The following is a 245,099-nucleotide window of genomic DNA, read 5'->3' on the forward strand; positions in this document are numbered from 1 at the left end:
CAACTTAATTGTTTAGTAATTTTCATCCCTCTCCCCCCCAAAAAGAATAAATTACCAGCCACATGTTAAATACTTTCCCCTGGTATTTTGTGGATATCCTTCAAATTCCACAGTGTCTCTTCTGGGTCTTACCACATAAGTACTTTATATGATAATTGTAAATAGTCATTGAAGGTGAGGGAGTAAGCATTTATTAAGGCTACTTTGTTCTAGAAAAAACTGTGCAAAGAACTTTATAAAGTTCTATCTCATTTGATCCTCACAGCAACCCTATTGAGAGACATCTCTTTTGCCCATAATATTTGAAAAAGAGTAAAAAAAATCTCACTGCATAAATCTTATAAAATCACAACAAATCAATACATTAAGACATAATAGTATAAAAATTCATGTTTAAATACTCAAAATACACTTTTAAAAAAAATAATAAACATTTTTATTTAAAGTTTTGAGCTCCAAATTCTATCCTTCCTTCCCTCCCTTCCTTCCCCCTTCCCTGAGGCAGTAAGCATGCAGATAGAGGTTATGCATGTGCAATTATGTAAAATATTACCAACAAATATATACTTCTAATTAAGACTGTTGATACTCTTATTGAAAAAGACTTACAGAAGAAAAATAATTTGACAGTAATTTCCCAAAATAATTATGTTACCCATTCTGAGTACTGGAAAGTAGACCAAACTTGGAGGCAGGATGGCCTGGCTGAGTACCAATACTTTGTCAGACACATATCACCTGTATGACCATAAGAAAGTCACTTAAATTTTCAGTACTATTAGGCAGCTTTCCAAGATTGTAAATTGCAGAGGTTTCTGATCTTCATGGCTAGTGGGAGAGTAGCCATAGCAGGGATTACCCCACACTAATGAAATTACAGGTTTGGATTAAGGAAATAAAATTTATCATAGGTGAGCTTAAAAAAGAGAAAGCAGGGGCAGCTAGGTGGCTCAGTGGATAAAGCATGGGACCTGGATTCAGGAGGACCTGAGTTCAAATATAACCTTGGACACTTGACACTTACCAGCTGTATGACCTTAGGCAAGCAACTTAACCCCAATTGCCCACCAAAACAAAAAGAAAGTATTAAAAAAGTCTTTTGTGTTTTATGTTAATTTCTTATTTTAAACTTAACAATAATAAATATTTCAATATACAATGAAAAAATAAGAGAAATTTTCAAATGGGAAACAGTGAAATTCTTTAGTTTGCTTTTAAAAAATATGTATGTATACACACTTACACTATATATGTAGAAATATATGAATATAAAGTGTGTATGTATTAGATAAACTTTAATAACACTTTGCTCAAATAAAACCAATGTAGCTAAGATTACAAGGAAAACAGTAAATAACTGAAGGAAGTTTTTTTTTCCAGCAACTTTCTTTGACAAAGGTCTCATTTCAAAGATGTATTTGTAACTGATTCAAATTTTTAAGACTAAGAACTATTCCTTAATTGACAGGATAAGGAGAGGTAGCTCTCAAAGGAAGAAATCAAAGCAATCTATAGCCATATAAGGAAAAAAAAGTCCAAATAACTAATACTCAGAGAAATGCCAATAAAGGCAAGTCTAAGGTTCCAATTTACATTGATCAGAGTGGCAAAGTTGACAAAAAGAACATGACAAATATTCAAAGGGCTATGGAGAAACAGGTACATTGATAGCTTGCTATTAGTAACTGTTTTTACATATGAGAGTTTTGTTCACAGTATATTTTGATATTGTATATTTTCATGAAACCACTGTAGAGATTCTCATTTAAGGACTCTCCTTGGAAGCCAGCCTTAGTATTACATAACTCTACTAGAGGGAGTATGGGAATGACATTTTTGGGTTGGATTTCCTTTTTTATTATTTTTACTTTTATTTGAGAATCTAATGAGACATTTAGTGTTATGGTGTAATTATAAGTCAGACCAGTTTCTTTAAGATAACTTTTGTGTGGCTGAATGGCTAAATATTGTAATCTTTTGTGTTACTGTATTTATTATGATATAGAAGCTGATAGTAGTATGGATGTTGTATACCTCGAACACTGGTGTACAGTGATTTGCCTAGAGCACACTGTGGAAATATTAATATTAATGTTTGAAATATTAATTTTAAACATATTTGGACTGCTTGCATTATTGTATCATGATTCTGGACAGCTTGTCTGAGATGCTAGTGAACTGCAGGTCAAAAGAAAAAGGTTTAACATGATTGTCTAGAAACCCTAAATAATCAACACTTAGTTCAATGTTTTTGGAACCCTCAACCCAGTCTTTGGGATATTTTTGGAGTTTTTAAATTAAGTTTTAAGCTAGCCTGCCATACTAGTGAAGGGAATTTCTTAGTTGAGGGTGATAGAGTGACTTCCAGTCAAGTCTAAAAGCCCTGTCACTATTAGAAGCTCAATTTGAGCACACTTTCTCCAAGGGGAGAAATTAAATTTTAATTTTCTCTTTTCTTTGAATTCTTTAGTTTTGGATAGTCCTTTATAGTCACCAAGACAAAGAGTCACCTATGAGACATTTGCAAAATGCTATCTATTTTTTGAATTGTGTAACCACATGAGGTTACACATGTAATTCCTGAACCTAGAAGAATGTTTATATGCACATGGCTAAGACTCTTTAGTATAGAGCTTCTCTTTGCAGCTTGCCTCTCAACTGCCTGTTTTATTTCTCCCTTCACTCCACAGTGGGATCTTTTGCCTACCTCTAGGGGTCATGCTTCCTGACCTCTCAGTGTTTGTATCTGTTTTCTGTCTACCTTCTGATCTGAGTCTGACTAGGCAAGTAGTTTAACTATATAAGATGCCTTGGCTGATGCTGAGGCAAGTAGAGAAAATTCCCTGTCCCTTCCTATTGCCATATGGTAGATAGGAAGGAGACACTCTCCACAAAACTGCTCCCTGCCTTGCATGGCCTCTTGGGAAGGGATCTTTAGATTTTTTTTTTAATTTTTAATTTTTTTTTTAGTGAGGCAATTGGGGTTAAGTGACCTGCTCAGGGTCACACAGCTAGTAAGTATTAAGTGTCTGAGGCCGGATTTGAACTCAGGTACTCCTGACTCCAGGGTTGGTGCTCTATCCACTGTGCCACCTAGCTGCCCCATCTTTAGATTTTTTAAGGTCAGAAGTGGTGTGACCAATCCTACCTTACTATCAGAAAAATTTTTTTCATACTTCATACAAGGATAGCAAAATGTAATCACATAAGTGCTTCACCCCACACACTTTATTTTAATACTATTGCCCCCAATTACATGCCAAGACAATATTTAGCATTCATTTTTTCAAGATTTCAAGTTCCATTTTTTTCTCCCTCCTCTCCCCTCTTCCTAAAATGGTAGGCAACTTGATATAGCTTATATATGTGCTATCATATAAAACATTTCCATATTATTCACAATTGGGAAAGAAGAAACAGATGAAAAGGAAAAGAAAACATGAAAAACAATAAAGTGGAAAAAAGTATGCTTCGATCTGCATTCAGACCCTATCAGTTCTTTATCCACATGTGGATAGCATTTTCCTTCATGAGTCATTTGTACTTGTCCTGGATCATTGTCTTGCTGAGAAGAGCTGAGTCATTCATAGTTGATCATCACCCAATGTTGCTGATACTGTGTATGATGTTTTCCTGGTTCTACTCATTTCACTTTATGCCAATTTGTACAAATCTTTATGGGTTTTTTTTTTTGAGATCTGACTGTCAATCATTGCTAATTGTACAGTATTTCATTACATTCATATAGCACAGCTTGTTCAGCCACTCCCCAGTTGATGAGCATTCCCTTCAATTTCCAATATTTTGCCACCGCAAAAAGAGCTGCTATAAATCTTTTTTTGCAGTGTAGGACCTTTTCCCTTTTTAATGATCATTTTGGGATACAGACCTAGTATTGCCATTCAGATGTAGTTGCAAATTGCTCTGCAGAATGGTTGAACGAGTTCACAACTCTACCAAGAGTGCATTAATGTGCCAATTTTCTCACATAAACTCCAACATTTATCATTTTCCTTAGCCAACTTGATAGATGTGAGGTGGTACCTCAGAGTTGTTTTCATTTGCATTTATCTAATCAAAGGTGATTTACTTATGTATATAAATAGCTTTTATTTCTTCATCCGAAAACTGCTTGTTCATATTCTTTAACCATTTATCAATTGAGGAATGGCTTGTATTTTGTAAATTTGGCTCAGTTGTCTATATATTTGTGAAATGAGGTCTTTATCAGAGACACTTGCTGTAATTCTGCTTTCCTTCTAATCTTGGTTGCATTGATTTTGTTTGTGCAAAATATTTTTAATTTAATATAATCAAAATTATCTATTTTAAATTTTGTGATACTCTCTATCTCTTATTTGGTCATGAATTTTTCCTTTTTCCATAAATCTGACAGGTAGACTCTTCCTTGCTCTTCTAATTTGCTTGCGATGTCTAAACAATGTACCCATTTTGACTTCATTTTGGAATACTGTGTGAGATGTTGGTCTATACAGTTTTCCTAGAAGTTTTTGTTAAATAGGGAGCTCTTATCACAAAATTTGGGGTTTTGGGATTTATCAAATACTACATTGCTATGGTCATTGATTACTGTGTCTTGTGTACCTAATCTATTCGACTGATTCACCACTCTATTTCTTGGCCACTACTGATAATTTTGATGATTACTGTTTTATAATATAGTTTAATATCTGGCATTGCTAGGCTACCTTCCTTTGTTTTTGTTTTCTTAAGAAAATAATTTCCTTGATATTTTTGACCTTTTTTTTCTATGTGAATTTTGTTGTTATTTTTTCTAGCACTATAAAAATGACCTTTTGGTAGTTTGATTTGTATGGCACTGAATAAGTAAATTAACTTACATAGAATTGGCATTTTTATTAAATTGTCTCAGCCTACCCACAAGCAATTGATATTTTTCCAGTCGTTTAGATCTGACTTTATTTGTGTGAATTGTTCTCATATAGTTCCTGGGTTTGTATTGGCAGGTAGATTCCCAAATATTTTATATTGTTTAATTGTATCTTTTTTTTATTTTTTTATTTTTTTTTAGTGAGGCAATTGGGGTTAAGCGATTTGCCCAGGGTCACACAGCTAGTAAGTGTTAAGTGTGTGAGGCCGGATTTGAACTCAGGTACTCCTGACTCCAGGGCCAGTGCTCTATCCACTGTGCTACCTAGCTGCCCCGTTTAATTGTATCTTAAATAGAATTTCTCTTTCTATCTCTTGCAGCTGGGCTTCATTGGTCATATAAAGAAATGCTGGTAATTTATGTGGGTTTATCTTATATTTTTCAACTTTGCTAAAAGTTGTTAATTATTTGAGGTTGTTTTTTAGTTGATTATCTAGGGTTCTCAGAATATACAATCATATCATCTGCAAAGAGTGATAGTTGTGTTTCTTCATTGACTATTCTAATTCCTTCAATTTCTTTTTCTTCTCTTATTGCTATAGCTAACATTTCTAGTACTGTAGTGAATAATGGTGGTGGTAATGGACATCGTTGTTTCACTCTTGATCTTATTGGGAGGGCTTCTAGCTTATCCCCCATTAAAGACAATGCTTGTTGATGGTTTTAGATAGATACTGCATCTAAATTATGGAATACTCCTTTTATTCCTATGTTTTCTAGTGTTTTTAATAAGAATGGGTGCTATATTTTATCATAAGCTTTTTCAGCCTCTATTGACATAATCGTGTGATTTCTGTTGATTTTGTTATTGATATGGTGAATTATGTTGGTAGTTTTCCTAATACTGAACCAACTTTGCATTCCTGGTATAGCGTATAATCCTTGTGATATATTCCTGTAATCACTTTGCTATTTTTCCAAATAATTTATATTGTTTTAGAATTAGTCATTCTTTAAATGTTTAGTAGAGTTCAATTGTGAACCCATCTGGCCGTGTGGATTATTTTTAGGGAGTTCATCAATGGCTTGTTCAATACCTTTGTTGAAGATGACATTATTTAGGCATTTTATTTCCTGATCTGTTGATCTATTTATTTATATTTTCTACAGATATTCATTGATTTTGTTCACATTATAAGATTTATTGAAATATAATTGGACTATTGTGCTGTAAGAAATGATGAGCAGGAAGAGTTCAGAGAAAGCTGGAGGGTCTTACGTGAGCTGATGATGAGTGAGATGAGCAGAACCAGAAGAACATTGTACACAGTATCATCAACATTGAGTGTTGACCTACTGTGATGGACTATATTCTTCTCACCAATGCAATGGTACAGAAGAGTTCCAGGGAACTCATGATAGAAGAGGATCTCTAAATCCAAGAAAAAAAAAGAAAGAAAGAACTGTGGAGTATAGATGCTGATTGAACCATATTATTTCTTTTGTTTTGGGTGCTGTTGGTTTTTTTTTTTCTTTCTATTTTGAGGTTTTGCATCACTGCTCTGATTCTTTCTCTTGTAACAGGATTAATGCAGAAATAGGATTAATGTTATTATGTGTATATATATGTGTGTGTGTGTATATATATATATATATATATCTATATGTATATGTATAGAGTTATATAGATATAACCTATATCAGATTACCTGCTGTCTAGGGGAGGGGGGAGGGAGGGGAGGGAGGGAGAAAAATTTGAAATTGTAAAGCATGTATAAACAAAAGTTGAGAACTATCTTTACATGTAATGGAAAAAATAAAATACTTCATACATAAAAAAAAGAAAAAAAGAAAGAAGAAAACCAAAAAAAAAAAAAGAAATATAATTGGGCAAAATATTTCCTAATGATTGCTTTTATTTTTTCTTCATTGGTGATGATTTTAACCCCTTTTTTTGATGCTATATATTTGGTAGTTGTTCTTTTTTTGAAATCAAATTATGTATCTTACTGATTTTTTTTTCATAAAACCAGCTCTTAGTTTTGTCAATTTTTATTTTTTAAAAATATTTCTCCTTATAATTTTATCAATCTCACCTTTGATTTTCAGTGTTTACAATTTGGTGCTTAATTTGGGATTTTTAATTTGTGCTTTTTCTAGGTTTTTGTTTTTTAGTTGCATGTCCAATTCATTGACATGTTCTTTATGAGTTTTGTTGATGTAAGCATTTAGAGAAATAAATTTTTTCCTAGGGATTTTATCTTTTTGTTGTTATTTTCTTTAATGAAATTATTGATTGTTTCTACGATTTGTTCTTTGACCTACTTATTTTTTAGGATTAGATTATTTAGTTTCCAATTAATTTTTTCATCTATCCAATGCATTTCATTGATTGTAATTTACATGCATTATGATCCAAAAAATACATTGATTATTTTTGCATTTTAATATTTGGTCTTGAGTTTTTTATGCGCTAATAAATGTTTAATTTTCGTGTCGGTACCATGTACTGCCAATAAAAATATATATTCTTTTCTATTCCCATTTAGTTTTCTCCAAATGTCTGTCATATCCAACTTTTCTAATATTCTATTAATTTCCTTAGTTTCTTTCTTGTTTATTTTTTTCTTGGACTTTACAAGTCCTGAGAGGGAACTAGTATCATGTTGTTATATTGTTTTTTCCTATAACTCACTTCACTTCTCCTTTAAGAATGCGGATGTTAAATCATAACAGGAGTGGGCAGGGCAGAGCCAAGATGGCAGAGAAAAGGCAGTGACTTCTTAGAGCACTCCCCAAAATCTCTCAAAATACCTTTAGATAATGCCATAGGATAATTCCTGGAGCAGCAGAACCCACAAAAGGATGGGATTAGATAATTTTCCACCCCAAAACGGCTTGCAATGTTGGCAGAAAATATCTGTTGTACTAGCAGGAGAGTGAAACACAGCTGAGCTGCACAGATCTAGCCCTGGGCAGGCTGTGCGACAGAGGACTTTGGTTTGTGTTGTGGTGGCTGCTTCTGGAAGGTGAGGGGGTTGAGCAGTTGGTCAAGGGGAGATTACAGGGTTCTCTGCTGGCACTGAGGCAGGACTCTATTGTTTTCCCCAGGCTCAGATGGCAAAAGAACTGGAATTATAATCCAAGAATCATTTATCCAGTATAATCTTTTAGGGGGGAAATGGGAATTAAATGAAAGAGACGACTTTCAGGCATGCATGATGAAAATACCTGGGCTGAATAGAAAATTTGATGTTCAAATACAAAACCCTAGAGAAACTTAAGAAGGTAAACAGGAAAAAGAAATCATGAGGGATATTAAAAGGTTAAATTGTTTATATTCCTATATGAGAAGATGACACTTATAACTTATAAGAACTTTCTCATTATTAGGGTAGCTGAATAGAGTATATTTAGACAGAGGGCACAGTTGTGAGTTGAATATGGATGGATGATATATTTGTAAAAAAATAAGGGATGAGAGAAATTCACTTCGACAAAAGGAAAGGGAGAGGTGGAATGGGATAAAGTATCTCACATAAAAGAAGTTAGAAAAAGCTTATGGAGAGGAGGGGAAGATGGGGGAAGTGCGGGGGAGTCAGTGAGTCTTAGTCTCATCAAAATTGGCTCAAAGATGGAATAACGTACACAATCAACTGGGTATAATAATCTATCTTACTTACCCTGTAGGAAAGTAGGGGGGAAGAGGGGAGGGGTGAAAAGGGACAGCAGATTGGGGGATGGAGTAGTCAAAAGCAAAACACTTTTGAAGAGGGGTAGGATGGCAGAGGATATAAAATAGACTAAATATCAAGGGGAGGAAATAGGATATAGGGAAATACAGTTAATAAAACTGAAAAACATTGAAGCTAGTTTGTCTGATAGGACTCATTTCTTAAACACATAGAGAAATGAGTCAAATTTGATAAAAAGAGAGCTATTCCCCAATTGATAGATGATCAAAAGATACAAAGTTTTCAGATGAAATAATCAATGCTACCTACCTATAGCCATATGGAAAAAAAATGTTCTAACTGACTATTGATTGGAGGGATTCAGGTCAAAACAATTCTGGGTACTGCTTCATACCTACTGGATTGGATAGTGGGACAGCAGAAGAAAATGACAAATGTTGTATGGGTAAACCATCCTTGGCTGGAAAATTATCTCAACACATCCTTTTGTGGGTTCTGTTGCTCCAGGAACTGTCTTATGGCATTATTTGAAGATCTTTGGAAGGATTTTTGGGGAGAGGGCTGGAAAGTTATTGCCTTTCCTCTGCCGTCTTGGCTTTGCCTCACAAGTCTTTATGTGCTTCATCCAATTAAAAAATAACTCCTCATTACTTATATTATCTGCTCCTTATTGTATATGATTATATCAATTGACCTGGAAAGAGGGGGAGACCACATACATCTTACCATTGTCATTGGTATCACCATAAATCTCCAATACTCAGAGATCATGGTACTTCAAGATTAATATACATATGACATGGCCAGGAGAACATTTATATTAAAAACAAAAACAAAAATAAAGACTTTGCATTGAGGAGCAATTTGATTTCATTAAAATGATGGCACAAAAGGGTCTACAGCAAGGATTTCACCATGGATATATGCAAATTATCAATCATCAATCAAATCAACATTTATTGAGTGCCTATTTTGTTGCAGGCAATGTGCTAAGTGATGGGGAAACAAAAAAAGACACCTTATGTTTCTTGACCTTGACCTCTATGCAATATCTGAAGCTATTAACCATCATCTCCTACTCTTTCCACTTGTCTAAGTTTTCCTGAACTTCTACTTGTCAAACCATTCCTTCTACATATCCTCTGTTGGGTGATCATAGATAGAATATTTGCTATCTGTTGATAGCTCTCTTCTGTCCCAGATCATGTTCTCTTCTCTCCATATGCTTTTTCTCTTTATGACCATATTAGTTTCCATGGGTTTAAATACCATCTCTAGTTCAATTACTTCTAGATTTATAAGCCCAAACCTAGTCCTTTTTTGAGCAATGGTCCCATGTCATCAATACCTTATTAGATATTCCCAAAAGGATGTTCAAAACAGAATACATCATCTTTACCCTAAAATTGACCCATTTTCTCAACTTCCTTAATCTGTCAATGTCATAATGACTCTTCAAGACACCCAGGTTCCTTCATCTTCAGCTCTTTACTCTACCTTATCCCACACATTTCTATTTTACTCTACCATTTCCCACAATCAAATGCTAAGCCTTTTCTATTCTATTTCTATTAACACCTATCACTTTAGTTTCAATATTTTTCTCTCTACTCACATGGTCACCACCCTTGTTCTCCCATTCTCCCCTCTTGCTGTGATTACTGAAATACCACAAGTCTCTCCTCGGTTTAATCCATATGGCACACAAATGCAAATATGATTTAATGAAATTACATGTCTGAGCTGGTTCCATTTGGCAAGTCATTTTGAAAATTCAGAACTACAAGAGATAGACTAAACGTATATTGAAAAAGACACTACTTGGTGACCTAAATATTACTTTGGTTCTTTTGTCTCCTCCTTTTCCTGCTTCTCCTCCTTTTCTTTCATTTTTACATCTTCAAGTCAGTCACTTCTTGAAATAATAAGCATGTCATCTAAAGGGCTAAATAGAAGCAATTTGTAACATTTTAGAAAAATTAATGTTTCTCATTGCCTATCTGACCTTGGATAGACCTTGAATAAGAATTTTTTAAAGAAGAAAATTAATTTTTTTCTGCTGTAGTCCTGAAATCTATTATGTTTTAGAGAGTTTCTTATCTTCAATGGAGGGAGTCCCCACATCAAATGAAAATGTGTAACTTTTTTTTTTTTTAAGTACGGCTATGTCCAGATTAGTGTGAATAATGAATCCTATGAAGTGGTTGCATGTATTCCTGTTCACACTATTTGAGTTTTAATTATGTAAAGGATGATAATTGATTCCAGCCTAGTGGAAATATTCAGAGTTAATTCGAATAATGGTACTACTTCACAGTATTCATTTTTCTCATTACTCAGGATCTAGCTATTTAAATGATTTCAGCATCATCATTTTTACACAAATAAAAGTATCAACAAAAGCAGCAAATATTCCTAAATCAAAATGCTCAACTTCTTGATTCTACTCCTCTCTGAACCCTTAATTCAATTGGCAAGTATAATCAAACTACCACCTACACCCCTAAGATCTTTAGTTTCTCGTTGTCACTTTGTATATACTACATTGGGCCTTCAATAAGGAGTCTCCAGGCACCACTGACTACCATGAAATGTGTACTTCTAGATGGACATAATTTTTGAGTAAAAGCAGCTGCTATCCTGAGAGGATACAGTACCAGCCTCCCCACCCCCACCCCTCATGCTTCTATAAGAAGATACTTTTTTTTTTTTTGGTGAGGCAATTGGTGGTTAAGTGACTTGCCCAAAGTCACACAGCTAGTAAGTGTCAAGTGTCTGAGGCCAGATTTGAGCTCAGGTCCTCTTGACTCCAGGGCCAGTGCTCTTCCATCCACTGCTCCACCTAACTGCTACCCCCAAAATACTCTTAAGAATTCTTTCATTTCAAAGGTGCCAGCATTTGTTTGTCTTTCTTCTATGTACTCTGTTCTTTTACCCTCATAACTTAGATTGGAATTCCCCTAAGCCCCTTCAGATCCTTCTCTGTTTTGTCTTGTTTTGTTATTTGCTGAGCCTTGAAGTGTTGGGACATGCAGAAAGCAGATATTAATAGCCATGAAGTGGCACAGTGCATAGAACAAAGGAGTCAGAAAGACCTGACATTGTGTCAGGGTCACACAACTACTAAGCAGACAGGATTTGGACTGCAATCTTCAGAACTCACTCTATTCACTGTGCTACCCAGCTGCTATTACTTACTGGTATGACAAAGAAACATCAGTCAGTCAGTAAGTCAACAAACATTATTAAGTTTTTATTGTGTGCCAGGCTAAGGACACACATATAAAAAATAAAACAGTCCCTGTTCTCCAGGAGCTTACAGTTAAGCATCTTGATTGGGGGAAGACACCTCATGAAAGGAAGTTGTAGAAGGGTGGAGGAAGTACCCCATATAAGGACATGATAGAGGAGTCTGAAGGAGTGCAACTGGGTGGGAAATTTTTCCTAATAAAATCCTTGATTAAAGAGATACCTTGGCTATAGAGTTAAAAAAATCAGAAATATGCTTTGGTCTCCTTGGCAGTGGTTGGTATATGAATACAACATATGAGCTACAATATGTGAGCAGTTGCTATATGAATATAATATACAAGGTAAGCAGGGTTGTACTAGCCACATAGGGTCATCCTAAAATCATCATGTTAGCTACCTAGTGCTAATTTTTCTTGAGGACATGTTTCAAAAGGAATAGACAAGATGCATCTGGTGCCACTTGTTGTTATGGGTAGCGGTATTAAAGTAGGTCATCTTGCTCTGCAGTTGTCTTGGAGAGTTGCCATGGGGACTGAAAAGTTAAATGACTCTCCCACAGTCACACAGTCAGCATATATCAAGGGGATACTTCAACCTAAGTCTTTAAGGTTTGGCTAATTCTCTAATCACTATGCAATAACTGTCCTTCATTTATTAGTCTATTATTGATATTATTTATAAATTATGGAGATTGGACTAAATGGTGAAGAAAGCACACTGATTAGGATTCAGAAAGAACTGGAAGCAGGAAATACTGTTGAAAATGTAAAAGGAAGATGAGTCAGTTAGGTAATAACATTTGCCAAATCCTTGTGGTGTGGAGAAAACAGTCTTCAACAACAAACTGGATGAAAAATAGTAGGGATAAATGTGTCAGTGTGGAATTGGGGTGGAAAATTTGGGAAAAAATATTTTTAGGTATGATGAGTCACATTCAAGAACAGTGACCCAAATATTTATTTTTTTTCATGGTAGAGGTGGCTATTAGTTATTTATTTAGACCTTGATGTCCTATGTTCTCAAAGTTCATATAATCACACTGCTTTTACAATTCTTCGTGAAGTTCTCTTCTGCAAGTGACTCTATGATCCATTAATTCAGGAAGTAAATAATCCCTGAGGAAGCAGACATTATAAAGGACTAGACTGAAGGATAATCAGTAGTACTATTTTTCTATAAAGACCCATTTATTAATCCCTTGAATTCCTAATTATTCCAATGAGGTCCAAGTTCATAAACAAACAATAGAAAAGATATTTCATTAACATAAAGTCAGGAGGCCACAGTAAGACATTTTATTATCAGAGTTTATTATTGTACATAGCAGATATCATGCCACTATCAGAATAATATCCAGGTTTTTTATTAAAAAAAACTTAAGAGAAAAAAATGTTTCCAGTGATTTTCATTCAATGTGAATGACAAGAATATTACAGCTATAAACATTGAAATAACTATTTCATTTCTTCCTGAGGAAGTTTCATATTTTAAGCAATGAAAAAGGGGATTCTGTACAAAGCTAGTTTACAAATCACTTCATCTCATCCTTTTCTAATGTGTATTTAAGTCATTTCAGAATGATATATCCAGCTGCTATATGTAAGGTTTAAAGTATGCATGTCTTTCAGGGACTCTATTTTGTCCAAGTCATACTGAACAGTCTAAGCCTTTCTTATTTTTTTCTGTTTTTAATAGCATATTTCATGTGCATTTAAATGGATTCATCCTGATTTTTTTGCTGTTGTTGATTATAAGCTTCCCTATTATTTCCATAAGACAGTCATAAAGTATTGTCAAAGGGTGGTCATTTGAGTAAATTCATCCTACCTAGGCAAGATTAGAATACTGTAAACTATTTGGTTTGTTTGGGTCTCTTCATATTGCCCAGTATAGAAGGGACTATTCACAAGACCAGTCCTGCTTTAATTTGCATGTGAGTTTCCATTTCAGACCTGGACAAGTTCACCCTTCCATAGGCTACATGGTCATCCCCTCCTCCCAGGGCCTCGCCATATTGAAGTAGGACTTACTATCGACTCCCAATTTGTACTAGCTGTACTGTGGCTCCAAAATTCAGGCTCAAGAGGTCAACTATCCTTTGCCTCCTCGGTAGTGAGGATTACCAGTGTGTACTACCCTGCTTGGTGGCCGCTTTGTTCATAACACTTTTTAAAAATGCACACATGTAACACTTTTTAAAGTTGTGAGCCTAGAGAGGAGAGTTTGAATGTTATATAAATGAATTATGTTTGATTATTTTATTGGAAAGCTAGATCTTAAACAGAGATCCGAATTCACTAAATAGCCTGAGAGCATATTCTATGTATGTACATATCTATGCATGTGTGTATGTATGTATATGTATATTATGTATTCCATTTTAGGCAACCTCATCAGTAAGTCACTGATAGTTTCTTACATTCAAGGAAAAACATTTAATAACTAACTGCCTGGAACATATGAGACCACAGCTACTTCAAAGAAAGTAACATTCAGTATTACAGCCAGAATCATAGTCTGTGAAATTTTGGGTTTTTTTGGTTTTTTGTTTTTTGTTTTGATTTGTTTTTTGTTTGTTTTGGCAGGGCAATGAAGGTTAAGTGACTTGTCCAGGATCACACAGCTAGTAAGTGTCAAGTGTCTGAGGCTGGATTTTGAACTCAGGTCCTCCTGAATCCAGGGCTGGTGCTCTGTCCACTGCGCCACCTAGCTGCCCCCAGTCTCTGAAATTTTGAACAAAATGAATAACAAGTATTTTTCTATTAAGGGTTTGGATAATGGTCAATGCACATTATTTTTTATTTTCTGCCCAATTCCTTGTGTTGATGCTTTCAGCATAACAGATTGAGACAACTGTTATAGCATGTGAATGTTTCATGCTATCCAAAGCATATTATTAACATCTTATTATAATCTCTGAGGCAGAAGACATTTTTATTAGGACAACATAAATACAAGGATCCCACAATCTACCTACTAATTAGAAAATAACTAACTAGATCTATAATCACATATTATATAGGTGATGAAATCATTAGGTGCTTTCTCTGAGCTGCCTCATTTATCAAAGCTTTTGATTCATTTATGTTACAAGTCAATAAGAAGGACAAATAATGAATGAATTCTTAATCAATATTCTTCTTACTTAATAAACAACATTTTCACTTTTTTTTGGATATTTATATTGGGGCTGAAAACTCCCAAAAGCAATCCAGATCAGAAATTCCTTTACAATTTATAGTCTGACAGAGTTCCCTGGGAGCACTAAGAGATTATGTGTTTGTGTGTGTGTGTGTGTGTGTGTGTGTGTGTGTTCATACAGCTAGTATGAGTCAGACAGAGGGAGGAATAAAGAGCCCAGCTCTTATTGACTCCAAGACTCATCCAATAAACAACGCTATCTCTCCTTTTGATCTCTGAAATTTATAAATAGCTGGTATGATGTGATTAAATCAGTTTGTATTGCTTGATATGTTTGTTATCATAGGCCTAAAATTGTTTTTTTAAAATATTATTAATCTAATTTGCATGTTACCCACTCTTCTCACTTTGTCTTTACCATATATGTTTATATGCCATATATATATGATGCAATAAAATGATTAAAACTAGGTAATAAAAATGACATCTTGTTGATTTCTTGTCTGATATTTAATTGGTCATCTGTACAATTAAAAATATAGTTTAACTCCATTGGGTTAGATTGTCTTTTATGTAACTTTCAAAAGAATAAGCCAAAATCTTGGCAAAAGTTTCTTTTTTCCCTTGCCTTGTATTAAAAATATTATCACACATTTCACACTATTCATGTGCATTTACTATCTGGATTTTTTCACCTTGAAATCTCCAAAAGTGTTTTCAGTTTATAATTTTCATTTAAACAGCTAAAAGTTATTTCTTTGTAGGGAAATATCCCTATCTTTGGCTCTAATAGGTTTGGTAATGGAGGATATAAACAAGTATGAAAGTATTTATCAGTATGGTGGTAGAGATGACATATATTTTAGATGTGATCTATGAGATGAGAAGTGTTAAGCAAATGAAGACCATCTGAGTAGGATTTGCAGTTCACAGCACTCTGGGGATATGAATATTGCTGTGATACAGTATATAGTTACAGAAGTTCAGCCCTGTTTCGAAGAATCATTCAACTTTGAATAACCACTTAGTGGGCTTGTTACAATCAACTATTCATTGATACTATTCTACTGTCTTTTTAGTGCAAAAATTACAAATGTATAAAATAGGTGAGTTAAAACTGACCAGATTAAACCAAGATTGAATCAAGTATATAGCACTTGCTTTCTTTTCTTCTTTCCTTCCTTCCTTCTTTTCCTTCATTTTCCTTCCTTCATTTTCCTTCCTTCCTTCCTTCCTTCCTTCCTTCCTTTTCTTTATATCTTTCTCTCTTTTGCTGTAGCATTTAGCTTTGTGATGCAGATAAGACAATATGGTTAATCTCTCCATTCCTATATACAGCACAAATCAACATTCTCAACTCTTTCAAGACATATCACTGGGTTCAAAATTTGGCCAGTATTTATGAAAGGTGGTAGTTATTTGCCATTCTTGCTCTATGGTGTGAAGTTTCTTTCTCTCCTTTTTTTTGTAAGACACTTTATCATCAAATAGTAAGAAAAGAGTGAGCAAGCAAACAATGGGTTAAAAAATCTACAAGACACAATACTTTTAGTTGATATATAAAAGTGTAAATAGTTAATAGGAAATTGGACCATTTTGCAGCTTTGCTTTGAATGTTTATATCAGTTGTTACTGACTTCCACATGAATATACAGTAGTCTACAACAATTCCACAGGCCCAGACATGGTGTAGAAGAAAGGCTATAGGCCTCAAGAGTTGGGACAGACACATACATTTCATAGTCCACATGCCAGCACATGGAAAGAAGAACTTTATTCTTTCTTCTCTTGTGAAGAGGTATATTTTACAACAGCCTTTTGGTAGCTTCTGGAGACTTTAGCAAAGCTGAATGATGCATGGGAGCAATATTCTCAGTGGGGTGTTCTCTTGATGCTATCTCACTTTCTGTAACTCCTGTCTTAGCCAAGCTGGCAATGGCTGTCCCAGTTTGTGTAATAACTTGGATAGTTCCACATTGTGATCACGATAGTAGCTTGAAAGAAATGTTCTACACTGGGGTTGAAGGAAGAGAGAACTACATCAAAAATACATACAAAAGATAATTCATTTAATTCCCTCTAAGACTTACTCAGATCCCTCATCAAGCTAAGGCAGAGTCTGTTTAATGTTATCCCCTTATTTCCCTAGAACCAAGAACCTATGTACTAGGTTACAGGGAAATAAGTACCTAGTAGATACATATTAAATAGACATTGATTAATTCAAGTATGGTGGTTACCTTAGGTCTTGAAAGTAATAACAATGTAAATAACTAGCATTTTCATTAATGTTAATACTGTAGGGGCCAAATTTAATATGGGGAGAGTTAATTGGGTGGCTAGCCATAATATTGGGATTCAGAAAATAATGAGGGACCTCTAGGTCCAAAGCTTCCCGCCCCCTGACCACAACTGCCTTTTTAGTTATTTCTTCCAGGCCAATAAGAAAGGAGCTTAACAGCCTCTTCTCCACAAACAAATCAGGTTTTATTAAAAGACAAGGACAAGGGAATAGGGAAAGAGGAAAATGGATAATCTTCCTGCATCTAGCAAAGGCTGTCTCAAACTCACCACCAGGGGTCTATAATTTCTATGGCAGCCAGTCTCCAGTCCATGATGAAAGCTCCTTCAAGACCAGAGAGGAAACTAATTCCTGTCGGGATCCCTTTTTCTACCTTTTTCTTCCTCCTCCAAAAGGGGAGGTCCTTCAAGTTGGGTGGCTGAGACTGGTCCTCTGTTGATGATGCAGTCCACAGCCTCTGAGGACACACCTTCTCAGGGATAGTCAAGTTAGACTAGGTTTAACAGGGCAGGCCAGGTGTGGCTCAAAATCTAATCACCTTGGGGGCAGCTAGGTGGCGCAGTGGATAAAGCATGGCCCTGGAGTCAGAAGGACCTGGGTTCAAATCCGACCTCAGATACTTAACACTTACCAGCTGTGTGACCCTGGGCAAGTCACTTAACCCCAATTGCCTCACTTAAAAAAAAAAATCTAATCACCTTAAGTGGGTACTTAGTAGTTTCTCACCCAATTCAAACACAACTAAATCAATCAAGTCAGATCCCTGGGCATCTGCCAAATTCCCTTATTTTACCACAATACTCACCATGTGCTAGGCACTGTTCTAAGTACTGCTTACAAATATAATCTCATTTGGTCCTCACAACTCTGAGATGTAGGTGCTATTATCCCTGTTTTACAAATGAGGAAACTGAGGGAACCAAAGTAAGTGACCTATTTTGATAAACAATTTAGCAAATATTTCTCTTCAATCCCCAGGCCTAAGTATTTCCTTTGTATGGGAACTTTTTCTTTTGGTAAGGTCGTATTTATGGCCTTCGTCAATGCCTAGCATGTGAACAATTGATATACTTAATATAAAATATATTTAATTGAAATGTAAGCTATTATTAGTAAGTGGAATAGAAATTAATGTTTTATATCTCGTATGGCTGTAATCACTTACTTTGGTTCTCATCTGTGCTTTTTGTTGTTGTTGTTGTTTGTTTGTTTTTTGCAGGCAATGAAGGTTAAGTGACTTGCCCAAGGTCACACAGCTAGTAAGTATCAAGTGTCTGAGACCACATTTGAACTCAGGTCCTCCTGAATCCAAGGTTGGTGCTTTATCCACTGTGAGACCTAGCTGCCCCTCATCTATGTTCTTTAAAGCTGATTCAATTAAATAAAAATGTAATAAGGATCTACTATGTTTTAAACACCATGGCTATAGAAGTTCTGTGACTCCAAATATTAGATCCTGTCTGGGAAGAATTTCCATGTGGTCAGCGAGTAGGTAAGTCCACTTTATGTTCTCCAGTATCCCTTTTCTATATGCTATGAGAGAACTGAGTTCTATAAAGCTTATGCCAGAGGTAAGGCTAAGAAGAGGGTATTTGGAGTTTTGCTGAAGTGATAGCACATTCACATTGTGTGCTAATGTTCTTCTGCCAGACATGAATAGAAAGAAGCATATCCTACAGTATATTACAAGTATTTTAAATTTCCATAAAATAAAGAAAATTATTTTTAAAATTAATGATATTTACATTTTCCTATAAGCACCAAAGAAATATATTTTTCATATATAAAAACACATGCATATATGTTGCTATATAAACTCACATGTGGAACTCATATATACATATATATGTTTATATGTATTTCATTGGTATAAGGATGGAATGAATTCTTACTGAGAAAGCCCCTCTAGCAATGGAGATGTATAACTACTCTGTAACTTAATCATATTGGACAGTTGGCTGGGGTACCAAGAAGCTAAGTGATTTAAGTGAGGTTAAGGATATGCCATAGATGGAATTAAACCCAGGTCATCCTTTTTTTTTTTTTTTTTGAAAGGCAATGAGGGTTAAATGACTTGACCAGGGTCACACAGCTAGTAAGTGTCAAGTGTCTGAGGCAGGATTTGAACTCAGGTCCTCGTGAATCCAGGGCCAGTGCTTTATCCACTGTACCACCTAGCTGCCCCGTGTCATCCTTTTAAAAAATCACAACGTGGTCAAATTTGTGTATATGGACTATGCTGATTATTTCTACTGCTTTTCATGAAAGAGAACTGGCAAAAAGAAGTGCTAAAACGCTCGGCAATAAAATGAATGTAAATCTTATTGTTTGTTGTTGTTGAACCAGCCAACCTGCAGATATAAGATGACTCTGTCTCATTATTGAGGGGTTTTCATGTTGGCAGGTACACAGCTACAGGCTCAACAACTTCACCAAAACATAATGATTTCCCTCAATTTTCCTTAGTCCCTAAATGACTTGATGGTAAGATTGTTATATGGGATATTAATAGATTTTTCAGCTCTTTTTGACCTGATATGAGCATTCTTTTGAGTATCCTAGCAGTAATGTTTGCGATTTTCGACCAGGCAGCAAAGAGAACTGAAAAAACTCATTTGGTTCTCATGGTGATGGCATTTCTCTTCAAACAATGCCCTTCCTCTTTGGTTTCAGCTAATTACTTTAAGTGTTAAATTTTAGTTGAAAAACATGTGTTTTTGTTTGTTCGTTTTTGTTTTGTTTTGTTTTGTTTTAGGAAAGGATTTCGGGGTTAACGGAGAATCAAATCTCCTGCTGATCCAACAGGGCAAATTCTCTGGTTTCCTTATCTTTTCTCAATGATGTGGAACAGAAGAATGCCCAAATTAAACAACCAGTGGGGGCTGGCATCCAAACACCAGTCATTACAAATCATTTTCACTTTGACAAAGGCAGAATACTATTTTAAGTCTTTTTTCTGTTATATGGCTGGGGTGGGGGAAGTAGGGAAGAGGGGGAAGGCCATGATGATGAGTCACCTTACCTCAGAATCCATTGGCGGGTATTTCCTTCCTTTGCTCTTCCCAAGACATTTAGTTTTACCTTCTTCCAATAACTGACACCAAAAACCTTTGTGAGAATCAAATCTGAAACAGAAGAACATCATCATCCTCAGCTTGCAGCACGTGGTTTAGGGGGGAAAAAAGGATGTATCTGTATTCTGGATTTCACTGGTTACTGAGGTTGGAAAGAAGTGGAAAGTGTGCTCTGATCACAAAGCACTGCTCTGGTTCCAGTAACTTACTTACTAGTTGTTCAAGTCTGCAATCAAATTATTTAACTTACTTACTTACTTACTTACTTACTTATTTACTTATTTACTTATTTACTTATTTACTTATTTACTTATTTACTTATTTACTTATTTATTTATTTATTTATTTATTTATTTATTTACTTACTTACTTACTTACTTACTTACTTACTTACTTACTTACTTACTTATTTAGTTATTTAGTTACTTATTTAGTTAGTTAATTAATTAATTAATTATCTAAGCTTCCTCAACTGCAAAAGAGGTTTAAAAATGCTTGAACTTGTTTATCTCATGGGAGTACAATGAAGAAAATATTTTGTAAGTCCTAGATAGAGTCCTGGAGTTGGAATTCATGAAGACTTGGGTCTGCTTCAGACATTCACAGTGTGGCCCTGGGAAAGTCATGATGCCTCTTTCAGTCTCCATTTGCTCATCTATGAAAATGGAATTATAATAACCCCTACCCCAGAATATTGCTGTGAAGAACAAATGGAGTGATAAAGCAAAGTGCTTAATAAACTTTAAATCACTATGTAAAATTTAGTTATTATTGTTATTGGCTGACTGGATGCAAACCCATCAAGTTCAAGAGCTAGGAACAAAGGGTAGAAAAAATCGCTTCTAGTATATGGAAAGTGAGGTGAGCTTCTAATGGGTGACAAAATGCTTTTAGCAGTTACTTTCACTGTCTTAAGTTTAATGTAATTTGTTTTTTCCTTCTGTCCTAAAGGTCTCTCTCTCCCCAAAGGTAAATAGTTTCTGTCACTTTGAAAAGACCATTAGTAACAAAGTAATAATGTCCAGAGATAAGGCTGTTATATTTTAAATAATTCCATTAAAAACAAATATTAATGGAATATCTGATATATGTAAGACATTCTATTAAGTTCTGGAATAACAGAAAAAAAATTAAGAAGTAAATTTCACTTTCTGAATGGAGTCCTAAGAGGAAAAAAAATAACATAACCACATTTTTGTCTCCATGCTGCATTAGGTATCAGGTAGCATAAAAAAATTAATTGTACCTTATTCAACCCCCCTGCCATAATTAGCATCAAAAAGTTGGCATGCTTTCTTCTTATTTATCCCTTTATTCAATTAAATGAGTCTTGTAGATGTATGATGGAAGAACTGTTAATTCAGAAAAAGGTTCTAAAATAGAATGAAATAATATCCAAGGCACAAGGCTGAAGCTAACAGGAACTAATAAAATGCTGTTTTGGGAAGAGGGCTGTTGATTCAATAATTTTCCTTATAATTTTGTTAGCTAACTTCCAAATTGAATGCTGACATATGTCAGATATACACATGATGAAAAACTCAGAACTGAGTTCAGTGAGTTGATTCTATAATAAACCTCACTGAAGAATTCCCCATAGAAACACAACACATGGCATTAAGAAGCATGAAGGAATAGAATATGACACTTTCCCTGTACTCTGATGCCATAGACATATCTGAAATATTGTGAAAAGTTCCAGGGAACATAGTTTAAAAGACATTGAGCAGCTGGAGAGTGTCCAGAGAAGGCTAAAAGGATGGTGAAAAGCCTCACTAAGGCCATGTCATGTGAGCATTAGTTGAACAATTGTGGGTGGAGGGGCAGCTAGGAGGCTCAGGGGATGATGCACCAGCCCTGGATTCAGAAGGACCTGAATTCAAACCTGGCTTCAGACACTTGACACTTACTAGCTGTGTGACCTTAGGCAAGTCACTTAACCCTCATTGCCCCACCAAAAAAAAAAAAAAAAAAGGAAAAAAGGAAAGGAAAAAAAAGAAAAATTGTGGGTATGTAGGTCAAAGAAAAGATGTGATTTCTGTATTCAAGAATTTGATGAGATGTCATTTGTAGGAGACAGTTCTTTTTGCCTCCATAGAGTAAAAGTAAGATCAATGGGCAATACTTTTAAAGGGGTGAATTGAGGCCTGGTGTCAGGAAAACTTCCTAGCAATAAGGGCTATCTACAAGAGGAATGGGCTACCATAAGAAGTCTTGGGGTCTCATTCCTTGGAGGTACCAAGCTGAGGTCGAAAAGCCACTAGTTAGCTATCTTGTAGTATGGATTCCTTTTGTGGATGGGTTAACCAAGATGGCCACCGAAGGACTTTTCATTCCAAATTCTTCTGCATAGCCCATAGTTTCAGTGAACTCCAAAAGCCCCTCCACGATGAAAAGGTAGTGTTCCAGAAGGGCAATAAAGTCAGCTAGCCTGAACTAAATGACCTTTGACTTCCCTGCCAGCTCTAGATCTATGATTACATCACCCCTTACAAGCAGCAAGCACTTGGTAAGTGTCCTGGAAAGTACCATATATTCAGAGCTAATATGGAACTTAGAAGTTATCTAATCCAACTGAATTGTTTCCTCAGGGCTGGCCATTACATATATTATATATGTGTGTGTGTGTGTGTGTGTATAAATATAAATCTATATCTATATATATATGTAATCCCTGCTCCTTCTAATATATGAATAAAACAATTGAGTGGATTTGATTTTAGTTTAATTCTTTTTGAGAATTTTAGCAACAGACTTTTATCTATCTTTCTATCTATCTATCTATCTATCTATCTATCTATCTATCTATCTATCTATCTATCTAATGTCATAAGTAACCGTGATAAAAACTAATAGTTATATAGTACTTTAAGGTTTGAAAAACACTTTACACATAGCTCATTTTTCATCACAACCATCCTGGTAGTGTATTATCTGCATTTTACAGATAAGGAAACTGAAGCAGGACTAAGAAGAAGTGATATATTATAGACCAAGACATTAATGGAACTTGCATGACTTCATTCTCCCACATTTACATACCACCAGTTTACCTTAGTTAAGTGACTTGTTCAGGGTCACATAGCTATAGAGTGTCTGAATCTAGATTTGAACTCAGGTCTTCCTGACTCCTGGTCCAGTATGCTATCATTACCTAGATGCCTTATTTGATAAATCAAAGTTGAAAGTCTAAGAACTAAAACACACTTTAACCCTTACAGATACTAACAATCACTTAATCAATCAACCAATTAATTTTAAGACTATCTCTCCCTATCTTGCCACAGTATCATTCTGATTGGCATGGGATCTTTGACTTTCTCTATTTCTGACGTGGGACAGTTCACTCCTAGTGGCCTCTACATCTTGGGAGCTCACCATACTAGGGGTGACCTTCCCTAATCAGCACAGCCCACTGCAGCCTGGAACTCTAAGCTCAAGAACTTTGCCATTCTCAGCCTACCTGTTTGGCCAATATTTCAAGGAGGGAGGGGTAGAAGTTAAATGAAATAAAAGACTGGAAGAGGTGAAAGAGAAGAGCATAATAAATTTCAGGCATGGATGAAGACCAGAGCAATGCATGGAGATAGGTGATGGAGCACTGCAGTATGTGTGAGGAAGAGCAAGAAGGTCAGTTTGACTGGACCATAGAATGTAGGAAGAGGAGTAACATATACTGAGGCAGAAAAATAGGTTAACACAGGGATCCAGTATTAAAGCTTCTAGAACCATATGATTTCAGACCAGAATGGCCCTTGTGGAGACAATTTTTCTGCTTTAGATGTGCTAAAGATATCCTAGTACTGGATAGCAAATTCTGGTGCAAAATCTGGCTGGGGCTAAAGCTGAATATAGAATGTTGTTGTTGTTTGGTTGTGCCAGACCCTTTGTAACACCATTTGGGCTTTTCTTGGCAAAGACACTGAAGTGATTTTCCATTTCCTTCCCCAGCTCATTTTGCACATGAGGAAACTGAGGCAAACAGGATTAAGTGATTTACCCAGGGTCACACAGCTAGTGTCTGAGGACAAATTTAAAATAAGGTCTTCCTGACTCCAGGCCTGGCACTATATGCACTGTGCTACTCATCTGCCTGAATATTGAATATACTGTAGTAACGATTGTTTCTGCCAGTACTACTCACAAAAGGAGACCTTCTGAGTCCTGTCTCCTGGAAGCGCAGACAATGCTGCACTACTGAATTGATCTCCTTGGAAAGGATATATTGGGGGCAAAGACATTAATGAAGCCAGGATGCATTAAGTTAACTTTCCCACAGCACCAGTCACTGTTGTAAACCAAGACTGAGGAGCAAACCTGGGGTAGTTTGAGTTAATTTTTGCCCCTAGGTGACTGATCTAGGGTCCCTCTGTGAGTTCTTTGGACAAGGAGGAAATATAAATAGTTTTAGGAAGGAACTTCCTGAAACTCCAGGGAACTCCCTTACCAAATGCTTTTATTGGCTTTTACCTTCCTATAGAATGCTTTACAGCCCCTGGTAGATTGCTTTTGGTCAAAGCTCTTTCAGTGCTTTTATTGAAGGAATTATTATCTGAACCCTCAAGTTCTGAGGGATACCATTACCAGACTTGGAACCAAGACCTAGGTACAACAGAAGGGTACATACTTAAACAAATTTCTACTTGTATGACAAAGATTTTTGCATCATAAGTCGCAGTTTCTAGCTTAAAGTTGTGGCAATAACATTTTTTATATGTACATGATTTCTTTCTCCTTCTCAACATTGCCTCACTTCTTTTTTTCATGTTCCCATTTTTGGTACAGATCAAAGTTTCATCAATTGTTCTGACCTCTTTAGAAGCAGCCTGGAATTTGAGAGGCAGTCACTGACTCTGGGTCAATATCAAGTCAATAATGTTAGCAGAAATCCTTGAATTCACGGTAGCAGAGACCTGTAATACCTCAAGGCCTAGCAATTCTACCTCAAATGTCAGAAGGAGACTAGCTTTTCATCAAAGAAATAATAATTCAAAGGCACTTTGAGTTCAATTCTCAAGGTGAGGAAAAATTCCAAACAATGGAGAAAAGACTCCACAAATTAAATTATCTTGCTTTCCCCACCTCCAAAAAAGGGGCACATGAGAAAGCATCAGAAGTTACTAATCAATATACTAAATTTCTCTTATAAATCCTTAATCCTTTACTTTTGACAATAGGACAAATAAGTGATACTGAATCTATATATTAGGTCCTGAATCTATATATTAGGTGTGTATGGCATTATCTTAAATAAGTGATACTGAATCTATATATTAGGTCCTGAATCTATATATTAGGTGTGTATGGCATTATCTTAAGTATGGATTTCTGTACTGACAGCCACTCTATACATTTCCAAAGACATTAGAGAATAAGATAATCAAGGGAAGCTACCTACCAAAGGGAAGGGCAAGAATCAGACAAAGTGGAAGGCGGCACACTGAGATGAAGGGAGAGCAATTCTGACCAAAGGCAATAACACTAACCACCTCAGCAATCTACAAGATGGGACCCGCTCTCCATGTCTAAGGTACATTGGCCTGATCCATGATTGACAAAGCAATATAAAAGAGAGAACCAAATGGAGTTGTATTTATCTTTACCAGCAGGGTGGACATTTCAGACACACCTACTGAAGAGGAAGCTGTGCTTTCTCTCTGTGTAGGCATTCCAGCACTATTCAACCCACTGAGTACCAGGCAGTTTGAAAAATCACATAATGGGCATTTCCAGCGGGGCATATCCCAACTGCAGAGTGACATACTGTTTCTTGTATAGAGCAAGTAGCTTTGATCTTTATTCTCTTAAGTTTATGTTGCCTTTTCTTGGCAAAAAAGATGAATGAAAAATAGACTCTTGAGGCAGTTACAGAGAAGACAAATGCATGGTGTGTAGGTCAAGAATTTTGTTCTAAAAAAGTAGATTATCTTTATAGAATCCACAGCTCCAACTTACTGTTTTGTTATATGGTGTCTAAAAAAAAAAAACTAAGACCAAACAATAGCCAACTTGAAAGCACTAAATGGAGACTTTTCCTTTCCATTAAAAAAGAAAAGTAAAAGCTTCTTTTCTTAAGATTCTTGGAAAGTCAAAATGAAGACTCGAATTTCCAATTTCAAACAAAAACCACTTATTTTTTGTTTTGTTTTGTTTTGTTTTGTTTTGTTTTGTTCTTAGGCCAAGTGAATGTTAAATACTTAAAGGTGTGTGCCTGAGTCAGTGCCAAGGCTAAAAACACTGGCAGTGGTCTACAAGCTTACAGAAACCAGAGGTCAAAGGATCATTAAATCAAAAGGAGGGTCAAGAATAGAATTTAACTTTCCAGGGTCTCAGGTCTCTTAATCCACTGAACTTCAATGCATCTCTTACATGTGCCTTCATGTGTGAATCATACAAAGAAGAAGTTGTATGTTTCACGTGCTATTCTGACCCACTGCTTACCACAGAAGACTTTGAAAGTCAAAATAAAAAAACAACTTTTTTCCCCCATCTACTTTCCAAGTTGATCTAAGAAAAATGCTACTGTGAAGGTGATATGATCAATTCATACACAGTATTGAATACCGGAAAACTTTCATATCAAGAAATAAGATAGAAATATCTAATAGTCTGCCTTTTCCAATTTATTTTAAAGCCTGGTTCATAACTTTGTCAGAAAATGACAAATTATCTTATGAGTCAGATCCCTGGGTTATAGAGCTGGAAACCCGCCTTTTGGTTCAGGGTCAGGAAACGGAGAAATGAGAAGAAAATAACTTCACACATCTATTTATATTACTTTTCCTTTTGACCTCCACAGAAGCCACTAAGGAGCTTCAACATTGGAGACATGTGCATATGTCCTTTAAAGGGGTTTTTGTTTGTTTGTTTTGTTTTGTTGGTGGAGTAAGATCAACTGAACAGCTTAAACATTTATACTCAAAATTTGATATCTTTCTAAAATGATCAACATGTTGACACAATAATGGAGGAACTGCGCTCTACCAGTATTGACACCGTCAATGCAGAAAATTCCCTATTACCTCTAGGATCAAATAGAAAATCATCTTCTGGCATTTAAAGCTCTCCATAATCTGGCCTCTTCCTTTCTTTCTTGTGCTTTACTCCTCTCCATACACCCTGTCATCCAGCTATATCAGCCTACTTGGTTGGTATTCCTCACATCATGGAGTGTCATCCTTCTACTCTGTGAATTTGCATTGTCTGTTCTCCATGCCTGGAATGTTCTGCCTTCTCACACATGACTCCTCACTTCATAAATCTGCTCAAATCCTACCTTCTCTAAGAGGCTTCTCCCCCATCCCTTTACCCCTACACAGTCTCTTCCCTCTGAGATTACCTTCCAGTTATACTTTATCTTAGCTCCTTGAGGGAAGGTATTGTGGATTTTGGTTTCAACCTTTCTCTGTATCCACAGAACTGGGCACAGAGCCTGGCACAGAGTAAACACTTAATAAATACTTGTTGCCTGACAAAGGAAACCAGAAGACTCAAAGAACGCGGTGTTAAGAAGGAAGAATGGCTCTCACACATTCTCCTTCAGGAAGCGAATAAATGTTATGACAGAACTATTTTCATTTAGTACACAAGGAAAATAAGCAACCTGATGCTATGGCATGGTTGTTCATCTTGCCCTGTAATACCTTGTGTGAGTAAAAACAAAGAACACCAGCAAGATAATTGCCTGGCATCTGTTGCAAACATAGCAAAGTGAGGCTACAGAGAAGAGGTCACAATTCTTATTAGCTTTGTGATGCTGGGCAAGTTATTTAACATCTGTATGCCTTAGGGAAAGATTGCTTTAGCATTTTTTATAAGAATTCCAAATTTCCAAGAATTTCCAAATTCTACCTGCTTTTTTTGTTGCCAATTCATTGGAAATTGTTTTGTGTTCTTTTCAGACATTAGTACTGAGGTGGGAGGAGAAAGATCCTGTATTTTTTACATTTCTATAGTGACCTTCATAAGAAATGATGCAGCATCTTCAGTTTTGGAAAAATTTCTTTTACTCTTGTTTTCCCAAAATGAATTCAATTTTTAGTTGTAATAAATTTCATTATATACACTTGTATATAATGCACCTCAAAATGAAATGATTGTTGAGTAGGTTTGGAAATATTTCTCACTCTTTAAAGACTTTCACTTTAATAGAATTCATTGTAACAAGCTTTGATATGAGTTAAAAATTATATAACTTAATAACATTGTATTATAATTATAATAATACTTATAATATTATGTTTTATTATTATTCCCATTTTCTAGATATGGAAACTGAGGCATATATAGGTTAAGCAACTTGCTTAGGGTCACAGAGCTAGTAATATCTGAGAATAGATTTGAAAATTGGTTGTCCTGTTGTTCTGAATGAAGACAGCAGTTGCTTTTATATAAAAAATATTCAACATGTATTTATTTTCTATTCATTGAAAGGTTTTTTTGGGGGTGAACAACCATGTCTCATTTGAAGTTTGACAATGTCACTTCTGTTTTCAAAAACCTTTAGTGACTCTTGATTGCCTCTGGGATAAATGCAAACCTAATGTTTTTCTGGACTTATTTGTTATTACTCTCCTTCACATACTATGCCTTCCTGCCAAACTGCCCTACTAAATTTTACATAAGTCTAACATTTCATATCCTATGTCTCTATTTTTATACTGCTTGCCCTTCTCCCCTGTAATTCACTGCTCCCTTAGCTCTATCTTAGAATTGTTTGATCGATGCAAGGGAAATTTACACAAAACAATTTTCTGATTCTGAAAGTTTTTAGGAATTTCTCCTTCCTAAAATTATTGTGTGTGTGTCTAGACATACTTGGTTTTTTTCTTTCTTTGTTTTTGTTTTTGGTTTTTTGGGTTTTTTTTGGGGGGGTGAGGCAATTGGGGTTAAGTGACTTGCCCAGGGTTATACAACTAGTTAAGTGTCAAGTGTCTGAGGCCGCATTTGAACTCAGGTCCTCCTGAATCCAGGCCCAGTGCTCTATCCACTGTGCCACTTAGCTGCCCCAACATACTTGTTTTTTTAATCCTCACAGTAGAATAATAGATCCCTGAGGGTAAGGACTATACCATTTTTGTCTTTCTATCCCCAGTAGTCCTTTGCACAAAGAATGTGCATAACAAGCATTTTCTTAATTGAGAGAAATCAGGTAGGACCCCCATTTTGGAGACAAAGAAAGTATAATAATATTGTCGTAAAGTTTCTTACTAATCACTTATGATAGAACATTATAGAAAAATGAAACATATTTTTGGCCTTTCCAAGAAGCATACTTTAGTATCGAATCTAGACATATCACAACTGTTACAGATTATTTTTTAATTTAAATTGTTGGGTTTTTATAGTGCCTACTATGTGTACATCATATATAGAAATAAACATATGGTGTATTACTCAGAATTCATGGTTTGTTTTAGGTTTCATTTTTATTTTCTCTTCCTGTTTTTGCCCTCCTTGGACAATGATAGTTTCCCCAGTCTATATCTGTAATGGAGTGGGATAGAAAATCATTCACTTACCACTTACTACATGTAAATCACTATGTTGCTTGGGGGGATACAAACAGAAAATCGAGCTTCAAGGAATTCCCATTCTAATTGGGGTAGACAACACATTAAAAAGGGCTTATGTCCCTGTTCAGGTCACAGCAAATGGAAAGTGCAGGTAGTAGGTATATAGGCCGGGAAAGACAGAGGCAGTTTAAAATAATTATAGGGAGAGTTAGGAATAATAACCCAGGACTTCTGAAGTCCAATTCACTATTAAATTCACTATTAAAACCTACTGCCCACTCTTCCCTAAATGGTTATTGACATGCAAAAATAATATAATAACTAGCCCTTATAGAGCACCTACTATGTGCTAATTGTGTTCCAGGCACTGTGACATAAGCACTTTACAAATATCTCACTTGATCCTCACAACAACAGTTAGGAGGAAGGTGCTACTGTTATCCCCATTCTACAGTTGATGAACCTGAGGTTGAGTGATTTGTTCAAGGTCTCACAGATGATAAACATTTAAGGACAGTTTTTAATTTAGATTGTCTTGATTCCAGACCTAGTGCTCTATCCATTGTACCAACTAATCATTACTATGGAAGGAAATGATTAGCTCTTTACCAGTAGCACCAAATTATAATTCCTTCCAAATCAGTTCACTGCTAAAAATGAAGCAAGCTAATTAACAAATGATACTTACGTTAAAGCTTCAGAATAATTATAATGAGAAGAGACTCCCAGGAACTTTTGTACATCATCCATCACAGTGGCTGGGTCAGTTCTTAATTGCTGCCCATCAATAATTAGCAACTGAATGGGGGAGGGGGAGGGAAGAGAACAAAACAAAAGAAAATATACAATCCATTTTAAAACCATCTGCTACTTGAGTTTAAAAATGAGAAAATGTCTTACATGGCAAATTAATTTCTATTAAGCAAAGAGACATAGTCCAATGAGGATCTATATGTTTGTCTGCAAGATCAGCCTTACTTGCTATCTTTATTTATGACTGATTTTAACATCAGAATCACAAAAAGTCAGTGTTGGAAGGAGCCTAAGAGATAATTGAATCCAATGGTTGGATATCTTCTTACATTAGGACATCTCTGACAAATAGCAATCCTGACTTTGCTAGATGCTTTCCAATGACTGAGAAAGCCACAAGTCCATTGCATTTTGGTAAAGTCTCACTGCAAGAAAGTAATTCCTTATGTGGATCCTGAATCTGCTTTTCTTCACCTTCCACTATCTTACTATTTCTATCCTCTGGGGACATCTGGAATTTAGACCCTGTTTCACTTGTCAGGACATCAAGTACTTTAAGACAAAGATAATGTCTCCTGTAACTCCAAGAATTATCTTTTTCAGGCTAAACTCCCCCAATCGCTTCAAGCACTTTTCAAATGTCCCTGTCCCTTTTGTTGAATCATTTTTCAGTCCTTTTTTCAGTGTCTGACTCTTTGTTTGGGGATTTCTTGACAAAGATCTTAGAGTAGTTTGCCATTTCCTTCTCCAGGTTATTTTATAGATGAGGAAACCAGGACAGACAGGATTAAATGACTTCCCCAGGGTCACCCAGTTAGCAAGTATCTAAGGCCAGATTTGAACTCAGGAAAATGAATCTTTCTCACTCTAGGCCCAACACTGTGCTACCTAGAAGCCCTAGTTTCCTAAAAATCTTGTTCATTTTTCACTGGACTAACTACAATTTGTCAATTTATTTCTAAATTGTAGCACTCAGAATTGAACTCTGGATGTGTTCTGCTTAGGGGAAAATAAAGCAGACTAATGACCTCTCTCAACTCTGGATATTATGCAGCCTAAGTTCGTTTTAGGTCTGGGGGATGATATGTCTTGCCTCCCCCCACTTTAAAAATTCATATAGTTTTTTAGTACACTGAACTCTTAAACCTTTAAAAAGTATATATATATACTTTTATATATATATATATATAAACATATACACACATACATCCACACATGTGTGTGTCCATATGTGTATCATCAACATCATCACCTTTGTTTCTAAATATATCCCTTTTTTTTTCCTACCCAATGAGTCATTTCTTGTAACAAAGAAGGAAAAATCAAAACCAAAACCAAAAACTAACCATGTAATATACCATACGTTTATGTGGGATTTCTATACATGATATATACATAGTATTAAGTTAAGAGAGAGAAAATATTAAACAAACCTACCAATGTATCATCTGAGTCTGACAGTCTATACAATATTCCATACCCACAGTCCCCCACTTTTTCAGAGAAAAGAGGGAGCTTCATTTTCTCAATTCTTTTCTAGGGCTAAGTTTGATCATAATAATTTCACAACCTTCAGTTTCTAAACTGCCCAAATCTAAATGTAGTCAAAGTGCACACTGTAATATTTAATTGTCATTTCAGAAATATTTTATTATCTTGCAAGTACTATAAACACTAAGCACAAAGAGAAAAATTGAAGGCCTATGAATTTAGAAATGTGGAGAAAACAATGCATGTGAAAATTAGTGTGTAAATATGTTTATATTTATATATAAATATAGTGGTGTGTGAATTTTTTGGAACATGCAATAATTTTTATTTGGCTTTATTTTATGACACTAATGAAAGGATGTGTATGTGTGTGTGTTGTATAAACATGCTTCCATTTTTTACTAGATTGCCTCAAAATATCTGACCTTGTTTCAAAGAATATGCATTGAAATGGTTTCCATATTTTCAGTTAGTTCTCTGTTAGTTCAGTACTGAATTTCATCCCATAGACATTTTATTGTTTTTGTGTGTGTGTGCCTTTAATTTTGTGCCTTTGAAGAATGGATATTACTCCCGAGGAAACACGTAAAAGTTGTAGTTCTTAAAGATAATACTTCAAAGACTGACAGAGGTGTTGTAGTGGCTGTAGGTATGTCCTAAAGTATTTCAAGGATCATTCAAGCCCACAGTGAAGCAATATAAGTCTTACAGAAGCAAAAAGTACAATTGAAAATGAATGAAAAATGTAAAATGCTGACAAAATATTACTGCAAAAAAAGCTTAATGAATCTTCAGAAAACAAGTAAAGACATTCAGAGGACCTGGCAGTTGGAGATGTTATAGTTTACCCTACAGTGTGATACAGAGGTGTTGTAGGTGGAGAACAGCATACAGAGCAGTAAAAAACAAAGAAACAAACAAAAAAAAAACAGAAAAAAATTACTAAACATTGCAATGAAGGAAAAACAATAAATACTTGTTATGGACATGACAATACAAATTCTGGAGTACTGTTGATTGGGAAAAGGTATTTTTTATTGATGAAACTCACTCTTCAAGATTATACCAAAACTATTGTCATATAGAGTTTTGATGAGTCTATAAAATCTGGGCATTTTTATCAGACTGTAAATCAACTATCCTCAAAAATATTCGGGACATTTCTTTCTATCAGTGGGCTGTAAAATTTTATACTCATTGAAAAAATGATGAACTCTGATAGACACTATTCCAGAATTACAGAAATTTTCAGGGGCTACTAAAATAAGGCTTTGCACCATGGCACACAAAACAAAATTTATCCATGAGATTGAAATAAATAATGCCTTGGTGGGGCACCTAGGTGGTGTAGTGGATAAAGCACTGGCCCTGGATTCAGGACGACCTGAGTTCAAATCTGGCCTCAGACACTTAACACTAGCTGTGTGACCTTGGGCAGGTCACTCAACCCTCATTGTCCCACAAAAAAAAAAAAGGAATAATGCCTTAGTAACTAGCCTAAATTAAACCTCATTGAAAACTTATAGGTATAGGCTATGATCAAAGCTTAACTTGGATAAATTAACTATTTGTCAGAGACATACTTAAAATATCTGATATAAAAAATGTAGTTTCATAAGGAAGGGTTAAAACACATGTTAAAATCTTGTGAATTAAATGCCAAATTGTGTAAAATAAGTGATTACAGCAAAAGGAATATATATTGCATATTAGAGTCTTTAAAAGCTATAAAAACTAGGTTTAATAATGTGTCAAAGAATTTAATTATTTTACTTTGTCCCAAGTAATTTGTACGATACTGTGTATGAATGTTGCACATATGTATGTAGGCATGCATGCAGGCATACCTATAACTCAAACATACATGTTTGTATGTCTGCATATACACATGTATGAGTGTGTTCACACGTATACATGTATGTGTCTATACACATTCCCACATGTCGTGTATTCATTCTTATAGTAGCAGTCTAGAAAAGAACACTATGGAAATGAATGATATATTTAAGACAGAAGTTCTTAACCTTTTTGTATAGCATGGCCCCCTTTGCCAGTTTAGTGAAACTGATAGACTCCTTCTCAGAATAGTGTTTTTAAATGCATAAAATAAAATATATAGGATTACAAATGAGACTGATTGTATCAAAATTGTTATTTGGAACACTGGAAAAATAAAAGCAAGCATGAACATTTTCCCATATACTTCCTTCTTTTGGACCAAGAACCAAAGCTATAAACTAAATTATATTTTAATATACTGACGATGTGTCAACATACCTGAAATGGAGGAAAATAAGTTAGCCATCTTTCTATATGGGTAGAATACCAGCCAGGTACCAGGCATCTCTTCTGGAGCACTTTCAGCTCTGAGGGAGCTCGGGGCCCAGCTGTGATCACCTGGTAGAAGCTGAATTTCAGAGCTGCAGGATCTTCATGTGATCGCTGATGCTACAGTGGGAAATGGGACATGAAAGCTATCTCAATCTCAGTCACAAGCCAGGACAAGCACATCTCTGGGAGAAAATCAAAAGTTGAAACCAAAGACCCTTTGCTCTGGAAAAGACTTATTTGTTTTGCAATTAACAAAGGCTGAGAGTACCCTGCTGGGAATATTTCCTCAGGAAAAATGGCTTCAAAGCCATGCCACAGGCATGTAGACTTGTCTGTGAATGGGTTGAATTTCTGTTGATAGGATTCTTTAAGTGATGTTATTTGAGAAGGATTTTAAAAAAGAAAATTATATTTCCCCAGGAAATGAATTCAAAAAGACTCATTGCTTTTTAAGTTCCTCAGTTTGCTTTGTAGTAGACTCAGATCATTTGCATCATATACCAAGCATGAAAGGAAGCATGACATAATTGATAGAGGGCTGGCTGCAAAGCCAAGAAAACCTGGATTTAAATTCTTGATGTGATGCACGCATACTGACAGTGAGACCCTAGACAAGTCAGTTAGCCTCCCATTGCCTATAGCCTAGGCAACTCTCTCAGACTATAGCATGGCTAAGACTTTTGTACCCCCAGCACTTAGCACAGTGCTTGGCACATAATAAATGTTTACTGAATTGACTTGAAGAGGAGTTACTGACATGCATTGGTAGAAGGAGTTTCTTCCCCTGGGAGTTCCCTATATGAATGCAACCAAAGGACCAATCCTTATTCTCCATACATTCTATCTGTATCATGATACACTAGCAGGCTTTTTAAATAAAAACTTTTGAAAACACTAAATCTACTGTCTCAGAAATCTCCAGGACTTTTTTCCCTCATCTAGCCTATGAGGCTTACAAATTAAATCTCTCTAACGGTAAGGCATTTTGTGAATTTGACACTTTAATGCATCTATAATCTCTTCAATGTGGATACTCTCTTAAGAGAACACTAGTCCTGCCTGACACTTGTTAGTTATTTGACCATGGACATGGGAGTTTGCTTTTCTGGGCCTTAGGTTCTTTATCTGAAAAGTGGAGATAATAATACTTCCTCTACTATACAGATATCACAGGACTGGGTGAGTCTGCACTCTAGGGCATAAAAAAGTGCTTTACAAATATAAACTATTACTATTCCTTTGGCCTGCCTTGTACCACTGTAGTGTGGTTTGGTTATTTATAATATTTAAAAGAGCTTATTATTTTCAAATCCTGATGGCTCATTTTTCAGTCAACTGTTAATTATTCATAACTCAATGATTTAGAGACTTACATTTTCTTCTCTCTCATTATTTGCCTTGTGGTCATTTAAATGCTCATTACTACTTTAATCAGAATCTGAGAGTGTAGGAAAGAGGGCTGAGACTCCAATCGGTCAACTTTGCTATTTGTCAACTATTCTGGTTTGGAAAAATGTTGTCAGGTTAGCCTTTAACTAATGAACAATATGAGGTCTTGAATTTTTCTATGACTTTCCAATTTTATACAGTATCTCCATTTCCTATTACCACTGAAAATGAAGAGCTATCTGGAGGTTTTCTCCCAATATTATAGAATGCTGATTACATCTGGGTTGCCTAGCCAAGGCTGGGAAGGATAGTGATATGTCAAATACATTTTTTTTATCATAAGGTAGGTATTTCTCATCACAAAAATGAGGACTTTAGAGATGCTGACCTCACAAAATGGATTCATATTTTATTTAAGTTGCTTTTCAATTTACTTTTTCATGTACCTATTATGATATCTTGGGGTTTTTCTTTAACTTGTTTACTAACCAAGTACCATACATTTAAGGAGGGTCCATTAAGTTGTTACAGAGGAAAGCGGCATCTCCTGCTGTCTGTTTCTCTGGTAAGCATTAGCTACACAAAATGTTAGCTCCCTGGTGCTTCAGAAGAGCATGCTGTGGGAGAGAGATGCTGTGATTCAGCAAGCTCAAAAGGTTAAACTCCTAGGGATGAAGAATGGTTATCTCAGACTTTGTCTCTACCTTTCCCTTTGAGCTCTGGGAGTCTCTTAAACTCTTAGAATATACTTTCTCTTCTCTTTTAAAGTTACATAGTTACTTATTACACATGGATTAGATAAGGAACACTAACAGTAAAGGATTATAAGGCCTTTTATTTTTTTAAGTATAGAAATTCAAACATATTTACACATGGGAGGCCGCAATGATGGGAAAAAAATAATCAGTATCTCTGGAGTGGGAGAGCCTGGGTTTAATTTGAGTATCTGATAATTAAAAACTGTGTGACTGGAGGAAGCTAGGTGGCACAGTGGATAGAGCACCGGCCCGGGAGTCAGGAGTACCTGAGTTCAAATCTGGCCTCAGACACTTAAAACTTACTAGCTCTGTGACCCTGGGCGAGTCACTTAACCCCAATTGCCTAAAAAAAAAAAAAGAAACTGTGTGACTGAACAAGTTGAACTCTTTGGGTCTCAGTTTTCTCATTTGTAAAATAAAGGAGTTGAAAAAATGACCTCTAAAGTTGTTTTCAGCTCTGCTATATTTTTAAGATTTCATGGATGGATAACCAATTCCACAGAAAATCAATTCTGTTTGAAAATAACTTGGCAGAATGGAGAGAGCAATGCAACTGGAATCAGGAAACCTAGAGTTCACATCTTACTTCAGGTACTTAACTTGGAGTGACCCTGGGCAAACTACTTAACTTCTCTCAGCCCCAGTTTCCTCATCTATAAAATGAGGATAATAATAGCATCTCTTTCACAGGCTTATTGGGAGGATCAAATACAAACCTTTACATGATTAATAACTGTTCTTTATTATATTGTTTTCAAGGAAATTTATTCACAAAGAGAAAAAATTCATTCTTTTATAAAATTTGTCCATATTTTTGTGGAATCTTATGAATAGGTACCAAGCAACTTCCACACTTTTTACAAACATTACAGACTTTCCACAATGTTTGAATGAAAGTTTTCTCCTGCAAAGTTTGCTGTTTAAAAGGTATTAAAGATAGGAGCAGCTAGATGGCACAGTGGATAAAGCACCGACCCTGGATTCAGGAGGACCTGAGTTCAAATCCAGCCTCAGACAGTTGACACTTACCAACTGTGTGACCCTGGGCAAGTCACTTAACCCTCATTGCCTTGCATCCCCTCAAGAAAAGGTATTACAGATCTAAATGTAGGCTCTTATCATTGCGTGTGTGTGTGTGTGTGTATGTGTGTGTGTGTGTGTATGTGTGTCTGGAGTTCTTTGGCAGTGGTGTAAAGCCTATGGACTCTTGCTCAGGATACTGTTTTTAAATTCATTAAACAAAATATTATATAAAGGGTTACAAAAGTAACCAATTTAGGGAACTTCAGCTACCAAATCATTACAAAAAAATGTTTGTGTACTTCAAGTTCATTACTCTGACAGAATCTAAGAGGCTACCTAGTCTAAATTTAAAAGTGGGAATGCTCAGACCCAGGGAAATGAAGTCACTTGTCTAAGATCATACAAGGGAATGTCAGAATTTGGAATGGAACCCAGTTCCTCTGACTATAGGGCCAGTGCTCCTTATGCTACATTAGAATAATTTCCACGAGGAAATCCAGTGAAGGTCTATATTGCTCTGTAAATATAAAGCACTATAAAAACAGTGGATTTCATTTTTACTCATACCTGGTACCAGGAGTATGCTCGGTCTGAGGGGTCAATGAGAATGGTGATGATCTTGGCCTTGGGGACCAGAGATGCTGCTCGTTTGGGAGCTTCCTCTGAATGGAAGTAATTGGCGCTTTTCTCAAATAGAAAGTCTGTAGTGACATTGGAGGGAATGGGGAAGAAATCCATGTACCTGGGAAAGGAACAGAATTCTCAGAACCAGTCAGTAGTTTATCTCCTGTTGGGTGAAGACATTAAAGTTGTCATGGAATTTTTTGTTGTTTTACAAACAAAACCCAGCTTCTTTAGGGCAATCTATAGAATGATTCAAATAACAACCTTGAGAGGAATAACCTGAATTCCAACAATGAACCTGAAAAATCTCTTAATTTTGTTACTCTGACATTCACAGCCATCTCTGTGTTTTATCTGCTGGCAAGAATAGGGGCAGGAGGTAAACAATAAAAAGGAATGGATCTCTAGGCTTTTTATTATATAGAGAACTGGACTTGGAATCAGATGATCTGAGTCTGAATACTGCCTCTGATACTTAATAACTCTATGATCCTTGATCATATAGCTTAACCTTAATGGGTCTCATTTTCCTCATGTAGAAAATTAGGAGTTTAGACTCTAAATGGATGACCAATTCTAAATATGTGACCCTTGAACTTATTTAACTGAAAAAATAATCTAACAGTTAAATCTTTCCGACTGAGTCCTATTCATTTGCTCCCACATATATCATGTTGATGTTGTTATACTTGAATTTGAAAATTCACAGATAAGAGGTTGTTTTCCTACTTTTTTTCACATTGGCCCCCAAGAGACTGAAATGCTTTGGGGGTCCATAAATATGTGGTTATTTTTGCATTCTGAACTGTTCATTTTTCAGTTTAGTTTAGTGATAATCAAAGTCTATGGAACATGGATGAGTCTACAAAACAAGATAAGATGACATAGCTTTTGGGCTTCCCCACGGCTATTTCCGATGTTGGGCAGGATTTTAGGTTGTCAAGACATTAAGGCATCAGCACAAGGCATATAGGGCCTCCTACTGGCTCCAGGGTAAATACTGAACCTGAATAAAGTGAATGATGTCCTGAACACTCCAAGAAAATAACATTCTTCATATTCATGTGAGAGCTTGAAACAGTAGGAACAGCCATTGCATTGGAATCGGAGGTTCTAAGTTCAAATCTCTGTGTTGTTTCAAAACTCCTATGTGACCCTGAGTAAGTTACTTAACCTCTCTAGGCTTCAGTTTCCTCTAAGGTCTCTTTCAGGTCTAAACTTTTATCTTATACACTCTAAAGTTCTTAACTCTCTCTCCACACCCTCTGTGTGATGGTCCCCTTTGGCAGTCTAATGAAGCCTATGTAATCCTTTCCAGAATCACAATTTAGAATACATAAAATCAATTATATAGGACTACAAAGAAAACCAGTTACTTATCAATATCTATCTATATAAAGATGACAGGGTTGCAGATGTTAAGGTAACTTGTCTTCCTCTGCACAAAGCCCACTGTGACTCAGAACCATGTCTGTGAGTCACAGTGCAAAGATAATTGAGTCTGGAGTTGGACGACCTGGATTCCAATCTCTGTTCTGTTCCTTGCTGTTCTTGAGTAAGTTGAAACCTCCTCAGGCCTCAGTTCCCTCGCTGAAAAAGTGAGGGGTTTGGACTAGATGACCTCTGAGGTCCCTTGTATCATTCTAGATCTGGGACACTAAGATCCACTGAATCTGATTCCAAGGGGGTATCTGAGCTTGATATTGGATAATAAAGAATGCATATTCATGGCAAGTAAGTGCTTGAATGAAGAGCCCATCTTTTTAATATCAGTATTCTTATAGTGATGCTATATGTCTTTCCATACCCAATTCCCACCAGCTATATTGCTTTGGGGTTTCTCTGGAATTCACCAACATGTCTCCCTTCCCTAGAAAACTTGGCATTGAGAAATCTCATCATGCTGCAAGATGGAATCAGCCTGGGACGCATATCTTCTTGGTGCTCTCTGCCCATGGGCTCCACGGCCTCTATTTAAGGAGCGGGGTCTCCACATTTCCCACCAGCTACATTGATTCTGGTCTTCTCTGGAAGTCTCCACCATGCCCCTGGGTACCTCCCCACCCCTTACTTTTCAGTTTCTTTTCGCATGTTGTCTTCCCTATTGTAAGCTCCTTGAAGAGAGTGACTTTCTTTTTATTTATATTTATATACTCAGAACTTAGCATAGTGCCTGGAACATGGAAGGCACTTAATAAATTTTTATTGGCTAACTGACTGAATCAGAGAATACTGGAATTTACAAACAATCAAATATATGTTTCATTCAAAGCACTATCTAGTAGAGACACATGGTAAGTGTAAGCAGAATATTAATAATCATGAATTGTACAGAAGAAGTGACATATATTACATCATCTAAGAGATGTATGATCTGAAAAGGCCATGGGCCAATTATGTAGTAAGAGTAAAGGATAAGAGTTGGATGGCTTGTTTGGCTTATGTACTTAATATTAAGGTAACCTTGAAGAAGACCCCCAAAATGATGAGTAGTTGCCCCAAAGATTTAAGGGACAGAATAGTGCACTCCTGAATAGAATGAAGTGTTGATGGGTTGCTATTTCCATAGCAGATATCATTTGAACCCATGTAGAAAGAAGGATAAGGGTTGGATAGCCTATCTGCTACTTCAGTTACCTACATATTATAAACATGCCTAGAGGAAGGCCCAAACAATGATGGGTGGTTTCCCCATTCATGGAAACACTTAGTCAAGTCTTGCATAGAATGAGATATAAATGGGTTGCTATTTGCATAGCAAAGAAGAAATGGTCGTATGAATAGGATCACAAATTCACTGAAATATTGAAAATGATAACATTACTGACTAGCCCTTCTAATAGTGATATTTATAATGCTTATTCATTGTAAGAGTGCTGGATTTGTAATAAGGAAGACCTGAGTTCAAATCCTACCTCAAACACTTATTGAGTGTGTGACCCTGAGCAAGTCACCAAACCCCATATCAAATGAAATAACATATGTAATGCATTTTACCATACTTATAGACATTTATGATGCTAGCTATTATCATTTTGTGCCTAGATGTTACTTAAGTATTTTTTGTTATCATATGACTTTTCAAATTTGTATATTATGTAAGTTCCTAAGAAGTAATTATAGTTATTTTTCTTCTCTGTATCCCTAACTGCCCCAACATAATACCCTTCAGTGATTATTTGCATTTATACTCTTAGATACATCAATGGACCTGTGATCTTGCCAACATAAGTATTCCCTTAAGCCATAGATATTGTAGCCCCTCCATGAATGTCATTATATTGTAGCTTTTGTCCATTTCCCTTTGTCTGAAGGGAGTCCACTTTTTTGTTCTCTTAAATTCATGGATCCCTATGAACCACACAGACCAAAAGATACCTCTCACTCTTGCTTTGTGACCAAGCCCTTGCCCCTTTCTTTTTATTAGTCATACATTTTCAAATGAAATCCATTATGCCTTCTCCTGCATAATTCTTTGTCATTTATTGCAGCCATGAATACATGCCATCTGCTTCTCCATTGCTCCTTTCACCCCTGTGAATCCTAAGTAACCAAGTAAAACAGTCTTTTCCAATAAATCCTCTCTTCAGGGAAAGTGATTGTTCCTAGACACTGGGCACAGGCTTTCTGACTCACTGTCAGGTAGAAAGAAAGGTGGAGGAGAAAGTAATTTATTTTATTTCATATTGATCCTTACGCTGGCATCAAGGTTTCCTTTCCTACTGTGGCATTCAGATTAGAGTAAACAGTTATTGAAGGTTTTTGTGGTCATCAATAGATAATTTCTGAATTCTTACTGCTTGTAAATCAGCTGAGAGTCTGATGCACAATCAATATGGAAAACTGACCATTAGACTTGAAAATAAAGAGTACAATAATTAGGAGAGCATAAAGCCATATACTGAAGACATTCTATTCCCTCTCAATCCTGACCATACCAAAACAACTTTCCAAGAAAGGAGTCCATTTTTTTTTGGTAAAATTGAGATCATGCAATTAGAAGAAAGAACTATCTTCTGCATCTTAAAAGCAATTAAGAGATGCTTGTGATCCCTACTGTTTTCCAAAAATCATAAGACTGTCACTCTTTTGCATTTCCTCCACCATGCATGCCTACATAACAAAGAACAAGTTTAACAGCATGCATGTAGAGAATCATTTCTGAACAAACTGTGGGTTAACAGTTGTAGTGAGCATTTAAAAAGACAGCCATATATATGTATATAACATGTGAGGGAATTCATGTTTTAATTACTTTATACCACCTTCCCACCCTGATACTAGATTTATACATTTTAAAATTTTTATTTGAAAACCTGCTGTTAAGTTGCTTAGGGCTTTAATTATTGGTAGCTGTGGCCTTTTATATTCTACAACTTATACAACTTGCTAATCTTACTATTTGATGATAAAAAAGTCACATCTAAGTTGAAAACATGTAGATCTGTAATAATAATGTCAAGTATACAAGAAGAGCGACATGATATTCTTAAAACTTGAGGTGTGAAAAAGCAATTGTGCTCTACTAATTTTAGTAAAAGCATCAATTATGGGATACTGTTTCTCTCTTCCTCTATGATTTCCATCATAAGTAATAAAATTGGTAGTTGTGTATGTGTGTGTCTCTTGAAAAGACTACACAACTGCAGAAAAGTAAGTTACAATCTTTGTGTTCCCTAATGCTTACTGAATTGGCAAGGCACAGAGGCACTTTAGAATGTCTATAAACTTACATTATGAGCAGTAATGCTATTTTTTGTACTGTGCACAGTATATATACTTTTTTTTAGATTTATACTAATAACCCATCTTACCAATCAATCCCCCTGTGGTAGTTATTTCTATTAAAGAACTGTACCTCCTCAAAGGTTTTTGGGCTGGGGGAGTTACTAATGATGGAAGGATGCATAACCAGGAACAAATACAAAGCTGTGGTACCTGGAAAGAGGAAAGAAGGTCAAAGGTCAATAGTCAAGGGATGATTTCCCAATAAACAGTATCATTTCATGTCAGTTGGAAAATTTTTTTAAAAAAGATAATTGTCTGTAAAGTTATACCATGCATATTTTTAAAATTTCATTTCTTGGAACTCTGTTGTTATAAAGAAAATAGACTGGGGGCAGCTAGGTGGTACAGTGGATAAAGTGCCAGCACTGGATTCAGGAGGACCTGAGTTCAAATCCAGCGTCAGACACTTGACAATTACTAGCTGTTTGACCCTGGGAAAGTCATTAACCCTCATTGCCCTGCAAAAAACATCAAAACAAACAAACAAATAAAAAAGAAAATAGACTAACAACGAGAGAGATATGCCCATCACTTAGGAATGGCTAAATAAATTGTGGTACATTTTAAGAAATGATGAATGTTTTGAATATAGAGAAGCACTGGGAGATCTACATGAACTGATGCATAGTCAAGGAAACAACATACACAATGACTACAACAATGTAAATGAAAGAAATGATAAAATTTAAAAAAAATAAAAATCATGCCTCAAAAAAACTGATATGAGAAGCCATATCCCCCCCTTTGCAGAGGTGTGAGGTCCACAAGTGTTATATGTTACGCATATTTCAACACTTTTTGATGTATTTATTAGTTATACTGATTTTTGTCTTTTTATCTTTAAAATACTATTTGTTGGGGCATCTAGGTGGTGCTGTGGATAAAGCACCAGCCCTGGATTCAGGAAGACCTGAGTTCCAATATAGCCTCAGACACTTGACACTTACTAGCTTTGTGAACTTGGAGCTAGTTACTTAACCCTCATTGCCCAACACACACACAAAAATACTGTTTGTTATTTGGAATGTCTCTCTGCAAGGGAAAGGGAAAAGCAGTGCTTGGGGAAACTGGTGATATAGAAAGAAACAAAATATATTAAATAAAAACTTATATTTTAAAATTTGATACAATGTAAAGGACACTGAACATCAGGAGGCCTTTGTCCTATTTCACCACTTATTTTTCATGTGATCTTGAACAAATGTTTTTGGAGCCAGAGGACTTGTGGTAAAATTTCAAACTTGCTACTTATTTTCTGTATGAACTCTGTTGGATGAGGAAAGTTCAAGGTATATGGCTACCCTTGGGATATGGAGGGGTTGGGAAGATTTTGAAGCAAAATAGGAGAAACTATGTATATTTTCATATCAAGTATAATATGTATTTTATGGAGAGGTAATATGGCACAGTGGAAAGAGCATTAGCTTTTGAGTCAGGTCACTAATCCTTAATTCTCACCTCTGACACATATTACTTGGGAAGCTTGGAAAAAAGTTTTTCATTCTCTGGGCCTCAGGTTCCTTATATGTAAAATGATGAGGGGTTGCAATAAATGACCTTTAAAGTCCCTTCCAGCTCAAAATCTATGAGGTATATAAACTTTTACATATAATATTTTAGGGGAAAAAATCTTTGTTATAGACATTTTCACAAAGCGCTCCTATTCATTTCCAATCCAATTCAATTAAACAAACATTTATTACTTATCGTGAAGAACACAAAGGTTCCATGGAACACTGTTTGGGTAATTCTGGCCTAGATTATCCCTGAATCCAATCATATGTGCTTTTTGTGGTTGGATAAATGGATAGGCTGAAACTAATTTACTTAAAATATAACAAGAAAGCATTTTCTTTACAAATTTTACATATAATGACTGTGAAACAGAGTCCAAGATGTTCTTAGAAAATTAAGTACTCTATTCCGTGAAACTCATTTTCCTTATCCAAAAAAAAATGAAAGGAGAAATAGCTGATCCTTGAGTATTAGGTGGAAAACTAAACATGGGGAGATACATTCTCATTACTAAAGTGTTCAGAGCTAGAATAAACCAGTCAAGGATGTTGTAGAGAAAGGGGTGGGACGTTGATCTGACTGACTGCTAAGGTTCCCTCCTAGTCTAAGTCCCCATGTTCTATGTTTCTCTACCTCAAACTGAAACTACTCACCTCTGACCTCCACCTTTAAGTAGTGTTAGAATATGTTCAGGCTTTCATGTTTCAGGCTAGTTATAGAAAAGGGCATGTGGGGGAAAAAACACAGGTTCATAATGTCATATGATGATGAACATCATGCTACATTCTCTAGAGGAGTTAGACTTACTAATAGTACTAAAGCACATGTCTGACCATGTCACATCCCTGCTCAAGAATCTCATAGGAGCCTAGATCTTGACTTGGAAAGAATCTTACAGGTTATCCAATGCAACCCCTCATTTTATAGAAGAGGAAAACAAGACAGAAAAAGATTTCAAATAATTTGTCAGGAATCACCAAGGTAGTAAATGGCGCATTAGGATTCAAATTAAGGTCAAATAACTTGAAAAATGTTGCTCTTTCTACTATATCACACTACCTCCCTCTCTGTGGCTCCCTTTTTCCTCCAAGATGAAAATACAACTTCTTCTGTCTGACATTTTAAATCTTTCATGATCTACTTTAGCCAACTTTCCTAATGGATTTCATATTACTGCAGTTCAGGTATTCTAAATTTCAGCCAAATTGCTCTACTAACATCTATTTCCTTATCTACATGACTTTGAACACACTGCCACCCCAAGCCCCCATTCCTGGAACACTCTCCACCCTCACTTCCAATTTGAAGCATTTGTAACTTTCTTCAAAGCAGCTCATGTGGCACTTTGTACACAAGAATTTCACTCAACTCACCAGTTGTTCATACTCTTCCTTCCTGAAATTACATTGTGTTTCCTCTGTTTATATTTTATTTGTATATTTTTTTATTTGTATATGTGTTTACTCTGTTTTGTATTTTATCTGCACATTTTGTTTCCATCCAATAAAATGTTAGTTTGATATGGGCAGGGAATATTTTTTATCTGTTTGTAAAGGTTTTTTTGGTCTTTGTATCCATGTAGCATAGTGCTTAGATCATAGTAGATACTCACTAAATACTTATTCACATTAATAAATATAAGTATAGAGAGGATGCTGCAGAGCAGGCAGAGTGCTAAACACTTGGAGTCAAGAAGACCTGGGTTCAAATCCAATCTTTAAACAACATCTGTAGTCAATTGACAAGGCATTTAAGCTCTTGAACCTCTTTTTCCTCATCTGCAAAATGGGGATGATAATGACTGTGCTTGCCTGTTGTGAAGTTCGTGTGAGATATGTGTAACATTCTTTGCAAACTTTAAAACCCTATATAAACATGAACTATTTATACAGCCAAAATCCCAGAGAGTCATCCATAATACCAGAGAATCCATCCAAGAGGATAAAGATTAAAGTCCAGGACTGTCAGCACTAAGCTTTTACTGGTTCTTATTTTAATAATTATTCTTACGGAAGGAAGTAATTTGTGAGAAAGAAGTGTACATGGTAGAGGAGCTGGGATGGCTTTCTGCTGGGAATGGGAACACAGCTTTTCCATTCCTGTAAATGGTGCAGAGCTCTGTTTATATCTGGGGGTTCAGCATGTCAGGCATCTTTTAGCTTGTTAAAAATAGTCATGTCTGCCAAAGAGTCAGTGTAGCAAGATACCATGTTTGGAAGACTGACAATCTAAGAGTATTTTTTTTCTCCCTGTAAAGCATTTGCTGTACAGGAAGACAGATACTTAAATGTCTCCCACTTGACTTTTGAGAAATTTCTGCCATTCATGCTGGAATTACTTGAAGAACCTGATTTTAGAAATGGTGATCACAACACTTGTCAATGAAGCCCTTTGAGAATAGGTAACATTTGGCATGGAATTTACATATCCAACTAGCATGGCATTTGTTTTCATCTATTCAGCTTGAGAAAAGGAACATCACTTTGATGTGCCCTTAAGTACATTATTGAGTTAAACAATGACTATGCCTGTAAAAGAAAAGTCTTATTTCACTGGAATTTAGAGAAAGCATGTTCAAAGTGACAAAAGTACTAGGTAAACTACTGGACCATCTGGCTTGTTTGTTATACTACTGATTTCATCAAAATAAAGGGAAGGAGCTCTCACCAGTTTTCTGAGGTCCTATTACCAAGAATTTTGGTAATCGATCACAGGTTTTCTCTTTAGACCAGATATCTCTGTGGCGTTTGTCATCACAGGGATTCTAATTGAGAAAAAAAAAGAAGAGGAAGAAGAATGAGTACCAAGAACCAGAATATAACATTTTTGTACTGTCTGACAATTCTTCAAATCTAGCTACTCAAAACCATCTCAAGAAGCATAGTTGTTTTGTTTTTTTCTCCTAGAACAGTAAAAACCTTTGGCTGCAGTATGAATAAGTCTGTTATACAAAGTGGAAAAGTTGCTTTTCCACTGAGGATGGAAATTGAAAAGAAGAAAATCACTATGGGACACTGAGAAAATAAACTAACGTCATTGAGTATTTCAACACTTTCTCTATTAACATTTTAAAGTCTTAATTTCTTTCTATAAGTTTTTTTCTTAGCCTTATCAGCCTGCTATGCAGGGGATTCCTGCTAATCTAAAAGACGCTAGAATATCAGCACTCAATAAATAACCAAAATATAATGGATCGGATTCTTATATTATTCTTTGAGTGTTCTTGCTGAGCTTTAAAGGATAAGGATCTGTCCCATAATAGAACTAGAGAAGGCAAACTATTCCTGTTAGATGTCCTTCATTTCAGTACAAATGTTTAGAAAATGTAGAAATGTAACTTCTTTTCTTTTTCACTGAAAGCGTCACATTTTAAAGTGGGGCAAACAAAGCTAATTGTTAATTTAATTAATTTGACTGGTACTACATATACACAAACTCATTACATAAGATTGATCTTAAGATTCTTTTCATTTAATTTTAACATCAGGGTGCATATTTTTTGGAAAAAAACAGGATTATGATATCTTTTTTTATTTTCAAAAGTGGTCAAGAGGTACCAACTTATATTTCAGTTCTAAAAATACTATAGACATGTGCATTATAAAGCTATATCTTATTTTAAACACGGAACAGATGTAAAGAAAAAATTAGGATATTCATTTTAGCATCTGCCTTGTAAAAGAATAAGTTTGAAATCTCTTATTTATAATAACAATGTTAATCATGGGAGAAAGGTATTAAATTAATAGGAAAATTACATTTGATGATAGCGGCTATTATATGTGACACTGGTTTGTAAGACTTAAAAAGTATGCATGGTTCATGTATGTATCAGATTCCTAAGAACAAGCACTAGAAATCAATTAGTTAACTTTCTCATTATAAAGATGAGAAAACAGAGAATGAGGGAAGTTGATTGACTTGGTGATTTGCCCAAAGTTTTACAAAGAGAAAGAAGTTAAAAAGCAGAGATTGGAAACCCAAGTTTTCACCTCCAGATCTAGGACTTGTCCCATTGTTTTACATTGCCTTCACCTGCATAATTGAAACCTACCAAAAATGCTTAGCTCTGTTTACTTTAGTCCATGATTAGGCTATTCTCTAACAATTGACATAGAAGTCAGAATTGGAAGAATATGAATAGACTCTAGTTTCAGAATTGAGGATATCTTCAATTTATGGATGCATCCATTCCTGAAATTTTTCATTGTCTATTATTTCTCTTTAAAGAGAGACAACAAGCAGTTCGGTTTGGCTGAAACAGAGAATGTCTAAAGGGGAATAATATGGAATCAGTCTGGAAAGAGAGATTTGAGCTGCATTGTGTTCATCAAAGCACAAGCAAATGAAGATGGTGTAGTGCTACATCTGAAGTCAAGTGAGACCTGGGTTCAAATCTCAATTCATTATTTACTAGCTGGGTCAACTTGGGCCAATCACTTAACATGTCTGAGTTGCAGCTTTCTGCAAAATGGAGGTGAAACAAATAGTACCGACTACAAAAGTTTTTGGTAGAATCAAAGTATATAATGTAAATAAAACATAAAAATATGAGCTATCACTTAAAAGCAAACACTTTCCCTTATAGCACCCCTAAAAAAGAGTCTTGAAATAAACCTTGGATTAAATCCCCTGCAAAGAAAATGCTCTCTTCCGTAAACAGAACAAATTCCTATCTTTCCACATCTATTTCTTTGAGGCCAGAGTAGATTCCAGTCCTACTGGATTTACTCGGTCTCTGAAACAACCCCAAACAGATCCTAGAGGTAAAATGAAATTTATTTTAAATCTCCAGCTCTATGGAGCAAGAAAGTCTCTTCTTTTGTATCCTTGGAGAAAATATGTTTGGAGAAAAGTGGGATTAGGGACAGGGACTGGATCTGTAATGTCAGTGGTCCAGGGAACTGACTGGTAAAGAAATTCTCCTTCCAAAGTTGCATGAATCTCTGGAGTACCACTAGGTTGGGAAGTGATTTCTATATTGTCCATTACCCTAGATATCCTTAAGTATGAACATTTCCTACCTAATACATTCTCCTAAACTTTCAGTCTGGAAAAAATAAATTGACTAATCAAAACATAGATCAATAAATGAATAAATAAGTAAATGAAAAGATAAATAACTAAATAAATAAGTAAACACAAATAAATAAGTGAATTCAACAATCAATAAGCAAATAAATAAATATTATCCATTCCTTTTTCTTTTTTCTGTGGGGCAATGATGGTTAAGTGACTTGCCCAGGGTCACACCTAGTAAGTGTCAAGTGACTGAGGCTGGATTTGAACTCAGGTCCTCCTGAATCCAGGTCCGGTGCTTTATCCACTATGCCACCTAACTGCCCCCTATTCCTTTTTTGATAAGTTCTGCTAAATGAAGACTGTTTCGGAGTTTTTTTGCATTTCATGACTTTTGATAACCATGGAGTAGGAGTCACTATGCTATAGCATTTAGAGGTCTACTTGAAGTAAGGAAGACCTGGTCTCAAGTTCTACCCCAATACATGCTGGCTGTGTGACCCTGGGCAAGTCATTTATCTTCTCAGAGTCCTGGGCAACTAACACTTTAAGTAAATTACAGATATGTTGCTGATGTATAACAAGAAAATGCAATGGAAGGAGTTTCCATATTCGGAATTCTCCACACCTATGAAGAAATCAATGGTCTGGACCACATCATCATTATCTTTACCATCCCAAAAATTACCATGGAAACATGGTTTAGACACCAAGATAATTGCTCTCTCACACTATCTTCTAAAATTTTAAATACTTTCTGTTTAAATCTGTCAACTCTTCAAATAATTAGCTTTTTAATAATAATAATAATAACAAATACTGTATAAGTTTTGAGGTTTGCAGAGCATTTTACATATCTCATTTGATCTTTGCAACAACCCTTTCATGTGGGTGATATTATTATACCATTTTTTTCAGATTAGAGAACTAAGGCTAAGGAATATTAAATTACTTGCTAAGTATCACATAGCCAGTAAGTGTCTAAAGTAGAATTTGAAACCAGGTTTTCTGAGTATAGGACCCTACCTAAAAGCTTTGATTCATCAGTTATAGGTGAAGCTTGTCTTATAGAAAAAGGAAAAAAAAAGTTCTATTGCTGGATTTGTTTTGCATTTGTTTATATTTTAGCCTTAGCTTATGTCGGTTTTACAAATAATGTCCTGTTGTTGAAGAAATCTTACCTGCCAGAGAGGATCTTTCTGCTCCGGGAAGAGCTCGAAGTACTTGTGAGCCAGCTGCACGGGAGGCAGAGTCTGCAGTCTCAGGTTAGTCCAGCTCTGCACAAAGTTGGCCAAGTTCACAAAGGTATATAACCCCAGGCGGTCATTCCCATAGTTGGACAAATGGGTCATGAAGATGCTGATCTGAAAAGGACAAAAGCAACCAAGTAAATCCTAGCACCATACTGCTGCTGACACTAGATGGCAGTGTAGTCCTATTTTGTTTGCCTTTTTTCCCCCTCTGACATTCACAGGAATTTTGGTTCATAGAGAGTTATTGAATTGGAAGTATGTAGAAAAAACTTCCTTACTGAGATATGAAGAGGTGATGCTATGACACTACAAGATAAGAATTTTCTAGGCACAATTTTTAAAAAATGCTGCCCTCCCCCTGCCCCCCAAAATGTCCACTAGGCAAAGACTTTTTGAGTACCGGTCATAAAATAAAGAATTAAACAATAGTCATGGAAATACTACCTTTGACTCAAAAATTACCTATGAAGGCACATTGTTAGATTAGGCAAAGAAGTATTCATACACATTTACACATACATACACACATACATATATACATGGATATATACATACATTCACACACACACACACACACACACACACACATATATATATGCCTATCTATATCCTGTCTGATATTACATTAGAATAAAATCTACATCCCTAAGGCTAATAAATAGTTTCATAGATTGAAAAGAGCTTAGAGAGTTTTTAATCCAACCTCATTATTTTAGAGAGAAAACTATTTTACTACTAATTGTCTCACGGATAAGAAGCAGCAGATTCTGTTTTTGAACTTTAGTCCCCTGACTCCTTACGTCTCTTACATTAGTCTTGTCCACTCACATGACCATCACAGTAGTTCAGACACTCATCCTTTCTCACCCAGACACTCTAAATTGCCCGCCTAAAAATCTCTCTGCCTCTCGTCTCTTCCTTCTCCAACTGATTCTCAACACAACTGTGAAACAGATAATCTGAAAACACAATCTGACCGTGTTACTCTCCTTTCCAAGAAACTTCAGTGTCTCTAGGATAAAATACAAGTTTCTCTGAATGGTGTTGAAAGACATTTCAATCAGGTCCTAACCCATCTTTCTGAATTGATTGCATATTACTTCTAGTGAAGAAAGAGTGGGACCTGGACTTAGGCAGACAGCAGTTCAAATTCTGCTTCAGATACTTATTAACTATGTGACTCTGAGCAAGTCACTTGCCTCTATCTACTTCAGCTTCTTTGACTGTAAAATTGGGATAATAGTAGCACCTACTGCCCAGGACTGTTCTGAGGACAAAATGAAATTACTATTTGCAAAGGACTTTGCAAACCTTAAATACCATCTGCTGCTATTAGTGTTAGTGTTAGTACTATTACTACTACTACCACTACTACTATTACTACTACTACTATTGCTTAGCTCAAATAGCCTTCCCTACATGAACCCTCTAGTGAGCTTTCCATTTATTAAGACTGACCCTGACCTAAAATCAACCTTCATTTACTTTATGTATGTTATATATGTACATACAGACACACAGACACATATATCTATTCATAGATATATACATATATTTGCATGTCTTTTCCCCCTCTCCTCAATGCACCAACAAAATGGAAACCCCTTATGGTCAGGGACAATTTTGATCTTATTGTTACTGTATTCCTAAAAGATCATAGTGTCTAGAACATAGTGGGTACTTCTTAAATGTCCATGAAATTGAATTGAATCAAATGTACCAATTCTTTGGAGTTAAGTGTTTTGGGAGAAGTGTCCAGAAAAGTAACTTGACTTTAAATAAGTGAGGATTTTATTATTGAAAATGAATACTTAGCTGTTTGACTTTGGGCAAGTCACTTAACTCCAATTGCCTCACCCCCCCCCCAAAAAAAAAAAAAAGAAAATGAGTACTCTTCAGCTAGATTGATTGAGCTAAGGATGATAGATTTAGGGACAGAGGATATGGGCTTGGTATTTAATTCTGCCTGAAGTAGGGCAAGTTATGGTTTCTCTATTTGTAAAAGGAGGGAATTGAAAAATATGCCTACTAAAGTTCTTTCCTAAATATATGATCTTCTGATAATAGAGAAGCACAGAGAGAGTCACAGTATAATATATTCATGCTTAATAACCATAAGTAGCCAGGATCCTTAATTCTTTCTTCCCATCATAACCCCTCAGCATATATTGGATTTAGAATAGGGGGTTGGATTACAGACCTGCTATTCACTATTTATGAGATATTGTACAAGTTGCTGCTGGCATTCTCATCTGTAAAACAAGTGAGTTGGGTGATATGATCTTTGGCTCACTTCAGTTTTTCAATTGATGATCCTAAGATTAAAGTAATTCAGAGGAATATGTTCTTTATTGATGTTCCCTGAACCATCCCAGACATTTATTAGCACTATTAAATAAATCTGTAGCCAGGAGAACATTAGGCAAATTGCTTGGCCTTTTTCAGCCACAATTTCTTCATCTCTACTTCTCAGGGTGGCCATGACAAAAGTGCTTTCAAAAGTGTAAAGTACTATGTAAATGTAATCAGCAACAATTATAAGGAAAAGGGGAAAAGACAGGTTAAAAATGAGACACGGAGCTAAAAACTTATTTCTTAGTGAATATAATTAACAATAATAAGTGGATATATGAAAGATCACTAATTTCATTAACATAGGGAACTCTTGCTATGGGGAATTCCTTGACCAATGAAGAACATAATTTGTCTCTGACATAGATAGGTACAAAATAATTACTTGTAGCCCATAGAGTAGGTACTCAACCTCAGGTCTATAAATCCTCAAGGGACCTTATAGACAGATTTCATAGATCCATGAATATTGATGTAAAAATTATATATCTTTATTTTCAATAACCTCACTAACTGAATTTAAACATTTTCTTCAGTTATAAATCTAGGTAACAAACATTATTCTGAGTGCACAGGCTTCACTACCAAAGGAGTCCATGCCACAAAAAAAGGTTAAGGACCCCTGATATAAAGTATAATTGATCTACTAGGATCATATTGTCATTAAGTATCATAGGAGAGGTAAAAAGCCAAGTCTTCCTAAATCTAAGTCCAGTACATACTACCTTTATTATCGGGGAAATCCCTTTGTTGGACTGGGGCACCTCCCATGGAACTAGGTATGGCTTCATAGGGAAGGTCATGTGCTTCAATTTCCTGAGATGGATTAATAATGCCCTATTTGTTACTGTGAGGGGGTTTTTTGTTGAAGACAGCTGGTGACTGAGTCAGGAAGAAATGAAATGCCCCTTAATTAGGTTATAAGAGACACAGTTCCACCTCTTTCTTTTGATATTATTAGGACTCTACTAGCTCTCCTTGTACTTGCTTCAAGGGGATGGAAAGAAAGAGTTGGATTTTTTTTTTAATCACCACAACCCAAATGGTGGCTATAAACACATGGCAGTGAGAACCTGTAATTGTCAAAATGAGCTACAACTGAACTACTGGACTTCAAATTCTTGGCTACCTCTTCTCTGTCTGTCTCGGCCTCTCTGTCTCTGTCTCTGCATCTCTGTTTCTCTGTCTCTCTCTGTCTCTGTCTCTGTCTTTCCATCTCTTTCTCTCTCTTTCCCTGAATCCAGTTAATGAAAACAAGATCCTGAGAGATGGACATTTTCCAGTTCTAATGGCTTCCTGGGGAGCTTGAGAGGCTAAAACTATTTTAATAATAACAGTAAGATGTTTTCATTTCTAATACCTTAAATACTGATATATGTACATAGGCAAAAATAGATATACACATAGACATACATGTGTAGATAGAACCCACATGAATAAGAGGATTTGGGGGTCTTGATTTTCAAGAGTATTAAGACGTTCCAAGAAATTTATAAGAATCCAAGTCATTCCCCAATTGAGAAATGGTCAAAGGATATGAACAGGCAGTTTTCTGATGAAGAAACCAAAGCTATCTATTCCCATATGAAAAAATGCTCTAAATCTCTAATGATTAGAGAGATGCAAATTAAAACAACTCTGAGGTACCACCTGACACCTATCAGATTGGCTAAAATGACAAAAAAGGAAGATAATAAATGTTGGAGAGGCTGTGGGAAAATTGGAACACTAATGCATTGTTGGTGGAGCTGTGAGCTGATCCAACCATTCTGGAGAGCAATTTGGAATTATGCCCAAAGGGCGATAAAGCTGTGCATACCCTTTGACCCAGCAATCCCACTTTTAGGTCTTTTGCCCAAAGAAATCATGGAAGGGGGAAAGGGTCCCACATGTACAAAAATGTTTATAGCTGCTCTTTACGTGGTAGCAAGGAATTGGAAGTTGAGAGGGTGCCCATCAATTGGGGAATGGCTGGACAAGTTGTGGTATATGAATACAATGGAATACTATTGTGCTGTAAGAAATGATGAGCAGGAAGAGTTCAGAGAAACCTGGAGGGTCTTACGTGAGCTGATGATGAGTGAGATGAGCAGAACCAGAAGAACATTGTACACAGTATCATCAACATTGAGTGTTGACCTACTGTGATGGACTATATTCTTCTCACCAATGCAATGGTACAGAAGAGTTCCAGGGAACTCATGATAGAAGAGGATCTCCAAATCCAAGAAAAAAAAGAAAAAAAGAACTGTGGAGTATAGATGCTGATTGAACCATATTATTTCTTTTGTTTTGGGTGCTGTTGTTTTTTTTTTCTATTTTGAGGTTTTGCATCACTGCTCTGATTCTTTCTCTTGTAACAGGATTAATGCAGAAATAGGATTAATGTTATTATGTGTATATATATATATATATATGTGTGTGTGTATATATATATCTATATGTATATGTATAGAGATATATAGATATAACCTATATCAGATTACCTGCTGTCTAGGGGAGGGGGGAGGGAGGGGAGGGAGGGGAGGGAGGGAGAAAAATCTGAAATTGTAAAGCTTGTATAAACAAAAGTTGAGAACTATCTTTACATGTAACGGAAAAAATAAAATACCTCATACATTTAAAAAAAAAAAAGACGTTCTAAGAACAAACTATCTGAGGTCCTTCCTCTGGAATAATCTTTTTGGGATAATAGTTATTTATATAATATTATGTATAAATAATATTTATATTATACTAATTAATATATTTATTTATAATTAATAAATTATAGATATAATCTCCTCATTGATAATAGTTATAGCATCTGACCCTTTCTGCAACTGATAGTAGCAAAGATACAAAATGTGTAAAACCTCCTCCTGGCAAAAGGCCCAAAATTTAGGTAAATAAGACAGAAGGAATTGTGACTGTTACTATGGATGCAACCAATTTATACAGAAATGAAGCTATTTTATTCATAAAGAATTTGAAAAAGTCTTCACAGCAAGGGCATTTTTTTGACTCTATAGGGTATTTCAAACTGCTTTTATTAATCAGATTGTTGACAATTCCAAACAGTTCCTTTGGCTATGATTTCCAGATATAATGGGAGTGTCAAAGAAAACCTCCCAGGCACTCAATAGGCTGCAAAGCCAAGCCATCAGAAAAGTTCAAGTATTAAGAGAGCACTTTACTAAAATATATAGTCTCCTGTGAATGAATAATAATAATGATGATCATCATCATCAGAATGAAAATTAAATGTTAAGCATTAAGGAACTAAAAGAAGGAAATAAATAAACCTGGATAATGTATAATGCATTGGAGATGAGAGAAAATATATTAAAGGGTAATAATATAAGAAATTGGAAAAATATAACTGTTTACTATTATGAACAAGAAAATAAGAGAAAGGAATGGTATTCTATTTCATTGAGCAAATCCAGCCATGTTCAACCATGGAAGGCTTCCGTGGTGATCAAGATTTATTTGAACCAGGCCCAGAGGTTCTTATCACTCTATCTCAGGTTAGGATTTACCTTAGAATTTTTATATAATGAAAGTACTTGTAGTGTCTGGTTCTGCAGCTTATTAACTGGATAACTTAGGGAAAAATTATTTAACTGCTCTGTGCCTCATTTTCCTTATCTGTAAAACGGGAAGTTTGGAAAAGATTGCCTCAGGATCATCCTGTTTTTGGTTTTGTTTTGTTTTGTTTTAGTGAAGCAATTGGGGTTAAGTGACTTGCCCAGGGTCACACAGCTAGTAAGTGTTAAGCGTCTGAGGCCGGATTTGAACTCAGGTACTCCTGACTCCAGGGCCGGTGCTCTATCCACTGCACCATCTAGCTGCCCCTTATGATCTCTTTCTAATGCAGCTTAACAATTACAACTTTTTGAAAATTCAGAAATGGTGCTTCTGAAATGATTTGTTTTCATAAAACTCAAAGTAAGGTTTCAAATTTCCATTTCTTGTGAAGGAAAACAACAATAACAGCAACAACCTTGAAAACTATGTAATTTAATAGGTTGGTATACAAGTACACAAACAAACATGTATTTGTTCAGTGCTAGTGTAGAAACTAGTAACTAGTAATTAGTCCATAATTTATAGTCTTAAAGATCTCCCTGAGGTATTGAGAGATTAAGTGTTGCCCAGGGTCACAATGGGTCACAGGCAAAAATTGGGCCTCCGTCTTCCTGACCTCAAAGACAGACTTTTACCAATTTCATTCACCCTAAATCTTATTTGTTGTTTTTTTAAAAAATATTTATCTACTGGGGGCAGCTAGGTGGGGCAGTGGATAAAGCACTGGCCCTAGATTAAGGAGGACCTGAATTCAAGTCTGCCCTCAGATACTTGACACTTACTAGCTGTGTGATTCTGGGCAAGTCACTTAACCCTCATTGCCCCCCCCCACACACACACACACAAAATCTATCTACACATAGTGAAAATGCACATGCACACACACACACACACACACACACACATTTTATGAACCATTAGGTCAACTTCTGTAGACATTTATTTCATCACCACTGCATCTACAATCCATTTGTCATACTTACACATTGGTCGAACAAAATGGAGGAGTCAAGGATACTGTCAATTTGTGTAATGGTTTTATTTATCCTTTCTTGGAACATATTTCTATAATCTTGGTCACATTTCTTCTGCTGTGCCATTCATAGTAGAGTGGCACTTTTTAGAACAGCCAATGGGGAGAGCAAAACATGCTCCATCCATAGGAAAAATAGAGAAAATTCACTACAAAGATTAAAAAAAAGTCTTGAAAATGTAGTGAGTGTCATTGTTCTATGTGTAGCCAATAAACCCAATTAGGCTCTCTATACATGGCCAGGACACTTAGCAGAAAGCATTCAACTTTCTCCTTTTCTTAAAGTAGACTGTCTTCCACCTCTATGCCTTTTTCCACTTTTCTACCTCCATTTTTCTGCATCCATATTGACATTATGCAAAACATATAAAAGACATAGTATCACAAAACAAAAAATCTGTTTTCATGGGGAATTTTTGAAAAAAAAAATTCCCTTAGTGAAACTTCTTGACTTGGTTCTCCAGCTAAAACACACCGCCATGTAGGGGGACATCATTTATCAGTATGAAAACCATACCTCTGCCCCCCCCAAAAAAAACCCCAAAACTTCAAATTTTTTTTTTAAGTGAGGCAATGGGGATATGCGACTTGCCCAGGGTCACACAGCTAGTAAGTGTTAAGTGTCTGAGACTGGATTTGAGCTCAGGTCCTCCTGAATCCAGGGCTGGTGCTCTATCCACTGCACCATCTAGCTGCCCCTTCAATTTCTTTTTAAACCAGAACTTTAGTCTTTTTTAATGGATAAAAAATTTCCCTTTTGGCAAATAAAAGTAATAGTATCAGCACGCATACATGCATATGTATATATATATATGTCTATGTATGTACATATATATATATATATTCATAATACATTTATACAACAAATGTGTATTTGTATATACATACACACACACACATATATGTGAACAGGTAACCTTTTCAAGTTTGTTGTATTATTATTTAGTTTGGAAAGTGCAAGCAGACAAGCAATCTGGCTGTTGTTCTCAACAGAGAAATAATTGGAAATTTTTTCACCAAAAAATGTTCTTTGATTTCTTAATGGTATCCTTCTTCCATATACCTGCTTTGACCTATTACATTTATAATGTCAGTTCACCTCTTGGCAATTCCTTACCTGCCAACAACTTCAATTCTACACTGGAAGAGAAAAATAAAAAGAAATAAAGGAAACTTGAAAAGGTTACTAGTTCAGTAAAATGCATTTTTTTCTTTCCCTCAAAGGGAATATCTTTAATTTTTTAATGCTTCATGGCTGAGATTAAAAAATAAAAATTGAGTGGCTCACAATAAATCATGTTTAATATATACTCATTTCGAATGAAATGAAAAAAAAATGCCAACACAAGGTCTAATTTCATTTCTGTGACAGTTCACACTATAAATACCCTCCGAGTAATTATTTGTAAGCAAAAGACTAATTAGCTGCTTAAAATTAAAATTATGGGAAATTTTGCCAAAAGGCACACATTTAACAAACTATATGTATATGCATTTGATCAAAAGTTGTTTTTGTGCAGAGGCAAAATGTAGCTGTCAAATTCAGTTATCATTTGTGAGAAAGGCAAGAGATAGCCCTATCAGACACTGAATTCAAAGAAGGATAACTTAGACAGAAAAGAAACATCAGATGAGTGATAACTCTAATAAATTCAAAGTATTTGGTAACTTATCAAGTACTAACAACAAAAAGTTTTCCTAGTGCTAAAAATAGAGTTTATAATGTAATAATTATCATATGTCCCATTTTAGAAAAATAAATGTGAGGCTCAATAACAGGGTGGTGTCACAAATTTATTTACAAGTTTTAGGGACACTGCAGTAGTCTTATCATAAAATAGTCATAGTATAGAAGGGCTGTAGTTCACAGATCACCATACAGTATAAGCTAATTGAATGCATATTGTAGGTATGTAAAATGCTGTTGAATTTTATTAAATACTTAAAGGGCTGCATAAAAAATAGGACCACCCCCCAAAAAACCTCTCACCAATTATTCCCAAAATAATGACTGGATTATTTTTGTAAATTTGTGATGGGCCCCTAACCACAAATATCTCTCCTATTAATACCTGAAATTCTATCACTTGTAATTCATTTCTTTGAGTTATTCATTGCTCTATGTCCTCCTGAAAATGCAACTACAATTGGAAAATAACAAGTCCCTTTTCCTTACTCTGAGTGAATCTATTCCCTGACAGAGAAGCCTTGGCATGCTGAGTAAAATGAGATGGGGGATTCATAATAGGGGAGACTCCCTGAGGATAAACTTAAAGTTGTGTTTTTTTAATGGAGTGTTTTTCAATATTTTTTTTCTAAAAGTGCACTCATCATTCAATTAGCAAGCATTTTATTAACTGTCACTATGTACCAGGAATTTGGCTAGATCCAGAGAATACAAAGATAAAATCAACCGTTCTCTGCCCTCAAAGAGCTTGGTCTCTCAGAGGAGAAAACAAGTACATACAGGATAAAGGATGTTAAGGGCTAAAATTCTAGCTAAACAGTCTAAAATATCTAATGAGTGGTCACCAATAAATTATAAGCTTTAGCAAGAGTTAGACTTTTAAGCATTTATTAAGGAGAATAAGAATTTGGTAAAGAGAGAAGAAAAGGCCTAGATTCCTATCAAAGGGAGAGCACATTTCTAGCTCCCTTCTCCACCAGCATCCCCCCAGGGAAAGAGAAAGAGGCAGAGCGCCCGGCTCCCCCTTCCTCCTCCCACCAGCAAATGTCACTTCCTGACACCAAAGAAAAGACGCATGGTCCTGCCCTCAAAGACCTTCCTTCATGGAGGAGCTTTCCTATAGTAAGTCTCCAGTAGGTGGTGTCATTCCAATCATTACAAGGGGATAGGACCCAAATTGGTACTTTAATTGGCCTGGGGAACTCTTGGATGAGGACACTCCCTCTATCAATGCAAGTGAGTGCCTTCTTTGTAGCTCAGTTTTAGAAAGCTGCCTACAGGTCCAAGAGATTAAGTGACTTGGTTAGGATCAAAGAAGGAGCTTTTGTCAGAGGTTGTACTTGAACCCAGGTCTTTCTGGCTCCAAGACTAGCTCTCTCTTCTCTCTGCCCATTCTGCATTTTCATAAAGACTAAACACAAAATAAATACTAGGCAGCTTAGGGAGGGTGGACACTAGCAATTGTGGGGAGGGAAAGGAATTGGGAAAGGGTTCATTTAGAAAATGGCTCTTGAGAACTTTATGAAGTGTTGAAATTAATGAACTTAACTTAGGGGCCAATTTACCACACTCAGGGATGACAATTGATGTAGGAAAAGGTAGAACTTATGAGGGACCGCAGGAAAGAGGAAGTAGAACTTCGAAAGGATTTCACTAGACTATGACAATGAAGAAAGGACAAAAGGAAAAGTAAAGAGAGGACAATTGGACACTGCACTCTGCAGCTATTGTGGTTAACCGACCGAAGATGAAGACAACCTGTGAATGAGACATTGAGTACTCTTGACTTAGAAGGGTAGGGCAAGTATGGAGAATGAGAGTGAAATGGCCATGAGTGACTGGAAGAGTCCTACCCTGGCTCAAGTTGCTGAAGAAAAAGACTGAAAATATGACAGAAGCTGGTAGTTTCCCTCATGCCCCTATTACTAGCTTGCTACTCTGGAGATTTCAGGAAGTTTTTCACCTTGGTGAGATCAAGGATACTTTTTTTTTTTTTTCGGGGCAATGGGGGTTAAGTGACTTGCCCAGGGTCACACAGCTAGTAAGTGTCTGAGGCCGGAATTGAACTCAGGTACTCCTGAATCCAGGGCCGGTGCTTTATCCACTGTGCCACCTAGCCGCCCCCAAGGATACTCTCTTGATTAAGCTCTGTTACCTCTCTCCCAAACGAAGAGCTCCTCCACTCATTCTCCTATGCACACCTTCTGATTTCTGATTTTACTAATGATTTGGATAGACGGATTCCTTTGCTATTCACTATATGTTTTCATTGTGGAACAAATATTTCATAAGGAAGGGGTAAATCTTTGCATATAGAGCTTAAGATTCAATGCCCCCCCCAAAATGATGAAGTGATCAAAATTGATATGGGACCTGATCATAACCCCTAGACAAACAATATTTAAGGGAGAAGATAGATATAATCTTAGCACAGTACTCCTCTCTTTCTGAGGAGAACAGAAAGGTGTACTCTGGATCTAACCTTCTCTTTCCCCTCCTGGAAAGAACACAAGTCTCCCTTAGAGAAGAATAAGGGGAATAAGAAGCTAGTTACACACAATTACAAACTTCTAGCCCTATGTAGGCTTTTCTACATACATGAAGCCCATTCCCTATCATATCACTATCATATCGTTCAAAGAGACAAAAAAACTTATGTGCAAAAGACAAATATTTATAGATGCTCTTTTAATAGTTGCCCCAAACTAGAAAGTAAGGGGTACCAACATATGGAGGAATGGCTACACAAAAAGGAATAGTGCAGTAAAAAGTTTCAGAGGAAGGTGGAAGAACTCTGTGGTCTATTGTAGAATAAAATGAATGCAATTAGAAGAACAAACATAACAATATTATAGAGAAAAAATTTTGAAAGGTTTTAGAACTGTGATTAAGGCAGTTATAAGCAATGAGTCTGGAGAACTAAAGATGATGAATCATGCCACCCACCTCCTGTCAGAGGGATGATAGGCTTAAAATCCAGGGAAGGGGCTAGTTGACTAATATAATGCTTTGTCTCACACAGTGAGTTTTATATACACACATACATGTATGTATATATGTGTGTATATATATGTATGTATACATACAAACACATATATATGTATGTGTGTTTGTGTGTGTATATATGTTGATATGTTCTCTGGTGATTCACCAAATGATTCTGTGAGGTATATGTTAATTTTTTACTATTTTATGTTTGGGGACACTGAGGCAAGTCACTTACCTACAGTCATAACAGCTAGTAATTATCAAAGGAAGGATATGATCCCAGAACATCCCATTTCAAAAGCGGTACATCTGCCAGGATCCTTTAATCCAATGTTCTTACTGTTTAAAATGAATGACTGTGAGGGCAGCTACGTGGCACAGTGGATAAAGCATGGCCCTGGATTCACGAAGACCTGAATTCAAATCCAGCCTCAGACACTTGACACTTACTAGCTGTGAGACTTTGGGAAAGTCACTAAACCCTCACTGCCCTGCAAAAAAATAAAATAAAATAAAATAAAATAAAATAAAATGAATGACTGCTATCTATTGTCACTGCTATAGAGTATATAATAATTTGTCATTTTAAAATCTCAGATGTTAATTGCTATTTTCTTTATATTTTCTGTCACAACCCTATGGGTAGATAGTACAATTATTATTATAGTTTATTAATTTCAATTCTGTCTAACAAATATTTGTTATGTGTTTAATGTATAATAGTCGCTAGGCTTGTACAACAACAAAAGCAGAACTACCTTGGCCCTTAGGATACTTGCATTCTCCTGTGAAAACCAATGGTTACACCAATGTCCCATGTAGTATCCCTGTAGGACCTCCTTTTGGTAGAAGTTTAGCCAAAATTCCAGAGATGCCAGTACAAAGCGAATGATGGGGTGTGTTACCTCTGATCCTATATAATAGAAGGCCCTTTCACCACTTCAAAGTAGATGTAGATTTCCTTGATTCTTTCCTGTTAGCCATGGTGTTTTTGGGGTTCCCACTGTATCGTGGTGAAAAGTGGTTTATTGGCTTCAGACATAGAACTCAATGAGTATATTAAAGTAGCGAACTCTGCCCTCTCAAACTCTCATACCTCTTCCTGCCTCCCCTTTGAAACGTAAGGACCATACTCTAAGGGAACATCCTCCATTAACCATGCTGAGGAGCAACTCCCTCACCCCTAGCTTTCATTCTCCCCTAAGGAGGAAGGGACTACCCAAAATATTCACAAACAAATACAAAGTAATTTTGAGGTGGAGTGCTAAGCAATGAGGAATAAGAAAACACCATTTGAGCTAAGCCTTAAGTGGCATACAAGATAAAGGAAAAGCCTGTCCAGATATGGAGACAGCTTTTTCAAAGGTAACAAGGTAAGGGATCCAATGCCTTCTGTGGGGAACAACATGTCGACCAGTTTGCCTGGAACCTGAAGTGCATGTGGAATCAGCCTGGAAAGACAGGTTGGTGAGGCAACAGGGACTGTAACTTTCTGCAGAAGAATGACATGGTCAGTTCTGTGCTTTAGGGATATTAATTTCTTATGCATATGAAGTATAGGTTAGAGACAGACAAGAAGACTCTAAAATAAATGAAAGGTGATGAAAGTCTTAATTATGCTGGTGGCTGGTTTATTAGAAAGAGGAGGGAGAGTAATAGAAATGCTCTATAACTAGAATCAATAAGGCTTTGTAACTGATCAGCTAGAGGGTATGAATGAGAATGAAGAAGATTCCTGGGCTGTGAACTTGAATGAATGGAAGAATGGTGAAACTCTTCATAGCAGTAGTGTCAAATGATGGAGAGGAATTAAAAAGCAGGAGTGAGAAAAGACCTTTGGTTTTTGGCAATGGTACAGAGGAAGAAATTGAGTCATAAAAGTGAAATGACTCAATCAAGATCATCTCACTAAGGGAAACTAATGCAGTTTCTAGAATAGTGTTTTTTGTTTTTGTTTGGTTTGGTTTTGGTTTTTTGTGAGGCAATCGGGGTTAAGTGACTTGCCCAGGGTCACACAGCCAGTAAGTGTTAAGTGTCTGAGGCCCGATTTGAACGCAGGCACTCCTGATTGCAGGGCCGGTGCTCTATCCACTGCGCCATCTAGCTGCCCCCTCAAGAATAGTGTTTAAACCTCATTTGGTGGCTTCAAAACCCGGACTATAACACAAAACCCTACCCCAGACATTATTTAGGGGAGGAACCTTTGTGTCAAAAGAGTCGGACGTCCCCACCTATGACAACCTACTGGACAAGTACTCTGAGGGAGGGATAAAAGGAGGTATGTGCTAAGAGGCCAAATTACACTCCTACCTCACCCACCACGTATTAAAGTATTGAATTATAATTAAAGTTAATTCTCCTCATTTTAATAGTCATAATAATAGCTAGGATTTATATAACATTTTAATGTTTGTAAAGCACATTAAAAATATAACATCATTTCATCGTCATCCTGCTTTCTCACCTTGTTCCTAAATCATTGTTGCAGGCCTTGAAAGGAAAGTTTTATTTCAAAAAGACTTGGCAGAGATCTTTTAACATTTTTGATTAGGGGATCTGGTGATTATCCATGAAGGAAAGCTGGTATGAGAAGCCAATAATTCTCAATTAGGGACAGATTTCGAAGGGGCCGTGAAGGAGGTCAATGTCAATTAAAGCGATTTGGCTTCGAACAATTCATCTTTTCATAGCATTTAAGTTGTTCACTTTATTTCTCTATCTATATTCAGAAGCCCCTTCATTACAAGCTAATGATTGATGATTGATTAGTCCTTTTGTAACATGCCAGGGGCACACATACCATTGGTTTAATGCTGTGCCATTATTTTAGTTACTGAACAAACGTTTACATGTTACAGGAGTGAATCTAACTCTCAGGCCACCTATATCCAATTAATCTTCCACTGTGTACATTGTAAGTGCTGTTCCGACATTGTCTCCACATTACTCAGGAAAGTTCAGTTGCAGGTAATCAGAGAATAGACAACAGCTGTTCTTGCTCCATTAGACTCACAAAATGACAGAATAATTAATATGCTTGAAGCTTCTTCTAGATTAAAAAGAGTGGTTCAGAAAAATCTCTATTTGAACATAAAGATAAAAGAAATGTTGGGCCCAATTTACAATAAAGCCCCCCTTGTTCTCTGCTTACTTTTTTAGCCTCTTAGCTATGCAACATTTGTCCTCCACAGGAATAGAGAAACAGGTTTGCAAAGACACAGAGTCAGTAGATTAATTAAACATCCTTAGTTGTCCTTATTATAACCTGCAGGAATTCAAAATATTTTCTCAAAGGGAATGTAAGTGCATACCTGCTTTAAATGAAGTTGGTGCTCCCTGATGAAACTCCAGCTTCTGGTTTGTGTTTGAATAAATTGAATTTTATATTTCTCAAAGCCCATTTCACTTAATGATATTGGGAGCAGGGGGGAACAACCTAACACTCAAAGTCCCTTTGAGCTAAGCACTGCAGCAGCTTGTTAAATGTTAAAAACATATGGGAGGGGGCAGCTAGATGGCACAGTGGGTAAAACGGTGTTCCCGGATTTAGGAGGACCTGAGTTCAAATTCAGCCTCAGACACTTTACACTTACTAGCTGTGTGACCCTGTATAAGTCACTTAACCCTCATTGCCCTGCCCCCCAAAAAATGGGAGGGCCACACTAGGCGACATTCCAGAAAGTTTTTAGAGCTTTGTATTATCCCAAGCTTCTCCCTGACAGAGAAGCCATTTTCCCCCTCCATTACTAATATTCTCCTCTGCAGGTATGTTAGATAGACAACTGGTCTCTGAGCCAGCATTTGATGCTCACCTGGCTGTGATGCTTACCTAGGCAAGTCATTTAAATTCTCAATTCCCTCTAGGTGATTTGCTAAGGACCTAGGTCACAGAAAAGGTATCTATATGTATTGGGAGAAATAATTTCCTCATGTTGGAGTTCCCCAGATTAATGAAAACATAATGCCTCTATCTCTATTCTCCTGCATATGTGTTATATGGTGCTGAATCATAAAACATCAGAATCTGAGAAGCTTAACACAGTTCCTGGCACATAATAGGCACTTAATAAATATTTATTGAATGACTGACTAACAAGAAGAATCCAAAGTGCAGGTGGCTGGAAAAGAAGGAGAAGCAGCCATTTAGTGGAAGTGAGGAATCAAAGATGAATAGTCTGAGTTCCACACTGGTACCCACAAAATATTGAAATAAAAAGGACTAGAAGAGGGTCTATAGCTATTGGAATCCTCTATGGACGATTTGTGAAAACACAGAACACCAAAAATCTCACAGGATCAGTATAGGTAGGTTGTTATCAGCACCAGTGAAGGCGGCACCTATGTCAGTGAGAGCACAGATGTAAGGAAATGATGGTATAAGAAGAGGGTTTGTATGGAGCTGAGCTCAAAGGAATGAGAAGGTTAAATAGGCAAGAGTAAAATGAATTACAAAAGAAATTCGTTTCCACATTAGGATGGAAATACCAGAGTTAGCTGAGGTTTCATACCTCATAGAGAAAAGAGATATAAGCATAGCAGCTAATATTAATACAACACAGTAAATTTTACAGAGGACTTTACAGTTAGTCTCACAACAAACCTGGGAGGGAGATGCTATTATTAACTCTTTCTTACAGATGGGCAAAGTGAGGCAAACAATGATTGACTGATTTGCCTACTAGTATCTGAAGTTGGATTTGAATGCAGGTCTATCCTAATTTCAGGTCCAGTGGGACCTACACTATTCAGCTGCAAAAAAATATCGTCCTTTTTTAATCCTTCCCCAGGAATGTAATCACATCAAGGTACCTGGGGACACTGACCTATTAGGGAACTTCAGGGTCATCCTGATTAGTCTCTTTCACCAATTGTTTACATTTTCAGCCATTAATGACTATCTGGGGACCATTAATTAAGTAGCATTTTTATACATTACTATTTTTTCTAAGCTGAATGAAAGATTGTGGGATAGGTAGATGTTAGAGAAAAGACAGTGAAAATAAGGTAGTTCCTAGAAACAGAAGATAGAAAAATAAGCCAATTAAAGTGGAAGGGTAAATAGCTAATTAAAGACATATTAGAAGGACATTTCAGGTGAGATTATAGAAAAATCTGTTGTTCAGTTGTTTTTACAGTCATGTCCAACTCTTCATGACCCAATTTGGGATTTTCTTGGCAGATACTGTAGTAGATTGCCATTTTACAAATGAGGAACGGAGGCAAACAAGAGTAAGTGACTTGCCCGATGTCAAACAGATAGTAAGTACATGAAGCTGGATATGAATTCAGAGCTACCTGACTCCAGGCCTGTTTAGTTAAAAAGATATTAAAGGGGCAGCTAGGTGGCGCAGTGGATAAAGCACTGGCCCTGGATTCAGGAGTATCTGAGTTCAAATCTGGCCTCAGACACTTGGCACTTACTAGCTGTGTGACCCTGAGCAAGTCACTTAACCCCAATTGCCTCACCAAAAAAAAAGATATTAAAAATACACACTATATCCTCCTTGTGCCACAAGCACTTGTTATAGACAATTTAGCATTGAGAACTGATTACTTAATGAGCAATGCTTATTACATATGAAAAAGAAAGTGTGCTCAAATGCACCGACACATATACAATAATTGAACCGGACATTGTAGGATTTATGAGGAAAAGGAACAAGAGTTACACAAGTTTTCCATTTTTTCTCTGATTCTTCTCATAACATGACTAATGCAGAAATATGTTTAATGTTATTATATATATAAAACCTATATCAGATTACCTGCTGTCTAGGGGAGGCGGGGAGGGAGGGGAGGGAGGAAATCTTATATAAACCAATGTTGAAAACTATCTCTACATGTAACTGGAAAATAAGAAAATACTTATATTTTTAAAAAAGAGTTAAACAAGATGAGAAGTTTAGCCAGTTTATAATTGGCTTCCTTAGAAGTTACACTCATACTAATAAAATCAGAGCTACAAGAAATTAATTATCATAGTATGACTTTACATATTGTTACCAACTTTCAACTGTATGCCATTTTCCAACTTTGTCTTCATGAAAATTGCAACCACATAAATGAGGTTGATTTCCCAGTTTGCCACTAGTCGATAAGGACGTCTTATACTTAAAAATACTTTAAAAGAATGCAGAGGATGTTTAATCCTGAAATATTTTAGTATAAACACATCTTGAATGAAATAAGATAGCTTTTGTGTTTATTAAGAAATCAATGAATTAAATATTTATTAAGTGTTATATGTCAGGCATTGTGTTAGGTGACGATGTTAAAAATTCAAATATGAAACAACCCCTGTCTTCAAGGAGATCACATCCTTTAGGGTAAGTCAAGCACATACATAAGTTTATGCAAAATAAATATAAGCTTTGACTAAATATGCAAAATCTCTTTTATTGTCCCATAGGTATTTAATGACTGCAGTATGTGTACCCATTAAGTTTCAATTGTCCAGTATATCATTCTTTGGGGAGATAATTAAACTGCAATTTTACCATCACATGCCTCTAGTGTATTCCATTTCTCCCACCAGGATATAAGAACATAAATGTGTGGGTTTTTTTAAGTTTTTGTATAGAAATTTAGTAAGTCCTTTTTACTGTCCTTGAAAAATACTGACTTGTGGTTTGTACTGTTTACAGAAATGGGAAAGGACAGGTAATCAGGAACAACAGCAAGAGACAACCAGAGCTATCATGGAAACAATAGAAATAGAGACTTAAAACAACCCCATTTATAGACATGCCTTTGAAAACACAATATAGATGTAGTGATTTTTACCAGTAACATTCTATAAATCCACAAGATGGGGATGTTTTCTGTAAAGTTAAACATCAGAAGCTAAAGCATGGGCTGAGTCTGATTAGAAGAAGGTTGAAGTGTTTCTCAATGCTGGAATAAAGATTGTTTTCAAAATGAGATGTTAAAGGGCATTGATAAAAAACAATGTGGCTGCTAATTTTATTGAGTGCGAATAATTAGCTTTGGAATGGTTTATTCAGCCTTTGATTTAGATTAATTTTGCTGAAGACTACAGCCACATTTCATTGTGCAAGAAGTCACAGATGGTCACAGAATGAAATCCATTTCCTAGTTCACTTTTATGAGAAAGAGGTAAATGGCAACAACCTTTGTAATTTGTGGTTACTTTTACTGCCTTATTTTTACAACTTCAGAACATAATATCTTAGTACCTTACATTTAGACACTAGCATATAGTTTATCTTGCTGATTCTCACAACAACCCTGTGTGATAGGTTGGGCAAATAAATAATCCCAGTAAGTCAACAACAAAACAAGAAAAACACGGAATGAAACTGATCCCAAGAGGAGTGAAGTGACTTGGCCAAGGCCACACAACTAAAAATTCAAATCAAATTAATTAAACAAGATTTTAAAAAGTAATTTGTATCTATTGTGTGTATCTTTGCTAGGTCCTCAGGATATGAAGCCAAAAATGAAACAGTTCCTATCCTCAGGGTGCTTAACATTCTTGTCGGAGGATACAGATAAGCAAATATCTAAAAATGATATAAGTATATACAAAGGAAGCACAATGATGGTTACCTAATAAAAACCCAGGTCTTCTTGCATCTTACCAAATGCTCTTTTCAATCATTTTGAGAGACAGTGATATATAGTAGAAGGACCATTGAATTTAGCGATAAAAAGAACAGGGTTCAAAACCTGCCTTTGACATTAACTGTGTGGTCCTAAGCTAACCACTTAACCTCTCTGAGGCCATCCAAGGGGCATAATAACATGTGGCTCACAAGTGTATGTTATAATCTGAAGAACAAATAAGACTATAAGCAAAGGAATTTACAAACTCTTAAAATGATATAAGAAACATTAGTCAATTATTATTATTTTGTTATGATTCTTTTCCAACAAGGCCCCTCCAAGCTCATTAGACTTAGGCTCTGTAAATACCATGGTCATTAATACTTCCATGTCTTTGAACGTGATTCTCTTTACATCCCCTACAAAACTCCCTTCTTTCAGAGTGTCTTCACCACTTTTTCAAGCTATATTTCTTTCTTTTTTAAAGATTATATTATTTTAAATGAACTGTATGCGAGAGGTGTCATTCTCTGTCTGTCTGTCTCTCTCTCTCTCTTTTTCATCTGTCTGTCTGTCTGTCTGTCTCTTTCTCTCTCTCTCTTTTTCAGGGCCATGCCAAGGGTCACACAGCTAGTAAGCGTCAAGTGTCTGAAGCTGGATTTGAACTCAGGTCCTCCTGAATCCAGGGCCAGTGCTGTATCCACTGTGCCAACTAACTGCCCCCTTCAAGCTATATTTCAACTGTAATATCATTGCCAGTGATAGAGAAAGGAGTTGTATAAAGCCAAACAAATCATTTTCACTCTGTGTGTGTGTGTGTGTGTGTGTGTGTGTGTGTGTGTGTGTGTTGTCCTTCCATTTTAGCATTAAATGCTTTTAGGATAAGATAGCTTAATTGGGTCTCTCACCAAGCTTTCAGTCAATATTTACTGCTTCTTCCTATTTTGAAAGATGATGAAGCTCATAATCTTCCACTTTACTCCCAAATATGATTTTAGAAATGGGTCTATTTTCTGCTGTTGTAATTGGATGATTTGTTTTCTCAGCCTGTCAAGAAAATCAAGTGTTTGCTAACAAGGTTTCTAGTAGCTGTTGGTTTCCCTATTATCACGATTCACTTACATAATTTCAACTTCCCAAGAAAATGGGCGATCAATGGCGACATCGCAGTCTCTCCTTTCATCCATTTCACATTGTGCGTGTGTGTGTGTGTGAACGGCACATTTAAATGAGAACTACCTCATTCAAATGTCATGTTTTGTCATTTTTACTTTCCTACTATTGTGATATATGTTTCTTTGTTTGAAAAGGTCAGTTGTCTAACAGTGTACAAATAACTGATTTGAAAATTACTCTCATAGCAGTAACCAGCTTTTCTACCTTTTAGAAGCTAGTCATTTTTTCCTATGTGCAGTATTATTTGGTATCTACTACATCTACTATGTTCTGACTCACTTCTCAAAGGAAGTACTTCCAATATATAACCATAGAGATGGAGCTTCAAAGGAATTTAGAAGTAATTAAATGCAACCCCTTCCTTTTATAGATAAGGAGACTGAGGTCTAATGACATCAAATAGCTTGCTCAAGATGCACACCCTGAGAAGTCGTTCAATCTAAACCTTTTATTTTACAGAGAAGAACACTGAAGTCCAATCAATTAACTTTCTCAAGGTCATACAAGTCCTAAATGGCAGATTTAGGTTTTGATAAGCCTCTATATAATTAGCTAGGGTAGCTCCCAGAAAGAAGATATAGATTGTTATTGAGATTATACATCAAAACATTTACAATGAGGTAGAATCAGACACATCTTGTGCCTTGTTTGGCATAGCCTTCAAGAGCCTGGGTAACTACTACACCACAATGAGTCAATGCAGGAAAACTTTTATTAATGTTTAATTATGTTGTGTGTGCTTTTGTTTTTGATACAGTATTTTGGATCATCACCTTTTATTTCCTGTGTGGCTGAGCAATTATTATGAAGCATATGTAATTACTGCTTACTAAGATATTTGAAATATAAAATAGATAATAGCCCAAATTTACCCTATATGTGGCACATATAGGGGTTCTAGGTGACTCAGTGGATAGAGTGCCAGGCCCAGAATCAAATGAAATAAGAGTTTTAAAGCGCCTAGCACACAGTAAGCACTACGTAAATGTTACCTGTTTTTACTAGTCATTGGCACATATAATTAAATAAAAAATACAAATATATACATGTACACACAACTAGAAAACAGAGGGAGGAAAGGGGGCCAGAGAGAAGGAGGGAGGGAGAAGGAAACGAAGACAGAGGGAGGGAGAGGGAGAGGGAAAGGGAGTTAGGTGAGAGACAATAGAAACTGGAAGATGAGGAAAGGACTCATGTATGATGTACTGTTTTTAAGCTGATCTTTGAAGCACACTGGGAAGTCTAAGAGCCAGTGGTGAGGATGCAGGCCATGTCATGCTTGTGTAAAAGTAAAAAAATGGAAGATGAAATGTATGTGAAGAATAGTAGGAAGGTCAGTTTGTCCAAACTGAAGAGGGAATGAATAAGAGTAATGGTATACTAAAGCTGGAAAGGTGGACAGGGGCTAGGTTGTGAAACAGGAATTCCAATTGATCTGAGAGTTCATGGGAAGCCACTAGAGTTTAATACTCAGGGTAGTGACATAGTCCAGTATTTTAGGATCATACAGTCATCATTGGCTTGAATGAAAAGCAGTGAGTAGGGCTATGGTTACTTAACGGGAACTGGGCACATTTGTGTGGGCTCTATTCCCAACAAAACTGTTATAGAGGAAAGGAGTTTTGTGCTAAAATTCCATGTCAAAAGAGAAAAGCAGAGTTAGGACATCTCCCTTAATAAGAGCAAAAGAGTCCATCTGAGCATAATTTTGTGAAAGATCAGAAATAATACAACAAAGTAAGAAAGGAAATAGAATTAGAAGCAAGATGTGTTTTAGCAACTTATTGAATGAAACAGAAGTGCATTCAAGGAAGGACTAAGCTGGTAAAGAAAAGAAATGGAGGAGAAAATTGATGACCTTGGAGCTGAAGAAAAGTTAGGTAGTTATACTGCCAGTATAAAAATGGTAAGGATTCTGGTGGCAAATGTCACCTAGAGGACACCAGGAGATGAGAAAGCAACATATGAAATAATGGATTATAGTGGCATTTTACACATTGATAAAGTAATCCAAAGAGTTTTATTTTTTATTTTTTTTTGCTCAAAATCCTGAGAGCGCTGTTGGTAAGAAATTGGTCTCATGAAGAATGTGTGGGCTCCTCTGTAGACTCTGATGAATGTTCAAGGTTCAGGTCAATGATTTGAGCTGTTAATCTTATGAGGGCCGCAGAAGAGTGGGGAAGGAAATGATGGCATGTCGGAAAGCAAGCTGGTTGAGAACAGGAGAAATAACAATATTATCAGTGACAATGGGGGAGGAGATAAATGGACCAGGCCAAGATCGACTAATAGAGAATGATTTTTAAAGGGTTACTGAAGATTCACTCAAGGACATGGTACACCAAGGTGAGTGACTATACAGATAATTTTGTTATGGCTACAATGTTTAGGAGAGGTGAAAAATTAGAGTAGAAAGGGTGAACCACACATCATGTGAATTCTTATAAGATGTTCTGAATAGGAAATAATGATGATGTCATTTATATACAAAACTCACTTCGGAGGGAAATGTTTACATTTCTCTTTCTTGAGCAAGGAGCATACTGTCACAATGTTCTGTCTTCTTTCACAAGCAAACATAAATGCTTCATAAATACTTTATGAATACACTGGGGACAGCCACTCAGATCATTTTACATCCCTGGTTAGATCACAGATAAGCCAGTAGTCCAGAGTTAAGAATGTACACTCTGTGATACAGAGGTCACCTAAACAGTACATGACTTAGTGTATTCAGTTCACTAGGTCCTTTCCATCTTTGTAAATAGTATAACAATGCAGGCTTACCTAGACAGAATTATTTTTTTTTCTTTTTTGCAAAGCCGGTTTTCTTCCTTCCACCAACAATGCTCTGGAAAACTAGAGCTGAGATGATTTCTCATATCAGCTTCTGTTTCCCACATGACAACAGAGCCCTTAGAGCCTGCCTCCATACATTTCAATTTAATAGATCCCAGTCCGCTCCAGTAAATGAAACCTTGCTTGGCTAAGAGTTCCCATTACATGGGGACAACACAGAAGATAGCCTAAAGTTATCTGAGGAGAATTAGATTTAAATAATACAAAGCCCCTGCTTCAACTGCAAAAAGAAGGAAAACCAGAGCTAATCAATTCCTTCACTCTATACTTAAGTTGGCTACCCGGGTTCACTATAAGTAATATGAACTAACAGGTAGTTATCCATTTTAGTGAAGAATTTGTAGAATGGAATGGGATTTGGCTCTCAAAGGAGAGGATCTGTATTCAGATTCCAATGAAAACATTTATTCTCTGTGCAACCTTAGATAATTTACATCATGTCCCCGAGTCTCAGTTCCTAATCTATAAAATGAAAGGACTAGAGAGCCTCTGTGGTTCCTTTGGGCTCTATATTGAGAATGTTACTATTTATTTAGTTCATTCTTGAGCTATAAAGCCATCAATGGAGGGAACCCTTGGTGAATAATCTGCTTCTATCAATAGAAATGTGCAACTATTTACAATTTGGAGTCTTGGAGAATTGCCTATGAGTACTAAGAGGTTAAATAATTTGTCCAGGGCCACACAGCAAATATTTATTGACCACAGAACCTAATCTGATTCTAAGTCCTGACCCATAGTCTTTTTTTTGGGGGGGGGGAGATGAGGCAATGGGGGTTAAGTGACTTGTCCAGGGTCACACAGCTAGTAAGTGCCAAGTGTCTGAGGCTGGATCTGAACTCAGGCACTCCTGAATCCAGGGCCAGTGCCCTATCCACTGCATCACCCAGCCTCCCCCCTGACCTATTGTCTTTATAAAGTAGAATACTTCATTTACTAAACTCATAATGAGACAGATTCTCTTTAAAGAATTAACAGTATTTCCAGAGGACTGGATGGATGCTTACAATTGGTATTTAATTAAAGAAATCCACTAGGAGAATCCAGTTCCATTTTCTTTGCCTTAGTAGAGACAGGATGAGGAATCTTAATAATAACACATAGCATCTCTACAGCCGTTAAGGTTTCAAAGGGAGATATACACACATTTACATATACAAATATATGTGTATACACGCATATATGTATATACACATAGGTAGTATATATACATATTTGTGCATGCAAGCATACATACATACAAAATCTCATTCGATCCTTGAAACAATCCTAGGAAGTAGGCACTATTATATGTATTCTTACTTTACAACTGAATAAACTGAGGTCAAAAGGTAAAGTGAATTGTCCAGGACTATGCAGTTAATAAATGTTTGAAGCAGAATTTGAACTCAGATCTTCCTGACTCCAATGGATCGATCTATCCATTGTTTCACCTTGACTATACATATTAGATATTGAGTATTGGTTTTGTGAATGAACACATGAATATGTACATCCATTATTTACCAATATTATCTGTTTTACTATCATAACATCTCTTATATCTGGCCTTTCTCCTCCCATAAAAAGTTAGGAAGGAAACAAGTATGTATTTAGTACACACTATGTACAAGGCACTGTATACTCAAATAAATATCTCATTTGAGCTTTACAACACAGGCTGGGAGATAAGTACTATTATCACCCCCATTTAGTTGAGGAAACTAAGGCAGACAGAGGTTTGGTGATCTGCCCAGGGTCCAGAGTAAATAAGTGTTTAAGGTAGGATTCAAGCTCAGGTCTTCCTGACACTAGGCCCAACACTACCTACTGTGCCCAGTAATGCCACAGCCACTGCCCTCATTCAGGCTTTCCTCACCTATCTAGACCATCCTAAAAGCCTAGAGTTTGGTCTTTCTGCTTCTAGCATATCCGTTCCTCGGGTTATCCTTCAGATGGCCACCTAAAACTTCCTAATGCACAATTCTGGCTGCTACTCAAAAACCTTCTGTGGCTCCCCACTGCTTCTAAGATAAAATCCAATGTCCTCATCCTGGAAATTAAGGCTTCTGCAATCTGCCTCTAGGTTACAATTTATAGCCTTATTTCACATTACTCCTCCTTCATGCCCATACAACCCAGATACATTGGGCCACTGACTATTCCCTTAAGTTGATATCAAACCACTGCCCCCATGTCGTGAATTAATTTTAACTCTGCCAATGAGAATTTTTACTGTCCTTTAAGACAACCCAGATGCTGTTTCCATAGTGAAACCTTCTGTTATCCCCCATGTGGTCAATGTCCTTTCCCTCTTCAAATTGCTTTGTATTGACTAATCCGTGTAGCTCTCATAATCTGTCATTAGAATGCAAGCTTCTTGAAGATAGGCACTGTCTAATTATAGCTTGCTGTTTTTTTGTTTGGTTGTGTGTGTGTGTGTGTGTGTGTGTGTGTGTGTGTGTGTGTGTGTTTCCAGGGTGCAGCCAAATGACTTGTATGCACCAAGTACTTGATGCCTGTCGAATTGAGTTTCAGAGAACTTTATGTCTTTCTGCACTTTTAATGGTCCTCTCTGAACCTATTTCTGTCCTCTCTCCCCCCAAAAAACTCAACTCTCAAATGTTTTCAAATTGATTTTAAAATACTTTTCGAATTTGATAGCAGGAGGTAAAAAATCTGCTTTTTTCATGACCACACTACTTCTACTACCTCTCCCCACACAAACTTCTTTTTTCAGATTTTAGTTACACATATAAATAGGATGAGGGCTAGTATTATCAAAATTGCTTTTCCCAGTGGTATCAGGTTGATGTTGCCTTCAGATAGAGATAGAATTTACAGGGATAGTATGAACCTTTCATTTTCTAGTCATGTATGATAGACCTAAGATAAGCTAGAGGCAAATACAGTAGAATTCCAACTGTTTAGGCAAATTTTAGGTATTATGATCTTCTAAATATCAGAGGTTTTGATAGTTTAAGAAACAAAATCCTACTTTTACAATTATGGATGAAAATATTTCTAAAAGAAAATACACAGTTCCTTTTAGAAATATTTAATATATTTCTATAAAACATTTTAATAATTATATATAAATATTTACCTATTATATTTAACATATAATATATTAAATATTTATCTGCTTCCTTAAACAATATCTAACATAAATGAAAGGATTTTGTCTTGATGACTCAAGGAAATAATTAAGACTAGCATTCATTTCACTGACCCTGGCATAAAGTAATATCCTCAAGGGTTATTGAGACACAGAAACAGGTTGACCCCTATACCAAAGAGTCCTAGACTATAGTGCTTTAAAAATTCTCATGACTGTTCATTTTCCTCCTTTGACATCATATTGCCTGTTATCACTTCTTATCACTGTGTATAAAAGATAGCCATTCCTCTTTGACCCTATAATTTCTTGCTTCTAATTAGCTGGGGTTTAGGAAATTAGATACTGAAAGCCATTATAAGGCTTATGAAGTGAGCATAAATTGATTCTGAGAGGATGAGTTCTCTTGTGTCGGAGCAAATTTTTTGGTTTAGGATTCCAAGGAACAATACAAGGAGAAACCAATACAAGCAGGAATGTTAGGGATGCACTTCGTTTAGCTTTCCCCACCCCCACCCTCCAGAGGGCAGCGAGATGTCTCAGCAGATAGAACACAGGGATTAGATCCAAGGAAGATCTGAGTTTGAATCCAATTTTAGGCATTTAGTAGCTGTGTGACCCTAGACAAGTCACTTAATCTCAGTTTCCTGATCAAATGAGATAATAATACTTAACTACTCAACTCAGCTGGCTTGGCAAGGAGAAGGAAGGAAGGAAGGAAGCAAGGAAGGAAGCATTTTTTAAACACTTACTATATGACAGGCACTGGGGTAAGCACTTGGCAACTATTATCTCATCTGATCATCACAATAACCTTGGGCCCCATTTTACAGTTGATGAAAGCAGAGGCAGACAGTTATCTCCCCAGGTTTACAGAACTAGTAAGTATCTGAGGCTAGATTTGAATTCAGATCTATCTGACCCCAGGCTCATTACTCTGTGCTACCTATTCCATACCCAGCTGCCTCTAGGTCTTTAAAGAGTGTTGTATCAGAATCAAGAAAGAGTCTGAGAGCAGAACCAAAATGCAAGCAAACTTTATTTGGGGAAATATGTCCCTGGGATGATCTGAGGAATCATTGGGTCGAGTCTGCCCAGGTCACTGGTGGAGAATGGTTCCATCCCAAGCAAGGCAGTGTGAGGCTTTATAGGATTCCTATCTGGGCTGGGTCAAGTAGAACCAACTGAGGATGGGGAAAGGGATGGTTGTGGGATGTTGGGTCAGATGCTTGGGTCAATGTGTGAGTCCTCATACTGACTCAAGCTAGAGTGATTCACAGACAAAGCCAGTTCCATGTTCAAATGTGCAGCAGGCAGGAAAGGAGGTGGGCATTTCTGGGGGTTTTGGGTTTATCAAGTAGGTAGTCTACCAGGACCCTGGAACATATGAATAAGCCTATCTTCTTTAGTAGATGAACTTCATGATAACTATTTTCCTCAAAGGTCTTTAATTTAATATTTATTAAACTTTTTTTAAAGTTTATAAATCTTAAGTTAACTGCTGCTTTATGTACTGAAAGATTTCTTGGAAGCTGAATCCACTGTCTTTTTATCTACTTTTGGCTGTCAGACCCCATGATGTGGTGTGATGCTGAAAGGAGGTGGAGGAAGAATGTTGAATGAATGAATGAATACATGAATACATGAATGTATACATGAATGAATGAATAAATGAAGCATTTATTAACTACTTACTATGATCAAAGCACATAAGAAAAAAAGGATGGCAGTGACTGGGGATCCCTAGATTTGGATTGTAAAGATTTTCAAGACAGTCCTTTACATAAAAACTATTTCTAAATTCATATGTAGGCAAGCTCAGCAAAGTAAAGCATTTTTTTCTAAAGAAAAGAGAATGACACTGGAAATACATATTAGAAGATGGCTAATTATTTAGTCTGTTTTTTAAGGATATTGACAGATTAAGTATGATAATTATATTTATAATCATAGAATTATATATGATTGTATCTTCTTTTAGGAAGATATTGTATAAAGTTAAGACATGGCTATATATTATAACCTCAATGTGCCTCTATGAATCTCAATTTCCTCATCTGCAAAATGAAATTTTCCTTCGTGATCTCTAAGGTTCCCTGTAGCTCTTAGATACTATGATATTTTTTATCAACAGTAATAATGAAATATTCATTAAACACTTGGCTTAATGACATGCTAACTTTGTAATAGACATTATTAATATTACCCAAGTAATTAATATTAATTTGGATGGTTATTAAGTTTTAGTTATACTGAATTAAATATCCAATATGAAAATACTATTCTAACAGAAACATTGTAAAGTATTTGAAAATTATCATCTCAGTATCACTGAGTTACCATTGAATCTGCTTAGGGTTGGTTATTCTGAATTATAACAACAATGTTCATAATAGATCCCATTAATGCAGGATAATACCTCAGTCTTTCCTTCTCTATGTTTGTGGAAAATGGGAGAGTCTATATGTCAGTTTCTAGATGCCTTCTCACTATGCTAATTGACCTCATAGTAATCATCTGCATAGCCTATCAATAGGTGTTTTTTTTTTAAATCCATATAATCTATTGATACAGTTCTTATAAAATATTATTCAGGATAACTGAATCATCATAATAACTATTATTGTATTTTTTTCAAAGCTTACTAATTCTAATGGGTAACATTTTCAAATGAGGACACATATGATTGGAGGTGTGTGTGTGTGTGTATGTGTATAATGCCATTAGTGTAAGAAGTTCACAGTGAGGAACTCCTATCAATTCGGGTTGGTACCTTTTATATAACTATAGTCCTAGACAATTGCCTGGGGGCACTAAGAAATTCAGCGACTGGCCCAGAGTCACATTCCCAGTGTGTTAGGGGCAAGAGTTGAAACCAAGTCTTCCTGACTCTAAGGCCAGCTATTATGCTTGGGGGTATAGAACAAAATCAGTAGAGTCCAGATATAAATATAGAATCCAAGATCCCATATCTTAGCTTAGCTTTATGACCCGTGACTTGACCATGAACCTCTTGTAGGTGATATTTACCTATAAATACAACTCCAGCAGACTATGGTTTGGAAAGAAGGTATAACATACTCTCATAGCATCATAGATTTCGAGCTGAAAAGGAGCTTTGAGATTATCAAGACCAGCCCCTTCATTGTACAGATAAGGAAAGTGAGGCACAGAAACATTGTGATGTGCCAGTCAGACAATAAATATATGGATCAGGACTTGAACTCAAGTCTTCCTGATTTCAGGTCCAGCACTCTGTTCACCATGCTACCTAACTACCTCATTACAGGAACCTAAATACAATAAAACCCTAACAACCTTTATGTATCATGTTTAAGGCTTGCAGAACACTGTACACATGTTATTTCATTTGATCGTCACAGCAACCATCTGAGGCAAAGGCTATTATTATCTCCACTTTGCACTGGAAGAAAATGAGGGTGAAAGATTGAAAGACCTGGAGGTCACACAGCTATTTAGTCTCCCTGACTCCCAGTTCAGTGCTGTAGCCAGCCTATCACTGCTGCCTCAGTGTCATGTTTTTCTCTTTTTAACATCTCCCTCTAAATAAGGTAGCACTCCTTCTGGCAAAATCAGTTCCCCATAGAAAAAGGAAGAACTATCAAGGAGAAAAGCACTAAAATAAAAATTAAAAAGTTGCAGGGGAAAGTGCATCCAAGCCTAGCAGGAGAGGAAATGACTCACAGCTATAATGTGCTCCACCACCAGAGGTATCCAGTTCACTGACTCTTTTCTCTGGGAAATCTTCCATCTAGATAACTGTGGCTCACACAGGGTAGCTCTTCCTTAGATAATGAAACAAGGCAATAGCACCTTCTCAGGGCCTGTGGTTTCAGGATATTGTTTTTTATTGTGGAGACACCTAAGTTCTAAGGCTCAAGGCGACCGAAGCAGGAATTCATTTAGGTTCTCCCACCGAACCCTGAACAGCATTACCAAAGGCAGCCAGGCAAGAAATCAAGAGCATTACATCTGTCAAAAATAAAATCTTGTTAAAACCATTATACAGTATGCACAGGCATCCTGCCATGGAAGTGCGATTCAGGCAAACATAGCGAAGAAGGAAAAGCAGCAGGGTTCACCAGACAGGAGGGTGCACCTGACTGGAAAAACTATTTGGAGCCTGGTGCTGGCCAATGCTGCTTCAAATGAAACTCAAAACACGCTTACACTCACCTGAATGTTTATCATGGGGATGACTCACTGGGGATTAGTTATCAGATAAAATACTGTTAGAGCATGGCTTTTTAACCTGGGCTCAGGGAATGTTTGTTTGCTTTTTTTAATATTTTGATAAATATAATTCAATATAATTAGTTTCAGTTATAATCCTATTTATTTTATTTTATGCATTTAAGACACTATTCTGGGGCAGCTAGGTGATGCAGTGTATAGAGCACCGGCCCTGGATTCAGGAGTACCTGAGTTCAAATCCGGCCTCAAACACTTAACACTTACTAGCTGTGTGACCCTGGGCAAGTCACTTAACCCCAATTGCCTCACTCAAAAAAAAAAAAAGACACTATTCTGAGAAGGGGTCCACAGTCTTCATCAGTCTTCCATAAGGATCCATGCTACAAAAACATTATGGACCTGAGATTAAAGGAAAGTAGAGGGGGAAAATAAAGGCCCCTTATTACTAGTTTTTAAAATTCTGTTACCAAGAGATTTCCTACCCCATCAGAAATACTCTGAGAAAGGAAAGATTCAGATGGGACCAGTGAAATAGGATAGATAGCTCTAAGTAACATGGAACTGTCTTTTAAAAAATATATCATTGTTATTTCTCAATGTCTCCCTCCCCCTTACACAAACCCTCGCATAAAAAATAAGTAGAAGTAGGCAAGACAATCAACACATTGTCCATAACAAAAAAATGTGTACCTCATCAAAACATTTTTTAAATGTTAAAAAATTGTTTTAACATGTAATTTGGGGAAAATAAACCACATTAAGTTAAAAAAAAACAGGAAAAGTAAATAAATAAATAAACAAAAAAAGCAAAAAAAAAAAACCCCCAAAAAACCAAAACAACCAGGAAAAGTAAAAAAAAGAAAGAAAAACAAAACAAAACAAAACAAAACAAAAACAACAGGCAAACTATGCTTCATTCTACACCTCAAGTCCACCACTCCTCCAACAAAAAAGGTAGGTCAGTCTTCATTGATTCTAAAGTCTTTCAGTATTGTTTTGCTTTGTATTAGTGTTCTTCTTATGGCAATAGCTCAACTAGTTCTCTTATTGCTCTTCAATGGGACATAAAAATTTTTCTCAAGTTAATCTAAATGCTTCAAATTTTCCTCATTGTATAAAAATTTTCCATTATGTCTATATAGTACATAATTAGCATCTACTTTGCTTTCAGTTCTTTGCTTCTATAAAAAACTGCTAATATATTATTCTCTTTCTTTTACCTTACTGTAATATATACCCAATAACCGTATCACTTGATCATGAAAATTTATTTGTATAATATCAGTATTTGGGGGTAGTTTTAGCATTCACACTAAAATTAGCTTTTTATTTACAATTAAGTTTTCAAGGGATGTGATTTGACCAAGGTACTGTCTTAGTCTGAGTATATTCATAAAAATCCTAATTTTAATGTGGTTCTATTAATCATTCTGGGGGAGGAGATTTCAGGATGAGTGTGGTGGGAAGATTGGGACCTAGAAAACTTTGAAAGGTTCCCAAATCCCTAGTGGGTATTCACCAAACAGTAATTTCACCTTATAAATGAAGTATTAATTATCATATATAATAATATATAATAATATAATCATCATCATCATAAAGTTTCAAAACTGGGAAGAGACCTTAAAGATCATAGAGTTGTACCATTTTACTTTTAAAAATGAGGAAACTGAAGCTCATAATGATTATTACTTATGAGAGGTTGAGCATGAGGTCTGGAGTCAGGAGGTCAAAAATCTGCCTTCAGTTATTTACTAGCTGCATGACTCTTAGCAAGTCATTTATCTATTTGCATTAGTTTCCTCATATGTAAAACGTAGACAATAATAGCATCTGCTTTCTAGGGTTGTTGTGAGTAACAAAGGAGGTAATAATCATAAAGCTCTTAGCACAATGCCTGGCACACAGTAAGTGCTATATAAATGTTAGCCATCAATCATTGGTAGGGCTGCGATTAGAATCCAGGTATCTTGAAACTATGCTCAGTGTTAATTTACTAACTCCCAACTCATGGCCGTTACAAGACTCATCTTAACGTTTCAGAATTGGCAATTGAAAAAAAATTAAGTATTGTTTGAGATTGTTGAGGTCACTAATGGCTGGGGTGGGGAGGGGGGGAAGGGGGGCAGAGGGGCAAGTAGAGGAAGGAGTAAGAAGTAACCTACAAAAAGAAATGAAAGCCCCAAATGAGGATTGCTCTTGAGTGTGGTGGTTTGTGAACATCAGTTACTTAAATCATAGAATCGTGCTTTTAGAGAATCACTTACAATGTATACTCTATTTTCTATAGCAATATTTCCTGATGCAATTTATAAATTATGCAGAACTTCTGCATTTTCACATTCATTCCCTGGCAACCATCCACAATGACTCTGTTAAGTGTTGAATTAATTGCTACTAGTTGAGTCATGTGCTTCCCAACTGAAGATGAAGTCATAGATTGTTTTTCCCTCCAGAAGAAGAATAATTACTAGGTGTAGCATATAGGATACTTTGATACATCTATCATTTATGTGGTATGGCTATTTTCTCCACTGAGTAATAATAATAGTAATGTAATAATAATAATAATATCATGGTAAAATCTTTTAAATGTTAACAATTAAGGAAAAGAAGAGCATTACACCAGTACAAATTTGAGGAAGTAGTGATTTTTAATTTTAGTAAATCTTTGATGATTGCATGTATATACTCCTTTTGGATTTGAAATCTGTAAGACAGACAGACAGTTAAACAGACATATATTTGGAGCTGGATTTGACCTCAGAGTTTTTCTAGAGCAACTTTCTTATTTTTCTAATGAAGAAACTGAAACCCAGCGAGGTTAACTGCTTTCCCACTATACTATAACTGAAAGAGAAATTAAGACACAAATAATGTGAAAGAAATAGAAGAGGAATGGAAAAAAGAAAAAGAATGTGAGGCAGCCTTATCAAATCTAAGAGTTTGTAGTAATTCGCCAGGAACCTATGAGGACTTTATTGGTCATGTTTGAAGTGAGCCAGTGAACAAGTTTATTAAGTGCCTACTATGCACCAACATTGTGCTAAGCACTTTTGAAGAAACCAGTGGAAGGAGAGCTGTGTATGTGCCTCCTATTAATAATTTGATACCAACATCTCAAACAATTCAGTAAAAATTTCCCAAATATGTGACAAATTACATCCTACTTAAATAATATATCCAGCAATACATTTCTTTTCAATATCACATGTCATCAGATATACCCGAGCATAAACAAATTTTACAAGGCAGTAAAAGAAATGAATTGAGCCAAACATCTAAGATGACTGATCCCTATGTTTTAGAAGCATTTCACCAAGGGAGCATCCATTTTCAGCATGTGCCCCAAGAGAAATAAAGAAAAAAGGAGAGTTTGAATTTTTCATTAGGAATAACCATTAAGATTCTTTTCATACAAATATGCTTCAGGAAAAAAAATAAATTTTAGTTACCTATTTTATCACAGGGCAATTTCTTTGTAGGTTGAACATGGATAGAAAAGTGGTACTACCTATTTAGTTGTATTTGGTGAATGAATTTTTTTCTAGTTTAAATTATTTGCCCTTTTTATTATCCCTTTCCTGTGCTGTTCTTGAGTAAGAAATTGAGTAAACTGACATTTAGTTCTAAGAGATATGGGATTTGAGGATAGGTATACTTCTTTATACCACTGATTCAGATAGAAATTTGCTGAGGAATCTCTTGTTGTCTAGAAAGGGAGCCACAATTTGGAGAAAAGAAGGATCTGCTTGTGGAGAACATATCATAAACACTATGGAATTTTGGAACTGAAAAGGACCTAGAGATTACTGGGTAGAGCAAGAAGAGCACTGACTTTTAGGAATCAAAAGACTGCAATGGAAACCACTTCTGCTACTTAAAACTTCCTTAACCTCTCCAGTATCAAAAAGAGACTTCTTCTCTGTAAAATTGCAAGGATTGGACAACCTTTCCATTTTCTTCTAGGCACAAAGCCTATGCTATGAACCAAACTCCCACACTTTATAGGACAGTGGATACTTAAGAAAGTTCAAAGATTTATTTAAAGTTATGTAGGTGAGGTATAACTAGGATCCTAATTTCCTGGATCTTAGTTTACTGTTCTCATCTGATTCTCTATGAGAAAAGACATGAGAGAGAAATGAACCTACCTAAAGAGGACAGAGAGTAAGAAAAAATGAAACATATTGAAAAGTAGGACGTTTTTGAGTAATACACCTAGAGACTTTGATAGAGGTGATGGGATGAATTTAGAAAGTGGTAGGAAGAAGATTAAAAAAAGAAGATCTCAACAATTTAGTGAACTTAACAGCAAATACCAGACTCGTGTTATTTACCTTAGGAAATGGCAATACTTGGCAATGCCTTGGTTCTCAGGATAGCTTTCTAATTGAAATCAAGTCTTTTCGGTTTCTAGAATGCTAGTGTTCGTTGGAATTCTACATTAATGATTTGTAGTTCTTCTTCCTTTAATTCTGAGATATAACATGTCAATTAAGCAATTAACTCTCCAGTAAACATAGGTACGCTGAGCCCTATGTTATATGCTATTGGGAGCCACAAAAGAAGTATAAAATTCAATTCTTGACTATTAAGGCTAGACTCTGCGTACCCTTTGATTCTGCAATACCTAGGTCTGTATACCAAAGAGATCATTAAAAAAGGGAAAAGGACCGATATACAAAAATATTTATAGCAGCTCTTTTTATAGTGGTAAAGAATTAGAAATTGAGGGGCAGCTAGGTGGCGCAGTGGATAAAGCACCGGCCCTGGATTCAGGAGTACCTGAGTTCAAATCTGGCCTCAGACACTTAACACACTTACTAGCTGTGTGACCCTGGGCAAGTCACTTAACCCCAATTGCCTTACAAAAAAAAAAAAAAAGAAAAGAAATTGAGGGAATGCCCATTATTTGGGGAATGGCTGAACAAGTTGTGGTATATGAATGTGATGGAGTATTGTTGTGCTGTAGGAAACAATGAGCTAATTTCAGAAAAACCTGGAAAGAGTTACATGAACTGATGCTGAATGCAGTGACCAGAACCATGAGAAAGTTGCACACAGCAACAGCAACATTGTGTGATGATTAACTAGGATAGACTTAGTTCTTCTCAGCAATACACTAATCAAAGACAATTTCAAGAGAATCATGAGGGAAAATGCTATCCACATCCAGAGAAATAACTATGAAGTCTGAATGCAGACTGAAGCATACTATTTTTATTTTATTTTTATTTTTCTCTCCTCGTGGTTTCCCTCCTTTGTTCTGATACTTCTTTTACAACATGACTAATGTGGAATTGTTTTAAACATGACTGTACATGTGTAACCTATATCATATTTTTTTTTTGCTGGGCAATGAGAGTTAAGTGACTTGCCCAGGGTCACACAACTAGTAAGTGTCAAGTGTCCGAGGCTGGATTTGAACTCAGGTACTCCTGAATCCAGGGCCAGTGCTTTATCCACTGTGCCACCTAGCTGCCCGTAACCTATATTATATTGCTTGCTGTCTTGGGAAGTAGGTGGAGAGGTAGTGAGGGAGAAAAATTTGGAACTCAAAATCATTCAAAAAGAATTAATGTTCAAAACTATCTTTACATGTAATTGGAAAAAAATACTATCAAGTAAAACAAAAAGAAAGAATGCTACACTCATTCCAGGGAGAGGAAAAATATAACCATTAAAATATGTCTCACTTCCCTAGGCTCCCCACTCCTACCCACAATGGACAAAGCCATCTTCATAAGAAATAGATCCAATCATGTCACTTTCCTACTAACAATGGCTTCTCATTGACTTAGAATAAAATACAGATCCCTGTTCCTGGAATTAATGGTCCTCCACAATCTGTCTTCAACCCATTTTTACAGTGTTATTTCATTATATGCCACTTCACAAACTCTCCATTTCAAATAAACTGGACTATTAGCTTCTCCTTGAACTTGACATTCTCTAAGATAAGTGGAACTTTAGAGTACTGGATTTGAAATTAAAATGCCTAAGTTAAAATTATTCCTCAGCCACTTTTTGGCAGTATGACCCTGAATGAATCACTTAACTGTTGTCCTCTTCAGTTTGCTAGCTATAAAATGGAAATAAAAATACCACATATTTTCTAGGGTTGTGGGAGTAAAGTGAGATACATTTTTTAAATCTTTGAAAACTTTAAAGTCTTAAAGCATTATATAAATTCTAGTTATTATTATTATTTTATCTCCTGGTTTGGTACATTCACACTCTCCTGTTCCTGGAATGCATTCTATCCTTACCTCTAGCTTTTAGAATCTTTACTTCCTCAGGTTTCACTTTTTCTACGACTCCTTATCTGATAGCCTCTAGTTTTCGCCTCAATTTTCTCCTTCAGTTAATATTTACACATATGGATTTCCCTAGGTCTAATGGCTCATTGAGGGAAAGGACTGTGTATGTTGAAAATTATATAGGATTTGCATCCATCCAGCAGGAAACTACCGCCTTATTCAATATTTTTGCATAATAACACTGATAATCAAGGCTAAGAACATTAATTAAATTATCAAATAGTTGTCCTCCATAATGATTTCAAACAGAATCCTAATTAATGCATGAGTTAATTATGCTTTCACATTATAGATATTAGCCCCATTGCACCAAAGTCCTATTATTTTCATCTTAAATTAGAACATGCCATGAACAGTGCTTCCCATAGCACCTGAACAATCTTCCATCTTAATACCAACCTTCCCCAAGCAGCCTAACTCATGGAATCTGACAATATCTACCATCTTCCTCTGAGACAAGTGGTGGTTGTGCTATCTGAAAATTAGTCTGAAAGCTGCAGGTCTTGAATCACAAAGGAGCTAGTTGTACCAATGTAAACTCCCTATAGATTATTTCATCAAAACAGTAAAAACAGAAATGCCAAACACTCCGGTTGTAGGTTAGAAAATCAATGCATTTTGTGCAAACTATCAACAACCAAATGGAAAACTGTTCCAAATCACTAAAAATAAGAGAAGTACAAATTAAAATAACTAAATTGTATACACTTAGAGAATGTAAACAATGACTTTGATCAGTGGCTCACATCTTGTCAACTTATAAATGATACAAAAATCGGAGTGGACATATACAGTGGCAAAAAGAAGAGTGAGGATGTGTTTATACTCCATCAGTTCTTTAGGAGGTAATGAAGTTTATCTGCCAATGAGCAGGAATTTTAGAGTGCTTAGCTACTGGCTGGCTGAAAAAGCAGCTACATGCATGATGGCCTTTATAAAACTCTCCATCAACCTATTTCTAAAGAATAAGTCTAGAAAGGATCCCTGGCATTCAAAAAAGAGGCTAGATGTAAGACCAAGTTGAATTGGGGAGACAAGAAGGTCCAGAATAACATGCCCAGCAGATATTCTGTACTCCTGGGACCTTGTTGTGCTAGAGGTATGAGTTGTCTTGGAAATGTATATTCTCTAAGTGTATGCCATTCTATTATTATATTCTATCTGTATTCTCACTCTATATGTGTTTTTGTGGAAGAGCCCACTCCAGGTTTACAGTGGGAACAGGACATTTTGTAAGTACTGTATTCTATGCCGTGTCAGTAAATGGATTTGCTTTAAGCTAACTGTGTTAGCTGGGTGAGTATTAAAAGCAAACACACTTATGGGGGCTATGAACTAGAGTCTGGGGACTGCTAAACAACAAGGTATCTTGAACCCTCCTTATAATAGAATCTCTGTGGGAAAGGGATAGTCACTTCTCAAAAATGCAGGAAGACACTATATCATATAGAGGAAGCCTGACACAGTAGAAAGAAGACTAGATGCTAGAAGGCCTTTGTCTGCTCTTGGTTTTGTTACTCCAAGACCTTAGAGAGAACCTTTCACATGACTGACGCCAATTTTCCTTATATGTAAAATGAGAATAACAAAATCTACATTGTTATGTCAACCTTACAGGGTTATTGTGAGGATGAAATACTGTATGTGAAAGCACATATTATATAAATTCTATAAATCTATAAATTACAAAGTACTGTCTAAAGCTAAGGTATTAGAATTATGCTGCTGAAGATAATGACAATAAAAACAACAATAGTAACATTTTAAAGAAAGTGTTAGCATGAATGGTAGCTTTGGTCAGCAATAACCCCAGTCACTTCATGCAATATGTGTGGAAACTGCCTAGGAGGTGGAACCAGTTGGAAGATCTTGGACAATTCAGGAAATCACACTGTGCCTATGAGTTGTCTTATGTAACATAATGGGGGTTGGATCTAAACCTTTCTTCTATCATGGACCCCTTTGGCAGTCTAGTGCTGCCTGTGGACCTTTCCTCAGAACATTTTTTTTCACATACAAAGTGCATAGGACTAAAAGGAGGCCAAAAGTTAACAAAGAAAAAAAATGTATTTTTTTCTATCGAAGTTGATGGACCCTCTGAAATCTATGCATAGAACAAACCCCAGGTTAAGAATTCCTAAACTAAATGACTTCCAAGGTTCCTTCAAGCTCTATGAATTCATGATTCACTGGAATATCAACAGGTTGTGACTAAATCTTAATGAACAGAGAGATCTAGAATTAGCTCTACCTGCTGACTAAAACTGGGAACTGTGTCCATTTTTATGCAGCTGTCTTAATTGGGAAATTGACATCATCAGTGTGAAGCTGAGGCTCTCCCAACCTTTGGTTGTTCTTCTTGGAGTCTCCCATCAACAAGACTTATCCTTTAATTTTATGAAATAATAATAACAGCTCTATATTATATACATAATATAATATCAAAGGATTTTCCCCTGTAATTTCTTAAAAGGGTACCACCATTTTTCTAGTCACTCAGATTTACAACCTCAGTCATTTTCCACTCTTCCTCACCCCACATATACACTCAGTTGCTGAGGTTTATCATTTCTACTGCCACCCAATCTCTTACATCTGTGTTTCCCTCCTCCTTCCATGGCTTCAAGTGTTCGGGCCCCTTTGAACAAACTACAGCAATAACTGATATCAAACTAGACTCCCTGCTTTTAAGTACCAGCTAAAATGACAAGCCAAAAAAAAAGTCTGCCCATGTCACTTCCATACTCATGAAATCGCAGAGGCTCCCTGTTTCCCCTGTAATTAAACACAAACTATTCTGATTGACATTTATTTAAAGCTATTCATAGCCTTGTTCCAAATTTCCTTTCACAAATTCTATATTCCAACCAAACTTTCTCCCACATGACCTTCCATATTCCACCTCTACACTGTTGTACTTATTGTCCCAAAGGGCTGGAATCTGTTCTTCTGATTTTGCCTTGCAGAATTCTGCATCTCCTTCAAAACAGCTCAAGTGCCACTTTTGATATGATACCTTGCCCAATCTCCCTAGTTGCTAGTTTCTCCCATCCAAAAATACCTTGCATATATTTTATAAGCAGTAATTATAAATGTTGTTTCCTTCAAAAGAATTTTAGACTCCTTGAGTAAAGGGCTTATTTGATTTTTGTCTTTGTATCCCTAGAAGATATGTCAAACTTTGGCATAATGAAGATAGTAGACTGTTCAATTTTATGATTAAAATCAATGAATTTTATTCCATTACTCTCCCCTCTCCCCAATATATTTCCAGTGCATTCATTTGTATCTTGTGTTTTCTGCAGCTGAAATTGTTAGCTCCCAGTAGGACAGGAACTTTAGCTATTAAAAATTTCTCTGTCTAGGGCTAAAATTTTGGATAGCAAATTTATGTGTTTAATTATTAAAGTCTAGAATTCTCTCTCTTCATCTCCATTTTCTGGATTACCTGGTTTTCTTCAAGTCTCAGCTAAAGTTTGATATTCTCCAAGAAACTGAATGCTAGGCCCTCCTTTCTGCTCATTATCTTCAATTTATCCTGCATATATGCTATTTATATCCTATATATATGGTTGTTTGCATGTATCTCCCCATTAGAATGTGAAGTGTTTTTTATTTTTTTTTGTTTTGTTTTTGAAAATATTTTTTTTATTCTGAGTGGCTGGCACATTGTACCTATTTAATAAATGCTTGTTGACTTCTTGACTTGGCAAAGTAGTGTAAATTACATGAAAGCAAATCATCGTTATCACATAACTTTTTTACATGGGAAATATGACAAAGGAAAAAGAGTTCTAAAATCCTACATATTGTAGGACATGACTCTGTCCATTTATACTATTCCAAAGGGAGGTGGGAAAGGTTGACCATCTAACATTGGAACTGGGGGTGGTGTGCACTTCCCCTCTGGTTTCTATTCCCTCTGTTCATCTACCCACTGATTGACCTCAGTGGCAGGAAGTATCTTTGAGTTCCTCTGTCACCTACTTCAACTTTCTAAGACATAAAAAGGGGTAGGAGTTTAGTTCTACAGTTCTGAAGCCACAGCTGAGTGCTATTTCTGGTTATCGACTCATCATTTCCTGTTGCTCTTTTCATTTCTGGTAGAATCTGGAGAGCTAAGCATCTCAAAATGGTTTTACTGATGATAAGAGACCTGCCTGCCTTTTTTCAAACTATATTTCCATCCCACTATGTAGTCAGCTTGAGAATAACTTGAAATACTTACTGGGTTGAGGATAAGGGTAAAGAAAAGCTCTCCTCCCTGGATACTCTTGTCCAGTTCTTTTGGACCTCCAGGATATTCTTTGTAGAAAATTGTATGTGTAAAAAGACCACAAGTTTGTCGTGGAAGAACCTGATTAAAAAATGAACAAGTCAGAAAAAAGTTACTTTTTGTTGTGATTTGTGGAAGCTTTGACACTTCCTTCATCATCTATTATATATGATACAACACCATTTCACAAGGCCAAATACAAATTGGAAGATTACTCATGCTCTGAGAAAGAAAGGATGACATAAAAATATATGGGATATTTATTCAAGATTAAAGAAAGGAAATTTGAAGAAATGCTTTAAAAATAAGGTAGATATAGAATTATTTTCATCCATGTGGGCCCTTTAAATTACATATCTGTGGCTTACATTTCAGGGAAATATATTTCACAGCTTCCAAAAGTGTAAACAATGAAATAAAATGAATTTTTTTATATCGGAATTGACCTATTAATTTTTTATTTTTTTTTTTTGGTGGAGCAATGAGGGTTAAGTGACTTGCCCAGGGTCACACAGCTAGTAAATGTCAAGTATCTGAGGCTAGATTTGAATTCAGGTCCTCCTGAATCCAGGGCCAGGGCTTTATCCAGTGAACCACCTTGCTGCCCCGACTAACCTATTTACAAGTAGTGGAAAACACTTTATTTTCTTTCAAATTATCTACCTACATAAAAGGATGAAATTAATGTACAAACTAAAGGTGCTTTTGAGGGGGAAAATGATATCTTTAATTCAATTATGCCTTTGGATCACAAAGAAAATATTGATATAGTCTTTAATTCAATTATGCCTTTGGATCACAAAGAAAATATTGATATAGTCTCAGTTCTTAAGTCTGGTAGTTGCCAAAGAATTTATGTTTTTTGCTAGTCATTTTTTTTAAATTCCATAACATATATGCACCACATAATGGTAAAAAGGTAACCTTTTCATCACTGAGTAACATAAATGCCATTATTTGTTACCATTGTAACACCTGCATGGTAAGCACATTTTTCAAATTCTTATGGTTTTCCCTGTGAAATATCACGACAATTTTATCAGAAGGCAAGGAGTGAAGTTGTGTAAGTAGGAACATTCCTCAGCTAAATCTTATAGAATGACTTGCTTATGGCCCATGTTCATCATTGTGAGCTTGAAGTGGCAGGAAATTAATGCATTTGCTTTGGGGAACAGCCTGTCTTCCAATTTCTAAGGAAGGAAAATCTTTTATTGATTGTTCTTAGTGAATTTATATTCAACCCTGCTGTCCCATTCTTCAAAGTTTATGGTAAACTTGGTTCAATACATACTTTCAAAATATTGGTGCTTCTTGTCAAAATTTTGGAAAAGAATTATTTGGAGATTTTCTGAATCATTAGGCTTTATTCTAGATATTTACTTTTTTTTGGAGAATACCTACTAATAAATATGCTGTTATCTTTACAACTCTTATCTGGTTTGTACTAAAATTTCTTCCAGGCATCAACAGTTTTCCTGAGCACCTCACTGCAAATTCACTTTGAATACGTTACTTTGAGATGCTCATTTAATGAAACCTGCATATGCTAGTAGTAGAGGCAAAAGACAAGGTAATGAGAAGAAGGACTTAGAAGCACCTCTATTTTACTATCAAATGAAAATTTTATTCAATGCACTAGTCCTAGTGAAGTCTATGTCTTAGAACATTAGAATAGAAATGAGTATTACTTTCTTCTTGATTTGGACTTGTGATTTCACTGGTATGAGGAACATGCCAATGTGGAATTCTCTGAGCTAAGGCCCACTGGAGAATGATTCATAATTTATAAATGCTATATCTCTAATCTCTAGAATTAGGGAGCTGCCTGGAGGCACGAAGACGCCAAGCAGCTTGCAAAGGGTAGCATATGCCAGATACAGGCCTTGAACCCAGGCATTCCGGACTCTAAAGCCAGCTCTTTGCATGCTGTACCAGGTTGCATCTCTCTCTCAATCTCTCTCTCTCTCTCTCTCTCTCTCTCTCTCTCTCTCTCACACACACACACACACACACACACACACACACACCGAAATACAATCAACTCTGAAAGCAAAACAAAATGAAAATGTTATTTCTATTATGATTTAATTTATTCACTCAGAATAGACTTTACCATACTTGGAAATGTCATTTACTAAAATTATTGACCCAGAAGGTTTGATCTCACTTTGCATTCATTAATTCATTTTTACAGATACTTATGCATAGTTCTGCTCTATCTTTAGTAGGAGGTGAAGAGTATGAAGCACAATGTCTTTCCTTAGGAAACTCAAAGTCTAGGACAAGATATAGTGAAAGGGCAACATGGTATTGAATATCAAATAAGGAGGACTTACAGTATGGGAAATTTGAGGAGGAAAAGAACATAGTGGGCTATGGCAGAGTTAAGGAAGGCATTGCACAAGAGGGAATATTTATGATGGGATTTCAAATATGGTTAATATTTAAATAAATAGAAATATTGGGTTAGAAAACTTCAGGTGGGGGATAGGAGTGTGAAGAGAATAAGTTTTAGGTTTTGATTGGATTGTAGAAGTATTTGAATGCAAGATTAAAGCTTAAACTCCATTATTATAGTTAATGAGTTATTTATGGTTTTTGAACTATAAAGTGACATGATACATGAAAACCACATTAGAGAAAAATTAATCTGATGCTGAAGAAAGAGAATTGGGTAGGAAGATTAGTTAGGAGCCTGTTGAAATAACCTAATCATGAAATCATGCAAGCTCAAACAAAGTAGTGTTAAATGGTAATAAAAAGGAAGAGTAGAAGCAATGAATATTATGAAGGAATAATTGATAGGAATTAATGACTAAAACTGAATTCAAAGGACCCTTTGAAAATTATTATATTCATATCCAAAATAGAGATGGATCCTACCTTGGATACTCCCTAGGTATTTCTCCTTTGGGAAGCATGATAGAATAAATATTTATGAGGTTTCCCCCACAACTTACCATGGATTAGGAAAAGAACACAAAACTGGGACTTGATTCATTAGAGATCAGGCAAGACTCAAGCTTAGCCTACATTCATAAAGCTCTCTGGTAGCCTTCAGATGTGTGGACTAGTCTTTCAGGTCACCTAGAGGCCCAGTGTCTTGCACCTCTCATGAGGTCTGGGTTCCTCCAAACTAGTGGTTATCTACAAACCACTTGAGGCATCACATCCCACCTTGCTGATAAGACCTCTTTGATGAGGAGATGGGAGTGGGTGGGTTATTTCTATAGAAGCTAAATATTGTTGTATTCTTGCTATGTTAAAGCTTAGTCAACCTTCTTTACTTAACAATTCAGTGACCCTATAGGTGCCTCATTTTATCCCAACATGGAACATGAACTAATAGATGCTATTCAGGCCTGCCTCTAACAGGAAGCCCCTTGATGTCTCTGAGCCTGCCATATATAAAATGGAGATAATAAGATCACCTAAATGACAGGACTTTGGGAGGATCAAATGATAAAATGTGTGAAGTTATCTGAATTTCTTAACATGTGAGCTGTTGCAAAGTCTCTCAATTCCAAAAGGTGGCATTTTCTATTGTCTCTTGAAGATGTATGTTTATACGAAATGGGTATGCATGTGAAGGGATTCAATCATGTCTTAGACAAGTAAAAAGAGATCATGAGGGTGAAATTACAATGCTTAGAAACCCTGAGTTGATTACACTGCAAAAAGAAAAAAAATCAGTAGTCATATAGTGCTTTAAGAATGGGCAAATGATTTACAGAGATCATCTCATTTTAACCTTACTGCAACCTTATGAAGTACTCTAACACTCTAAGTATTATTTCAGTTCTCTAGACAAAGAAACTGAAGCTCAGAGAGGCAGTGACTTATCTGTGGTCATATAGCTAGTTAAATATCCCTAATGTGTGTGTATATATATATATATATATATTTTTTTTTTCAGGGCAATGAAGGTTAAGTGACTTGCCCAGGTTCATACAGCTAGTAAGTGTCAAGGTTGGATTTGAACTCAGGTCCTCCTGAATCCAGGGCCTGTGTTTTACCTGCTGTGCCACCTAGCTGCCCCCCCCCAATGAATTTCAAATCCAGATCATTCAGACTCTCAGTCCAGCATTTCAAGCATTACTTGGTAACTATAGGATATAGAATGGACTGGTGTTTTAACTGGCATAAAAAACTTGTGGTGAGGGAATTCCTTCTACTGAAACAGTTTAGCATCTTCTTTGAAACTTAGAGCATTAGAGCAGGAGTTCTTAAATTGGAGGCTATGAACTTTTAAAAAAAATGTATTTTGATAATTGCATTTCAATATATTTGATGCATTTAAGAACATTATTCTTTTTTTGTGAGGCAATTGGGGTTAAGTGACTTGCCCAGGATCACACAGCTAGTAATTGTTAAGTGTCTGAGGCTGGATTTGAACTCAGGTCCTTCTGAATCCACGGCCAGTGCTCTATCCACTGTGCCACCTAGCTTCCCCCAGAACATTATTCTAAGATGGGCTCCGTAGGCTTTGCAAGACTGCTAGAGAATTTCCAGTGCCAACATGGCAGAATGAGGAAGGAACCTTTGGAAGTCCTCCCAAATTCCCCTTCAAACAACTAGAAAACCACCTCAGGATTGATCTAGCACCTGGGAAGAAGCTTACTAGCTAAGAAAGAAAGGTCTGTCTCATTGGGGTGGGAGTGCAGCAAGGTCTGAGGGTATCAGTAGCCAGCATCACAACAGGGGGCATGCAGCAGGGTTCCAATCCTGGGGCAATCCACCTCTGAGGCCCCACCCTCCTGCAAACTATCAGACCCCTGGGCAAGTATTCATTCTGAGCTCCCAGGACCAGATGGTTTTATAAGCAAATTCAATCAAATATCTAAAGAACAATTAATCCCAATACTATATAAACTACTTGGAAAAATAGGTGGAGTCATACCAAATTTCTTTTATCACATAAATATAATGCTGGCACCCAAACCAGGAAGAGGCAAAACAGAAAGAAAATTATAGACTAATTTCCCTAATGAATACTGATGCAACAATTTAAATAAAATACTAACACAAATTATAGCAATATATCAAAAGGATCATACACTTTTACCAGTGGGGATTTATACCAGGAATCCAAGGCTGGGTCAATATTAGGAAAACTACCAGCATAATTGATCATATCAATAACAAAAGCAACCAAAATCATATGATTATATCAATAGATGTAGAAAAAGCTTTTGACCAAATACAGCACCTATTCCTATTAAACTCCTACTTGGAGTTTAACTTAAAATAATAAGTAATATGTATCTAAAACCATCAGCAAGCATTATCTGTAATGGGGATAAACTAGAAGCCTTCACAATACAATGAGGGGTGAAGCAAGGATGTCCATTTTATCTTCTATTATTTAATATTGTACTAGAAATGTTAGCTATAGAAATAAGAGAAGAAAAAGAAATCAAAGGAATTAGAATAGGCAATTAGGAAATTCATTCTTTGATGATGACATGATATTATACTTAGGAAATCCTAGATAATCAGCTAAAAACTACTTGAAATAATTAACAATTTTAACAAAGCTGCATGATACAAAATAAACCCTCATAAATCATCATCATGTGTATATATTGCCAACAAAGTTCAGCAACAAGAGATAGAAAGAGAAATTCAATTTAAAATAACCGGAGACAATATAAAATACATGGAAGTCTACCTCCCAAGGCAAACTCAGGAACTATATGAATTCAACTATAAAACACTTCTCACGTGAAATACAAAGTCAGATTTAAACAATTTGAAGAATTATATTGCTCGTGGGTAGGCCGAGCTAATGTAATATAAATTACAACTTTAACAAAATTAATCTATTTTTTCAGTACCTATACCACTAAAACTAACAAAAATCATTTTATAGAACTATAAAAAATAATAGTAAAATTCATCTGGAAGAACAAAAGCTCAAGGATATCAAGAGAATTAATGAAAAAATGTGAAAGAAGTTTGTCTAGTAATACCAGATCTCAAACTGTATTATAAAGTGCTAATTATCAAAACAATCTGGCACTGACTAAGAAATAGAGTGGTGGATCAATGAAGCAGATCACGTACAAATGACATTATAGTCAATTATCATAGTTATTTAGTATGATAATCCAAAGATCTAAGATTTTGGAACAAAAACACATTATTTGACAAAAATAGCTAGAAAAACTGGGAAACACTATGGCAGAAACTAGGTATAGATCAACATCTCACACCGTACACTATGATAAGGTCAAAATGGATATATGATTTATACATAAGAGATGATATCCTTTATTATTCATTTTGAATATTCTTTTCTTTTAAATTTTGAGTTCCAAATTTTCTCCCTCACTTCCATCCTCTCCAAAATCTCACTGAGAAGCAATATGATATCAATTAATTATATATATGAAATTATACAAAAATACTTCCGTATTAGCCACATTACAAAAATAAGTCAAAAAAGTAAGAAAATTATACTTCAATTTCCATTCAGAGTTAATTTTACTTTCTGGCGTAAAGGAACAGTTTTTCATCTTGAATCATTTGGAATTGTCTTGGATAATGGTATTGATGAGAGTAGCTAAGTCTTTCACAGTAGATCATCTTTACAACATTGCTGTTACTCTATACAATCTCCCTGTTCTTCTCATTTCACTTTGCATCAGTTCATTTAGGTTCAGTTTTTTTTTTTTCCTGATAACATTTCCCTGTCATTTCTTATAGTACAGCAATACCTAAACCCATTCTGAAATTGATGATCTTCTTCTTATTTTCCCATTATTTGCCATTGTAAAGAAGAGTTGTTATAAATATTTTTGTACATTTAGGTGCTTTTCCTTTTCATTTCATCTTTTTGGGGTAATTATCTATTACTTGTATTGCTGGGTCAAAGATTAGGCACAGGTTTATAATTCTTTGGGCATAGTTATACATTGTTCTCCATAATGGTTGGGCCAGTTCACAACTCTACCAAAAGATTATTGGTGTAAGTATTTTCCACCATTCCCACCAGCATTTTTCAAGGTGAAAGGTCATACCTCAAAGTTTTAATTTCTCAATCAGTAGTGATTTAGAATATTTTTCCTATGCATATAGATAGCTTTGATTTCTTCTTCTGAAAATTTCCTGGACATATTCTTTGACAATTATCATTTGGAGAATGGCCCTTATTATACATTTGACTCAGTTCCCTATATATTTGGATATTATTTATCAAAGAAACTTGTGATGTTTTTATATTACTTCATTATCTGTGGTACTTTTTAGCAAAATGTAGTTTCCCTGATTATCTCTTTTAATTAGTTCTATTTTCTTCTTTTGCTTTGTTTAAGATCATAATTGCCACCCCTGTCTTTTTTTTTTTACTTCAGTTGAAGCTTAATAGATTCTGCTCCAGTCCTCTATTTTAATTCTATATGTGTATTTCTCTTTTAAGTGTGTTTCCTGTAAACTACATATTGTTGGATTCTGGTCTCTACCATCCTCCCATTCACTTGGATTTTGTGGATGTGCTCACCTCATTCACATTCACAGGTATGATAGTGTGTATTTCCTTCCATCCTATTTTCTTCTATTGATGTTTCTCGACATTTATCCTGTGTCTCCTCAGAAATCTGTTCTGCTTCTGACTATTAATCCCTTTTATGATACTCCTCAATATCTATTATCCCCCCTCACCTCTTATTTCCCTATTTGGTAAGGTAGGTTTCTATACCCAATTGAGTGTGCATTATTTTTTCCTCTTTGAACCAATATTTTTTATTTTAAAAATATTTTATTTTTAATTTATTAAATAAAATAAGCATCACCATAACATAGTATAACAAAAAAGAGAATTGCACAAGAAACTGTAAAACTATTATGCACAACTTGCTATTTCCTTTTAAATATAAAGTAATCATGTAAATTTCTTTTTTCCCCTTTTTTCCGTCCCTCCCCCAACCCTGCCCTAAAGATGGTTACCATTAGACACAAATAGACACACACATGCATATATGTATATGTATATTCACACATATATATGTGTGTTTACATGTACATATATACATATATATTATACATACATATATGTTAAAATAGTCTACACGTACTATTTATCAGTTTTTTTTCTCTGGAAGCAGACAGCATTTGAATCAATTTTGATAAAAGTGAAGTTCAATCATTGCTTGACACATCCTCCATTGCTCTCTACTATTAAAGCTCTTCTTTGTGATCCTTCTTTATGAGAACAATTTCTCCATTCTCTATCTTCCCCATTCTCTCAATGTGTCCTCCTTCTCAACACCTCCCCCCAACTTTTGAGATTATTTCAACATAATCAACTTATACTCATGTGCTTTATCTATGCAGATTCCTTCTAACTGTTCTAATAATGATAAAGTTCTTACAAGTTGTATTTTCATCTTTCCCTAAAAATTGTAAACACTTCAACATTATTGAGTCTTTTATATTGACTCTTCAATATTTACTTTTTTATGTTTTTCTTGAGTCTTGTGTTTGAATGCCAAATTTTCAATTCAGCTCTGCTCTTTTCATTAAGAATGTTTAAAAGCCATTTATTTTATTAAATAACCATTTTCCCCCCTACAGGACTATACTCATTTTTTCTGGAAAGTTTTTTCTTGCTTGTAATTCTAGCTACTTTGCTTTCTGGAATATGATATTCCAAGTCCTCCACTCCTTTAATATTGACACTGCTAAATTTTGCATGATACTCACTGAATCTTTCTCTTTCTGTCTGCCTCCAATATTTTGTTCTTGACCTGGGAGCTCTGAAATTTGGCTATAAAGTTCCTTGGAGTTTTCGTTTTGGAATCTTTTTCATGAGGCAATCAGGTTGTTTTTTTTTTCCAATTTCTGTTTTGCCTTCTGGATCTAAGATATTGGTACAGTTTTCCTTGATTATTTCTTGATATATGAAGGCCAGGCTCTTTTTTGAGCATGCATGGTTTTCAACCATTCCAATATTTCTTAAATAATCTCTCTTCTATATATTCACTGGGTCAGTTATTTGTCTGATAGGATATTTCACATTTTCTTTTTTTTCATTCTTTTGACTTCATTTTATTGTTTCTTGAAATCCCATGTGATTATTAGAATTACAATTTTTGAGAAAATAATTTTGTAGAGTTTTTGTAACTCTTTTATCCTAGGACAATTCTGTTTTTTAAGATGGTATATTTGGGGCAGCTAGGTAGCACAGTGGATAAAGAACCAGCCCTGGATTCAGAAGGACCTGGGTTCTGTGGTAAAAAGTTTTAACAGTCGATTAGATAATGGAGAGACGCCAGGTTTTTTTTGGACCACCCTTTTGGGGAGGAGAGCAACAGCATGAGCTACACACACCAGTCCACCTGAGACGCATGCCAGATTGCCTGCTGAGCACTTGACGTCCAGGGTGCGAGCTTAAAAGGCAAGGAGAGAATGGAAGTGGGGCCTTTTTTCCTGCTCCGCTGGTCTCCTGGCTGTGCTGCACAGACAGACGTGGACTGGAGTTTGACTCGGCCCGGCTCTCAGTTAAGAGCACGCACTTGACTCGGTTTCTCACCCCAAAGGTGGCCTTCTGCTTTTGGTGAGTTTTATACGGAATATAGACTAAGCCTAGACTTAAGATGATTTGTATTGTATTTCTACTTTCCTATCCTTCTAATCAACATCACCTTGTGACTACCATACAATAAAAGCTCTATCTAAAAAACCAGAAGCTTCTTCCATTTACTAGTCTGGGAGATAAATTAAGGGAAAGGTTAAGTAGGGTAGATTTATGATCTAATATCCAATTTTAATCTCAGTTCAAATGTGGCCTCAGACACTTGACACTAGCTGTGTGACACTGGGCAAGTCACTTAACCCTCACTGCCCCACAAAAAAAAAAAAAACTTATATTGTTCAATATTTTGGTGCCTCTTTTATTAAGCTGTTAATTTTCTTTTCATAATTTTCTTGCATCTCTGTCACATTTCCCCCTACTTTTCTTAGATTACTCTTATGTACTTTTTTTTACTCATATATTCTTATACTTATATACTCTTTTGCTACTTCTCTAAGTCTTTCTATAATTTGGGGGCCAATAAACACTTTTCTTTAAGGTTTTGCAGATATATTCACATTGTTTTCTTCTTCTGAGTGTTTGTCTTGGTTTTCCATGACACTAGAGTAACATTTTATGGTCAAGTTCTTTTTTGTTTGCTCATTTTTTCAGCCTATTTCTTAACTTTGAACTTTATGTTAAAGTTGGGCTCTGCTCATATTGGGGTGGGGTGGCACATTCAGGCTTTTTTCAGAGCTAGTTCTCGGGAGTTTGCAAGTTTTCCTTGCTTCCAGGGCAATATGATCCAGGGAGAGATGTGTTCACAGTTCTCCTGTTCTGCTTTTCTGTTGTTTACTGAGGAAGGGCCAATGTTCTTCTGGAGCTGCAAGTCCTAGTACTCTCTTGCTGGTTCTAGAACTATGACCAGGGTGTTTATCTCCTGCATGGACAAGTGCTAGTGCTCCTCTCTGCCTGGGACATGTGACAAGGGCTCCTTATCATTGTGAATAAATGCAATTGTTCTTCCTCTCAGACCAGGAACTATTTATAGGCAATAGAGTTGCAAATCAGCACCAGCTTCACCCCCTGCCAACAAAAGGTTGCCTATAATCTCTTTCTGACCAATTCTTCAACCCACTTAGTATTGCTGTTCTGAGAACACCCAAATCTGCTGTTGTTGCTGCTGTTGTGGCCACCTCTAAAACTTACCTTTGATGTTCCTTGTATGCTCTGGTTCAACTCCCACCCTCGCATCATAGATCTCTCCTGCCAACCTACTATGTTGTTTTAGGTTGGAAAATGTCTCACTCTGACCTTTTGTTGGCTCTGCCACTTCAAACTTTGATTTGAAGAGTTATATCATAACAAATACATTCTAGGCAAATAAGCCCATGGCAGCAGGAGGGAGTACAAACTTCCAAGAATTCTATTTGCTAGGAAACTCTCACTAGTGTAAATCCTAGCAACAACAAGCACCCCTGTCTGCACACCCAGCTCCTTCCTGACCTCCCACCCAAATTTAAGCCAGTAAGTAAACCTTACACTGTGGTAGAAGAAAGAGTTCAATGTGACTCAGTGTTATCACCAATGCATCCCACTTGACATTTTTGTCAACACTTGGCTTGGGTCAACACCTATTCTGAATTCTTCTATGCATTGTCAGAATCTGTTGTTAACATAACTTTCAACAGAAAGGATCAGACTTCCTTTATATATGCATGTCAGCATTACTCAAAAATGAACCATAAGAAATACCCCCAGGTCTTTACTTATGTTACCCAATTTAGTATTTTATTAGGATTTTATTATAATTTACATAATCTTTATCTGAGGTGGTAGGCTATATAATACTCTCTAGAACATATGCATTGGCATATGACAGAACGATAGTCATAGGATCCAATTAGAATTGGGCAAAAGAACAGAAAGAAATTTTACACAATCTGCTTTGTATTTTTTTTAAGTTTTTTTTTCCCCCTGTTTGTGGCATTGGGAGACTTTTGAATGCTTATTTTGAAGGAAAACCTATATTTTCTTGATTTCACATTATAGAGTGCATTAAAAGCCTGTTGAGTGGAGTGGGAAAAACAGGATTGTTAAATATAAATATGATTATCATCAAATTTGCAGAGCAAATGGTTTTTGCTTTCCATATTTTTGCAAATGGTTTTTAATAATAGATTTATAAGCTATCTATAATGCTTATGTAATGTTTTGCTTCTCATTTAGAAATCCCAATCATCAACTATAGGTCTTGTTTGAGATCTCAGAAAATGGGCTAAATGGGGGGAGGGGTGGTAGACAGAAACCCACTTTTTATTGATATTTGAAGAAGCTTTGAGGGGTGGTTTTAATTAAAAAATACGACATGTGACAAATGTTCTTTCCACAGCATGGAACTTTTCATACTGCTGAGCTTTTAACTTTTATAGCGTTTTTCTTCTGCACTTTCATTTGAAAACTGAGAAGCCAGAAGAGAAAGTAATACTCAGAGAATTTGAGAAGAAGCTCACCATGATGTTTTTATGGATGAAGCCACGGCGGTAGCGTGCTGGTTTCAGATGTGGATATTCCTCAGTGCTTGTGATTTTAATATTCCAGACTTTCTTCCATGCCTCATAAAGTTGGACATGGACAGGATAGACTCCTGAGTGATGAGGAGCCACTGCATAACCCATGTCAGTAGGAATGCCATGCTCCTGAAACAAACAAACAAAAAAGAACTGGAATAACAGTGGCTTTATGTTTTATGATTTTTTAATATTGATCTCTCTTGGAAGTCTCTAGAATAAAAATACCAATTTAACATATATTTGTTATATACGATGTATAGACAGCTGGATTTCTATTATCTGAAAGCACTGGTAATAACAGCCTTGCCAACAGGGAGTTTACAAATGATAGAGTAGGGGGAATACACATGCAAAAATAACTATGATACAAAATAAAACATAGTTCAAAAGAGAGAGGTACAAATAAATTGCAATATGATATTTGGGTAAATAAAATTCGGTTTTGAATGTAACTTACAGTAACAGAAGGGAAAATTGAGGCAGAGAAGTCTAAATATCTCTCTCACTTGAATTTTTTAAAAAAATATCTTCTCATAGAGTTCACGACTTTCTGGTTATAATTCTGCCACTAATCTGACAAGTGCAACGCTGAAAAGATCTAGTGATTTTTTTTCTTTTTCTTTTTTTTTTTTTTTTTTGCAGGGCAATGAGGGTTAAGTGACTTGACCAGGGTCACACAGCTAGTAAGTTTCAAGTGTCTGAGGCTGAATTTGAACTCAGGTCCTCCTGAATCCAGGGCCAGTGCTTTATCTACTGTGCTACCTAGCTGCCCCTGATCTAGTGATTTTTTTTTTTTTTAGGATCTAGTGATTTTTTTTAAGTGAGGCAATTGGGGTTAAATGACTTGCGCAGGATCACACAGCTAGTAAGTGTTAAGTGTCTAAAGCCGCATTTGAACTCAGGTCCTCCTGACTCCAGGGCCGGTGCTCTATCCACTGCAGCACCTTAGCTGCCCCTCTAGTGATTTTTTTTAAAGTAATTTTTTTTCTAGTTCCCATTCTTCAACTAGATCTTCTTTTGGCATTGGCCATTCCCTTGTCTTCCTATTGCTTATGATATCACTAGTTAATATAAATTCCAGCATATGCTTCCAATACTAATCAGAATATCCTCTCTTCACACATATAATATGCATATCTAACCCTAAACACATGCATGCATATGTAAATGTGTGTATAGATGTTTCACATCAACATGAAGTATAGAAGTCAAGCACATTATATGTTTGTTAGGTTTGCAGTCAGATTTCTAATCTCCAAATTTTCCCATTTCTATCAGATTTTCCCTTTGCTAAATCCCCTCAGCATGGAAATCAATGTTTATTTTCATGGTCATAATAGACAATGATCCTTTTCTCTAGGATCTGGAGATGAATTTCCTAGAAACTAAAAACTATTCTTGCAATGAAAGCAGAAGGCACTAAATGTGTCAAATAATTTGAGAACTAGAGTTTGAAGTGAAGCATTCATGTTGAAAAACAAGACAAAAAGCAGAACTCAAAAAAAAAAACCCCTGCTAAAATGGCACTTCCATACTGTGCACACAAAACCACTTTGTCATGATGATGAACATTTGGGACAGATAAACTCTCTCCTAGGAACTCTCATTAAAAAAATGAATTTATGTGATATGGATGTTTACAAAATGAGAATTTTATATATATATATATATATATATATCAGATGCCTTAATTAGTTTTGTGATTTTTATTCTTCATTTGCTATATGTCATTAGAGCTGACACACATCCTCAGCATACAAGAAAATCATACAACTGTCATAGAAAAGGCTTTTAAAAAATATTGATACACTTATCTTGGCTTTATGCATTCTTGTGGATAGTTTCTCTTATATTTTTATCTTTAAACTCATTTTGGGTTAGCGATTTTACAAAATTCAAGTTTCATTCAATTAAATATCCTGTCTTGCTTTTTCTTCATGAAGTGGTATACTTTATTTTTGCACCATTATTTGCAATCCATTCTGTCCAATGAGGCTCTTAAACTCTTAATAGAAGGAAAGTGCATGAGTTCAGAGCATAAACACCTTAGCAAAATCAAATGTGATGGAAATTATGAAATAACTGTGGGGAGGGGTTGGAAAATTACAAAAAAAGCATGAAAAAGAACTGATCAATAAATTATTAAGTACCAACTATGTGCCAGACTAAATGTATCAGGATATGTACAGGACATATTCAGAAGATACACAAAGGCAAAAAGCAGTTTCTGCTTTCAAGAAGCTTACAATCTAAAGGTGGGTCTTACTAACTAATTAAGTAATCTCTATTTACTTAATGTTTTGGATGATATAAAGGTTTAATTCACTTTTTTTAAAAAACAGATTTTTTTTTCTGACGCAACACTGAGGAGCAATTCTCACAAGTAAATTAATTGACTATGGTTCATTTTCTTACATAAGTTGAAATCCCATGCTCTGATGGGACTATTTTCAACCTTAAAAATTACATCTGGGGCCTTATTTTTTGAGGGGAAGGGTAACATAAATCCCCATTATTTCTGAATAACATTAGCAGTCATAAAACCTCTGTTTGTAGAGTGTGAGGAAAGTGATGCAGTGAATCAAATAAATAATGAGCAAAAATAAAATACTTAAGAGAAAGGAAGGAAAATAAACTAATCCACTGTGGAAAAAATAAGAAAAAAAGCCACATTGTAATGGTAAATTTCTACTCAGTCTTTAATGAGATATTCCACTTCCACAACAGTGTAATAAAAGCTGACTGAAATAGGTATAAAGGAATAATACAAATCAATATTCTGAAAACTAAGTTTAGAAGGCACTGAGACTGCATTTATACACACTGAGGGAAATAGAACAGTGGCTGACCATTCTGTTTGGTAGGTTTGTTATTCAACATTTATTGCAGCAGCTCATCATTTATGGTAAAAAAAGTAAATAAATAAATATGTCCTGTTCATGCCATTTATGAATAGTGATATAGTCACATCGGAGAAAATTAATCCTAGTTCTTCTAATCATTGTCTATGTGACACTAGGAGAATTTAGCTAATATCTCTGAGCTTCACTTTTCCCATTTGTCAAATGATCAGAGAGGACTAGATAAATTGTCCAAGGGCCTTTTTGGCTCTCAATCCAATGATCCAATGGGGGAGAGGGGGCAAAATCCCCCTTGGTGAGACAAAATACCTTGAAAGACATTAATGTTTCAAGGAAGCATTGTGTAATAAGTGTTCTGATACCTAGAGTTAGGGAAGAGTGGACTAGGTCACTGAGCAAAATAGCACCATCAAATTCAGTGAAGGTTTCTAAAGAGTAAAATATTTCATCTGTCTTATCTAAAGGCAGGAATGATTGAAATGACCTCTCCAAATTCTTTCCAGTTCTTTGGTGTTAAGTTTCATATTAGGATAACAACAATAAAAAAAATTTATAGAATGCCATGAAAGTACTATTTACTTTCAGTTAACAAATAATTGCTTTTGGCCTTTTAGGTGAAAAAAACTCAGCCTAATGAACTCATTGGTCTCTATACAGTCTGGAGGAATTATGGTGTTAATGATATTTTTAAAAAAATAATCTTAACTACCAACATTTTTTGGTAAAGCAATGAGGCGATGACGCAATGAGTGACTTGCCCAGGGTCACACAGCTAGTAAGTGTCAAGTGTCTGAGGCCAGATTTGAACTCAGGTCCTCCTGAATCCAGGGTTGGTGTTTTATCCACTGTGCCACCTCACTGCCTCCTTAACTCTCAACATTTAACAATTCCAAAGCCCAACACAATTTTTTCATGGGAACTTTCTTGTATAGGGTATGCAAATTTGGTTATATAACACTGTAGAGTTCCCTAAGCAACTACCACAAACCCATTATGTAATCATAATAACATATATAATATATATGTACATATATATTTAATTAAATATAAAACTGTAAGTTTCCAGATACATAAGTTAATTTATTAATCCATATAATAAATAAAAACTGAAATATTACACAAACATATAATAGTATATCTATTATATCTATATAGATCTTTATCTATAAATGTATATTTATTTCTATTTCCCTATCTATCTATCTATCTAATTGTAAGACTCCAAAATGTGATGTATATAGTACAGGTCTGAGGTGAAAGTAAAATGTCTATCCAGAACTCCCACAAAGTGCCTTTCCCTTTAGAAAGATTAAAATGATGATCATAGTTTATCATTTTATGTTTTCTGTATTTGTTAATATACACTTGTGAGTGTTTTGTGTTTCAGGCATTTTATTTTCTGCTATAGGAAATAAATAGTTGTCCTACACCTGGTACCCACACTGTACAATGAATATCTTTTTCTTGAAGGGATCCAATTAATCTCTTTGGGAGATACCTTAGACTGGAGCTATTTGTTCAGAGCCTAAGTTCTAATCTATAGTTTGAGAATAATGAATAAGAGATGAACAGATGCTTGACCTCTTCTCTCTGGAACAAACCATTCTTAGCATGAATTAAGACATTGAGAGTCCAAAATCAGAGCCCCTTGTGAGAGGGGAAAACCTATGACACAGTTCACATTTTTAGAGTTTTAAAAAAAACATTCATTATTTCACTTGATACTTGCAACAAGCCTGAAAGGTAAAAAATGCAATTATTATCTATACATGAACATACATTAGACCTTATGCACAGAGACATTAAGTAATTTGCAGAAGAAGGTGACAGAAGTACAGTATTAAATTTGAAATGAAGTCTTTCCTTTGGTGGGGATTCTTTTCAGATATGATTTGGACTGATAGGTGCTGAGATCCCTTTCATATCTAAAGTTCTGTATATTTTCATTTCCATAATTCCGGGTTCAGCACCTTTTGTGCTATACTAAACTGCCAGCTTCTGGGTTACCATTTAATTGGAACAATGTGGTATGACGGTTAAAATATGACACTTGTAGTCAGAGAGAACTAGGTTTGAATGTTGCCTCTTACAAAGCTTTATTTCCATGAGGAAGTTGATTAAACTAGGTTTTATTTGCTTGCTGGTTTGTTTGTTATAAGTAAAGATCAAGAAATCCTGGGCAGCTGGGAAAAGACACCAAGGAGACTTTATCTTGACTTCAAGAGATATATGGAAACTAATTGAAAAATGAGATTATGAATAATGTATTTTCCTTCTTCCCACAACTTGTCTTCTGTATTGTTGCCTAGAACAACTAGGGTCCAAAATTCTTCATTACACCTCTCCCTAGCATTGCCCTGATCCTGACAGCAATGTTCTATAGGGCAATGACAATGAATAATGCCCCTTTCTCATCTACTAATTCTCCTCACACACACATTTCTCACTTTTTGTGGGAAAAAAGTGAATAGGACAAAATGAAGAGGCAGAGATGAATTCTGATTCCATTATATTCACCCTGCCTCCCACCAACCATCCTTATTTTGAACTTTTCTATTTCTCTTGAGGCAGGATCATTCTTCCCCTTTCCCTAATTCTCTTCCTTATCTTTGACTCCTCAAACAAATGACACTGCTGCCTTCAAAGTTCCCAATGATGTCTCAAGTCATATAGCCTTTTCTTGGTGCTCATCCTTCTTGACCTCTCTACACCACTTGACACTATTAATTACCCTCTCTTCCAGGGATGCTTGCTACCACCTCTCTGAATTGTTATATACTTCTCTGTCTTGGCTCTTCTCCTACATGCCTGAAAGCCCTTTTCACAATCTGTTTGGCTTTATAGTCATGCAAATCACACTGCATTACTGTGGGTGAATCTCAAGGATCTGTCTTAGGCACCCTTCTTTTCTTTGTGCATATTCTTTCAATAGATGAATTTATCAGCTACCCAGGGTTTAATTATCTTCCTGAGGCAGATGAGTCCTAGATCCATATATACAGTCTCAATCACTCTCCTGTCCCATCAGTATCTTAAAACCAACATGTTCAAAACAAAATTCATTTTTTTTGCCCCAAACCTATTATTTCTTTTTTTATAAAAGTATTTTATTATTTTCCAGTTACATGTAGAGATAGCTTTCAGCAGTTGTTTACATAAGATTTCCAATTTCAAATTTTTCTCCCTCCCTCCCCTTCCTCTCCCCCTCCCCGAGACAGCAGGCAATCCAATATAGGTTTTATATATATATATATATATATATATATATATATATATATATATACACATACATACACACACACACACACACATACATACATACACCTTATTTCTTTTTAAGACACCACCATTCTTCCAGTCACCCATGTTTGCAACCATTGTGTTTTATTGGATTCATTACTTTCTCTTACTCTACTTACTCAAAGAGTTACTAAGGTTTGTCAATTCTACCTCCACATCTCTCATTGGCCCATTCTATTTACTTCTATAGATAACAAGTTCAGATCCCTCCTACCTGGACTATTACAATAGTCTCTTAATTGGTCTCATTAGTTGGTCTTAATTAGCTTCCAATATTCCCCTACTCCAATTCTTCCTCCACACAGTTAAAATACTGATTTTCCTAAAGTATGGTTTGTTGAATATTAAAATATATTTTTGTATCTGCATGTCTCCTACAAACAGAACAGAGAAATAATCTTTAATCTCTCCTACAAAATTAATAAACAGAACAGATAAATTATAATATCGACTACAAAGACAAACCAAATCTTCTACTAACCAGATCAGAGAACATGATACCCATCCTCCTATAAATCAGATTAGAGACAGGCAGAAAAATCATAATATCAATTTAATATTTTGTCCCAAGAAGAAATATAACACATGATCTTGTGGAGACTCTCCTCTTAAGAAGAGATCTCAGAGACTCCCTATTTCTGAGGGTATATGTTTTGTTTTGTTTTTGTCCACTGATTACAGGGCATTGTCAGTTTAAATACTATGATACGGAAGCAAAGGAAGTTTAACAATTTAAGTTATAACAAGTATGGAATAAATACTGAAGCATCACGATAAGATTACAGGATTCCAAATAAAAAAGGGTTTAGCAAGGATGGGGATGCCCACATGTTACCATAAGATAGGGACTTACTATCCTGAGGGAAAAGAAGTCACTAGGTAGAGTCTTTTATCTGCTAGCTATTCGGGTCCAGTTTGGAGTTCAGTTGAAGAACATTACTCCTATTAATCCTATTCATCCAGGGTTTCATAAAAAATACTTTTGGATAATAAGGTACCTCCATCAAATCCAGGTGATCCATATATTCATATTAACAGGTTAGAACCACATCATTCTCCGGTCCAGTAAATTCCAATGGAAACCTATTATGAAAAAAGTTCACTTCTCTGAACTCTTTGTCTCTGGGCTACTCCCTCTGAAGAGTGGAAAACTTCTCTAGATTCTCCATTTAAGGAGGATACCCAGGCCAGTTATCTCTTCATTTCCCACTTAATTTTGACTGCATTCTTCCAGATTGCTCCATCATCTGTCCCTGCAAGGTACCTTTTAGAACCCTGCTTTTTAAATTTTCGTTTGTATGTTGTCTTCCCCCAATGGGGAAGATTACTAGCCACTTGAGGTCAGGGATGATCTTCTGCCATTCTTCATATCCCTAATGCTTAGTACAGTTCTGGCACACAGTTGACATTTAATAAATATTTATTAACTGATACAGTATACAAGTGATGGAATTGGTATTTAAATCCTAGATGTCCAATTCAAAATTTAGTATGGTTTTCAAGATGAATATAAGTATTATTTAATGTTTCACATTATCAATTTTATTTTTTCCAAAATGCTCATAAACAACAACAAAAGTCTCTTCTTTGAAGGGCACACCTTTGTTGATGGAAGTCTGCCGATGCATGTGTTCCCATGCAGCAAAGGGAGAAGGGCCTCATTGGGAGGATCCTAGATAATCACTCTATGCTTCAAAAGCAGGCATTATAGACTGGAGGACATTCTTCACTGAAAACAACAACAAAAAAAAAAAACAACGCAAAAAAGTCTGGATAAAACTGATGAATGTGGCTCTTCGGTCACTGCCCACCATGAGACGAGCTTTAGGCAGTGACTTCATTAAAGCATCTGTCGGACACACCACTTGACATCAGTTCCAGATGAGCTGCGATCATCCCAGTGTTTTGCTAACCGCCTTCTCCAGGCACCACTACATACAGATGAATCCCAGTGTTTGAGCATCCTCTCCCTTCTGGTGTCAGGAGAGATATGGAGAGACTCAATGGTGGATTCGCTTAAGGTTTTTCTCTAGCTGAGAAAATGAAGTAACATGATGAGATCTGGAGTTGCTGAAGGCGGCAGCAACAACACTGAGGCTTACGCTCAGCAACCTGCCTGCAGGATGCTTCCCCCTGAGCATTTAGTCACAGACAGCATTGTATATATCTCTGCACACACTGGGTGGATTCCAATGGTGTTGTCCAGCTACTCTTTGGTCAACTCACACTTGAGGGCCACAGCAAAGCCCTGAGTGACTTCACCTGAATTTGGACCCAGGATGTGGAAACCCACAAAATGCTTGTTGTCTTTGACATGGCCGATGATTTTGGTGTAACATTTATTGCTATCTCTTGATGCAATGGTCTATTCCAGTGGCTAAAAGTAGCTATGGTAGAGCTCTATGTTTTCTACTCCAAATTTCTAAATGGCTTTCTCTTCAGAGAGACCACAAGCCTTGTATTCCATTGGGATACACAGTGGTGGGGATATTGTCGTAGTCACATTTTACATTTGAACCACATCCTGGATGGCAACTAGTGGCAGTTCCAGCTTGCCTTCTAAGACATCCCCAATTGCATAGATCTAAGGTACATTGGTCTGTTCCTCATCAGTGACAGGTATTTTCCATGTCTTTTCATTGATCTCCACCCTGACTATTTCCAATCCAATTTTTCTTGTGTATTAATCTCATCCTATTGCTAGCAGCACCGTATTGTACTCGTCCTCAATGGTCTCCTTGCCATTGTTGGATTGAGCCACCACCCTGATTTTGCCGGGCATGCCTTCTTCAATCTGCTCAATCTTAATAGGCACAAAGTGCCTATTAATTTGATGCCATGCTCCTCCATGTGGTCCCCAATTTTGTTGGCCATGTCTTGGTCAAACTCTCTCAGGAGAATAGACCAAACCATCACTGTGACATCCAAATCAATGCCAGCCAGAAACCCAGCACATTCCAGGGCTATGTAGGCCACCAGCATCTTTCCTGGGCAGAAGGAGAAAAGGTCATCACTGCTGATGCAATATTCTTTGTCTCCAGGGATGCCCAGGTAGCGTGGTCTTTCACCAGTGGCAATGAGGAACCTCTCCACTGTATAGAACTTTCCTTTGCCCTTGTTATTGGTCGCCTTAATGTTGTGGAGGCCCACAAACTCTCCATAAGCATTCTCCTAGGTGACCTTGTTCTCTCCAGTTCAGAGAGCCAATGTAAACTCTGGACGGCTTCTGTCATTCTTTGCCAGTTATATTTGATTTCTTCCTCTACTTGCCACCCATAAGTTTGGCAGTCTCGCAGGGCCTGCCCCGATAGAGTAGCCTGGTGCATGAGTTGCTTGGGTATGCAGCTTATGTTCACACACGTCTCTCCAAGACCCCATCTATTTCCAAGCAGAGTCGGAGTAACAAAATCCAACACCATGGTTTTCTTGCCATATTTGGTGGCCTCCTTAGCAGTGGCCAGGCCTCCTGAGCCCCCTCCAATGATAATTAGGTCATAGTCATAGGGGGTCTTGTCTGACCCATTCATTCTCGAAGGATTTTGAGGTGCATCTTCCTTATTAACTTTCATGGTCCTGTGTGAATCAGTTCATCTCCCTGGGTCGCAGTCTCTTCATCTCACTTTTTGTAGCAGGGGGATGGCAACCATCTGTCATGCTCCCACACGGATTATTCCTTCTCGGCTACCTCTCGGCAGACTCTGGTCAAAATTTAGTATTTTTCCCCATTGAAAAAAGTTGTCTGCTAATGCTTATGCACCAATGCAAAGCCATTATCCAAAACATTTATAGCTCTATCTAAAAATTAGAACCACTGGAGCTTTTAAACTCTTATTTTCCATGGAGTTTTTATTCTTTAAACTTAATTTAAAGCATTTAAATTAATTTGGTGTTCTAAGGATGGTGGAACATAGTATTGTATAACAAATACAAAGTATATTGCAGTCATAACGTACTCAATGAAAACTATGGGGCTCCAATCACAAAAAAAGAAGGGAGCATAGCCATTATCACCTTCTAGAGATCTTTATGAGAAATATGAAAGAGTATGGAGAAAGGGAAGGAGGAAATTCTTCACAACAGACTTGGAGTTCAAAGTTACTAAAAATACAGGTAGTTCTTATAGAACTAAAGAAACATCAAACTCATTTTAAGTTGTTAAAGGGGCCAAGCATGCATTCAGGAATACAGCTTAAAGAGTACTGGCCAAAAATGGGACATAAGTGTGCTTCCTTTAAAATGAACTAGCCAGGGGCGGCTAGGTGGCGCAGTAGATAAAGCACCAGCCCTGAATTCAGGAGTACCTGAGTTCAAATCCGGCCTCAAACACTTGACACTTACTAGCTGTGTGACCCTGGGCAAGTCACTTAACCCCCACTGCCCTGCCAAAAAAAATAATAATAAAATAAAATGAACTAGCCAAATTTGCTAATTCCCCTCTTCCCACACAAACATTTTTCAATATCTAGAAGTGAAAATGCAGGGATTTGTTTTGCTTGATTATGCATATTTGTTGTGAGTGTTTTTATTTTATTTTATTTCCCTTTCCTTTTGTTCCAGTGGGGAAAGGAAGGTTGAGAGAGGAAATATGTTTCATTAATTGCAAAATAATAATAATAATAATAATAAATTTATTAAAAATACAAGAAGCAGGGAGATTATACATGTTTTCTATTTTGTTTGCTATTACCAGACTATGAACATTTCTCACCTTTCTCTAGCCCTCAATCAGAAGATGGAAATGAATATAACTTCACTGCTGAACCCCTTTTGGTCTACTTAGAGAATTTTATTCCAACACTCTTTTAGGGAAATTGATTTCTCTTAAGCTTCCATGGCAAATGCAGTCCTCTTTCCCTGCTGCCACAATCTAGATAAGTTTCATTTAGCAGTTATTATAGCTCTGCCAAAATTCAACATGTATCATAGGTCTGTGAATAATCAAGAGTTGATGGAAATATATTTGGAAAAGATATGTCAAAGATTAATTCCAAGATTTATGAATTTGTGTTTCATTAAATCAATCAATAAACAGATAAGTAAATGAATGAATGAGTAGAATGAATATCAAATTTAGCTAATTAATAAAGGGGGATAAAAAGCTGAACCAGGATGAAAGGGGGCAATTTAGGAAGCAAAAATATCATGTGTGGAAAATGTTATTGTATTCTTATATATTACTGATTGCTCCTTGAGACATCTAACAATACAAAATCAGACACATTTTATTCATTTAACTGAAAAAAAAGAATTTTTACCTTTAAAATATCACATCATATAATTCAGTGATCTGTAAATGAAAACAATATAATAGAATCAAGTACCCTGAAACCTATCCCCAGATATTCCTAGTGGAGGAAATGGGCAATAATGTTACTGTAAAATCACCTTGACTTAAATGCTTTGCATATTACTAGAGACTAGGGACCTCATTTCATTTTGTGATTTCTTGGGTGCTTTTTTTTTTTTTTAAGCCAGCCCATTTGACGATTCATTTGTATGAATTATCTCACAGTGTGAAGTTATTGAAAAAATACTGGCCTTGGCATCAGGAGATTTGGGTTTGAATCCTCCATCTCGTATAATTTGTGTGACTGTGATCAATCTCCTCAATACTCAGTTTCTCAATTGTAAAATGAAAAATGATAGACCAAGAATTCCAATACTAATATCTATCTCACAAATTTGTTTTATGGAAAACACAATGAAAACCTAAAAGAGCTTATAAGTTAATATTACTGTGAAACTTGGCTAACTAATACTTGGAAAATATTTTGATTTCTGTAGTGCTAAGTACCATTTACATGTAAAATATTAATTCCCTCTATTATTATTATCTCTTGATATATTACAAGAATGTAACAAAGGGTTTCCTAAATTATACATTCAGATGTCTCTGCAATAGGGAGAGAAATACAATGCAATTTTAATTATAGCAAAACAACAAAAAAGGGATGTTGCACTTCCTAGATAATAACATCCTATAAATATTTCTCCATAGGAAAAAACATCAGTATTCAGCTATTATAACCAGCACAATGAATCCTATTACTGAATAAATCATTAATGTTTATCATTATCCTTGATAATCTTTCTTTGTTAAACTATTGTTAGTAATTAAGGATGGCATTTTATTTTTAATGATTGTTTCCATTTCAATCTCTCTGTGCAACAGAACCTTTTAATTTTCACTAATGACTCAAAGCCTCATTGCCTATTTCCATATTTCACAGATTAGCAAACATGCAAACAAATATAATTAAAAGAAACACAAAACTACTGAGTTAAACAAATGTTTGACACTGCAAATGAAAAAATGTATTTTATAATAAGGATTATAATATAATTTGGAGACACTTTCCGCTTTCATCTAATAGGGTTCATTGTCTTTAGCTGTGTTTTTAAAGAACAGTGGTAATTCACTGTGTCTGAACATCTGATCCTACTGTGAATTTAAGTTGAAAATTTAAACATTTCAAGAAAAAAACCTTTCTGTTTGTTAATTATGATCCATTTGGGGAAATATTAACTTAACTGTGGAGATGCAGTCTGGCAATTGTTCCTAAAAGTGTTACATGTATTAAAGACACAGAAAGGAAAATTTCTGCCTCCAAAGACTTTGACAATGTCAAATGGTTCAACATTATAAAATTATATTATTATTTCAGTGGAAATGAAATTAAAGAAGTATTACCATCTATCTGCTTTGCTACCAGATCCTAAAGACTATTGGTTCTTTCCATCTGACTGGCAGCTGTAACCTTCAATATGTTTTATGTCCCCCATTATCCCATAAGTCCCTTGAACATAAATACTCTCTTGCTTTACTATTTGCACTCCCCAGGCTTAGAAGAGTGTGCTGAAGACAATAAATGTTTAATGATTTATTCATTCAAATTATTAAAAAGTCAGCTTCAGATTATATTATATTATTTTTGAAGTGACATCTCTGTAGGCCATGGGTTTTCCTTTTATTTATTCACTTGCTTTTTTTCCCTTTTTTGTACATTATTCCATTAAAAATAATCTGTGGTATACTTGGTAAGGGGAGATGTGATAAGGGGAAAGGAGACTGAAATATTCAGAATAGGTAATTAGAAGCTGTATATAATAAAATATAATGAATTCTATAGATGGATAGATGGATAGATAGGTAGATAAATAAAATAGATAGATTGAGAGAGAGAGAGAGAGAGAGAGAGAGAGAGAGAGAGAGAGAGAGAGATGATATATAAAAAGACAGATTATAGAGTGAAAAAAACATTCCTAAGTGCCGAAATTACACATTGGAAAGAACACAGTCCTTCCCTCAAGGAGTTTACATTATTATGACATTTACAAATTATAAAAAAGGAGATGAAAAGCAGGATGGAGGTTGGAGGAAAGTAGGGATAGAAGAGAATAACTAGGGGCACCAAGGTGGCACAGTGGATAAAACAACGGCCCTGGATTTAGGAGGACCTGAGTTCAAATCCGGCCTCAGACTCTTGACACTTATTAGTTGTGTGACCCTGGGCAAGTCATTTAACTCTCATTACCCTGAGAGAGAGGTGGGGGGGGGGGGATGGGATCAAGGGTGCTGACAAGTTAGTGAAAAAGTTCATAGAGTAGAACAAGAAGTGAAGTAAGCATGACTGGAATAACTCTTAAAAATATTGGTCCAGCCTAGTTACTCAGCAATTCTTAAAGTGGGCCTCAGGGTGGAGTTTTCTTAAGAATGAGAAGACTGATGGGAAGGAGCTAGAGAAATCCAGAGAACAAGTTGTCAGAAGTGCAAAAATCATTACAAATAAACTACATTTTTTTAAATTGATACTTTCCCCAAGGATCTAAAAATAGTAAATTTATTTAAAACCAAATTCCAATAGGTATCCTAGTTTTTATTTGTCAATAGAAAATTTGATCTCAGTGTTCGAGGGAGAGGGGTGGAGCTCTGAAAGAGGACACATCAAGAACTTTAACAGGGGAGACTATAAGAAGCAGGTCCCTGTGGAAGACACAACTATGGACATAACAGTGGTAGAGGTTTCAAGACAGCATAGTGTCTCCAGGAGAGGCTTTGACAATGACAAGTCAGGGTTTCTGGTAAAGTGTTCTCATGATAAAGTAGAGGAAAAGATAGAAAATAGTTGTGATCCTTCACAATTTAGGGTACAAAACTATAATGTGACTTTCAAATTAGATAGCTTTCTGAAGCAATGCTTTATAACGATTCAAGTAAAACCCTGATTTTCATACCAGACCAAAGAGAAATCAAAATATATATGAGTAACTACATTAACTTCTTCTCACCTCTCACCACTCCTCAACTTCAGAAGAGCTTAGCCACAAAATGGAAAGTAAGAAGACAATATGTGTGTATGGGGGGGGGGGAGCGCGGGGAAGGGACATTAGTGACAACAGAGTATAGCCTTCCCAAATGACCAGAAACTACCAGAGACATATGTAGTCTGAAAAGCTTTGTGCCTTAAGGAAATTATGAGAGGGCTTCCCTCAGAAAATGTTCAGAAAACCCAAAGGGAAGAATATTAGAAGTGTTAAAGACTAGCAATGACCAGAACTAGGGAACAAAACCCAGTCTGGATCTACAGATCTGGAGTCAAGACATATTAACTAGGCCCTTGGATCTCACATGGGCCTAGGATAAGTCAGAGGAAGTTTCTCTTATGAGAAGCAAAACCAAAGATGACCAGATAACAGAACTGACAGGAGAAATCAAAGGACTATTAAAGTTTAGACTGGCCAAGTAGATATCAGGACAGACACATCTAAGAAAGGGAGATAAAATTATATAATAGGAAAATCAGTTAGGCTTGGCTACTACTTGACCAGAGCTAGGAGACAGGGAAAACCCCAGAAGTCAGGACCATCATAAAAAAAAAAAAATCCTCCTGACTCTCAGGAATATGACAAGCATCCAAGCTTTCTCTACCCCACCCCCAAAAGAAATTTTCCTTTTTCAGGTGGTCACTCCATCTATCCTCTATAAAAGTTTTTGCCTTCCTTATGTTCTGGGAAGAGGATGTTTCAGAACTACCTTCTCCCCCGAGGGTAAAATATTTGATCCCTCAGTCACTTTCTCTAGTGTCAAATAAAGGACTACTTTAATTCTAATTAGACTGTGTGTAAGAGTGTAATTCTTTACAGAGGAATATTTAAGAACCTCCACCACCTTTTTCCACCAGGACAGATCCAAGGTCAATAGAACCATAGAAGGCCCTGAAGATACAGTATTGTGAACGTCAACAATCTGGGGAAGGGGGTGGGTGGTAATCAGAGCAAGAACCCAAGTACCTCATGGAGAGTCCAAGTAGAGTTAATGACCCTTTTCAAAAGCACAGCAAGAAGGGAAAGCCTTACCTTGGAACAAGGGCCTAACCCAGGAAATAAAGCTGGAGAAATTGGTAAATAAAGAACGCACCAACATCTGTCAAAAATTATTGCAACTAAAGCACCAGCCATGGATTCAGGAGGACCTGAGTTAAAATCTGGCCTCAGACACTTGACACTACCTAGCTGTGTGACCCTGACTTTAGTCCCATTGCCCCAGAAAAAAAAAAAGGCATTGGACTCTCTGAAAAACCATGACTGAACAAAAAAAAATCCCATTAAAAACAATTATTGCAACTATAGATCCTTCCTAAAGAAAGGACAGAATAATTACATAACAATGACCAGCAGAGGCTCTGGGGAGAAGTTAACTTTCCATAAGAACTAAATGAATAGCTAGAAGAAATGAAGCAAATGATTTAAAAAATTGATGAAACAATTAGAAGCAAAATAAATAGCTTAGACAAGAAAATGATAAACCTGAACCAGTAATGCATTCCTTGAAATTTAGAATATACAAAACATAAATCAATGATCCCATGATAAAGCAAGAAATATTAGAACAAAGAAAAAAGATTTAAAAAAAAAACTAAGGAAAATGTAAGCTTTCTGATAGCCAAAGCAACTGAACTATAAAATATGTCTCAGAGAAATAATTGAGAGTCATTGGACTCATTGAAAACCATGATTTTAAGAAAAAGAGCATAGGCACCCTTTATTGAAAAAAGTTATACATGAAAACTGATCAAACCTATTAGAACCAATGGATTAAAGTGAAATTATAAAGAATCCAATGACAACCTGAAAGAGATCGCCAAAGGAACAGTAGCAGTAATGTTACAGCCATAATCTAGAGCTTCCATGACTGACATACATACATACATACAAAACATAATATACACATATAATAGGTATATGATATAGCAATATTATAATATATACAGCAAGCAGTCAGAAAGAAGCTATTTATGCACCAAAGGACCACTTGATAATTAGCCTCCTATTTGTTCTTGCCTTGAATATCCTTCCTCTTTATCTTCCTCCACCTAACTATTGAAGAGATTTAGCTAAATTATAAAATTCTGGTGACTTCCTATGGACTTTCCCCAGTGTCAATTGTTATTTCATATTTACTTCTAACTTTTTAATATCTATAATTTCTAGAAAATTAATTTGTATGCATATAATTATTAGTGTAATTGTACATGTATGGTATGTAATTAATAAATAAATATACACATATCAGTGTGGGCCTGATTATTTATTAATGCACTTTAATTTACTTATTTACTCCCTTATGTATTCATTTGTTTGCTCATTAATTCATTATTTACTCATCAATTTATGCTTCTTTGTCCATTTATTATTTAAATATGTATTTCTCAATAAATGTACATAATAAAAAATAGAGACCACTGATTTAGAGGAAGGAAAAATGCAATTCTTAAGTAGAGAATTTAAGCTGGTGATTGATTTCTAAATGTTCAACATTTTACAAATTAATGAGATACAGTTCTATAACCCTGATTTATCCTAATGCATTGTCAACACAAACCCGAGATAAAGAGCAAAGTATGTGGTTTGTTTCTTACATTTTTCATGAAAAAGATGTAACTCACATGCAAAACAAGAGTTGTTTTAATTTTTTTTAAAAAAAGAATCAATTATTTGGGCAGCAGAATATAAAGGATAACAGAAAAGGGAGAGAATAGAGGCAGAACAGATATATATAATTAATAAGATGAGTGAGAGCCAAGATAATGTTGTATCTGAAACTAATGTTGGAGAGAGCACTTAGTATGAGGAGCTAGTCAACAATGCCAAAAAGAAACAGAGAAGATAAAGTGGATAAGCACTAAAATAGACATTGGGTTTGGCAAATAGAAAGTCATTGGTGATTTTTGAGATAATGGTTTTTAATAGAGAAAAAGAAACTTAAGTTGAATTGTCAGGGATTGAGAAGCAATGAGTAATAAGGAAATTGAAGCATTAAGTGTAAACAACTTTTTCAAGAAGTTTAAAAATAAAGAGAAGGAGAAATGGGGAAGTGGCTGGATAGGCTGGATAAGTTAAGAGAAGACTTTTTTTTTCTTAATAAGTATCAAGAAACCCAGAATATATCTCTAAGTAGATAAAAAGGAACCACTGGTGCAGTAGAGAGTTTCACTGTTGAACTAAATTAAACAAATTGGAACCCCATGCTTTTTAGTACCCTTCCTTTGTTACCATAATTGGAAAGGGGAAATTATTAAAGTTTCAAAAATACAATATCAGGCTAACACGTTTGTGTAAGAGAAAGGCAAAAAAAGTGGCCTCGTTACTACCATCACAATTTAATATACTTATCTCTGGACAAAACTATTGGCAATAATGTGCTACTTAGAATTATACTTCATTATAATATACATCTTTGTCTGAAGTAACTACTATCAAGAAAAATAATGCATAACAAATATTTTACTGGAAGGCTTTGTCAAGATAAAGAGCAAATCAATCAACAAGCATTGAAATTAAGTCAGTAAATTTGCAATGTATAGAATCTTAAAGCTAGAAAGCTGTTCATTTATTCTAACTCACTTTTTTATGGTGATTAATAAAGGCTCAGAAAATTAGGTAACTTGCCCATTTTCTTTTCTAAGTTATTTAAGGGCAAAGCCAGGACTAGATGCCAGTTCTCCTTCCAATTTAGTATTCTTTCAGAAAACACTCTAAAATAATCCACTGTAGCAGAAGAATAGAAACTTTTAATAGTATCAACATAACAAAAACCTCATTACTTTTTGTAGAACTTAGGTTGAAGATGAAAAATTTGTCTATGATAGAACTGAATGCTAGTTAATGACATCAACTAAAGAGAACAAGCTAAAATAACTCAGAAGAATTAAAGAGAAAAGATACAGTTATCCTCTGGGAGTATATACTGAATGAAAAACTGTAGTAAAAATATACAGAGACTGACACATTGCTAAATTTAAAAGTGCCAATCACGTAATGCAAAGAAGAAAATGGAGGTATTCATATACTAGATTGGCAAACCAAGGACTCATGCTTTCACTTTGAAAACCAAGGACATGTGGAGCTGGTCCAATGACAAAACTCTTTGGTCACAGGTAGAAATAATGGACTTATGAGATGAGATGGCATAGTAATGATTTATAGATGGATAAGGAATAAATCAGGAAGGATTTACTCTCGGTAGAAAATAGAAGCATCTTTGTATACTAGTTTCATTAGCTATGTGTTCATAATAGGCCCTATTATGTTCCAAATTCCATGTCTCTGTAGCACAAGACAGTGGAATTTAAACTTTGAATACTGAAATGTATTCTTCCCTTTCTTTTATAAAAATTCATCACTCTGATTTTGATAAAGGAAACCCTAAAGAATAATGTAGAGCCTATAATTTGCTTTTCATATGAAGCTACATATGAAGCTAATCTATATCATCTCTCTCTATATATATGTATATATATAATATTTAGCTATCATGTTGCTAATACCAGCTGCTATTAGTATCTCATCAAAGTCACAGTTTCCAAATAATATCACATAGTCTTTTTAATTCTCCAAAGATAACTTGATTGAAAATATATGGATATAAATACAAGGATTTATAATCACAGTGATAAGGACTTAGGTACTTGAATAGAGCTAGTAGAAGCATAGATCTATATCATTATAATATATGTATATATGTGCTATATTGTAGTCTAATTGTACCTTAAAAACTCATGCCAAACATTAAGATTTCTTCTTGAAAAATAAATTCTTATTACGGGTAGAAAAATCAATCATGACATATCTTAAATTTAATAGGGCTCCCTTAACATAGCTTTGCACAAATCCTAATCCTCAATAATCTTGGTAAAATGTTATCTGCATCCACAATTCCACCACAAATCCTATTGATATCTGTATAAATTTATGGAGAGATATAATCTTTCTTTATCTTTTCATTCCATCAGTTTTCCTTAAGTTCTGTAGTATTTCCTACACTTTCTCTTTTTTAAGAGCATATGGTTCTGTTCAACTTCAGATCTATGCTTCTAATTCATGGTCATTATTTGCTCTATTCATCAAACTTCTGAGTTCTTATCACTCTGATTACATCCTTCTCTTCCCATATATTTTCCTTGGAGTTATCTTCAGGGAATCAAAGAGACCACATGATATTATTTGGAAACTGTGGTTTTGATGAGATACTAATAGCAACGGAATATGGAATTAGCAAGAATTTTGCATGGAAGCTAAGTGTGGAATTTGGAAAAGCTGTCAGATTGAAAGTATTAGGTTTTTAGATTGATACATGATTTCATTTAAAAATAAATTATAGAGTGAAAAATCTGCTTATAAAGTTTGAAAGTGACATATCTTAAAAATCATGTGTCTGACTCCTTCATTACACATGTGAAGAAACTAAGACTTAGAGAAATTGTGAGTTAACCAAAGTCACACAGCAAGTGAATGTTGGCCAAAGCTGGGTTTGAAGCCCAGATGTACCAGCTCTAAACCCCAATGTGCTTCTCACTGCATTACATTTGGTGTGATAAGGGTTGTCAATACACCAAAGTTGTCAGTATCTTGAAGGATGAAGCATCATTGCAATATTATGGTCTGAATTAAAATCAATAGAACTTAATAGGTCAAATTAATTAATAAATTTCCCAAATTCAAAGTAAAGCTAATTTGCCTATGAAACTATATTGACAATAGCTGATGTCAAGTTAAGGGACTGATCCTAAATAAATAAGGGCTGGCTGATGGGATAATTGTATCAAATACATAGATTTACATATGCAAGCACAAAGTGAATGAGCTGATAACATTATCTATGTGTTAGAAAGAAATGGCATGGCATAATGAATACATTGCTTGGAGTCAGGAAGGCCTGGGTTCAACCTATTTCTGACACAGAAGATGTGTGACTCTGGACAAGTCACTAGATTTCTCTTAGTCTCAGTTTTTCACCAGTAAAATGGAGATGACATTTCCTGTCTTACCTTCCTAACAAGGTATTTGTGAACCTCCAAAGAGATAATCGTGAGCTTCTTGAGACAGGAACTTTTTTGCCTCCCTTTGTACCTGCAGTGCTTAGCATAGTGCTTGGCATAGAGTAAGTCCTTAATAAATGTTATTGATTGGTGATTAAAATTTTCACCAACTTTAACATACTAGGTAAGTTCCAGTTAATATTATACAAACAAAAGAAATACTTATAATTCAGTGTAGAAAATTCCTACTTGGGGAACTCCCTCTCACAGTTGCAACCAATAATTTCTACTTATATATACCTATGTGTGTCCATGGTATCTCTCTGGCTAGGTTGTATGCTCCCCAAGGGCAGGTACTACTTCACATTTGTCTCTGCATCCCATAGCCTAGCACAGTGCTTAGTTCATGGTTTTTGTTGTTCAGTTGTGTCCAACTCTATGACTCCATGGAACATAGTACACTAATACTGTCCATGGGATTTTCTTAGAAAAGATATGGGACTGGTTTGCCATTTCTTTCTCCAGTGGATTAAGACAAACAGTTTAGGTGATTAACCCAGGGTTACACATATAGTAAGTGTTTGAGGCCAGATTTGAACCCAAGTCTTCCTGAAAACAGGCTCAGTGTTCTATCCCCTCAGCCTCTTAGTTCACAGTAGGCACTTAACTAATACTTGATGATTGACTGATAGATGATTTAAAAGATAAGAGCAAGAAAATCTTATGATTTACGTAGAGATTAAATGATTTGCGTAGTACTTACAGTTAGAAAATCTTGAGGTCAGAGTTTAATCTATATTTTACTGACTCCACGCATATAATTCAATCCTTCAAAGCACACTGCCTCTTAGTTATTACTGTAGTTATAAAATATTAAACAGTTATACATAATACATTAACCAAGATACTATAACCATACTATAGAAAGAGATAGAATCTATATGGATGTCATCCCTAATGGCACTAATCTGCTTGAATTAACAGAAAACAATAATTTGAAGGAAATAACATAGTAAAACTCCTCCTTTTAAAAAGTCTTCCTCCCTACTTTTTGCTTACCCTGAAACCTAACCATTCTCCAAGGCCCATATTAAATCCCATCTTAACTATAATTCCTTTGATTCTATAGTAACATCTTTATCCTGTGTACTCTCATAGCCCTTGTAATCTATAATAGTCATTTGCCTCTTAATATTTATTGCTTTCTTGTTGTTGTAATTTTAATTTAGCTATCCCATATACCCATCTACATACTAAATTTCACATAGGGGCCTGTATCTTATACTTCCCATTATTATACACAGAGACTTGCACAATTTCTTTTATACTGATGCTCACCCAAAATTTAGTTACTGATAAATTAGAGGAAGGCATTATAGCAGATCAACTAAAGAATCATCTCTTCTACCTTATTTCAATGATTCAGTAGATCAAATGCATAACAAAAGTCTGCAATATCCTTTTTTGACAAAGTATATTTAAAAAATTCTGAATTGAAGAGACAATCCCTAAGGGTAAGATAGTAATGTGAGATCTAGGTTTAATCCATCTTAATTAAATGACTGTTAGCCAAAATAGAGACCAGTTTCTGCCAATTTTTTCTGTAAGTGAGTCATTGATTTATTGAGCACTCACTCATTGTGCTAAATTGATTTATTGAACACTATTCTCAGACCATGGGACTTACACATCGGATGATAGTTTAGATGATAAATAAATAGGGACATTCCAAGTATTTTTGCATGAACCACTGCACAGTAACATGAAGGGAATATATTTAGATGCATTAAGTCCTAATGAGGTATATGGGAATCCCAGCCATTTGTCCTTCAGAAATCAATCAGTAAGTTTTCTTGAGTGCTTAGAACTGTGCTAAGCACAGTGGAAAATAACAATGAACAGGAGATACAGCAAAAGGAGAAGACAATGATCCTCCCTTGTCATTTACAATCAGATTGATGAAATAGACCTAAATTAAAGCAATTCTGAGGTTCCACCCCATGCTCATCAGATTGGCAAAGATGATACAAAAGGAAAATCACAAATACTGGATGTGATATAGAAAAACAGACACATTGATGTATTGTTGGTGGACTTGTTAATTGGCACAACCATTCTGGACAGCAATTTGGTACAAAAAGTTACTTAGAAGTAACTGGATCTTTGATCCAGTCACACTACCGCTAGGTCTATACTCAAAAAGATAAAGAAAATAAGGAAATGTCCTACTTGTTCACAAATATTTTTAGCATTTCTTTTGGTGGGACCAAACTGTGGAAGCTAAAGACATGCCCATCAATTGGGGAATGGTTGAACAAATTATAGTATATGGATGCGATAGAGTACTGTAACAATTGGAATGACACCACCTGCTGGAGAGCTACTGTAGGAAAGCTCCACCATGAGAAGACCCCTGAGAGCAAGCCATGTGTCTTTTCTTTGGCATCAGGAAGTGACATTTGCTTGTGGGAGGAAGAAGGGGTGAGACTAGCTCTTGCTCTCTTTCCTCAGGACTCAGGGGGAGAAGGGAGTGCTCGCCCTTTAATAGATAGATGAATCTAGGCCTTTCTCTTTCTTTTCACCAAATTCTTATTCTTATTAATAAATGCTTAAAAATCTAACTCTTTCTAAAGCTTACAATTTATTGGTGACCACTCATTAGATATTTTAGACAGACTAGCTAGAATCTTAGCCCCTTACAGAACTATTGGGATAAAGAAACGAAGAAAGATGATTTTCAAGAGATATGAAAAGAATTATGAACTATGTGAAGAGTGAAGCAAGTAGAACCAGAAGAACAATGCATAGTATTTCAATATTAGAAAAACAATTTGGAAGATGTTTTATAAATTTATGAATGATTAAATGAGAAGAACCATCACAATGTATTAGATAACAATGATGTAAAAAAAATGATCATCCATAGGCCAGATGATGAAGCATGCTAAGTACTTCCTGATAAATGATGGTTTCAGTATATAGAATTTTTTGAACATGGTAAATGATATAACTTGTTTTGCCAGATATGCATATTTGTTACAAAGATTTTTTCAATAAGATATAGCCAGAAGGGATTTAAATAGATTTCTGTACATGTAAATATAACTTAAATTTTTCTAAAAAAAGTAATGCACCAAAAGCATATAAGATAACTATGGCCCAAAATAAGAGAATATTTAATTACATGTGAAATTGTGTGCCTCGCATAAAAGTTCTCTAGGAATTACCACAAAGGGAGAGATAAGTGACGTTTACAACAATTGAGTAAGTAGTAATATTTGATAGATGCCTTGAAGGACCTTGAAGTTTGGACTGGTGGGAGCAAAATAAGAGCATATTCTAAGTTTTGTAAATAACATTAACAAAGACCCAAATGTAGATTTTGAGATAGTGTGCTCAGGAACCAATGATTAAACATGTTGGACAAAAGGAAAAGGTCTGTGCTGACCAATAATAGGAATTCTTGATATAGAGGGCCTTGAGTAAGAGAGAGAAGTTTAGACTTCAGTCAATAGAAAGTTGACATCACTGAAGAATCTTTAGTAAAGGAGAGATATATTAAAAATATGCTGTAAATTGATGAGGGTCAGAACTAGGAACATATCAATATTGCATGAAGATGAAAAAAGATGAGTACAAGAAAAGTACTCTGAAGGAAGCAAAATTAGGAAAAATTGAGGTTACAAAAATGAAGGGGAGGTAGAAGTCACATAGTACTCTAGGATTTTTGACCTTAGAACTAGTAAAATGATGTTGTCATTTATAGAGATAGAGAAGCTGGTATGAGAAAAATGTCTTAGAAGAAAATTTTGAGTTTGGTTTTGCCTATAATGACTTTGCTTTGACTGTGGAGTGCTCAAGTAGAAAGTCCAATAGATGAATGTGTCAGTATGAGAGTGTTCAACAGTGTAGAAGTTAAAGGTAGGAGAACTAATTAGCTCTCCAAGGGAGCGAAGTCAGAGAATAAAGTGGACGGCTACTGATTAAATCTTGGGGAATATCCTCAATTGAGAGATAAGAAACAAGAGAAAATTTACATGATGACATGAGCCAACATAGTTACTATTTCCTGACATTTTTTTTCTTTTAGGCAATGAGTCATTGATTTATTAAGCAATTATTCATTGAAGTAAATAAATCAATTAAACATGATTCTCACTCAAACCATGGGAACCATATGGCAAATAAAGTTTTGGGTGATATAACCAACATGGACATTTCAAAGTTATGTTATGTTATGGAAGGCAAAAGAGGAAAACAATTTCAGTGAAGAAGAGAGTGATAAATAATTTCAAACAAATCAGAAAAGTCAAGGAAAATAAGGACAAAGAAATAAATGTCCAATGGATTTGTCATTAAGGAAGACATTGGCAGATCTCAAATGAAAAGTTCTAAGATATGGATGGGGATAAAAATCAACATTTCACAGATTTAAAGAAAGAAAAACATACGCAAGAAAGGTGAAGTAATAGGGAATAGAAGATGGAACAAGAAGAAACAGGAAAGCTAAGTGGCACTTAGATTCAGAAAGACTTGTCTTCACAAGTTCAAATCCAGCTTCAGACTAGCTGTGTGACCCTGGGTAAGTCACTTACCCCTGTTTGCTTTAATTCCTTATCCATAAAATGAGCCAGAGGAGGAAATAACTAGGTATTATAGTATCTTTGCCAAGAAAACCCCAAATGGGATCAGGAAAAGTCAGACATGACTGAAACAAATGAATAACAACAAAAATAATGAGAAACAAGGTTAAATGAAACAGAGTTAAATGCAGTTGTTTCAATATGAACAGAACCAAAATATGTTTCATCAGAGGGAAAGAATTGGGGGACAGGAAGTTCCTAGAGAAAGAAATGTTTAATGTATAAACTAGATCCCTTCAAAAATCAGGGAGGCTTGAGTTCTAAGTATGGATGGAAAAGTTCACGTCAGAGGGATAGTGGGTCATAATATCCTACAAAACTAAAGATAAGGATGAAAATGTGTGGTAGGAATCATTTATTAGTCAAGTATTGCTACACTGAGCAATGGGCAAAAAACAAAAACAAAAATATAAGAATCTATGTGATGATGACACCATTTCAGCTGACTGACCATAAAGTCTAGTGTGGACAAAAGGGTGGGAATGGTCAGAGTTGATTGTAGATCCTTATGCATATAAAATGCAGTTTCTGGGGTATGGGAAAATGAATATAGATAAGCTATAAAGAGACTGTGGTGAGAGAAAGGAACATAATGCTTTAGGACTTTAAAGTAAAAGTCAAATTACTGTTGCCCTGCCCAACCTCCAAATCTCACTTTCTTCCCTCCTTATTTCTTACTAACTCTTACTTCTTTCTGTTTCTGTCTGTCTGTTTCATGTACACATGAATACTGCTGAAAAGTGATTCATATATATATATATATGAATATATACACTTATATGTGTATGTATATACACTTACATGTGTATATATATTTAAAAACATAGTCGCAAAATAAAAAAAAAACACAGGCATTTGAATTCATAGGCATGGAAGTAGGAGAGGGGGAGAGAGTATGAGAGAAAATGTAAGAGACACATAGATATATTATGTATCATCTTTTAAACTTGTTTTTTCATTTGTAAACTAAATAAAAAGTATGATTTGGGAAAGGTTTTGCTGATTTAAAAAAAAAACTTTAAAAGGTATGTGATTTATTTCAAGTAGGTCTTCCTGTTATCTACATCTCTTTATAATGGTGTTCCTTTCAGTATTTTTCAAGTGTTTTCATTCCTTTAGAAATCTGTTTGTCTCAGAAGCATTTAACAAAAGGTGCCCTTTTTTAGAAGGCTTAAGAAAGCCATATAAACACTCATATATTACATGTCCTAGGATGACTTTTAAACAACCAGAATGGTCAGGTAAATTAGTCACCAAGTTTGCATTAATTTTTTTAAAAAGAGACCTACATATGCATGGCTAACAATATATTTCTGAGACTTTTTTCAAAAAACTGGTCCAAAATAATGAAAAATAAAATTGCCTAGAGGCACCTAAAGATCTAAAAACGAGATATGAGGGGCTTAGTCTAATTCAGCCCTTTCCACATTTATATAGATTAAGTTATATACCTAAGGGGTTCCTGGGTAGTAACAAAGCTGTAAACAATTCTTAAGCCAAATCAGGTTCCCATGGAACATACAAACACATTTAATCTTTCTGAAAATACACAAGACTGATTAGACCAGGAATCTTTAAGTCTGCCTAGTACTAATTTTTGTTGAAGTGTTTATTCTAGAGAGACTAAGAAATTTGATCTTGATCTGTGTTTGTTATAACTTTGACTACCCTCTGTGGTATTTATAAGAGCAACCAGGATGGTAAACCTTGTGAGGAAGGTAGCTGAAAGTAAAGACATTATGTAAATTAACAGGTGATTAAGAGCTAGAAATATTTTCACCAGTCAGACTTTAAAGTGCTGAACTTTGTTTATCCCTTCCCCTGCCTGCCTGCCAACAATAACAAATAGAACTTTTGGGAAGTAATGAAAGCTCATAATGTCTGGGGCTAGAAGATTATAGTCTAAATAATCAAGAAATTCTAAGTCTAAGGATTTACCCAGGAAGAGACAACTGCTGGTGCACAGCTAAGTTAGGCAAGGGAGCAGCATTGCTATTTGCCCTTTGATAAAGCCAACAAGAATGTATTTATTGAGCACCTACTCTGTGCTAAGTGCTATAAATGATACAGTGATAGATGGTCCCTGATCTTAAAGATGAGAATAAAGTATATGAAATACTAAATAACTGAACTAATATAAATTACAAAACCTAGATATATGGTTTGGCCAGGCTGGTTTTTCTGCCCTTTGTACTTGTTGATTGGGAGTTGGCAGGACCGGCTGTCCTTTTCTCCACAGAAGTTACTTCCTCAGATAATTACTGTGAGAGCTAGTCTGGAAGCAGGAATAATGGTCTTGAAGGTTTTGCCACACTCAGGGCTCTCATGCCTATCGTCTCTTGTACCAGGAAACTCAAACAACCACCACCCTGACCACTATCTAGCCCCAGACTTTAATAAGAGTAGCTCAAGACTATGAAGTCAAGAGCCTTGGAAGTAGCAGTCCCTCTGACCAAACCACTAGACCTGTTTTTCAGCTCAGCCCCCACACTCATAACAAAGGGGAGAAATCATTGTGGACAGGGGGCTCACTTTCTTTATCACCACCAGCAACAATTGATGACCAACTGTCAACAGTAGTCAGATACACATAGGAACCCTGAAAGTGCCAGCATCCCCTCGACCATAATTCCTATTTCCAGTCTACCCCTCATTACCTTCAGCTAGGAAATCAATGTCTACATAGAAGAGGACAGAAACAAACTTCCCACCAACTGTCAACTAACTGACCATACACAGGGCAGGCAAACCAGCCTAGCTGAACCAGTAAAGCACCCTGAGAGAGGAACAGAAGGGGTGTGTGCCATGGGCTAGAGTCGTGCCATGGCTAGTGAAGATGAAGAAAGGAAAACTCTTTTCTCCAAAATCCTTGGCACTGTCAAATGGTTTAATATGAAAAAATGACATGGTCCTATCAGTGGAAATCACAAGAAAGAAGTGCAATTAATATCAACTTTCCCACTTCATGCAAAGGATTGTGGATGTTTTCCATTTGACTTGTAGTTAAAACCTTCCATATGTGTTGTATTCCCATTTAGATTGTGAGCTCTTTGACTTTATATCTGTACACCTAGTTCTTTGTCTTTATATCTGTACACCTAGTTCTTAGCACACTGCTGCAATACAGTAAGTGCTTAATACCTGCTTCATTCATTTATTCATTCAATATTAAAAGACAATTTATGGGGCCAGCTAGGTGGTGCAGTGGCTAGAGTACCGGCCTTGAAGTCAGGAGGACCTGAATTCAAATTCAGCCTCAGACACTTGATACTTACTGGCTGTGTGTGACCCTGGGCAAGTCACTTAACCCCAACTGCCTCACCAAAAAAAAAAAAAAAAAAGGCATTTTATAAGGCAGAATATGATTAACTGTCAAACCATAGGAACCAGCGAGGATTTGAGTGGACCAGGAAAGACATGAGCTCTAGAATGGTTTAGATGAGTACAGAAGATGGGTAATGTCATTACTGAGGAGGCAGGATATGAGCAAATGTTCAGAAGACAGGAATGCATCAAATGAACTTTGAGAACAATGAGCAGACCCATTTGGTTCACATGGAGGATTAACATATAGGGAGAATAATAAATTGAAGTTTTTTAAAATTTTTTTAATCTAACAATTTAAAAAACACTTTGAGTGAAACACATATTATGCCCAGCATATAATAATCTAGGTTCTATTTAAGTATCAGTAACAGAAACTAGTGGGAGGTGATGAAGGTTTGGATACAAATGATAATGGCAGGGGGGAAAACTAAGTGGTAGGGGGCGGCTAGGTGGAGCAGTGGATAAAACTGGTGCTTTATTTGGTGTTTTTTGCCCTGGATTCAGGAGGACCTGAGTTCAAAATGGCCTCAGACACTTGGCAATTACTAGCTGTGTGACCCTGGGCAAGTCACTTAACCCTCATTGCCCTGCAAAAAAAAAAAAAAGAAAAAAAGAAACAAATGATAATGGCATGAATGTAAAACAAGGGGTACAGATAAGAGATATTACAGAAGAAGAATGGGTGAGATTTTATGTTGAATTATATATTACTATAAAGGAATGAAGGACTGACTAAAAAGACTATTATTGGATATTAATGAAGGACTAAAGATGAGACTATTACTATGGGTCCAGCGATGGATTGCAATTCTCTTGTCCTAAAAACCAACCTAAATTCAAATTTCATCCCCACACAGTTGACTGATGAGTGATGGGCTGTTTTTTCTTTTGTTTTGTCCCCAGACATTCTTGGAGGCCATCTCATAAGAGGGGTGACAATCTGTATTTAGTAGAAGGAGTACCAATACCCTTGCAATTATGTGAAAGATAAGTGGCATTTTTCATTTCTTCCCATTGAAGTCTGTGAATATGGAAGTGGAAGGCATTAATAGGAAGTGAACAGCTGGCTACATAGATTACAGAAAGAACAAGATTTTATTTTTGTGGGTCTCTGTCTATAATGCCAAAATGATGGGCTTCTATTAAGGGGTGAAGTGAATTTCAAAAAGACAAAGGGTATACTTGGCAAATTACACATAAATCAGAGGAAGAGGCTTTTATACTAAAATTTGAGGGTTAAGGATCAAAATGTCTTCATAAAACTATAAAATACCAGGGCAGAAATTTTCAAAGTGTGGTTCAGGGACCCCTGGATGTCCCTGAGATCCTATCAGGAAATCTGTGAGTTCAAAATGAGTTTTAAAATAGTATTGTGACATTTGCATTTCTACTATTATAAATACAAATAGATATAACCCACACAAACAAATGCTTTTTAATGGGTCTCAACAGTTTTTCAGGGCATAAAGGGATCCTGAAGTGTTTGAGAATCCCTGCATTAGAGCACATTAAGTGAAATAAAAAAGATGAACTATAGTGACAAAAAGTGCCCAGTAATTCTCAGAAGAAAGTAACAGAGAAACTCAGGAACAGTATATTTTGCTTCAGATGTGTGCATAACAATATAAATATTTTCAAAAATATATTTTAAGCAAATATCTGTTTCCTAAAACTTCTATCCACTACTCCTACTTCTACCACCTTATTATGCCACGGATTTCTTTAGCAGTCTGGTAAAGTCAGACTTCTCAGTAATGTTTTCAAATGCATAAAAATACATAAAATTAAAAGGAAATCAATTACTTTGAAATAGTTATCAAAACATAAAATAAAGTTTACATACTCACAAGTCAACAATTCCTGCTATAGCTTCAAAGTATTAAGTCAAATATTTCTATCAGAAGATAGCCCTGCATCTGGACCATAACCTATTCTTTTCTTTTCCTTTTTTTTTTCAGGGCAATGAGGGCTAAGTGACTTGCCCAGGGTCACACAGCTAGTAAGTGTCAAGTGGGTGAGGCCGAATTTGAACTCAGGTCCTCCTGAATCCAGGGCCGGTACTTTATCCACTGTGTCACCTAGCTGCCCCTAACCTATCCTCTTCTATAGCTTAAGCAAGCTCATTTCTTTCAGTGACCTTCAATTCTTGGTTTTCCCTTGAGAAAAAAAGTGAGAGTAGGATAATATTGATTTGAGCTATATAGTATCTTAGAAATGTTGCTGTGCCATCCTCTCATTTTATAGATAAGGAACCTGTGTTCAACACAGTAAGTGGAACTAGAAGTAAGATTTGAACTCATCTCCAAATCCAGTACTTAGATGTGATGTCTTGATTCCCTGACCCATTTTCCTCCTGTACTCCATGAGATCCCTTTCTAAGAATATGTCTGTAACCCCAACTTGCCCTAGCATTGATCTTCCTATATGTCCAACACTTTCCACTACATTAAAAAAGGCAAAGTGTAAGCCTTTTGCTCACATGAAGATGGTTTCTACTCATTTCTGAAGACATCATGGACTTGAATAATTCCTTTTTCTCCAATGTATGCTGGCTCTAACAATCTGGATACCAACATTCTTTTAATGTAGTTATGCCACCATTGGCTATGTGACCCACTAAAACCCTCATGGTAGATATAAACTGACTTTGAGCCAAAATTTTCATGAGCTTAATATTTGTAACTTCTCACCAATAAGAATACAACATAGATCACCTGAAGAGCAAATAACAGGTTTTCTTTAACTATCTCTAACTGGCTAATTAAAATGACATAATACAGCAAATCCCCAAAGACTGGGTATAGTTTTAAGCTACTGAAGCTTTAATCTACACTGAGTTTTTTGAGACACTGTGTATATAAATTAGGCAAATATGATTTTCAATGTATTTCCAAATTATACTTTTAATGACATAATTTTTATGTTCAAATTCAATAAGCTAATGTGCTAATTTCTCTAAAAGTAATTTACATTTTAACTAATGCAAATTAATGTGTTTGACTGAAGTTGTGTTTATATAGGTAAAACTACAATACTAATTTGAAACCCTAAAGTACAATCCTTTGTTAGTTAAGGGTATATATTTCTCAAGAGCTACATTCTACTATTTATTATTTTTAGCACAACTGCCAATAACACATTGGCTAGTTGCTTGATGGCTACAAGGTACTTTGTGACAAAATTATTTTACCTGTTTTAAATATTGTATCTTTGTTACTTTCTAGAATTTAGCTTAAAAAGTTCATTTGAGAGGACTGACATTTCTATAGCTGTAAATAGACAAATTATTTTATTTTTGCAAAGATTTTCTCCCTGTTCAGTCTAGTAAATCCATAATATATAGGGTTTTTCCAAAATCTGGAAAACTCCAAATATTAGGGATAAAACCAGTATGTCTCATGACTCATTAAGCCATGTAGTATATCCTCAACATCCTTCAATTGCATAGAACTTGCATTAACTAAATGTGTGTGCATGTGAAATTAGAATATGAATGCATGCAAATATAACAAGGCATCTCTCTCTCTCTCTCTCTCTCTCTCTCTCTCTCTCTCTATATATATATATATATATATATATATATATATATATATATAAAATTTCATTAGTGTCCTTCCCAACAAATACCCATAACAAAGTCAACATCAAAGATCTGTGATTTCATTGGTGTGGAACCATACTTCCCCAAGGCAGAAGATATACCATGCATATCTTAGTAGGCAAGTCTTAGAGAGTTGGCTGAGATTTAGAGAGGTTAAATTTTCCACAGTCGGGGCAGCTAGGTGGCGCAGTGGATAGAGCACCGGTCCTGGAGTCAGGAGTACCTGAGTTCAAATCTGGCCTCAGCCATTTAACACTTACTAGCTGTATGACCCTGGTCAAGTCACTTAACCCCAATTACCTCACTAAAAAAAAAAAAATGTACAAAGCAAAGGGAGCAATTTAGTCAAGTTTTCCAGACTCTAGGCTTAGTGCTTCAACAACCTGTGATATATTGTCTCTCGAAAAAATACTTGTTAATTGAATGAATATAAAGTGCATTCTCCAGAAAGGAAAATTGGGTTCTTTAACTCTGATAATCTAACCCTAACACTGATCATTACATTTGACCAGAATTGTGTTGCTTCTCTGCCTTAACTTTTTTTATGTTGTCATAGTCATGGCTCTTCTTTGGGTCTTCTTTGTACATAGTGTACCACCTCATACAAATGCTTCCATATTCTCCAGACTGTACACATTTGACGTTCTTCCCAGTACAATATACATTTTCCTCATCAAACTATGAAGCTACATTTTCAAATGACTATAATTATGAAATGTTATCTTGCTGAAAAGACTTGCTTTTCACTCTACAATAAGCTCCTGAAAATAATGTTCAAAACTGAATTAAAGCTGTTAACAATTTCCCATGTGGAGCTGAGGCATCCATGCTGCCAAAATGAACAACAGGCAGGCCAGATGTGCTGCTAGAATAGAGTGAACCCAGCAGGTGTAAGCCAGGGACATAGTCTGAGAGTGATGATAGAAGCACAGAGAGAAATATTGCTCTATAGAAGCACAGCGCTGGGAGTTGGGGAAGAGTATGTCAGGTAGAGGGGGAGAGATTAAGTTTAGAATCAAAAGATGCTCACTGTTTGCACTCCTGGATTCATTATAAAAAATAAGTGTTAACCAATTTCTAAGTATATATTCAAAAATAATCCAATTATATCAAAGGTAATGACTGAAGAATTTACAGAAGCATGGCTGGTGTGTGCAAATTGAACCATCTCTGGGCTGTAACGTGTTTTTTGTTTCATTAGCAGAAGAATGATCAGGCCAGCTGCAAGGACACTCCCAGAAAAGGCTCAAAGCCTTTTTTTGCTGTGACCCTAAGTGGGACACCAAGGAGACAAGCCTTGGAAGCTGCAAATAGTAACAAAATAGGTGTGACCTATTTTTACAAACCAATGAAATTAGTACATGTCAACACATTCACAATAAAAATTAGAAAAAAATCATTTTTCCATTTTTTCAAATAATCAAAAACATTTCTTAAGTTCCAGGTACTTTATTAAGTGATAGGAATATTGTTTAGTCTTTTTCAATCATATCCAACTCATCATGACCCCATTTGTGGCTTTCTTGGCAAAGATACTGGAATAGCTTCCCATTTGCTTCTCCAGATCATTTTATAGATGAGGAAACTAAGACTAACAGGGGAAAGTGACTCACCCAAGGTCCCACAGCTAATAAATGTCTGAGGCCAGATTTTAACTCAGAAAGATAAGTTGTTCTGACTCCAGGCCCAGCAGTCTATACACTATACAATTTAGCTACCACAATGATAGGAAGACAAAGAGAAAAATGAAATTGCCTCCCCTGAAGAAGCTCACCTTGTAATTAGGGAAGGAAAACAAAATGCCTGTGGTACAGATATATACAAAAAAAATCACATTACTCATTAACAAACAACTACTACTTAGACTCTGTGTTAGATGATGGGGAAGAAAATTAATCCAGTTCCTGCCCTCATAGAGATTACAATGATAATTATAATGCAACAAAAAACCACAACCAAACAAAACAGCCATTCTCCAAGTTGCTAGCTTCTTTCTTGCCCTGAATCGGGTCTCCATGTAAACCCTGAACTCAAATAAAAGCCAAGCAGAAATAAAAGACAGTAAGTAGAAGTTGCTTCTGTACCAATGATTTTTTTTCTTTTTCTTTGTTGCATTTTATTATAAAGAACAGACAATGCTGCTGGGGTTGGGGGAGGCTTTAGATTTACCCTCTGTTTTCTAGCCATATGTTTCACCCTAATAAAACACTCCCATCTCTTGCTATTGTATTTGATAATGGATTTGGGGAATTTCTGTCGCTGAGAAACTTTGACAACCCTGTGTTTTTGATATGAAAACCACAGAATCTTAAGATCATCAATGATGAACCATCTAATCCATCTAGTCCAATCAATTCATTTTACATATGAGGAAATTCATGCCTCTAAGAATTGTGACTGCCCATAGTCACATAGGTTATAAGCATCAGAGACAAGATTTGAACCCAGATCCAATGACTCCACATTTTTATTATCATATCATATCATATCATATCATATCACATCACATCACACTATACACCACATGACATCACACCACACACTCTACCTTACCATACTATACCATACCATACCATACAATACACCCCATCCCCCATACCATGTTCCATATACCCCATCCCTCATATACCATACCACTTACATCATATCATATCATATCATGTCATGTCATGTCATATATATATCATACCAATCTTGTCCAATCACATATCTTTTAATATAATATCATTTTATGTATATATAATTTATATTATTATATTATATTATTCCACACATTTATTCAAGCTAAATATGAACAAAAATTGGGAACTAATATTTAAAAGGAATGACATTTCCTTGACACATAAGCTAAAAGGTCAATTTATGACTCCTTTTAGATTTTAATTACTTTAGATCTAATTATTCCTCTGAGACTTTTGCATTTAAAAAATATTTGCTTTTTATCAATTGCATGAATTCCAAATTATCTTCCTTTATTAGTACTTTTCCTAGAGGTGGATAGCATTTTTCATCATAAATCCTTTGTGGGGCAGCTAGGTGGTTCAGTGGATAAAACACCAGCCCTGAATTCAGGAGGACCTGAGTTCAAATCTATATCTAGACACTTGACACTTACTAGCTGTGTGACCCTGGGCGAGTCACTTAGGCCTCATTGCCCCACATAGATAGATTGATAAATAGATAGATAGATAGATAGATAGATAGATAGATAGATAGATAGATAGATAGATAGATAGATAGATAGACAGACAGACAGATGAAGGAATGAATAAAGAAATAGATAAATAAAATTTTTAAAAAGTCCTTTGGAATTGTCTTGGATCACTGTATTTCTGAGAATAGCTAAGTCATTCACAGTTGATCCTGGTATAATATCACTGTTACTATTCTCCTAGTTCTGCTTACTTCACTTTGCTGATATCAGTTCATGTAAGGCTTTCCAAGGTTTTTTTTTTTTTCTTTTCTGGAATCAGCCTGCTTGTCATTTCTTATAGCACAATGGTATTTCATTACAATCATATACACAATTTTCCACAATTGATGGGTATTGCCTCAATTTCCAAATCTTTACCACCAAAAAAAGAACTGCTATAAATATTTTTATACATACATGTCATTTTACTTTTTTTTTAAATTTCTTTGGGGCAGCTAGGTAGTGCAGTGGATAGAGCACCGGCCCTGGAGTCAGGAGTACCTGAGTTCAAATCTGGCCTCAGACCCTTAACACTTACTAGCTGTGTGACCCTGGGAGTCACTTAACCCCAATTGCCTCACTAAAAAAAAAAAAAAAAAAAAAAGAAGTCTTTGTGGGGGTAGAGCCAAGATAGCAGAGAATAGCTAGCAAATTGTATGAGCTCTCCTTCTGTTCCCTCAAAAAGAACATTAAATCAAGCCTCTACACGGATTCTGAAACTACAGAACCTGCAAAGAAACAGAGAGACACAGTCTTCAAACCAGAGATAATTTAGAAAACTTCAGGAAATGTTGGTCTCACTCAGGCAAAAGGGAGGCTCAGCTCACTGCAGTGTAGCATGTGGGAGAGGGTGGGGCAAGGCAGCAGGAAGCTGTGGGACACAGCCAAGGAACTGAGGCCCTTGGATCCTGGCACAACAAGCCGGTGACGCAGCAGAACAGTGGTGAAACCCACTTGCACCAGCCAAGAGGACAGGTTGCCAGCTGGAATGATACACACAGGACAGGGGTCAGAAGGCCTACTGATCCCAACATGCTCAGACAGGAAGCCCAGGACTATGTCCACTGATCCCAGCATGCTCTGACAGGAAGTTCAGGGTGGTGACATAGTCCCTATATCCCAGCACAAGAAGCTTGAAACAGGGACCCTGGTGCCCCCAGAGGTGACCTCAATTTAAAAAAAATAAAAAATAAAATAAGCTGCATTATGAGTAAAAACCAAAAAAGAACTCTCACCATTGAGAGTTTCTGTATTGACAGGGAAGAAGCAAACACAAGTTCATATGAGGAAAATATTTCCAAATGGCCTACATGTGAAGCCTCAAGAGGGAAGATGAATTGTTCTCAAGAACAAAAAGCCTTCTGGGAGGAGCTCACAAAGGATTTTAAAAATCAATTGAGAGGAATGAAAGCAACACAAGAAAATTATGAAAAAAGAATCAGCAGCTTGGAAAAGGAAGCACAAAAATTGACTGAAGAAAACAATTCCTTAAAAAATTCATTTGGCCAAATGGAAAAAAGGTGCATTATCTCACTGAAGAAAAAATGCCTTAAAAAATTCATTTGGCCAAATGGAAAAAAAAGTGCATAATCTCATTGAAGAAAACAATGCCTTAAAAATTAAAATTGGAAAGTTGGAAGATAAGGAATCCATGAGAAACCAGGAATCAGTCAAGCAGAATCAAAAGAATGAAAAAATAGAAGAAAATGTGAAATACTTCATTGGAAAGACAACTGACCTGGAAAACAGATCCAGGAGAGACAATTTGAGAATCATTGGGCTACCTGAAAGCCATGATCAGAAAAAGAATCTAGAAACCATATTCCAGGAAATTATTAAGAAGAACTGCCCTTATATTATAGAATCAGAGGATAAAATTATCATTGAAAGAATCCACCAAACACCTCCTGAAAGAGACCCCAAAAGGAAAACTCCAAGGAATATTGTAGCCAAATTCCAGAATTATAAGGTGAAGGAGAAAATATTCCAAGCAGCCAGAAAGAAGCAATTTAAATATCGTGGAGCCACTGTCAGGATTGCTTAGGACCTAGCAGCTTCAACATTACAGGATCGCAAGGCTTGGAATATGATATTCCGGAAGGCAAAGGAGCTTGGACTGCAGCCAAGAATCTATTACCCAGCAAAACTAAGCATTCTCTTTCAGGGGAAAAGATGGACATTCAATGACACTGGGGACTTTCAAGGTATCCTGAGGAAAAGACCAGAACTGAATAGAAAATTTGATCTTAACATACAAGACTCAAGAGAAGTTTAAAAAGGTAAACAGGGAAAAAAATTAATCGATTAGGTTAATCTCTTTAGATTCCCTACATAGGAAGATAATAGTTATAACTCTTGAGAATTGTAAATGTATTTGGGCAGACAGAGGGATTATACACAGAGGGTATAAATATAAATAGTCTTTGATGTGATGACATAAAGGAAATTAAAGGGTTAAAAAAGGAGCCTATAGGGAGAAGAGGAAAGGGTAGGTGTAATGGGGTGAGTTACATCATATGAAGAGGTGAAAAAAAAAACCTATTACAGCAGAGGGAAAGAAGAGAGGGGTGAAAATTGTTTCAGCCCTACTCTCATTAGATTTGATTCAAAGAGGGAATAACATATACATTCATTTGGATAAAGAAACTTAGCTTATTCTTTAGGGAAATAAAAGGGGAAGGGGAAGGGGGACTGATAGAAGGGAGGGCAAAAGCAAGGGAGAAAAGGGTAAAGAAAAGGGAGGGGGTAATAAAAAAGGAGGGCAGATTTGCGGAGGCAGGGGTAAGAAGCAAAATGTTGCTGAGGAGGAATAGGATGAAAAAAGAGGGAAAAAGTACAAAGGGGGTAAATAGAATGGAGGGGAATAGACAGTAATAATAACTGTGAATGTGAATAGAATGAACTCTTCTATAAAACAGAAGTGAATTGCAGAGTGGATTAAAAGCTAAAATCCTACAATATGCTGTTTACAAGAAACACATTTGAAGCAGAGAGATACACACGGAGTAAAGGTAAAAGGCTGGAGCAGAATATATTATGCTTCAGGTAAAGTAAAAAAAGCAGGTGTAGCAATCCTTATCTCAGACAAACCACAGGCAAAAATAGATCTCATTAAAAGAGATAAGGAATGAACCTACATCTTGCTAAAAGGCACTATAGATAATGAAGTAAAATCAATATTAAATATGTATGCGCCAAGTGGTATAGCATCCAAATTCTTAGAAGAGAAGTTAAATGAGTTACAAGAGGAATTAGACAGTAATACTATACTAGTGGGGGATATGAATCTCCCCCTCTCAGAATTAGATAAATCTAGCCACAAAATAAATCAGAAAGAAGTGAAAGAGGTGAAGAAAATGCTAGAAAAATTAGACATAATAGATGTCTGGAGAAAACTGAATGGGGATAGAAAGGAATATACCTTCTTCTCAGCAGTATATGACACATTGTCAAAAATTGACCATGTATTAGGGCACAAAAACATCAATAATCAAATGTAGAAAAGCAGAAATAGTAAATTAATCCTTCTTAGGTCATGATGCAATAAAAGCAAGAAAGAACCATGGAAAAGTAGACTGAAAATCAATTGGAAACTAAATGATTTCATTCTAAAGAATGAATGAGTCAAACAACAAATCATAGAAAGAATCAATAACTTTATCCAAGAGAATGACAATAATGAGACAACATACAAAATCTATGGGATGCAGTCAAAGCAGTGCTTAGGGGAAAATTTATTCCTCTAACTGCTTACATGAATAAAAAAGAGACGGAGGCGATCAAAAAATTGGGCATGCAACTTAAAAAGCTAGAAAGAAAACAAATTAGAAATCCCCAATTAGACACTAAACTAGAAATCCTGAAAATTAAAGGAGAAATTAATAAAATTGAAACAAGAAATCTATAGAATTAATTAATAAAACTAAGAGCTGGTTTTATGAAAAAAAACCAATAAAATAGATAAAATATTGGTTAATTTGATTAAAAAAAAGAAAGAAGAAAACCAAATTACCAGTATCAAAAATGAAATGGGTGATGTTACCACCAATGAAGTGGAAATTAATTCAATAATTAGGAATTATTTAGCCCAACTACCTGCCAATAAATTTGACAATCTAAATGAAATGGATAAATATTTACAAAAATAAAAACTGCCCTGGTTAATTTAAGAGGAAATAAAATCCTTAAATAAGCCCATATTAGAAAAAGAAATTGAACAATCTATTAATGAACTCCCTAAGAAAAAATCCCCAGGGCCAGATGGGTTTACAGGTGAATTCTACCAAACATTTAAAGAACAATTAATTCCAATCTCATACAAATTATTTGGAAAAATAGTTGAAGAAGGAGTTCTACCAAATTTGTTTTATGACGCAAATATGGTGATGATACCAAAACCAGACAGAACAAAAACAGAGAAAGAAAATTATAGACCAATTTCCCAAATGAATATTGATGCTAAAATCTTAAACAAGGAGATTACAGCAAGTGATCACCAGGATAATACACTATGACCAGGTGGAATTTATACCAGGAATGCAGAACTGGTTCAACATTAGGAAAACTATCAACATAATCAACCACATCAATAAGAAAACTAACCAAAATCATATGATTATCTCAATAGACGCAGAGAAAGCTTTTAACAAAATGCAACACCCATTCCTAATAAAAACACTAGAGAGCTTAGGAATAGGTTCAGTTTTCCTTAAAATAGCAAATACTATATACCTAAAACCATCAGCAAGCATTATACATAATGGAGATAAGCTAGAGGCCTTCCCAATAAGATCAGGGGTGAAACAGGGATGTCCATTATCACCTCTATTATTCAATATTGTCTTAGAAATGTTAGCATTAGCAATCAGAAAATAAAAGGAATTAAAGGAATCAGAATAGGCAAGGAGGAAACAAAACTATCACTCTTTGCAGATGATATGATGGTCTGCTTAGAGAATCAACTCAAAAATTACTTGAAACAATTAACAACTTTAACAAAGTAGCAGGATATAAAATAAATCCACATAAATCGTCAGCATTTCTATGCATGACCAACAAAGTCCAGCAGCAAGAAATAGAAAGGGAAATTCCATTTAAAGTATTGGTAGATAATATAAAATACTTAGGAGTCTACTTGCCAAGACAAACCTAGGAACTCTATGAATATAACTACGAAACACTCTTCACATAAATCAAATCATATCTAAATAATTGGAAAGATATCAATTGCTCCTGGATAGGCAGAGCTAATATAGAAAAATGACAATTTTACCTATATTAATTTACCTATTCAGCGCCATACCAATCAGACTACCTAAAAATTATTTTATAGAGCTAGAAAACAATAATAACAAAATTAATCTGGAAAGACAAAATGTCAAGAATATCAAGGGAAATAATGAAAAAAGTGCACAAGAAGGTAGCTTAGCTGTACCAAATCTGGAGCTTTACTATAAAGCGGCCATCATCAAAACTATCTGGTACTGGCTAAGAAATAGAGTGGAAGATCGATGGAAAAGACTAGGCACAGGGGACACAATAGCAAATGCCATTAGTAATGCAGTGTTTCATACACACAAAGACTCCAGCTTCTGGGATAGGAATTCAGTATTTGACACAAACTGCTGGGAAAACTGGAAGATAGTATGGCAGAAATTAGGCATAGACCAACATCTTACACCTTATACTAAAATAAGGTCAAAATGGATACATGATTTAGACATAAGAGGTGATAGCATAGATAAATTGGGAGAGGAAGGAATAGGCTACCTATCAGATCTTTGGAAAGGAGAGAAGTTTATGACCAAACAAGAGATAGAGAATATTATAAAATGCAAAATGGATGATTTTGATTACATTAAATTAAAAAGGTTTTGTACAAATGGAAGCAATGCATCCAAAATTAGAAGGGATGCAAAAAGCTGGGAAAAAATTTTTATGGCCAGTACTTCTGATAAAGGCCTCATTTCTAAAATATATAGGGAACTAAATCAAATTTATAAGAATCCAAGTCATTCTCCAATTTAGAAATGGTCAAAGGATATGGACAGGCAGTTTTCTGATGAAGAAATCAAAGCTCTCTATTCCCATATGAAAAAATGCTCTAAATCACTATTGATTAGAGAGATGCGAATTAAAACAACTCTGAGATACCGCCTGACACCTATCAGATTGGCTAATATGAAAAAAAAGGAAAATAACGAATGTTGGAGAAGCTGTGGGAAAATTGGAATACTAATGCATTGTTGGTGGAGCTGTGAACTGATCCAGCCATTCTGGAGAGCAATCTGGAATTATGCCCAAAGAGCTATAAAGCTGTACATACCCTTTGACCCATCAATACCATTTTGGGGTCTTTTTCCCAAAGAGATCATACAAAAGGAAAAGGACCCACATGTACAAAAATATTTATAGCTGCTCTTTTTGTGGTGGCAAGGATTTGGAAATTGAGGGGTTGCCCATCAATTGGAGAATGGATGAACAAGTTGTGGTATATGAATGTAATGGAATTCTATTGTGCTGTAAGAAACAATGAGAAGGAGGAGTTAAGAGAAACCTGGAAGGACTTGCATGAACTGATGATGAGTGAGATGAGCAGAACCAGAACATTGTACACAGTATCATAAACATTGTGTGTTGATCTCCTGTGATGAACTAGATTCTTCTCCCCAGTGCAATGGTACAGACGAGTTCCAGGGGACCCTTGATGGAAGGGGATCTCCAAGTCCAGAAAAAAGAAAAGAACTGTAGATTAGAGATGCTGATTGAACCATGCTATTTCTTTTGCTTTTGGTGGTGTTGTTTTTCTATTTTAAGGTTTTTTCCTCATTGCTCTGATTCTTCTCTTATAATATGACTAATGCAGAAAAACATTTAATGTAATTATGTATATATATATATATATATATATATATATATATATATATATATATATATATATAACCTATATCAGGTTACCTGCTGTCTAGGGGAGGGGGGAGGGAGGGGAGCGAGGCAGAAAAATCTGAAATTGGAAAGCTTGTAAAAACAAATGTTGAGAACTATTTTTACATGTAACTTGAAAACATAAAATACTTTTATCAGAAAAAAACAAAAAAAAAGTCTTTGTAATAGAGATGTAGTAGTGGTATTTCTGGTTAAATACCTTTGTATGTAATGTGTATATTTTCAAACTGTTCTCCAGAATGGTTGGATAAGTTCACAACTCCACCAACAGTGCATTAATGTGTCAGTTTTCCCACATCACCACCAACATCTGTTATTTTCCTTTCTGTCATATTAGCCAATCTCATATGTGTGAGGTGGTACCTCACAGTTGTTTCAATGATCATTTATCTAATAGTTATTTAGAAAATTTTTTCATATAACCATAGATAGCTTTGATTTCTTGATCTGAAAATTGCCTATTCATATCCTTTGATCATTTATCAGTTGAGGAATGACGACTCAGTTTTCCATATACTTGAGAAATGAGAAAATCATTTAAAAGAGAAATTTGCTGTAATTTTTTCATAGTTATGATTACTGTATATTTCCCTCTATTCTATTTTCTGCATTTATCCTTTGATCTGTCTACTCTCAATCCTGAACTCCCTTAAAAGTACATTGCTTCCGACCACTGCTTTTCCCAATCTTCCTTCCCTTCTATCAGCTCCCCATTTCTCTTATTCCTTTCCCTTCCTACTTCACTGTAGGGTAACATAGATTTCTTTTTTTTTTTTTTTTTGGTGAGGCAACTGGGGTTAAGTGACTTGCCCAGGGTCACACAGCTAGTAAATGTCAAGTGTCTGAGGCCACATTTGAACTCAGGTACTCCTGAATCCAGGGCCAGTGCTTTATCCACTGCGCGATCTAGTTGCCCCGTAACATAGATTTCTAATACCTCTTTCAGCCAATTCTGATGAAATTACAGTTCAAGTGTTGTCCATCACTCCCCCATCCATCCTTCCACTGTAAATCCTCTTTTGTTCCTCTTTTATATAAAATAATTTACTCCATTCTATCTCTTTGTCCCCCTTCTCCCAGTGCATCCCTCTTCTTTCACCTCTTAATTTAATTTAATTTTATATCATTCCATCGCACTGAACTCACATACTCCTTTTAACTCCCCTAATAAAGGAAAATGTTCTTAGGAGTTACAAGTATCATCTTCCCATTTAGGATATAAACAGTTTAATCTTACTGAATCCCTCACACTTTCTCTTTCCTATTTATCTTTTTATGTTTCTTTTAAGTCGTGTATTTGAAAGTCAAAATTTCTCTTTCAGCAGGAAAAGACCTCTATTTCATAAAACTTATATTTTCCCCCCTGAATAAGTAGCTTGATTTTTCTGGGCAGGTGATTCTTAGTTATAATCCCATCTCCTAGAAAAACAGCTGACCTGGAAAATAAATCTAGGAGAGATAATTTGAAAATCATTGGACTACCTGAAAACCATGACCAAAACAAAAGCTTAGACACCATCTTCTAAGAGATTGTGAGGGAAAATTGCCCTGATATTCTAGAAGCAGAAGCTAAAATAGAAATCGAAAGAATCCACTGATCACCTCCTGAAAGAGATCCCAAAAGGAAAACTTCCAGGAATATTATAGCCAAATTCCAGAACTCCCAAGTCAAGGAGAAAATATTGCAAGCAGCTAGAAAAAAGGAATTCAAATACTGTGGAGCTCCAATAAGGATAAAGCAAGTTCTAGCAGCTTCTACATTAAAAGAACAAAGGGCGTTGAATATGATATTCCAGAAGGCAAAGGAACTGGGACTACAGCCAAAAATCTCGTACCCAGCAAAACTGAGTTTAATCTTTCAGAGGAAAAACATGGGATTTCAATGAGAAAGAGGTCTTTAAGGCATTTGTGATGAAAAGATCTGAACTAAATAGAAAATTTGACTTTCAAATACAAGACCCTGGAGAAACATAAAAAGGTAAACAGGAAAAAGACTTCATGAGGGATATTAAAAGATCAAACTGTTTACATTCCTACATGGGAAGATTATACTTCAACTCATAAGAACTATCTCAGTAAGGAATTCACAGAAGACAAAGGTCTGAACTGAATATGATGGGATGATATCTGCAAAGCATTTATGTTTTCTTCTTTGTAGGGCAGACAGGGTAGGGTGTCTTATGTCTGGGGCCAGAATTGGGCTTGGGGCCTCCTGGGTCCAGGGCTGGTGTTTTGTCCATTGTGCCACCTAACTAACCCATGATGATATCTTTAAAATAGGATTGAGGTATAGGAGGAATGGACTGGAAGAGGGAGAAGGGGAGAGATGGTCTGGGGAGAGGTAGTTCACATGAAGGAAATAAGTAAAAAAACTTATAGAGGGGAGGAGAAGAGAGGGAAGGAGTTGGAGAGTTAGTAAACCTTAATATCATCAGAACTGGCTCAAGGAAGGACTAACATACATACTCAAGTAGGTATAGTAATATATTTTTGGTCTGAGTTAAGGGAGGGAGATAAGGGGCTGGGGGAGAAGGGAAGGAGGGAAGGGCAGATTGGGGGAGTAAGCCGTAAAAAGCAAAACACTTTCAAGGAAGATGAAGATGTTCTGCATTATTGCACAAATATGACATATTGAATTACTTGATCTCATAGGGTGAGTTGAGGAGGGAGGGAGGAAGAAAAATTTAGAACACAGAATTAGCTCAGGGACCTTGAGCTCATCAGAGTTGGCTCATGGAGGGAATAGCATCCATACCCAATTGGGAGGAGTAATCTAACTCTGCAGGAAAGTAAGAGGGGCTGAGGATAAGGAAGGAAGAGTGAAAAAACGGAGTGCAGAGCAGGGGAGAGGATAATCAGAAGTAAAACACTTTTGAGGAGGAATAGGTAAAAAGAAGATAGAGTAAATGTTATGGGAACGGAGTGGGATGAAGGGAAATAGTTATGATGATTGATTATAATAGCAAAGCGTATGGTACCTACTTTGCTGGGTTAATATGAAGAAAATTCTCTGTCAAGCTTAAGGTACTATATAGAGATTATGACAAACAGGATACTATCAGAAAAACCTGGAAAGACCTACATAAACTGAAGCAGAGTAAAATGTACTATATACAAAATAACAGCAATAGTGGGGGATGATCTGCTGGGAAGCATGTGGTTATTTGCAGCAAGGCAATTATCCAATATAACTCTGAAGGACTTATGAAGATTGCAGCCCATCTGCAGAGAAAGAACTGATAGTATCTGAAAACAGATGGAAACACATTTAAATTTTTTTTCTTTTCCTCTTTGACAATTCCTTAATCTGAAGTTTTGGGTTTTTTGACTATTTTCTCTCACAACCAGCTAATATGGGAATTTTTCCATTACTACTCATGTCTAACTTATTTTGAATTGCTTGAGTTCTTGTGGGTGGGGGGTGGGAATGGAGGGAGGAAGAGAAGTTCGAACACAAAGTTTTTAAAAATTGATGTTAAAATTTGTTTTTACATATATTTTGGAAAATAAAATTCTATTCAAAAATTTAAAAAAATCCTATCTCCTTTGCCATCTGGAATATCATATTTCAAGCCCCCTGATCCTTTCATGTAGAAGTTAAATCTTGTGTTATCCTGATTGTGGTTCTATGATATTTGAATTATTTCTTTTTGGCTGCTTGCAATCTCTCCTTGACCTGAGAACTCTTGAATTTGGCTATAATTTTTCTAGGAGTTTTCATTTTGTTATTTCTTTCAGGAGGTGATTGGTGGGTTCTTTTAATATATACTTTGCCTTTGGTTCTAGGATATCAGGACAATTTTCCTTGATCATTTCTTGAAAGATAATGTCTAGGGGGCAGCTAGGTGGCACAGTGGATAGAGTGCCAGCCCTGGATTTAGGAGGACCTGAGTTCAAATCCGGCCTCAGACACTTAACACTTACTTTCTAGCTGTGTGACTGTGGGCAAGTCACTTAACCCCAATTGCCTCAATGAAAGAAAGCTAGAAAGAAAGAAAGAAAGAAAGAAAGAAAGAAAGAAAGAAAGAAAGAAAGAAAGAAAGAAAGAAAGAAAGAAAGAAAGAAAAAGAAAAAGAAAATGTCTAGGCTCTTTTTTTATCATGACTTACAGGTAGGCCAATAATTCTTACATTATCACTCCTAGATCTATTTTTTAATATTTTCCTAATATTTCACATTTTCTTCTGTTTTTTTTCCATTTTAAAACTTTTCTTTTATTGTTTCTTGATGTCTCATTGAGTCATTAGCTTCTACTTGGTCAATTCTAATTTTAAGAAATTCTTCTCTTCAGTTAATTTTTGTGCCTTTTGTTCCATTTTACCTATTTTATTTTTTAATGTATAATTTTCTTCAATATTTTGTTTGCCTCCTTTGCCAAGCTGCTGATTTTTTCATGTTTTTCTTGCATCATTCATTTCTTTCCATTGTTTTTGCTCTATTTCTCTTATTTAATTTTTAAAATCTTTCTTGAAGTTTCACAGGAATCAATTTTGGGTCTGAGACCAATGCACAATTTCATTTGAGTCTTCAAATGAAGCTCTTTTGATTTTGTTTTCTCCTTCTTTATATTTTGATCTTCTGTATCACTATAGTAACTTTCTATTGTGAGGTTCTTTTGTTGTTGTTTGCTCATGTTCCAGTTTATTTCTTGACTTTCAACACAATGTTAAAGTTGGGCTTTGCTCACAGGGTTGAGGAAGGACAGTCCCAAGCTTCAGAATTCAGTGTTGCTGATTTTAGAACCAGTTGTGAGGCTCTGTAAGTTTTCAGTTATTCCAACATAATACAATCTAAGGAGAGGTGTGGTTATTGCTCTCCTTGCCTGTGCTCTAGTCTGTGAGTGACCACAAGAACTATATTCTACCCTGGAGATGTCCTCAGGTCTCTGCTCAACTGCAGTCCCACATTATAGTCTACTAGTCCTCCTCCTTGCTCTATACTGTGACCAAGAACTGCATATGGTCAATTCAACAGCATCCTGCACTCATTACCAGCAATAGGTTCCCTGTATTCTCCTTCTCAACAGTTGTCCAAACCCCTTCCAATCTGTAGGTTGCTGCAGATTCAGTTGCTTCCAAGGGTTGCTGCTGGCTTTATGGAGTGGGGCCTATGCTGGAGGGGGCTTCATTGTCATGCTAACAACCAGGAATAATTTACTTTAAAGCATTGCCAATTAAAAGGCCAAAGCTAAGTAGAAACTTTAAGTCCATAGAATCTTTTTTTTTTTCCCATAGAATCTAAATTGTACTATTGTAAGGAGCTATGTGACAATTCAGTGCTCATTTTCTAAAAAGAACAGTAGAAACAATAAATTTTTTTCAGACCCTTTATGTCTTCAAGAGTCTTGAAGGTGGATTAGTTTTGTTCTGAGATTTTAAAGAGTACAAACGTAAAGGAAGGTAAAAGGAATACACTAGTTCATGAAAGGAAGAAGAAAAGGTGAACTTGCTATTTATTATACTCTGATTGTGTGAGAAGTATAATATACAAAAATGGAGGAAAGAGTCGTGGGAAGTGGGCATCAGACTAACTTCACACTTATCTGAAAGGGACAAAGGAGGGATGAACAGAGAGAGAGAGACAGAGACAGAGACAGAGACAGAGAGACAGAGAGAGAGATTAGTGTGGAAATACTATAGGGAAACAAGGCAAGATATTAGTGGAAGATAACACTGAGGAGGTAATAGTAACAAACTATGTTTCTTGTTCCTGAAGAAGGATTAAAAGGGGGGAAACAAAGAAAAGAAAAGGACTAGAATCTAAAGAAGTGACTATGATTTGCTATTAGGTAGGGATGTTCTAAATCCGGATTGAACTGGCTTGCAAGAGCCAATTGTTAAATTTTTATTTTGAGAATTTCCTCCTCAGAAAACAGTAAATGATACATATAAGGGATCCATTTATTGTTTTGTTGGTAAGATCTAAAAAAGTGATGGAGAAAATGTTAACTACCCTTGGAGTAAGGTCCTATATTTTTTTCCTATTTTTCAGATGACAAAACTTCAGCAGAGGTTGACTTGCTCAGAATTAGACAGGTATTAACTGTCTGAGGCTGTATTTGAATTAGATCCTGACTTCCAGATTCAGTGTTTTATTTACTGGGACACCTATCTGTATTTAATGACAGAGATGATTACCTCCTAATGGTGGAGAAAAGACAAGACGATGTGACAGATTTGAATTATTTATTCAAATATTTAGCCTAGAGAAGACTTACGAGGTACAAGACAGCTATTTTTAAGTATTTAAGAGTTATGACATGGAAGATTAGATGATATATTTGGCAACAGAGGCCAGATTTATGAGCAATATATTGAAAACATAGGGAGGAAGATTTTGGCTTGATGTAAAGGAAACTCTTTTTTATAATTAGGAATGTACAAAAGTTGAGAAAACCCACTTGTGAGATAATGAATTCTCTACTAACTGGAAATAATAAAACAAAGATTAAATAGCAACTTCTCAGAAATGTTTTGGAGAGCATTCTTGGTCAGGTATGTGTTGTATTGGCTATTCTCTGAGGTTGTTTGGAGTTTTCATGATCCTAAGTCACTTGCCTAAGTAAATACCAATTTTCTCTTGATGCTGTTGTATGGACACACATCATAAAACACTATAATCCCAGAACTGAATGGTAAATGACACAAAGAGCATAAAGAATATCAACAAAGACCTGTATAATGTCAAAATTAGATGGAGTGGTCATGTAATGAGTGTGAGAGATAATAGCTAGATACCCAGAACATTGCACTTGTATTCATGAAATATTAAAAAAAAATGATACTTCTAATAGATTGGATGAAGATGTGAAAAATTATTGCATAAAGATGAGAAAGCATGAATGGGTTGTGATTCACAAGGCTGGAGAAAATACCCACAAAGACAAAGTCATTTATTTCACTCTTAACACACACACACACACACACACACACACACACACCCATGCCCATACCCACCCACATACACATACATATGTGTGTGTGTGTGTGTGTGTGTGTGTATGAAGAGAGAGAATCCATCCTTCCATTCTTTCCCCCCAAAAAAGTGAGGAAAAACACTTTTAAAACTTTGTTTCGAGGCAGCTAGGTGGCGCAGTAGATAAAGCATCGGCCCTGGATACAGGAGTACCTGAGTTCAAATCCAGCCTCAGACACTTGACACTTACTAGCTGTGTGACCTTGTACAAGTCACTTAACCCCCATTGCCCCACAAAAGAACCCCCAAAAATAAAAAACAAACAAACAAAATAAAACCCTTTGTTTCCTTTCCAGACCTCTGAAGATGGAAACATGAGTGTTTACAATACCACACAGGATTTTTAGTATACACAACAATTTTGGATGTTGGATCTGTATTGGGAAAAAGCCTTATAGGTCATATAAAGATGAGAAAACTGAGGCCCAAGAAGGCCCTCAAACTTAGTCAAGGAGGTTACCTAACTTGTTCAAGGTCACATAGGTAGTAAGCTTAGAGGTGGAATTTGAACCCTGGTCCTACCAGAACCGGGGTGCTTTCTATAGTGCTATTAAATAACATCCTGATAGCATTAACAGCTAGGTGGCAGAGTGCAAAGCTTCTTAAACTGTGAGTCTCAACCCCATATTGGAGTTGCATAATTGAATGTGAGGGTCACAAAAATTTGGCAACAATAAAAGGTTATATATACCCATTTTATATACCTAGGGACATGTAAAAATTTCTTGGGTAAAAAAAGAGGTTGTGCATAGAAAAGTTTAAGAAGCCCTGCCACAGTGGATAGAATGCCGAGCCCAAAGTCAGGAAGATCCATCTTCGTGAGCTCAAATCTGACTTCTTATAATTAATAGCTGTGTGATCTTGGGTAAGTCACTTAACCCTGTTTGCCTCAGTTCCTCATCTGTAAATTGAGCTGGAGAGAGAAATAGAAAAAGACTCAAGTATCTTTGCCAAGAAAATCCCAAATGGGGTCATGACTGAACATACACACATGATGATGATGGTTGTTATTCTTTTAGTTCTTATTAATTCTCTCTCTTCTCTCTCTCTCTCTCTCTCTCTCTCTCTCTCTCTCTCTCTCTCATTGAAGCTCAGTCTCACAAGGCTTTTGCAAACAATAATAATGCATTTTGACATCAGGATAGGAGACTATTCCTCTAGCTTTTTTGATAGTGAGTTCATTGCTAAGGCACACTTGAAGTATTTTTGGCTGTGTTTTTTAAACTAAATTGCAAAACACTGAGACAGCTGTGGTATTCCTTTGTGGTCCTGAGCTAGTTATAAACATATTCTACTCTTCTCTTTACTGAAAGCATAAAAATAATAACTAAAATTCCCAGTTCCCTCTGATACATTAACTAATTACCAAGGGGCTAAACCAGTTCAGCACTTCACCTAGGTTTCAGGTTTAATCCCATAGTATTTAAATGGTTATCAGAATCCTTTGAAATGTTGATCAGCCAGAAGACTGACAGCTCTAAATCTAGGCCACTTGCCAGGAAAAAAAAAAATTCTCTGTTGCTTCCAGAATTTCTACCAGCTGCCAGTGGAAGATTACCAAATAATCCGTCTAACCTATTTTTGCAGGGAAATAGCTGTGAAATGTGGGGAAATAGTGTGGAGAAATAGGACTTTTAGCGACCGAGTTTAAATGCTTTTAAGTCTTAATTTTTGGCTGAGCATCTACTTTCTGAGAAAATCCCCAAACTGAAAACATCTCTATATGGTCAAACTGAACTGTTAGTCCCTATTAGCACTATTTCGATCAAAGCACTAGAAAGTAAGAACAATTGTGGGTGAGGTGGATGCTGTTACATTAGATATGGGGGAATAATTCATGCCTATTTCCTCCATTTACACCAGAAATGCCTGTTCTCCATGCTAAAGTCTATGATTACTATTATGTATTAGATGTCATTTTAGAGTTTCTCAAGTCACCCAAAGAAATGTGATTAATAGAATCCAAGCAGTTTTGTCTGTGGAAATAATTGCCCCTGAAAATGAAGAGGCTGGACAGAAACATGGAGATTTGCCTGGGAACCCTATGAATAGCTTGAATTTGGGGGATTTCCTGCACTATGCAAATCATAACACTTGAATGTAGGATCTGTGATTCCTTTGGTATGGGCAATTTCCATCAACTCGGTCAGATTGACAACCACCTATTATTTTTTAATAAACATTTTAATTTAAAGTTTTGAGTTCCAGGATGTTCAGGCATAGATGGGTATTTACCTGCATCACTGAAGGGAACTTCCAAATTAACAGCATCACACATACATTTGAATCTATATGTTAAGATCTGTGATCTCACCAATAGAGAAGGTGCCCTAAAAGTCCTACTGCAGCTTTAAGCATTAATTAAAGCATCTGAAGCATAAAACGTCACTAAGACTTTGGGGACAACCTATCTATTAGGGGGAGGTCCGGTCTTTTCCACATACTGGCTGTGGCCATTCACTTAACCTATCATTGCCCCTAAGCAACCCTCTAAAATCATAGTTTACAGAGAAGTTGCCAGTCTACATTGGTAGAGGGAATTCCTCACAGGTTTGGTCAAAACTCAAACCCAGTATCAGCTTAAATTTGTTCTACTTGGCTGCAGGGGGTACAACTAAGAAACTAAAGGGAGCTCCTTGTTGCTTAAAATATTTAAGCAGTCTAGATGAATGCTAGCTAGAAATAGCTTCTAGGGGATTCATGATTTGGATACATCTTAGATGAGATGACCTCTAAGATCTCTTGAGCATCAAGAAGGACATGGAAATCAAACACAACTTAATTCTTCAATCTGACATCCAAATATCTTTCTAATATGGCTCCTTATGTCTCTCCAATTTTTTCTCCCCACTGTTTCATAATACAGACATCCCTGCTCTAGCCAAGCCCCTCTTCTCATTATCCCCAGATCTGAATGCCTGTAATGCCCCCTCTTTATTTTGTGTCCTTCCTCTTTATCAATATATATATCCCATTCACTATTCACTGTCTAGGCCAAGCTTCACCTATTCCATGAAGTCTGTCATGGCCATTAACCATTTATTCTAACCTTTGAACTTGCAAGGCACTTTTTCTCCATAATATTGACTGATGTTTCTCTATTACAGTCCAATGCCAATGTCTCACTGTGCCAAAGTGGTAGCATTAGGAAAAAGAAACTTAAAGGGCTATATAAATGTTTAATGACGGTGGTGGTGGTGGTGGTGATGATGGTTTTGTCTCAGATAGTTTGAACTCTGCATTAATGGGAATGTCCCAGGTCTTGGGATTACTGAAGTACTGATCTGAAATACTGAATCAAAAATGGTTTTCCTTTTCAGATGTTACATAATTTTTGTTCCCTACTTCTCGGATACACTTTAAAAAGAACAAAGTATGGGGCAGCTAGATGGTGCAGTGGTTAAAGCACCGGCCCTGAATTCAGGAGTACCTGAGTTCAAATCTGGCCTCAAACACTTGACACTTACTAGCTGTGTGACCCTGGGCAAGTCACTTAACCCCCATTGCCTGCAAAAAAAACCCCAAAAAACAAAAAACAAAATAAAAAAAGAACAAAGTATGTTATATCTTGGTGCCTTATACTCCTACCAAACTATAAACTGCACAAAGATAAGGAATGTTTGAAATGGAGTAAGGAGCTATAGTAGAAAGAGTACTGAATTTTAAGTTAGAGCATGTAATTCCAAATTCTCCCTCTTATTGTTGCTTAACCTCCTTGGCCCCCAGTTTCCTGAACAATATATATATATATATATATATATATATATATATATATATATATATATATGTATATATATATATATGTATATATATGTATATATGTATATATATATGTATATATATATATATATATATTTTTTTTTTTTAATGAGCCTAAAAAGTTATGTGGATCTTTCCAGAAGTATACTCTATACACTGGAGCATTTCTCCCAGCTCTTTATCCAGTGTTCTGTTTATGGAGTTAGAGGTTGAATCTGTTACTTATTTCGTAAAGGGAACTCTCAAATAAAGACTTCTTCTCTGTGAATGCAGGCCAATATTTTCTCTGTAACTTAGAATCTCTAAAACTTGCTTGAAGAAAGTACAGAGCATAGTGTTTGGCATATGATAGACACTCAGTGATTTGACTAGGGTACCACAGCCAAAATGTATCAAAGATGGGACTTAAATTAAGATCTTGGTTCTGAGGTCACCTTTCGGTTTATTATGCCACGGTGTCTCTCTGTACTCAAACACTTAAATGTTATTATATTGTTATTTAGCAATTTTACATTCATACAACTTGTCTCTTTAATGAGATTGTAGCCTGCTGATGTGCAAGGAGCATTACCTAATGGGGTATGTCTGTAGCAAATTTGAGCAAATGGTGGAATCAGTCATATTAATTACCTTATCACCCAAAATATATAGAATAGTGATCAACACAAAGTAGCTACTCAGTGATGATAAAGCTCTAATCCTGTACTTAACAATCTTGTGTTGGTAAACCTGCTTATAAAAAAGAGTTAATAACAATAGCAATATTTATATAGGTATGTAGGTTTATGAAGCATTTTATACACATGTTATCTCAATTCATTTTCACAATGACCCAATGAGATAGGTACCACAATTTTTTCAGATGAGAAACTGAGTCTTACATAGCTTTGGTGACTTGTCCAGCTTCATACAGCTAGTAACCATTAAGGAAGCATTTAGATTCAAATCTTCCTGATTCCAAGACCAGCATTTTATCCCCTATTCCCTTAAAAAGCTGCTTCCCTATATAGCTTCAAATTTTGTGATTAGCTTTTCTAATGTTAAAATGGGAAAAAATGGATTTGGATTTAGAAATCTATGTTAAAATCATGAATCCATATTTCTTATTTAACATCTCTGTGTTTCTGTTTCTGAATTTATAAATTGAGGATCTTGGGTTAGATTATTTCTGAAATCCCTTCAAGCTCTAAATATGTGGTCTTGTTAGTAGAGAGCACCACTTTACAGATAAAGAAAGAGTCTCAGAGAATTAAGTGACTTTCCTGGGAGGCAGGGTTCAAAACCAGGTCTCTTTATTACATCCTGGCTCTCTTGTGACATCACAAGGTCTCATGATAATGAAAAAATAACTCCTTCACAGTTAGTGTAAAAAAAAAAATCTGGTGTTCAACTCTCCACAAATACACCATTTAGTTAAATCCAAAGGTCAAGAAGTGCTACTTACTAAGGCAAACTTTTTGTTAAGAATCATCTGCTCAACCAGAGATGACTCATTGTGGAAGAGATGGGGCTGCATGTGACTCCACATGTGAGGAAACCACCAGAATTCATCCACAGACCCCAGCAAGAGGTCATCGCCTTCATCTTCCTCTTCTGTGCCTACAGAGAGAAAAAAAGATCATATCATTTCTCCCTTTCCCAGTGAGAATATGTGCATTAATAGCATGAGGCTTTGTGCACGCTTAGAGTCAGGAAAACATGTTTTGCTGTTGGACCATAGATATGCCAGTTGACTGTTCTGAGCCTCCAAGGCTATACTCACAAGGCTATACAAGGATTATACTTAACCTTTCACTCCTTTGGGTTAAAGGGTGTCTGACATAGGGAAACAAATTATTCTGGTAGCATAAAAACCACCTTATGTATATTTTTCTCTCTTCCTCACTGTCTCTCTCTCTCTCATCTATCTGGGTAGGGAAAAGACAGGAAAATATACATATATATGCTACCAGAATAATTTGTTTCCTTATGTTAGACACCCTTCAACCAACAGCAAAACATGTTTTCCTGACTCTAAGTGTAGCAGGCTATTTATTAGATGGTATTGTTTCTCTGTTGCAGTAGATAATTTCAGGGTAGTCCTGCAGATGCAGGAAAAGAGAGAAAGGGATGGAGAAAACAATGTGTAATGATTGGAATGATGCCATCTGCTGAAGACTTACTGTAGAAAATCTCCACCATGAGGTGATGGCCTCTGAGGGCAAGCCATGTGGTCAAGGTCCTTAGTGTCAGTAAGTGATATTTGCTCATGGGTACTGTCTATCAAGGCTACCAGCCAATCAACTTAAGGAGTCTCCCATTTCTGGGAGGGGAACATGAAGTAGGAAGCGGACGCTGGCAGAGGGGTCCAGTCTCCTTTTGCTCCTGACCTCAACATGGTGGGTCAGATGATGGGGTCTCTTATAAATCGTTAGATTGTTACCTTTCTCTCTGATCCTAATACTCTGTAATAAATACTTAAAACACTTAAATTCTCTTGCTAAAGCTTATAATTTATTGGCGACCACTCATTAGATATTTTAGACAGTATAGCTAGAATTTTAGCCCCTTACAAATGGAAATGAAAGAAAAACAATGAATGAGGGATATAAAAAGGCAACAGAGGTGAAAAGAGATGACAAAGGATCTCTAAAAACTACCTCTAGTGTCATTTACTAATAACTAGGATGCCCATTCCATCCCAGTTCAAGACCTCTGTCTAAGGGGAAATGGACTTTTGGACCCAACATAGAAACTTAATTCAGCAGAGTCAGCCCTCTATTGTCTTATCACTACCTTTTGTTCTTTTCTTTCTGCTTTTCCTCCCACTGATAGTAACCAATATTTGAACTTCAGAGTAAAGTACATTAACTAATAGAAAGAGTAAAAATAATCCCCTTTGGCTTCCCCAGGCATATAGCTTATTTCCCAAAGCATGAAATGTGAGAACTCTAATGTGAATAACTACTTTCCTGGCATAACTTCAAATGATATTAATGGTCATAAAATTATGCAACCTTACTTAAAATTCAGCCATAGCATTTGATCCCACAATCTCTTGCAGCAGTGAATTCTTCAGACTACATGTTCACGGTGTGAAGAAAGAATTTTTTTTCTTTACTTTCTCTCTTTCTTTTTTTAATGGCAATAGTAGAAGCTGGCCGAGCTAAAGTGAGTAGTTTTAATAGGGCCCTAGAGACTAATGACAATGGACAGATTGCAATACTGTTACAGCCAACTGCTCCCTGGTCCCTTTCCACTGCTACTCATTCACCTTGTTTCTCCACCAAGAGAAAAGGAATGCCAATTAACAATGGAGAAAAAGAGTCATAGTGTATGATTTACTGGATAATATGAAAGATTTACCAAAGAAAAATGAACATAATGGACTTATCTGGTCATCTTGAGTTATGTCTGGACTCTCAAAATGCACTCTTGCATGGGGTGGGGGGGGAGATGAAGTGTCTGGACAAGTTCCCTATCCAAAATTCAGGTGAAACTATATCTCAAGGCTCTACTGATGATCATAGACTTCCATTAATTATATAAATACTCGCCTCTTGTCATAAGAGGATGGTAGCCCCATGACACCAGGCATATAGACCCAGCTTCATCAATCTAGGGAAGAGACACAGACACAGGGACATTCCTCCTCATGGACCTTAAATAATACAGTAACATACCTCCCACATCCTGGGAAGCTCACCTGAGTCTTACTGTGTACTGTCTAAAGACACCAAGGTTGGCCAACCTAATTAAATCTGCCAGCACTAGCAACATCCTCCATAAATATCCTCTAACACACCACCCCCTTAAGCCGATTATAGAGGTACAATACAGCTCAGCTTTTACTCCCCCAATGTCCCTTGCTATAGTGCAGACTCAGCTCACAGTTTTCAGTATTGTTCCTATTTCTGGACATGATGCAGACTGAGCCTCCAACAACAGTACTAACATGATGATTTATAAAGAAAGCATAGGAGTTGAATGATGTAGAATAGAACAAATGAGGCAATACCTTAACAAAGACAGATGGCTTTCACTTTCATCTTGCTAAGTACTTTACTTCAGAGAAGGATCTTTCTTTTCCTTGTTACATTAGGCATTTCCAATGCTAGGTCATTTTTCTTATATTCTCCCTTTCTCCTCCCTAAACACTTTTGTATGTGTTAATAATAAAAATAAAAGTACAAGTTAATAATAAAAAGTACATTTACATAGCACTTTGATGTTTACAAAATATTTATAAATATCTAATTTTATCCATATAACAACCCTACAAAGTAGCTGCTGTTATGATCCTCATTTTATGGATGAAGAAACTGAGACAAATGGAAGTTAAATGACTCGTCCAGGTTCACATAGCTAGTAAATTATCTGAGGCTAGATTTGAACTCAGGTCTTGGTGAATCTCACCTTTTCCCCTGATTTTTATATTCCCAATCCCTATTCTGATTCCTCTCTGTAACTCTCCTTATGTTTGTATTTGGTGGCTGTGGACACTTACCCACTTGTATGTCTGTATAGCAGAAATTGATCAACTATCATGACCAAAGTCATTCATGTCAACAGCTTAGGTTCTATTCCCAAGATTTCTATGGTTTAGTATCTCTCTCTAGAGCACCAAAGAGATTGGACCAAGCAACTGTAGAATGACTAATGGTCAAAAGGCAAAAAAGAGACCTAAACATTTTGAGGCATGAGCAAAGATTGTGTTGGTAAAAATGCCTTTGTTTGACACAGAAATATAGGGATTAGTATAGGAAGTGACTTCAGGGATCATTTTTACTGATGACGAAGCTGAAGTTCATGGGGATTATCTTGGACGATTATGAGCAAATCATTTAACCTCTCTGACCCTCAATTTTCTCACCTATAAATTGGGTACAATAGTAATTAAAATATGTACTTCACAGGTGGATGGGAAAACACTTTACAAATTAATGTTATTATTTTATTTGCCTATTTGATGACTAAGGAGGCAGAAAGATGTGGACTCAACTCAGAGCCCTAAATGATACACACAGTTTGACCCTGGCCAAATCACTAAATCTTTCAGAATTTCAATCAACTCTTCAAGACTCTAAGTGGAAGAGAAGGTTCTATTCTTTACTGCTAGAGGGAGTTCCTTACCAGAGGTTTCTACTAACAAAGAACTAAACTTCAAAAACAAATAACAGGGGCAGCTAGGTGGCACAGTGGATAGAGCACCGGCCCTGGAGTCAGGAGTACCTGAGTTCAAATGTGGCCTCAGACACTTAACACTTACTAGCTGTGTGACCCTGGGCAAGTCACTTAACCCCAATTGCCTCATTAAAAAAACAAAAGCAAAAACAAATAACACAACAAAAAAAATTACCATTAGTAACAAGGACAGGATTTGAACACAGGGCTTTGGGTTATGCATCCAGACTTCTTCCCACTATAATATGCTGAAGGCAAGTTGTTTCTAATAGCGCGTTTCCTATCATTATGCACCTCATGATCCTCCTCACTATATTGTGGTGGTGGTTGTCTTTCCATCTTTACCCCCATCCCTTTATAATTATTATTCGTGTTTCAGTGAGATATCATACTAACTGTGTGATAACAGCTACTTCAGCTGTTGCTTTCCCACCCTAAGAGGTAGCTGAGAGCATAGAGCCTTGTGAGTACTCATTCTCTTGGGGAACCTTAGGTAATCATTTCATTCCTCGATCCTAGTTCAACTGCCAGATGTCTGTGCTTAAAACCAGAGCTAAGAGAAGCACAGAAAAGAAATGGGTAAGCTCCCTTTCTGGAGGGAGACCTTTTCACTTGGATCTTCATGTTTTACAGTTAATGTAAATAATCCTTCACAATTATCCCTCAACTCTGCCCCACCCTCCCTTCCCAAATGTCTTGTCTGCATTTTTCTTTTAACCCACCTCTAGCTTATTTTTCTTGTTAGTCCAGCCCAAGGGCTTCATTTTATTTCAATACTAAGAGACAGATTCTAAGAGCTCCTTGGAAAAATGACCCATTATCTCTCCTGAATTCAACATAAAAGGATCCATAAATCCAAAGGATGCAGGAATTGCACTAGGGAAGCTTGCAGCCCTCATGACTTTATCTCCATTAACAGCACAATTGACTTGTTCTTGCCTCTTTATACTTTTTAACTCTATCTTTGCTGATATTTTTTTCTTCTTCTTACTTCAATGCTATTTCTTTCAAGAGCTTATTGCTAAGTACCTGGTGATGTAAAGACTAAAAACATTTCTAAAAGACTAAACTTGATGGGCTTTCTGCTTACTGTTTAGTCACTTGCCTCCTTAGAAACAATAACAATAAAACCTGATCAAAGGTAGAAATATAGATTAGAACTAATACTAAAATTCTTCCTTTTAAAGGGTTGGGCTTTTTGTTTTGTAACCATCACATGTCTCTGCTGTATTGTACTGGACAAACTAGAAAGATTATTTGACAATAATAATTGCATTGTAGCTGACTAGCTATATGTCTAATTCAGATGTGGTTTCAGATATAGGTAAGTTTTTATAAATTTAACTCAACAATTAAAAATATGTCATGACTATGCAGCCAAATTTTGATTTCCTAATTTTACTGATTCTCTTTTGGCCAGACCCCATGTTGTTAGGCATGGAAATGGAGAAGTCATTTGGGATGCATAGGCATGGATGAGTTGTGATGTGCATTATTATTAGAAGGAATACTCATACTGATAAGAACACAGATCTTTTGAACTTTTGTTTGTTTTTGCTTTTATTTATTTATTTTTGGGGTTGGTTTGTTTATTTTGGCAGGGCAATAAGGGTTAAGTGACTTGCCATGGGTCACACAGCTAGTAAGTGTCAAGTGTCTGAGGTCAGATTTGAACTCAGGTCCTCCTGAATCCAGGTCTGGTGCTTTATCAACTGTGCCATCTAGTTTCCCTCCATCCTTTGAACTTTGGATTCTCTGTGGTTATATTAAAAAAATATTTATGGGGCAGCTAGGTGGTGCAGTGGATAAAGCAACGGCCCTTGATTCAGGAGGACCTGAGTTCAAATCCGGCCTCAGACACTTGACACTTCAGGCCCTTGAACCTGCATTGAAATCTGGCCTCAGACACTTGATGCTTACTAGCTCTGTGACCTTGGGCAAGTCACTTAACCCTCATGGCCTAGCCAAAATAAAATTTTTAAATATATATATTTAAGTGGAAAGTATATCGACTTCCATTTTATATATCTAATTGGGGAATCAGAAAGAGTAGGAAGAATTTTCTTAAATATTTAAAACAATATTCATACAAAAACAAAAACTGTAATAATCACCATTCTCATTTCTATTTTACAATAATTACAGAGCTTTAACATACCATATTTTCTCTCTCTACTCAAAAACACTCTTACACACACACACACACAAACACAATCATTTTTTTAAGGTCATTTTAGGTGTCTCCAATGACTATTCTACTGCCATCAATAATAACTATGCCCTTTCCTTCCTAGCTCTGTGAAACAGATAATCATATTTAATATAAAAAATATTGTGCAAAATAAAAAGACAAGATGATTGTTCTTCCAAAGCTGAATGATCTTAGAATCCAATGATTTCCTGTAAGGGCTACAAAAAGGTATGACATAGAGTATTGAGAGCTATCCTGAAAATTCATAAGACCTGAGTTCTGACAAACTGGCTTTGTTACTTTGAGCAAGTCACTTAACCCCCTAGTATCCTTGGCAAATATCAAAGGCTGTAAATTGCAGAGGTATGTGCTAAGATTCCTTGATAGAGGGGCAGCTAGGTAACGTAGTGGATAAAGCACAAGCCCTGGATTCAGGATTACCTGAGTTCAAATCCGGCCTCAGACACTTGACACTTACTAGCTGTGTGACCCTGGGCAAGTCACTTAACCCCCTTTGCCCCGCCAAAAAAAAAAAAAAAAAGATTCCTTGATAGATTAATTTCCATCACTGGTTATTTTATAATGTTCTATATACACGGGGCTCATACAAAAACAAAATAATCATAGTAATAATGTGTATTTAGTTATTTTAGGGAAGTTAGGAAATTACTTCATAGCTTCAAGTTTCATACTGTAACAATTAGATTGAAATAATTGGAGATCTTCATCCTGGATAAGAGTTAGGAAGAATTTGATGGATGACATTAAGTATTATTTGAAAGGCTGTTAACCTAGTAGACTAGTTATACATGTTTGGTTCTAGTGAGCAAAAGTAGGAACAATGGATGGACATTGCAAAGAGCAAAATCTAGACTTGATTAAAGGAAAAGCAGAAACAAAAACAAAATCAGCAGCTAATGAGCCACCCCAAAGTGAATATGCTGCCTTGGCAAAGGCTCTCCCTCACTGGGAGTTTTCAAGTAACAGCTGCATGGCCACTTGTTTGTCATGTTATAGAAACAACTGTTGTTTGTGTGTGTCTACATTTTCAGATACTTTCCAGCTCTGATAGCCTTTTGATCTGTGATCTTTTACCATATCTTGCTCTCTCCAGATGTGATGGAGACACAGGTGTGATGGAGTCAGCTTTAACTGGCTCATAAGAACTCATTATGTTTTCTGCGTGAGCATTTACACCTCAGAAACTGGCCAACAGTACAAATCATGGCTTGATATATTGTTTTGTTGAATGTCTTGACAAGAAGGTGATAGAGAAAATGTTAATACAGATTAAACTTAAAAGTGTGTTGTGAATGCTTTTATTTTTCCTTGAAAGCTCACCCCTGGATAGAATCAATGTTTCCTATTTATAAACTACACAAGCTGAATGTGAAAAAACTATAATTATAACTATAACTATATATATATATGTACACACACACAAATATATTTCTATACGTACATACATATATATATATATATATGTATATATGCTACAGAGGTTTCTTGTATCAAGACCTTGTGAAATTCCATGGAAATGGAATATACTGTAACCTACATCTACAATATTATCCCTTCCTTTAAAAAAAAAAGGATGTTAAAACACAAAAACATAGAGCATTATGGAGCACAAAACAGTTGCTTAATATTTATTGAAATGAATTGAAATCACCAGGTAAATGTGAGATTTCTAGTAACATCAGTGGCAAATGAATAGACACAAAAGTGCACTTTATAATATTAAAGCTTTTAAGGCACCATCTACACAAATTCAGAGTAATTCATGTGTCATTATAACAGAATGAAAACCACCAAAGTATTTACACCCACATGAAATTACCCTCACTGTTTTTTATATAGTTACTTAAATGTTAAATTTAGATAATATACATTCAGTTTTAAGACTCAAGATCACAGGTTGATTATGCCAGACATCCTAATGCATAGTATAAGGAATATTTTGAGATATTTCCTATCGTATGTGTTATTAAGTCTAGTAACTAACAACCATACTATAAAAGGTCATTACTTGAACCCTTGTACACAAATCTACTGTTTCCAGCTCTTAGTACAGTGCCTGATATATAGTTGATACTTAAATGTTCATTGTATTGTAGTATACTAGCAATAAAATTGAAAGAGGTTTGACTTAAAACAAGACAAAAGCTTACCTGTATGATAAAACTTCCCTGAAAATCCCAGGTTGAAAGTAAAATTTGTGATTTGAGCTCTCAAAAGATTCTGAGTATCAAGCAGTGCCTGAAAAAGATTTTAAAATATATATATATATCATCAGAGAAAGAATGGCAACTGGTCTACTTTGCTGTGTTTGTTAAGTCATTTTTCTGTTGTATCTGACTCATTATGACCCCCTTTGGAGTTTTCTAGGCAAGATTTAGCATTTCTTTTGTTTTTGTTTTTTGTGGGGCAATGAGGGTTAAGTGACTTGCCCAGGGTCACACAGCTAGTAAGTATCAAGTGCCTAAGGTCAGATTTGAACTCAGGTCCTACTGAATCCAGGGTGGGTACTTTATCCACTGTAACACCTAGCTGCCCCCTTGGTATTTCTCCAGGTTATTTTATAGATGAGGAAACTGAAGGTAAAAGGGTTAAGTAATTTGCCCAGGGTCACAAAGCTAGTAAGTGTCTGAGGCAAGATTTGAACTCAGGTCTTCCTGACTCCTGGCTGGTCACTCTATCCACTGTGCCACATAGCTTCCCAGCTGTTCCACTGTGCAAACATATATATATATATATTTTTTTTTTTGAGAGGCAATGGGGGTTAAGTGACTTGCCCAGGGTCACACAGCTAGTAAGTGTTACGTGTCTGAGGCCGGCTTTGAACTCAGGTCCTCCTGAATTCAGGGCCGGTGCTTTATCCACTGAGCCACCTAGCTGCCCCACAAATAATTTTTGAAACACACTTTCTTAGGGTGATGCACACCATAAAATTAATGCTTTTCACATGGAAAAAATTAATAGCAACAAGTAATTGTCATGTAAAAACTTGAGTCAAGAACCACCCCGTAAGAGAAGAGCTTTGGATTATACTAAAACAAAAGCATTATCTATTTTACTCTTTTTTTTTTAAGATACTAGCAAAAAGTGGCAATTGGAAAGAGTTAGGAGAAGAAAACTAACATCTGCTCTGCATCCAGAGGACTAGACTCCAGTCTGCACATGTTGCTTGTTTCCATGTAAACCCATGGTTTCTAACCTATCAGCCCAAATGCAATAATTAGCAAATGCAGAAAAAATCTGAAAGAAACAGATTGTAATTTTTCAAATATCTTTCTGATCTTTAAAAGATGGCCTCATCCTGTGCTATATGATAATCTTTCCAAAGGAGATAATGCCACATCAATACATTCACCCTAAATATAACCTGCCATAGATCATAGATTTAGAACCCCTTGTAGGCAATCTAGTCCATGCCCTTCATTTTACAATTGAAAAATATTTGACCCAATGAGGTCACAGAGGCAGAGAATGGAAGATCAAAAAATCACATCCACATTCTCTAAATCTAGGTGTAGTCCTGTTTCTTTTGTTATGCTCCATTTTTTCCTCAGTGACATTCAAGGCCCTTTGGAGAAGCTGTAAGGATGATTGTGCTATAGCGGGGGTTTTTTGGTTTTGGGGGGTAATGAGGGTTAAGTGACTTGCCCAGGGTCACACAGCTATTAAGTGTCAAGTGTCTTAGGCTAGATTTGAACTCAGGTCCCTCCTGAATACAAGGCCAGTGCTTTATCCTTTACGCCACCTAGTTGCCCTTGTTAAATATTTCCATTGAGGACAAAAAAATAAACATATAAATATAAATATAACTTTTCATTGAATATTATGTCAAAATGATTTTATTCATTTTTATATTTGGTTGACATAGGCTTATTCTATTATTACTAAAAAGAGCAAGCTTATAACATCAGATAGCAGATTTCTATATTTCCCCGCATTCTCGAAGTTGCATTTCAGAAATAGCATTATAGTAGTTTAAGTTCATTTTCAGCAGTTATTGTACACATTTCAGTGGCAACAAAATGTAATATATGATATTTAGCATGGATTTATATGTTCTGGGCAGGTGTCCTCTTTCTCAATATGTAACTTAATTTTGTCTTTGGAACACTAATAAGGTTCAAAATTTATATTGGACATCAAAGTATGAATTAATTTAATCTACATTTTAAGAACTTCTTGAAATATGATAGCTATTATTAATGTCATTTCACAGTTGGGGAAATTGAGGTTTGGTGGGGTAAATAGGTCACAAATTTTAGAGATAGAAGGGACTTTTATAGTTATCTCATCCAACTGCCTTCAGTTTTACAAATAATGATCCTGAGTCTTAGAGTAATCATGCAACTTTTCCAAGGTGACATAAATAGTAAGTAGCAGATTCAGGATGCAGCCAAAGTGCTCTTACCCCAAACCTAGTACTCTTTCCATTGATTTTCCCTGTCATTGATTTGAGATCTGCTAATGTGTCAGAAGGTTGATTATAATGCAATTCATCTAAGTCTAAATTCAATGTTTTGTCTTTATCAACACTTTAACTCTGATGATCATTTCAAGAATATAGTTCCTTCCTGAAGAAAATCTACATAAGCATATGCATTCATTGCCTTTATGGCCTTTTAAAGAACTTTATCTACCTTTCTTCCACACAAAACACTGGCCAAAGAGCTACAGGATATTCGGGGGGAAGCTGAAGAGGATGAACCCATAAAAATTGTTATTAAACCCATTATGTTTGCTTTTAATGGTTCTGTATTAAATGGTACACCTTTAACTATTTAGTGTGATAGCAAGAATTATTCGACTTGGCTTCAGAAGACTGGCATATAAATTCCAGTCCCCTCAAATAATAATCATGTAATTTTGGGCAAAACATAGATGGCCTGCTTATCCAATTTACATATGACACAAAGCTCCTCAGAGGGAGAACAAAAACATCAGATGGGTTTAAAAAATATCTTGAGGGACTAGAATGTTGGACTGAATCCAAGAAGACAAATTTTAAGAGGGATAAATGTAAGACTACTACACTTGTTTTTGTTTTTTTTTTTTTTAAAGTCAATCTTATAAGGACAAGATGGAAAAGGTGATGTTAGAAGGTAGTTCATCTGAAAAAAGATTTAGTGGACTTTGTAGGTTACAGTTTCAATATGAATCATCACTATAATATGGCAACCAAGTAAGTTCATGCAATTTTAGGCTACAGTACAGGAGACATAATACCCAGGAATAAGGATGGAATAGTTCTATTGTACCTAGTCCCATCAGACTACATTTGGAGAACTAGGGTCTACAGCTAGCTTAAAAATAACTGACAGGGGCAGCTAGGTGGCGCAGTGGATAGAGCACCAGCCCTGGATTCAGGAGGACCTGAGTTCAAATCCGGCCTCAGACACTTGACACTTACTAGCTGTGTGACTCTGGGCAAGTCCCTTAACCCCCAGTGCCCTGCAAAAAATAAAAAAATAAATAAAATAAAATAAAAATACCTGATATCTAAAATTTAAAAGGTAGCTATATTTTAATAATAATAAATATAATTTTATAGTGTTTTAAATTTTATAAAGTATTTACATGCTATTTTGTTTGATCTTCAGAAAAATTCTGGTAGGAAACTGAGGCACAGATCGATTAAGGGACTTGTCCAAGATCATGTAACTAGTATGTGTTTGGAGCAAGAGTTTAACTCAGGTCTTCCTAATTCCAAGTCCATTACTCTAGTGATTATTTGCTATGCCTTGAGAGCCTAGGGAATCCATATTGTTATCAAAGTCCTATTTGGTTCAGGGTACCTTGGTTTAACAGGGGGGTTGGTAAATCAAAGAGCATCTAGGGGAAAGTGACTATGAGAATGAAGGTCCCCATTTCTGTGTCCTTTAGGATCATTTGAAGGATACAAGGCTGGTTAGACTAGAAAAAGACAACCCAAAGGACAAGTTAGCCCTCTTCAAGTATCTGGAAGGCTCTTATTCAACTGAGTGATTTAACTTGTTCTACTTGTCCCAAGAAGGCAGAACAAAGAATGAAGGATGGAAATTACAGAGAAACAAATTTAAGTCTGAAAAACTTCCTAACAATTATATTTATTGGGTTTTTTTTTTTGAGGGGCAATTGGGGTTAAGTGACTTGCCCAGGGTCACACAAGCTAGTAAGTGTTAAGTGTCTGAGGCCGGATTTGAACTCAGGTCCTCCTGAATCCAGGGCCAGTGCTCTATCCACTGTGCCACCTAGCTGCCCCCAATTATATTTATACTAAAGTAAAATGGGTTGCCTGGAGAGGCAGAAAGTTTCTTCTCATTTGAAGTCTTCAAAAAAAAAAAAAGACTTCTTCAGTGCAATGTCATAGAAAGAATTCTTCACTTATGGGTCGAACAACATGACATTGGAGGTATGTTCTTTCTCTGAGATTTTGTGATTCTCTGAAATCCTTTAATCTTTCTGATCTTCAATTCCCTCATCTACCAAATGGTGATCAAAATGCCTGTAAGGATAGCAGGAAAGATATGTGTTGTAAATTGTTATATAAGTATGAGCGATTATTTCCTCTTCTCTGCATCCATGAAGACAGAATATTCATTTCTTATGTATAGAACCATTTCTGTGGGGTAGGGAATAGATGAAATTGTTTACTTGATATTAACACAAAATATTTTTTAAAAAATATTTTAAAAGATTATAATGTCCAAATGAAACTGTTGGAGAAAAGCATATAGGGAGAAAGCAATTGAATACAATTTAAAAAATCTTCACTGGGACCAAAATTTGGTCTTTCAACTTTTGAATCCTTATGATGCCCCACTGACTTCTCAGTTCCTCTATTCTTTATACTACCAGCTAAAAATCTAATGGGATGAATTTGTGGGAGGCAAAATGAAAGGTAATCTGACAAAATAGAACTGTGAAAATTGGACAAAGTGTGGGCTTTTATATTTCTTCAAATGCTATCCAAGCCCCTTTGTTAGCATGAATTACAGTACATCAAAGAGAGAGGCAAACATTAAAATTAAAAGAAACAATAAAAGGTTTTATGTTGCTTATTTATGTTAGTATACATGCTCTTCCTTTCCTTGTTTGAAATAACACCTGGTTCACGAGTCTTTTTGTTCGATTTCTAGTTTCCTGCAATATATTCTCACCTGTGCAAGTAGTCTTTTATGAATGGACATGTATATGTGTTAGTTTTTATTCTTTCTTCTTTATTTTTGTTTGGGTTTTTTTTTTTTGGTGAGGCAATTGGGGTTAAGTGACTTTCCCAGGGTCACACAGCTAGTAAGTATTAAATGTCTGAGGCAGGATTTGAAGTCAGGTCCTTCTGAATCCAGGGCCGGTGCTCTATTCATTGCGCCACCAGCTGCCCTATTCTTCCTTCTTAAAGAGAACCAAAATTACATCACTATATTGGAGTCAAGGTACAGTGTGTCTGACTGTAGCTAATCAGACCAATATGATCTCAGAAGGCTCTTCCACAGGTCAGGCACAAGTAGTCCACATGAACATTTGGATGCAGTGGATCACCTTGGTTTTCAATGTCTAACCAAGCTCTAAACATTCCATAAGTGTCTGCTTTAGCTACCTTCATGAATATTGGAACAAATTGTTCTCATTTGTCCATTCCACAAGGGGAAGTCTTCACATGTTTGGAATAAACACTGCCCCCTGCAATTTACCAAAGGGTTTGAGACCCCTTGATTACCCTCAATCTTATTTAGCCTGTCAGCCTAAATGGTTTGCTGGGGGTATGGCTGCCATGCATTCTACCATTTCTTGGAGCCACAGGTGAGAGTTGAGTGAATTAAGTGGACAACCAAAGTTGAAAGCAGCCCTGTAAAAGGCTCAACAACACTCACCCCAGGGGGACTAGTCTTCCCTGCGCACACCCTATATCCCAGGACCTGTGTTACTACGTGAGATCTACCAAATCAAGCCTGTTCTTAGATCTTCCTGCTATTGATTTATCTGTCTAGACAGTGTATCACTAAGTAGAATGGAAGCTTTTAGAGGATGATGGTCTTGTCACTTAGCTCAAAGCCCTGTTGAGAGTACATATTAGTAATGCATGTTGCATTATCAGATATGGAAATGGTAGTGGTGATATATTTGTCAATTTTGGAAAATAATTTACTTTTTCTTAAACTTCAAGTTAGTTTGTGATTATTCTTTAAGTCCCAACTAAAATTCTGCTTTCTAAAAGAAACTTTCCGCAACTCCCCTTAATTCTAGTGCCTTCCTTCTGCTAATTATTCCCTCATCCTGTAAACAGCTTGATGTGTATATATTTGTTTAAATGTTGTCTCTACCATTAGATTGTAAACTCCTTGATGCCAGCAATAGTCTTTTGCCCTTTTTATGTTCCCAGTGCTAAGTACAGTGACTGGCACAGAGTAAGAGTTTAATAAATATTGATAGATTGATTATCCTTAGCCAACAATTTGATTTTATTTCTTGGTCTAGATCTATTATTTCATCAGAATACAGACCTCCCAGAACAGTGACCACTTCCACAAAGGTAGTTCTATAGCTAAACTATAATTTATATGGTGGTTCCTGGGACACAGAGGTTTCAAGTTAATTGTCCATAGTTACATAGATAGCATGTCACATAGTCAGGACTTGAATCTAAATCTTTCTAAATTCAAGGCCAGTCTTCTATCCACTGTTCCCTAGTATATATAAATATTTGAAGTATACAAACTATCTAAACACTGAATATTCATAGTTCAATTTTTGAAAAAAGTAGTAAACCTCACTGCCTTCCTTTTCATCTCTAATTATTTAGTGACATTTTTTAAAATGTTTAACATCTTTCCTTTATTAGAATAATTCACACTGTATAGAGGATGAGCTCATTTGCAAAACACAGGGGATGATAACAGAAAATTTATTTTGAAAAGAAAAGTTAAATGAAGGAGAAATGATGCAGGTTCTTTTTACAACTCTGGCTATTATAATTATACTAACATAACAATAAAAAATAACATTTTCATATGGAAATATAGAAAAAAGAGATTTGGAAATATGAATGTAACATATAGATTGCTTTTTTAAAGTATATAATTTCAATCTTACATTTAAAACTGTCTTTCTTAAATTCCTCGTTGTATTTTGTACATTTTAAAAATGCTTCTGGGGGCAGCTAGGTGGCTCAGTGGATAAAGCATTGGCCCTGAATTCAGGAGGACGGGAGTTCAAATCCAGTCTCAGACACTTGACACTGGCTGTGTGACCTTGAGTGAGTCACTTAACTCTCATTGCCCCCCCCCAAAAAAAATGCTTCTGTGACTCTCTTTTCTTTTCTTGTCAACACTATCACTAGCCCACATCTACCACTCACCTCTGCCCAAGGGAAATATACACACACATGCACACAAAGACACAGACACAAACTTTGTAATAAATAAGCAAAGTCAATTTAAAAATTTCAAACATGTACCATCTCCAAAAAAAAAGTCTAATTTCGCACTTCAAGTCCATCTCTCTTTTCAGGAAATGGATAACATGTTTCATCATTAGTCTTCTGCAATTGTTCTTGCAAAATTATTTTTTCTTTATGATGCTGGTACTGTAAAAATTGTTCTTTTCTGCTCACTTTAATCTATATGAATTCATATAAGTTTTTTCATGTTTTTCTGAAATCTCCCCTTTAATAGTTTCTTATTGTATAATAATATTCCATTATATTAAATTACCTCAATTTTAATCCATTTTCCAATTGATAGATATGCTCTTTGCTCCCAGCTTTTTGCTACTACAAGAAGAGATGCTATAAATATTTTTTAATAAATCTCTTTGGGGTCTCATCTATTATTATTAGTAGTATTGTTGAAGCAAATTATATGCACAGAAACTTTTTTTCATGTGGTTTCAAACTTCTTCCCAGATAGGTGGAACAATCCATAGCTTCACCAATAGTGGACCAGTGCTTCTGGCAGCCCATCTTCAATTGTGATTTTCCTTTTTCTGTCATTGTCGATCTGCTAAGTGTGAGATATTGTCTTCATTCATATTTGTTAAATTAACAATTTGGAGAGTTTTCTTTCTTGTGGTCAAAGATAGCTTAGCTTCCTTTGAGAATGAAATTTCCATATATTTTGACCATTTACTTATTTTTATGCACAAACACTTATGTGTGTATACATCTATACATCTATGCATCTATCTGTCTATATATATATGCATACACATACACATACACATATACATATACATATACATACACATATACATATACATACACACACACACACAAATGAATTAGGTCTTTTTATACTTTGGATATCTGAACCTTTTCAGAGAAATTTGCTGAAAACATTTTTTTCACAGTTAGCTCTCTCCCTTCTATTTTAACTGCATTTACTTTGTTCAAAAACTTTTAATTTTATGTATTCTAAATTGACCTTTTTATCCTCTATAATACTCTTCATCCCTTGTCTGTTCACGAAAGCTTTTATAGAGAATTCTAACCAAATGTGTGACAGAAGATACCACCAAAAAGTTTATTGCACCAAATGTCAAAGCTTTTGTATACAAAAAAATCAATTTCAGCTAAAAAATCTGTTGGTTAAGACAATATTTGCATCAAAGAGCTCTAAAAAGTGGCAATGTATTCATGTATGCATGCATAAATGAATCAGCTATTAAGTACTTGCTATGTGCACAGGATTGTGCCAAACCCTGTGTATACAAATAGAAAAAAGACAGTCCCTGCTTTTAAAGAGTTAACATTGTTGTGAGTGTGTGTGGGGGAGGGGAGAAGGGATTTCATACCTTTATTTTTAAATTTTTTATTTATAGAATAAAACAAATATTTTCAAACTGTGCAATAAAAAGATGATTGCACACAAAACTGCAAAGCTACTATGCATATCTTGCTATTTCTTTCAAATATACAACAAAATTATCTTGTAAAATGTCTTATGTTCTCTTCCCATATGCATACATACACACATATACATATATATGAAAATACATATAAATATGTGTACATATATAAATATGTATAATATATATTTTTTCCATACATGCTTCTACTTATCACTTATTTCTCTCACCAAGAGAAATAGGTATAATAGTCAAAATAACTTAATCACTCAAAGTTGTTCTTAAAATGTTCTTTTGGTTCTGCTAAAGAAACTCAAATTCTAATGCGGGATACAATGCATATGGAAGGTTTCAGCTGTACATAAGATGGAGTTTCCCTGGTTCATAGGGTACAGTAGCAAAGCACTTTGTAATGCTTATTCTCTAATATAATATCTAGTAATAAAATAATATCAGTTTCTGATATTGAACCATTTGATGGCGCCAAGGACTTTGGTGACAAAAACTCCAGAATCAAATAAAAATCCTCTGACTGGCTTGCCAAGGTTTGTGTGTGGCTTTTAAAACTCTTCATAATCTGGCCCCTTCCTAACTTCCCACACCTTATAGAGATCTGATGGCCTTCTTGCCATTCCTTTTACATGACGTTCCATCTCAACTGCTGGTCCATTCACTGGCTGTACCCCATACTTGGAATGCTCTCCCTCCATAGCTTCCTTCAAGTCTTACCTAACTGGCCACCATCTGTAGGAAGCCTTTCCCAATCTTCCTTAATGCTAGTGTCTTACCTCTGAGAATACCCTTGATTTATTCTGTGTATATCTTGTTTGTACATAATTGTTGACAAGGGTTCTCCCCCATTATACTGTGAGATCCTTGAGAGCATAGAATACTTTGTAGCTTTTTTGTGTCCCCAAGGCTTATCACAGTGCCTGTCCCATAATAGGCCCTTAATAAATGTCAGTTGACTGAGTGTCTAGACATGTGGTCATAAGATGTAAACAAAAGTTTTTGAAAGAATTATTGCAAATAGTAATAGCCATATGAAAGATTGCTTCTGTAGTTGTCTTTTTGTTCTCTCCTGATCTTTACATTTTGTTTAAAGGTTCGGGGCCTTGGGGAATAACTGTCTCAGATTCAAGTCATTACATGGGTCAAGAGTACTGAGATTGTATCTCTTAAGTAGTCACTGGTGTGCTCATTTTTACTAGTCAGACAGTTGACATAATTAGTTCAATGCAAATGTATTTACTGGAATGATATAACATGAACAGTAGTAACAAAACACAACCTCCATAAATCCAGGAACATTTCCCTACAAATACACAGGAAAAGGAGTCACAAATAGAGGACACTTGAATGAAAGTTCAGCCATAGGAACATACATGGCTATGGCAACTCATACTCTATAACCCTGTTGTCAATTTTATCCTCATGTTTCTCCCCTGGATTCTGTCCTACTACGAACCATGAGGCTATACTGAAATCTATGACCCTAATTCTCCATCCAGCTCATCATCTTGCTGCCAGACTTGACTCTTTTTAATTGACTCTCTGCTGGGCACAAATTCCCCTGATGGGAGAGTTGCTAAATAAGGTGCCATTGCTAATGGTGTGAGGCCTGGGAAGAGAAAACCCTTCCATTCATCTTGCTGCAGTGTGAGTGGTAAAGGGAAATGAGAAAGAACAATTCATTTTTCCATAAATGATTCTCTTCTCAATAAATAAGGATGGGGGGCAGCTAGGTGGCGCAGTGGATAGAACACCGGCCCTGGATTCAGGAATACCTGAGTTCAAATCCGGCCTCAGACACTTGACACTTACTAGCTGTGTGACCCTGGGCAAGTCACTTAACCCCTATAGCCCTGCAAAAACAAACAATAAAAACAAACAAACAAAAAAAATAAATAAGGATGACTCTTTTATTAAGTAACGAAGAAAGCCGGCTGCCTGTTTAAAGGCCAGCTACCCAATAATCCCATACATTTGATGAAGAAAATTATGTCTTAAAAGATGAACAAAATATAAATATTTCATATGTTTGCTATTCAATCTGTAAATGAACTACTTACTCCAAGTTTCATACCCCTTAAAAGTCTGCAAAGCTAGGCCACTTCTGGAACTAACCACTCAAGACCTCACACTCTTTATATTGTACAAAATTATCTTCTCAAAATATGAAAAGGCCTAGTTTTTGCAATTGCTAAGTCTGAAAGGGAGAAACCCCAATAACTTATTGTCTTATTACCTGATATTTAATACATAATTTCAGCAGGTGGCTTAAGCAAAGAATGTTCAAGTCAATCAAGTATTTGCTCAATTCCGCTCCATCACTCTAAGTCATCAGTAATGAGAAATACAAATTGAAAGAGCTCTGATATTTTTCCTCATACCCAACAAATAGATGAAAAAGCCAAAAGTTGGAAATAGTGAATTTTGGGGCAAAAGCTTCATAAAGATCTATTGTTCTTAAAGGTATGAATTGATCTAATCATCCTGGAAAACAATTTGAAATTGTGCAAAAAGAAGTGTTTTAAAAAGTCATGCCCTCTGACTCACTGACCCCTCTGCTAACCATATACACACACAAATATATGTGTGTATATACATATATACACCTACATACATGTATGATATATGCATGTGTATGTATGTATACATATATATATATATACATCTATATGTCAAAGATAGAAACAAAGAATGTTCCCATAAGAAGGATAGAGTGTTAAAGGTTCATAAAAAGGGGAGATGGAGAAACTGTCCATCTTCTCTTTGTAGATGACATTTTGGTGATTGGTTGTGTCAAATATCAGAACTATGTAAGACTTTTCCAATGAGGGTCATAACCTGTCAAAAGATATCTGCCTAAAACCAAGTGGGTAATAAATGTATGCTTTCCCAATTTTGCTGATTATGCATGATGTTGAACTGGAAACTTTTTAGGCTATTTCATCAGTGCCTTTCTCATGGACAGATGCTAAAGTGAGACAGGTCTAGATTAGAACAGGGAGAAAGAGGCAGACAGAGACAGAGAGAGACAGAGAGACAGAGATAGGGACATAGAGAAAGATAGAGAGACAGACAGACAGATAGATCAAGTGAAATTGCATTTGAGGAGCTGCACAATGCCTTCAATTATCTCAAGCTCTTTAATGCCAAGTCTATCTTAAAACAAAGCATAATTCTCTCAATAATGTTATAACTCTGGGAATCATGAACACAATAAGATTAAAGGAAGTGCTAGGGCCCAAAGGACTAAGAAAAGATCCAAATGCAAAAGGAAGAGTACTTCAGATTTTCACCAAGGATAACTTGCCTAAAAGAAATAGCCTCAGATTCAGGTTCAGGACATTTCTGGTCATAAAATAAGTGGGTTGCTCATTTAAAGAGAATCTGGGATAACAGAAATACCAGGTATTTTTATTGATGTACCTGAAATATTAAAAGAACTAGAAAAAGACATGTAGCAAATCGTGTGATACTGCATAAGGAATAGAGTTAGGGTTGTAGGAACTTCAGACACCATCTAGTTCTACCCCCATTTTACAATTGAGGAAACTGAAGCTCAGGGAAGTCCGGTAGCTTGTCCACTGTGGTCTGAGTGGTAAGGATCAGAGGTAGGATTTAAATCCAGACCATCTGAATGAAGTAGCAATGGGATTTCCACTGTATCAAATTGATATTATGGGGGGGAAGTATAGACCAAAATTGGACAGGATAAAAAAGACATGGATTGGTTGCTAGCTTCATAGTTAAAGGAATTCCCATGCTAAAGAAATCAGTGATCCTCTGGATTATAAAATAATCAAAGTTTTACTAGGTTATCATAATTGACTCTGTCCACATTTACCTGAAAATAATCTCAACGTATTGTTGTGATCATTTTCCAAGCTTGTTGTAAGTGCTTATTGCTGGTACCAAAACAACTTCCTAGCCTGTGTGCTTTCATTTAAGTGCCTGCCAACAAAAAAAAAAACCAAATATAATAAAGAAATGTATTTTGAAGCTGACCCTTTCATAAGTGAAAAGTTGTTTGTTCAGCTGTCATGTTCAACTCTTGTAACCACATTTGGGGTCTTCTTGGCAAAGATTCTGGAGTGGTTTGCCATTTCCTTCTCCAGCTCATTTTATAGATGAGGACAGTGATGTGTACAGGGTTAAATGATTTACCCAGTGTCATACAGATAGTAAGTGTCTGAGCTAGATTGGACTTACATCTTCCTGACTTCAGGCCTGAAGCCCTAGGCACTGCACCATCTACTTGACCTGAATAAGTGAGAGAGAGAGAGAGTCTCTAAGTATAAATTAACCCTATCAGAAAAAGAAAAAGGAAGATATTCTCAGTAGGTATAATATCTTGTTTTTCTCAGTGCTTCAATTTTATTCCAGATAAGTGTGTGTGTGGTGGGGGGGGTTGATTTTCCCCTAAATGTTCATCTATTTTATAATCTCTGCCATGGAACAGACCAAGGGAGTTGGGGGGGGTGAGGGGGGGGACTCAGTAACTCAGTATGAAAGAAAAGGGGGAAAATACACAGCACTCTAATTATTTCTTCTGGACCCAAAGCATAAATTATAAGCAGCTTTTTAGATAGACAGGTGAGGGAAAGCTGTTGCTGGAATACCTAGAATTGAGTGCCAAGTGATATTACATTAGTGCAGAAATAGAAAAAAAATGCTAAAATAAGTCCCAAGGCTTATGGTTAATCACACTAGCTCAGTACTTTAAAGTTTTGTACATATCACATGTTGTTTGTGGGTGATGAGTTTTAAAAAAATCAAAATGTTAATGCTAATTTTTCTACAAAAATTAAACTGGGGGAAAATATTTCACATTTCCTTACAGTAGAGTGCCTTTAGGAAACTATTAGTTCCAGCTTCTTCTTTCAATCGAACAGCAGATGGGTTTGTGTATGATAAGTCTATATTAATTTTTTCCATATGTTGATAGTTGAAAATACTTTTTTTTCTAACAGGAACCCTGAGATATGAAGGGAATGCATAGAATTCCAGATAAGGAGAACTAAGTATCTCAATCTCCCAGCCACAGAATATCTGCTTTTATTCCCAGGAACACTATATTTTCTTTTATCTTTACATAGGCATGTGTGTGAATCTCTTAACCATCATACTTAGACAATTTAGAACCTGAAATTGCTATCTCAGTGTATTAATTTTTGGATTAATTTTTACATTAGGTTTTTCAGCACAGATAGAAAGCCTCAGGAGAATTTCATGTTCCATTATAACACCACAATGAGAAGCTGCTAATTGAGTGATCAGTGGGGGTAATTTGACTCTGTTCCCTAACAGCCAATTGTGGAGCACTTCCTTAAGTGATTTTTCTCTTTTTTTTAAATCCACCAACTATTCTGGGGTTTGATGAAGAATCTCAGTGTAATTCAAGTTCTAATAAAAAATGACTATAAAACATTATTTCAAAATATTGTGAAAGGTGTGTTAAAAGGATATGAAGAAAGATCCCTTTCTTATCTTTCTGGGGACTAATCATATGTCATTTTCAATGTATATTTTAAGACTCTTGTATTAGGGGAAAATGTTGAAAGCTGATTTGAAACACCTGAACCCATGGATCAGTTTGCACTAGAGTGGTACGTAGAGACCTAACCATAACCCCCTGGGAAAGGAATGATGGATGTTTATCTAGTCACAGGGCTATTACTTAGCTATTCATATATAAATGAGAAGAGCCTTAAGTAGAGGTAGGCATAGTTAGTCAATAAGAACAGAAAACTTGGAGCTGAGTTTATGGGGAATGGCTTAAGATTGAGATTTGAATTTTTTTTTAGTGAGGCAATTGGAGTTAAGGGACTTTCCCAGGGTCACACAGCTGGTTAAGTGTTAAGTGTCTGAGGTCGGATTTGAACTCAGGTACTCCTGAATCCAGGGCCAGTGCCCTATCCACTGCACCACCTAGCTGCCCCGAAATTTGATTTTAATCTGTAGCTGGATCCACAAAATAAGCTACCCATGACTTTAACCATCAGTCCTTAAACTATAGATCACAGACACTTGGAGAGCCAAGAATAATTCCCATGTAGCCATAAATTTATATGAAATCATATAAATTTCTTCATTTTTTGCTTTGAAATCTAAATACCAAAATAAATCCCATGTAGACTCATGTCTAAGGGTGAAGCTTTCATCAGGTCAATCAGACTTACAATTTCTGAAAATTGTGAATTAGCCTATGGCTTCCTATAACAAACATACATTCCAAAGGCTGAATAATGTGTCAGACACATATATTACCATTTTTCAAACATATTTATTTTCAGTTCTAATTAATAAAATACATATTTATTTAAAAGCACTACTCAATTCCCACTTGGCTTTTTGTCATGTATTTCCATGAGGCATGGATATTAATGGCACAATCATAACCACTTTGGTATGTAAAATTTGTATTGTTCAAAAGAAAGGTGCATGACAAAATAATAATAGAAGAATCATAAATGCATATTGTACTTTCATACACAAGGCATGCCGGCTCCCTTTAACCAGCAAGATTTCTAGGAGTAGCAGCATTTCCCAGAACATAGGTCCTGCTTAGAGTTCATCCCACCCATTATCCCAAGAAATAACTCCTATGGAGGAGTATCCCCACCAACTGCTAACCAATTTTCACCTACAAGGCAAGCAATCTAGCTTAGCTGAAGGAGTGAAGCACTCTGAAAGATAGATGGGAAACAGCATGTGCCAGTTAATGAAAAGCAGCACCATCACCATTTTGAAAGAATAAGCATCTCTTAAATACCTACTATGTGCCAGACACTATGTTAATCTTATTGCAAATATCTCATTTCATCCTCAAAACAACCCTGTAAGACAGATCCTCTTATTATACCATATTATATCTAGGGAAATTGAGGCAGAAAGTTCAAGGTACTTGCCCAAGGGCATAGTAATTGTCTGAGGCTGAATTTGAACTTCAGGCCCATTGCTCTATTCACTACATCACTTACTTGCCACCTTGACTGTGACCTTCCCTCAAACAATGGAGATAGCCAAAGAGCCTGAATCCCAAAACCCTTGGAATAACAATGTTCCACATAGTACTATCCATGTTTGCAGGCCAAGTTCCATAGTCATGTTGAGGGAAGTAAGTACTGTGGAAAAGAGACCCATTTTTCATTACACCACTAACACCAATTTCTGCCATCTAACACCTAAACTAACACCACTAACGACTATGTGACATGGAAACTCGAGCCCCAGAAGTAGCAACTTCTCTGAACCTCAGACCACTGGTTTTGCTTCCAGCCCAGCCCTGTCAACCACCACTTGGGGAAGCAACCCAGTGGAAATGTGGCCTGGCACTGAAGCCTCTGCCTCTTTATAAGCCACAGCTACTATAGAAAAGAAAATTCTTCAAAAATACATTTTAAATTTTTTTTTAATTTAAAAAAGGAAAAGAAAATTCTTGCTACCAAATTCCTTGGCACTGTCCAATAGTTCAACATCAAAAATGGAAGTAATTTTATCAGTAGGTATTTCCATCTGCTTTGCTGTTGCACTCTAAAGACTATTCCATTTGAATTTCAAATTATTTCTCTCATATGTGTCATATCCCTCATTAGAATGTGAGCTCTTGTGTCCACTTTCAGGTTCAAGCTGTCATCACTTATTGCTTACTGTCCTTAAATCCCAGAACACCTATGGATAGAAGATCCCATGCCTTGATCCCATGCCTTGCTACCATGAAAAGAAACACTCCTACATATTTAAAGATACTTTACCATGTAGGATTACAAGAGACAATAGGATGTAAAAGTTGGAAAAGGGTGAGCACAGAAACTGAATGAAAAGCTTAAAAGGCTATGGCTTACAGGGAATCAAATCCTGCTCCTTCATCAGTTGGGGTAATTGCTACTCTCCTTACCTCCTCCTTGTCGTCAGTTTCTTAGCTAACTTTAACATTAATTCAGTTATATGTCTATTGGCTTGTAGAAGTGTCCTCTGTCGACTTCTAGAATCTGATACCTTGGGCCCCCCTATAGTATAAGTACTATGCCTCATGTCTTGGTCTAAAGAACAGTGTTTTCCCTCACATTGTTTGCTAACTTATGTCATCTCAACCTCAACCCACTTAATTCTCCCTTTTAAAAGAAGTGAATATTCTCTGTCTGAGACACAAAGCCACCTCTCCTGCATTTCAGGATCTTCAAGCTTCTTACTTTGTCTTTAATGTTTTCATATTTTGGCCCTAGTTGCATGCTTTGTTACCCAACCTTTTGTTCTGTCTGGTTCCCTAGAGCAGGTTATGAGGACCAGAATTTTCACTAGTTCAACCCTTGTTGAAAGAAATTCACCTACACCATGATACCTGTAGTATTTTCTGGGCTTTTCTCTAGTGTTTCTATTTCATGGCCATTTTCTCCCAAGTCATCTTGTTTTCTCTTTCTGAAACTCAACTCTCAGGTGGTACTGCTCCAAGCTGTTCTACATCGTTCAAACTGAACTGACAGAACCATCTCAATACAAATAGAAACTGGGTGTTTTTTTAAAGTTAGTCCTCAGATAGTGATCCAAAAACCTTTTTCATATGTTATTGATTCTGCTTGAGTCCCTTAGAGAGGCAGCCTAGTATACTAGATATAATGCTGGCCTTGAAAATAAGAAGATGTGAGTTTATATTCTACCTTAAACACTAAGTTGCTCTGTGAACTCTTAGCAAATCACCAAACCTTTCTTTGACTTATGTTCTTCATTTGTAAAATGAGAGGGTTTGAACTGATGACCTCTGAAGTCACCTGCACCTCTAAATCTATGGTCCCATGATCTTTCCCTGGCCATGGGGGATTAAAACTTGGAAACTGCCTGCTTTGATATTACTTGCAATACCATGTACCTATTCTTTCTAAGCTTTCTTCCCCTTTAATTGAGTGAAAACATTCTACTATAAAGCAAAGAGTCTTAAACTGTGGGTCGTGTAAGTGAATATGGGTATTGTAAAAAATCTGGCAACAGTAAAAGGTTATGTATACCTATTTTTTATACCTATATACAAGGGTCACGTAAAAATTTCTTGGATGAAAAGGAGTTGTGAGTAGAAAACAGTTTAAGAAGCCCTGCTATGGAGGACATAGAAAAAATGACAGGTATAAGTAATCTTTAGGGAGGTTAGATAAGATTTTAAGGGCAGCTAGATGGCGCAGTGGATAGAGCACCAGCCCTGGAGTCAGGAGTACCTGAGTTCAAATCCGGCCTCAGACACTTAATACTTAACTAGCTGTGTGACCCTGGGCAAGTCACTTAACCCCAATTGCCTTACTAAAAAAAAAATATATTTAAGCACAATAAGGGCAGAGCCAAGATGGCAGAGAAAAGACAGGGATTTACTTGAGCTCTTCCAAAGATCCCTCCAAGCAACTTTAAATAATGCCTCAAAACAAATTCTTTTGACACACAAAAGGGCAAAGTGAAACGGTTTTCTACTTTAAGACAACTTAAATGGTCAAGAAGAAATGTCTGTTACACCAAGGTAAGAGTGGAGCACAGGCTAGACCAGCACAGACTACGCCCCAGCAAACCAGAGGTAAGCCTTGGGAGTGACTGGTTTCCAGAGAAAACTGAGGCAAACAGAAGTCAAGTGACTTGCCTAGAAAAACACAGATAGTTAAAGGTCTGAAACTAGATTTGAATTCAGATCTTCCTGAATCTATGCCCAGCACTCTATGAATTTTAACAAGCTTATAACAATAAAATAGAAACTAAACGGTGGGAGGAAGGGAGGGGAGGATCAAGGAAGACTTCATGTAGGAGATGGCACTTGAACTATGCTTTGAAGGAAACTAGAGGTTCAAATAGGTAGAAATGAGGAGGGAACAAATTCTAGTGTTTGGGACATGGTGCACAATGGCACAGAGATGAGGTCTACAGAAAGAAGGTTAGTTAAGTGTAGCAGTGTTTGAATGGGGAGTTTTGCAAAGTACTGTACATCTGTTATTTCATTTGTTCCCCACTATACTCTCTGAAATAGTTGTTTTTATTATCTCTATTTTTACAGATGATTGAGAGAGGTTAAATGACTTGCCTGGGGTCACACAGCTAGTTAGCCTCTCAAGGAGACTTGAAGTCCACTACATTACTCCAAGTACAGAACTCTTCACATTGTGTCATCTAGCTGTCTAAGGTAAACTGGAGTTACACTGTGGAGGGCTTTCAATGACAAAGAGAGGAGCTTGCATTTAATCCTTTTAGTAACAGAGAGCCAATATATTTTATTGACAAAAAAAAAAGTAAGGCATACTACTCAGCTATAGCTATTCTAATTATCATACAGTGCATAAGCACAGCCATTCTCTCACTGGGAGTCTCTATATCCCAGGAAGTTTGTGAAATTGGGTGAGGGGAAATTATATTATACCTTTGCCTTCCCTAACCTCTAACTGCAGTCTAGAATTTAGTTTGATTACAAATGGAAGAAACAGACATTCTGATAAGGGGCCGAAGAGCAGATGGGGTCATAATATAAAATAGGCTTAGAAACGCCAACTCTAGAATTATTAATCTGTGCATTTCAATCAATTCTGTATGTGCTAAGCATAAAGTAACATTTATTGAGCATGTGAATTTCCAGGTACATGGTCTTTGGAGGAACTCACTACCCTCACCATTTCCTTGCATGGTAGCATCAAAAAGTTAACCAAGAGAAGCAGAAAATAGGAAGTCAGACAAAGGACTTTTTCCTTGAGGCCTATTCTAGAGACACATTTTTCAATCTTGACATCTAAGAATAACCCCACTAGCGTTTATGAAGGTAAGATGGATGAAGACTTAGGTTAAGTTACAGAGTGCTCAGAATCATTTAAAGGAACCAGGTTAAAATAGCAAAATGTATGACTTACTTAAAAGTTATTTAATTGGAAATATTAATGCTCTCTTTCTTGCTAATATCAAGTAATTGTTTGGTTCCAGTTTCTTCTGTTCATTCTGAAATTCTTTTATATAACCTCCATATGTTTTCCCCCACATTTAGGTATTGTACACTATTGAAACTTCCTTTTATATTGTGAACATTAATTAAACATTAATTAATGGATTTCTAAACCTGAATTAGTGTTAATAGTCCAAATCAAAGGATTTAAAAATTACTTGTCTGAAGTATTTATTTTACCAATAGTCACATCTTCATTTCTTTTTTGAATAAAAACATCAAGTAATCACAAGATAGTGAATGTTGCATTATACCATAAGACATTTAGTGCTAATACCCATGTTTTTAAAATTGAGATTCTGCATTATTATTATTTTATAATGAAATAACAGCTTGATAGAAAACTAGCTATTGTACTTTAAGATCATTTTTTTCATTATTCTGCTCTGAATAGGAAGAAAGTCCATCCATTTCTTTTATTTAAAGGTCAGAGAACCCTAAGCCAATTAAAACAGAACTAATAAGCCACTTCTCTATACATATTACATTAGTCCTGGGGTCATTGATTCCAGAAAATTTTAGGTTGGATTTAAAAAAAAAACACATAACTGAATACTTCTTTTTAGTATGAGTCTTTCAACTGATAATGAGGTAGTTGGCACAGAAATATGATTTTGTAAAGCAGAATGGAACTTTAATCTAAAGAAAACTTGTTCATCTTCAAGTGACTGCCTGATTTTTTAAAATATTTTCCTACTACTGAAATTTAAAATTTGAAACCTAACTTACATCATCACTTGAAAAACACTGGCCACACGATTAGTTTTGTGGCCAGATAACCATAGATGATTTGAGTGTTTACCTTTAATGAGTAATTGGTAGGGTGTTACAAAGCCTTGCATTGGGCATTATAATCTAGATCATTGGATCATAGAATTAAAAAAAAAATAGAACTGGACAAGAACACCTGTCTCCATTTCTGAAATTTTCTAGATGGGCAAACTGAGGCACACAGAGTTGAAATTACTTGTCTAAAGTAGTACATGAAGTAGCTATCATGGCATGGATATGAACCCAGTTCTCTAATCTAAGTCAAATGCTTTTTTCACTGGACCATTCCCAAATTTGTGAAACTAATGATAATAGCCCCTTAAGTTTGTGCAGTGCTTTTTACATGTTACTTCATTTTCTCTACTAACTTAAGTATAATTATATATTTTTTTCTATTTATCTATGAAGAGAGACAAATGCCCCCAAGCTTGGCTGTATACAAGTAACTCCTGGCTTCTGAGTAAGAAAAGGGTGTGAGAAGAATGTCCAGAAAGGAAAAAGTTGGGGTAGGTACCTTGAGAAGCTATTCCATGAAAGAAAACATGACAAAGTGAAAAGAATAGGAAGAACTATTATCTTATTATACCCACATATTTAAAACTTAGGGACCAGGAACTTTCCTTCATTCTTTTACCACAACTTGTCAAATTTGCCCAGTCTTCTCTGAAAATTAAACCCTCTTATGTTTTTATGGTGCAGTGTTTACCACTGGGTATGTTATTGTTTTTGTTTTTTGTTTTTCTAATCATCTCCTTCAAACTCAGTTTAAAACCTCTTACAAAAGTAACTAGACCATTTCCTGAAGATGTTCAGACTTTCTCTACTGGCAATCACTTTGACTTTGCTTATGGGTTCTCTTCTCTGAACAACATTCATTCAAGCTGATCTTGACAGTAAAATTTATGTACATATGGAATTTCCTCCATTTTCCTCTATAGAGGCCTTCTTATAATTTGACTAGACTGATCAGGGAATACACACTTTCCTCCAAACTTCTAAAGTTTCTATTTAATATCAGACTGTAAAATCTTATTTGTGGGAAGAGGGCAAAATATCCTGCCTTTGTGTTGTTAAGACCTTTTTTCTTGGATTTTATTGGCTGGGAATAAAATAGACATAGGCTCTGGGAACTGATAGAGATAGTGGCAAAAAGGACATACTGTGCATCATGGTGGACTAAATCATCAAAATAAAACCATAAATGATTTCCCACAGAGCTTTAATCATAATAAAAAAATAGCAACAACCACAAAATAAGAGGTTGTACTTTATCCATAGTACAAGCCAAGATTCTTGTTAATAGTATAGAAAAAATAAATGTTGGCATTAATTAAAATCCTGTAGTTGTTACTGTTAAAAAGTCATTGGAAAAAAAGGGAGAAACAATAGAATCATGTTATTCTTCATGATCATCAAAATCATTTACTCTCAGTGGTGTCACTTGGAAATGTCATTGATGTAGAAAGAAGAAACCCTCAGAACGTACCTCCTGAATATGCTTTACTGCAGTAGTCCTACAATTCTTCAAAGGTATAGTCATTATTTTTTTATTATATAGGTGAAACTTAGACTTTAAAAATAAAATTTAGGGGCAGCTAGGTGGCGCAGTGGATAGAGCACCGGCCCTGGAGTCAGTAGTACCTAAGTTCAAATCCAGCCTCAGACACTTAACACTTACTAGCTGTGTGACCCTAGGCAAGTCACTTAGCCCCAATTGCCCAGCAAAAAATAAATTAATTAATTAATAAAATAAAATAAAATAAAATTTGGCCAATAATACTGATGGCTTGGTAACCTACATTTGGAACAACTATAGAAATTTTTAAGTATTCAGAGAAACTATGGGGACAAAACTCTCATCCCAGGTGTACTGGAGTCAGTTTGAACTGACTCTTGAAAGTTAGTAATTAAATTTTCATTGTGTGCATTTATACCTCATAAATAATAAAGACTACAAATCAGGACTTGGTTTATTTATATTTTGTTGATTTTATAGATTTAAGAAAGTAATGGAGAAATTCTTAGTGATTTAGATTAATCTTTAAATTGTGTTGTGTACATTTCCCCCCAAGAGAGCTGTTGTTAAGCATTTACCAGCAAACCACTGCATTTATTCCTACTGGCTTTTAAAACATATCATAAAACAGCATTTACCAAAAACTGATAATAGAAGAAAATACATAAAACTGATCAGTGATATAAAATCGAAAACAAAGAAATGCAACCTAATGTTTATAAAAATGATTGGTTATCTAAAAGAGAACCAGTGAATAGAATCAATATTCCTTAAAAGTGTTGGAAAAAATTAAAAGCAGTATTGGATTTGCACCAAATATTTATTCACTGGGATGACTGATCCAAATATTTTTTTTTAAATAATAGTATAGTTCTCTCAATTGTGGAGAAAAAAATATGTATCTATGAGCAAAGGAAAAGACAAATTAGAAACATTAATAAATGGATTTGTGTGAAAGGATAAAATTTTCTAACACAAGTAATATTTTTTTCTTTTTGGGGGGGGGCAATGAGGGTTAAGTGACTTGCCCAGGGTCACACAGCTAGTAAATGTCACGTGTCTGAGGCCATATTTGAACTCAGGTCCTCCTGAATCCAGGGTTGGTGCTTTAATATGACAAGTAATCTCAACCAAAAAAGAAAAAGAAACATGTTAAGAAGAATATTTGCTGAAAATATTTCTGATGAAGGTCTAATGTTCCAAAAAGAAAAAGTATGATTGCATAAGAATAATTATATAAGAATAATTTTAACTCCCCAAAGGAAAACACATCAAAGTTCAGTAATAGACGGTATACTTTGTAATATTCTTTTAAACATAATATTGTTTGTATAGATTTACTTTTACCAAACCCTAGGCCTACCTATGGCAGAGCCTATACAAGATTTAATTCCATCATTCAGTAATTGAAGGAGGATATTCTCAAGAATGTTGCTTTTAAAAAAAAAAAGATTTTCAATATCAGTTTTTCCAAATCTGTGAGTATTCTCAATGTTCCATAGAACACTGGGAAAATTGCCAAGTTCCTAAGCAAAGAAGCTTTATATAAACTTACACCTTCTGAATTTCCACACTGTTATAAGCTTACATTTGTTGTCTCCCTGACAAATAATAGTGATTATGATAGCCTTATTCATAGAATAAATATCAAATAAACAAATGGAAACTAAGGTACTATACAAATCTCAACAAGTGGGGGCAGCTAGGTGGCGCAGTGGATAAAGCACTGGCCTTGGATTCAGGAGGACCTGAGTTCAAATCCAGCCTCAGACACTTGACACTTTACCTGTGTGACCCTGGGCAATCACTTAACCCTCATTGCCCTGCAAAAACAAACAAACAAATCTCAACAAGTTTGTGTATACACACACACACACACACACACACACACACACACACACACACACACACACACATATATATATACTCTTGCTGATGTTTAATTTTCCATCTTTAAAGTAAGGATTAAAATTAGCAGCATTTACTATGGAAAACAATGATTTGTCTCTTTTTTTGCTAGAAAACAGACTGAGTTACTAATATTTTCAATTTAAATATTACTCACCAATCACTGAGCTTATTTAAAATCAATAATAACTAAATGGAATTTATTCAGCCTGAAAGTGTGTTAACATAGGCCATAGTCTATCAAAAACTGACCCCAGATCAAGGATAACTACCTTGACTCTCAGTTGAAAGACACTGAAAAAAAAAGTTTCCTATCCTCAATTAACTGACAATTTTAACAGATATAATGTGTTGTCATTAGCATTTAGCTTTAAGCAAAAGTTATAAATACGCTAAAAGAAATAAAATCCAGACAATTTGTCTGGATACTAATGAATTTCTGTGTTAGGTGTAGTGCATATGTGGAATTCTTTGTTTCCACAGTTATTCTCACTGCAACCATATTTAAAAGTAGTGAAAGAAAAAGACACCTGCTATCTTGATTCCATTTTTAGTCACAGAGATACTTGAATAAGAAAATCACTAGGGATTTTGAAACAAAACAAAACCAAACCCATTCCTTACAGTTTAAAGAATAATGAAAATGTGACATTTTTTGCACTGACCTATGTTTCCCTATTCATTTTCCCCCTAACTAAACCCCACTGGAATTCTTTACTTCTAATGTTGATTGGCACACAACACACAGCTAAGTTGTTCTCTAAGGTTGTATTGCTAAACTATCTCAGTCCCTATCAAGTTCATTTCTAACAAGGTAGGGAATTAAGACCTAAGACAGGGTGGGGGAGGCAGGGAAGAATGATGCAACTATATCATTCCTGCATGACATATACTCATTCAGAGATTCTCTTTTGATGGAGCCACAAATCTCATTTGTGAAACCTAAGAAACCACAAGTCATCCTTTAAGATCACAATCAATGCTGAATAACAACTCATGCTCCTCCATAATTGACCTTGAAATAACTTGAAATAATTTAATAAATATGATTTCTGTCTTTAGGTATGCATACATTCAAGTGTTGCTACTAGCTTATGTTTCATTCCAATTGGAATAGACATCTGGCAAGGGAAAACTAGTTAAAGCATCTTAAAAAGACAACATAATGAGGTAGGTGTGCCTTTTCTCTACATCTCCCAGTTTCTCCAGGGCACAGAATCAACTACAAGAATGATTAATACCATGTTTACTAGAGGTGGACAACAAAAACTTGAATAAAATACGTGCAAATGTTAAAATACCCTAGGCTACACTAAAACACTTAGGAGATATAGGATTCCATGGGGTGCTAGATCTTTTTTATCAATATATAGGCTTGGACTTGTGTGGGGCCATGAGAAATGTGGCCACTCAGAACTTAAATAATTCCCTTAAAGTGCAAACCTTTTGTTCTACAGTGTATTTATGGAACTTCTGTGAGTATTCAAAGCCTATATGTCAGATATTCTGGCATTCTCCTTACATAAAAGGCATGATCAAGTGAGCTCTAGACTTTGTCAATCATGTGGCTACTGAAGAATTTGAGAATGAAAACCATTCAAACTGGGTAAAAGTGTGGCTAGTGATTGTATGATTTTGCCCATCAGTGTTTGTTCCTCTCAATATATATATTACCAGCACCCAAGGTTATCCTTCCCCTAACACTTGGTTTGCTGAAATTAGTTGACATTTTATACGCTGTCTAGACTTTTATTGTAATGTGATTATTTGGTTAGGGCCACAGTATCTAATAGGCACCGTCTCTGGACCTACTAGTGCTTGGATTGAATCTGACATTTCCAACATTTCTTTTGTTTTTCCAACATTTTTTTTCAGCATGACTTTCTACATTGTACAGAAAAGTATGAAGAGGATTGAAGACTTGTTCTTTTCTGTCTGCCTGATGGTATCCTAGAAAGGAGGCTGAGGAGATCCAATAACTTCTTCAAAACTTTTTTTTAAAACCCCGTTTCCTAGAAACATGATCAATCTGTTGCATTATATTAAGATCTTTTCCGGGGGTGGCTAGGTGGCACAGTGGATAAAGCACTGGCCTTGGATTCAGGAGGACCTGAGTTCAAATCCAGCCTCAGACACTTGACACTTACTTGCTGTGTGACCTTGGGCAAGTCACTTAACCCTCATTGCCCTACAAAAACATAAAAAAAAAGATCTTTTCCTTCCAAATCCATCTTTTAATATTCTAATAAGAGTTCCTCATAGTACCTTGTCATTATCATGCACATATATATATACATATATACATACACATACATATAGGCACATATATATGTATGTATAAACACTCATGGCATATTTGTCTAAATGTATCTATAATCTTTTCTGAGCTTGCACCATATCTAAATAGTCTTTGCAAAACAAAATCTTCTACATAAAACTTAAAAAAATATTTAGGAGTAGAATGCCAAATTCTTCCAAGTGAAACAATGAAAGATGGCATGCCAGCCAAGCATTCACCAATTTACTGTAGTGACTTTAGATTAAGTGTTGATAAGCTAAGTATTGAAGAGGTGCTCTAATAAAATCCTCCACTGCAATTCTTTACCTGGCTCTGATGATTACCATATCAACACCAAACGGGAGCTTCTTCTTCTTAAGCCCTGGATGTTTTGGCAGATTGCTATTATATAATCCCTATAAAAACTAGCAGGAGGTGACTCATGTACATAAATGCCTTTTTCAATCAGGAACAGAGTGTCAGAGTGCAGGCAGACGGTGTCTCGGTGACTGAGTGTTAAGCTCTTAGAGGTACTAAAAAAAACCCTATTAAAATGAAGATTTACAGAGGAACACATGCATGGGTATCTGGAAGGATGCAGTGAATCAGAGGCGGATTTTAAATGTATTTTGTGCTGTTTTATTGGAGTTTTGGCTTGTATTTAACAACTCTTGCATGCATGATAGTTATTTTCGCTTGTGATGATATAATAAAAAAAAATCTCAGTTAGAAAGACCTGAGTGACCATTGATTCCAATCTCTTCCGGAGATAGGATTTCTTCTATAACTAATCAGACAAATGGTCATTTATACTTTGCCTGAACATTTCGAGTGAAGAGAAATCCATTACTTCTTAAGGTAGCCCTTTCCACTTACAGACAGTCCTAATTGTCAGGAAGGCTCCCCACCCTGCCACAGCTTACCTAAGACAAAATCTGCCTCTGATTCTTTCACCCACTGCTCATAATTCCACCCAAAATATCCAAAAGATTCAAAAAATCCCCTTATGCATCATTTTTCTAAACTTTCTCTTTGTTGGGAAATAGACCAGGTTCCCTACTATAAAATACCTACTTGACTAGAATGCCTAAGATTCATTATCAGAGGAAAGCTACTCCATAAATAATGATAGATTTAGCAATTTTGATCTAATGCATAGTATCCTTAAAGTTACAGACTAATAGTAGTTACCATATAAGAAAATTGTTGGCTTTTTAAGGAAGGGTGGAGGCTATGGAAGAGTTCAGTCCCCTAGAAAATACAGTGGGTATTCACTCTCACATTTGAAAATGGTGGTGGCATGGAACATAATAAACACTTTACTGAATTTTTTTGAAAGGAATAGATAAATGCTAAGTAACAATAAGGCTAAGAATCTAGATGGCAGCCCATTACAAGGGATGCTGAGAGTAAATGCTCAGTGGAACAGATAAAAGCCAATGTAATAATTGGGCTCCTGGGGAAAGCCGAACAGGCTGAGATAGTAGAATTCTTCCTTTAATGACTTTGTATTCTAGCTGTCTCTTAGGACCATTAAATGTCTATCATCCCCCCAACTCCTGGACAATATCTAAAGGAGGAAAGGGCTTAAAGTTAGAGAGCCTAAATGCAAAATTAAAGCAAAAAGCCACAATTAGTTAACTTCACCAAGAGTGGGAATCACAGCTCCCAGTATTAATAAACATTTCTCCCTGTACATTTTAACGGCTAATTGATTTTATTTTATTTTGACATCTTGATGGTTAGTAAAGACTGTCTCTATGTGTTTATACTCTATTCTAGTAAGAGTCTTCATAATCTTTCTTCTGGATTGTCATCCTCTTGTCCTAACTGATATCCCTGCTTATAGTCTCTCCCTTCCCTAATTCATCTTCCTTATGACTGACAAAACATTCTTTCTAAATAGTGAGGCCTGGGGCAGCTAGGTGGCGCAGTGGATAGAGCACCGGCCCTGGAGTCAGGAATACCTGAGTTCAAATCCGGCCTCAGACACTTAACACTTACTAGCTGTGTGACCCTGGGCAAGTCACTTAACTCCAATTGCCTCACTAAACAAACAAACAAACAAACAAACAAACAAAAACTAAATAGTGAGGCCTGACAATGTATTTGCCCTAGATAAACTTCTCTGGGTTGTATGTTTTCATTATTGTTTAGTCACTCAGTCATGTCTGACTCTTTGTGACCCCATGGACCAAAATATGCCAGGCTAAATCCTTCACAGTCTAGCTATACCCTATCTTTCCAGGACTTAGGCATTTACATAGAATTTAAGGTTTGCAAAGTATTTATTAATTCTTGCAACAATCCTGGCATGGAAGTACTGTTTGCTCCATTTAACTGATGAGGAAACCAAGGCTGAGAGAGATACAGTAAGCTACTCATGCTCATACAACTAATAAGTATCTGAGGAAATACTGTCAGGTCTTATAGACTCCAAGACCAATACTCTAGCTACTAGGCCACATAGTTTCCTTCACACTTTATATTCCAACCAGATTGACACAGTTGCTATTTCCAACCTTGAATACCCATCTCCTGCTTTTTACAAGCTCTCCCTCATGGCTGGAATTCACCTCTTCACCTCCACATCTTAGATTCCTTGGAGTCCTTCAAGGATCAACCTTAGCACCTCCTCTCACTGCCCCACCCCGCCCAAGATTAAAGCTGCCTTCTCAAATTATCTCTTACTTGCCTATTTGCATGTGTTGTAATTCCTAGTAAAATATAAATTCTTTGAGAGCAGAAGCTCTTTTCATATTTTGTTTTAGTTTTCTTGGTGCTTCTCTCACTGCCATGCACATAGTAGGTACTTAGTGTTTGTTGTTGAATCTAATTCAGAAAATTAAGAAAAAAGCATTTTTGAAAAATAAAATCTATGAATTGCTTTCTTTAAAAAATACCTGGTCTTGGGGCACCTAGGTGGCACAGTGGATAAAGCATTGGTCCCTTAATTCAAATCTGGCCTCAGACATTTGACACTTACTAGCTGTGTGACCCTGGGCAAGTCACTTAACCCTCATTGCCCCACAAAAAACAAAACAAAACAAAAACAAACAAACAAACAAATGCCTGGTCTCATTGCCTTTATTTAAAACATTTAACACTTGTTCTCAAGTAAAATATTTTTTAACTCCTCAAAGTAATTGATCTAATATGTCAAGATAAAGACACTATATTAAGAATTACCTATTTTATTTTTAAAATAATAATTTTATCTTCTTTTCTTAAATAATTATTTTATTAGCTTTTGTTTTTATGTTTTTACTTTTTAGAAACTCTATTGTGTTGGTTTATAAACCATTTTAAGGTTTGACCACAGTGACATTCTTAGAGATTAGCATTTACTTGCTATCTAGTAATTTTCTTTTCTATAAACAGTTAATTTGTTCCCTTGACCTTATCATAGACACCACCCACTGTGGGTCCTATCTGTCAAATATCTTGCCCAGGATCCATCTTCCTCCATTTCCAGCATCAAGTCAGTGGACCTAAAGATCCACAACACCCAAGACACACAAGATTAGTGTTTAATTTAAGATATACTAACCTGCCCAGAAACAGAATTAAAGTTTCTCTCTTTCCCTGTGTCTCCAAAAACTGTATGTGCCCTAGGTTTAGGAATTCCAAATTATAGCTCCAGTCACTGAAACTGAAATGTAGCTTCAGAGTGAGAAAAAAAAATCAATGATAACTTGATGCTGAGTCACCAAGATATGGTTCAGACATTTTTGGCTCTGGAATTTGAAAATGGTCCCATCATCTTTAAGTGTTTCCTAGTAGCAGAGTTAATTCTGTGATTCTACAACTTCCCCTCATTAATTTTAGGTCTCTTCCTGTAAGTAAATATTTTTTTTAGAAAAAAAAGTTTTAAATAAACTTTTATGACATCTTTTATTTTTATATCACATATATCTCCAAACATATCTATCTCAGAAATTCATTCCTTAAAATAAGAAATAAAAAAGAGCAATTAAAGTAGTTCAGAAAATCTACCAAACATGCTGAAAATTCAGTCCTTCATCTTGGGTAAAAAGTTGGGGGAGATCCTTCTCATGTCTATTTTTCAGGGCCAATTTTGCTCATTATAATTTTGTAGCATTTATTGTTGATTATTTGTGTTTTTTCTTTCTATTTATGTTATAATCAGTCTATAGTATTCCTGGTTTTTCTTACTTTACTTTGTATCAGCTGATATAAGTTATCGCATGCTTTTCTGCATTCATCATATTATTTGGTTTTTGGCACAGTCATGTTCCATTACATTAATGTACTATAACTTGTTTAGGTATTTGCTAATTCATGAAAATGTAATTTGTTTCTAACTCCTTTGGGTCTACAAAAATGACTTCTTTTTTTTCTTCTTTCCTTTTTCCTCCCTTTCCTTTCCTTTTCTTCCCTTTCCTTTATACCATTGACCTCCCTGGAGTATAGAACTGGCAGTAGAATCTTTGGGTCAAAGGGCATGAACATTTTGATTACTTTCTGCTCATACTCCCAAATTGTTTTTCCTCATTAATTGGACCAAGACAGGAAAAGCATACTTATCTTTCCATCTTACCTATAACATTGACCATTTCCATCTCTAGTCATCTTTGTCAATTTGCTAAGTATATAATAAAATCTCAGATAGATTTATTAGTATTTATCTTATTTAAGTGATTTAGATCCTAGCTTCTTAAACTGTGGTTTGCCCCCCCACACCATGTAATCATGTAACTGAATGTGAGGGGTCATTAAAAATTTGGCTGTAAATATTTTATTTCTATACCTATTTTATATACCTATATACCCAAGGTTGCATAAAAATCTATCTGGTGAAAAGGGATTGTAAAGTGGGAAAAGTTTAAGAAGCTCCAATCACTCTTTCTTATGATTGTTAATAACTTAAAATTATTTTGAGAATTGTCATTTAATATCTATTGCCCATTTATCTTTTGTGGAATGTCTTCTAGTCTTATATATTTCTCTCAGTCATCTGCCTGTCATGTCTCTCAGTCTTTTTCAGAGATGTTTGTCTTAATGTTTTCTGCCCAGTTAACTGTTTTCCTTTTTATCCTAATTGTATTTTTCCTCTTTTACATGACAACCCTTCATATATTTGATAGTCATCATTTGTGCTCTCTCCATTTCTCCATGCTAAAGATACATATAAAGATCAGTTTCAAGTCCCCTCACTATTCTCTCCCTTGGACATATTCATGTTTGTTTAGGAATACCCATGTGTAGCCAGGTGGTCTCTAAAAACCTCTTAACAATAGAGTTGCGCCAAATTGGAATTGGCTCCTTCATGAGGTAATCATAATCATAACAGATAGGATTTCTATAGCTCCTACTATGTGCCATCCATTGTCCTAGCCCTTTACAAATATTATCTTACTTAATTCTCATGACAACCCTGAGAAGTAGGTGCTATTATTACTCCCATTATATATATATATATATATATATGTACGTATGTATGTATGTATACATATATATATGTGTGTGTGTGTATATATATATATACATATACATATATATATACATATTTATGAGGAAACTGAGGAAAACCAAGGTGAAGTGACTTGTCCAGAGTTCAGTGTCTGAGGCTGGATTTGAACTCAGGCTTCGATGACTTTAGACCCAGAGATCTGTCCACTACCCATCTTATAATTCAGAAAGTCTTTTTTTTTTTTTTTTTTTTTTGGTGAGGCAATTGGGGTGGCTTGCCCAGGATCACACAGCTAGTAAGCGTTAAGTGTCTGAGGCCGTATATGAACTCAGGTCCTTCTAAATCCAGGGCCGGTGCTTTATCTACTGCGCCCTCTAGCTGCCCCAGAAAGTCTTTAAGCAGAGGGTGAGTGCCTAGTTGTGAAGATTTAGAGGGGATTCTTGACTGGAAATGGTTCAGACTAGATGACATCTTGAGTCTCTTTCAATATAGGCCTTTCATGAATCTATGACTCTTTTCTTCTAATTCTGCATCATAATTATTGCTTCTGGGAAGAAATCCCTATGAAGATGTAACCTGGCAACTACTCCTGCAGATGCTACAGCAACAAGCTACTGATAACTCAGGGAAGGAAATTCTTGTCACCAAATTTCTTGGCCCTGTCAAACATTTCAACTTCATAAACTGAAATAATTTCATCAGTGGGAATGATATTAATGAGGAACCACTGCCATCAGATTTGTTGGTGAACCCTAAGGACCATGAGACCTTTCCATCTGTCTTACAGCTGAAACTTTCCATATGTGTTATCTTCCCTCATTAGAGTGTCATGCAAATCAAACTACCAGAAGAATATTTTATAAAGCTAGAAAAAATAATAACAAATTTCATCTGGGAGAACAAAAAGTAAAAAATATGAAAGGAACCAATGGGAAAAAAGGTGAAGGAAGGTGGCCTAGCAGTATCATATTTCAAACTCTATTACAAAGTAGTAGTAATCACGGAAATAATCTCATACTGAATAACAAATAAAATAATGGACAAGTAAAAAAAAGATAAAATAAATAAGATAGATAAAATAGATAAGAAACAATACACAGTAATAATTGACTGGAGTACTTGATAAATCCAAATCTGGTGCTTGATAAAATAAGGTCAAAATATGTACATGATTTATAGATAAAGGGTGAAATCATTGTTGCTGTATGTTGTTTGCTGTTATTTGTCCTTCATTCTCAAAGAGGTCCACGCCATCAGCAAGGTGATGCCATGACTTGCAAGTGAATTGGATTTAAGTGAGTGAGGGCCATGCAAAGTCACCAGCCTCACTCTTCTTCAGAGCCATCTGGGTCCAGTAACAAGATCAGGATGACTGGAGATGATTCTAGAAGCAGTGGAAGACCTTGGTCTTTTTAAAATAAGGTCTTCCTCAGGTCTGATTTTTACGTAGACAATGCCCCTTCATTAATTAAGAGTATGTAAGAAATGAGGAACAGAATGGCCTCTTACCCAGTCAAAAAAACAAACAAAAATAATACCCACAGATCATTGTTTTCCTTCATTCTCCAAGAGAACCATGTCATCAGGAAGGTGATGTCATGACTTGTAAGTGAACTGAAATAAAGCAGAGCAGCTATCTAGGTCCAATGGCAAGATATGGATTACGATGATTGGAGATGGCTTGGGCAGGTGAAATCATAAGCAAATTACGAAAGAAGAGCACAAATGCTTGTGGCTGTTGGGGAGTGAGGGACCTTTCCAGGTAAAAATGAGAGCTCAGACCAGGAGAGCAGTAACTAGGCCTCTCCTATCACACAACTGTGGTAGCACTGACAACTTAAAGAATCCCAGAGCTAGCTCTAAAAAGAGCAGTATATAAAAGCCTGGAAGATAGTGCCCCAAACTCTCTGGTGAGCAGACCCCAATTTTAAAAATAAAGTTCAAATTCAAGAAATAGGCTAGAGAAATTAGCAAAAAAGAAAAAAAAGAGAGAACTTGACCATAAAAAGTTCCTACAGTGACAGTGAAGACCAAGGCAAACTCAGAAGACAATGATGTGACAATAGTTATAACCAAAGCTTCAAAGAAAAATGCTAATTGGATCCAAGCCCAACAAAAATTCCTTGAAGAGTTAAAAAAAGGCCTAAGGGTGGTAGAGGAAAAATTGGGAAAGAAATGTGCCTGATGCAAGAAAATTAGGAAGAGAGAATTAATAGCTTGTTAAAAGAGTTACATACATGCATACACTCACACAAATAATACTAAAGAAAATAATACCTTCTAAAAAAAGAATTGGACTAATGATAAAAAGAGACACAAAATTCACTGAAGCAAAAAACTCCTTAAAAAGAAGAGTAGGTCAAATGGAGAAAAAGTTATAAAATCTCACTTTAAAAAATAATTCCTTAAAAATTAAATTGGGTAATTAGAAGCAAATGACTTAATGAGACATCAAGAAACAAGAAAACAAAGTAAAAAGCGAATAAAAAACATGGAAGAAAATGTGAAATATCTCATTGGAAAAATAACTAATCTGGTAAATATATATGAGAGATAATTTAAGAATCATTAGACCACCTGAAAGCCATGATTAAAACAAAACAAAAACAAAAAGAGCTTAGATATCATAGTTCAAGAAATTATAAAGGAAAACTACTCTGATATCTTAGAGCTAGGGGATAAAATAGAAACAGATAAAATCCACGAATCATCTCCTGAAAGAGATTCCAAAATGACAAGTTCTGGGAATATTATAACCAAATTCCGGAGCTCCCAAGTGAAGGAGAAAATATTGCAAGCAGCCAGAAAGAAATATTTCAAATATCATGAACCCACAGTCAGGATAACACAAGATCTAGCAGCTTCCACATTAAAGGAGTAGAGGGTTTAAAATATGATATTCTAGAAGGCAAAGAAGCTAGGATTACAATCAAGCATTCCTGATGAAATGACCAAAGCTGAATAGAAAATCTGACTTTTTTTTTAAGTGAGGCAATTGGGGTTAAGTGACTTGCCCAGGGTCACACAGCTAGTAAGTGTTAAGTGTCTGAGGGCAAATTTGAACTCAGGTCCTCCTGAATCCAGGGCCAGTGCTCTATCCACTGTGCCACCTAGCTGCCCTAAAAATCTGACTTTCAAACACAAAACTCAAGAGAAGCATAAAAAGGGCAACAGACAAGAGGAACCATGAGGGACTTAATGGAGTTAAATGGTTTACATTCTTATTTGGGAAGATGAAAATGTAACTCCTAATGATATCATTATTAGGATAGCTAATAAGAGTCTACATAGTCTGGAGGCATGGGTATGATAATTATGTTGGGTTAATCTCCCCTCCCCCTCCCCCCCAAAGAAGAGGAATGCACTAGGAGAAGGAGGGAGAAGTAGAATGGGGAACTTTTCCCACATAAAGAGGCATTCAAGGAAGAGTTTTTAGAGTGAAGAAGAAAAGGGACAGGGAGGGGGAGGCTGGCTGTCCTTGAAGCTCAACTTAAAAAAAAGAGCACTTTACTCTCTTGAAGCTCACTCAAAAAACTCACACTTTCATGGAAAACTACTCATGTATAACTTATTTTGAAATGCTTGAGCTCTAGTGGGTGGGGGGTGGGAATGGAGGAGGAATAAGTGGGAGCACAATTTTTTTTAAAAATTGATGTTAAAATTTGTTTTTACATATATTTTGGAAAATAAAATTCTATTCAATAATAAAAAAACTCACACTTTATACACACACATATGCATAGATACAAGGATGCATACATGCATATGTGTGTAATGCAAACATTCAAATGGGTATAGAAATGTACTTTACTCAATAAGGAATTAGGAAAGGAAGGGGATAGGAGATGTGGGAGGGATAATAAGAGGAAGGGAGAACTAAGGGAGATGATGGTCAAAAGCAAAACAGAATTTTGAAGAGGGGCAGGATAAAAAGAGAGAGAAAGATAAATGTAAGAAAATAGGGTGAGGGCAAATGCACAGTAATCATAACTGCATATGTGATTACAGTAAGGGTGTGATCTTTAAAATCTAAATGGTGGTTGCCTTAAATTAGAAGTTTTAGCACTAGTCATTGGGCATTAAGCATTTATTTAAGCATACCAGGTATTAGAAAAAAAGAACACGTAGAGTTAAGAAAAGGCCTATCATTTCAGCCTGGTCTGGTTCTTCCTCAAGTCCTCCACCATGAGCCTGCTTCAATCATGAACTCTTTCTCAAACTGAGTGTGGAAGCTTTTTATAGGTCTGGACCAGAGGCGGTCCTTACACACTGCTTCAAGTTGATTGGTTAGTGTCATCCAAATCCATTGGGTCACTGGACTTGAAGGTGGTCTCCAGTTGAGTTCAAAGTCTTTAGCTTCTGAGAATAATACCTCTTTAAGGGCCAGCCAGGTGTGGTTACAATCTAATTAACTTGAAGTAGGCTAATCAGCAGTCAATCACTCTCACTTAATTCAATCAGTTTAGATTAATCTCCAGGTGAGCCTTTGAGTATCTGCCAATTCCCATTATTTTGTCACAAGGTCACTAATAGAATGGAAGCAGATAGCAGAATGTATAGGAAACCAGAATCCAACAACCGATTCTTTACAAAAAACACAATTGAAACAGAAAGACACATAGTGAAAATAAAGGACTGAAGCAGAATATATCAGTTTTTGGCTAAAGTAAAAAAGGCAGGAAGTAGTAATCATGATATCAGCCCAATTAAGAAAGATAATCAGGGAAACTATATTTTTCTAAAAGACAATTCGGAAGCAGCTAGGTGCCACAGTGGATAGAAAGAACACTGGTCCTGAATTCAGGAGGACCTGAGTTCAAATTTGACCTCAGTCAATTGACACTTACCAGCTGTGTGACCCTGGGCAATTCATTTAACCCTTATTGCCCCACCAAGAAAAAAAAGACAATGAAATAATACCCCCCCCCAAAATAAAAAACACAGCAAGTTTCTCTGATAAAGGACTTGTTTCTCAAATATGTAAGGAAATGTGTCAAGTTTATATTTTTAACAAAAAGAACATTCTCTGATTGATAAATGGAAAAAATATATAAATAGTCAGCTTTCAGAGGGAGAAATCAAAGCTACTTATAATCATAGGAAAAAATATTCTAAATCACTATTGATTAGAGAAACGCAAAGTTTAAAACAACTCTTGTATACCACCTTATACCTATCAGATATGACAAATACTGTAAGAGTTGAAAGAAAATAGGTATACTAATGAACTGTTTGTGGTATTATGAACTAGTCCAATCATTCTGGGGAACAATTTGGAGCTATGTCCAAAGGGCTATAAAATACCACTATTAGATTTGTACACCAAAGAGATTAAACAAAACGGTAAAGAACCTATATGTACAAAAATATTAATAACAGCCCTTTTTGAGGTGGCAAAGAATTGAAAACAAAGGGGATGCCCATTAATAAGGAATGGCTTAATAAATAATGGTCATGATTGTGATGGAATATTATTGTTCTATAAGAAATGATGAGCAGAATGGTTTCAGGAAAACTTGGGTAAACATATCAAATGATGTAGTGAGGTGAGCAGAACCAGAACATTTTACACAATAACAATATTGTATAATGGTCAACTGTGATTGACTTAGCTATTCTGTTCAATACAATGATCCAAGACAATTCTGAAAGATTTATGATAAAAAAAAAAATGCTATCCACCTCCAGAGAGAACTGATGGAGCCTTAGTATAGATTTAGGCATATATATATATATATATACACACACACATATATACATATATATATATACATATATATACACACATACACACACATATACATATAAATATGCCTACATGCATATGTATATATACATATGTGTGTGTGCTTCCTTGATTTTTCTTTCTCTTTTCAATGTTGCTAACATAGAAATATGTTTTGCATGATTTCACATGTACAATTGATATCACATTTCTTGCCTTCTTAATGGGTAGGGGAGGAAAAGGAGGAATGGAGAAAATGCAGAACTCAGTTATTTAAATGTTAAAAATAAATTATTTATTTTTTTTAAAAAAAGAATGTATGCATGCAATTTAAATGTAATTTTCTATACACTATTGCTCCTTTTGTTGTTGAATAAAAAATATTCAGACATAAGGTCATGATCAGTTGACTCACTGAATGTATCAACAGTAAAATTTCAGTAAATGTGATGACAAGATGATATGTACCATGTCATCCTATGGACACATTATTTTGATCTCTTGTGTTAAGTCTGTAAATACTAAGAGGTCTAGTGATTCCATGCAAATTGAACATTATGAGTATTTGGTATGCAGTAATTAATTTAAAAACGTGTTGTTTTATTTTGTATGCAACAATATCATGTCCGAGGGAAGGTGATCATTATTTTGTAACAATAAGCTGGTTCCAGTACAGGATTTTTGTGTGAGTTCTCCAGAATATACTGAGGTCCATATTTGTAATATGAATATGTTTTTGTTAGTTCATGAAAAATAGTGACCTTCTAAGTACAGTTCTAGCCATCAGGTCAAAAATTGCTAGGTATTCAGATGGTGTTAAATTTTTGTACTATTTTCTTGCTTAATCTAGTGTATCTGCTCCTTAATAATGATTACTATATAATTACTGGTGGCAATTACTTGTTCCTGAATTGCTATCTCCATGACATCATTCCTCCATGCCCACACACAAATTGGCATGAAATCATCAGTTTGATGCTGCTTAATCAACACATGTTTAGCTGTGTTCATACCACATCATCTCTGGAGGCTTTGGAGGACCATTTTATTTCATTATTGAATCTTAGCCATAGCATATCATCGATCTGAAGGTTAAAAAAAAAACTTTTCATTGGCTGACATAGCCATTTGACATTCAAACCTGATATATTCATTGGCTTCAACCTGTTACAAGCTTTTATCTTTGCTCCGAGAATTAATTTTTCTTATTCTGAATTTATTTTCTCTACTTTTGGGTGGGGGTGGAAAGGCAATTGGGGTTATATGACTTGCCCAGGGTGATGCAGCTAGTAAGTGTCAAGGGTCTGAGGCCGGATTTGAACTCAGGTCCTCCTGACTTCAGGGCCAGTGCTCTATCCACTGGGCCACTTAGCTGCCCCCTTCTCTACATTTTTTTAAACCAGTTTATCATGTGGTCTAAGGGAAGAATTGAGAAAAACGTGGAAAGATTTATATTAACTGATAAAGTGAAGTAACCAGAGTTAGAACAATTATACAATCACCACAATATGTGGAAAACCACTCTGAATGTCATTAGAACTCTTATCAATGGAGGGAACAATGCTGACTCCAGAAGATGGATACTAAAGTATGCCTCCCACTTTTCACCAGGCAATGGACAGTGAAGGACTAAATGTATGGAATGAGGCAAACTTTGTCAAATGTGGCCAATTTATATTTGTTTCAGTTACTGATGAGGTCATCACCATTCTTCTAGTCACCCAAACTCACAACCCAAGTGCCACTCTGAAAGGCTAATTCTCTCTCTCTCTCTCTCTCATCCCCCATATCCAATCTGTTGCCTACTCCTACTGAACTACCTTTCCAACGTCTCTCATATATGTGTGTGTGTGTGTGTGTGTGTGTGTGTGTGTGTGTGTATATATGTATGTATATGTATATATGTCTGTGTATATATATATTCCAATATCTCTCCTATATACGTATATACAGTCATATATATAATATATGCTATATATATACAGAAACACATATATATATGAGAGATGTTGGAATATATACACATATACACGTGTATATATACACACATACATGTATATATACATATATGGAACATATCAACATATATTTGCATGTATATATATGTATGTGTGTATATATCTATCTATATAAGTATCTATATCTATCTATCTATCTATATCTTCTCTTCTCTTCTCTGACATTGCCACCACTCTGCTGCAGGTCCTCAGCACTTCATGTCTATTGTTATTGTTTTTCAATTGTGTCTGATTTTGTGACATCATTTGGCGTTTTCTTGGCAGAGATGGTAGAAGAGTTTGCAATTCCTTTCTCCAGTTTATCTTACAGATGAGGAACTGAGGCATAGAGGGTTAACCGACTTGCTCAAGGTCACAAAGCTATGTCTGAAGCCAGATTTGAACTCAGGCAGATTTGTCTTCCTGACTTCAGGCCCAGCACTCTATCCACTGTGCCACCTAGCTGCCCAAAACCTCATGTATCGGCTTCAGTAATAGCCTGCTGGTGCATCTCTTTGCCTCAAGTTATTCCTCACTCAAGTACATCCTCCCCTCAGCTCCCAAAGTGATCTTCCTAAAGCACAGAGCTGACAATGTCACTCCCTTAGTCCAAAATTTCAGTAGCACTCCATTACCTCCTGAATTAAAAATAAAATCCCTTCCTACTTTTTTGGGTCTCCTTCAGTCTTACTCTCCTCCATGTCTTCTACAATCCTGTGACATTGGCCTTCTTTCTATTCCTTGAACATGACAGTCTGTATCCTGACTCCAAGCATTATCAATAACTGTATCCCATGCCTGTGATTCTCTTTCTTTTACTATCTACCTCCTGCCTTCTCTGCCTTCCTTCAAGTCATCTAAAATCCCACCTTTTATAAAAATATTTTTCCCTGGTTTCCCCCTTCTGACAATGATAGATGCTATATTTTCATTTAAATTTCCCAGGAGGTTTGTAAACCACCCAACCCTGTCAAGGTAACATCTAAAAATCATTTCCCCAATAATAATAATTCACATTAATATAGCACTTACTCTGTACCAGGCACTGTGCTAAGTGCTTACAGTTATCTCATTTAGTCCTCACAATAACCCTGGGAGGTATGTGTTATTATTATCTCCATTTTACAAATGAGGAAACTGAAGTTAAGCGATTTGTCCAAGATCACACAGCTAGTAAATGTCTGAGGCCACCTTTGAACTCAGATCTTGCTGACTGCAGGCCTACCACCCTTTCCACTGCTTCAAGACCAAGGCCCTTACTGTGAGGTAATATAATAACAGCCTGAGCCTGAGAAATTAGTCATGCCAAACATTAGGGTATTATGGCCTGAGAGACAGGAATTGCAAAGTTATTATCCTGTTATCATCTCCTAGTTATATTTTTAGCTACTCTCAAAAGGGAGACAGATTGCTTAATACATTCACATAAGCAAATATGCCTCAATAATTACCACTGTTTGATTACATTCATTAGTGTTGTGTGAAGAAGGTAGGAAAAGGGGGTTATTGGCAAAGTGGACTTCAGGGTGCTTTTCATTGATAAAATGGAGTGGGAACCTTAAATTCAGTCCAGCATAGCATCAGGAAGACCTGCCTCTAAGTCCTTATTTTGTAACATACTGTTTATGTCACCCTGAATGTGTCCCTTAACATCTTGGCACCAGAATTAGCCCTCTATGTTACAGAGCAGGTGTTGACCTGCCTTGGAAGGCAGCTTCTTCAGTGGCAATTCCCTATCACCAACACAAAAGAGCTAAACCTACTGTCCTTTAAAAGGGAAAAATAACTTTTTTTTTCTCACAACAGAAATCTGTGACTTTGTGATTATGTATACACAATAGGCAAGTTCTGATTTTAAGAAAGAGAGAGATAGACAACAGACAGATGGAGAAGAGAGAGACAAGGATAGAGACAAAGAGGAAAAAGAGAAACAGAGTAAAGCAGAGAGAGGTGAGACAGCTCAGACTTTACATGCAGAGAAGTGAAGGAAAAGAAAACATATTGCTATAAAGCAGGGAAAACTAATAAATATGCATGACTATAAAACAGCTTTCTAAAGACAGGTACATGGTGCTGAACATGATTTATGTGTTTTGCTTCTTCCTTGCAAACAGAAATGGGCACTAGATTCACCAAAGTTGTTATAGTCTTCTGGGGATTAGCACAGCCAGATATTGTCCCATAAGTTAACTGTGTACCCAGGAAGCCAATTTTCTTCCTCCTAACTTTATACAACTTCTATATTCTAACTAGAAAATTAGGCAGGGGAGGGGAGGGACGGGGGATGAAGGAAGGTGTAATTTACTCTGCAATGTATTTCAAGGATAATAAATTATAGTAAAATCAGTAGAGAAATAAATGTTTAAGTAGGACACCAGCCTGGCTGACAATTTTTGTTCTCACTTTATAAGTATCTAATTCATATTCTTTAACCTCTAGAGGAGAGGTACCTAAGCTGAGGCTCATGGATAGACCACGGAGTACATGAACTGAGATAGGGAAAATGACATCTTTATTTTCACTAAATTCTTCTGGAATTTTTTCATTCTCTTAAGTAAATTCTAAGCTTCATCCAATTGCCAAAGGTGTCTAGGGCACAAAAAAGGTGAAAAATTTCCATTCAAGAATGTCAGGGCAGTTTTCCTTGATAATTTCTTGAAAGATTATGTCGAAGGCTTTTGTTTGGTTTTGTTTTGTTTTTTGTTTGTTTGTTTTTAATCATGGCTTTCAGGTAGTCCAATAATTCTTGTTATTGTTGTTTTGTTGTTGTTGTTTGCAGGGCAATGAGAGTTAAGTGACTTGCCAGGGTCACACAGCTAGTAAGTGTCAAGTATCTCAGGCTGGATTTGAAATCAGGTCCTCCTGAATCCAGGGCTGGTGCTTTATCCACTATGCCACCTAGCTGCCCTTCCAATAATTCTTATTATTTCTTCTGGATCTATTTTCTAGAACAGTTGTTTTTTTAAAGTGATGTGTCTGTGTTTTTTTTCCTTTTCCTAATACTATAAAATGTGGGATTTACAATAATTATCTTTAGTGTTCCTTCCAGTGTTAAATTTTATGAAACCTATAATAAATTATATAGACTATTTTAACATATAATATTATAAGTTAATGTTTCTCTAGTTTGTTTATATATAACAACATTGACTACAATACAATTTTGACACAAACGTATATTTACTTGCCTCTTGCTTGCCAAATGAATCTATACTGATAACAAGTTCTTTGCCTGAAAGTACACCACAGAAAAGGAAGGCATGTTGAATCATGTGGTTTGCAAATATCTGCCAAGTTGGGGTGATCCTGACTCCACATGGCTGAGACTATGTATTCCCTTAGGTGACCAGAAAGTTGTGTCAAGTTAGGCAGAGGATAATAATGTTCCCTCAATAGCTTTGTTGCCTTTTACCTAAAACTTTCAAGAAGTGAGGGAGCACTAGTAGATACTGATCAAACCTTAACTAGCAATGGCTGCAAACCACTTACAAGTATCATGTTTCGTTTTCTTCTGTATCAGCTACAGTTTTGATGCTCATAGTCACTACCACTTTCTCTCCATTCCATAATTGCCACAGAGTAACACTGGCAAAATATTGATGTTAATCCAACGAAAAATCATGACTCCAGACAACCAAAAATGAAACCCACCTCTTATCAGAGAAGAGATGTACTTAAAATGCAGAAGGAGACATAAAATTTTGGACAGCACTACCTATGAATATTTATTATGAGGGTGATTTTTATTTTTATTGTTGAATGTGGAGGAGTGGGGATGAGAGAACATAGATTCTTCCTGATCACAAAAATAATCAAATTATATTCAAAAAGAACACATGTGTTTTTAAGTCAGAGAGTATCATTGGGATCACTGAAAACAGTATGATATTTCCCCAGTGCAATACAGCCTATTCTTTTCCTCCTATTTTATTCTGGGTCCATATTATTCTCCACCGGCATTAACTGTCCTCAATATATGAATTCTTTTGAGTGACCATGGATATCACTGAGGAAACCATCTGATGCACTCAGACCTATGGCATTCATAAACAGAGACATTGAGAATTTCACCATCTATAGTGAATCCTTCTGTTTGGGCTTTGAGTAGCTTATCTTCCATGGCACTAGCAAATACTTGGCACTGCAATCCAGAGGTGAACAATTGTGTTTTTTTTTCCTCATGTTGCACCAATCACAGTTTCTTCTCTGATATTAACACAAACATAGGAGAAATACTTTGGAGGAAAAGATTATTAAGCTAAATTTTGATCTACTGAGTCCATTGTTGGGGGATCAGGGAGAAGGGGGAATCAGCAAAACTTAAAAGAACACAACCATATATTCTTTATACCTCTGAGTCGATTGTGTGATAGTGAAAATGTGGCTGATGGTAGAAAATTACTTATGAAAGCCTGGGTACTTGCTTCTCATGTTTTCCCAAGGATGTTATTTCTATGCATTTCTATAATAATGATTTTATGTGGTCAATATTTGCTGATATCTTCTTGCTCTTTTAAAAAAATATATTATCTGGGGAAGCTAGGTGGCACAGTGGACAAAGCACCAGCCCTGGATTCAGTAGTACCTGAGTTCAAACCTGATCTCAGACACTTAACACTTACTAGCTGTGTGACCCTAGGCAAGTCACTTAACCCCAACTGCCCTGCAAAAATAAATATATATATATATATATATAAAATCCATTGGCATCTTTCCACCTTTCAAATAACTTGAACATTTTACCATTTTCTTGCCTCCTGCTCATATTTCTTTTATATATATATATATATATATATGTATGTATGTATGTATGTATGTATATATATATACATATATATATATATGTATATATATAGTCAGATACAAGTGATATTCTAAACTTTGGCTCAAGTGCCAATTTCATTTATTCATGTAGAACAGCTACTGAGATGTCAAAGTATAAATACAATAGTTTACTGCCATCCACTAAAAAACACTGACCACCATTGCTATTCAATAATATACTAGAGAGCTAATTAGAACAGAAAAAGAAAATGATGGGGGGCAGCTAGGTGGCGCAGTGGATAGAGCACCAGCCCTGGAGTCAGGAGTACCTGAGTTCAAATCCGACCTCAGACACTTAACACTTACTAGCAAGTACTTACTTGGGAAAGTCACTTAACCCCAATTGACTCACTAAAAAAAAAAAAAAAAAAAGAATAAAAAAAGAAAATGATGAATACTGGAGGGGATGTTGGAATAGGCAATAAATAAATAAAACTATTTGCAGAAGATATAATGGTATACTTAGAGAATCCTAGAGAATTAACTAAAAAAACTAGTTGAACAATGAACAACTTCAGCAAAAATGCAGAATATAAAAAAGAAACACAATCAGCATTTCTATATATTACCAACAAAGTCGAGCAGGAAAAGACAGAAAGAGAAATTCCAGTTAAAATAGCTGCAGACAATATAAAATACTTGGGAGTCTACCTGTGGAGATAAACTCAGGGACTATATGAATTGCGACACTAACACACTAGTGCTTTGTGCATTATATATTCTCAATTGGTAGAATTGTGAATTGATTCAACCATTTGGAAGAGCAATTTGTGACTATGCCCAAAGGGCTTTAAGACTGTGCCTACCCTTTGACCCATCAATGCCACTACAAGACCTGTATTCCAAAGAAAAAAGGAAAGGACCTCTATGTAAAAAAAAAAATAGTAGCTCTTTTTGTGGTGGTAAATGATTGGATAATGAGGAGTTGCCCATCAATTGGGAGATGACTAAACAAATATATGATTGTGATGGAATACTATAGTGCTAAAAAGAAATGATAAACAGGATGGTTTCAGAAAAAAACTTGTAAAGATTTATATGAACTAATGCCACATGAATTGAGTAGAACCAGGTGAACAATGTAAATAGTAAAAGCAATATTGTACAATGATCGGTTGTAAATGATTTAACTATTATGATCCATGCAATTATCCAAGACCATTCTGAAGAACTTATGATGAAAAATGCCATTTACCTCCAGAGAAAGAAGTGATGGAGTCTAAACGAAGATCAAAACATTTTAAACCTTAAATTTTCTTTCTTTTATTTTTTTTGGGGGGGGGGGCTGTTTGCATTTGATTTTGCAACACAGCTGATGTCAACTTGTGTTTTTCAAAACTTTATATGTATAAACTATAATAAGTTGCTTGTCTTAAGGAATAATGAGGGGTGAGAAGGAGTGAACTCAAAAGTGTAAAATAAATTAACTTTGTTGCATGTAATTGATAAATATTTAATGAAATAAATAAAAATATGTTGGGAAAAAAGAAACCCTTACCAATCTGTTCCTTTTCATGTTTGTAAGATGACTGTCCTCCCAGCTAGTGACATCTAAAAATAAATGATCTCAGGATAATCTGGCTTAGTTATATAACATGCCACATTTTTCTTATAGTTTTCTGTCCCCTAATTTTTATCCTTTTGTAAAGCAACATTCTTTGTCATCTTCTTTCTTCATTATCTACATTTTTTAGAAATGACATTATATTATAAATTAGTGTAGTATTTGTCATGTATTTCCACTTGTTCAGTGAAATCAAATGTTTTTAGACAAAGTCAATTTCTGGGCTTTTTTGATTATATACTCACTGTGTGAGTATAAAATTTTATAAATGGTGATTAAACTAAATTTCTTTACCTTCATCTATTTCCTATTGTGCAAAATCATCAAATTATTTTCATAGGCACCCAGATAGCATGGTTGATAAACCTGGAATGAGGAGGACCTTAGTTCAAATCCAGCCTTAGTCACTTAATAACTCTATGACCCTGGGTAAGTCACTTAATCTATGCCTGTTAAATTGGGGTAAAAATAGTTCCTTCCTTCCCAGATCAGAAGATAAAATAAAATAATATTTTAAAGTGTTATGCAAACTTTAAAGTGCTACCTAAGTGCTAGTTATGATGATGACGATTAACTCCAAATCAGGTTGGAGTTAATAAAATTGCACACGGTGCCATGCTTTTATTTGATTTGTATGTTTTTACTTTTTCCTTATCATTCAAATGTGTGACTGCAGGGCAGCTAGGTGGTGCAATGGATAGAAAACTGGCCCTGGAGTCATGAGTACCTGAGTTCAAATCCGGCCTCAAACACCTAAAACTTACTAGCTGTGTGACCCTGGGCAAGTCACTTAACCCCAATTGCCTCAGTTAAAAATAAAATGTCTGACTGCACTCCTATGGGAGTAACTATTTGCTTTCATTTTTATCTGGGGCTGGTCTTCAGAGCCAATGATGTGTAATTCATTTCAACACCCTTCATCAAGTACTTGTGAGGCTACTAATTTATCTCTAAAGCTATTGTCTTTAGCATAATCATGAACTATATTTTTCAATGTATATATTGTCTTTTTGAGGAAAACCTTTGAACAACCTTAAGGGAAAAAAATTAGCTGCAACTTTTTTGTGTTTTCTGAGTTACCAGGAATACCAATATGGCTCTAATCTAGTTTCTCTAGAAGTGTGTTAATGTGCTGGCCATTGAACACACAGATGTCACTTTAACAATACCAACAGTTAAATTTAACCTTAGTGAGTATCCTAAAATCTTGTGATAACCTAAACATTTCTTTTTTCTATTTATACCATTCCTCTAGAATCAATGCATGCATATTTAAGGCTTGCCAAAACCAAAAACAAAGTAATTTATTTTTTAATCATTATCTATTCATTTATTTATTTAGTGATTCATTTATTTGTTTGTTTATTTTCCTTTCATGATAATGCATGGCAAAGGTACCTCTCACATTGTGAACCTCCTTCTGGTGATAAATTTGTCCTCACTTAGGCTAATCCTCATATTAAAGTTACACTATTGCCCAGGTCCATTTCTGATGCTTTCCCAGTTTGGTAGAACTTGGTATAATATTTAATGAGTATTTGCTGAATGACACTAATTCTATATCTCATTTTCAAGATTTTATTGTATTTCTTCCAATCTTTGCTCTGTAGAAGCATTTAATTTCTTAATGCTGAACCACACAATCATTTTGAAAACTCTTTATGACTTCAAAGTGATGACATACTGAAAAAAATCTAACCTCTCTCAACCCTAGGCATCCCCTGCTCTTCAGGTAGTGGCATTAAGATTACTCACATTTCTAAATATAGAACACTGAACATATGGCAATCCCTGGGCATTCTGCAGGAACTTTGATCTCTCCCTCTGGAGGGCTGGCATTCTGTCTCATGTCACTGGTATTCATTAGAGACATGACCACATTTAAAGAAGTAGAGTCCTTTTACTACAAAACAAGCATCTGCATCAACTTTGGGAATGGCCAATGTGAACTAGTTTGTCCTAGAAAAGCTTGGAGGAAGACAAAGATATTGGCAATATCAAAGAAAAATATCCAAGAAAGTGTTTAAAATGAATTTCTCCTATATTTTCCATTTATTGGTTTATTTGCCCTTCAGTCAGAAGTTCCAGAATGAGAGGGAGTGATCTGAGAAGTAAAAAGAAATGATGGGAAATGAATTTCCTCCTCTCCCTTGATTCTCTTTAAATGTCTATATATTCTGAGGACAGATTACCAAATTATGCAAATTCACACTGAATATTAACCTAAATTACTTTCTCAAAGGCACATGCATTAGTGTTACATTAGATTTTCATAACATTAGCTTTTTTCTTTTGAAAGTATTACAGAATTGTTTTAGTAAAACTAGTAAACAACCTATTATACACAGCTTATTGTAACTGAAATCCAAGACAATCCATACAGAGATGAGACAATATATTCCATGTAACAAACATTAACTGAATTTCTACTATGTTAATACACTGGTACATATTAGGTATCTCACTGACAAAAGAACTGATTTTAATAACTAAATAACTTTTAAAAATTTGCCAAATGTCCCAAACCAAAGAGTGCTAAGGGAAGAAGAAGAGGGTAAAAGCCAATAGGAAAGAAAAACTGAAAGCAATAATTAGGGCTAAATTATTCTTAACCTCAAATTGGCCTCAAATTCATTTTAACATGGAGGAATACTTGATAGGATCTCAAGGATAGAAAATAATACAGAAGGTATTTAATAACTATAACCTATATAATGCTATCCACAAAGCCCTCTTTGAAGAGCTTAATTCCTCAAACTCACTCAAAAAAATATCCACCTACATGCGGTGAAAAGACATTTTCCTGAATCACTTTATCTGCCTCAACCACATTGACCTGATAACAGCAGATGAATCACAAGGTGCAAAAGTGCAAGTTTATATACAATTATTTAATTCTCTGCAATTTATTGCTATTGACCTAAGGTGCCAAGGCAATTCTAGTAGCACACAGCTCTCAATAAAGTTTGTCTACAATGTTTGGTTTGCCAAATAGAGAGAGCAGCAAAACGGGATTCTTTCATGTGAAGGTATCAAAAGAACTGTTAACTTGGACCTTGGGAATATAAAAATAATAGTACTTCTGCTTCTCATTATCTTAATGACCAATAGGAGGAAAAGATACAGCCTCAACTTTTCAAGGGGAAAAACAGATCACTATCATATAAAAGTAAAGTTAAAAGGTTCTCATTCTTGCAGTCCATCCACATGCAATGTTCATAAAAGAAACTGTCATGAATTCCATACCATGTATTGTTAGAAACAATTCATAAAATGTGTTCAGCAGTTTTCATAATTTAGTTTGTAGTAACATTATAATTTTAAGATCTAATTGTTTTAATATCTGCCTTGGGTTTCATGATGCATAACATCTTATAAATTTAGGCAGGAAATAATATGCCAAGGCTGTTAAATCGTTCTCCTCAGGGCTGAAGAAACAATAGATCATTTTTTCTTTGACTTTTTTTTCCTCTCTGCTAAACATTTTCTTTACTGTGCTAGTCATAAGAATGAGAAAAAATGGTGAAACCCTTTATGAACTACAAAAGAAGATCACATTAACAGATTGAATAAATGAAAAAGGTAAAATGTAAGAGCAAACCTGACTTGTACATTCAATATATAAATGTAGTGTTTCAAAAGGTGATCAAACCTATTACTGTCAAAGTTATATTATCATGTGCATTTATGTAGTGCCTAAAACATCTTTTTTGATGACAGTATTCCCTAGTCTTTAAGAAAACAACTCCCTTTTCCCCCTCAGAGTGAATAATAGCTTAATATTATTTTATAAATATAATTCACTCTTATTTCCATGTCTCTTTTAAGGTAATGGCAAAGCAGAGATTTTTCATGAGGTACAAATAATTCTAAAATTAAATTGTGGTTAAAAACATGAATAAGCTTTACATAGATGATCTAAATTTGGGTATCTGGCTATAGATATTAAATGAAATAAATTCTGAGCAGCCTCAGAAGCCTTCTGAATATTTAAATCCACTGACTTAAAGAGTATTTATTTTTGCAAAGAAAAAAATTAAATATCAATTTAGTGAAGATGCTATTCATGTACTCACTACTCTGAATAAAATGGGGGAAGGGTAATTCCCCTCATATAGCTATAAGAATTTTCTGCTCATCAATACAAAAAGAAGGAAACCTGACTGATTTTCTTCCCTTATAAAGATTTATGAAAAACATTATTTATGAATAATTTATAATACCTAAGGAAACCTATTAATCCTTTTTTTTAAAAAGTCATTCCCATCCTATCTTTCCTCCCTCCCACTTTTTCCTTCCTTCCTTCCTTCCTTCCTTCCTTCCCCAATCTATTACAGACAAGGAAGCCAAGGATACAGTCCAAACTTCAGGTGGGGTTGACATGGTCAGAATAAGGTTACTGTAAGGAGACTGCAGAAGTGTCATTGACCTCGGAAGATAAAGCAAAATGTTTATCATATTAGGAGACAGAGGAAGGGATGGAGTGCTAGTATATAGCTAAGGCTGGAGAATAGGACCATGGCAAGATCCTACTTACCTACCTACCTACCTTCCTTCCTACCCCCCTCTCTCTCTGCCTGTCTGTCTATCCATCCTATATGACTTTGTTGTCACCTATACACTGTAAAACTCTTTGTGAGTAAAATCTATTTCATTCTTAATACGTTAATCCCTGGTATCTAGCACACTGCTTGACATATAATATGTACCTTAAAAATTCTAGTTGATTAATTTATTACCCAGATTTTTTTTAGGATAGGCTTGCTGTTTCCTACTAGTTCCATGCCAGAGATATTCACTTGATATACGATAAAGGCTTTGTCAAAAATAAATAGCATTTTCCAATTCCCAGTTGAAATTTCCCCCAAATGCCATGCCTTCCATTGTACTGAGTTGCAATCAGTATTTCAGGGCTTTTAATATGTATCAAGTCACTTTATTCTACTGCATTGATACTGTTTTTGGATACTACCAGAGGTTTCTTCTTCATTTATTTAGAATGTCACTGGGGCAGCTAGATGGAGCACTGGATAAAGCACTGGCCCTGGATTTAGGAGGACTGGAGTTCAAATCTAGCCTCAGACACTTACTAGCTATGTGACCCTGAGCAAGTCACTGAACCCTTATTGCCCCACAAAAAAGAATGTCATGGTGTTGCTAACTCCTTTGATATTATAATAATGTAGATATGTTATATCTAACAGTACAAAGTTAGTAGGAAGCATTAACTTTAAGATAATTCTAAAGCTGAATATGTATCAGGTTAACAGTCCATAACATTGTATACATTAAGCCTGAAATCATGATGTCAAAAGTGAGTCAAGCCCTATGAAAGAGAAAATGGATTAACATTCTTTTAAGATGCCTACAAACTTTACGGTAGTTGTGTTCTGATAATTTTTTTTAATGTTAATAGATTAACTTTATACATGGGAGAAACCTTGTTTAAGTAAAAGTGTACAATTGCATTTTATTCTACCACTTCAAATGCTTTATTACAGCCAACAGCAACAAAATGAAAGTTAGTATCTTGTATTCTCTATACCTTTCTATCACTTTGTGATCACAAAGATGTGTTATGAGATAAAATACATTTGCAAAAGCTGACCTGTTCTCTTCTAAAAGCTTCACCAAGGATGCCTTTGATATGTGTTTAGTTCCTTAACATAAAAATTCTGTAGAGATGAAAAGGTACGCACACGAATCAATAGTATTAATATCCTCTCTATTTTTAAAGTAGGAATTCATTTTTTTCTAATAATTCAGGATCATTTTAGCTATCCTGAAAGCTGACCCTAATTTGCTTTCAAAATTATGTTAGCTCCATCAATAAGAATGCCTTATTAGTCCTCTCAGTTGTTCTCTTTGTCTTCTTTTCTTCAAGAGACATTTATGATTCCTTATGTATACATTCACATGTTGTTTTGATTTCTCCCTCAAAGATACAAATTCATTACACAACTTGTTAATCAGCAAGAATTTACTGAGCATCTTACTAATATGTCAGTCAACATGCAAGACTTAGGGCCCTCAAGAAGTTTAAATCCTAACTAGGGAGAAAACGTGTGTATACACACATATATACATATACACACATGTAGGCATCCATATATACACACATACATGTATGTATATGTGCTTATATATGTGAATATATGCAGGTATACATATATGCGCACATATTTATATGTGTGTGTGTATTTAGATAGATAGATTAGAGATGGAGATGGATATATAGAGATATATAAAGATAAAGATATAAAACAAATACAAAGCAACCCTGGGGGAAGTGATGAGTACGTGGGGACCAGGAAAAGTCTCATGTAAAACTCATTCCTTGAACTACATATCAAGGGAAACCAAGAATTCTCAGAGATGGAGGAGAGGAATGTGAGAAGCCCAATTTTGGCTAGAGTACAAAGTGGCCTGAGGACAATAGTGTATAATAAGACTGTCAAGATATAAGAAGGGTCCAGTTTGTGAACAGCTTAAATGGCAAGCAACATTTTATACTTGATAGTACAATTAATTTAAAAAAAAACCATTGAGTTGGATGAACTAAGGAAGTTTCCTGTGCCACAGGAAAATACTCTTGGTAGCGAAGTGGAACATGGATTAGAATGAGAAGTGACTTGAAGCAAAGAGATAAATTTGAAATGTCAATGGGAAAGGTGCTATTGGCCTGAACTGCTATCATGGCTGTTAGGGTAGGGAAAGAGGAAAGAATGGAGAAGTGTCATGGAAATAGAAGCAATAAGACTTAGAACCTGACCCATTTGGGTGCAGTGAGAGTGAGGAGTTGAGGACAACACTGAGGTTGAGGACTTGGGTCACTAGCAGGAAATAGGCTGAGGGCAAATGTTTTATGTGAGGAATAAAGTCAAAATCCTTAATACAGCACTCTGAACCTTCCACAATATGGTCTTCTATCTCCTTTGCCATTTCTATTCCCCACATGCACTTTTCCCTCAAGACAGCTCTTCACACCATCTCCTAAAATACCTTATACTTTTTAACTTCAGCTTTTTTAATTCATGCTATTTCCTCTATATGGAATGCCCCCCAATCTATACCTAGAAAGAGCCTGCCAATCCTTCATGGCTCAGCTGAAATTCTACTTCTTCCCTGAAGCTTTCCTTAACCGTCTCTGGTGGAAGTGATTTCACTGACCAGATATAAAACTTTTGGTTTGGTGTTCTACTAACACAGTACTTGTATTCCTCAAAGGGGGATGTTCCAGTAATTAGGTCCATGTGATAGCTTTAAAGGCAATTACTGTCACTAGATGGAATGGTGCTAAATAAACCAAAGGCTGGCTCAGGAGCCACGCATTCCTCAGAAAGCCAAATACAAGATAGATGGAGAGATTTAGAGCTGAAAAGATCTCGTTGGGATCAGGAGACATCCTTCCAGGGGTATTTGTGAAATGCCTATGTTGAAGTCGGCCTCAACACCTTTCAACTGCTCCCATGAGTTAGCATGAATGTGGGTCAAGTCTATTGTACTTTCAGCACAGCTGTGGGCTTGCATATCACTTATCATACAATGTTTAGTCATGTGGATATCTGTATATTTGCTCTATATCAGCTAACAATTATATATGCTGATTGATAATATGCCAGCTAATATTTATACACTGATCTAAAAACATTTTACAAATAGTCTCATTTTATCTTCACCTAGGAGAAAGGTGCTATTATTATTCCCCTTTTGCAGATCAGGAAATTGAGGCACAAAGAGTCTAAATGACTTTTGTAGAGTCAGACAGATAATGTGTAAGGCCAAATTTGAACTTAGGTCTCCCTGACTATGGGTCCAGAGTCCCCTTTATTCCACCAGTCAGTTGGACTGATTGTAAACTCTTGAAAGTCAGAATCTATGAATTGTACATTTGTGAAATCACCACAGAGTCCAACAAAATGACTTACAGAGTTTGTCACCAATAAATATTTCATAATAAATAAATCAATGAAACTATGAATTAGCCAATGAAAATAAACAAGTAAATTGTTATGAATTCATATTTTGAGAAAGAAAACAAGTCTGCTATAAGATATTGTTTTAAACTAAACTGAATTCAAAATAATCACAGAAAGTCTTTATGAAGTAGAGAAAATCATAATTCCTAAAGATATCCAATCTTACAAATTTTTTAAATGTTTTGATATATTTTGAATTGATTCTATGAACTGTCTTTTGACTCACCCAAAAAAGCAAAAGAAAAAAACCCACATTGTATCATTTTTTTTAATATTTGGGAGAGTTAGCAATAATTACATTAAGACTAGTTAGGTGTTCATTGTATTCTGATATTTCATTAATTATGTCAACAATTCTATGTGATTCTGAAATTTTGAAGAGCTTTATGTCAGAAAATTAAACATCCTGAACAGATTTTATCATATTGTTTTGAAATAAAATAGAACCAGATTTATTTATCTTGTAAAACTTTAAGGCACATGCTGAAATTGTTTAACTATCTACTTTGGATTTAAGTCATTTCACCTTGAAATACTTAACAACAACTTAACTTCTTTATAAGTTAATTTGTTTTATTTTTTTATTTTTATTTTTATTTTTTTTGCGGGGCAATGAGGGTTAAGTGACTTGCCCAGGGTCACACATCTAGTAAGTGTCAAGTGTCTGAGGCTGGATTTGAACTCGGGTACTCCTGAATTCAAGGCCAGTGCTTTATCCACTGCGCCATCTAGCTGCCCCTAGTTAATTTGTTTTAAAAACTAAGGGTGATGGAGCCCTTTCTTTCCCCTCCTACCACCTACCTCACCCCCTTAATATCTCTGCCAAATCTTCTGCTGACATTTAATTTAATCTTTGGTATCTTAGTGTGCTTAACAAGGTTAATGAATTTCAGTAACATAACAGATGTTTAATGTCTTGAGAAAAAAAATCTCATATTATAAGGTATGCTTTTCTAACAATTTATAAACATATTATTAAATAAACACATGTATATGCAAATGCATATGAATATCCATATAGATATATGTGTATGCACATGCAAATATAAAATTATATACACATGCATAATCTTTCTATATGTATCTATATACGTTTATCATGGAGTTGGTACGTATTCTTTTCCTCTATTCACCACCCACCCCCCCAAAAAAAATATGAATCAGGGAGAGTGACTAAATTGTTCATAACTTTCTTTACTTCAAAATCCCACTACTGGTCCCATATGTTAAGGACTTCAAAGACAAAAGGAAAAGTACCATTTAAAGAAAAATATTAATAATAACACTTTTCATAGTGAAGAAATTGAAACAAATTGTATGCCTATTAATTAGGGGAAAGCTGAAAAACTGATACATGAATATAAAGGGTGAAAGTGCTGTAAGAAATAATGGACACAATGAAAACAGAGAATCATGTGAATATTTGTATGAACTGATGCAAAATTGAAATAAACAGAGCTGAAGAATAATATACCTAATGACCTCAATGAGAGACACAGAAGGTAGCGTGAATAGACTTGGAGTAAAGACCTGGATTTAAATCCTTCCGGGGGGGGGGGGCAGCTAGGTGGCTCAGTGGATTAAGCGCCGGCTCTGGATTCAGGAGGACCTGAGTTCAAATCTGGCCTCAGACACTTGACACTTACTAGCTGTGTGACCCTGGGCAAGTCACTTAACCCTCATTGCCCCACCAAAAAAAAATTCCTTCCTCCTACATTTACTAGAGATCTCATCCTGGGAAAATCACATAATCATTGGGCCTCAGTTTCTTCATCTGTATTAAGAGCAAGTTGGTCTTGATGAATTGTAAAGGCCTCTTACATCTCTATAGCTTTGATTCTATAACTGTAACTAAAAAGATCCTGCATATCTGAACAACCAATAATGGCCTCAGAAAACAAACAATGAGACATACCACCTTCCTCGAGGGTGACATCTAGGTAGTACCGTGGAGAGAGTGCCAGACTTGGAGTCAGAAAGACATGAGTTCAAACCCAACCTCATATTTAATAGTTGTGTGACCCCAAGCAAGTCACTTAATCCTGTTTGCCTCAGTTTCCTGATCTGTAAAATGAGCCAGAGGAGTAAATGGCAAACTACTCCAGCATTTCTAATAAGAGGACCCCGGATGATTTACAGAGACTTAAACATGATTGAGCGATGGGGGGCTGCTAATGTAGAATGTTGCATGTATTATTACTGAATTGGATGCCATTATTTTTTCACCTGAAGGATTGGAGGGGAGAAGAGTAAGAGAAAGTATAGCTACAGAAATTATTGTGATAAGACAAAAGAAGACACAAATAAAAAACTTCCTCAAATGGGGGAGGTCAGTTCTATATGGATTTTTTTTAAATCTCAAAAAACTTCCTGTCTTATATGGAAAAATAAAATGTAGTGGGAAAGAGATAACATTTTGTATAGTGTTGAATGAAAAATGTAGATGTAAATAACTTATTTATATATCATCTATGATCAAAAATCAGTTGCTTATGTTAAAACACCTTCTGTACATATTAGTTTCTCTTACTCCTATATACAGAAATATTTCCTGCCTTCATCAAAAGGTGATGGTTTACAGAAGGCAAAGACAAATGGAATCAAAATACTGCATTGGACCTCATCTATATTTTAGTAAAGTAACTAAATACTAAAAGTTAATCTATCTATCTGTGTAAATATCATCTCAAAAGTAATTCTTATGTATATAAACTATATTTTTCTTTGCACATACCATTTTATCTGCATTCAAGTGACATTCCAGGGTATCAAAATACATAATGATAAGAGAAACCAAAATACTGTTTTAACATGTCAAATACTTGAACTCATTTCTAATCTTATCTATTGTTCTCCAGAATGAAAGTTGTTATTTACCATCAGGAGAAAAAAAAAAACAAACAAAAAAAGTTACCTCTATTTCATTTATGAAAGTTAAATTTTAACCAATGACTGATGTAAATTAATAAATTACCAGGAAGTAGTTCTTTTTTCCCCTAAAGAAACTAATTTATTCCTTTCATAGCTAATTCTATCTTTCAATGCTTTCTTGCAGAGACATTTCCTATTTCCTATCACAAATGAAGATACAATCTACCTGGGATGGGGGGGGAAGAGTGGAACTGAAAACTAACTCTCACATTTGAAGATTTCAGGTATCCAACACATACCTTAACATCATTGGTATTCATCCTTGTGCCCTCCTTCCCCACAAAGATGTCGTCAATGTCCACAAGAATATACCTGTCCAAGGATAATGTGAGTTTCTTCCCTGACAAGAAGGAGATGGCGTCTATGAAGATGAGCTTGTGCAGCCAAAAGTTCAAGTTGTTGCCAAAAAGAACCCGGTGAATCCCATCATGAAGCCCTAGGTCATGTATGATGGTGGCATAGAGAACACCCTTGGAAATGGGGGGAGAGAGGTTTTCAGGGGCCTTGACTTTGGCAAATATCACTGGTTGATATGCCGAATGATTGATTTGGAAAACTGTCCAGTCACTTCCAGGTAAGGAACGTCTATCAAGCTTAGAAGATTTTGTCACCCGGAGCAATGGAGAATGAGGGTTAATGCAACAATCTTTCACAGCAAGGTTTCCATGAACTGAAAAAGGGAAACCTTTTAGTGGAGAGCCCTGCAGGCTATTGTCACTGGTCTTGTAGAATCCAATGACTCCTACACCATATTCCACACAGTATTTATCTAAAAGGCCTCGATTCCAAGAATCCATATTGACATACTTTGAAATATTTTCATATATAATAAGAACATATTTGCCTCTATTTTTGTCAATCAGCACTGGGAGGTCCCCTTTTCCAGGAGCAATTTCTATATGATACTGAAACCTACTTGATTCGAGTATCATGATGATGTCTTGACCCAGGGAAGAGTACTGGCTCTCCACAAACACCAGAACAATGGGGTCTGTCCTTAATGGGTCAAAGGGTTTCATGGTCTTTAACTCCATTAATTTGTATGGCAGATACGGAAGCTCCCCACAATCCATTTCTGAAGACATTTCAGAGAGTTCATTCTCCTGTTTGTAGCCTGTGTACAAGTAGTATGCTGAAATGACAATGCTCACCATACAAAAGGTGGCAAGCAAAAGAACCGTCCGCTGAAAGTGTCTGTGAAGCTTCATGATAAAACTCATGTCGAATACATGTGCCTCAAATGGCTCCCAATAGCAGTGGCATTTAACAGAAAGTAAGAAAGGAAAGACAGCGTTTCAGCAACTTCTCCAGTCGATGTGGTATTTTATGTCACCATTGCAGCACATCTGTCTCCCTTCAGCAAAATTCACAGAAAATATAGTCTGAAAGACAGAAGTCAGGCATAAAATATTGAATTGATATATTTTGAAAGAGCAGAAATTCTCCTTGCCTTTCCCCTCAACTACCTCCCCTACCTACCCCATACCCACCCACCACACTGGCTGCAAAAGGTCTACTCAGGATGGATGAATGATAAGACAGTAAATGAAAATACTGATCTTACCTGACTCCAGAATCAGATGATATAAGAGAGACTGAGAGAAGGAAGGAAATGGGCCTGGTAAAAAGCCAACCTCATAGCTTACTACCATGACTATCTCACTCAAATGACTAAGAGAAGGATTTGATCCTAAATGGAAGGGTCTCAGATACACTGTCAAGACTTCAGCCCTACAAGGAGCTTCCTTTAGCTCAGAGAAGATGACTTCCAGATGCTGTCAATAAGAAATAATCTCCAATAACATACACATACACACACACACACACAAAGAATCTTCTGGGAACCATCATTTTATCTGGTGGCCAAACACTACTTGTCTAAAGCAAGTACAATTTGAAGGTTCATAAAAATCTTGAATATATTACACATAGACCTTGCTTTTGCAATTGGCACTTTTGTGAAAGTTGTATCTAAACCAGATCTTTGTCAAACTTACGATTTAAAAGAAACCCAGAGTGATTCATTTAGTTAGAAAAATCCTAAGACCATAGTTTTAGAGCTGGAAGATCATTGAGCCATCTCTTTCATTTTAACAAGAGGAAGCTGAGACTCAGAGAGGTTAATTGACTTGCCCAGGGTCATGAAAGTAGTTAGCCTGTGAAGCAAGATTGGAACTCATGTATTTTTGCCTCCAAGTCTAGTACCTTATCCATTATATCGCTTAACTCTCTTTTTCACTTAATTACTGCTAATTTATCTCACAAAAGATCTTATTTTGTATTTGTAAACTCCCCTCTAAGTATTTTGGAATTTTTTTTCTCTTTGAACATAAACATTATTGACATATTTTGGTTTGTTTTTGGTTTTGGTTTTTTGTTTTTGTTTTTTTTTTTTTTTTTTTAGTGAGGCAATTGGGGTTAAGTGACTTGCCCAGGGTCACACAGCTAGTAAGTGTTATGTGTCTGAGGCCAGATTTGAACTCAGGTACTCCTGACTCCAGGGCCGGTGCTCTATCCACTGCGCCACCTAGCTGCCCCTTGTTTTTTTTTTTTTAATAATTTTTATTTTCCACTATATGCCTCCATCCTTCCACTCCCAGGGAACCATCTTTTATAAAAGAAAAAAAAAGAAAAAGGAAAATAAAAAGATGATTCAGAAAAAAGACAAAGCATTCAATCAATTACTCTGATATGTGAAGTATCATACCTAATATGTTCAACTTCTGCAAAGAAGTAAGCTCTTTGATGTTTTTTTTTTTCTAGAACAAAGCTGTGTCATTATAACAACAGGAATTTCAAATAAATCAGAACAAATGTCCAATATGAAACTTTGGTTTTATGAGAATCTTATGCTTCTGTTGTATGTTGATAGCAATTTATTAATTGCTACTTATTGATTAATTATTAATTGATTCTTATTGATTAATCATTAATGTCTATTTCCTGATGATTTGCTCCAGCTTGAAATTTAGTTCAGTGTTACAAAGTATACAAAAAGTATAATATAGCTTACTGGTATAGCAGATAGAGTACTGGGCCAGGAATCAGTACAACCTTAATTCAAATCCAGTCTCAGATACTTAATAGCTGTGTGAGACCAGGGATGTCACTTAACCTCTATATGTGTCATTTTCCTCATCTGTAAAATGGGGATAATAATAGTGCCTAGGTTCCAAGGTTGTGATGAGGAACAGATGACCTAATAATTGTAAAGTTCTATGCCAATCTTAAAATGCTATGTAAATGATAACTAGTATGTTGTCCTTCTATACAGAAAAGCTATAATTTATTTAGGGAATACATTCATGCATGAAACAATTCATAAACAATATTATGGAAACTTGTCCATTAAAAGTGTTGGATCTATTTATTAGTAATGTTCCAAATAGCAACACATATAGATATAGCCATCTAAAATTCTTCTTTGATGCCTCTGTGGAATAGAGGGGGCTGTGAATTCTTGAAGATGATATTTTTGAAATAGAAGTTCTGTCAGGCCTGACAAAAAGGAAAGGTTCTACATATGAACCCATTATAGAAAAATGTCCAAAAGTCTAGTTACTAAGTGATGACTTTTCTTGGTGATAACAGATCTTGAAGCTAGTTTAAGTTACAAAGAGGGTATTGTCTTCTTTTCTTCAGTTAATATAATCACTTTGACTAATTAACTGACTTTCTGAGACTGTAAAATAATCCATCAATAAACAATTTAGTATTAAATGCCTGTGTCAGGTAACTGTACTAAATGCTGAGGATACATAGAGAGACAAAAGGCAATCTCTACTCTCAAGTCTAATGGGGAAGAAAATACATAAAAATAATTTGTGCAACTCTATATTAATAAGCTATATAAAAGACAAATTGAAGATAAACAATAGAGAGAAGACTTTAACATTAAGTGAGATCAGAAAAAGCTTCCTGTAAAAGGTGAGATTTTAGCTGGAACCTGAAGAAAGCAAGAGAAGCCAGGAGATGAGATGAGAAGGGATAGCATTCCAAGCAAGGGTGGCAGTCAGTAAAAATACACAAAGACACATAATTGCATGTCTCATTTAAGGAAAAGCAAGAAGACTAGTGTCAAATTGATCACAGAGGACATTGTAAGGGGTTCCACATAATGTGTTTTAAAAAATTGGAGGGGCAGCTAGGTGGCACAGTGGATAGAGCACCAGCTTTGGATTCAGGAGGACCCAAGTTCAAATCCAGCCTCAGACACATGACACTTACTAGCTGTGTGACTCTAGGAAAGTCACTTAACTCCAATTGCATCACCAAAAAAAAATTGGAAAAGTTTGTGCATTGACGTGATATGGGTGTTTTTATATTTGATCCCAGATGTGATAGAGAGTCATTGAATTTACTGAATTGGGTGAAGACATGGTCATGCCTACACTTTAGAAAGATCATTTTGACAGCTGTTTGGAAGATGGACTAGAGTGAAGAGAAACTGTAGCAAAACAACCAGGAAACCGTTTCAATATTCCAGGAATGAGGGAATAAGGACAATTATCAGGCTGGTAGCAATGTCAGAGGAGATAAAGATGATTACGTGAGGGAATTTACATAGGTAAAATCTGCAGCACTTGGAACCAGATTGAATATAAGGTGTTTAGAGGTAGTGAGGAGTTGAGAATGACACCAAAATTATAGGTCTAGGTTACTAGGATAGTGGTACCTTTGACAGTGATCAAGAACTTAAAAAGGAGGGGTGATTTGGGGGAGGTGGAGTAATGAGTTCAGTGTTGGAAACATTGAATTTAAGATCCCTACCGGATATTCAGTTTGAGATCTCTACTAGATAGTTGGATATCTGAGACTGGAGGTTAGTAGTGAAGTTAAGGATGAATGAGTAAGTTTGAGAATCATCAACAAGACATGATAATTAAATTCATGGGAGCTGACGATATTGCCCAATGAAACAGGATAGGAGAAGAGAAGAGAACCCAGTACAAAGTCCTGTGTGACTCCCACAGCTAGCAAATGTGACCTGGATGAAGGTCCGTCAAAGTAGACTGAGGAGAAATCAGAAAGGAGGGTGGGGAACTAAGAGAGAGTAGTATCACAAAAATACAGAGAGAAGAGAGAAGAAGGTGATCAACAGGGCTAAAAGTTACACAAAGGTTAAGACAGAAAAGGAGAGAGAAAAGATCAGACATTTAGAAAAATAGGCAAGCATAATGGATAGGAGACCTAGATTCATGTCCTGGTACTGACACATACCAGCTGTGGGACCATGGACAAATCATTCAGTGTCTCTGTACCATCAGGCAATTATCTAGGAATATAAATTATAGACAACTTGCCAGTCTGCGTTGTTGGAGAAGTTCCAAACTATAAATCCTCCATACCAATGAAATCACATTGAGGGACACCACCCTAATGCTAAATAATGAAACTTAAATAATTAGAAGAAGCAGACAATATATGATAAGATGCAAATTTCATAGGAAAACTATAAATATCAAAGGAGTTAACTGGAGAAGAGAGAATAAAGTGCTATGGGATTGCCTAGTAGGCTCCCTGTGACTACAGAGAAGATCATCTCTCTAGGAGATAGAACATGAAGTTTTGGTGAGACACCTCTTTGTGATAGAGTATTATGGTTCCATAGAGTTGAGTACCTAAATAATCTTCCCTGTATGTGTTCATGTTTTCTATGTATTTTGTGTTTCCCCTTTGTTGTGTACAACCTCAAGGAAGTCTTATGTGTCAGACTGAACTATAATTTACTAGATGTCTTAAGTACTTGTATACAAAAAAAAATAAACTTCACAATTATTAGATGGTGGAATCACAGAAAATAGTTTTTCTGAAAAAATACATGGGGGTTTTAATCAGATTTCAAGCTCAGTGTGAGTTAGTAATACGATGTGGCAGTCCTAAAAAGTATTGTGATTGTGGGTTATATTGAGAGGTATAAATTCTAGGAATGGGGAAGTAATAGTTCCACTGTGTTCAACACTTATCATATCTCAACTGGAATATTGTGTTCAGTTCTGGTCATCATAGTTTAAGAACATTAATTATTTGAGGATTTATCTCTTATCTTAGATTGGCTAAGATGACAAAAAAGAGAAATGATAAATTGTGTAGGGGCTTTGGGAAAATAGGCATACTAGTGCACCTTTTGAGCTGTGAAATGGTTTAGCCATTGTGAAAAACAATTTGAATCTGTGCTGAGAAAGGGACCAAACTGCATATACTGGGACTTAGCTATATTGCTAGTAGGCCTAAATACAAAACAGAAAAGAAGAAAGAAAAAAGAAAGGAAGGAGGGAGTAATGAAGGAAGAAGGGAAGGAGGAATCTAGAAAAAAAGAGAAAGAAATAACAAAAAAGAAATATTTATCAAGTGCCTATTATTTATATGACAGATGAAGGAAGGAAGGAAGGAAGGAAGGAAGGAAGGAAGGAAGGAAGGAAGGAAGGAAGGAAGGAAGGAAGGAAGGAAGGAAGGAAGGAAGGAAGGAAGGAAGGGAGGGAGGGAGGAAGGGAGGGAAGTAAAGGGAAGGGAATGACAAAAAAGGAAAGGAAAAGAATGAAAGAGGAAAAGGCTGTAGATGTACAAAAATCTTTGTAACAGCTCTTTTTGAGGAAGCCTAAAACTGGAAACCAATGATATGTCCTCCTACTGGGGAGGCTTAATAAGTTGAAGCATATGAATATAATAAAATATTATTGTTGCATAAGAACCGGTGAAATGAACAATTTCAAAGAAAACTGGGAGGACCTTTATGAACCGATGCACAACTAAGTGAGCACAGAACAATAACATCATAACATCATATAGAAAAAAGCAACTTTGGAAGACTAGAGCTCTAACAAAAACAATGATAAATGATGTCCAAAAGAATGAAGATTATACAAGCATCTCACCTGACAGAAAAGTGACACACCTGAAATAAAGCCATTTGAGGCACGGTTAATCTGGGAATTTGTTTTGCCAGTTTATGCAGCTATCTATGAGAGATATTTTTTCTTTTTTTTCTTCTTTTTTTCCATAAAAGTATTTTATTACTTTCCAGTTACATGTAGAAATAGTTTTCAATGTTTGTTTTTATAAGATTTCTAGTTTCAAATTTTTCTCCCCCCTCTCCTCCCTCTCCCCTCCCCAAGACAACAAGCAATCTAATATCTAATATAGGTTATATATGTACAATCACATTAAGCATATTTCTGCATTAGTCGTGCTGTGAATGAAGAATCAGAGCAAAAAGGAAAAACCTCATAAAAGAAAAACAAAAAAATAGAAATAATATGGTTCAATCTGCAGCTAGATTCCATAATTCTTTTTTTCTGGATTTGGAGGGCATTTTCCATCATGAGTCCTTTGGAACTATCTTGGACCACTGTATTGCCGAGAAGAATCAAGTCTATCACAGTTGATCAACACACAATGTTGTTGATACCGTGTACAATGTCAAGAGATATTTTTTCTTACTGGGGGAGAGTAGTGAAAAAGTCAAGTTATTTAATATGCTTGCCAATTTAAAAAATTATTAACTTTTTAAGGAAAATAATTGATAAACCAGAAGTCTCTAGAAGGCAATCTGGCTGGGGAAGGGCCTTGTGTCCAAGATAAGAGGATAGGTTAAGGGAAACAGATGCAATTAACCTTGAGAAAAGAAGGCTATAAGAAAAGAGAATAGCTATCTTCAATATCTGAAGAACTGTCGTGTCAAAGAGGGATTCTACTTGCCCCATTGGAAGCCAAAAAACAGAACCAGAAGCAATGAGTGAGAGTTCCCAAGAGGGATATTTAGGCATAATGTTAAGAAAACTTCCTCACACAAATGTTCAAAAATTGAATGGATTGTTCCATGAGGTAATGGTTTCTCTTACTTAAAAGTCTTCAAAAAAGAGGCTGGACACCTATTCATCACGTATGTTATAGTAAGGATTCTCTGTGTGTATTGGCTGAATTGGATGGCTTTGCAGGTATCTTCTGGTGCTCAGATTCCACAGTTCTGTGAATTGAGAATGCATTGAAAGGCAAAAGGAAAACACTACAAATTCTTGAAAACAGGATGAGCATGATAAAAATGGTATTTTTAAAAGATGAATGCATTGAGGATATTTAAAACAGATTGGGGTAAAAAGTGAAATTGGAGTGAAGGAAGCCAATTATAGTTGGGAAACAATTGAAATAAGACTTTCATAAAATAGTAGCTAGCCTTTATATAACAATTCAGGTTTGTAAAGTGGTTCACAAATAGTAATCCTAGGAGGCAGACATTATTATTGTCCCCATTTTATAATTGAAGAAACTGAGGAAGACAGAGGTCAGGTAATTTATCCAGGATTACATAGCACAGAAGTTTCTGAGGCCACATTTGAGCTCAAATCTTCCTGACTCCATGCCTAGCACTCTCTCCACTGTGCCACTTAGCGGCCATGGCAGTTTAAACTATTGCAGGAACCTTACAGAGGAATAGTAATTGAAGGAAGGTAGCAAAAAAAAGAATCTGGAATCAAGGGGAACGCTGAGGAGCAAGGAACACGTTTGCCACTTCTGGTCTTGTCAGTGGTCAAATGTTCTAAACAGTGAACAGAGGGATATGATGAAGGGATATGATGCCAATATCTGTTAAATTAAGGAGTTCCTAGAAAATTAATTATAAAGTTCAAAAATGGAGGGGAGTTTATTGATAACGTATGGGAAATCTAAATGGCACCATGCCATGGGTTAGAATCGTGGTGGAGCTCACTAGGACAGAAGATTGGAATAGTGAAGAGGAGTTATGAGAGCAGAAGAAACATACTTCTTTACTTCGTCAGAATTAAACCACCAGGGATTTGCATTGTTATTATGATTCACCTTTTATTACCACATCAGAAACCTAAGTGTTTGATGTGTCTACAAGCTATCTTCTCCAAATTATGTCTGAACTCAGAATCCTGGTTTTAATGCTACCTACCACCAGACAGGAATTAGTTGACAATCTGAAGAAATGGCACTGGACTTCCCCAAATAGCCTTGAATCACATCTCTGATTTCATTTGTATAAGGAAATAGAACATGAGGAAACTTCTACCAGGGCAGGTCGACCCCTTCTCTGCAACTTTATGATCACAGACTAGATTTTTTTAACTAGGAGTCTATGAATTTTGTATATGTATCGTGTATGAATATAACACTTGCAGGTGAAACTATATTAATATACTTGGTTCTCCTTGTTATTTATATATGTGTGTTTATGTAGTTGTCATATATTTATATATAACTATTCTATTAAAATTGATTTTCATAATCCTAGGTATTTAATTTTTCTTTGAAAATTTTACTCTAAGAAGAGGTCCATAGGCTTCCCCAAAGAGCCAAGGGGTCTATGACACCTACAATATGAAAAACACCTGATTTATGGAGTTGGCAAAACATTGACAGGTTATATGACTTGCCCAGGGTCACACAACCAATTCATATCATAGACATGTCTTCCTCCTCCCAAAGTCAGCCTCTATCCACTGTACCATTCTTTCTCTTCATCATCATGATGATGATATTTAATTCAATACTTCAAGGATTTCATCAGTGTTTGAATCATTGATTTCATCAACATTCTCCACCAATGAAGACCCCATAAGCTCTCTAGAAGACAGGGTCTTTGAGAATCATTATAATCAAAAAGTTGACCATTCCTCAGCTAGCCTTAGGAAAAACTTTTGAACTTAGTTTGGCCCTCAGCCAGCTGACATACATCCCATCACCAGGCCCAGACTCAAAACCTTTTCCTGCCAGAGTTTGTTTTCAATTGGTGTCACCTTTGAGAACTGAAAAGTACTCCCTTGCCATGTTGTAGCATGAAATTAGAATTTTAAGAACTGGAAGAAGAAAAAAAAGAAGAGGAGGAAGAATATTGAAATGCATATAGTGCTTCAAGTTATACAATTTTCCTTTGTATCAAAATGAGGTAATAATGACCTAAATATTGACTCCTGAAAAAAGGAAGAGATGAATCTGAGACACCTTGTGAAGAAATCATCAGGATTTGGCATGATCTCGTTTCTAATTGATAAATTTCACTTCAACTTATCACATACATTCTTTTTCTCCAACAGACTTGCAAATAATCTAGGTCCCCAAAAAGCAACCTCTGAAAATAGTTAAATCTAAATCTATAACTCTATGATCCAATTATATGGATTTTGATACTCAAGGCAAGACTTTGTGGTAGCCTACCAATTTCTTAGTAAGGAAAACTACCCATTCCTTCTATGTCATAGAAGGTCCTAGTCATAGGACCTAACTATAGGACCAATCCAGATGACAGTGTTTTTCAAAGGATACTAAGAGACAAATTTCCAACTCTACCTTTCAGAAAAGAGTATGAAAAATATCATAAAGTTAGCTAAATATAGAGAGCAAAGTTTTCTTTCAAATAAAGTTCCATTCAGTTTCCACAAAATCATGCTTTGGAGGCAACCATTGTATTAACACTTGAAAAATTCAAAATAATAGTTTGTACTTCATATATAATCTAAAATTCCATGGAATCAAAGTCCCAGATCTAATATAATATGCATCAAAGAGTGAATAAGACTAATAGTACGTGAAGTCTTCCAGTATAATGATTTACCACTTGTTAAAAGAAAGTGTGCATTTGTGGGTGTGTTTTAATATGTTATAATCAATGTTGCCCATTATCTTTGACATAATCTCATTTTCCATTGATGGCTATAATGCACATAATAAAGTTCAGCATTAATGAGGAATATGAAGAAAGGAGAAATGGATCCAATGTAAATTGTAAAGTTCCACTTCTTCCTCTTATCCTAAGCCCATGTCTACATAGCTGAATGAAATCCATGCAAATTCACTAGTTTGGGTGCTAAAGGTACTTGAATGTCTCTGAAGTCTTTGAATACATTTGATGTTAAAGATGCACATTTCTCTTTGCAAAGTGTTTTTGACTAGGTACAAAATGTGTTGCAATATTTTTGCATTTCAGACAGCAGCATTTCACAGTTTGTTTCTTAATGTCAGAAGTGAAAGACATGTTGCACATGAGATATTTATCTCTGATGCAGAGCTGTGAGTTGAATCTGGCACTGACAATTCAGGGAAGATATTAGGAAACTAACACAGGATTTCCATCCATAAAATTTAAAGACATCGGGGGCAGCTAGGTGGCACAGTGGATAAAGCACTGGCCCTGGAGTCAGGAGTACCTGAGTTCAAATCCAGCCTCAGATAGTTGACACTTACTAGCTGTATGACCCTGGGTAAGTCACTTAACCCCCATTGCCCCGCGCAAAAAAAAAAAAGACATCAACCAGCGTATTCTCTTGATTACTGACTATTTACCACCAAAACTAAAGGAAATGGATACATATGTTCTAAAACCAGGAGTTACACTATTCTCTTCAGATACTATTCAGGAATTCAGGTAAGAGGGTTTTGAAAAGACTGCAACTGTGCATACCACTTTCTACAGTCAACCTCATAAATTCCTACCCAACTCTTACCTAGCAACTACTGCTTCTTCAATCCCTTCTATGTTCTTCTTCACCCCTGAAAACCATCAAAATGCACCTATTTTGAATTAAACTGTTGCTACCACCAGACAGTAGCTGAATGACTCTGGGCAAGTCACAATTTCTCTGGGTCTGTTTCTTCATCTGAAAATGACAGTGTGAAACTTGTCCACTAAGGTTCTTTCTAGCTCTGTCTACAAACTTACTGTTCCATTCCCTGCAGATAGGGTTTTCAAATGTTGATGATGCAAATACAAAAGACTCTACAATAGCATTCACTGGAAGTAGTTTTATCTGCACAAATAGTGTTCCAGAATCAGTTATGGATCTTATTTTCACCCTTCACTATTCTTTCCCCCCATATCTAATCAACATTAGTCTTTTCAGTCATTTGAAAAAAATAATTCATTGGACATTTGCACATAAAAAAGTCATTACATAACCAGGTAGAAGCTTAACTTTAGAGTTCACTCTGGACTTGACAGGAAAACATGTATATAGATAAACAAGAACACATATCTGCTTGCAAACCATGCAAAACCATAAAAACAAATGCCTTTGTTGGCAAAATACAGAAAAAAGTGCTTATGGAATTCTCCAACCAAAAAGAATCAGAGCCCTTTCAACCGTACTTACCAACCAAGAAAAAGCACCTCAAATCCATAACCAACAATTCAATTTGGCAGAAGACAGCATCGACCTAATCACTTCTAGTTTCCTTTCCAAAAGGAAGAACCTGCTATAAATGCCACAAAATTCCATGAACCCTGTGCTCAAATCCTACTGAAGAAATTAGCATCTTATGAGAAGGCCTAAGAGCCATAGCGACCTAACCCAAACAAAAATAAAAAGCAAGATGAGACATTAACTATGAAGGTATGCCCTCAGGGACTAGGTTCAGAGGGCTTCTAACAATATCCCAGCCCCAACTGCCATAAAATTACACCTATTCAGCCTTCATTCATGCTAGAGTTCTCCATAACCAAAGGGCTATGATAGGGCAGAGTTGCCATTGCTAGACCACAAACCCAGGATCAGAACCTCAAACTCCAAACCTCTTTCCATTAAGATAACTTCTAGGGAGAGTGCCTTGGGAACCTAACCCAAGCTCCCTTATTTCTTGGTGATTGAGAATTAACTGAAGTTGAATCCCACCATCACAGGGCCTTTCCAGATAACAAAGCTAATGATAATACTACTATGTCGTGTCCCATGAGTAGAAAACCCCTAGTTCTTTCTCTCTCAATCCCTGTGATTCCAAGTTGCAGGATACCTAGGCTAAAAACCAAGTCAAATAAACTTTCCCCTTGCTACTAATCCTTATTCTCTGTTCCCAGTTCACCTCAGCCCTAGCTTTCCCTAATATCTTCTGCCCTCCCCTTCTCCTATGCCCTCTAGAAAGCCATTCTATTATTAACAAACTTCCTTTCATCTTAGAACTTGTCTTCTCACACTTCTATTTTCTTTCACTCAAGGAAGTCTGGTTTCTCTCAGAGACTCTGTAACCTGACAACCCTCAACAATATTGTGTCTTTTATGTATACCCCACAGCCTTACTGGACTAGAAGGGAAGGGAGAGATAAATCTTGCTTTTCACCTCAAATTTTACCCCTTTGCTGCTACCATTACTCAAAATATATTCTTTGAAGTTTACTTTAATCATCAATATCATCCTATTTAGAGCTTGGTTACAGTTATCCACTGACTCCAACTTGCTCCAGCTCCTCTTCCTACTCCTCCTCTTCCTCCTCCTCCTCCTCTGCTTCCTCCTCTTTCTTCTTCTTCTTCTTCTTCTTCTTCTTCTTCTTCTTCTTCTTCTTCTTCTCCTCCTCCTCCTCCTCCTTCTCTCTCTCTCTCTCTCTCTCTCTCTCTCTCTCTCTCTCTCTCTCTCTCTCTCTCTCTCCCCCCCCCACCATTCCTTCTTCCCTCTCCCCCCATATTTTATTTTAAAATAAACTAACAAACTCAACTTAGCAAATACCAAATAAAATGGGCATTTTCATACACATTAAAAAAAGAAAAGATTATCTAAGAAACTTCATTTAGGTACATGATAAATTCAACGTGTAACTTTAAGATCTATCTTGATTGTCTGTGCTTCTTTCTAGCCTTCCTTCTGTTTTCTTCCTTGAATTTATACACACACATATGTGTATATTTATTTATTTATTTATGTATTTATTTATTTATTTTTGCCGGGCAATTGGGGTTAAGTGACTTGACCAGGGTCACACAGCTAGTAAGTGTTAACTGTCTGAGGCCATATTTGAACTCGGGTCCTCCTGAATCCAGGGCCGGTGCTCTATCCACTGTGCCACCTAGCTGCCCCCATATTTATTTTTTATTTCTTTATTTTTTATAGTATTCTACCTCTAGTCCTCCTCCCCCTCACTCCCTAATTGGAAAGAAAAAGCAATACACAATATACATATACATGCAAGTGTCCATACATATCCATGTGTATATATGTATATACACACAATACAAACCAAATTCCACATCCACTGTGGCCAATTTTATACGTAGTTTTCTGCAACTTGAGTCAATCACCTTGCTGTCAAGAGGTGAGTAACATTATTCATCATAAATTCTCTGGAATGGTCCCTTCTTTCTCAATGCTTTCAGCATTTGGATCACAGTCTTCCTCTCCACCACAATCCTCTTTATATTTATGAATTTCACCACCTATGCTGATGCCCCCTAAAGTACCCTGTTCTTCTAGTTCATCAGTTTTCTCAACTTCCATAACCTACACCTTATTTCTAACTCAATCATGCATAAGGATGGTGTGTATTATGAGAAATACAATAAGAAATGAACCTTACAAGAGATTAGTATTAATAATTAAAGAAACAATTTTCTAAATCTAGGATTCTTAAACTTTTTTGTGACATGGACCTCCCTTTTGGTAGTCTGATAAAATGAGGAGATCCCTTCTCAGAGTAATGTTTCTAAATATAAAAACAATCCATTGAATTTCAAAGAAAAATAGTTTTATTGAAATAAAGTGTTTACTTTCTCACCATGGCAGCAGCAGGGGGTGGGAGGAAGTTCAATAAATATGACTCATGATTCCATATACAGTTTTAGGACCCGGAGCCTAGGGTGTTTAAGGAGACATCAACCTATATATTGAAATCTTCAACTTAAAAAAAAAGACCTTGACAGTGTACCTTAACTTTCTCAAGAACAATCACACAGCACGTAAGTTCTCTACTATAAGGAGAGTTTCTCTGCCAAAACAACCTATTTCTGACTTTGTACATAGTTCCTCCTGTCTGAGACACATGGAGGTATAGGAATTTTTTTTTGGTGAGGCAATTGGAGTTAAGTGACTTGCCCACGGTCACACAGCTATTAAGTGTTAAGTGTCTGAGGCTGGATTTGAACTCAGGTCCTCTGACCCAGGGCTGGTTCTCTATCTACTGGGCCAACTAGCTGCCCCTGAGGTATAGGATTTTAATCCACAATTTTCTGAAACAAGTTCAGCCCTCTACGTATAAATTCACTTTCCTTTTACCATATTTGTAATTGTACATAAGATCTATGTTAAAAGGTTATGTTTTGATGATAAAAACAAGTTGAATAATTTGCTAATCGAATCCTTCATGTCATTCATGGATGAAGAACACAATTTTCCCAAGAAAAAGTATATGGAATTATAAGTCATATTCATTTTAATCCCTACCCCACCCTGATAGGTAAATAAACAGATGGTTACCTCACAGTACTACCAAAAATGAACTCTGTCTGTAGAATTGGGGTATGATGAACACCATTCCAATCAAATGAGAGAAATGCTAAATCTGGGGATATCATTTTTGTTAGGTACATTAATCAAAAATGAGTTTGCTAAAATCATATCTGATGTAGTTTGTTACTAGGGTCTAGGAGGTCAGTAATAATGTATATTCCCAAGAAAAGAGGGAATGACCTTCATTTTGTCCCGCATATATTTTGCTATCTAACTAAGCAGAACAGATTGCCACCATCCTTCTATTGTTTGTTTGCTTTGGCTATTAACTACTGGGAGGAAAGGGACTTAATGCCCACTATAGTATTGTGCTTAGGGAATACTGCTGGATGGCATGGAATCAAAGGACCTGCTTTGTTGATGCAGGATAATCATCCCCATGCTCTCTTTCAGAGATTTATGAAGCACATAAGCACATGCACATTGCCATATCCTGTAAAGGAAAGCACTTCGTGAACCTTAAAATGACATATGAATGTAAGGTGGTATTATTAAGAACCAGTTAGAAAGCAGATGCTAGTCTTAGGTTGTCAGCAACAATGATGGACCTTTCAAGGGTAGGTAGTATTTGGAGAAGAAATAATTACAGCCAGTAATTCCCACATGCAAGAGTAAGTCCTATCCTTATGAAAATACATGCATTCACACATATACTATATATGTGCATATATATATATATATATATATCTCCTTGATCAAGAACATACACGATATTTTAACTATACATAAGTACTTGCAATTTTCTATTCTTTACAAATTATTTCATGTATAAATATTTCCTTTATTAGATTAGCCTATAAAATCCTCATTTCATAATTCTTTTATTCTCCCTTACAGCTAAGTAAATGAGAGTTTGCTTAATTGATTTGTTGTGTCTTTCCAATATTCTTTCAATAATATTGCAAACATGAAATTTTGATTTCCCTAAGATTTATGCTTATTGCTCAAAAGGTTTAGAACTTGAATGGCCTGATTTTTTATTTTTTTTTTATATTTGTCAATTGAGTAATAAGAGACTGCAGCCCTCATTTTATAGTTCTTAGGAGATGATTTCTAGGTTCTGTGGATGGTAGTGGGGTCTTGCAACCTTCTCTTAGTTATATCCACCTTTTATAGAAATCCACAGAAATATCATGGAACTCAGAGACTAAAATGAAGTCACTTAACATGATATTGATACATTTGATACTTTTGTATACAAAATTGATACATTTCATATTTTTCCTTCCCTCCTTCCTTCCCTCCTTCCTTCCTTCCTTCCTTCCTTCCTTCCTCCCTCCCTCCTTCCCTTCTTTTCTTCCTTCCTTTCTTTTTTTAAAAGAATTTGTAAACAGTTCTTGGTTATTTCTTAGATGTCCTTCAGGATCATTTCATTTTTAAAGAATGTCTTGATAAGTAATGCTATAGCATAGTAGATAGAAATACTTCTGTGACATTGTAGTTTCCCATCAATTTGGGTTGATGCTCCCAGAATTCATGTTCCAGTGTTAAAGCCTTAAGGCCTACTTATCCATCCCCATTCTTAATGGGAGAGACTACAGAGAAACCTAATTAAGGATACACTTTTTTTTTTCTAATTAAAATTCTCCATGGAGCATTAGTAGTTAGGGGATAATGTATCTTATTCTTCTTTCTTCTAATCCTTATCTTTAATGTATGCAAACATCTTAAGGCATTAAAATAGATGCATTTCCTTTGAATATATTTTATATACTTACATATGGGTTTTCAAAGACAAAAAAATTGGCCCCAAGTGCCAATGTACTGCTGAGATTCAACAAAAGTGCCAAAAAGTCATATTAAGACACTTCCTGAATAATATATCTCATAACACAGATCTCTGGATCTTAGAGTCTAAAATAAAACTATTTTTTGAATTAACTACTCAATATTCAAATCCCAGTTCACAAAAAAGGATCTTTTTTTGGCTTCCTGAATCAGCATGGGAAAAATAATTCTAAATACCATCTGTGAAGATTATGCTTCTCTTCTATTGTCTTGTTATCAAACCTTTAAACCCACCAAACTCACTGTGAAATTATCTGAGAAAATAGGAAATGCTGTTCTTTTCAGGGGGTAAAATTATCCAAAGCAAGTAACCTATATCATAGCAAAAGCAAGCAACAAACTTAAAATATCTCTTTAGAAAAAGGTAAAGTTCTTATTCTTTCTATACATGTTGTTAATATGAGGCCTCTTTCTAAGCACAGAGTATATAGTTTATCACATTACAAAGTGTAAGGATGCATTTTTACATCAGAATAAAGAAAAAACCTTTTGATTTTGCCATTAAAAATAACATCCTAGAGAAGCTACACCAACACTAAAATGTATCGATTTTTTTCAGTCTACTCACTCAAAATTCTTGGTATGATTTGATATGAAAAAATAAATTTCCTTCAATGTCTAGAAAGTTTTTTTCAAGTTTGAACCAAAAGAGAATGATGATGGAAGCAAAAAAAATTTATCTAAATATGCAGACCTTTTGTGAGATTCTCAATTGGCTTATGGTGCCCCATGGTGAATGTCAGTGGAATTGATAGTTGATAACAGGAACATTTTTCAAAGGTTCAGAAAAACAGCAACCAAATATCTTATATTAGTCTCAAATGTGGCTAAGGATTTAAGGAAACATACTTAAATTTAATGTGAAGAAAAGAGCAGTTAAAATTATTTAGGAAATGTTCTTCCCAACCACCATGTTACCAGACACAACAATTTTAGCAAAAAGAAAAGAAAAAGCCCGTTAACATTACATCTGAAAGTATTTGAAAATCTATTAGATTGGAAAGACTAAGAAGAATGTGATTTTCTAGAAAGACAGTTGGTCCAAATAAGCAATAAATACATTGCTGACCAATTTTTTTTAATTCTTAAGATTTTTGTCCTTCATACGTGATATCTCACCAAGTTGTATATCATATTAAATTATTTTAACTTTTTTTAGCGTGATCAATATAAATGGGATCAAATAGAAAACAAGGGCCGTGAGTTTGCTTTATAAGTTGTATTTTAAATTCCTAATATTCCTAGTAAATTCCTTTTCTGAAGGATATATGATCAGTGCTTCACGTTTATTTCACAAATAATGATGAGTTGCCAATTTGAGGCATCTGACACGAAAGAAAAAATCTCATATGCTCAATTCTGCAGTTTGGGGATTTTTAAAAGTGCCTCAGTGGATTGACTAAAGATTTCTTTGTTGAACTTAATTTAATTTTAATGATTGCTTTTCCACTAACCAATCTAAGAGAGCCAAAGTAGTCATTTAATATAATCTAATCCCTGTTTGACTGATGAAACCTTGAGAAAACGAAGAGTAACCATTTCATCATTTCTTTTGTCTATTCATAAACTCCTACAAGTCGGGGCGGAAGCCACTAATTAACTAAATTCGGCAAGATACTCAAGTAAACAAACTCATCTTGGAGAAGGTTCCAACAACTGAAAAATCTGACAAACTTTTAAACACTGGACAGAAGAGGGACTAAAACTTCAAATGACCTAGGATTGTGCTTTCTAGAAATGGGCTTCAGGGCTGGTCATTTGCATTCGAAGTGGCGTTATTCTTCCTCTGTTATGCAACATTTGAGTAAAATCGGCCATCAAAATTGCTATCAGCTTTGAAGACACTAGAGGGCAAGAGTGTCACACTCAAAACTTTCCTGAGGCCAGGCTCCAGTCCCACACTCAGAAGACAGATGCTAACTAAGATGATAAATAACAGGACTTCCGAATGCTACACTGAACTTGTAATGGGTCTTTTAAGAATATTTTAAATGCCAGCAGTTCCTAGCAGACGAAAAGTTAGAGGGTTAATAAATATGCATAAGTAAATAGAATCACAGTCTGCCAAAAGGAACAGCAACAATAAAAACCTTTCAAAATCTTATTTACAAACCAAGAGTCAGTTATCCCAGGAGGCTATTGCTAGTAGTCTAAATAAACTTATTTCAAACCGGAAGAGAGGAAAGCCTATTTAAATGGCATGTATGAGTTCCGGGATTTCCAGATTGCAGCCAACACCAAACTTGTTTAAGGAGTCTATCCACCATACCCTGGGGTTAGCAAGTAACCCAAATCCTTCCTGGTCTGATCACTGAGAAGAAGAAAAAAATTGATACCTCTCATTCAATTACCTCTGGAGGCTGCTCTCGGCGAACATGTTTCTTGCTCCGGCTTGTTCTTGACCTGCTGCAACTAGCTCTTCTAGACCCAGAACAGGGGTCTTCTGTGGCCAGGCTCCCGGCCGCTGTTGCAATCTGGTCTACAAAGAGGGGCCAGCAGCCTGAAGCTCAGCCCTGTGGGTGGCTGGCTGCTGCGAACTGCGTTCCCCCTCCTCTCCCAGGAATTCGAACGTCCCTTACCCGGACAGTAGCTGCTAGGGAGGAGGTGACTCCAGGAGGTACCCAAAGGGAATGAAATACAAGGAATTGGCGGGGGAGTGGGTGAAGGGAGGGAGCAGCCAGAGCTTCTCAGTAGGACTGTTCCCTCCAGAACTGCAAAGCAATGGGCGGTGAGGGAAGGCTGCTGCTTCTCTTGTCACCAGCTCCACTTAGAATGCACTCTGGCACTGATCCGGACCCAAAGTCCCTCTTACTTTTATCTAGCAGTGAAGGATGCCGCACTCTCTTGCTCCCTCCCAGCCCCTCCCATCCTCTCACACACTCTCAGAGGTGGCAGGAGAGAGGGAGCCAGAGCAGGAGTGGAAGGCAGAACTCCTTCTTCAGCGCCGGCAACCTTTCCATTGGCTGACCTTGTGTCCAATGAACTGCTCGTTCGGCTCCTTTCCCCAGGTCTAGAGGGCCAGAGATTCCGCGGTGCTCAGCTCCGGAATTCCATTTCCTTCCATGCTCTAGGGGTTAGGAGGGGCTCTGTAGGCTGCTGTGGGCTCTCTGTGGCTGCTGCTAGAGACAGAGACTGAGAGAGATAGAGAGAAACAGAGACAGAGAGTGTCAGAAAAAGACGCTGAGGCAAAGTCAGAGAGACACGGGCAGAGGCAGAGACAGACAAACAGAAACAAAGAGAGATACATAGACACAAAAACAGAGACATGGAGTCAGTAAGAGAATTAGAGACACAGAGATGGCTACAGAGATTGAGACAGAGACAAAAGCAGAAAGAGATCAAAACAAAGAAACTGAGGCAGAGAAGAGAAGGCCTGGAAGAGTAGGAGGAATGAGCATGATAACGGAAAGCCAAAAAAAAGAAGAAGAAGAATGTAGTCATGCCTGCCTTGGTGCTTTATCCTATTCGGAGATTGTGCATGCTCCTTATATTTTAAAGCATTGTCTTTTCCTGCCATGGTCATCTCCATATCTCAGGTTGATAGATGGGATCGTAGGAGCTTGGCCCCTCCGGAAACCTTGTAACTTAGGCACCTCAAACCATAGGAAGATTCAAACAAGGACACTACTTCCCCACCTGCCTAAGGGAGAGATCATCTTCTTTATTATCCAAGGTTACATGAAAATAGATATTAAACCTCTGGGGGAGATACAGCAAACTCTTCTCTCAGCTGTGCCACAGTCTTTTTCACTTCCTCACTAATTTTTCATTTGTGGACACTGCCCCATTTGTAGGAGAAACTCATCTTCTAAGCTGTCAACAGCAGCCCATATGGACATATTCTAGGGATTCATCTACTGAAAAGACAGTTCCTCAAAAGCCAAAGGCTCTTAACTTTTTAAATCAATCACAAGTGCTTGGCAAGGTGATGCAGGCTCACAATCTCTATAACTAGGTAAGCTAAGGCTGGTGGATTTTTGAGCTTGTGAGTTCAGAGTTGTTCCAGAACTAAAGCTGATTGGATATTCACACTGGCTGACACATATTTGGCAAGCCATTAAGACTGGGAAACAACCAGGCTATGTAAAGGGTGGTCAACCTAGCACAGGTTGGGAATAGAGCAGGACCAAATATCCAAGCTTGTGAATGGGCCTGAGTGCAATAGGGAGAGCCAAGTTAAAAGAAAATAATAGGAATGATTGAATGAGAAGGGCAGCATCAAGCAAACAAAATTTGGCTTTCCTTTTCCAGTCACAAGATGTGAGTTCTCTTGGATTGCTTTCATTCTACAAAACTTGAGTTTGATTAGGGATCTCAGTTAAATAATGATCTTCCCATTTTGGCTTTAGTAACACTGCTAGAGTGCCTCACTAAGCAATCTGCTATGGAAGTTAGGCAATTTTAGGGGACACATCAATTGTTTCAGGACATGTGATATAATATTACAAAATACTGCATAGGGGCAAGAACTAGACTGATGATTTCAATGGTATAGGGAATTCCCAGATGAAGAAACCCCCTCTACAGCTATGGGTCAGTACTATCTCTGCAAATTATAGTTTTACACTGCTTGTCTGAAGTACTAAGAGGTTAAATGACTTGCCATGGGGTCACAGTGTACCAATGTGTGTATTAGAAATGGAACTTGAACCCAGGTTATCCTGACTTTTTGTTCACCACGTTATTCTTCCTCAAAAATGCTAAGTACTGGGGGGCAGCTAGGTGGCGCAGTGGATAGAGCACTGGTCCTGGATTCAGGAGGACCTGAGTTCAAATCTGGCCTCAGATACTTGACACTTACTAGCTGTGTGACCCTGGGCAAGTCACTGAACCCCAATTGCCTCACAAAAAAAAAAATTCTAAGTAGTATCCTAATAACTTTAGGAACAATCACAGATTCTCAGAGTTCTTACAGCTTTGGCACATTGAACAGCCAAAGAGTAGATAGGACTAATGGCACCAATAAAATTGTCCTCTATGAAAGAAATTAAAGATAGAATTTCAGGGCTGTAAGAACCTTAGGAATCATTTAATCAAGAGAGATTGAGACTTGGAGCTCAAGTGATTTTGCCTTTGT

General features: G+C 35.9%; 1 protein-coding gene and 1 pseudogene across 3 annotated transcripts; both read right to left on the reverse strand.

Moving 5' to 3' along the window:
• Positions 1 to 13,079: 13,079 nt before the first annotated feature.
• On the reverse strand, positions 13,080 to 243,197 carry LOC122731518 (bifunctional heparan sulfate N-deacetylase/N-sulfotransferase 3). Of its 3 annotated transcripts, none has more exons than XM_043971676.1 (14): positions 242,602 to 243,197; positions 223,246 to 224,388; positions 166,452 to 166,539; positions 158,371 to 158,525; positions 103,945 to 104,130; positions 91,870 to 91,998; positions 50,704 to 50,886; positions 47,171 to 47,267; positions 43,015 to 43,138; positions 38,144 to 38,318; positions 34,353 to 34,523; positions 30,520 to 30,629; positions 20,265 to 20,367; positions 13,080 to 16,954 (listed from the first exon to the last, which is right to left on the reverse strand). In XM_043971676.1, the coding sequence occupies exons 2-14, from the start codon at positions 224,224 to 224,226 to the stop codon at positions 16,835 to 16,837; spliced, it is 2,622 nt and encodes an 873-aa protein (XP_043827611.1). In that variant the 5' UTR covers positions 224,227 to 224,388; positions 242,602 to 243,197; the 3' UTR covers positions 13,080 to 16,834. The 3 variants fall into 3 exon arrangements, with proteins under 3 accessions (XP_043827611.1, XP_043827609.1, XP_043827610.1); XM_043971674.1 differs by having other exon boundaries at positions 242,374 to 243,197; XM_043971675.1 differs by having other exon boundaries at positions 242,359 to 243,197.
• Positions 112,270 to 113,692, reverse strand: LOC122731519 (annotated as a pseudogene).
• Positions 243,198 to 245,099: the final 1,902 nt, after the last annotated feature.

The sequence above is a fragment of the Dromiciops gliroides genome, chromosome 6 (genome assembly GCF_019393635.1).
Source record: "Dromiciops gliroides isolate mDroGli1 chromosome 6, mDroGli1.pri, whole genome shotgun sequence".
NCBI classification, from domain to species: Eukaryota; Metazoa; Chordata; class Mammalia; order Microbiotheria; family Microbiotheriidae; genus Dromiciops; species Dromiciops gliroides.

Coding starts and splice junctions, on each gene's coding strand:
- LOC122731518 (XM_043971676.1), bottom strand. CDS start 224,226: ATGAGTTTTATCATGAAGCTTCACAGACACTTTCAGCGGACGGTTCTT. Junction 47,268..50,703: donor AGAAAGATCCTCTCTGGCAG/GTAAGATTTCTT, acceptor TTTCTCAATTAG/AATCCCTGTGATGACAAACG. Junction 34,524..38,143: donor GAGCATACTCCTGGTACCAG/GTATGAGTAAAA, acceptor TTCCCACTGTAG/CATCAGCGATCACATGAAGA.